General features: G+C 41.2%; 5 protein-coding genes, 1 non-coding gene and 1 pseudogene across 15 annotated transcripts; 3 read left to right on the forward strand and 4 right to left on the reverse strand.

Moving 5' to 3' along the window:
* The first annotated feature begins 9,527 nt into the window (after positions 1 to 9,527).
* Positions 9,528 to 33,359, forward strand: Fgfr4 (fibroblast growth factor receptor 4). The gene is made up of 18 exons (XM_027941051.2): positions 9,528 to 9,618; positions 10,280 to 10,543; positions 10,783 to 10,863; positions 10,978 to 11,144; positions 11,686 to 11,809; positions 12,527 to 12,717; positions 12,846 to 12,984; positions 13,405 to 13,598; positions 13,683 to 13,828; positions 13,909 to 14,030; positions 15,288 to 15,398; positions 15,664 to 15,854; positions 16,255 to 16,377; positions 16,470 to 16,540; positions 17,689 to 17,826; positions 18,088 to 18,193; positions 18,315 to 18,449; positions 32,952 to 33,359. The coding sequence occupies exons 1-18, from the start codon at positions 9,528 to 9,530 to the stop codon at positions 33,357 to 33,359; spliced, it is 2,802 nt and encodes a 933-aa protein (XP_027796852.2).
* Positions 33,360 to 34,383: 1,024 nt separating this feature from the next.
* On the reverse strand, positions 34,384 to 34,486 carry LOC114097277 (U6 spliceosomal RNA). The gene has a single exon (XR_003583567.1). It is a non-coding gene; the product is annotated as a U6 spliceosomal RNA (small nuclear RNA).
* Positions 34,487 to 47,400: 12,914 nt separating this feature from the next.
* Nsd1 (nuclear receptor binding SET domain protein 1) lies at positions 47,401 to 197,465 on the forward strand. Of its 8 annotated transcripts, XM_071612176.1 has the most exons (24): positions 48,562 to 48,740; positions 49,880 to 50,817; positions 90,962 to 91,097; positions 102,763 to 102,935; positions 105,165 to 107,733; positions 130,999 to 131,120; positions 133,788 to 134,058; positions 136,161 to 136,270; positions 143,325 to 143,400; positions 146,004 to 146,122; positions 147,113 to 147,256; positions 151,000 to 151,123; positions 159,851 to 160,051; positions 160,787 to 160,966; positions 167,398 to 167,554; positions 169,344 to 169,549; positions 172,192 to 172,304; positions 176,545 to 176,814; positions 178,807 to 178,923; positions 180,081 to 180,222; positions 187,162 to 187,268; positions 189,095 to 189,299; positions 190,886 to 190,923; positions 191,062 to 191,134. In XM_071612176.1, exons 2-23 carry the CDS (start codon positions 49,897 to 49,899, stop codon positions 190,915 to 190,917), a joined length of 6,495 nt encoding a protein of 2,164 aa, XP_071468277.1. In that variant the 5' UTR covers positions 48,562 to 48,740; positions 49,880 to 49,896; the 3' UTR covers positions 190,918 to 190,923; positions 191,062 to 191,134. The 8 variants fall into 8 exon arrangements, with proteins under 8 accessions (XP_071468274.1, XP_071468273.1, XP_071468271.1 ...); XM_071612173.1 differs by lacking the exons at positions 48,562 to 48,740; positions 190,886 to 190,923 and adding an exon at positions 47,401 to 47,418 and having other exon boundaries at positions 191,062 to 197,465; XM_071612172.1 differs by lacking the exons at positions 48,562 to 48,740; positions 190,886 to 190,923 and adding an exon at positions 47,720 to 47,942 and having other exon boundaries at positions 191,062 to 197,465.
* LOC114097276 (U6 spliceosomal RNA) lies at positions 89,504 to 89,601 on the reverse strand (annotated as a pseudogene).
* Positions 195,886 to 201,056, reverse strand: Rab24 (RAB24, member RAS oncogene family). 2 transcript variants are annotated; one of them, XM_027941026.2, is made up of 8 exons: positions 200,554 to 201,056; positions 200,402 to 200,470; positions 200,095 to 200,173; positions 199,924 to 199,991; positions 199,741 to 199,840; positions 199,465 to 199,515; positions 199,265 to 199,327; positions 195,886 to 196,076 (listed from the first exon to the last, which is right to left on the reverse strand). In XM_027941026.2, the coding sequence occupies exons 1-8, from the start codon at positions 200,668 to 200,670 to the stop codon at positions 196,018 to 196,020; spliced, it is 606 nt and encodes a 201-aa protein (XP_027796827.2). In that variant the 5' UTR covers positions 200,671 to 201,056; the 3' UTR covers positions 195,886 to 196,017. The 2 variants fall into 2 exon arrangements, with proteins under 2 accessions (XP_027796827.2, XP_027796826.1); XM_027941025.2 differs by lacking the exon at positions 195,886 to 196,076 and adding an exon at positions 198,792 to 199,151.
* A 59-nt stretch (positions 201,057 to 201,115) lies between these two features.
* On the forward strand, positions 201,116 to 204,699 carry Prelid1 (PRELI domain containing 1). Its single transcript, XM_027941024.2, has 5 exons — positions 201,116 to 201,387; positions 201,916 to 202,141; positions 203,598 to 203,711; positions 203,816 to 203,894; positions 204,147 to 204,699. Exons 1-5 carry the CDS (start codon positions 201,296 to 201,298, stop codon positions 204,296 to 204,298), a joined length of 663 nt encoding a protein of 220 aa, XP_027796825.1. The 5' UTR covers positions 201,116 to 201,295; the 3' UTR covers positions 204,299 to 204,699.
* On the reverse strand, positions 202,445 to 209,246 carry Mxd3 (MAX dimerization protein 3). Of its 2 annotated transcripts, none has more exons than XM_071612177.1 (6): positions 209,106 to 209,246; positions 208,749 to 208,854; positions 208,056 to 208,085; positions 207,813 to 207,927; positions 205,478 to 205,652; positions 202,445 to 202,681 (listed from the first exon to the last, which is right to left on the reverse strand). In XM_071612177.1, exons 1-6 carry the CDS (start codon positions 209,173 to 209,175, stop codon positions 202,653 to 202,655), a joined length of 525 nt encoding a protein of 174 aa, XP_071468278.1. In that variant the 5' UTR covers positions 209,176 to 209,246; the 3' UTR covers positions 202,445 to 202,652. The 2 variants fall into 2 exon arrangements, with proteins under 2 accessions (XP_071468278.1, XP_027796822.1); XM_027941021.2 differs by lacking the exon at positions 202,445 to 202,681 and adding an exon at positions 204,954 to 205,402.
* Positions 209,247 to 211,129: the final 1,883 nt, after the last annotated feature.

A 211,129-nucleotide genomic window follows, 5' to 3' on the forward strand; every position in this document is an offset into this window, starting at 1 on the left:
CCTGCTGCTCTTGTGGCTGTGGGTGTCCTTTCTCTGTCCTGCCTGCCCCTATTCCAGCCATCCCACGAGATGCCTGCCATTCTGCTTTCCAGACCCCTCCCAGGCATTCTGTCTTTAAGATCTGTCGTGAACTGAACATCTAAACCCTTTCCTCTCTCTGCTAATGAATAATCCCTCCATTTTTCCTTTCTTTTCTTTTCCGGTCTTTCTTTCTTTTCCCACTTCAGGGGTTAAATCCTACTGGATTCAAGCTGAGGAAGAAGTAACCCTCACAGTCTCTTGACCAAGTTTCTGTGGTCACAGGAGTGTGTTCTCTAAGCTTTTGGATGAGTCATGGCCCATAGTTGCTAATATTCAGATTGGTTGTGCTTTACTGATAGGGAGTGAATGCCAGGCATTGGCACTGTGCTTTACATGTGTCATTACATTGAGTCCTGATGGTAGAAGTATTATTCCCATTTCACAGAAAGTGAAACTGAGGCTTAAAGTTTAGTGACTTGTCCAAGGTTACAAAGCAGTTTTCAGGATTCAAATCCAGATCTGACTCTAACATCCAACCTCTCATCACTTAGATTCTATCAATTTCTCCTCTCCCCACCGCCTTTTTTTTTTCTTTTTCCTTGTACTGGGAATTGAATCCAGAGGCGCTTTACCACTATGCCACATGCTCAGCCCTCTTTACTTTTTATTTTGAGAAAGGGTCTCACTAAGTTACTTAGGGCCTTGCTAAATTGCTGAGGCTGACTTTGAACTTGCCATCTTCCTGCCTCAGCCTCCTGAGCTATTGAGATTACAGCGTATGCCATCACACCCAGCTCACCTCCATTTTCACTAGCCAAACCAGACTTCCCTAGAGCACACTGAAGAAGCCTGGGTATAAAAGAGGTAGATAAAAATGGCAGGCAAAGTAATAATGATCGCCATTCTGAGTATTGGGTATATGTGTATTTTTTCTATATAGTAATATGTCAATTAACAATGTGGGAAGATGTTGTGATAACTGCATTGTTAGACAGTTCTGTTTTGTGCAAACATCTTAGTGTTTTTACATAAACCTGAATGATATAGCCTATAACACACGGTTCCAAGGCATAGCATGGTACTGTATTGATGCTGTACACGAATGTAACAATGCATCTAAACCTTTTTTTTTTAATATTTATTTATTTTTTTAGGTGTAGATGGACACAATACAATGCCTTTATTTTTATGTGGTGCTGAGAATCGAACCCGGGTTCTGCCCATGCTAGGCAAGCGCTCTACCGCTGAGCCACAATCCCAGCCCTGCATCTAAACTTTTCTAAACATAGAAAAGGTACACTAAAGACCACAGGAATTTTTCAGCTATAGTATAATCTTATGGGACCATCATTACCTACATAGTCTATGGCTGACAGAAACATACTATGCAATGTATGACTACATTTTAAAACTTTCTCAAAATAAAAATTGTTAAAAAAGAAAGAAGGGCTGGGGATGTGGCTCAAGTGGTAGCGCACTTGCCTGGAATGCGTGCGGCCCGGGTTTGATCCTCAGCACCACATACAAACAAAGATGTTGTGTTGGCCAAGAACTAAAAAATAAATATTTAAAAAAATTCCCTCTCTCTCTCAAAAAAAAAAAGAGATGATGAAGGAAAGAAGAAACATCAGGACTGGATCAGAGGATGGGGTAAGAGTTGGGGACAGGCCTGAGCTGGAATGGGGCCTGGCCAGGGACCAGGCTGGCTCAGCAGTAGCCCTTCCACACAAGAGCCCCAGTGTTCCCTGGGACCGGCTGCTGTCCAAGAGCAACACTGTTGGCATCAGGCAATGTCTGCCCTCTCCTCCATGACTCTGCTCCCAGGTAGGTGGGGGCGGGTGGGAACTGGCCTCAGGAGACCATCGTAACCCAGATTAATACTCCAGGAGCACAGTTTGCACACCGTATCTAAGGCATGGTATATGTCATGAGTCCCCCAAAAGGGCAGGGAAAGCAGTGTCCAACCCTACATTATACCCCCCTTCCACACAAACATCTGCACCTTCTGGGGGCCACAATTAAGAATGCTGGGAAATGAGCTGGGATGTGGCTCAAGTGGTAGCATGCTCACCCGGCATGCGTGAGGCACTGGGTTATATCCTCAACACCACATAAAAGTAAAATAAAGATATCGTGTCCATCTAAAACTAAAAAAATATTTTTAAAAAAAAGAATGCTGAGAAATAAAATAAATACAAATGAAAGGGATATTTTTAAAAAGAAAAAATTAAAAATAGGGCTGGGTATGTAGCTCAGAAGTAGAGCACTTACCTAGCACGTGTGAGGCCTTGGGTTCTAGCACCACAAAAAACAAATAAATAAATAATAGCTGGGCATGGTGGCACATGCATGTAGTCAATCCTAGCAACTCAGGAGGCTAAGACCAGAGGATTTCAAGTTCGCAACCAACCTCAGCAACTGAGTGAGACACTGTCTCAAAATAGTAAGGATTAGGGATTTAGCTCAGTTGTAGAGTGTCCCTGAGTTCAGTCCCCAGTACCAAAAATAAAAATCAAAAGGACTGGGGATGTAGCTCAATGGTAAAGTGCCCCTAGTTCAATCTCCAGGAAAGTAAGAAAAGGAAGGAAGGAAGGATGGTAAGAAGGAAGGCAAACAGGCAGAGGCTGGCCAACCAGCCAGCAGAAAGTGTTTGATGTGGCTGGGCTTTGGGGCACATGCCTGCAGACACAACTTCTTGGGAGGCTGAGGCAGGAGTTTCATTTGAGCCCAGGAGTTCAAGGTCAATCTGGGCAGCATAGGGAGACCCCCATCTCAAAAAAATATATGTATATCTGATGTGGTAGCATGTCCAGTCATCCTGAAGTCTCTGTCTTTGCCCCAAAAGATCAGAATTTGAGTCTCAATTCTGCCATTCATTTGCTAATTCACCTGAGGAAAGTCATTCCATCTCCCAGAATTTGTTTCCTCATCTGCAAAGCAGACTGAAGGCTACCTAAGCCACTTTGCTTGGTGAAAGGATCAAAGGATATAGTGTATGTGCAACAACTACTGTGGTGCCTGGCACACCCAGTCAAGGAGGAGTCTTTTCCTTATTTCCTATTCCATTTCCAGCTGGGCACAGGGGCACACACCTGTAATCCCAGCAACCTGGGAGGCTAAGGCAGGAGGAACACAAATTTAAGGTCAGCTGTGGCAATTTAGAGAGCCCCTGTATCAAAAAAAAAAAAAAAAAAAAAAAATGAGCCAGGCTTTGTGGTGCATGACTGTAATCCCAGAGTCTCTGGAGGCTGAGGCAGGAGAATCAAAAGTTTAAGGCAAGCCTCAGCAACTCAGCGAGGCCCTAAGCAACTTAGCATGACCCTGTTTCAAAATAAATAATAAAAAGAACAGGAGATGTGGCTCAGTGTTTAAGCACCCCTGAGTTTAATCCCCAAGATCCCTGGAAAGAAAGAAGCTAGAGTATGCCCATTTTCTAGATGAAGAAACTGAGGCAGACTGAAGGCATGAATCTTAGACGGAAGGCTTTCGCGTCTGAAGAGAGAAAGGAAGAGAGAAAAATAAATGTGTTTGAGAAAGAGACTACAAATATAACTGGCAAGAAGACTGTGTTATAGAAGTCCAGTAAGGTGGCACATGCCTATAAATCCAGATATTTATAAGGCTGAGACGGAGAATTTGGGGCCAGACTAGGCAACAATATAGTGAGACTCTTGTCTTTTTTTTTTTTTCAGTTTTTGGTGGACACAACATTTTTTTTTTTTTATTTTATGTGGTGCTGAGGATCGAACCCAGCGCCCCGTGCATGCCAGGCGAGCGCGTTACCACTTGAGCCACATCCCCAGCCCCAGAGACTCTTGTCTTTAAAAAAAAAAAAAAATGTCCAGACACAGTGGCACAAACCTGTAATTCTAGCAGCTTGGGAGGCTGAGGCAGGGGGATTGTAAATTCAAAGCCAGACTCAGCAACTTCAAAGCACTAAGCAGCTCAGTGAGACCCTGTCTCTAAATAAAATACAAAGTAGGTCTGGGGATGTGGCTTAGTGGCCGAGGGCCCCTGAGTTCAATCCCTAATACCACCCCCCCAAAAAAATTTTAAGGCCAGCCTCAGGAAGTCAGCGAGGCCCTAAGCAACTTAGTGAGACCCCTGTCTCTTATTAAATTATAACAAAGGGCTGGGGATGTGGCTCAGTAGTTAAATGCCCCTAGGTTAAATCCTTAGTACCAAAAAAAAAAAAAAAAAGTGTGTTATCAACAGAGACAAGCTTGGTGCCCTTCCCTGACCCCTCAGTATCTCTCCTTCCCTTCAGTAACTGTTTATCTGCCTACAAGTGGGGTCCAATTCACTGCTTTATCTCTGGGATTTAAAACAGAAAATAAACCTTCAATAAATACTTGTTCATTGAATGAGCAAATGAATGAATGGTCTTGATAGAGAGGTCAGACTCTGCTGAGATTCAGTGTAAGAGTTTGTGAGTATTGGAGCTGGGTCAGAAATGGATGTGCAGAACATATCCTAGGGCCTTAGAGTTGAGGGTTGCCAGTCTGAGGACTTGGGGATCTCAGCTATGTAAGTCTCTAGTTCACCTTTGATTCAGGTAAACTGGGAAATGACCTCGCATTTAATTGAAAACAGTATTGTGGGGGTCCAATTCCTGTGGAAGCTCACCCTGCCCCTCCCCAACAATCATATTCAATAAGGGGAGTCAGCAAAGAGCTAGAGGTGAAGAGCTGAGCCCCTCTGGCAGTTCGAAAGATCTGGTGAGGCCCCCTCTGGAAGGCAGTTTCCAGGGCCAGTAATCTCATTCTTCCTGGGAGCTCCAGCAAGGCAGGACCGTTCAGGAAGGCAGCCAGATAAACTGTTTTTAAAAGTTAACCAGTGATTTTCTGATTTATCTCTAGGTGGAAACCATTCTTTTGTTTGGAAAGAAAAGGAAAAAAAAAAAGTTATTGTTGTTGTTTTTAAATCAGCCTTTTAGTTATGCAAAGAAATGCCACCACCCTTTTAAGTGTGAGAGTGCAGAGATACCTCTGCATAACAAAGGGAGAGGAGGGTCTAAAGGTGTAGCTCAGTGGTAGATCACTTGTCTAGCATGTGCAAGGCCCTGGGTTTGAGCCCCAGCACTGCAAACACACACACACACACACACACACACACACACACACACCGGAAAGGAAGGTGTTTCATAGGCAGGGTCTCCACCCACCAAAGACCATAACCAGGAGCAGAGCCTGAGAGGCCATAATCAGGAACTGAGCCTGGGATTGATCCATGCTGAGAGCTTTTTTCTCAAGGAGACTTTGGAAGAACAGAGGACTCAGGTAAGGAGTTGAAGGGGTGAGAGTTGGGCAGAGGCTTAACCGTAATCTAGGTGCTCAAGAGAGAAGAGTTTGCAGGTGAGGCAGGCCTGAGCTAGGTGGGGGTGAAACTATCAGGAGGGCACCTACTGTGTGCCAGGCACTTGAGATATTAGGGTGAGGTCTGCTGGCACAGTTCCTGCTTTTCAGGAACTTTAACATTTCCCAACTCTTCACATAATTAGCTTTTCAGTTACAATTCTGGCAAGTGTGATGAAGAAATAATGAGCTGGGAGCAGTGGCCCACACCTGGAATCCCAGTGGCTCAGAAGGCTGACACAGGAGGACCGGGAGTTCAAAGCCAGCCTCAGCAAAAAGTGAGGTGCTAAGCAACTCAGTGAGACTCTGTCTCTAAATAAAATACAAAATAGGGCTGGGGATGTGGCTGAGTGGTTGAGTGCCCCTGAGTTCAAACCCTAGTGTGGAAAAGAAAGAAAAGGAAGGAAGGAAGAGAAAGAAAGAATCGTTCCAAATAATCATAGCTCACATACTAACATATGAACTCTACTTTTTGCAACAACCTCTTGGGCACAGCACTATCATGTATGCATTTTACTGAGGAGAAAAATGAGGACACAGATGGAGTAAGCTGCCTTGTGTGATGGTGCTAAGATTTGAACCATGAGGGGACCCCTGCAATCTGCACCAGGAGCCACTTGACACTCTGTTTTTCTATTTTCATAAGAAAAAAAAAGCATGCAAAAGGAGACCTGGCAAGTCCAGGGGACTTCAGGGAAGAAGTCAGCCGAGACCTAAAAATGAGATAGAATTAACCAGACCAAGAGGGGAAAGGGCATTCCAGGAAACGGAAATGTCATGAGCAAAAGCCAAGAGAGAGGATGAGAGTAAGGGAATGAAGATTCCAGCTGTAGATGTGGACAGGGACCAAGTCATGTCTAAATCAACATAAAGAGCTATGAGAAATTATTAAGAAATTCAAGGGGTTAATACAGGCCGATTTGTATTTGGATATCACTCTGAAGGTTGTTCAGAGAACTAATGAAGTGAATTGATGATGGTGATTACAAAGAAGAATCAGCTGGGTCAAGGTCTCCTTCCCTGAATGGTGAAGAGCAGAGAATAGAGCAGGTAGCGCACTAGGTCTCAGAAGCCTGGCCAGGAACCTTAAAGGCGCAAATGAGGTGGAATCTGAGGGGGTGCTTGGTAGGCTGGCGGGGTCCCAAGATTGGGTGACCTTGTCCGTCTAGGATTCAGGGGCGGGGCTCCAGATGGGCGGGATCTGGGCCGTCCCGGACCCCGCCTCTGAGGATAGAGCTGGTCCAGGCAGGGCGGGGCTCGGGGCGGGCTGGCCAGGAGGTGGGCACCCGCGGCCACGCCGCGCTAGCGGGTACATTCCTGGCTCTCCCGCCTGGGGCGGAGGAGCTCGCGCGCTGAGTCTTCGGACCCCGCCAGGCGCGGGGGTCGTGGACGGCCCAAGCTGGGAGCGGGACGGCCAAGGAGTCAGGTGAACCGGGACCCTGTGCCGGGAACTGAGCCACACAGGATCTAGGTGAGCTGAGCTCCCGGGCTGCGTTCCCAGCCGCCAGGGGGCGAGCCGCGGCGGAGCTCGGGCGACTGCCCCCTCCCAGCTCAGGGGACCTGGGAGTCCACTCGGCGGGGGTGGGTGGTGGAGGGGGCGGTAAATCAGTAACCCGCAGGGCACACAGGGCCTTTTGTCCCTTTCCGTCCAAAGAGCACCCTGGCCGCGGAGCTGGTTACTTATTGCTCACCGGGGCGGGGGCGGGCCAGCTGTCTCCACTGCTGCAGATGGGGACCCGCTGACTTGCACCTCCCCCCGAGGCTGACCAGGTGTGGGAGGGCGGGGGTGAGAGCGCGCGCGTCCTTGAGCCTCTGACCGTCTGCGCACTGGGCGGAGAGATGAGGAAACCAACGCTCCTAGAGGTGCAGTCATTTACCCAGGCGCCTCCAGCGCGGGAGTGCGAGGCTGAGGGAAAACCCAGGACCGCCTTCCTGCCAGAGTCCTGTCACCCAGCTGCACGTGCCGGGCAATGGGTCAGAGACCGGTGACCCGGCTAAGGACTCTGAGGTTGTAAGGTCAGAGCAGTTTTGAGAGTAGGAATAAAGCCCAAGGAGCAACCCTACCCGACTCCGAGCCACAGCTTGGGACCGGGACAACTACTTTGCCTGGTATCAGAGTGTGGTGGCGCAGGGTGTACAGAGGAGGGAGAAACTGAACTTGGGGGTGGGCTGGGCTCCTGGCATCTGAGACAGTTGGCCAAGAAGAATGAGAGGCATAAAGATATAAGCAAGACAGCAAATGTCTCCAGTTCTGAAAGCACCTGAAGGGGCTGAAGGGATAGATAGTGGAACCAAAAAGGTGGACAAGGACAGAGAAGGAGGCCTAGGATGCTGGGTGAACAGTGTGGACTGGATCTGCTGGACACAGGTAGCTCCTTAAGAGCTTATAAGCTTCAGGGATGACATGACTGATTTGTATTTGTTTAAATCCCTGCTTGAGGGTGAAGGCTGAAGAGCCCAGGAAGAATATTTGCGAAGTCCCGAAGCTAGAAACACCATGACCCGCCGTGGATAGGGAGTAAGGGACATGGCATGGGATAGACTGGAGAGGGATTGCGAAGGCAGAATAGACTAGAAGTATAGTAGCAGTGGTTAAGGAGAAGCCAGTGTGATGAGCTACCTGGACAGGTTCCCAGTTGAGAAGAGTGTGGAAGGCATCTAAGAATCATGCTCAGGCCAGAAACAGTGAGACACATCTATGTCCCAGCTCCTCCAGAGGCTAAAGCAGAAGGATTCAAATTTGAGGTCAGCCTTGGCAACTTAGTGAGACCATCTCAAAATAAAAAGGCTGGTGATGTCACTCAGGGTAGAGCACTTGCCTATCAAGTCTGAGTTCCTCAGTTCAATCTCCAGCACCACAAAAATGTAAAAAAATAAAGAGAATTATGCTCTGCTACAGAAACCCTAGTGCCACCTGGGTGTTATCCAGCCCCAGGAAGCAGCCAATAAGTAGGTCCCTGAAACTACACTGGTCACCACATCCCCTGATCAAGCTGAGACTCAGTTCTGAGTCTTATTTTCGGTAGATAGAGATATCTTCTGAAGCATTTGGAAGAGGTTAACAAGATGGGGTGGATGTGTATATCACACCTGACAGGAGGAGTTTCAGAACCAGACAAGACTGGCTGAGGCAGAACTACAGTGATGGATGAACATTCCTAGGGAGAGGAATGGGGAGAACATTGCATGCACATTCTGTGTGCCCGGTCCCTACATACATTATCTCTTTTATCTTCAGACCAGTCCTGTGAGGGTTGTGGCTCAGAGAGGGACAAAGACAGGGACTTACAAATTGGTAAAAATCAGGATTACAGCTTGGCACTGTCTGACACCTAAAGTCTACCTTCTTTACAAAACCAGGCTGGAGATGTAGCTCAGTGGTAAAATACTTGTTTAGCATTCACGAGGCCCTGGGTTCCACCCCCAGCACAACCACCACCACCACCACAACAACAACAACAAAAAAAACCCTATGTTGCCTCAGATAGAGTTGTGGGGCCCAAAAAGCAGAAGTATCCCTAAAATGCATTTCTGGTTCAGCACGAGCAAGAATGTCCTGCTTGACCTGGAATGTGCTGCCTTGTTAGTTGTGAGCGCCCAGCCATTGGAGGGTTCCAAAGCTGGATGTGACTCTGTCAATCATGCTATTAGGAGTAGATCAGATTAGATAGCATCCACATGCTGATGTTTGCCCTTGTGTTATATTTTACTTCCCCCCACTTTGGCTTTTCAGCAATAAATTCCTTTATTCAGCAAAAAAGAAAAAATAGATAATGGATGCTAAGAGCAAGCATAAGATATGTCTCCATCTCTGCTTCCCTCCAAGCAAAGAATTCCCAAACTGTTCTTTCTGTGAACTCATGCCAGGGTCTCAGCAGGACCCAAGGAGAGCAGGAAGCCCAGCTCAGCCCCCCTGCAGAACTTGTTGGACTCTGGCAATGACAGAACTTTTCCCCCTCTCTGCCCAGCTCCCCAAGCCTGACTGGGGACTTGGATGAGTCTGTGGACCATTTTCTGTCTCAGTTTCCTCATCTGCAAAATAAGGGAATTGTGCCAACAAAGTCTGATGGAGTAACAGCTCTTTTTCCTCCTGTTTTAGGAAGACAGTTGGTGGAAAGTTCAGCCTGGGTCCCTGAGAGCAGCAGGAAGGAGATGCAGCTGCTGTTGGCCCTGTTTGGAGTCCTGCTGGGGGCACCCAGGGCTCCAGCCTTGAACCTAGAGGCCTCTGAGGAAACGGAGCTGGGTATGACCTCTAAAGTGGGTGAGGGTGGCAGGATGCGTGGGCAATAGGAGGGGACTGCTGACTGAGTAAAGCTGGAGAGGATCCTGGCCCTGGCCCTGAAAAGGTGGCGCAGGGCAGGGCTCAACTACTGAGACTCAGAGTCTGGCTCCCAGCAAGCATCCATCTATCTCTGTCTCCAAGAGAGGACTGGCCTTGCTGGGCTGCAGAGCCAGTGGTGAGCCCCTTGGCTGTGTGTGTGTGTGTGTGTGTATGTGTGTGTGTGTGTGTGTGTTTTCTGTGTACTTGGGTATGGCTTAGAACATACAGGCAGCATGTGTGCTGTATGCACTGAGTGTGATATGCTCAGAAGTGTGATGTGTGTCTGCCCTGTATATGGCACCTATAGCATGTGCCCATGTGTGTGTCTTGTACAGTGGCATATGTAGCATGTGTGCCAAGTACTTTGTGTATGACATGCCCTAGAAATGTGGCATTTACTCTGTGCATAGCATCTGTAGCATGTGGTTGTGTGTGTGTGTGTGTGTGTGTGTGTGTAGAGGCAGCAGCTTGACCAGCATGTGTCCAAGGTGCTTTTGTCCCGTGTGTGCAGCGTGTTCTTCATATGCAGGGGCTGCCTAGGGTGGCACTGTGGGGCTCACTGGCTTTTACCCTCTGCCTTCAGAGCCCTGCCTGGCCCCCAGCCTGGAGCAGAAAGAGCAGGAGCTGACGGTGGCGCTTGGGCAGCCTCTGAGGCTGTGCTGTGGGAGGGCTGAGCGTGGTGGCCACTGGTATAAGGAGGGTAGTCGCCTGGCACCTGCTGGCCGAGTTCGGGGCTGGAGGGGCCGCCTGGAGATTGCCAGCTTTCTACCAGAGGATGCTGGCCACTACCTCTGCCTAGCACGTGGCTCTATGACTGTCCTGCACAATCTCACCTTGGTTGCAGATGGTAAGAGGGTCTGGCAGGGGTTAAAAGGTACATGGGGACTAAAACCTCCCTTCTTGGGGGCTGGGGATGTGGCTCAAGCGGTAGCGCACTCGCCTGGCATGCGTGCGACCAGGGTTCGATCCTCAGCACCACATACAAACAAAGATGTTGTGTCCACCGAAAACTAAAAAATAAATATTAAAAAAAATAAAAAACCTCCCTTCTTGGATCTCAGAAGCTTTCCTCTGTCCATGATACAGACTCCTTGACTTCCAGCAATGATGACAAGGACCCCACGGCCCACAGGGACTCCTCGAATGTGCACATTTACCACCAGCAAGGTTGGTATGAGTCCTTAAGGATTCATGTCCCCACTGTGGCCCATTCCTTACTGTGTGGGCGCTAGTGATCGTCACAGGGGCACAAACTACTACCTCCTTCCCTTTCTCCTCCAGCACCCTACTGGACACACCCCCAACGCATGGAGAAGAAACTGCATGCGGTGCCTGCTGGGAACACAGTCAAGTTCCGCTGTCCAGCTGCAGGCAACCCTGTGCCCACCATCCGCTGGCTCAAGGATGGACAGGACTTCCATGGGGAAAATCGCATAGGAGGCATTCGAGTGAGTCTTCTGGCTTCCAAGGCCATCTGCTCCCCCATTTTCATCCCCCCATCATCCCTCATGTATAAATAAATCTCACAGGGAAGATAATTGTGAGGCCTCAGTTCTGGTTCAAGTTCCTACTCTGCTATTGTCTGCCAAGTGATTTGACCTTTTAGCCTTAGCAACTCCATCTGTAAAGTGGGAAGACTCGTTGACCAGTAGGTATCAATAAGCCTTAGCATCTCATTCTCAGGATGAGACCATCCAGAGTCAGCTCTGTGCTCTGATAGGAAGCTGAGACTCCCATCAGGCAAAGACTGGCACCGGGTAGGAGAGGTTGAGAAAGGTAGAGCTAAAACTCAAAAAGATTCAAACCCAGGGCTCCGATATTTCTCAGACTCTCTTTCTTTGTTCCAAGGGTCCCTGTCCTTGGCTTGACCCTCCTCAGGGCCTAGGTGGCTCAAGAACAGCCCTGTGGACAGGATTAGCTTTCTCAGCCCTGGCCCTCCAGGGTAGATATTGTTTAACGGTCCCATATGAGTATTTCCTTTGCCCTCAGCTGCGCCACCAGCACTGGAGCCTGGTGATGGAAAGTGTGGTGCCCTCGGACCGTGGCACATACACTTGCCTCGTAGAGAACTCTCTGGGCAGCATCCGCTACAGCTATTTGCTGGATGTGCTGGGTGAGTGACTGGGCTGGGAAGGTGTTGAGAGTGGGTATTGACTGCCTTAGGTTCAGTCCTGTCCTTGGGGAAACCCAGGCTAGCAGACAAATTGGGCTCAGTCTTAGATGAGTCAAGTAGCTCAAAGTGACTGGTGGGCCAGAGAGAAGCACAAGGGTTATGCAGGCCTGACTTGCCTAGAGGAAAAGTGAGAAAGACATTCAGGGAGAGGGCATGTGCTGAGTTAAGGACCTAAGTGCAGACGGGTGCAGTGGTGCATGCCTATAATCCCAGCAGTCTGGGAGGATGAGACAGGAGGATCGCAGAGTTCAAAGCCAGCCTTAGCAATGGCAAGGTGCTAAACAACTTAGTGAGACTCTGTCTCTAAATAAAATACAAAATAGAGCTGGGGATATGTGGCTCAGTGGTTGAGTGCCTCTGAGTTCAGTCCCCAGTACCCTAAAAAAAAGTGCCAACAAGGCAGTGCCTTGTGGGGAAGTCTATCTTTGGGGTATAGCATTGCATAGGGAGGCAGATTAGAAGGTTCTCAAAGTTAGGCTGAGAAGTTATCCTGGACCCAAAGGAAAAAGGAAACCATGGAAGGTTTCAGGAGATAGACCAGGTCTGAGCTGCATGTCAGGAAGGTTGTCCTCTTAAGCTCTGGGAAGGATTGAGGAAGATAAACAGGGTGATTCTAGGTGCCACTGGTCAGGGTTGACGTCCCGGCCTGGCCCCCAGAGCGGTCCCCGCACCGGCCCATCCTGCAGGCGGGGCTCCCAGCCAACACCACAGCTGTGGCGGGCAGTGATGTGGAGCTGTTGTGCAAGGTGTACAGCGATGCCCAGCCCCACATCCAGTGGCTGAAGCACATCGTCATCAATGGCAGCAGCTTCGGAGCTGACGGCTTCCCCTATGTGCAAGTCCTCAAGGTGCAATTCCTACCAGTATCTGGACCCTGTCCTCCTGCCACCTGGGGTGGTGAGGTCCCCAGTTGCCCTCTCAGTTACAGTGTGGGCCCAGGCCTGCTGTGACCCCTGATTGTGTCTCCTGACCCCAGACAGCAGACATTAACAGCTCAGAGGTGGAGGTCCTTTACCTCCGGAATGTGTCGGCTGAGGATGCAGGCGAGTACACCTGCTTGGCAGGCAACTCCATTGGCCTCTCCTACCAGTCAGCCTGGCTCACGGTGCTGCCAGGTAAGCTCCTGAGGAAGCTGGGAGTTCCTGCAGAATCCCACTGTGATCCCAGAGTGGGCTCTGGACTTTTGGGTGGGCTGTCTGTCTTGGTTTGTGGGGTCTGGACTTGGGACGCAGTGTTCAGATTTCTGTTTGCTTGCAGTGTTGGGGATGGACCCCAGAGCCTTGTACATACTAGGCAGGCGCTCTACCACTAAGCCACACCCAGAGCCAAGATTTGTGTGTTTAATTTTACTGCATATGACTGTGTGGCCCTCGGGGGTTTGGGTCACATATACCCATACCTGACGTAACTGCAGCTTTCTCAGTATATCCCTATATGTATTGGCAGCCATGAGGACCTGAGTTAGGATCAGGGTTTGGTCAGTCTGACTACTGACCAGTCATTTTCTCTCTGTGTTTATCCATCTGCGAGGGTAGAAGAGGACCTCACGTGGACAGCAACAGTGCCAGAGGCCAGGTATACAGACATCATCCTGTATGCATCAGGCTCCCTGGCTTTAGCTGTGCTCCTGCTGCTGGCCGGGCTGTATCGCGGACAGGCACTCCACAGCCAGCACTCCCGCCAGCCTGCCACCGTGCAAAAGCTGTCCCGATTCCCTTTGGGCCGACAGGTACCATTGCCCGTCCCTCATTCCCATTCTCCTAAGGCTCTCAGCCTGACCCCAGGAAACAGGGCCAAGTCTCCCACTTTGCAGTTCTCCCTGGAGTCGGGCTCCTCAGGCAAATCAAGCTCATCCCTGGTGCGAGGCGTCCGGCTCTCCTCCAGCGGCCCTCCCTTGCTCGCTGGCCTCGTGAATCTAGACCTTCCTCTTGATCCGCTGTGGGAGTTCCCCCGGGACAGGTACATGAGTAGAGTGAGGATGGGGGTGTAGGCTCCAGAGTGATGCCCAGGGTCTGAGGCTGGGCTTTCTTGATCTCCAGGCTGGTGCTCGGGAAGCCCCTAGGCGAGGGCTGCTTCGGGCAGGTGGTGCGCGCAGAAGCCTTCGGCATGGACCCTGCCCAGCCTGACCAAACCAGCACTGTGGCTGTCAAGATGCTCAAAGGTGTGCATGTGGCAGCCTGTCGGGGGGAGGCACTATGGTGCTGGGACTAACAGAAGGAGCTCACAGTGCTGCCTGTGAGCACTGGGGCCCCTGGGATCCTGGTATCCAAGTGACTCTGGCAAGTCATTTCCCCCTAGTGTTACATTGGGTTATATGATAGTTCCTACCCTTAGGTTCATGGAAAAGTGCTTGCAACATAGTCAAGTCTCAGTAAATCTTAACCACTGGGGTGAGAGGGGCTTGATATCCCCCTTGAGCTCTGACCTGTGACAGTCATCCTTGACCTCATATCTCATTTCCCATGGGTCCCCTAAAAATACCCTTAGTACCCCCAGACTATTTCTAGATCTGTCTCCTTTAGGACAGGAGAATAACTTCTCTGCTTAAAAGTCCCGGACCTCAAATAGGAGCCTTAGATGTTTTGCAGGGCCCACTTAGAACTTGCCCACTCAGGCCTTTTCCTGCTGGCTCCTAACCCCCTCTGCAAGAATGACCCAAATCACTCACTGCTGCTCCCTCCTCCTCTCTGCACAGCTGGGGCCACCTGGTACTTTCTGGGAGGCAGAGATTGAGAAATATGTCTTATGATATTGTTGTGTATGTTGTTGGAAGGAGTGTCATGTCATTGTCACAGGGGCACAGGTCAGCCTGGGGGCCCAGGCCCTGGTCCTCAGCCTCCTTAAGAAAAGCTGGAACAGCTTTCTTCCCAGCTTTCCCTAGCTGCATTCTGCCAGCAGTTCCCTGAATTCCCAGGCCAGATGAACGCTAGGTCCTGGTCAGACAGACCTCAGGGCGCCAGCCTGCTTCCCACCCCTAGGAGCTCTCACCCTGTTTAAGGACCAGTGCCAACCCCTCCAGACACAGCTTCCTTCCTGTTTGGCGCTTTCCCCACTCTCTCCCATTTCCTGGGTGGCTCACTAGAAAGCCTGCCTCTTTCAAATCCTTGATCTTGTTGCATCCTCGAAACTACTGTGAGAGGTGGGGTGTGATCTATTCTTCTGTTTCATACAAGACAAACCTGACATTCAGAGTGGTTCTGGGGATTGAACCCAGACCGTGCACATGCTAGGCAAGTGCTCAATGAATGTGTCACGTCCCCAACCTGGGAGACTTGGTCAAGGCCATGCAGCCTAGTGGGGATTCAGGCCCAGATCCCACCTGAGCTCTGGTCCAATGCTCCTTGACCTGTCCCCAGCCCGGTAGCCTCACCTGCATAGTGGCAGGGTACCTGCCTCACCCCAACTGTTGTCCTTGCAGACAATGCCTCCGACAAGGACCTGGCGGACCTGGTCTCTGAGATGGAAGTGATGAAGCTGATCGGCCGACACAAGAACATCATAAATCTGCTGGGTGTCTGCACCCAGGAAGGTGGGGCAGGGGCCAGGCAAGTTCGAGACCAGCCTGGGCAATTAGTGAGACCCTGTCCCAAAATACAAAATAAAATGGACTGGAGACGTAGCTCAGTGGTAGAGTACTTTGCATAGCACATGTAAGGCCCTGGGTTCCATCCCCAGTTCTGCAGGGAAAAAACCAACCTGCCGGAGTCTGTGCCCAGGAGGGTGGGGCATTTGGGAAACGCAGCCATAGCCTTTGCAGCCATTCTGTCCCCTCACCATTTGCCTTTCCTCGGCAGGTCCCCTATATGTGATCGTGGAGTGTGCTGCCAAAGGAAACCTTCGGGAGTTCCTCCGGGCCCGCCGCCCCCCAGGCCCTGACCTCAGCCCTGATGGGCCCCGGAGCAGTGAGGGGCCTCTCTCCTTCCCAGCTCTGGTCTCCTGCGCCTATCAGGTGGCCCGAGGCATGCAGTATTTGGAGTCTCGGAAGGTGCGAGCTACAATCAGAGCCCTGGACCCCTCTAACTTCACCTCCACTCTCTCATGCTGCTGACATTAAATGTCCCCAACTTCCAACCACTTCCTCCTTCTCATGACCCTGTCTAAATGGTTGTAAGTCCTTCACAACCTTCCCCGTTCATATACAGTTGCCCTGCAGGCCCACATTCATTCCTCCCTCACCTGTTCCCTATCCTACAGGTGAAGGAGGGAAGCAGTGATGCAGAGAGAAGGTGTGGCCCTGAGTTGGATGCTTTAGGTTCCCTTCCTTGAATTTTGACTTCTTTCTCTATAAAATGGGTGGGAAAGCCCAGCCCCAGGCTTACTGTGAGATGGCACATGCACAGTTTCCAGTTTTCCTGATAAAGCTAAGTCCCCTGTCCTGTCCCCAGTGCATCCACCGGGACCTAGCTGCCCGTAATGTTCTGGTAACTGAAGACAATGTGATGAAGATCGCCGACTTTGGGCTAGCCCGCGGTGTGCACCACATTGACTACTATAAGAAAACCAGCAATGTAAGGAAGGCTGGGGTGGGAGGGGCTTGAGCCTGGTGGCAAGCATAGGGACCCATGGTACTTACACCATGTTTTCCTCCTTTCCCCTCCAGGGCCGCCTGCCAGTAAAGTGGATGGCACCAGAGGCCTTATTTGACCGAGTATACACGCACCAGAGTGATGTGTGAGTTCTAGGATCTGGGGGGGATCCCAGATATCTAACAGTGATCTCTGTCCTACCCCATAATCAGGGCAAGGTTACAGGCCTGGTAGCACATGCCTATAATCCCAGCAACTTCACAAGACCCTCTCTCAAAAAATAAAAGGGGGGCCAGGTGCCTGTAATCCCAGCGGCTCGGGAGGCCAAGACAGGAGAATCGTGAGTTCGAAGCCAGCCTCAGCAACAGCAAAGTGCTTAGCAGCTCAGTGAGACTCTGTCTCTAAATAAAATACAAAATGGGGCTGGGGATGTGGCTCAGTAGCCAAGTGCCCCATAGTTCAATCCTCAGAACAAAAAAAGGAGGGGGGCTGGAGTTGTGGCTCAGAGGTAGAGCACTTGCCTCACACATGAGAGACCCTAGGTTCAGTCCTCAGCACCACACATCAAAAAAAATAAATAAAGTTATTATGTCAAACTAAAAATTTTTTAAATACTTATTTTATAGTTGGACACAATACCTTTATTTCACTCATTTATTTTTTACATGGTGCTGAGAATCAAGCTCAGGGTCCCACGCGTGAGAGACGAGTGCTCTACCGCTGAGCCACAACCCTAGCCCCTAAAAATTTTTTAAAAATAAATAGAAAAAATAAGAGAGACTGGGGATGTAGCTCAGTGGTAGTGTGCTTCTCTAGTACACATGCGTTGTTGGGTTCCATCCCCAGCACTATATACACACACATATATACACAAATGGATAAGGCACTTGCCAAAGTCAGTCAGAAGACCTTGGATGTCCTATACTCAAGAATTTCTTCTGATCGGACCTGGGAACTGAGTGGGACCAGACTCCAAAAGAAGCCTACTCCAATTGGGCACAGTGACACATATCTATAATCCCAGTAACTCAAGAGGCTGAGGCAGAAGGATCATAAGTGTGATGCCAATATTGGCTATTTTATGAGACCCTCTCTCCAAAATAAAAAATAAAAAGGGCTGTGGGTGTAGCTCATTGGTAGAGCACCCCTGGATTCAATCCTCAGCACAAAAAAAATAAAGCCCAGAATCCAATTCCCACCCTAAGTGGTGGGTCATTCCTGCAGTGTCCCCCAACACAGTTTCCAGGAACAGAAGGAAAGCTGTGCCCCACTGAGCTCTGGTCCTTCCTCCAGGTGGTCATTTGGGATCCTGCTGTGGGAGATCTTCACACTTGGAGGCTCCCCGTATCCTGGTATCCCTGTAGAAGAATTGTTCTCATTGCTACGGGAAGGACATCGAATGGACCGGCCCCCAAACTGCCCCCCAGAGCTGTGAGACCTGGCACTGCCCTTCCCTACTTTGCAGTCCTCATCCTCCCTGATACTGGCCAAGAGGGCAGCATGGACTCTTATGGCTGCTGTTGCCTCCTCTCTCTCCCTGACTCCTTAGCCTGATTGGGACCCTGGGCCTGGATTCTGCACCCTCACACTGAATGGCCCCACCTACCCTGCATCCACCACAGGAGCCCCATAGTTCTCCCCTCCCTGGGGTGTGGGGCTTCTCTGACCCTCTCTGTACCCCACCTCTTCCAGGTATGGACTGATGCGTGAGTGCTGGCATGCAGCACCTTCTCAGAGGCCCACTTTCAAGCAGCTGGTGGAAGCACTGGATAAGGTCCTGTTGGCCGTCTCTGAGGAGGTACTGCTCCTATCCTGTCTTGTGATCTCCCTCTGCACGTTCCCCTCTGGGCCTCACCCACATGAATACATGGACGTGTGTTCCCAGTGGCTATGGGACTGACTAGCTCTGTTCCCCACAGTACCTAGACCTTCGTCTGACCTTTGGACACTACTCCCCCTCCAGTGGGGACGCCAGCAGCACCTGCTCCTCCAATGACTCTGTTTTCAGCCACGAACCCCTGCCACTGGAGCCAAGCCCCTTCTCCTTCCCTGGAGTGCAGACATGAACAATGGCCCAGGACCCCCTGGCTTAGCCACAATCAGACACAGCTTTTGACTTTGGCTACCCCAGTCCCCTTCTTTAGGGTGCTGTCCCAGATCTCTAGTTCCATTTTGGGAAGGTCCTGGTCCTAGGGTTCTATTTAAGGCTTTCTGCTCTGCCTTGGTCTCCCAGTCCAGAGTTCAACCCTAGTCTCGGGTCCTGTCCTTGCCCTTAGAGTATGACGCCACTATCCTAATGGCCTGAGTGTCAGGATGCTGCTCAGCCTCCTGGGCCTTGGCACTCAGTTCCTGTCTCTGGGTTGGCTGTGCCTGGCTACAGAGCTGTTGTCACACCTCCCTCCTCCCCAGCAACAGCTGAGACTAGATGCCTCTGAACCCCATTTCCCCCAAGTACCCCCACCCCCTGCTGCTTGTCCCAGCATCTTGGTGGAAGTATTGGCTTTGGTGCCCCCAAGAGACTGAGAGCCTGCCAAAAACAGGAGCAAATGTTCTTTTATAAATTATTTTTTGAAATAAACCTCTGTGTGCCTGATGTCTCCCCTAAGGGTATGAACAGGGAATAGCGTGGAGGGGTCCCCCAAGCTGGGAGTTCTGCCTAAGGGAAGCAGACTGAGGGCTCTGTGCCAGGGCTTAGATTTGCATCCACTTCTGCCCCGGGAGCCCAGGAGCTCACCCACTTGCTTAAGCCCAGGTGTGCCTCTGTCTTTGGGTGTCCTCTGAGCACCATCTTGTGTATGCAATGGTGTGAACAAGCATTCATGAGCAAAGGAGCCTGACTGCCTCATACATAGGGCGGAACCCTTGTACCCTCTGCACACACACATATGCCTGTATGCATCATGGCTATCCCCCAGGAAGCTGGCATGCTCCCTCCCATTTGCTCCCCTCCCTCATCTGCTCAACATTAACGAAGCTGACCGTTAACACAGCATGAAAACCTGAAACCAAGCTCCAGCCGCTGCCTGCTCCCACGCTTTGCTGGCTCGGGCTTGGGGCTTGCAGGGGCTGTGCCCACCCCACCTTGCTCTGGCCAGTCTCAGGGGAAGCAGCTGGTTGCTGCCTGACTGGATTGCAGCTGTCCCTGCCTGCATCGTCCTTCATAAGGAAGGCTGTCATAGCCCTGCTCTCAGACCCCCTTCTCAGAGGGATCGACTTCCCAGACCTCTAAGCCTAGAATCTTCCTTGGCTTCACTCTGACAGTTACTGTTGCTCCCCAGCCCCTGAAGCTCAAGGGGAGGGCTATGGGGAGGCCAGAGACAGTGCCTGATGGAGTGGGTGGTGCTCTCCTGCCCTGTTCCTGCAGGCTCAGGCCTGGGACAATACTGCCCAACTAAGACAGCCTTTATGGAGCCTGCCTGGATTGCTCTCGGGGTTCTCAGGAAATGTAGCTGAAAATACACTTAGTTTCTTTCTTTCTTTTTTTTTTTAAGAGAGAGAGAGAGAGAATTTTTTAATATTAATATTTATTTTTTAGTTTTCGGCGGACACAACATCTTTGTTGGTATGTGGTGCTGAGGATCGAACCCGGGCCGCATGCATGCCAGGCGAGCGCGCTACCGCTTGAGCCAAATCCCCAGCCCAACACTTAGTTTCTAAGGAATTGAATATCTGAATTTGGGGCTGCCCTGGAAGACTGAGCAACAGTTCATGAAGGGAGCAGCTTTTCTTGCTGTTCGGGATTTTCCCCATACCCTCTCTGGCTCACCATGTCCCAAACTGCACTACCCATCTTCCCCTGAAAACTCTTTTCTCCTCCAGGGTACCCCATCTCACAGATGACACCAGCCCAGAAAACCGGAAGTCACCTTGACCACCTTCCTTCCTCCAGGAATTGTATTCCCTAACAGGAGGTAAAGACACTGGACTTGGAGCCAGGATGATGAAATCCTGCCACTTCAAGCACCCACTTGTGGTATTGAGGCCAGCACTGTTACTTATCTGAAGGCCACTTTTTTTATCCAGAATAGTGGGCAGCTCCTGTCCTGCCTATCTCTAGGGATTGGGTTTCAGATGAAACATGGATGGATATACTTATGCTTGGGGACAGTCCCCATAGGTTATGCTATAGTATTTCACTGGGAACTGGCTTTATGTCCCTGAGCATCCCTCTCCCTAAATTATGGTCTCCAGGATTCCTTTTGTTCACCATTTCCCTGCTGGTGGCTGCAGGGGCAGCATCACAAAGCAGCACTTGGTTTATGCTCCTTCCTGCACTGGCTCCCTGGACCCCCCACACTTTCTGACCAAGCCCTACTCCCAGATGTTGAATCTCTCTTTGGAGGCTCTTGGCCAGTGTCTGTGTCCTTCACTAACCCAGGCCCTCACAGTGCAGGAGAAGCTCATTCCTCAGACTTGCCTGGGGAAGGAAAGGGTGGGGAGGTTAGAATGGGACAAGAGGATGTGGATAGAGTGGCCCATTATTCATTGCACTGTCAGACTCAGCTACCACCCTGTTCTCCCTTACCACAGCCCCGTCAGATGAAGATTATTCTTCCATTTAATGGTGGTGACATTGAGGGATATGCCTGCTGTGGTGGCACACCTCTGGTCCTGGCTAATCAAGAGGCTGAGGAAGGAGAATTGCTTAAGCTCAGGAGTCACAGTGAGACCCCATTACAACAAAACAAACAAACAAAAACAACAAAAAAGACAAACTTTGGGGTTGGGGTTATAACTCAGTGGTAGACCACCCGAATAGCATGTACACGCACAAAGCCCTCATTGCAATCCTCAACACTGAAGAACAACAACAACAAAAAAAAAGAATAGGTCTCGATAAAGAAGCTGGGCCAACACCCTTGGTTCCCAGCAGGCTCTGTGTACATTGGAGACCAGACCAGGTCACTCAGAGTGACAGGGGCAGCTGCTGCCTGGTAGTTCCTAGAGGCCAGGAGGGACCCAGCTGCCTACTCTGTGCCCCCTCCCTGCCAGCCTCCCTGGCAGGCACACACTCTGGGACTCTTCCACATTCCTGACATCCCATGTCAGGAGACAGATGCTGGTAATTCCCTGGTGCAAGCTTTGCTCATCCATCTCGCCTGCCCTCCCCAGCCTCTCTGGGCAGCATGGCTACAGCTGGGGCCTGGCCCCCTTGGTCTGCCTGAGTTCTGAGCGGCTTCCAAGCCAGTGAAAAGCACTGGGCCTCCTTCCAGATTCTGATACTTGCTGGCTGCTTGTATCTGTCAGGGCTCTGAGGAGAACAAGAGAGAGACAGTCACCCTGATGTGGAAAGCCCTGCCAAGGGACAGGAGACAGCTGGCTGGTGAATGGGCACCTGGGAGGAAGGGTCAGATTGTGCATGGGGTGAGAGGAATGATACTGTGACAGAAGTTACCCTCCCTGAGCCTCCATTTTCCTACCCGAAACACAGGAGTGAATGACGACACCCGCTCAGAGTGCTTGTAAGTGCTTAGTAAACAACAGCTGTTATTGCACGGAGATTAGGAGGGAATGGCCTCCAGGACCCTGTGGCTGGCTGTGCAGAGCTGGTGATCTCATTCCCTTCTCAGGGCAGCCCTTCCAGAAGGCATGGTTGTTCCCATTTCCCAGATGAGGACACTGAGGCTTAAAAGGAGGAAGTAACTAGCTGAAGGACACATGGCAAGGGGAGTAGGAGGATTGGTGCTCAGGGCCAGGGGCTTTCTTCCACTGCAAAGCTCATTCCAACACCCTGGGTAGGTACAAAATAGGGGAGGTCTATTTACAGGATGCCCACACATGGGGTACATGGACAGTCCAAATGCTCAAGCACATATGTGCCTAGCCCTATGACCTTCAGCCCCTGTCATCTCAGAGCCCTCACACAGGCTTTTTTTTTCCTGGGGACACTTTTCCTCTTAACACCAAGCCTACTCTTTCCAGAGCTCATTCAAACCTCAGTCCTCAGGGCAGCCTCCTCGGGTCTTCCCCCCATTCCAGATCAGCTTCTAGACTGAGTCTCCCTCACTCAGGGGCTCTTATCAGTGTAATGAAAGCATCACCCAAGGGGCTGGGGTTGTGGCTCAGTGGTATAGCACTAGCCTAGCACATGTGAGGCCCTGGGTTCGATCCTCAGCACCACATAAGAATAAATAAAATAAAGGTATTGTCTAACTACAACTAAAAAATAAATATTAAAAAAAGAAAAGGATTCCCCAAATTGCACCTACCAGGAAGCAAGCACTGTTCAGACAGAGGATGTGCGTTTTTTGTGTGGTGCTAAGAAACCCTGGGCCTCACACATGCTTATCTTCTGCTCTACCACAGACCTAAAGCCCAGCCACTAGATAGTGATTTTTGTTTTTGTTTTTTTTTTTAATATTTATTCTTAAGTTTTAGGTGAACACACTATTTTTATTTTACATTTATGTGGTGCTGAGGATGGAACCCAGTGCCTCGTGCATGCTAGGCAAGCACTGAATCATGAGCCACAACCCCAGCCTGGTGATTTTTTTTTTTTTCCAAGCAATCATTCTGAAACTGTAGCATATATCTTAATGACCCAGAGGGCCCCCACCTCACAAGTTTATATTTAGTACCTCTGGAGAGAAGTTTAGGAATTTATACTTCTAACCAGTTCCTGGGTGATACAAATGTTACTGGAGACATGGGGGCTTTGCACTTTGGGAACAAGTTGGATTTCAAGCACCAAAATTAATTAATTAATTAAAAATTTTAAAGTAAGTCGGGTGCAGTGATGTACACCTGTAATCCCAGCAACTTGGAGAACTGAGGCAGGAGGATTGCAAGTTCAAAGCCAGCCTCAACAACTTAGCAAGGCCCTGATCAACTTAACAAAAAAAGGACTGAGACTGTGCTCAGTGGTTATGTGCTCCTGGGTTCAATCGAAGAAGAAGAAAGAAGAAGGAAGAAGAAGAAGGAGAAGAAGGAGGAGGAGGAGGAGGAGGAGAAGGAGAAGAAGAGTTTTGAAGTAAAAATAAAAAAGAATTCATTGTCCAAAAATGTTTTCAATGAAGAACAGGATGCAGCTCAGTGGGTAGAGCACTTGCCTGGCATGCATGAAGGCCCTGGGTTTGATCCCCAGCACTAGGAAAATAAAAATGTTCTCAATGAAAATAAACCCAAACCCTTGTTCCTCCTCTCTTCCTTCCCCAAGAGAAACTCTCTCCATTTTCTCAGTCTTCCTGCCAGATTCCTCCTCTAAACCTCAGTGTCCTCATCTGGAAATGGGGGACAAAAATGCCTTCCTGTAAGGACAGCCATGAGAAGAGCATGAAATCACATCCAGTTTAGTTGTCACTGTCCTTGCCCACCCCCCCAGACCCTCATCCAGGTATGTGGTAGCACACACCTGTAATCCCAGTGACTTGGGAGGCTGAGGCAGGAGGATCACAAACTCTAGACCAGCCTCAGCAACTTAGCAAGACCCTCTACCACTGAGCTATAAAAAAATAAAAAGGGCTGGGGATGTGGCTTCTTTGGTTTAGTGCCCTGAATTCAATCCCCAGTACCCAAAAAAGAGTGTCTGTTGACAAAAGAGATGAAGGTGACCCATTCCCAGGTCCAGGCACAGTTAAAAGCACAGTCAAGACTATACATACTTGGGCTGGGGTTGTAGCTCAGTGGTAGAGCCTTGCCTAGCACGTGTGAGGCATTGGGTTTAATCTTCTGCAACACATAAAAATAAATAAATAAAACATATGGGCCGGGGATGTGGCTCAAGCGGTAGCGCGCTCGCCTGGTATGCGTGCGGCCCGCGTTCGATCCTCAGTACCACATACAAAGAAAGATGTTGTGTCCGCCGAAAACCTAACCAAAAAAAAAATTAGAAAAATTATCTCTCTCTAAAAAAGAAAAATAAAACATACAAATAAACAAAGGCACTTTGTCCATCTACCAAAAAAAAAAAAAAAAAAGACTATACATACTTGACCCCCAATTGCCCACTGCTTCCCACACTCCCAGGACCCTAACCGGGAGGCCCCCTCCCACCCCTCCACCTGCTGTAGGATTTGGCCTAATCCTGGAGTATGTGTGGGAGGCAGCTGCAGCTCTCTCAGGGGGAGAGGGCTCTCCCCTCCAGAGGAAATCTCCTTTTTATTCCCTTGCTACTACCGAAATCTGACCTTCATCAGCACCTGGGCCCCCCGCCCAGGGCCTGGCCTCAAGAAATGACTGAGGAGGGGGCATGAAATCGCCAGCAGCTGAACTCTTCCAACGCTCCCCACATCCTCTCCAGCTCCATCTCTGTTCACATTCCACAGCACAGTTCTTACTGGGTCCCCTGTGCCAGGCTCCCGCTGGTACTCTTTTTTTTTTTTTTTTAAAGGAGAGCATTTTTTTTCTTTTTTGAGAGAGAGAGAAAGAGAGAGAGAGAGAGAGAGAGAGAGAGAGAGAGAGAGAGAGAGAGAGAATTTTTTGATATTTATTTTTTAGTTCTCGGCGGACACAACATCTTTGTTTGTATGTGGTGCTGAGGATCGAACCCGGGCCGCACGCATGCCAGGCGAGCGCGCTACCGCTTGAGCCACATCCCCAGCCCCCGCTGGTACTCTTGACAGCCTGGCCTGGCTTTCCTGACCTCACCACTCGGCCCTAAGTGGGATGGCTGTGGGTCTCTTGCAGGTCTGGAACCCTTGTACGCTTCAGGACTCAGCTCAGTTGTCCCTTCTCCAACAAGCCCACCCTGTCTAACCTCACAGCACAATCTAGGCATTACATTTCTATGCACCCATTATTGTCTCTGTCCCACCCAAGGTAGGGGTCTCAGGGGACCCACCTCTTGAGAACTCAGCTCAGGGCAGAGTGGGCCACCTTGAGACCTGTCAAATGACCAAATGATTTGGCCAAGGGGATGATGAGGCTCCTGTCAGGGAAGTACTTTGGGGAGGCTCTGCCCTTAATAGCTGAGGCTTCCAGGAAATCGGGGTCCCAGTCCTCTTTCCTGAGGGGAAGAGGAGAAGGGCTGGCTGGCAGAAAGATAAAAAGAATTTTTTTTTCCAAGAAGAGAAAAGCTGGGTGTGGTGGAGCACGCTTGTAATCCCAGCTGAGGCAGGAGAATCAAGAGTTCAAAGCCAGCCTCAGCAACAGCAAGGCACTAAGCAACTCAGTGAGATGAGACCTTGTCTCTAGTAAAATACAAAATAGGGCTGGGGATGTGGCTCAGTGTTCAAGTGGCCCTGAGTTCAATCCCTGGCATAAATATATATATATATATATATATATATATATATATATATATATATATATATATATATATAGAGAGAGAGAGAGAGAGAGAGAAGAAGAAGAAGAAGAAGAAGAAGAAGAAGAAGAAGAAGAAGAAGAAGAAGAAGAAGAAGAAGAAAATTAAGGAAAACAAATAGCTCCTCTGGGTCCATAACAAAGCTCTCCAGCCTAAACCTTAGAGCACCCCAAGTTTCAGAAACTTCAGGGCACAGTACCCTACAAAGCAGCCACATGCTGAGGTTAAACTGTCCTCCTGTCTACTTCACACACCAACCAGCCTGAACCTGCTCCTACTGGCTGCAGCCTGACCAGGCCCCTAACCACTAACCAACACTCTGCTTGCCTTTCACCCATCTAGTCTCCAGCCCCTGTGACCTTCTTTCTGTTTTTTCATCACCCCAAGCTCACTTCTACCTCAGGGCCTTTACACTTGTGGGTCCCTCTGACTATAATGCTGTTCAGGTTCTTCTGGCTGGCTCTCAGAACAAAGGTCACCTCCTAAGGGTGGCCTCTCCTGATCACCCTGGCTAAAGTTCTGCCTCTGTATTCCGTATTTTATCCCCTTGTTTGTTTTCTGGGCCAATTGCCTTATTTGTTCACTCTTTATTGGCTGACACCTCACTAGAAGGTGACTTCTGAGAAGCCAAGGACTTGTCCACAGGTGTACCTTAAGTGTCCACAACCAGAGTAGTAGCTTGGTGATAATGCCTGTGCTTAGCAAGGTCCAGAGTTCAATCCTTGGCACAAAAGCGGGAGGAAGTGTTTATAAGTGGGCTCTGGTATATAGTAAGTACTCATAGATGTTCATGGAATTAATAGATGTTGAATGAATTTCCCAAATTCAAAATTCAAATCTCAGGCTGGAGAGCTGATCTCCAAGAGGCTCCAAAAACCTTTGAGAGCTTAAACAGGCCTCCTGAAATATACATATTATGTGCTAGAGGACCACAATGATAAGCCTTGGACTCCCAATCCCCTGCCCATCTTCTGACCCTGGGTCCCCATTGTAATATGGGGCTGGGGACCCTGAGATGGCTCAGCCTTTGAAGGAACCTCTAGGCTGAAGGCTTCTGCTTGTAGACCAGGATTTCCTCAATATGTGTTGAGGCTGGTATAGGGGATAAGGGACCAATATCTAAGGTACTCTTGAAAAGTCTCAAGGATAAGATACCTCAAAATGATACAAATGCAGGGTAGAAACAGACAACTGACTGATGAGGAAACCCAGAGGCTAACAAGTACATGAGAAGATCCTGAAACTTCACAATACTCAGATGTTCTCATTTGTACCTATTAAACCAGCAAAAATCAGAAAGCTGGAGAATGACAGTTGCCTTCAGAAGGCTATGAGGGTCTTCCTGGGCTATGCCTAAACTATTCCAGAGCTGTCTACAAACACTCAGCTAAATACACACACACACACATACACATACACACACACACACACACACACCCTAGTATTTGGCAATTTGGCCCAGAACTTAGAACCCCTCCCCCACCCCAAAATATTCTCACACATGACCTTCCAGGGAAGATGGGGAAAAGGTTAGAGGCAATCTGAAGTCCCTTACTTGGAGGTTTATCAATAAAATATGCAGAGGGGCTGGGGATGTGGCTCAGTGGTAAAGCACATGCCTATCATGCACAGGGCCCTGGGTTTCATTCCCAGCACCACACACTTACGCACACACACACACACACACACAAAGTGAAAAAGATCCAACAGTATGCACAGCCACATGGAGGGACCTCAGCAATCTAGTGCTGACTGGAACAGGTAAGAAACAGAATGATGACTGGAGGTGTATGTCAGTGGTAGAGAACTTGCACAAGGCCCTCCTGGGTTCCATCCATACTATAGGGAAAAAAAAAAAAACTTGTAGATGGAAAAGGGTAAAGGTGAACAGGTAGACAGAGTCCACATTAGTGTTCCAGGGGCCTGAGGATGCAGTACAGAACACATAATGGTGAAAATGGGAGTCAAACTCAAACACGATGTTGCTTGATCCTAAGGAAAAATAACAGGGAACCAAAACCATCCAAATTCCCCAAGCATCCCCAGTCCTGTCAGGTCTATCCCCTGCCTCTCCTTTCCTCACCACCTTTTTCCTCTCTGGCCTCTGCCCCTTGAGGGTTCTCCCAGCACAGAGTTCCTGGAGACACACTGTGGTGTTGGTGCCACCTCCTGGCATCCATGGGAAGTGCAGCACTCCACTTCCACCTGGTGTGGAGTGGAGGTTTTAAGTTGGGGACCCAGTGAAGTGACATCTTCCCCTGCTGGTGCCTAAGGTCACTTTTCTTTCTTTCTTTTTTTTTAATGTATTTTTAAAATTTTATTTTTAATTGTAGTTGGACACAATACCTTTATTTCACTTATTTATTTTTATGTGGTGCTGAGGATGGAACCCAGGGTCTCGCACGTGGGAGGTGACCAATCTCCCGCTGAGCCACAATCCCTATTTTTGTATCAGGGCCTAAACCCAGGGGTGCTTAGCCACTGAACTGCATCCCCAGAACTTTTTTATATTTTCTTTAGAGACAGGGTCTTGCTGAGTTGCTTAGGGCCTCACTCATTTGCTGAGGCTGGCCTTGAACTTGTGATCCTCCTACCTCAGCCTCCCAAGTCACTGGAATTATAGCCATGTGCCACTATTTCCAGCTTCCTACAGGTTATTCTTGGAGGACTGTTCAGTTCTGGGTGCTATACTTTTCAGAACGGTGCTGATAAGCCACTCTCTACCTTACTTGGAGAAACACTAAAGGGCAAAACTGTTATTATCCCTACTCATAGTTTCCACTGACCTCAGGATTGCATCCAAGTTCCTTAACACAGAAGACCTTCAGGACTCTGCTTCCTTCTCATTCATTTCAGTCTCCCTTCTGGGCCCGCTCTACTGCATGGGCACTTCCTCCCATCAGTTGTTTCCTCTTTTGCAATACTATCTCCCTCCCTATTGATTCTCCAAACACACTCTCTCACTCTCTCTCTCTCTCTCTCTCTCTTTTTTTTTTTTGGTATTGGAGATTGAACTCAGGAGCACTCAAACACTGAGCCACATCCCCAGCCCTATTTTTGTATTTTATTTAGAGTCAGGGTCTCACTGAGTAGCTTAGCGCCTCACTGTTGCTAAGGCTGGCTTTGTATTCACAATACTCCTCCTCAGTCTCCCCAGCTGCTGGGATTACAGGCGTACGCCACTGTGCCCAGTGTATTTTCCAAACTCTTATTCCTCCTTCAGGTCTCAATTTCCCCACTCCCAGGAGAACTTCCAGTACCACTGCATTAACCAACAGAAGGAAAGAATGTCTCAGACAATGGGAACAGCATGTGCAAAGGCTCAATGTGCCTTCAAGGAAATAGAAGAAGGCCAAAGACCAGAGGTGGGTGTTGGAGCAGGTGGGGTTGCTGCAAGAGATTTCATGGGCCCTGGCTGGTGTTCAATCTCTGGTGAACAGAGGAAGGTCAAGGTTTTCAGCAGCAAAGGACTCAGTCAGATGTGTGTTTGAAAGGCTCACATAAGTTGTCAAGTGGTGAATTTAAGGGTAGGTTTGGACTTCCTCACCTCTGGCCCAGAGCAATGGAGTTGGCCTTCTGTGGACTGAGACCTCTAAAACCGTGAGTACCAAATATATTTTCCTCCTCTTAAAAAAAAAAAATAGTGGGTTTGGAAAGAATAGGCAAGGGGCTGCTTAGGAGAGCAATGATGAGGTTTGGTCACTTCAGCCCCTACTTCATGCTGGTCAGATGCTAAATTGGGGTTCTCAGTCCTTCACCCTATCTTTCTGACCTATAGGATGCCAGACCAATGCTTCCGCCTGACCTCACTGAGGGGGTCCTAGCTTACCGTAGTGTGCCCTCACTAGCTCTGGCTAATTTCTGTGACACCCTCCCTCTGTGTTAGGCCCCCAAATACCACCTGCCCCTCCCAGTCAGCACCTCTGGCCTATGGGAGCTGCCATCCCATTTCACATAAGAGGAAGCTTGGGCTCAAAGTTGAAAAGTAAATTGTGGCTGGGGATGTGGCTTAAGCGGTAGTGCGCTCGCCTGGCATGCATGCGGCCCGGGTTCGATCCTCAGCACCACATACAAACAAAGATGTTGTGTCCGCCGAAAACTAAAAAGCAAATTTTTTAAAAAAATTCTCTCTCTCTCCTGTCTCTCTCTCTCTCTCTTTCAAAAAAAAAAAAAGAAAGAAAGAAAGAAAGAAAGAAAAGTAAATTGTGATCCAGCTGCAGTGGTGCCTATAATCCCAGGAACTCAGAGGCAAGAGGATCTCAAGTTTGAGGCCAGCCTGAGCAAATCTGTAAGACCCTATCTCAAAATTTAACATTTTTTAAAGGACTGAGAATATAACTCTGGGTAAATAGCCCCTGGTTCAATCCCCAGGAAAGGGGGAAAAAAAAAAAGAAAGTCAGTTGTGAGCAAAACAGATAGGATTTGAATGGGGGTCTGTCTGCCTTTCTCATCATACTAGGTAGCCCACCTGTTAGGCAGGAGGTATTTGGGGGCCTAACACGGAGAGGGGTATTACCGCGATGACTGATTGATTTTGGGTGGGCAGCTTTATCTTTCTCTGACTCAGTGTACTTTTCTGCAAAATGGGGCAATCATAATAACCTAAGAGAGACTGTGAAGAGCATGTGGAATGAATGTCCTTAAAGACCCTGCATAGCACACAGCAAGCGCTCAAAAAAATGGTTGCCATTTCCATCACTACAGGAACTTAACATGCTCACTAGGGAAATGTGTTTTGGGCCCCTAAATTAGGGACAGAAGGAGCTTCAGGAAAGCCAAGAAATAAGGAGAGAGCAGAGTGTATCGCATGGCAGCTCTGGAGCGAAGTCATGCTGAGTTCCAAGCACAGAGCAGGTATTAAGGACACCCACTATAAGGAGCTTTTAATACCACAGTCAGAAATCACCAAAGGCTCTGAGTCTTAGATAGTACAGCCAGTGCCCTGTGACCAGAAGTGGAATGGCTTCCCCCAAATATGACAGACAGTACTGGGTTTAGAGACTTGAGGGACCCTAGACAGTGGAGAAGGGCACTAGCATCAGGCAGCCCATTTGCAGTCTTCGGAGTCCAGCTAACTTTCTGAGCAACAACCCCACTATGTAATTCCTCTGCCAATCACACAGTGGCGTTAGTACACCATGAAAGCTCTGCCTTCCTGTCTTTTGCAGCCAAAAGTACCAGTCACTACTAAGATATTTGAGCAGAATCTTTACAACATCCCTAATGAGGTAGAGTCCTTTCATATCCCCAAATTACATGTGGAAATAATAGTTCAGAGATGTCAAATAGTAGCCCAACATCACCCAATCAGAATTTGAATTTGTTGTTGTTGTTGATGATTGAACCCGGGGCCTTGCACGTTTGGAAAGCACTCTACCAACTACACTACATCCCCAGCCCACACAACCAAGATTCGAACCCTGGTCAGTATATATATCCTAGCCTGGCTGCAGCAGCTGTCAGTTCTAGGCTAATGTCCTGATGCAGCCTCCTGCCCCCATCTGGGGTAATGCTGTCTTGGCTGAGTTGATGGATCTGAGGTTTGCCCTGGCAGAAGAATGTTAGAAAAAAATAAGAAAATTTTTACTTTTGCATTCTCTCCCTCTCTCTCCAAAGCTTTTAGGTCACTGATGTAGCTTTTGCAACGGGGATGAGGTGATCGGACAGTTCCTAACTCTGGGATAGAGTGGCTGGTCTGAGGAATAGGGCCTCCCTCCCTCTCCACCCCCCATACTAGCCTAGGCTCCAGAGACTGAATTCCCAGGCCCTCTTAGCTTCCAAAGAGGAAGGGAGCTAAATTTGATTGAGCACTTCCTCTGTACCAGGCACTATGCCAGACATTCCTTATACATGCATTTAACACCCTTTTGGTGCTGGTCATGAGAGGCACAGTATTTCAAGTGCTTGGCATATATCAATAAATAAATATTGATATATTGATATAAAAATATACATTAGGCTGTAATCCCAGTGGCTCAGGAGGCTAAGGCAGGAATTCAAAAATATATGTTAGGGGCTGGAGTTATAGTGCAAGGGCATGCACAAGGCCCCAGGTTCAATCACCAGTACCAAAACAAACAAATAAACAAACAAACAAACCTGCACCAAAATGAATGAATGAATAAATAAATAAATGGAAAGAAAGAAAATATATATACTTTAAAGCTAGGTGTGGTGATTCAAGCCTATGAGCCCAGCTATTCAGGAAGCAAAGGCAAGTTAAAGGTCAGTCTTAGCATATTAGCAACTCTGTCTAAAAATTTTAAAAAGTGCCCCCAGTTTTTTCTTTTTTTTTTTTTAAGTAAAGAAGTCTGGGAATATAGCTCAGTGGCAAATTGCCCCTGGGGTCAATCCCCGATATATCTCTCTCCAAATCTACTCTTGCCCTTCCCACTTATACATACATACATGTATTAAATATAATTTAATTATAAATAAGCACACAGTTTAATGCTTCCCTGCTCCCCCTCCCCCCCAGTGCTGGGGATGGAACCCAAGGCCGACAGGATACTAGGCTAGCACTTTGCCTCTTGAGTTCCACTCCCAACTCCCATACATATTTACTGAATAAAGGACTATGATAAGCTTGTGGTATCTGTGAGGTAGTGAACTTGGAGCTCTGGAACAAATCTGGGTTAGAGACTGAGGTTCAGGTATTGCTGGCATTCAGGGGATGTAGGCCATGAGTAGATCAGATCCCTCAGGGAGATGGCTTAAATGATAAGCAAACTGTACCTGGATGGGGCACTGGGACAGCTCTTTGCTGGGCCAGAGAAGGAAAGGCATGCCCATGACGTGGAAGCATAGAGAATAGCTTGTCACAAAGCTTAGGAGGGGACCAGGAAATATGAGGATACCCTGGAAACATTGCTGGTTTCAAAGAGATAAATAGGCAAATGCTGCCAGAATTGAAGCAGAAAAGATTGTGAAATGCCAACAGACTTGCTATAGAGGCGCTGTTAGGGATCTGAACCCTGACTGCAATGGGATGAGGGAAATGAGGGCAGCAGAGGTTCGGAGATGCAGTCAAGCGGGAGAGAAACTTGAGACTTCTCTTAAAAAAGGAGAGAGACTGATGCTACCCACTTTTTTGGGCTTCCGGGAAGGAGCAAGAAGACAGGGAAAGGTTGAAGTTTTGGAGGAAGGAGAGGAAAAAGAGGCACAAAATCCCGAAGAAGCATCAGGGTGGCACTTAGAGCCCCGAGGGAGACTGGAGAACCAGCTCAGTCCTCCTCATCTATTTCTCGGTGGCAAATTCAGTTAAATGGGCACCAAGCGCCAGCTGGACTTGGTGCACGCTGGCTGTTAACAGGATCTGGCGACACTGTCCCGGCGTGGCCCAGGGCACAAAGAACTCCTGTCAGAGAGTCCACCACTCCGGAGCGGATCCCAGGGCCCACGTCATGGGCCGCCGCTAATTGGCCCGTGGAGGCCACCTGACCTAACTAGCCAATCAGAGGCTGTCTCCTTGGAATGCTGGCCCCTGTGTGGCCCAGAGCGGAAACCCGCCGGCCCAGAGGCGCTTCAGGCCACGTGCGCCTGCTTGTTAAGGCCAGCGCTGGAGCTGGAAGCGGAGGCTCGGTCTCTCATGGCCCTCTTCTGCTGGCTGGAGGAGGATGACCCAGCCCACGCCGAGAGCCCACACACCGTGTCCTCTTGCAAAATCATTGTTTTCTCTCTGTTTTCTGTGGCTGTGTCCCCATCCCTCTCTCTTCCCTGATCCAAAATAGTATTTTATTTATCTTTTTTACAATGCTGGGGACAGAATCCAGGTGCCTCACGTTCTGCAAGCGCTCTACTACTAGGCTATATCCTCAGCCCAGTCAAAGGAGTTTTGTAGAAGATTCAAAGGTGAACAACCAACTTGAAATCACTCGCTAGGGCAGTTACTAGCTTTGTGTGTGTGTTTTGTACCAAGGATTTGAACACGGGAGCTAAAACCACAGAGCCACATCCCCAGCCCTTTTTTATTTTTTACTTTTAGACAAACTCTCACTAAGTTCCTCAGAGCCACGCTAAATTGCCGAGAGTGACCTCAAATTTGCGATCCTCCTGCCTCTGGGATTACAGGCAGGAGCCGTTGTGCCCAGCATGAATTAACTTTCAAGAAATGAACTCAGGCCAGGCAGGGTGGCACACTGGGTTCAATCCCCAGTTCCAAACAGGGAAATAGAGAGAAAGACATGAACTCAGCCAGGTGCACTGGGGCTCACCTGTAATTCCAGCCACTCAGAAGGCTGAAGTAGGAGGGTGAGAGTTTCGGGCCAGCCTGGACCACTTAGGGGAGACTGACTCAAAATAAAAAATAATTTTTAATAAGGGGTTAGGGGTGTAACTCAGTGGTAAACCACCCCTGGGCTTAATCCAGGTACAGCCAAAAAAAGCGGGGGGTGGGGGGGGGTGGGGGGTAGATTTATAGCTAGGGGTAGAGCTTGACCATGTACCAGCCCTGTCGTGGAATGCCTAGTTCCACCCCCCGCCCCCCCCCCAAAAAAAAAAGAGAGAGAGAGTGAGAACTCCTGAGCTAAATCGATCATCTTCATATCAGCCTCCAGATGCTCAGCTTCAATTCCTTGCCTAAAATATATTACACTTTGCTTTGTAGTGGAGCTGATTCTTCATACCTTCATTTAAAATGTCTCTAGTCTGGACTCAAACAAACCATCTAGATAGAAATATGTAAACAGCAGTTTTAAAAAAAGATAAAACTGGTCCAGACAAGTTGGAGTCCATTTCAACTTCTGAAAAATATGGAATACTTCATAAATTTTCATGTCATCTTTGTGAAGGGATCATACAAATCTCTGTATTGTTCCAGTTTTAGTTATGTGCTGATGAAGTGAGCACTTATTTTATATATATAATATTTATACAAAAAAATATGTTAATTTTATATTTAAATATATAAGTATTTAACATTTATATGTTTTATATAAAATAATGCATATAGTATGTAAATAATAAATATTATATATAAATAATATGTAAATATGTGTAAAATAATATATTCAATTCATGGTTCAATCCCTAGTACCCAAAACAAATATACACATATATATTAAACTATTAAACCCAGGGTCACTTTATTGCTAAACTTCACTCCCCCCAGACTTTTTTTTTTTTTTAGTTGTAGATGGACACAATACGTTTATTTTGTTTATTTATTTTTATTTGGTGCTGAGGCTGGAATCCAGTACCTTACATGTGCTAGGCAATCACTCCACCACTGAGCTGCAATCCCAGCCACCCTCCCAGGCCCTCTTTATTTTATATTTTGACATAGGGTCTTGCTAAACTGCTGAGGCTAACCTTGAATTTGAGATCCTCCTGCCTCCCAAGACTCTTGAGATTACAGATGATCAGATGATCACCACCTCGATCAATTTGGAATTTTTTTTTTTTCCCTACAGGGATTGAACCCAGGGGCACTTAACCACTGAGCCACATCTCCACTTCTTTTTATTTTTTGTAGCTCAGTGGTAGAGGGTCTTGCTAAATTGCTTAGGCCCTTGCTAAATTGCTGAGGTTGGCCTTGAACTTGGAACACTCCTGTCTCAGCCACCCAGTCATTGGGATTACAGGTGTGTACCACCATACCCAGCAGCTTGGAAATAAATCTTGTTAGAAGGCAGCCATGTACCAGCTCTGTGAGCTCAGACAGATCTTGACCTCCTTGACTCTTACTAATAACCACAACTACAACCATTGTAGGGTTTACCAGGCACTGTTCTAAACTCATATCACCTCTCAGCAACTCCACATTACAGAGAAAGCACACAGGTACCAAGAGGTTCTATTGCTTGCCTGATATTACACAGCGTGTGTGTGTGTGTGTGTGTGTGTGTGTGTTGCTGGAGATTGAACTCATGGCCTTGTGCATACAAGGCAAGCATTCTACCAACTGAGCTATATCTCCAGCCTGCCTATCCTCCCCCTCCCCGCCAGCTCCTCTTAAGTGGAAGAAACTAAAGGTTCAATTTAGGTTTTCTGGGTCAGATTAAGTGATCAGAACTTCACCATGCGGTGTCTCTCTAACACTGGCATAGGTAATCAGCACACTGAAGACACCACTCAGAACTCAGGAGAAGGCCAGGCTAACAGATTTTTGTGGCCCTGGACCAAAGGAGGCCAGTGTGGCTGGAGGGTGGACAGTGAGAGGGTACTTGATAGGGGTTGAGCCTGAATGTATAGGTAGGAACAGATGCTCCAGGTCTCCTAGGCCACAATGAGGCAATGGGGATGGATTCATGCATCTGGGTATTCCAGGGGTATTTCTGACCTCTCCTTGCCGCAGACATGTGATCCCTCATTAATGCTTAGCTTTAGTCCCTTCAGAGCCTAGACACCAGGAGCTATCATAGTCCTAAACTCCCTGACTGGCTTTTGAACTCTCTCCCTGAGCAAGGCTGAAAAGGCATCACCCCAATACCTGGTCTCATCCTTTGCCTCAGGTTTATTAACACAAGTAATTAGACAAGACCCTGTCTCAAAATTTAAAATAAATAAATTAAATAAATATAAATAAATAAATATATATATGTCTCAAAATTTAAAATAAATAAATATATATATATATATATATATATATATATTCCATTTCCTGTACTTCCAGTTTTGATTTTGGAGATGTCCTGTTATTTAAGGTCTGCACCAAAGTGCTTGTTATGAACTGTAGATACACCAAATGATTATTCAAGTTGGGGGCCCTGGATTCTTCAGGGGAGGGAAAAGAGAGCAGGGCTTTGCCGCAGTCTGGTTGGGCACAAATCACGAGCCCATTCAAACTTTATTTCTGAACTCACTCGAACGCGGCCTTTCCAGGAACTCCACACCAACCGGAACTCTCTCCACCAGAACTTTTCCAACCAACGCGAATTCTCCAGGAATCCCCCCCAGAGCTCAACGGGAGCTCAATGGGAACTCCGGGAGAACTCAAAAGTAGCGGGCGCCCGAGGCAGCAGAAGCCGCCCTACAGCAGGGCAGCAGGGGTCTAATACAACTGAATACACAGCCTGTTTCAATCCAGCATCATCCAGTCATAGCAATTATACACAGCTTAACTTAATTATCATCATCTTAATGGCTCCCTGGCGTCACCTCTCAACCACTCCTTCTGGCAGAATGCTAGGCGCCATCCCCACTAGGCTGTGGCTCTCAACAGGGCTTTTATAGGCTTCTGAGGGCTCAGGTGGTCATATGGATGTCCAACCACTGACCCATCTGGAAATGCCCATCACCTGAGTTTTTACCATCTTTCCTCTGCAAAGGCTTCAGGTCCCTTCTCCTCTATGACACTTGTGGGACTCTTTCTCCCCTGGTTCTTTTTCCAGATTTTTATTTTTTTATTTTGCAGGGCCTTCCATATGGTAGGCAAGTGCTCTACCTCTGAACTACATTCTTTTTCCGGATTTTCAAATCACATGTATGTCCAACCATTAGTATGTCTGTCCTGAATTTTCCTCAAGGCCTCTCCAAGCCTAACATGCAGAATACAATCACCTGCCTTGCATAAGAAGCATCTTTCCAAAAACTTTCATCCAAATCTAATGAAGCCCCTAATCTAATGTCCATTTTACAGGAAAAGCAGGGCAGAAGGAGAGGTTAAATGACAGCACAAGGAAGCATCAGCTGGCTATAATACATGGGACATTCTCAGGATAACTGACCTAATCACTTTAGAAGTCAAATGCTGCTGGGCGTGGTGACACATGCCTATAATTCCAGCGAGTCAGGAGACTGAGGCAGGAGGAACACAGGTTTGAGGCCAGCATCAACAATTAGTGAGGCCTAAACAACTTAGCATGACCCTGTCTCAAATTTAAAATAAATAAATAAATGAATAAAATAAATAAATAAATAAGCTAGGGATGTAATTCAGGAGTAAAGCATCCATGGATTTAATCCCCAGTACCAAAAAATAAATAAAAGCTTTGTGTGTGTGTGTGTGTGTGTGTGTGTGTGGTGTTGGGGATCAAATCCAGGACCTTGCACATGTTAGGTAAATGCTGTACCACTGAGCTACAGACATAGCTAAAACTTTCATATTTCAAGTGACACATGGGGCTGGGGATGTGGCTCAAGCGGTAGCGCGCTCGCCTGGCATGTGTGCGGCCCGGGTTCGATCCTCAGCACCACATACAAACAATGATGTTGTGTCCACCAAAAAAAAAACCTGAAAAATAAATATTAAAAAAAAAATACTTCAAGTGACACTATTAAAACAGTGAAAAGGTAGCACACAGAATAGGAGAAACACTTGTAAATTTAGTTCTTTTATTTTATTAGGTAATAGGGATTGAATCCAAGGGAAATTTACCACTGAGAAACATTATTAGGGATTAAGCTCAGGGGCACTTTACCACTGAGTTCCATCCTCAGCTTTTTATTTTTATTTTAGTTTTTAGTTTTGAGGCAGGTTCTTGCTAAGTTGCCCAGGCTGGCCACAAATTTGTGATTCTTCTGCTCCAGCCTCCAAAGTCTCTGTGATTACAGGCATGTGCCACCATGGCCAGTAAGAGAACACATTAAATACAGAGTTACAATATGACCCAGCAGTTCTTCTCCTGGGTATAATGGCCAAGAGAATGGGAAACCTGTCCAGATTAAAAATTTGTACATGAATGGTCATAGCAACATTGGTTATAATAGCCCCAAATGAAGCAGCTCAAATATCCACAAACCAATGTGTGAATAGATCAAATGCGTTATATCCATACACATACACATCGGAATATTATTCAGCCATTAAAAAAATGAGTACTGTGGGGCATGGTAGCACCTGCCTGTAATCTCAGCAACACTGGAGGCTGAGATAGGAGGATCTCAAATTCAAGGCCAGCCCCAGCAATTTAGCAAGGCCCTAAACAACTTATTGAGACTCCATCTCAAAAAAAAAAAAAAAAAAAGAGTTGGGGATATAGCTCAGTGGTACATTTCCCCCAGGTTAAATAATCCCCAGTACAGAAAGAAAGAAAGAAAGAAAGAACGAACTGATACATGATACAGAATAGATGATCCTTGAAAACAAGCTTAAGTGAAAGAAGTAAGAAAAAGAAGGCCACATAGTGTATGAATCCATTTCTAAGAGTGTCTAAAATAGGCTAATTTACAAAGACAAAGAGTAAATGAGTGGTTGCCAGGTGTTGGGTGAAAGAAAGATGTAGAGAGTGATTTCTAGAAAAGAAATAGAGAGTGTGGGGTTTCCTGTTTGTTCTTCTAGCACCAAACATTGAACCCAGTGGTACCTTCTCACTGAGCTATATCCTCATCTTCTTTTATTTTTTATTTTGAGACAGGTCTCAAGGCTACCATATGTGCAGTTTCTTTTCGAGGTGATGTGATTATACTAAAACCCCCTGGAGCCAGGCATGGTAGTACACACCTATAATACCAGCTACTCCCTAGGCTGAGGCAGGAGGAACAGCAGTTAATTCCAGCCTGAGTAATTTAGTGAGACCCTGTCTTAAAAAATAAACTAAAAGGGGCTGGGGGTGTAGCTCAGTGTTAGAGTGCTTTCCTAACATGTACCAAGGCTCTGGGTTTAACCCCACTACCTGAAACAAAACACCCAAACCCCAAACAATAACAACCTCCACACAAAACAACAACAACAAAAAAACCCTACTGGATTATACACTTTAGAAGGGTGAATTTTACGATAGGTGAATTATAGATCACTAGGAAGTTTTTTTTTTTTTTTTTTTTTTGGTACTGGGGATTGAACTCAGGGGCACTTGGCCACTGAACCACATCCCCAGCCCTATTTTGTATTTTATTTAGAGACACGGTCTCTCTGAGTTGCTTAGCACCATGCTTTTGCTGAGGCTGGCTTTAAACTCACAATCCTCCTGTCTCAGCCTCCTGAGCCACCTAGCACGCTCACTAAGAAGATATTAAATAGGAGAGGCTGGGAGTATATCTCAGTGGTAGGATGCTTACTTAGCATGAACAAGGTCCTGAGTTCAATCTCCAGTACCCCCCCCACACACACACACAAAATAGTAATAATAAAAGTAGGAAAATAAACAGATAATTTCAGAGAGTGGTAAGAATTATAAGGCAATACTTAAGGAAGATGTGACAGTGATCCAGATTGGAATAGGGACCTGACAAGTGAAGGAGGGGCAGGCCTCCCTGCCCTGTATCCTGGAGCTGATTGACAAGCTTACCCAGGCCCAGGCATGGGGGCCACATACCTATAATCCCAGCTACTTGGAATGTAAAGATGGAGGATACCAAGTTTGAGGCCAGCCTGGGCCACAAAGCAAGATCCTATTTCAAGGTAGTATAAAATAAAAAGGGCTGAGGATGTAGTATCAGGGTAGAGAACTAGCCCAGCTTGCTTGAGGCCCTACATTCAATATCTGCCACTCCCAGCAAAAGAAAGAATGGGGAGGAATCCTCAGAGATCTAGTGGGTACAGCGGACACATGCCCTGAGGCGAAACTATTTACATAACACTGAGCCTCTTCTGTCTTTAAAAATGCCTTCTCTCAGCCTAGCAGGTGGTATTGGAGAAGCTGAGGCTGGCTCTTTCAAGTTCAAGGCCAGCTTTAGCAATTTAACAAGACCTTGACTCAAAAAAAAAAAAAAAAAAGAGAGAGAGAGACAGAAGGACTATAGATGTTGTGTAGTGGCAGGGCACTAGTGAGGCCCTGGGTTCAAACCCCAATACTACACACACAGAAGCCCTTCTAGGTCATTAGCCCCTTCTTGGGGGACTCCTGTCTTTGTTGTGCACAGCCATCTTTCTTAATTCTTGTTTTTGCCATGCAGATTTTCCAGATATTTTTGAGCATGACTGCTGTTAAGAGACCAAATTCCCAGACAGACACCTGGCACATGACTGTAATCCCAGTGATTTGGGGGGGATGAGACAGGAAGATCATCGAAAGTTTGAGGTCAGCCTCAACAACTAGGGAGAAATTGTCTCAAAATAAAAAGATAAAAAGGACTGGGGATATAGTTCATTGGTTGCCAGTGCCCCTGGTTTCAATCCCCAGTACAAAAGAGAGAGAGAGAGAAACAAGTTCAGAGACCTTCAACTTTCATATGACCTCCTTGGGTCAGGCAGGAGGATCTGAGTTCAATTCCCAGTACTGCCAAAAAAGATGCTTCTCCTGGGATCCTCTTTCTGGTGACTTCCTATTCAGATAAACTAGCTGGGTGTGGTGGTGCATGCTTGTAATGCCAGTGACTCAGAAGACTGAGGCTTGAGGATCCCAAGTATGAGGCCAGCCTCAACAACTTACGGAGACCCTGCCTTGAAATAAAATTAAAACAGGACTGGGGGTTTGGCTTAGTGGTAAGCCTCTGGTAAAGGCCTCTGAAAAAGCTGGAGTGTGGTGGTATATACCTGTAATCCCCGTGAGGCAGGAAGATCACAAATTCAAAGCCAGCTTTGAAATTTAGAGAGGCCTTAGGTCACCATCAATTTAGTGAGACCCTGTCACAAAATAACATATAAGAGGAGCTGGGGAAGTGACTAGTGGTTAAGTGCCCCTGGGATTCAATCCCTGGAACCAAAAAAAGAAAAATAGAAAGTGTGAGAGTGAGAGAGAAGAAGGGTGGTGGGAGGGAAGGAGAGAGATGATAAAGAAATGATAGAGGGATGATAGAAAAGCTACAGTTTGGGGGCTGGGGATGTTGCTCAAGCGGTAGCGTGCTCGCCTGGCATGCGTGCAGCCTGGGTTCGATCCTCAGCACCACATACAAACAAAGAACTAAAAAATAAATATTAAAAAAATTCTCTCTCTCTCTCTCTCTCTCTCTAAAAACAAAAAAAGAAAAAAGAAAAGAAAAGCTACAGTTTGCCCAAATGAAGCTCCCTAGGATGAAGGAGGGGTACCTCAGGAGGGAGGGTTCTAGAAGACCCCGGTGTTATCTCAGCAAACTCATGGAAGGCTCTGGCCTTGTCTTTCTATGTCAGAGTTAGAATCTGGCAGAGGAATGGTCATCATGGGAATGTATATTAACATATTAATATGCTGGGTTTGTTAATTTTTTTTTCAAATTTTTAGTTGTAGATGGACACAGTACCTTTATTTTATTTACCTATGTGTTGCTGAGGATCGAACCCAGTGCTCCACACATGCAAGGCAAGCACGCTACCACTGAGCCACAACCCCAGCCTTTGCTGTTAATTTTTGCAGTGTCCTGCAAAAAAAAAAAAACCAAAACCAAAAACCTAGGACCTCAAACATATTAGTCAAGTAAGTGTTCTATCATTGAGCCCTACTCCCAGTCTCCCAGTCCTCTTTATTCTTCACCTTGTTTTTTTTTTTTTTTTTTTACTTTCATCCACTACAGCCTAAAACAGCAACGTCTAGCAATCCACCAAACTCTACCCAGAGTCATATAGTATTTATTGAATAACTACTGAGTATAAACTACCATTCCACCATTTTGTAGAGCAGGACTTTCCACAAGCTGCTTCTCAGCCTGTTTTCATCTGTCAAACAGGATTGTATCCTCCTTTGTAAGGGAGACAATGGATGGGTGTGTTGTAAAATGGCAATCCTGTGCAGATGGAAAGCACAGTCACTTTCTTGACTGCTGGCTGCAGACTCCTTTCTCTGACCTGGGCCTTTCCCCACTGCCAGAGCCCAGCATTTGCCCACTTTCCCCTCCTCTCCTTGAAAACCTTTGTCAGAAGATAGGACACTAGGGGTGCATCCAACAAAATCAGATGTCCAGAGAAGGAGCAGGTTGGGGGGAAAGGAGGGATAATAGATATGTTGGTTTGAACAGCCTGGTGACAATCCTGAAGGAGGTGTCCAGAGGGAAGCTGCTCTGCGCTGAACCCATAGCCAGGCTGTGCCTACTTCATTTTCTTTTTTTGTACCAGTGATTGAACCAAGGAGTGCTTAATTCCTGAGCCACATCCCCAGCCCCTTTTATTTTTTATTTTGAGACAGGGTCTTGCTAAGTTGCTTAGGGCCTAAGTTGCTGAGGGTGGCTTTGAACTTGTGATCCTCCTGCCTCAAACTTCCAAGTGGATGATGGGATTACATTCACATGCCACTATGCCCCACTTTCTCACACATATTCTTTTTTTAATTTTTTTAGTTGTAGTTGGACACAATATCTTTATTTATTTTTATGTGGTGCTGAGGATCAAACCCAGTGCCTCTATAAGTGTGACGTGGGCGCTCTACCGCTGAGCTACAGCCCCAGCTCCTCACAGTTTTTGAAGCATTGTCTGGCACTGAAAATTCTCTGTTCATCCCAAATCCTTTTTAGAAAGGTTTACTTTTTTTTTTCAATGTTTTGGTTGTAGATGGACACAATACCTTTATTTATTTATCTTTATGTGGTGCTGAGGCTCTAACCAAGTGCCTCACCCATGCTAGGTGAGTGCTCTACCACTGAGCCACAATCCTAGCCCCTAGGAGGTTTTAAGTTTGGCACAACTCATTTGGCCCATAAATGGAACCACAATTCTTTTGATTTGTGGAGACACAGACTTGGAGAGGACAGGAAGGGATAGATCCCATATTAGGAGCATTTCCTAGTTCTAGATCACTCACTTAATTTGTGAAAGTCAGATAAGTGAGTGTATGCCCTAGACCTTGCTATTCAATTGGCTGGGACCAATGGTTATTGCAGAGGTTGACTATGTGTGTGGGAGTGGGTTGGGATTAGGGAAGACTTCCAAGAGGATGAAAAAGAGTCTGGCTGATAGAAAGGAAAAAGCACAGGGACTACTGCATACAGCTTGGACAGACTATGACCTGTCCTAGAACTGGACAACTGGGAGAAGTGATAAAGGAAGACAGACAAAAATTAGTGGCCTTGACACAGGGGTTTTGGAAAGAGAGTGTTTGAGAAGAAAACATGAAGGTAGGGGCTTAAGTCCTTGAAGTTAGAAATGGGACTGAGACTCAGGTTAATAGATAGAAGCCTGGTAGTTGGGGGCAGGAAGGAAGCTTTGCTGGAGGCCTGTCTGGCCTCAGATGTGGCCAGGCCTTCCTTGATCTTAAACTAAAGTCTGATTCAGTTCTGGGGGAATCCCTGGGTGGAGAGAGGAAGGAAGTAACTCCTAGGTTCATGAGAAGGGACTGTTATGGTGTTCACCAACTACATTTGGGATTAATCACCAAAGGCCTTAATGCCTTCCCCAAGCCTTGACTGTTGAGTCAGAAAGCAGATAAGCAGATGCTGATCTGTCCAGAGGCAACAGGCAGCTTGAAAAGGGAGTTGGGGGTCGGGACTTGGCTCTGGGCAAATCATGCTTCCTCTCTAGAACATGGGAATAACAATAGTACCCATCTCAGAGGGAGCATTCTGGAGAGTAGCTGGCACAGAGGAGGATAAGCCCCATCTATTATTGGAACAAAACTATGCTGGCACATTCCAGAAGCAGGGTGCTCAATAGGGTTGTGTTTCTAGGGGAGGAACTAGTTTCTTTTGGACACTACTGGCAAGGTGAATGTTCTACTGCACAGATGCGATCAAGTCTGTGCAATCAAGTTCTTATCCTATTCCTTGACCGTCTGTCGATCCCTACTACCTTCCAGTTAAAGCCTAAATTCTTTTTCTTTTTAAATATGTTTTAGTTGTAGATGGACACAATACCTTTATTTATTTATCTTTATGTGGTGCTGAGGATCGAACCCAGTGCCTCACCCATGCTAGGTGTGTGCTCTACCACTGAGCCACAACCCCAGCCCAAAAGCCTAAATCCTTTAACTTGATAATTAGGCCTCTGTGGTCTTTCCTATCTTTTTTCTTTTCTTTTTGGTATCAGGGATTAAACCCAGGTGTGCTTTACTCCTGAGCCATATCCCCAGCCCTTTCAATTTTTTTATTTTGAGACAAGATCTCACCAAGTTGCTTAGAGCCTAAGTTGCTGCGGCTGGCTTTGAACTTGCAATCCTCCTGCCTCAGCCTCCTGTATCACTGGGATTACAGGTGTGAGCCACTGTGCCTAGCTTGAGCCTGTTATTGCACTTACCACCTCCTCTGGACCTACTTCCTCTGGACATGACTTTCTCAAGGACTACCCTCTAAGCTGGCTGTAGGGGCCTTCCCAGTTCTTCCAGCACTTTCAGCTTCTCTCTTACCACTAGGTTCTGTATCTTGTTGCCTTTCCCGCAAGGCTCTGAAAGGGAGCTCAGTATTTATGGAATTAATGAATATAAGGGGAGCAGTTCTAATAAAAAAGGAGGTCATTGTACATTGGCTAAATATCCCAAAAGGTATTTATTTTAGCAGAGTAGGAACAGGGACCATGATTTTCACAGTTTTGGAGCAAAGGAATGGAGGTCAGTCACACCAGATGGGAACCTAGAGACTCAGACCTTGCATGAAAGGCTTAACTTTTGGACCTCAATTCTTCATAGGGCTGCTTAAGGTTAAAGGAACAAATGTGTGTCAAGTGCCCAGCACAGTGTCCAGTACACAACATAGACTTAGCAAATATGTATTGATTCTTATCTCTGTCTTAAGATGGAGGCACATGCCCAGAAAAGTTCCCTGAGTTAAGAGAACAGACCAGAGAAGAGCTGGGTCTATACTCCAGGGCCCCACCTTACAGAGACACAGCCCTATTCCTTCTTCTCCCACTTTAGGAGTCAGTGTCCTTGGGTGAATATATGACCCTGTGGAAATTCTCACCTCTGCACACACAGAATGCTTGGCCTGGGTCTGGTGAATGGGAAGCTGTATGGGCTACATGGCTGCTGTGGTTGAAAACTCTGTATCCAAGTTCCACTATAAGATGCAGGTAGGAAATTTAGATGACACTCAGGCATCTGAGAAATTTTCCCTGGGATTCTAGTCTTCTCCCCCAAACCTGTCAGTAACCAGTTCATCTTCAGCTGTCAATTCCTTTTAGCCTCTACTCTTTTTCCAGGGAGGCTAGGAAAGGGTTTCTGCAGGGCAATGATGTGCAAAGTTTAGCTAACCTCTCTTCATGCCTTAACACCTTTATTTAACTGCCTTTTCCTGAGGCCAGGGGTTTCCTGACACAAGCATCTCATCCTTTGCTTTCCTAGTGACCAGCATACTACCTAGAATGCAGAAAATGGTAGTTGAAGGAAGCAATGAATTAACATTTCTGCCTTTCTCAAGTGCTTAGTCTGTAACTAAGTGTAAGCGTAGACGGCTAGCACTTACTTTACCTTATAGGATCACTGCTGCTCTGTGCTTTGGAAACCATAGATGAGGACGCTGAAGCTTGGGGCTGTTAAGGGACCAGTTCAAAGCCATATGGTGGCCTTGTGTGGCTAAGCACTGGAAGGGACCCTGATGAATTGGGGTAATAGGCAGAGGAGGTAACTCTCAGTCAGAAATGATTGGTTTAAACAAATTATTAGGTGTGAAGTAATGTTAGAGCTTCCTTGCTCAATTGTCCAGATGGGGTTTCCAGGAATGGCTTCCCAACTGAACTAAAGGCTGGTGGTCCCTGTGGAGCAGAACCCTGAGGGTGCAGTCCCAACTCTTCTCTGGCTGTTTCTAGTACACAGAAAACTGTCTGACTTAATTTTATACCTGGGAATCTTCAGATACTCCAGTCTCTTCAACAGGAGTCCCTCTTCTTGGGCACTCAGATCAGAGGGTGCTCAGTCACTGTGGTCCCAGGGACTGCTTTCCCTCGAACAAAGTTGGCTTGTTTTCTTGGCAGGGCTGGCATCCTAACGGACTGCTTATCTCTGAGCCTCCATTATTGGATTGTGGGTCTTGAACAGCAAAAGGTTGGGTGCCCCAGACTACTTGAGAGCTGTGGCTGGTCACTGGGTGAAGGCCAGGTAAGGATGGAATTTAGCTAACCCAACACTAACACCACTCAGGGCAACCCCAAAAGTGGCCTTTCTCCCTGGTGGGTTCACATTCAGAGAGGGCTCAGGGTAACCACTCCACTGGGGTAATAACTATGCACATTTACTAAGCCCTAAGGAGGAATGGCAGTCACGTGGCCCTCGAGGGCGGTGCCTTCAGCTTTGAGATGGCATGAATTGTAAATCTAATCATAGAAGACTTTCTGGAGGAGGCGGAAAATTTGATGGCGGTCCATGGGTCCATGTGACTTTCTCTGAAGAGCAAGGATGAACTTCATGCTCTAGAGACCAAGTTGCTCTTGAGGTGAGCTTCTTGCTGGGCAAGGGGAGCCCAGGAGATGATGGGGTCCCGGGACCGGAAGAGCCAGTTTGGGTTGGAGTTGCGGGATCAGGCCCTGCTTGGGTTTCCCCAACCTGCCTTTGATCTGTCTTTAAAGAATGGGTGTGCTACGACTGTGCTAGGTCGGTGCTGCGGGGTCCCAGTGCTGGGTGCAGGCCTGAAGGGGGGGTTGTCTCAGCGCGGGGGGCGGGGCAGAGTGTTGGTGGCCCGGGTTGCGGCTTAAGGCTTGGCGGGGCCAGTCAGCCTGTCTTCCCTCGCGGTGCAGTTCCGCTGGGGTCCTGATGCCTGGCCCGCAGGGGAGAGGCGCGCGCTCCTCGGGGAGCCCGGCTGCGGTGGCACGAGAGGGCCATCTGCCTGGGTGCAGAGAACTGCAGCGTCTGTGGTGCGAGGCGAGGCCCCTCCCGGTCCCCAGGCCCGCGCGCACGCACCTACTCACGCCCGCCAGCACCCGCGGCCCGAGCCCCTGTGCCAGGCCCAGACCCAGACTAGGCGCGGGAGGCGGTGCAGGGATTAGTGGACCCCTCCCCCAGCGCTCCCCTCGCCCCGCCCGAGGCAGTGAGGACCCCTGGGCCCGAGGGTGGCAAGGGAGCTTCGTCCTGGCTGTGCCCGGGCTGGGGACTCGGCCTCACTGGGCGGGGGCCGCACCGCTGCAGGCCGAGGTGCGGGCGTCCTGTCAGGCTGCAGCCCGGCTCTGATGCGGGGGGTGGGCTTAGCTTTGGGGTCGCATGGCCTCATCTCTCCGCTGAGGCCACGGCCGAGCGGGCAGTGCCCGAGCGGGTAACCCGACCCGGCTCCCCGGAGCCGCTCACCCCGCACGGCCGGGCAGGGGGAGGGAGAGACTAGGGGGGAGGGGAAAGGGAAAGGGTGGTGGGTGAGGGGCTGTGGAGACCGCAGGGCCGAGTTCCCGGGCCATCTGCACTGCTCTAGGGCGGCTGTCCGCGGCGCCTCGGAAGACACAGCCCTCTGCCTCGCGGGCGTCGAGCCTGCAGCAGGAGTGAGCCCTGGGGCTGCAAAGGCTTGGCTCAGGGAGGCAGACCCGAGCTGCTGCCTCCATTTTGTTTTCTGATCAGCTTGGTCTGTGGTGGTGGTGGTGTGGGTTTGGGGTGCGGCCGAGCAGGGGGTTCACCTGCGGCCGCGCCTGCTCGGGGCCTGAGGCCTCGAAGACCCCAGCCCAAACCCCCAGGTGAGCCCTGCGTCAGGAGGGGGGGTTTCCTTGGCCTTGGGCCGAAAGGAGGCGGCTGAGGGCAGGTGCCCAGTGGATGGGGAGCCCGGGCTGTAACCTAAGATGGAGGCCGGGACTAACGCGGGCCCGAGCCGGGCTGCATGGGCTGTTGGACAGGCCTCAGCCGGGCCAGGTGCCGCCGGGGTTGGGGTTCGAGACGGGTAGGTACTGTAGCCGTGTGCGGCCCCGTGCCGGCGCAGCGCCCTGAGGTAGGTGAGGGGATCGGAATGCCACCCACGACGCCCGCAGGCCCGGACACTCCCGAGAGGCGCGCGAGGCCCCTAGAGAGCCTGCCTCAGGCCCCGCCCGGGCTGCGGGGCTGGCCCGTAGGCCCCGGCGGCGAGCGGGAGCGCAGGGGGAGGGGAGGGGGCGGCAGCGGCAGCTCTGCTGATTGGGCAGCGCACTCGCGAGCCCGACTTCACCCGCCCTGAACCCCGAAGAGTGAGGCGTGGGAGCGCGCGCGCGGTGGGGGAAGGGGTGCGCGCGCACCTGGGGCCTCAGTCGCACGCGGGCCGGCGCGAGGCGCTCGGTGGCACGAGCCGCCGCGGGGGCGCGCGTGGTGGGGGTGTGAGGAGGAGGAGGAGGCGGCGGCGGCGGAATAGGCCGGGGCAGGTCGCGCTCACTGCCTTCCCTGAAGAGACGCGGGGGGAGGGGGGTGCGGCGAGCGGCTCCTCTCTCTCCCCACCGCTCCGCTCGCGCCCCAGTGTAATGAGGGTCACCCCCTCCCCCCAGCTGGCCCGGGAGGGGGCGCGGGGCACGGTAACTAGTGCGCTGGGGTGGGCGGCGGGCGGGCGGGCGCGAGGAGGGAGGAGACGACCGGGCGGGGAAGATGGTGGTGGCCGTGAGGTGAGGGGCTTTGGGGAGGGCCGGGTGCGGCGCGGGGTTGGTGGCCGACGGCGCTGCAGCTGCGGGCCCCCTCCCCCGCCTCCATCACTACCAGCCAGGCTCTGGCCTAGCTGGCCCGGCTGCCGCGAACTTCCTCCCCGCGCGGCCCATGTCCCGCCGGCCGGCCGGCCGCCCGCGCGCACCTCGGCCTACGCCTCCCACAGGTAGCCGGCTGGGGGGCGCGGGGGCGGCTGCCCTCCGGCAGCAAACTTTGCTTGCTGCTGAATATTGATGAGTATGATCGGCGCTGTTGGGAGGTGCTGCCGCAGCTGCGGGAAGGAGCGCGGCCCGGGCAGGCGGTGTCGGCGTCGGCAGCAGCCATGTTTGTCAAGCTGTAGCAGCTGCTGCTACCCTGACTTGGCTTCACCGGCCGCCTCGGTTTCTCTTTTTGCCGCGTCCTGGCCTATGGGCCCTGCAGCTGTGGACAGGGCAGGCCTGCAGTCAGGAAGGCGAACTCCGGGGTGCACCCGCCTCGGCCGACTCGCCCGCGGCCTGTGCACTGCCGCTGCAAAGGCTCCGGCGCCGGCTAGGCGCAGGGTGCAGCGCTATTGTGACCGCTGCGCCCGAGCGAGCCAGGAAGGAGGAGGGGTACCTTTTTGTGCAGGGTCCTGAAGCCCCTCTGGAATCCCGTAGCCCCCTCCCTTCAAGAGATCCGGCCGCTGGTCCCCGGGCGGGGGAGGACGAGGACAATTCCTGTTTTGAGATTTTTAGGAATTTTGATCGCCAACGGGATTTTAATTTTAGTTTAACCCAAGTATCCACCAGTCTGCAGTGCAGGAAAAAGGGACGGGCTGTTTCCATGTGGCAGGAGTTGCCCAGCTTCTAAAAGATGGAGTTTGCTGAGGCTCACTGAGGCCATTTTTCCACCTTCAGCCAGGAGAACTTTTTACACCCTTGGAAGTACAGCAGAAAAGCATAGAGGCCACTAGGCCTTGAGAAATGGCTGCCATTTTGAAGAGAAGAGTCAGATGGCCTTCTTAACTCAGATTAATTACTGTGTTTTTGGATTCCAGGTTGATGCTGGCCCAGGATGGATCAGACCTGTGAACTATCTAGAAGAAATTGTCTGCTGCCCTTTTCCAATCCAGTGAATTTAGATGCCCCTGCAGACAAGGACAGCCCTTTCGGTAATGGTCAATCCAATTTTTCTGAGCCACTTAATGGGTGTACTATGCAGTTATCGGCTGCCAGTGGAACATCCCAAAATGCTTATGGACAAGATTCTCCATCTTGTTACATTCCACTGCGGAGACTACAGGATTTGGCCTCCATGATCAATGTAGAATATTTAAATGGGTCTGCTGATGGATCAGAATCCTTTCAAGACCCTGAGAAAAGTGATTCAAGAGCTCAGTCGCCAATTGTTTGCACTTCCTTGAGTCCTGGTGGTCCAACAGCACTTGCTATGAAACAGGAACCCTCTTGTAATAACTCCCCTGAACTCCAGTTAAAAGTAACAAAGACGATCAAGAATGGCTTTCTGCACTTTGAGAATTTTACTTGTGTGGACGATGTAGATTCTGAAATGGACCCAGAACAGCCAGTCACAGAGGATGAGAGTATAGAGGAGATCTTTGAGGAAACTCAGACCAATGCCACCTGCAATTATGAGCCTAAATCAGAGAATGGTGTAGAAATGGCCATGGGAAGTGAACAAGACAGCACAACAGAGAGTAGACACGGTGCAGTCAAATCGCCATTCTTGCCATTAGCTCCTCAAACTGAAACGCAGAAAAATAAGCAAAGAAGTGAAGTGGACGGCAGCAATGAAAAAACAGCCCTTCTCCCAGCCCCCTTTTCACTAGGAGATACAAACGTTACCATAGAAGAGCAATTAAACTCAATAAATTTATCTTTTCAGGATGATCCAGACTCCAGCACCAGTACATTAGGAAACATGCTAGAATTACCTGGAACTTCATCATCATCTACTTCACAGGAATTGCCATTTGTAAGCAGTTTTTGGTACAACTTAAATATATACATGAATGTATATACACAGGCCACTTAAAGGGAAGCTTAAAACTAATTTGTTTTTGGTTATCAGTTCACAGCTGAAAGCTAATGATAAGCTTTAATGGGGGAACTTTTACTTTGATTTAAAAATTTATCTGTCTTATGAGTGGTTTCTTTTAGCTTTTCCCAATAAATCTCCATTGAGGATTGGCTAAATGATAAATTTATAAGGGCATTTGATTGAGTTCAAGTTTAAGTTTTCAAGATGTAGGTATACTTTTTATTATCTCTTAGAAAAAACAAAAACTTGGTGTTGCTAGTATCATGAATATAGGTGAACCAGTTCCTTATTTCAGAGTCCTGTTTCCACATAAGGCATGGCTTGTTTTTTTCTGTTAGTGGGTGATTTGCTGTAGGTTGAAGTACATTTTGAGTACAGATTGAAAATGGCTAAGATGGAAAAGGTTTCCTGGATATCAGTCAATTTAAATGAGGTTAATTTTTCCGAACTACTTGTGAAGGTCTAGAACGTCTTAGGCTTTTGATGGTTGCCACCATTAGGGTAGACTCTTTAATCTTTCCTAATTTTAAAATTTGAAGCATATTTATATGTGTATGTGTAAGGAAATGGAGAACTCACTTGAGGTTTTTTCAGTATTGTAATACTGTTAAAGGGTGGTAAATGATAAGGTGATTATTTATTAGAACTTAATGTAAAATTTCTTGACCTCTTTATTTAACTAAATGATCAGTTGACTTCTTTTAGCCTTGGTTTCATCACTTCTAAAATCCAAAAGTACTTTGATTTCTAAGATTCCTGCTTCTTTCAGCTTTAAATATGATTTTGTTTCTCTCTAAATATCACATTGTCGTGGTCAGAGGTAGTGTCACCAAGAAGATATTTTTTCGGCTAACAAATCCCTCATACTATGAAGATTTTATAAGAAGGATTTTTTTTTTTTTGAGAATGGGGGGGGAGGGGGGGAGGGAGAGAGAAATTTAATATTTCTTAGTTTTCGGCAGACACAACATCTTTGTTTGTATGTGGTGCTGAGGATCGAACCCGGGTCGCGCGCATGCCAGACGGGCGCGCTACCGCTTGAGCCACATCCCCAGCCCTATAAGAAGGATTTTGATAATATGTAATGATTGTTTTGAGTGCCTTAAACATTCACTGTAGCACACATCCCTACTGTTCTTCATAGTTTCAGAGGGAGAATGTGGGTATGTTGAGTTTGTTTCTGTTGATTCATATCTTAAACTTATTTAAATATACTTTAATAATCTGGTTTTTTAAGTTTGGCAGTTGCAGATTTAAAAAATATTGCTGTGGTGGTTATCATGAGTTTGTATTGTTCCAGACACATTGAGGTGGATAGGCTGTTTTGAAAACCTTCCAGTGGGGGTTGATGGTGGTGGTAGCACAGGCCTGTAATCCCAGCAGCCCAGGAGGCTGAGGCAGGAGGATCTCAAGTTTGAAAACAGTCTGAGCAACTCAGCACGGCCCTGTCTCAACAATAGAAAAAGTTGGGGAAAAAAGCTCAGTGGAAAAATAGCCCTGGGTTCAATCCCTGGTATAAACAAACAAAACTCTGACAGCTGATGTGACAGATTTTTTTTTTTTTGGTACCAAGGATTGAACCCAGGGATGCTTAACCACTGAGCCACATCCCCAGCTTATTTTATTTTTATTTTAAATTTTATTTGAACTTGTAATCCTCCTGCCTCAGCCTCTAGAGTGGCTGGGATTACAGGCCTGTACCACCATTTCTGGAGAGAGAAATCTTTTTCTTGGGTTCATGTTGAAATTTATTGTAGGCTGGGCACAGTGGAACATGCCTGTAATCCCAGTTATTTGGTAGACTGAGGCAAGAGGATTGAAAGCTGAGCCACAACCCCAGCCCTTTATTTTTGTTTTGAGACAGAGTTTCACAGGTCCTCGCTAAGTTACTGAAGCTGGCTTTGTTGTGATCCTCCTGCCTCAGCCTCCAAGTTACTGGGATTATGCCCAGCTGTCACCATATGCTACTGACATTTGTATTCACTTTTTTTTTTTTTGTGGTCTGGGGATTGAACCCATGGCTTTGTGCATTCAAGTACTCTCTCTACCAACTCAGCTATATTCCCAGCCCCCTGTACTGTTCATATTTGAAGTTCATTCAGGTATGGAGCCTATGCTCAGGGATAGGAATTTTGAAAATCCTTAGCAATATTGTCTTTTATTCTGTTTGTAATATTATAAGATTCTTTCTCTAGACAGTGGGAAGGAGTAGTTATTATGGTTGTAAACCCAGTCTAGAATTAGAAAAAGATACATAAATCAAGACAATCTGTAAGCATACCGTTTGCATCCTGTCACAAAGGAGCAGCCTCTTCACTTTACTCTCTGGTATTGTTCAAGTTTTGTTTGGTGGTGCTAGGGATTAGACCCAAGGTCTTGTGCATGCCAGGCAGACTCTCTACCACTGCATTATATGCCTCCTGATCCTCTTCATTTATTTTCTGTGTACAGTGATATAAAATGATTATCATTACGATTTATTTTATTTTTGGGGTACCAGGGATTGAACTCAGGGGTACTCGACTACTGAGCCACATCCTCAGCCTCATTTTGTACTTTATTTAGAGACAGGTTCTCATTGAGTTGCTTAGTGCCTCGCTTTTGCTGAGGCTGGCTTTGAATTTGTGTTTCTCCTGCCTTAGCCTCCTGAGCTGCTGGGATTATAGGCGCGTGCCACTGTATCTGGCTGTCATTACAGTTTATAATCCTGACCTTGTTCTTATATGTAATCTTCTAATTCCTCCCAGTGTACAAAGGCTTTGTGCATAGTATGTGTAGATAATATCTTGAAGAAGAATTGACCCCAGAGCTACAGCTTCTTGTTTATTAACTACTTTGTTCTATATTGTTTCATTGGGTCTTTATAATCTTGTGTGTCATAAGGTAGGCAGAATGGTGCACACCTGCAATCCCAGCAGTGCAGGAGGCTGAGGTAGGAGGGTGGCAAGTTTTTATTTTTATTTTTTGGTACCTATGATTGAACTCAGGGGTACTTAACCACTGAGCCACATCCCCAGCCCTTTTTTTTGTATTTTATTTAGAGATAGGGTCTTGCTGAGTTATTTGGGGACAGCTTGGAAGGCCTTGCTAAATTGAGGCTGGCTTTGAACTTTCAGTCCTCCTGCCTGAGCCTCTCAAGTCTCTGGGATTACAGGTGTGCGCCATGCCAACCCCATCTTTCTTAGAAGAAAATTGATCTCTCCATTATCTCTGTTGATCTGCTTTCTGACACTTTTTTAAAAAGATTTTGTTTTATAATTACTCTTTTCCTCTAGGATCTATGTTCTCAGTCTCTCCATTATGTTACCGTTTCCTGGGAAAACAAGGAACATTTAAAGGAATCTTACCCTGTCTTATAACTCCTGAAGTTATTGTGCCCATTTATAGGTGATGTTCTCAAAACAGGCATTTATTTTATTTCTCCCTAATGTTTTAGTTTTGCTTTTATATCCACTTTGCTGAAACTGTTTTTTAATAAATTACAAATGACATCATTCTCATATTTGCTGTACTAGATTTGCAGCAATTTGACTACTTCTTTTCTTTTTCTTCCTCTTTCTCTGTAGTCTTACCTACTTTGATTCATTTACTTTGCTGTTACTCTTTTATTTATTTATTTATTTTGGTACCAGGAATTGAACCCAGGAGCACTGAAGCACTGAGCTATGTCCCCAACCTTTTTTTATATTTTATTTAGAGACAAGGTCTTACTCAGTTTCTGAGGCTGGCTTTGAACTTGTGATCCTGTTGCCTCCAGCCTCTTGAGTCACTGGGATTACAGGTGTGAGCCACCACACCCAGCTGTGAAATTTTTTCCTGTCTTTGAAGCTTCAGATCAAGAAATTCTAACCCTTCTCTTCAATCTTAAGTCATATTCACTTAAAATGTAATATTAACAATTTGAACCCATCTGTTATTGCCAAACCTGTGTTTCCTTTGTGTTAATAATTATATAATTTCCTGTTCATCTTCGGACTGGAAACCTTAGAGTCATTTATTCACATGATTAAAACATATTTGAGGGCTGGTGTTGTAGCTCAGTGGTAGAACACTTGCCTAGCTTGTGTGTGAAGTGCAGGCTTCAATTCTCAGAACTGCACATAAATAAATATTCATTGACAACTTAAACACATTTGAGCTAGGTGTGGCATAATGGTGCATGCCTGTAATTCCAGTGACTTGGAAGGCTGAGGCAGGAGGTTTGCAAGTTCAAGGCCAGCCTCAGGAACTGTTGAGACCATGTCTCAATTAAAAATGGTCTGGGGATATAACTCAGTGGTAAAGCGCCTCTGAATTTGATCCCAAGTAACAAACAAACAAATAAATAAATAAATGAACACAAACAAACAAATAAAACATTTGAGTGCCTCCTTTTTGCCAGAAACTGCCAGCATCACAAAACAAAACAAAAACAAAAACAAACAAACAAAAAAAAAACACCAAAAGAGTATGTTTTTAAGTAATTTCTTTGTGGTGAAGATAAATATAAAAATGTCACTAAACATTGCTAAATGATCTGGTAGGTATTATATAGATAGTACTTTGCAAGTATGGAGGAAGGCATGCCTTGAGTAATCAGTGAGAACTCCATAGCGTAGTTATTTATCATTTGAGCAGATCCATGCCAGTAAGAGAGTAGACTATGGATATTGAACATTCTTTGATAGGTTTCTGGTAGGAATTGGGTTGTCAGGAGATAAAGGTATAAAGATAAACCTCATGGCATACTACAAAATTGAATTCTTATGCTTTTTTGCTAAATATTATAAATCCCCTTAATCTTTCTTTATTCCCATTGTAGTGTCAGGTCTTTATTGCTGATCATCATTTAGTCATATTCATCAGTCTATATTATATAAAATTATTTCCTGTCTCAAATAAAAGAAAGACTATCTTTAGACTCTTCATGTTTACAGCTGTGGCTTTGCCTTCAGCACTGGTAGTGTACCACCACTGGTAGGGTAGAGTGCTTCTCTACCATGTGGGAGGGTCTTGGTTCCCTCCCTAGCACTGAGGGAGGGGGGAAAAAAGAGAGAGCTATATCTTCTAATGTTTCACTCCTTTATCCTTTTTCCTAACAAAGCCCAAATTCAGTGCCCCACCTTTCTTTTTTGGTACTGGGAATTGAATCCAGAATGCATTACTACAAAATACATTCCCAATCCTTTTTATTTTGAGACGGTCTCTCTCTAAGTTGTTATTGGCTTGACTGAGTTGTTGAGGCTGGCCTTGAACTTGCTATCCTGCAACCTCAGCCTCCCAAGTTTCTGGGATTATAGGCATGGGCCAGTGCACCTGGCCCATTTTTACTCTGCCCTCCACCCCCCCCCCCCCCTTTTTTTTTGATACTGGCGATTGAATCCAGGGGTTCTTAAGCACTGAGCCACATCCCCAGCAGTTTTTGTATTTTATTTAGCAACAGGGCCTTGCTAAGTTGCTTAGGGCTTTGATAAATTGCTGAGGCTGGCTCTGAATTCAAAATTCTGCCTCAGCTTCCTGAGCTGCTGGCATTACAGGCATGAGCCACCACACCCAGCACATTTTTTACTCTTGATATTCTATTAGAAATGTTCTGGACTGGAGGTGAACCTTAGGGTAGACTACTTGCTTAACATGCAGGAGGTCCTGGATTCAGTTTCCAGTGCACCACATGCACAAAAGTTATGTAAGTGGAATTTAAAAAAAGTTATATAAACTGGACACAGTGGTTCATTCTTGAAATCTCAGTGACTCAGGAGGATGAGGCAGGAGGATCACAAGTTGGAGGTGAACCTCAGTGATTTGGTGAGACTTGTCTCAAAAAAAAAAAAATGCTGGGAAAGTAGTTCAGTGATAGAGTGGTGTGTGTGATCCTCAGTACCAGAAAAAAAAAAAAAATGCTGGGGCTGGGGATGTGGCTCAAGCGGTAGCGCGCTTGCCTGGCTTGCGTGCGGCCCGGGTTCGATCCTCAGCACCACATACAAACAAAGATGTTGTGTCTTCCGAGAACTAAAAAAAAAATTAAAAAATTCTCTCTCTCTCACTCTCTCTTTAAAAAAAAAATGCTATGAATATTAGTGTACAAGTTTTTGGGTGAACATAAGATTTTTTTTTTTTTAAATACTGAGTATCCCTGACCCATATTACTGATATATTTAGGTGCTGGGAATTGAGCCCAGGGATGTCCTGTACCATGGAACCTCATCCTCATCCTTTTTTATTTGGAAATAGGGTCTTGATAAATTGCTCAGGGCCTTGGTAAGTTGCTCAGACTGGCTTTGACATTGTGATCATCCTGCCTTAGCCTCCCAAGCCACTGGGATTATAGGCATGTGTTGCCATAGCTAGCTCTACATTCTTTTTCTTCTTTTCTTTTTTTTTAATAGTTTTATTAGTTGTTGATGGACCTTTATCTTATTTATACGTGGTGCTGAGATTCAAACCCAGTGCCTTACATGTCCTAGGCAAGTGCTCTACCACTGAGCCACAACCCCAGCCCCTCTACATTCTTTTTTTTTTTTTTAATTTTTATTTTTTAGTTGTAGTTGGACACAATATCTTTAATTAATTAATTTATTTTTATGTGGTACTGAGGATCCAACCCAGGGCCTTGGCCATGTTAGGCAAGCGCTCTACCACTGAGTCACAACCCCAGCCCCCTCTACATTCTTTTTCAAGACTATAGGTAAACTGTATATTCAAATAATATTTTCATTTTTAGAAAATTTGTTAGAGGGGCTGGGGATGTGGCTCAACCGGTAGCGCGCTCGCCTGGCATGTGTGCGGCCTGGGTTCCATCCTCAGTACCACATACAAACAAAGATGTTGTGTCCGACGAAAACTAGAAAATAAATATTAAAAAATTCTCTCTCTCTCTCTCTCAAAAAAAAAAAAAAAAAGAAAATTTGTTAGAGCACCAGTAAAATAATACATATTGACTTACCCTCAAAAAATTGGACCAGATTTTAGTGTTTGTTGCTGTTATTAGGTGAAATTATTTTATTAAGGCCTCTAAAGTTCTTTTTATATCTCCAGTGACATTATGTAAGATATTATAATACTCTTGAAGATGGCTAGAAGGATAAAATCTAGTTTGGAGGGTGAACAATTATACTAACACATTAAATTAAATTAAAAATAATTACTGGTTATGTGATATCCCCTCATATACCATGAAGAGTCTAACAGTAGTCTTTCTTTATAAATTACTAGGATGTATTCCCCTTGTCATCTATAATTTCTCTTGATGCTGTAATTGGAGCTGTTAGGGCTCCCTGGTGAAAGTAGGTGGTGTGAATGTTATGTCTGTACCCAGTGAAATTAACAGATATTAATACCACACTAATTGTCATTGGAATTTTATATCCAAAAGCATTTCTTTTTTTTTTTCTTGCTGTATTGAGGTTTGAACCCAGGGCCTGGCCCATAACTTGGCCAGCCAACTCCTGAACTCCATCCCTGGATATCTTTTAAAAAAAAAAAAAAAAATTATTGTAAATTGACAACATATAGTTTTATATACTGAAGGCCTGCCTGCCTTTCATTCATTCATTCTTTCTTTTCTTTTTTTTGGTATTGGGGATTGAACCCAGGGGAGCTTTATCACTGTGTCAAATCCTTAGCTCTTTTTATTTTTTATTTTGTACAGTGAGTGTCTCACAAATCACTGAGGCTGGCTTTGAACTTGATATCCTTCTGCCTCAGCTTCCTGAATCAGTGGGATTACAGTTGTGTGCTACCATGCCTGGCAAGACCCAGTATCTTTTTTTTTTTGGTGATGGGGATGGAACCCAGGACCTTGTGCATGCCATGCAGACACTCTACCACAGAGCCACATCTCCTGCCTCAGTATTTTTTTTTTATGACACTTTCTCTTTGTAAAGCAGATGAAGGAGAATGCATAGTGCATATATACCATGATGCCTGTATCATTTGGGGCAATCTAGGATGCTGGTTACCACCTCCATTTCTAAACTTTTTTCTTTATTTTTTTGGTACCGGTGATTGAACCCAGGCACGCTTAACCAGTGAGCCACATCCACAGTCCTACTAACTTATTTTTAATTAAATGAGAAAGATTGATCAAAAGGTATTAAGTTGCAGTTAGGAATTTGAAGTTCTGATGTGCTATTGTGCAGCAGGGTAACTATAGTTTAACCAATAAAATGACCTTTGTACCGTGCCTGGTCAGAAAACACCTCCATTCTTTTTTTTGTTATTTGGGATTGAAGCCAGGGGTTCTTAACCCTTTTATTTTTTGAGACAGGGTCTTGCTAAGTTGCTGAGGCTGGCCTCAAACTTGGGATCCTATTGCTTCAGCTTCCTGAGTTGCTGGTTTATAGGTATATGCCACTATAGGCCAAAACCTCCATTTCTTATGCCTGATGGTTAACACTTTTCCAATGGCAAATTTTTGATGCTGGGGATTGAACCCAGAGCTTCTTTCATGCTGGGCAGGTCCTCTACCACTGACTGAGCTATAACTCTTGCCCTCATTCCTTTTTTTTTTTTTAATATTTATTTTTTAGTTGTAGTTGGACACAATATCTTTATTTTATTTATTTTTACAGGGTGCTGAGGATCGAACCCAGGGCCTCGCAAGTGCTAGGCAAACACTCTATTGCTAAGCCATAAGCCCAGCCCTCATTCCTTTTTTATACCTATATAGTAGATAGCACTGTAGTATGTGAATGTGCAAGTTTTCAGTGTACATGATCAATTTGAAACCAGGGATGCTCTACTATTGAGTTATATCCTAGCCTTTAAAAAAAATTTTTTTTTGATGTAGTCCCACTAAGTTACTGAGGCTGGCTTTGAACTTGGATCCTCCTGCCTCAGTCTCCTGATTCTCTGGGATCAGAAGCATATGCCACTTCACATGACAACACTTTACCTTAATTTTTTTGTGTGCATGCTTGTGTTGGATTTTTTTTTTTTTTTTTTGGTACCAGGAATTTTTAAACCCATGGACACTTTACCACTGAGTCACATCCCAGCCCTTTTTATTTTTGAGGTAAGGTTTCACTAAATTGCCCTGGGCCTTGCTAAATTGCTGAGGTTTGCCTCAAACTTGTGATCCTCCTCCCTCAGCCTCCTGAGTCACTGGGATTACAGGTGTATACCAGCACACCTGGCTTTTTTTTTTTTTTTTACATTTTTTAAATGTACAAGATAGATCATCTTTGAATTAATCTTTGAACTGGTTTTACTTTTTCCTTTCTAATTCTCATGCCTTCAGATTTTTTTTTTAATATGCTGGAGATTGAACCCCCTTTATGCGTTTTATTTTGTCTTATCTAATTGACCTATTCAAAACTTTCAGGGTGATGTTGAATAGACCTAATGAGAATGGATATGCTTGTATTGTTTAGGGAAAAAGCATTGTTTTTCATCATTAAATATGAATTTATATGTGTTATGACTTTTATCAGGTTGAGAGAGTGTCTTTCTCAACTAAAATGTTGAGTATTTGAATATGAAGGAATGTTAAATTTTGTCACTTTTTTTTTTTTTTTACCACGGAGATGAGCTTAGGGTTTGTATTTCTTTTGTAGTGTTGAGGATTGATCCCATGGCCTTGCCCATGCTAGTCAATCGCCCTATCACTGGGCTGTGATTATAGCTCATTGGTAGAGTGCTTGCTTAGTATGTGTGAGGCATTGGGTTTGATCCTCAATTTCACATTAAAAAAATTAAAATAAATATAAAAAAAAGGATAAATAAAATTAAATCTTTCTTTAAAAAAAAGGCTCTACCGATGAGCTACATTCCACACTTAAACCTCAGTTTGTTTCTTTGGTCTTTTCTTCCTAGCTAAGATGCTGAGGCTGGCTTTGAATTAGTGATCCTCCTGCCTCAGCCTCCCAAACGATGGGAATTCTAGCTTTTAAATTCTACGATTTGTATACAGTGTTGTGTCACCATTAACACTAATTTCAGAAATTTTCATCATTGGAGGAAAGAAGCTGGTATACATTAAGTCACTTACTAAATTTTTCCTTCTTCTTTTTTTTTTTTTGGTACTGGGTGTTGAAACCAGAGGCATATTGTCTCTAAGCTACATCCCAGCTCTTTTTTTTTTTTAGTTGTCAATGGACCTTTATTTATTTATATGCAATGCTGAGATTTGAACCCAGTGCCTCATACATGCTAGGCAAGCGCTCTAGCACTGAGCTACAGCCCCAGCCCCATAGATACTTTTTTTTTTTAAAGAGAGAGAGAGAGAGAATTTTTTAATATTTATTTTCTAGTTTTCGTCGGACACAACATCTTTCTTTGTATGTGGTGCTGAGGATCGAACCCGGGCCGCACACATGCCAGGAGAGCGCACTACCGCTTGAGCCACATCCCCAGCCCCTTTCCCAGCTCTTTTTATTTTTAATTTTGAATCAGGTTCTCAGTATGGTGCTGAGGGTGGCCTCAAATTTGAAATCCTCCCGTCCAGTCTCTCAAGTTGTTGGGGTTACAGGTATTTGACACTATGCTTGGCTCCCTAACCTATAATACCTCTTTGTGAATAATCCTATTGTAGCTATTTCATACAGATGGAATCACCTACCACATTTTTAGGTTCATTCATGTTGGAGACCATAATTGTTTCATTATTAATTTTTTTTGGTATTAGGGATTGAACCCAGGGATGCTTAACACTGAGACACATCCCCAGCCCTCTTTTATATTTTATTTTGAGATAGGGTCTCATTAAGATGCTTAGGGCTTCTTCGATAAGTTGCTGAGGTTGGCTTTGAAGTCATGGTACTTCTGCCTCAGCCTCTGGAGGAGCTGGCATCCAGCGGTAAGTTTCATTACGTTTTATCACTGAGTAATATACTTAATGATGAGATATACCATATTTTGTTTGTCCATTCATTAGTTGGTGGACTTTATGTTCTCATATTAATATGATCAGGAAGATTATGTCCAAGATTTTTTGTGGATGCATGTTTTTACTATTGAGTATATACCTACTTTTAATCTACATTTATTATTAGTTTTTAAAATAATTAGATAGGGCTGGGATTGTGGCTTAGCGGTAGAGTGCTCGCCTAGCATGTGCGAGGCACCTGGTTGGATCCTCAGCACCACATATCAATAAATAAAAAATAAAGGTACATTAATAACTAAAAATAAAAGGTATTGATAACTACAACTAAAAAGTAAATATTAAAAAATAATTAGATAATCACAACTAAAAGTTATTTTTTGTAATATTTAATCAGTTCTATTGTATTATCCTCATAGTCTCTCTCGATAAAATGAGCTAAGCCAGGTATGCTGGCACATATCTCAAATCCCAGTGACTTGGGAGGCTGAGGTAAGAGGATGGGAAGTCTGGAGCCAACCTCAGCAATTTAGCAGGATCTTGTCTCAAAATAAAAAAATAAAAAGGGCTAGGGTGTAGCACAGTGGTAGAATGCCATTGGGTTCAAAAAATCAAGATGAAATTCATGTAATAATAAATTAACCATTTTAAAGTATTGTTAATGCCATTTATATAGACTGTAACTAGTTCCAAAGCATTTTATTACCTTAGATGAAAACTCTATACTTATAACAGTTGTTTCCTATACCTTCCTCTCTAGCTCCTGGTGGTGGTCATTCAACACTATGTGTATTTTTCTATTTTGGATTTTTATAGAATGAAAGATAAAATATGTTTTTTTGTGTCTGACTTCTTTTAATTAGCATGATATTTTTAAGGTTCATCCAAATATCCTATATATTAGAGATTCTTTCCTCTTTATGATAATTAAATATATATACAAATATTAAAAAAAATTGGTTTTGGATCCTGGGGATTGAACTCGGGGACATTTGATCTCTGAGCCACATCCTGTCTCAAAATAAAAAATAAAAAGAACTAGGATGTAGCTCAGAGTACCAGTACTACCCACCCCCTGCCCAGAAAAAAAAGGAAAAGAAAAAGAAGAGTGGGGATTGGTAGTTCAGTCATGTCTTGGTGTCCTTGCCTAGCATGTACAAAACCCTGGGTTCAATCCCAGGACCACAAAAACAACAACAACAAAACCAAAAATGAGTTTGAGGCCAGCTTGGACAATTTAGTGAGATCATATCTTAAAATTAAAAATAATGGGGCTGATATAATTCAATGGTGGAATGCCCTTAAGTTCAGGCCCTACTACTCTTTTTTTTTTTTTGCAGGGGGCAGTGTTGGGGATTGAACCCAGGGCTTTGTGCATATAAGAAGGCACGCACTCTACCAACTGAGCTATATCCCCAGCCTCAGTCCCTGTTGCTAAAAAAAAAAAAAAAAATCTGAAGAAATAAATGCAAGTAGATAACAAAAAACTTATTTTTTTGGTACTAGGAATTCAACCCAGAGGCACTTGACCACTGAACTACATTCCCAGCCTTTTTTTATTTTGAGACAGGGTTTTGCTTAGGACTTAAATTACTGAAGCTGGCTTTGAACTTGCAATTCTTCTGAGCTGCTGAGATTATAGGTATTTGCTACCCTGCCCTGGCACTTGAATGGTTTCTTAAGGATGATAATGATCCATAGAAATTGTGTGGTTGTCAATATATTTCATAAGGACATCTAATATTTTAACTTCTAATGAATGGAAGCAGTGGTTGGTCGCAGTGGTGCTGGCCTATAATCCCAGCAACTCTGGAACCTGAGGCAAGAGAATTGTAAATTCAAGACCACCCACAGCATTTTAGTGACAACTTGCCTGAAAATTGAAAAATAAAAATGGACTGGGAATATAGCTCAGTGGTAAAACAACCCTGGGCTCAATGTCCAGTACCTAAATAAATAAATACTAATAAATTTCCAGAGAGACTTTTTTGGGTAATGGCAGGGAAGGTTTTTTTTTTTTTTAATATTTGTTTTCAGTTGTAGTTGGACACAATACCTTTATTTATTTATTTTTATGTGGTGCTGAGGATCGAACCCAGGGCCTTGCATGTGGTAGGCGAGCACTCTACCGCTGAGCCACAGTCCCAGGCCCAGGGAAGTTTTTTGTAATCTATTTTTTTTTTTTAATTTTAATTTTTTTTTTTTTCTTTTTTTGGTACTGGGACTTGAACTTGGGGTTACTCGACCACATCCCCAGCCCTTTTTTGTATTTAGAGACAAGGTCTCACTGAGTTGCTTAGTGCTTCGCCATAGCTGAGGCTGACTTTGAACTTGCAATCCTGTTGCTTCAGCCTCCCAAATTGCTGGGATTACAGGTGTGGGCCACCAGGCCGGTTCTTTTTGTACTCTGTTTACAGTGTTATTTTGGTTAGCATTTCTTACTCTTTTTTTTTTTTTTTTTTTGAGTACTGGGGTTTGAATTCAGGGGTACTCAACCACTGAGCCAAATCCCCAGCCATATTTTGTTTTTTATTAAAGACAGGGCTCTCAGGGCTGGGGTTGTGGCTCAGTGGTAGTTTGCTTGCCTAGCATGTGTGAGGCACTGGGTTCTATTCTCAGCACCACATACAAATAAATAAAATAAAGGTTCATCAAAAACTAATTAAAAAAAAAAAGAAAGGGATCTCACTGGGTTGCTAAGGGTCTCACTGGGTTGCTAAGCACCTCACTTTTGCTGAGACTGGCTTTGAACTTTGAATCCTCCTGCCTCAGCCTCCTGAGCCACTGGGATTACAGGCTTGAGCCACTGTGCCAGGATCATTTCATACTCTTTTAACACTCTTCCTTGGCTTTCAGAAAAGAGTAAAAGTTTCTTCATTGCTCCTATATCTATATAGTATTGTTGTTTAGCATATTTTGTAGTTTTGTATGATTATTTTTGTCTTTTGTATTCCTCACAAAGCTTACTACTTTGGGATTTTCTATTTTGTATCATTGGGGCCTAGAAGAGTTCCTGGTAAGTAGGTAAGCCATAAATATTTGCAGGAGGAATGAATGAATTCTGTGAAATAAACAGACACCTGAGTCATTTTTCATTTGTTAGTTTTCCTTTAGAGACGGAAGTTAGATTTATATTTAGAAAAGTAAATTGTATTGTCATGTCATGACATTTCTATATGTATATACAGGCTTTATACATGATTTTGTGGCACATGATTGTAATTGCAGTTAAACTGAGGACTAGAAAGATATAGGGAATTTGAGCATGCTTCCTAGGGAGACCTGATCTAATCTGGTGGTTAGGGAGGCCTCTGAAAGAAAGTGAAATGGAGCAGGGATCCAAAGGTTGATGTGGGTATAAAGGTCTGGAAGGATGGCAGTGGTGGTGGGAGAGACAAATTGGAAGGGCATTTTAGGCAGAGGGACCACCCTGTGTAAGGGCCATAGGGAGATAGCATTGTTTTATTAACTTTGAGAATGTTGTGAACTTGTGGTTGAATCCTGGGAACCTGAAGTTTCAGGTTTCTCTCATTTACAATTCACCATTAGATTTTGTGTTTCCAGGGGGCCTAGGTTGTGGCTCTGTGGTAGACAGCTTGCCTAGCACGTGTGAGGCACTGGATTTGATCTTCAGCACCACATAAAATAAGTAAAGGTATTGTGTACATCTACAACTAAAAATATATTTAAAAAAATAAAAAGATTATTTGTTTCCACCTGGGTGGGTAAGAAGAAATTCTTCACACCAACTAATGTCCAAATTCTCCTCTCTGCTCTGATTAGTCTGTCTCTCTATATGCCTTTTTTATTTTTAGGGTATGCTGGAGGTCAAACACAGTCTTCCCCATGTACCAGCCGTTTTTAAATTTTGAGATAGAGTCTGGTTGAATCATACAGGCCTCCTTCAGACTTGTGATTTTCCTGCCTTAGCCTCCCAGGTAACTGCAGGCACATGCTGCCAGAAGATTTTTTTGAGCATCTAGTAGGTGCTAGAGTTTAAAAAGTGAATAAGACAGCAGGGTCTGGTCGCACATGCCCAGTGCCATGTCTAGCACCTCCCAATAATTTGGGAGGCAGAGGAATGAGGATTGCAAGTTTGAGGTCAGCTTCAGCAGCTTAGCCAGGCCCTAAACAACTATGTGAGACCCTGTGTCAAAATAAAAAAGGGCTTGAGATTTAGGACAGTAATAAAGTGCCTCTGAATTAAATCATCAGTACATACATACATACATACATACACACACACACACACACACACACACAAAAGAATAAAAAGGTTGTCTATTCGGTTCTGATATTAATGTCAATGTAATGTGTCAAGAGCAGTAACAAGGGTTTATGGTGGGTAATACAGAGAATTAAATAGAGGGAAGATAGACTTGAGGAGAGGCTTCTTGGAGCTGGATCTTTTTTTTTTCTCCACATTTTTTTATTGATGCATTGAAGTTGTACATTCTGATGGGATTTGTTGTTACATGCAAACATACAACAATATAATTTGGCCAATATCACTCACTCTTTAGTACTTTCTCCCTCCCTTTCCACCTCCTACCCTTGGTCCCTTTCCTCTATTGATCTCTCTTGATTTTCATGAGCTATGCCTCCACCTTTATTTTCCTTTTTCCTCTCTAGTTTCCGCATGAGAGAAAACATACCACGCTCAACCACATAACCTGCATTTGACTTAATTTTCTTAGCATGATGGTCTTTAGTTCCATCTGGTTTTTATTTGTGGCTGAATAAAACTCCATTGTATATATACCACATTTCCTTTTTCCATTCATCAGTTATGAACACCTAGGCTGGTACCATAGTTTGGGTGTTGTGAATTGTGCTGCTATAAACTTGGGTATGCATGTATTACTGTGGTGTGATAACTTCAATTCTGGATAAATATGGAGGAGTGGTATAGCTGGGTCATGTGATGGTTCTATGCCTAGTCTTTTTTCTTTTTTTTTTTTTAGTTGTAGATGGACACAATACCTTCAATTATTTATTTTTATGTGGTGCTGAGTATCGAACCCAGTGCCTCACACATTTGAGGAAAGTACTCTACCACTGAGCCACAATCCACTGAGCCACAATCCCAGCCCCTTGCCTAGTCTTTTAAGGAACCTCCATACTGATTTCTTTCTTTCTTTTTTTAAATTTATTTGTTTAATAATACCTTTATTTTATGTGGTGCTGAGGATTGAACCCAGTGCCCCATGGGTGCTAGGCAAGCGGTCTACAACTGAGCCACAACCCCAGTCCCTCCATACTGATTTCCATAGTGGTGGTTCTAATTTGCAATCCCACCAACAGTGTAAAAGTAAGATATGCCTCCACCTTTATTCTTTTTTTTTTTCCACATCCTCTTCTGCATTTATTATTATTATTTTTTGGTACTGGGGATTGAACTCAGGCACTCAACCACTGAGTCATATCCCAAGCCTTATTTTGTATTTTATTTAGAGACAGGGTCTCACTGAGTTGCTTAATGCCTTTGCAGTTGCTGAGGCTGGCTTTTGAACTCATGATTCTTCTGTCTCAGCCTCCCAAGCTGCTGGGATTACAGATGAGTGCCACCGCGCCCGGCTATTTGTATTCTGACTGGTGTGAGATGAAATCTCAGTGTTTTTTTTTGTGGGGGGGTGGGTGGGTACCAGGGATTGAACCCAGGGACACTTCATCACTGAGCCACATCCCAAGCCCTTTATAATTTTTTATTTTGGAACAGGGTCTTGCTAAGTTGCTTAGGGTCTCACTAAATTGTTGAGGTGGGCCTCCAACTTCAAATCCTCCTCCTGCCTCAGTTTCCTGAGTCACTTGGATTATAGCATGCACCACCATTGCCTGGCTCAGTGTAGTTTGATTTGCATTTTCCTAATTATTAATGATGTTGAACATTTTTTCATGTGTTTATTGGCTCCCTGTATTTTTTTTTTTGAGAATTGTCTGTTTAGTTTATTTGCCCATTTATTAATTCGATTGTTTGATTTATTATTATTTTTTCCTCTCTTTTTTTATTTCTACTTTGTTGTACATGACAGCAGAATGCATTTCAATACATCATACACAAATGGAGCGCAACATTTCCATTCTCTAGTTGTACACAATGTAGAAATGCACCATTCATGCAATCATACATGTTATCTAGGGTAATAATAGATACCATATCATTATCTAGGGTAATGATAGATATATATTTTTTTTTTTTAGTATTTTTTAATATTTATTTTTTAGTTTTCAGCAGACACAACATCTTTGTTTTTTGTATGTGGTGCTGAGGTTTGAACCCGGGCCGCACGCATGCCAGGCGAGTGCATTACTGCTTGAGCCACATCCCCAGCCCCAATGATAGATATCTTAATGATAGATACGTCTTTCCTACCCCCATGTGTTATTCGATTTTTTTTTTTGTGTGTATGTGTGTGTGTAAAGTTTGAGTTCTTCATTAATTTTCTGTCAGAAAAAGCTAGCAAAGATTTTGTCCCATTCTGTAGGTTCTCTTTTCAGATTCCTAATTGTTTCCTTTACTGTGCAGAAGCTTTTTTTGTGGTACCAGAGTGAACTCAGGGTCACTCCACTACTGAGCCACATTCCCAGCCCTATTTTGTATTGTATTTAGAGACAGGGTCTCACTGAGTTGCTTAGTGCCTCACTTTTGCAGAGGTTGGCTTTGAATTTTCCTGTCTCAGCCTCTGGAGTTGCAGGGATTATAGGCGGGTGCAGCTTTTTTAATTTGATGCCATCACACTTAAAAACTTTTGGCATTATTTCCTGAGCTTCTAGGGGTCCTTATTAAGAAAGTTGTTCCCTATGCCTAAAAGATAAAGTATTGACCCTACATTTTCTTCTAAAATTGCAGTTTCTGGTCTAATTCCTTGATCTTTGATCCATTTTCAGTTGATTTCTGTCCAGGTTGAGAGAGAAAGATCTAGTTTTTTTCTTCTTCATATGCATAACCAGGATAACTAGTTGTCAAGCACCATTTGTTAAAAAGTATCTTTTCTCCAATGTATGGTTTTGTTTACTTCTTAATTTTTATTTTATATTTATATTATTTTTTTTTTGGTACTGGGGTTAAGTAGCACTTAACTCACTCATCCATATCCATAGCCCTTTTTTATTATTTATTTTGCGATAGCAACTTGCTAAGTTAACCAAGTTTCTGAGCCTGGTTTTGAACTTAAGATCCTCCTGCCTCAGCCTCCTGAGTTGCTAGGATTACAGGTGTGCCCCACCGTGCCTGGCTAGATGTTTTGGTTTGTCTCTGTGTTTTCTATTCTGGGCTAGATGTTTTGGTTTGTCTCTGTCTTCTGTTCTGTAATATTGGTCTGTTTCTGTTTTTATGCCAGTACAATGCTGTTACTCTAACTCTGTAGTATAATTTGAAGTCAAGTATTGTGATGGCTCCAGCATTCTTTTTTTAGCTTAGAATTGCTTTGGCTATTCTGGGTTTTTTATTCTTCCAAATGAACTCTAGGATTTTTTTTTTTTCCCCCTAGTTCTGTGAAGACTATCATTGGTATTTTATTGCATTGAATCTGTTTATTGCTTTTGGTGTAGTATGGCCATTTTAACTATTAAATTCTTTTTTTTTTTTTAAAGAGAGAGAGAGAAAATTTTAATATTTATTTTAGGAGAGAAAGAATTTTAATATTTATTTTCTAATTTTCAGCGGACACAACATCTTTGTATGTGGTGCTGAGGATCGAACCTGGGCTGCACGCATGCCAGGCGAGCGCGCTACCGCTTGAGCCACATGCCCTTAACTATTAAATTCTGCCTACCCAAAAACATGGAAGGTCTTTCTTCTGAGATTTTCTTCAGTTTCTTTCTTCAGTGTTGTATAGTTTTCATTGTAGAGGTCTTGCACTTCCTTGGTTAGATTTATTCCTAGATTTTATTTTATTTTTTAAAAATTCATAATATACGTATTTTTTTAGTTGTAGATGGACACAATACTTTTATTTATTTATTTTTATGTGGTGCTGAGGATTGAGCTCAGTGCCTCACACATAATGCTAAGAAACTGCTGTAACACTGAGCTACAACCCCAGCCCCAGATTTTTTTTTTTTTAAAGAAGATTTTCAAAGATAGTTTTTAATTGTTGGACCTTTATTTTATTTATTTGTATGTGGTGCTGAGAATCGAACCCAGTGCTGCACCCATACAAGGCAAGCACTTTTCCACTGAGCCATAACTCCAGCCCCAGATTTTTTTTTTTAGGGTACTGTGAACGGAATTGTTTTCCTGATTTCATTCTCAGAAAATTATTGTTATATAGGAAACTTGATTTTTGTATGTTGATTTGATAACCTCCTGCTTTGCTGGATTTGTTTTATTAGTTGTAGCAGTTTCCTGAGTTGTTGGGGTTACAGGCATTTGCTACCATGTATCACCATGCCTGGCTGTATTGTTATTCTTTTTTTTTTCTCCTGGTGCTGGGAATTAAACCTAGGACCTTGTGCGGGAAAGGCAAGCACTCTACCAACTGAGCTGTATCCGCAGGACTATAGTATTTTTTTTTTTTTTTTAATAAGTTGTCAATGGACCTTTATTTTATTTATTGATACATGGTGCTGAGATTTGAACCCGGTGCCTCACACATGCTAGGCAAGTGTTCTGCCACTGAGCCACAATCCCAGCCCTATAGTGTTATTTTTGATCATGCTTTTAACCAGAGATGTTATTATGAAGGATATGGGTAATTGTGGTTTTTATAATATCTTTGGGTGATCAACACTGTAAGTTGTATTTTCAATCACAAGTTATATTAATTGAGGGTAAACAGATTACTTTCCATTTGAGGAAATGCTTTGGAATAGTTTTAACTCCTTAGAAAGCTTTATTCTAGCTACTTGGGAGGCTGAGGCAGGAGGATCACAAGTTTGAGGCCAGTTTCAACCACTTAGCAATGCCTTAAGCAACTTAGTGAGACCCTGTCTCAAAATAAAAAATATAAAGGGCAGGGTATGTGGCTTAGCAGTTAAGTACCCTTGGGTTAAATCCATTGTACCAAAAAAAAAAAAAAAAAAATTGGCTTTATTCTGATATTTGCTTATAGCACTTCTGACACTATTTAACCAGGACCTAATAATGATATCGAGTTGGTATATCCATTTTATAAATAAGCTCAAAGGGAATTAATTGTGGTAGACACCCCCCCCCCCCCACCTTTTTTTTTTTTTTTTGTGGTACTGGGGATTTAACATAGGTACCCTCTACCACAGAGCTTCATCTGTGGCCCTTTTTTTTTTTTTATTAATTTTATTTTTGGTACTAGGGATTGAACCTAGGGGTGTTTAACCACAGAGCCACATCCCCAGCCCTTTTTTATTCTGAGGTAAGGTCTCACCAAGTTGCTTATGGCCTTGCTAAGTTGCTGAGGCTGACTTTGAACTTGTGGTCTTTCTGCTTCAGCCTCCCAAGCCATTGGCATTATAGGTGTTCGCCAATGTATCCAGCTTTCTTTTTTATTTTGAGATAGGGTTTCATTAAGTTAGGAATGCTGGCCTTGAATTTTCGATCCCCTTGAATCAGCCTCCCTGGTCTCTGGAATTATAGGCATGGGCCACCATGCCCTGTTGATCACATATTCTTTTTTTTTGAAGAGAGAGAGGGAGGAGGGAGAGAGAGAATTTTTTTAATATTTATTTTTTAGTTTTTGGCGGACACAACATCTTTGTTTGTATGTGGTGCTGAGGATCGAACCCGGGCCACACGCATGCCAGGCAAGCGCGCTACCGCTTGAGCCACATCCCCAGCCCACATATTCTTATTGTAGGCAATGAACACTGTCCTAGAGCCTTCACAAAGCATGGATTGTTCTCAGTATTTGAAGGTTGGACTAATTGAATTGCTTAGTGCCTTACTTTTGCTGAGGCTGGCTTTGAACTCGCAATCCTGCCTCAGCCTACTGAGCCACTGGAATTATGGGTCTACTGCATCCGGCCCCTTCGTTCTTCTTGCTGAGGCAATTAACTGATTTGGAGGAGCCCTGAAGGGACTTCAGAGGCCTGGTAGAGGTGAGTCACTGAGAACCTGAAGTGGCATAGCTGATTAGATGATCAAAATTTTCTTTGACTTAAAGTTAAATATTGGTTATTTGAAGTGGAAGGTGTAAGAGAATTGCAAAAGTGCTCACCACTTCATTTTTTTTATTCTAGGCTAACAATTTATTATTTTGTGCCAGCCCCTTATGAATCCATCTTCTTTCCTTCCTTTCCTTCATTTTCCTCTCCCCTTCCTTCCTTTCTTTTTTTTAAACTTTATTTATTTTTTTAATGTGGTGCTGAGGACCAAACCCAGTGCCTCACATGTGCTAGGCAAGTGCTCTACCACTGAGCCACAAACCCAGCTCTCCCCTTCCTTCCTTTCATCTCTCTCTTCCTTTCTCATTCTATTGAGGATCAAACCCTGGGCCTCGCACATGTTTGGTAATTGCTCTGCCACTCAACTGTATTCTCAGCCCTAGACATTTATTTATTTATTTTTTAAAAATATTTTTTAGTTGTAGTTGGACACAAAGATATTATACCTTTTTTTAAATTTATTTATATGTGGTGCCAAGAATCGAACCCAAGGCCTCACACATGCTAGGCAAGCGCTCTACCACTGAGTGGAGTGCTTACCACACCCTCAGCACCTCTAGACATTTATTTTTAATCCTCACATTATTTCCATTTTTCAAATGAAGGATGGATTTGGAAGTTCAGAGAAGTAACTTATCTGAATTTCCTATCACCAAGTACTAGAGTTAGGGTAAGGATTAATTCATGTGTAGTTCTGTACAAAATTACAGCATGCATTAAAATTCTTGCAACCCGAGCTCTTCTGTTGTATGAGAGTGATGGGGGAATATAATATTAAGACAGGGGAGAGAGCATGGCTTCAGGAAAAGGCATTAAATAGAAGCACAGATTTTTTTTTTTCTTTTGTTTTGAAGAAATCACTTAGTTGTGTCAGTCTCATTTTTTAAAAAAGCCAGATTTAAAAGGTTAATATGAGGGCTGGCGTTGTGGCTCAGCGGTAGAGCACTTGCCTAGAGGCACTGGGTTTGATCCTCAGCACCACATAAAAAATAAATAAATAGAATAAATATTATGTCCAACTACAACTATAAATAAATGGTTAATATGAGCAGAGGTTGCTGCTTTCTTTTTTCTTTTTATTTTTTGGTAGTACTGTAAATTGAACCCTGGGCCCTCTGCATGCTTTTTGAGTGCTCTGCTACTTAGTTATCCCCAGTCTTGTGTCTTTATTTTAAGCATAAGCTAACTCTGGACTCCAGTTTAATATTATCCTTTGATTAAAAAAAGAAAAAAAGAAAAAGAAAACAAACAAGAATAATACATGAATACATTGATGACCTGCTTTTTTTTTTTTTTTTTTTTGATACCAGGGCTTGAACTCGGGGACACTTGACCACTGAGCTACATCCCTAGCCCTATTTTGTATTGTATTTAGAGACAGGGTCTCACTGAATTGCTTAGTGCCTCACTTTTGCTGAGGCTGGCTTTGAACTCGCAATCCTCTGCCTCTGCATTCTGAGCTGCTGGGATTACAGGTGTGTGCCACCATGCCTGGCATGACCTGCCTTTTAACAACATTGTTCTCAGGTAAAGAAGTAGGGTGGGCACAGAAGCTTATGATGTGTTTATTTTGGAGGGAGCAGGGATACCTTGTGTTTCTTGAGTCGTAGTGTAAAGGTGTTTCAACATTTGCTTGTTGAAAGTATGTAGGCAGAATTCCTTGTTTAATAAATATATTGTGTCAAAGTTAATTGATATTAGTGAAATTAAAGTTTGAAATAGACTGCTGTTTTTTTCTTTCTGTTTTATGATCTAGTGAAAAGCATAGGCATTAGTTGAACCAAGAGCCCTTTTCAGCATTTAGCTGGCTCACTTCCTATTTCTTTTCTTTCTTTCTTTCTTTTTTTTTTTTAATATTTTACCTTTATTTTGTTTAAAATTTTTTTATAATGATATAATTTTCAAAGGTCTAAATTAGAACTTCTTTTTTTTTTGAGAGAGAGAGAGAAGAGAGAATTTTTTAATATTTATTTTTCAGTTTTCAGTGGACACAACGTGTATTTTATTTTTATGTAGTGCTGAGGATCGAACCCAGTGCTCCCCGCATGCCAGGTGAGCGCGTTACCGCTTGAGCCACATCCCCAGCCCCTGTTTAAATTTTTTTTTTTTTTTTAATGTGGTGCTGGGGATAACCCAGTGCCTCACGTGTGCTAGGCAAGCACTCTACTATTGCCACAATCCCAGCCCTCACTTTCCATTTCTCAGCATTAGATTCTGCATCTGTGACAATGGGATAGCAATTGTCCTTCATTGTCACTGAATATTCCTAGCAGTTTTTTGAAGTTAGCTATCTAATAAATGCTTCTTTTTTTTTTGTCCTGTGAGTTAAACAACATTGAAATTGTTTATAGTAAGTTACCACTTGCTGTGTTGAGGATCCTGCCTCTTGTTAGATTGTCCCCTAAATATACAGTTCTTTACCCCAAATAAACCCAGTGCTGTAATTTCTTTTTCTTTTTTAAAATATATTTATTTTTACGTGGTGCTGAGGATCAAACCCAGTGCCTCGCACACTCAGTGCCTCACATGTATGAGGAAAGCACTCTACCGTTGAGCTATAACCGCAGCCCCCAGTGCTGTAATTTATTTTTAACATTGACTGTTCTTTTTTTGTGTGTGTGGTACTGGGAATTGAATCTCAGGGGCACTCAAGCACTGAGCCACATCCCCAGTCCATTTTGTATTTTATTTAGAGACAGGGTCTCACTGAGTTGCTTATTGCCTCTCTAAGTTGCTGAGGCTGGCTTTGAACTTGGGATCATCCTGCCTTGCCTCCTGAACAGCTGGGATTACAAGCATGAGCCACCTCGCCCTGCCTTGACTGTTCTTACAGCGCATCCATGGAGCTTTTTAAACTTTACCTAATTTACAAACTATCCCTTCCCAGATGTAGTGACTCTGAATTTCCAGTTTGGTCGGTGGGGCAGGGGAGATAATTGGGCATCTATTAACATTTGTTATTTTATGAAACTTCTCAGATGATTCTGTTGTTTAGTCAGGGTTGAAAATCATTGACCTACTTTTTCTAGCACATAGAAACAAATTCATATAAGGCACAGAATAAAGCAGAACTCAGGAAGAATATGCCTGTGCTTTAGCTAGCAATTTCAGAACAATGAAAGGTTATGTGAGAATTATTTGGAGCATAGAAGGTTCTCAGACTTTGAGGAAAAAGAATATGGGCAGGAAGGAAGACTATGCAGAATAAAAGTGATTTATGTCAGAATTATTTCCTTTTTTTTTTTTTTTTTTTGTACTTGGGATTGAACCAGGTGTTTTACCACTGAGCTACATCCCCAGCCCTTTTTATTTTGAGAAGGGTCTCCCTGAGTTGCTGAGGCTGGACTCAAACTTGGGCACCTCCTGATAATTGGGATTGCGTGTGTGTACCACTGTACTCAACTCATCAGGAATATTTGGTATTTAATTTTTTATTGTAGACAAAATGCCTGTGGTCAGTGTTAGGAAATGTCCCACAGATTAGAGTCTAAGGAGGTCCCTGAACTATTGTTTGAGTCATTAATTTTCAGTGTAACATAAAGGTACAATTGCATACCACAGTTTCTTTTATTGCCTCAAGCCCAGAAGAGATAGTTCTTCCTATCTTTTAACTTTCCTGAGAGGTTATGGTATAGATCTGTCCTTTGCACTGTTAACAAACCTATTTTATTTATGGAATGAGGATTTATAAGGAGTAAGCCAGAGACCTGGACTAGCAGGAATGTCATGGCTTGGATGTGCCTGTTCTATCTCTTGAGTATGTTGCCTTATCCATCATACTCCAGGCTGGCCCTCCTTCCCCCCATTTTTTAGGGCATTGTAGTTATACATAATAGTTCATTTTGAAAAAAATCATGCATGCATGGAATTTAATTTGTTCCATTTTATTTCTCATTTCCCTCCCCCAGCATCACCTAGCCTGAGCCTTACCATGTGGTCCTAGCAGCTTCTCTGCTTCCCAATTTTCACTGGTTCACTTCCCTGCTTTTCTTTTGTCCTTTTCCAAGTCTGTTGTGATATCCTTTGATTTATTGTCCAGGCTTTCTCTTTGATCTATTGTTCCTGGGATCTCACCAATAATCAAGGGGCATTTCTTATTCATCCAGTACCAATAAACTTTTACTCAATTATGTTTAGTCCTTACATTGCTGCTAGCTAAAATTGTAACAATCAGAGATCATCATGTATTTAACCACTCTTGCTAGAATTTGACTAACTGGATTCCTAGGTCCTCCTTCTCTCTGTAAATGGTAATTGAACTTTATGCAGTTTAACAGGTAGACAGGGCTTGTGGGATTTAGCTCATTTCCTTTGTTATCTAGTTGGAATGGTAAATTAGAAGTTTAAATGCCTGCTTCTAATCTGTGCTTTTTGCTAAAGGGTCTCAAATCTCTGGCAAGGTTATTCTCAACTGCTTTCCTCATCTGTGAAGATCCAATAAGGGCTGGGATCGTGGCCCAGTGGTAGAGTGCTCGCCTAGCCTGGATGGGGCCCTTGTTTGATCCTCAGCACCACAGAAAAATAAAGGCATTGTGTTGTGTCCATCTATACCTAAAAAATAAATATGAAAAAAAAAAAGATCAGAAAAAAAATCTGTGTTGCCTACCTCACATGGTTGTGGTTTGTTCGTTGTTTTTATTTTTTTGTGGTACTGGGTATAGAATCTAGGTGCTCTCTACCACTAAGGTACATCCCCAGCCCTTTTTTAAGTTTTGAGACAGGGTTTTGCTGAGTTGTTCAGGCTGACCTCAAAGATTCTCCTGCCTCAGCCTCTCACCTTGCTGGGATTATAGGCATGTATCACCACACCTAGGTCACCTGTTTTTTTTTGAGCTCCAGGTGATGTAATGAATGTTAAGAGAGCATTGACAATTAGAAACATATATAGCTAGGCATGGTGGCACATGACTGAAATCCTAGCTCAGGAGGCTGAACCAGGAGAATTATATGTTCAAAGCTAGGGTGGGCAACTTGGCAAAACCCTGTCTCAAAGTAAAAATCTAAGATGGCAGGGAATGTAGATCAGTGGTAAAGCACCTCTCGGTTTGAATCCCCAGTACCATAAATGAGAAAGAAATAAGACATATTTATTAGATTATGTGGTTATGAGCAAAATAGGGGAGTAATACGTTTTTTTGTAGTAAGTAGTAGTTTTCTTTATTACATCTTAAATTTGAAAATTTCCTTTGCAATTTTGAGTTGAACTGAAATCACAATTCTTGTATAAGAATTATTGTAATTACCAGCTGAAAATACTACTTTTCATATTAGGTTATGAATAATCTTAGAGCATATTTACCATTTGTCAATACAGAATTTAACACAAAGCAATATTGTCCTGTTTTTACAGGTAAAGCACAGTCTTAGAGAGGTGAAATAACTTTTTCCAAAATTTCACAGATGGTTAAGGGCAGAGTAGGAATTTAGCCTGTGAATTTTCTGTACATCACAGAGATTCTGTTCAAACTCATATAGAAAGTATGCTCTAGTATGTAGTTCCTCATTTAATTTAAGCAAATGTAATGGGACAAATTAAAAAAGGACTGATGATTTACAAATGTATGGCAGTAGGTGGATATTTATCTTACTCTGATTGTCCCACTGTCTTAGACAAGTTATTTGTTATCTCTGCCTCTCATATTCTTGAGAAGTTACCCTCAGGGATGAAATTTTTCTTTGATAAGTTATAATGTAAATCTTTTTAGGTTTAAGCTGCTCTTAAAAGCTGGGCGTGATGTGGCACACTTATGATCCTAGTGGCTTGGGAGGCTGAAGCAGGGGGATTGGGAGTTCAAAGCCATCCTCAGCAATGGTGAGGCAGTAAAGCAACTCAGTGAAACCTTGTCTCTAAATAAAAATACAAAATAGGGCTGGGGACGTGGCTCAGTGGTGGAGAGCCCCTGAGTTCAGTCCCTCTCGCACCTCCCCAACCCCTCAAAAAGGAGATGATCTGCATCCATATTTTGGGCTTGCTAATTTAATTTTTAATTAATTTAATTTTTTAATTAATTTATTTAGATACTGTGCATATCTTTTTTTTTTTTTTTTTTTGTACTAGGGTTTGAACTCTAGGGTGCTTAACCACTGCCCCACATTTCCAGTGTGTTTTTTTGTTTATTTACTTTTTGAGACAGAATCTTGCTAAGTTACTTAGGGCCTCACTGAGTTGCAGAGGCTGGCTTTGAACTTACTATCCTCTTGCCTCAGCCTTCTTAACTGCTGGGATTGTAGGCATGTGCCACCATTCCTGGCTGTACCTATTCTTAATATTTGTTGTAGTAGTTTCCTAAATAAAAATGATCTTTAATAGTAGGAGCAAGAGGTATCATCTCTGTTGTAGTAGTTTCCTAAATAAAAATGATATTTAATAGTAGGAGCAAGAGGTATTTTCATTAACATGAAAAATAGCAAATCACTGTCAGAAGGGCAAGATGGCTATGGTTGAGGTAGTTTGAAAAAGAGTCTGTTTAACCTATTTCTAGAAGGAAGGATGGAGAAATATTTAGACACAGTATGATGAATGCATAGGGTAAACAGACAAGAGAAATGGAATATGAAAGGATATGTATTGTAAATTATACTCTGATCAGATTTTAATATGCATAAAAGAAGTATGTGGGAAATTACCTGAGGGCCAGTTTATAAAGGGCCTTGAATGTTGCTTGTATAAGTGGTATATACTTGTTTCATTAGACAGTAGGATGGTATCTGAAACAGGAGGATTGCAAGTTTGAGACAAAGAGCTGCTTAGGTAGAATGCTCCTATGTTCAATCTCAGTAATGCAAAAATACACATATACATACATGCATAAATAAAAGGGACTAGGGATATATTTCAGTGGTAGTTTGCTTGAAGTGCCGGGTTTAATCCCCTGTACAATGAAAAAACTTTAAATGAAAGCAGTAGCATTGGAATTGTGATAATTTAGGATGAATTGAGACCTTAGAATGGGTGTGTGTTTGGGGCTCTCACTAGGACTTAAATTATTCTAGAGTAAGAATAAGGGGTGAGTTGTTATTGTTATTACTATTTTTGTAGTGCTAGAGATCAAACTCATAGCCTCATGTATGCCAGGTGAGCACTATCCCACTGAAACATATCTCTAGATCTTGTAAATTTAAAAAATTTTGCTGTTGGAAATAAATGTGTTTTTGGACCCATTGTTTGAACCCTTAACCACTGAGCCACATTCCTTTTCCTCTTTTTTTATTTTTTATTTTGAGACAGGTTCTCATGAAGTTTTCTAGGGCCTCGCTAAGTTGTTGAAGCTGAACTCAGTCTTGTGATTGAGGTCCTCCTGCCACGGCCTCCTCAGTAGCTGGGATTACAGGTGTGTGCCCCCACGTCTGGCAGAAGTAGATGTTTGACAGTTGGTCCTGTGACTGTGATAACCATAAAGTAGATGGACAATGAAGTGTCCACCTGAATTACTTTATTTAAAAATTACTTTTAGTCAGGTGTGGTGGTGCAGGCCTGTTATCCCAGGAGACTGAGGCAAGAGGATCGACTCAAGGCCTGCCTTAACAATGAAGTGAAGCTCTAAGCATTTTAGTGAGACCCTCTCTTGAAAAAAAATGGTCCAACCCACTTGAATCTAATGTATGAAATATGATATGTCAAGAGCTTTGTAATATTTTGAACAACCAATAAAAAAAAAAAAGAAAAAAAATGGTCCAGCACTCCACTCTAAAAATGATTTTTAGGGCTGGGGATTTGGCTCAAGCGGTAGCGCGCTCGCCTGGCATGCCTGTGGCCCGGGTTCGATCCTCAGCACCACATACAAACAAAGATGTTTTGTCCGCCGAAAACTAAAAAATAAATATTAGAAAAATTCTCTCTCTTTAAAAAAAAAAATTATTTTTAGGTTGGTTACTTAGAATTTCAAGTATTTTTCTTTAAACAGTGATAAATGGTAGTTAAATGTTTATACTGTTGTGAAATGGTTTTTGTTGTGTGTTTTTTTTTTTTTGTTTTGTTTTGTTTTTGTTTTTATAAGAGAATCTTGGGCTGAGACTGTAGTTCAGTGGTAGAGTGCTTGCCTAGCATGTGTGAGGCACTGGAAATGTGTAATATATCAGTTCTCAGTACTGCATATAAATAAATAAATAAAATAAAGGTTAGTCAACAACCAAAAAAATATATTAAAAGAAAGAAAAAAAGAGAGTCTTGCTCTGTTGCCTATTCTGGTCTGGAATGCTGGGGCTCAAGCATTCCTCTTGTCTCAGCTTCCTGAATGGCTGAGATTACTGGTGTAAGCCGCCATCATCACTGGCTTCTTTTTTCCTCCTATCTTGTTCTTATTGTAATTGAAATAATGTACAGTTGCCAACAAATATAGTGAAAATAATATTAGAGCAGCTGTTATTTTTGAGTTATTACTATGTGTGAGGCCTTTTTTTTTTTTTTTAACAGTTTGTGAAGTGTGATTCCAGAGAGCCTATGCTTTTAACTTAAACAATATTGTACCACAAAATAGTGGCTTAATATTAATAGTTAAGATCAAAGTGAAATGGAACATTTGAATGTTGCTCCTTTGGGCTGAATAAGGCTTGAGTAGAGAGGAGGAAGAGAGATGCTTCTAATTTCAGGTTTTGAGTGAAATAGATGCAAGCTAACACTATGGTACTTAACACTTTACAGCTATTGGCACTTTAAGTACTAAGGTGTTTGCATATTAACTCATCAACACTTCCAATATCTGATTAACTCATCAGTTCTTCCAGTATCACTGAGAAGTAGGTCCTACTTCATTATCCTCATTTTATAGATGATATGAATGGATATAGAGACATTTTCAGATTTTTTTGAAGATAATTTGGAGGATGATAGTGCTGATTTGTTTGGTGCATTTTATGAACTATTTGTAGGAAATTTTGCCCTGTTGGATTTCTCTGCATACATTTTGGCCTACGGAGCTAGTATGTGTTTAATTTACTTAGAAATCTTATGCAGTATTCATTTATGAAAAACTCCATTAATTCAGACACTTAAATTGTTAAAAGGGTGAATTTTATGTTATGAATTTTTTGTCAGTATAAAAATGGACCTGAAACATAAGTGTGTTCAGTGTAGGAAAATTACAAAGTCTAGACAAGCCAAAAATTTATTTGACAAACCAGGCTTGCTTGCAGCATGTCTGTAATCCCAGATGGAGGCAGGAGAATCCAAAGTTCAAGTCTAGACTGGGCAACTTAGTGACACCCTGTTTACAAGTAAAATTTTTAAATAAAATGCTGGCCTAGTCTATACCAGGTCCTGGATTCAATATCCAGTCAGTTTTATGACAACATTCAGAGATTCAGTTATTGTTGTGAATTTTATCCTTCTAGAGTTTTCTGTATGTAAATTCATATGTGAAAATGTTTGTCTTGGGGCTGGGGTTGTGGCTCAGTGGTAGAGCGCTCGCCTAACACATATGAGGCTCAGGGTTCGGTCCTCAGCACCACATAAAAATAAATGAATAAAATAAAGGTATTGTGTCCAACTACAACTAAAAAAAAATAAATAAAAAAAAGAAAATGTATGTCTTTATACAATTTGGGTTCATAGTATGTATGTATTTTTTTTTTGTACCAGGGAACTCGACCACTGAGCCACATCCACAGCCCTATTTTGTATTGTGTTTAGAGACAGGGTCTCACTGAGTTGCTTAGTGCCTCACTAAGTTGCTGAGGCTGGCTTTGAACTCGTCTCAACCTCCCAAGCAGCTGGGATTACAGGTGTGTGCCACTGCACCAGGCTATAGTATGTTTTTTGTAAACTTTTTTATATTTTGTGTATATGTGTGTTGTATAAAATTTGAGTATAAATTCGTACATCCTTATGTGCTGATATATAATATTTATTTAGCCAAGTCCCTCTTCAACATCTAGATCATTTCCTGGCTTTTAAAAATGAGATGAAAGGTCTGAGAGTATAGTTCAATGTTTGTGAGACTCTGGGTTCCATTCCCAGCGCTGCACCTCCCTCATCCCTGGCAAAAGTGTTGAGAAGTAGGCATACTTAAAAGTATTGCTTTTTTGAACTATGCCAGTTAGGTCATTGTTTCTGTTACTTCAGTCAGTGCCTTCCTCTTGGGCTCAAGAAAAGTTTGCTGGCAAACCAGCATTGTATTGACAACTCTAGAGAACAGAATTAGTGACTTCATGTGAATAGACTTTTTAAGCTTTAGTTAGTTGTTCTTCACAATGGGAATATTTGAATTTCCAATAAGTTTGGGGAGGTGGGAGTTAGTTTAAATATTGTAGAAATTTTTTTTTTGTAAAATATAGATAGAATTCTTTTTATTTACTTATTCTGATTAGTTATACGTGACAATAGAATTCATAGTACACAAATGGAGCACAATTTTTCACTTCTGGTTGTATGCAAAATAGTCACATCATTTGTGCAATCATGCACGTACCTGGGGTGATGATGCCTGTTTCATTTCACCATCTTTTCTACCCCCATGCCACCCCCCTCTTGCCCAATCTGAAGTTCCTCCATTCATGCCTCCCACCCCATTATGGATCAGCATCCAGTTATTAGAGAAAACATTCAGCTTTAGGTTTTTTGGGATTGACTTACTTTGCTTAGAATGATATTCTCCAACTCTGTCCATTTACCTGCAAATGCCATAATTTTATTCTTTTTAAATGCTGAGTAATATTTCATTGTGTACACACACACACACACACACACACTCCACAGGTTCTTTATCCATTCATCTGTTGAAGGACATCTAGATTGGTTCCACAGCTGTTGTGAATTGTGCTGCTGTAAACATTGATTGGGGTGTGTCACTGTAGTATGCTTTAAGTCTTTTGGGTATAGACCCAGGAGTGGGATAGCTGGGTCAAATGATGGTTCCATTCCAAGTTTTCTAAGGAATCTCCATAGTGCTTTCTGGATTGTTTACACCAATTTGCAGTCCCATCAGCAATGTAAGAGTGTGTCTTTTCCCTCACAGTATCGCCAACACCTATTGTTGCTTATATTCTTGATAACTGCCATTTTAACTGGCATGAGATGAAATCTTAGAGTAGTTTTGATTTGCATTTCTCTAATTACTAGAGATGTTGAACATTTTTTCATATATTTGTTGATCGATCATATATCTTCTGCTAATAAGTGTCTGTTCAGTTCCTTAGTCCATTTATTGATTGGGTTATTTGTGTTTTTTTTTTTTTTTTTTTTTTTTGAGTGCTTTATGTATCCTGGAGATTAGTGCTCTATCTGATGTGAGTGTGGTAAAAATTTGCTCCCATTCTGTAGGCTCTCTCTTCACCTCATTGATTGTTTCTTTTGCTGAGAAGAAGCTTTTAGTTTGAATCCGTCCCATTTGTTGATTCTTGATTTTATTACTTGTGCTTTAGGAGTCTTTTTAAGGAAGTTGGGGCCTAATCTGATATGATGAAATTTTGGGCCCACTTTTTCTTCTATTAGACACAGGGTCTCTGGTCTAATTCCTATGTCCTTGATCTACTTTGAGTTGAGTTTTGTGCATGGTGAGAAAAGGGGTTTAATTTCATTTTGCTGCATATGGATTTCTAATTTTAGAATTCTGGGGCTGGGATTTCTAATTTTAGAAAATTCTGGGGCTGGGATTGTAGCTCAGTGGTGGAGTGCTGGCTTAGCATGTGTGTGAGGCACTGGGTTTGATTCTCAGCACCCCACATAAATAAATAAGTAAAATAAAGGTCCATCAACAACTAAAAATACGTGCATTTTTTTTTTTTTTAAAGGAAACTCTGATTTAGCAGATCTGAAAGTGTATATTCTGGGAATTAGATTGGTACAACCGTGAAAAACATTTTTAGTAGAGTCTGCTTTGAATTGTGACTTTTGGTGTTTTGGTACTCGTATTGTGAATCAGGGGAGAGCAAATTAATTTTTGTCTTAATTTTCTTATCTACAGAATGGAAAAGATTGCCTTCCTAGCCCTATACTTAGAAACTGCTGTGAGGTCATGAGATAAAATTATTGCATGTTAAGTGTTCAACACAATATCTGCTTTTTATTGTGCCAAATTTAGCTTGCTAAATCACTGTACTTAGTGTAGTTATTTTACTTAGCTCAATGTGTGATTTGGTTGAGAAGAACATTTTTGATTTTAATGAAATATTGTATGTTGTTATTTTGTTTTTTTCTTTGTTTTTATGGAGAAATCTATGAGAGTTGAAGACTCTAGAATGATTTTAAAGCATTTAACACCTGCTTAATGAATGCTCGTGTTAAAAATTGCTGGAAATGTCAACAGTCACAAACCATTAGAAGTGGGTTTGTTTTTATCTGTGCTTGGAACGATTGAAATTAAAGCCAACAGAGGTTTAAGAGAGTTTTGTTTTTTTGGTAGTGCTGGAGATTGAGCCCATGGTTTCACGTGTGCTAAGCAAGTGCTCTGCCAGTGGCTGCATTCCCAGCTTGAGTAATATTGCTTAGTGAGCTTTCTATAATGTAGAGTTACTTCAAACTTGATAGTATACTTGGGTGACTGAACTACATTTCCTGCCCCCATGATGAATAATTGTTTGGGAAAGAAACACTTTTATTGTACAGTAGTGAAATATTTGTTTTGAATGGTAAGAATTCTACCATCAGGGTGTCTAGGAGAATAATTCTTAATCTGAAGGATGCATAGCGAAGTGCAGTTAAATAGCCTTTGAATTAAATTTTTTTTTTTTTTGCAGTCCTAAGGATTAAATCCAGGGGTACTGTACCACTGGACTATATCCCAGCTCTTTTTATTTTGAGACAGTGTGTCACTAAGTTGCCAAGTCTGACCACAAACTTGGGATCCTCCTATTTTAGCTTTAGTTGCTTGGATTTTAGACAGGTGCCACCACATCTGACTTGTGACTAAATTTTGATGTTCTGTCTCCATCTGTTAGCCATCTTAGAAGTCAAGACATTTATTGTGAATGTATTTAAAGTCTCATTTATCTTTTTAAAGACAAGAGTTTTGTGGACGAAGGTCCTTACACTTTTTGATAGATGTTTCAGTGGAGATAGTAAGGCTTCTAATTCTGCTCCTTTAGGGAATGATTCATTGTTGTTTATTTTGGTTCATTTAGATGTTATTTTATTGGACACAATATTTTGTTTTAGAAAATGGTCCCATTTCTAAAGGCGATTGATACTTTGTCCTTGTAGTTTAGAGACTGGTGGAATAGATGAATAGATAATTCAGTGTAATGATGAGGTAAGAGGCACTGAGTAAGCTAGCTTGGTTGCACATGTTTTGATGCCACCAACTTGGGAGGCTGAGGCAGGGGGATTGCTAGCCAAGCAAACTTAGAAATTGGGGCTGGGGATATATCTCAATTGGTAGAGTGCTTGCTGTGCATGCACAAGGCCTTGGTTCAATCCCTAGCACCACACACACTCCCCCCCCCAAAAAAAAAAAAAAGTGTAGAGTATAGGGAAGAGGCACTTGATAAAAGAAATGATGAGAAGGCTTCTCTGAGGGCACCTGGGAGTAATAAAGGAATGCTAAGTGGAGAGGGTATGGAAAAATAACAACTGCAACCTGTAAGAGGGAGCTGTGGACAGTGTAGTATAAATCTTTTGTGGTAGAGAATAGTGAAATACAAGATTTAAAAGAGAAATAGTACCTAGGACTAGTCTCTATTATTTTTTTTTTTTTTTGCAAAGCAGGCAAATAATTTTTTTCTCTATTTTTTGGGGGGTGGGTGGATGGGGGAGGTGGTACTGGGTAGGCAAGAGTTCTACCACTGAGCTACATCTTCAGCTTTTTTTTTTTCGGGAGGTGGGGGGCAGGGCGGGGATGGTTCTCACCAAGTAGCCCAAGCTGGCCTTCAACTTTTCCTCCTTCTGCCTGAGCCTCCAGAGTAATTGGGATTACAGGTGAATGCTATTTTGCCTGATGCCTTTTTGTGGTGCTAGGAATTGAGCTCAAGGCCTCTTACATTCTAAGCATATGCTCTACTGCTGCGATGCATCTCAATCTGCTAAGCTTTTCTTGACTGTTATTATCTTTTAAAGATTGTCCTGAGAAATTTGTTACTAATGATAAAGCTAGTCGGTTTCCTTCCCCAAGAATCGTTCCCCTTTCACCTTAGCAATTATAGTATTTTCTTTGTTTTTCTCTTCCATTAGTTCCTTGAGGACATGTTTGTTCCAGCCTCTGTTAGTTCTGTGCCTCTCTGCATGTCTATAAAATGCTTTTGAATATAAAGGAAAGCATTTTCCTTGAAAATAAATGCTTAATATATAAAAAAAATTAGTGCGTTTTCTATAAATGTCCTCCCTAAGAATAATTATTGTTTTCCACTTAGCAAACAGCATATATTTGAGTGAAGTGTGATCTGATTACTATTGTTAATCTAGTCAGCAAATTTTACCATAGCATATAGTGTATTACTACTATATGACACTCTAGGGTGGCATAGGTAAGATAATAGTCTCTACTGTCAATTGACAGTAAGGTTCTGTGGTATTATTAATACATTGTACCCTAATCATGGTGACTTGGCAGGCTGGTGCAGGAATATTTGAGGCCATCCTAGGCAACTCAGTGGGACTCTTGTTTCGAATGAAAAATATAAAAATGGGTTGGAGGTGTAGCTCAGTGGTAGACCCCCTCTGGGTTTAGTTCCTAGTGTGGAAATATAAATCAAAAGAAAAAAACATCACATCCTTAAGTTGACTAGAGGTGCAGCAGGCAAAATTTAAAAACCTGTTTGGCAAGTGTGTGTGTGTGTGTGTGTGTGTGTGTGTATGTATGTATGTGTGTATCTATTATGGTGCTGGAGGTGGAACCATGGTCTATTCATGGATAGGCAAACACTCTACCACTGAGCTATACCCATAGTCCTCCTTATATATTTTTATTTAACCTATTGTATAAATCACACAATTAAAGAAAGTTTTGAAAGAAGGAAAAAAATCATGACCCCAACACTTTTTTTTTTCGAATGATACTGGGGATGGAACCTAGGACCTTGTACATACTAGGCATGTTCTGTGTCCCTGAGCTACATACATTCTCAATCCTTTTTACTTTATTTTGAGACAAGTTCTTACTAAGTTGCTTAGACTGCCCCGGAATTTGTCATCTTCCTGCCTCAGTCTCCTGAGTTAAAGGTTTTTTTTTTTTTCCCCTTAATTTCTGGCTTCTCATAATAGTTTTGTTTTTTTTCCCCTTGCACTATTGGCTGGGGATTGAACCTAGGTGCACTCTACCACTGAGTAATGTTGCCAGCCTTTTAATTTTGAGACAGGGTCTCCTTATTTTCAGAGGCTGACCTGAAACTTGGGATGCTCCTGCCTCAGCCTCTCCTAAGTTGCCCAGCTTCTCATCATAGTTTTTAATGACAATTGGTATATTCCAGCATGTTGTTCTAACTTTATTTAGCCATATTTCTGTTATTTCAACTTTGTTGTTGTTGTTCTGGGGATTGAATCAGGGGCACTTTACTACTGAACCACATCCTCAGCCCTTTTTATTTTTTATGTTGAGATAGGGTCTCATTAAGTGGCTTAGTATTTTGTCAAGTTGCTAAGGCTGGATTTGAACTTGTGATCCTCTTGCCTCAGCCACCCAAGCTGCTGGGATTACAGGTGTGGGCCACTGCACCTGGTGACATTTTTTTTTTTTTTTTAAACTGGGGATGGAACTAAGGGGTGCTCTATCACCAAGCTATGTTTTTTGGATACAGGGTCTCATAAATTGCCAAGGCTAGCCTCCAACTTGTGATCCACTTGCCTCAGTCTCCCAAGTTGCTGAGGTTACAGGTCTGCACCACAACCTACTGGACAATTTAAAATATTTTGGAGGGCTTGGGGATGTGGCTCAAGTGGTAGCGCGCTCGCCTGGCATGCGTGTGGCCTGGGTTCGATCCTCAGCACCACATACAAAGATGTTGTGTCCGCCGATAAAAAAAATAAATATTAAAAAAAAAAAAAAGGTATTGTGTCCATCTACAACTGAAAATACTTGAAACATTAAAAAAAAAATATTTTGGTCCTCCCTAAACATATGTAGATTTTACAATACTTTAGCCCATTTAACCCTTTCCAATGTGGAGTATGGTGAGTTTTAATTCTTTCTTGTTATAAATTGTAATAGAACCTTATTAATTTTTTTTTTTGGGGGGTGGTAACCACAACTTGAACGGAGGGACTTTAATCACTGAACCAAATCCCCAGACCTTTTTTTACATTTTATTTTTAGACAGAGTTTTGCTAAGTTGCTAAGGATGGCTTTGAACTTTAGGTCCTCCTGCCTCAGCCCCCCCCAGCCTCTGTGATTACAGGTGTGCACTACTGCACCTGATCTGAAGCACTTCTTTTAGAAGTTTTCTTTATGATTGTCAACTGGTGGATAGCTCCTAGTTTTGTTGTCTTAAGCCATATTTAGCTCTGTTTCTTTGTATTTTTGCAGGGTAAAGAATTTTATGTTAGAATGTGTATTTAAAATCGCTTCTGCCTAATCTCTGCCTTTTATTTAAGTTGGGAATTGAATCCAGGGGCACTTTACCACTGAGGTACGTCCCCAGTCTTTTTTTTTTTAATATATATATATTTTTTGGTTGTCAATGGACCTTTATTTATTTATATCCAGTGCTAAGAATTGAATCCAGTGCTTCACATATCAGGCAAGTGTTCTGCCACTGAGCTAGAACCCCAGCTCCTGCCCCCAGTCCTTTTTATTTTTTATTTTATTTTTTAAAAAATATTTATTCTTAAGTTTTAGGTGGACACAATATCTTCATTTTACATTTATGTGGTGCTGAGGATCGAACCCAGTGCCTCGTGCATGCTAGGCGAGCACTCTACCACTGCGCCACAACACCAGCCCCCTTTATTTTTTATTTTGAGGCAGGGTCTTCTGAGTTGCTGAGGGTCTCACTAAATTGCCAGGGCTGGCCTCAAACTCTGTGATCCTCCTGTATCATCTTCCTAAATTGCTGGGATTATAGATGTTCACTACCACACCCATCAAATCTGTATACATTTTGAATAACTAGTGTAGTGATAAGGTAGGATTGATGTCTCCCACTTTGCTGTGTTTAGTATATATTTTAGGGATTCTTTTTTGTTTGATGCTGAGAATTAAATCTATGTCATGGTATATGCTGGGCAAGTGCTCTACAACCAAGGTACATCCCCAGCCCCTGAAGTTATTCTTAGGTAGTTTCAACTAGTTTCTAAAATTATAGCTCAGTGGCACACACCTGTAATCCCAGGCATAACTTGGGACTCTGAGACTCTGAGCCGGGAGTCTTGCAAGTTCAAGGTTGGTCTTAGCATTTTAGCAAGGCCCTAAGCAATTTAGGGAGACCCTGTCTGGAAATAAAAAGGACTGGAAATTTGACACAGTGGTAAAGTCTTTTTTCATTAAATCCCCCAGTACCCAAAACAACAGAAGCTGTCTAAAAGACATGTTTTTTTCTTTATTGCTTTTGTCTTTTTATGAGGACTTAATTTTATGGGTATTCTTAGTAACTTAAATGAGACTCTAGACCATGTATTTGCAAGAAGTTCTAACTGTTAGCTAAGACTCTAGTGCTTCCCCCCACTCCCCAAGTCTTATATCACTATATATATTTAGAAGGGTTTTTCAAATGTTTCACATATTTATTACCAAGCCAACCAAAACTAGCACTACAATACCTTTGTAACTAAAGAAAGCTCATATTCCCAGTTAAATATTTTCAACTGTCCAGATAGTTGTGACATTTTCATCTTGATGCCACAAGATGATCACAACCTTGATACGGCATAAATGTGTGAAAAATATGGAGCTCTGCACAAATTGGTATGTCATCCTTTTGCAGGGGTCTTTTCTGTATAGTTCCAGTTTTAATATATGTGCTGCTGAATTGAGCACAAGAAAGTTATTTTAAAAGACAGTGTATTGGGCTATGATCAGCTGTTTTTAAATATTGAGCTTTTAACTAAGTTTCCGTTATGTCCCAGAGCAAGTTACTACTCAAGAACTAATCACTTACTGTGTTTTAACATTCAATTAATATTAACATAGAAGCCAGTTAAATAGCTCAGGCTTGGAATTCCAGAGATCAGGAGGCTGAGGCAGGAGTGTCTTGAATTCAAAGACAGCCCCAGCAATTTAGTGAGGCCTTGTCTCTAAATAAAATATAGGAAGGACTGGGAATGTGGTTCAGTGGTTAAGCACCCTTGGGTTTAATCCCTGGTACCAGAAGAAAAAAAAAAGAAAAGAAATTTCCGCTGAGTTGATTCCTTCTGAGGAGTGATTGTGCATTTGTTTTGTACTTTTGCCTTCATGTCTTACTGTCAAGTTAAGCGTTCTTTGGCTTGTGTGCTGTACTCCCTTTATCTTTACCTCATCTTCGGGCTATGCTTGCCTGTCATTGTTTCAAAGTTTTCCTTGCTTATAACGACACAGTTACATTGGATTAGAGTCTCCCTTAAGGATCTTTTATCTTGATCATCCAGAAAGACTGAGTTTCCAAATAAGTTCCCATTCACAAGCTTGGGGGTGGGGATCAAACACAGTGCTATTTTATTTGGTCATTGTGGTATTATTAATGTAGAATGAGAAAAAAAATCAGTATTTCAGGTTTGTGAAAATCTTTATCTATGGAATCACCAATTTAATGAAGCAGTATTTTGTTCCTGTTTCTCAGTGGCTTTATTATTATAATTTTGGTACCAGGGATTGAACCCAGGAGTACCTAAACACTGAGTGACATCCCCAGCCAGTTTTTATTTTTTATTTTGAGACAGAGTCTCCCTAAGTTGCTTAGGGCCTTGCTAAACTCTGAGGCTAGCCTTGAATTTAGGATTCTCCTGCTTAGCCTCCCAAGTCTATGAGATTTTGTAGAGTCTTAGCTTTTATTTATTTATTTAAGGTACTGGGGATTGAGCCCTGGGGCACTTAACCACTTAGTAAGACATATCCTCAGCCCTTCCCCTCCCTCCCCAAGCCACTGTGTGCCTGGCTATTTCAGTTTTTTGTTCTAAATCAAAACAGCTTACTTTTAAGTCTGTAAATAGAGTTGTTTAGTAAACCAAATATAAATTGAGAATTTGACTGTGAATAAATATGGCAAAGTAAGTTAGTTTTATTTTGTCATTGTTGCCTGGCCAAGGGGGTTTCGTCTGAATTTTTTTAGGTGTTGCCTATTTTGAAGGTTAATTGTAAGATGATAATACTGTCTCAGAAGGTTTTGATTTTTACTGATGATCTATGTTTTGTCTATTTAAAGTGTCAACCCAAGAAAAAGTCTACACCACTGAAGTATGAAGTTGGAGATCTCATTTGGGCAAAATTCAAGAGACGCCCATGGTGGCCCTGCAGGATTTGTTCTGATCCATTGATTAACACACACTCAAAAATGAAAGGTAATAACGTAGTTGATCTATAGGGTAATATACACGATGGAATTATGAGTTGCAATTGCCTTTAGTGTAACCCAGTTTTTGTTATCTTTAGCAAGACTCCACTTATTCTTTTGAGAATTTTATGAATTAATTGTTATTAATTTATTTTATCTTGTTAAAAGTTTGTTTTATTAAAAGTTTGTTTTTCAAGGCTGAATGTTCTCTCTGATATGCAGATGCTAATACAATAAGGGGCGAGATCGGAAGAATAGAAATTCCTTGGATTAGATGAAGGGAATGGGAAAAAATGGTAGAATGAATTGGATATAACTTTCCAATGTTCATATATAAATACATAACCAGAATAAATCCATATCATGTACATCCAAAAGAATGGGAAGTTATACTTTATGTATGTATAATATGTCAAAATACATTCTATTCTGTTTTAGTTATACATGACAATGTATAAAAGAACAAATTAAAACTAGAAAAAAATTGCTAAAGGGAAAACCTGAGTTTGTAAAGAATTTGAAAGTAAACATTTAAGTATAAAGAGGTAATTTTGAGATATACCATGTAGTGGGAGTTTTGGTGACATATTTTTCTTTTTAATTTTTTGTACCATGAACATGTACTTAACAAAGTTTGTTAAACTAATCTAATAATTGTTATACCTAAAGTGTGCCTTAAATATAGGCTTCAATAAACCAGTTTGTTTGCTGCAAGATTTAAAAATCCTCATTCTATCTATAGATACTAGTAAAATGTTAGAGTATTTACCTACAATTTACATTGTCAAGAATAATTTTTCAGGGCTGGGGATGTGGCTCAAGCGGTAGCGCGCTCGCCTGGCATGCGTGCGGCCTGGGTTCGATCCTCAGCACCACATACAAACAAGGATGTTGTGTCCGCCAAAACTGAAAAATAAATACTAAAAAATTCTCTCTCTCTAAAAAAAAATATTAAAAAAAAAAGAATAATTTTTCAGTTGGGGGTTGTGGCTTAGGGGTAGAGTGCTCTCCTAGCACGTGCGAGGCCCTGGGTTCCATCCTTAGCCCCACATAAAAATAAATAAATAAAGATATTGTGTCCAACTACAACTTAGAAAAATCATTCCTTTTTTTTTTTATGTTTCAATTTTGATAATTTCAAAGCCGAAACCATTATAAATAATGTTTATAAGATGTTTTAAAGTTTAAAATCTTGGAGTAGTTCCTTTAATTACTATACATTGTTTTTTTACTTGGCTCCTCTACTTGAATGTGAGGTACTTTAATCTTTAAATTGCTGTAAAGATCGGGGTTGAAACTTTGATTTTTTTTTTTTGGGTGGGGTATAGTGGGGATTTTTGGTGTACTTGGGGGTACTCAAACCATGAGCCACAGCCCTATCCCGATTTTGTATTTTATTTAGAGACCGGGTCTTATTTAATTGCTTAGTGCCTCACTTTTGCTGAGGCTGGGTTTTTGTTTATTTTTAAAAAAATTTTTTGTAGTTGTAAATGCCTCTATTTTTTTTTAATTTGTTTATTTTTATGTTGTGCTAAGATTGAACCCAGTGCCTCACACATGCTAAACAAGCACTCTGCCACTGGGCTATAGCCCTAGTCCCTGAGGCTGGTTTTGAACTCATGATCCTCCTGCCTTAGCCTCCCGAGCTGCTGGGATTATAAGAGTAGGTCACTGTGTCTGGCTATTGAAACTCAAATCTTTTTTTTTTTTTAATATTTATTTTTTAGTTTTCGGCAGACACAACATCTTTGTTTGTACGTGGTGCTGAGGATCGAACCCGGGCCGCACGCACGCCAGGCAAGCGCGCTACCGCTTGAGCCACATCCCCAGCCCCTGAAACTCAAATCTTAAGGCCTTTTTTTTCCTGTTAAGATTATTTGTGATTTTATTTTATTTTTTAAATGTTTTTAAAATAATGTTATTATATTTTTCTATTCCTTTATTTATTTTTATGTGGTGCTGAGTATCAAACCCAGTGCCTCACACATGCTAGGCAAGTGTTCTACAAACCCAGCCCCGATTTTATTGTTTTTAACATATGAATTTAGGGGTTGAGATTGTAGCTCAGTGGTAGAGCTTTTGCCTAGCATGTGTGTGGCATTGGGTTAGATTATTAGCACCACATGTAAATAAATAAAATAAAGGTCCATCAACAACTAAAAAATTTTAAAAATATGAACTTAGGGGGATGGAATTGTAGCTCAGTGGTAGAGCACTTGCCTCACAAGTGTGAGGTGCTAGGTTGGATCCTAGCACCACATAAAAACAAATAAAGGCATTGAGTCCATATACAACTAAAGAAGTTTAAAAAAATGAACTTAGATTAATTAATTAATTTTTTATTTTGATAACAGTGTCTTGCTATGTTGCTTATATCCTCAGTAAGTTGCTGAGGCTGGTTTTGAACATGTAATCCTCCTGCCTCAGACTCCCCAAGTCTTTGGGATTATAGGAGTGTATCACTGTGCCCACCTAAAATTCAGCTTTTGAATAGGTGTTATGTTAAAAGAAAACAAAACACAACTCATTTTCTCCTTTGCTGTGATGTACCCCATTCTTTCTTTGTATGGGTAACCAGTTACTAGTAGTCTACCTTTTCCCAGTTTGTTTTAATGTAAATTCAATTACATACTTTCTTCTCCTTCCCCTTTTTATTTTAACATAAAAGTTGCATATTGCATGTTTATTTTGTAACTTGCTTTTCTAATTTCTTACAGATTTTTCCATTTTAGTACATTAGAAATTCCTCATTCTTTTTTACAGCTGGATAGTTTTCTACTTTCTGAATATGTTATACTTTGACTAATTCCCTCTTGATTATGTTCAGGTTATTTTTACAAATATAATTAAATGAAAGACTTTATGTTGTTACAAAGACAATTCATATACACATTGTCCAAGGTAAGATTGCTGAATTTGGTTTTTAAGTTGAAAAAAATTTTTTTTTGAGTGCATTGAGGATCAAAACAAAGTCTTAAAAAAAAAAAAAATCAAAGCCTTACACATGTTAAGCTATAATACAGTCACACTCCCCACTCTTATATTTTGAATACTGAGTTTCCCCAAAGACCGTTATAATGTTCAGTGTTTTAAAAACTGATCTTGGGTCTGGATCAGTAGAGTGCTTGCTTGCCTAGTATGCATGAGGTTGTGGGTTTGATCTGTGCCACTGCAAATAAACAAATCTGATACCTTATTCTTTAGCCTGTTTGGACATTTCATTTCTACTAATAGAAAATTCCTTCAGTCCTCCTTTTCTTCTAACCTCCTTGTCGTTTCTTATTTATTGTATTGTTGTTGTCTTCCCTCATTCCCAGTATACTTTATACACACTAGTTCAGTCCATGCTATTTATATGGTATTGGTTGAATGCTGTGCTAGGTGCTACGATCCCGTAATTGGTGAAACACATCAATCCTGATTGCCCTCATGGGAAATTAGAGTCCATTATAAAAGGAACAAGGCACTAGATAATAATAAAATATATAATTATTTAACTGAGAATTGTGTCCAAGGAATAACATTGATGTGTAATCAATGATACAGCAGGGGCACTTAACCTGGACTCTTGGTCTGGAAGTATTCTAAGGTAGTTTTTTGTGTGTCTTTTGGTGTTAAGATTGAATCTCATACCTTGCTTATGCTAGGCAAGCACAGTAATGATATCTTTGATCTGAGACTCAAACGAGTAAGATTTAACTAGTGTATAGAGGAGGAAAAGACTACAGGAACAGAATATAATATGTTCTGTGGCCCTGATAGATCTGCAGCTCACAAAGTAATGAACCGTGGCAATATATGAGGGTAGAAGCCCAACATGCAATGCTTGTAGAGCTTTCAAACATGACATAATTTATTTTAAGAAAAATAGGATACCCCACAGGGCTATGAGCATGGGTTGACATCTAATTTGTGCTTTTTAAAGTTCACTCTGACTGCAATGTGGAAAATGAATTGGAAGGGATATAAGTAAGAGGGACAGTTGAAAGCATTAGTCATTACAGTGATTATGGGAGGTGGGAAGTTTTGAATGGCAAAGGATTATTTAGGAGATAAAATTTATCTTTGTAATAGATTGAATAATGGGGAGTGAAGGAGCATGAAGTCTCAAGGTTTCTAGTTCTCATGTTTCTATATTTCAGGATATTTCCCAAGTTTTTAACTTCAGCATTGAATGATAGAACATCTGTAACTCAGAAGAATTGTTCCTATTGGTTGGAGCCATGGCAAAGCTTGGTTGAGATTGCCTTCGTACAAAATATGCATTGACAAAAAGGATGGCTTTGAGGCAGCTAACAGTTGAGGTCTATTATGGAGGAGACTGAGCATGCAAAAGAAATGAAAAAGACTCAGGCTCAGTGCCATGGTGCACACCAGTAATCCCCATACTTGGGACAGTTCGAGGCAGGAAGATTGCTGGACTTGAATTAAGTCCAGCCTAGGCAATTTAGCAAGGCCCTGTCTCAAAGTAAAATAAAAAGGGCTGCTGATGTTGCTAAGTCATAGAGTACCCTTGGGTTCAATCCCCAGTATCTCCATCATCCCCTCAAACATTAAAAAAAAAAAAAAAAAGACTCACGTAGAAGAACACCTGGAGAATGTGGTATATGGTGACTAGAATCATTTGAAGAAAGAAATTGTCCCATTTGTTGAACATTACCTAGAAATAAAATATCCATATTTTATAAGGAGATGGACATTGCAAACCTTTTGGTGGTTCAGTTGTGACAGAAATCGAATCGGACTAGTTTGAGAAATGTAGATAGAGGTAGAGAAGAGATGTTACAACTAAAGAGCTATAGGAGATCCAGATGGAGTTTTTTTTTTTAATTTTTTTTGTTGGTTGTTCAAAACATTACAAATTTCTTGATATATCATATTTCACACTTTGATTCAAGTGGGTTATGAACTCCCATTTTTACCCCATATACAGATTGCAGAATTACATCAGTTACACATCCATTGATTTACATATTGCCATACTAGTGTCTGTTGTGTTCTGCTGCCTTTCCTATCCTCTAGTATCCCCCCTCCCCTCCCCTCCCCTCCCCTCCCCTCCCCTCTTCTCTCCTCTCTCTACCCCCTCTACTGTCATTCATTTCTCCCCCTTATATTATTTTTCCCTTTCCCCTCACTTCCTCTTGTATGTACTTTTGTATAACCCTGAGGGTCTCCTTCCATTTCCATGCAATTTCCCTTCTCTCTCCCTTTCCCTCCCACCTCTCATCCCTGTTTAATGTTAATCTTCTTCTCATGCTCTTCGTCCCTACTCTGTTCTTAGTTACTCTCCTTATATCAAAGAAGACATTTGGCATTTGTTTTTTAGGGATTGGCAAGCTTCACTTAGCATAATCTGCTCTAATGCCATCCATTTCCCTGCAAATTCTATGATTTTGTCATTTTTTAATGCAGAGTAATACTCCATTGTGTATAAATGCCACATTTTTTTTATCCATTCGTCTAATCTTAAAGACGTTTAAGATGGAGTTTTTAAAATGGAATTCTTGGGCTGGGGCTATAGCTCAGTGGCAGAACACTTGCCTATCATGCGTGCGGCAGTGGGTTTGATCCTTAGCATCACATATAAACAAACAAAATAAAGGCATGCTGTTCATCTACAACTACAAAAAAGATAAAAACAAATAAATTAAATAAAATGCAGATCCCTGGGTCCTTCCTCAGACCTGCTGTCCAATTCTTTAAAAAAAAAAAAAAAAATGGAATTCTTTGGGGCTGGCTATATAACTCCGCAGTAGAGTGCTTGCTAAGTATGCAGAAGGCCTTGAGTTTATCTCCACTACTGTAAAGGAAAGAAAAGAAATAGTGTCGATTATGCAGTTAGTGCTGTGCTGATGAGAAGTGCTAACTATTCTGGAAGTAGACTGAGACTGAACACATGGGATCATACCACAAGAATTCTGAGAAGGAATACAGAAGGGATATATATGGAAGTGAGGGTTTGGCCTCAATGGGAGGAAGAGCACCCTTCTAATGTTAACATTAGGGGGTGACTGAGGGTGCTGATGATTGTAAGTAATAGGATTTGAGTACTCCTATTTGGTCTGTTCCTGTAAGTAAAAGAATGTGTGGGCTGGGAATGTGGCTCAAGCGGTAGCGCGCTCGCCTGGCATGCGTGCGGCCCCGGTTCGATCCTCAGTACCACATACAAACAAAAATGTTGTGTCCGCAGAAAACTAAAAAATAAATATTTAAAAATTCTCTCTCTCTCTCTCTTTTAAAGAATGTGGTCATACCAAGAGCAAGTGCTATTGCTGGCAGGAAGATACCATTTTTGGGGATCTATAAAAGGTTACAATTATTTTTTAAAATTGAAAGAGCTTCCCAGAATAGTTGACTTTAAATAGCTCCCTATTTGGGAAATAGTAAAACTTTTTTTTTTTAATGTTTATTTTTTAATTGTAGGAGGACATAATACCTTTATTTTGTTTTTATGTGGTGCTGAGGATTGAACCCAGTGCCTCAACTATGCTAGGTGAGTGCTCTACCTCTGAGCCACAATTCCAGCCCTCTTTGTTTTTTAGATTAAAGAATTAATGTATCTCTTTATGGGATGGAGGGAACTAATATTTGAATATACTTAGTGTCCTAAAAACCCTACCCATAGCCAGGTGTGGTGGTACACGTACATGTCTATAATACCAGTGGCTAGGGAGGCTGAGACAGGAGGATCACGAGTTCAGAGCCTGCTTCAGCAACTTGAGGTGCTAAGCAACTCAGTGAGAGCCTGCCTGTACATAAAAATACAAAATAGGACTGGGGATGTGGCTTAGTGGTTGAGTGCCCCTGAGTTCAATCCCTGGTTAAAAACAGCAACAACAACAACCACCACCCCCCCAAAACCAAAACAAAACAACATCCCTATCCATGACACTTTATTTTCCTTCACATGGAAAACTGTCATGCTTCATAACTGAATATAGGAAACATTAACTAATACCACTTTTTTATTACCATTTGTTTCTGAACTCACTGAAGTCTATAGTCCTCTTTATTCTCTAAGCAGAGCCATTAGTGATGTGGTAATCCAGTGGATACTCATTCTTTCTTTTTTTCTTTTAAACTAAGTATTGTAAACTCTCTCCTTTCCTTTTAGTTAACTATCTACCTCCTCCTTGTCTCATGTTGTCTTTATAGTAGTCACCCCCTCATAACCTCCCTAATTAGAGGCTGAACCCACTGCCTTGAGCATGCTAGACAAGTGTTCTATCACTGAGTAATATCCTCACCCTTTTTATTTATTTCATTTTGAGCAGGTATCTCACTAAGTTTCTAAGGCTGACTTTGTACTTGGCATTGGCAGTCCTTCTGTTTCAGCCTCCCAAATTACAGAAATTACAGGCATGTATCATCATTGCAAGTAGCCCTTACTTTAATCTTTATGTTATCTTTTGCTTGATACTTTTCTACTTAACTTTAGAAGTTTTTTTTTTTTTTTCCTTCAAATGTTTGCCGTTGTTTCCGCTTAGTCTGCTATAACCAAATGCCTTAGACTGGGGGACTTAAACAGTTTATTTATTTTTTGGGGGGGGGCAGGGTGGTTCCTGGAGCTTGACCACTGAGTCACATCTCCAGCACTATTTTGTATTCTATTTAGATACAGGGTATCACTGAATTCCTTAGTGCCTTGCTTTTGCTTAGGCTGGCTTTGAATTTGTAGTCCTCCTGCCTCAGCTTCCTGAGCTGAATTCTGGAATTACAGGCTGGTGTAACTGTGTCTGGAGTCTAAACAGTTTATTTCTTATAGCTCTAGAGTCTGGGAAGTCCAAGATCAAGTTGCCAGCTTGTTGTTCTCTCTCACAGGCTTTCTTCCTGGCTTATAGCCAGCCAGCTTCTTTCTGTGTGTTAACATGGCAGAGATACAGAGAATGGCAAGTACAGGCTTACTCAGGCATTTACATACATACTTAAATGTTATTTATTTATTTGTTTAAATATCTGGGCTGGGGTTGTGGCTCAGTGGTAGAGTGCTCGCCTAGCACATGTGAGGCCCTGGGTTCGATCTTCAGCACCACATAAAAACAAACAAACAAATAAAAGGTATTGTGACCAACTACTTCTAAAATATGTTAAAAAATATGTATGTGGGTATGTATTTATTCGTACTGGGGATTGAACCCAGGAGCTTTCTACCACTGAGCTCTCTCTCTTGCCTCCCCCACTACCACATTTTTGTTTGTTTTGAGACAGGGTCACAGCCTTGAACTTGAGATTCTGTTGCCTCCAGTCTCCCTAGTTACTGTGAGTTATAGTCATGTGCCACCATTTCCCAGGCAGAGTTTCATTCTTTTAGTAGACTGGATAATTTTCCATTTTAGATCACATTTTGTTTAGCTATTTGCCATCAATGAACATTTAGGTTGTTTTTACCTTTTAGCTATTGTGAAAAGTGATTCTATAAAGGTTGTCTAAGTACCTATTTTATCTGATTTATTGAATATATGTCAGATGCTTTAAATTTTTTTAAAAAATATTTATTTTTTAGTTTTCGGCGGACACAACATCTTTGTTTGTATGTGGTGCTGAGGATCGAACACGGGCCACACGCATGCCAGGCGAGCGCGCTACCGCTTGAGCCACATCCCCAGCCCCATAAATTTTTAAAAAATTCTTTGAATTGTGTTCTTTCCATTGCCACTGTCCTGGATTAGATACTAGTATACTCATCTTTACTCTTTTTGGTGATCTCTGGTCTACTGAGACTCCTGTTTCCCCTTAATGTGTTACATAGAGGTCAAAGAAGATGTGAAACTGAGCCTGTTGTTCTTCAGTTTAAAAGAGACTTCTTATTGCCAACAGGATAATGGCTAAACTTTTAACCTGCAATGCAAGTTTTTTTAGCTCTGCCTTGTGCCTAACCTTGCTTAGTTTGTTTCCTTTTACTTTATTATTTAGTGTTCTGAGAACTACTTGTGAGTTTTTGTTTTTTAGTACTAGAGATTTAACCCAGCTTAACCATTGAGCTACATTCCCAGCCCTTTTAATTTAATTTTATTTTATTTTGAGACTATAAGTCACTAAGTTGCTGAGGCTGGCTTTGAACTTGCATTCCTCCTATTTTAGTCTCCCAAGTTGTTGAGGTTACAGGCATACATCACCATCCCCAACTACTTGTGGTTTTAATTTTTTTTTTTCATTCATGTATGCTATTGAGATTTGCAGACCCTTATAGTGGTATGCTCTCCCTCACAATCTGTTTGCCTTCAAAAATTGTTCAGGCATGGCTGACTTTTGAACTTGGAATCTTCCTGTCTCAGCCTCTGAGATTACAGGTATGTGCCACAATGTCTAGCATGTATACACTTTTGAAATTGGCATTTATGCCAGTTACTGTGGCACATGCTTGTAAACTCAGGGTGTCTACAAGCTGAGGCAAGAATTTTTAAGTTCAAGGCCACATTGGGGAAGTTAGTGAGACCATCTCAAAATAAAAAATAAAGGGCTGGAGACGTTTGTTGCTCAGTGGTAGGGTACTTCTTGCTTCGATTCTCATTACTTCAATGAATTAAGTAGTTCACTGTAAAGCATCTTTAGTTCAATCCGTAGTACCGAAAGATAGGAAGGAAGGAATTAGAAACAAAGAGAAAGAAAATAGCTATTAAAAGACAGACTGCTGTTGAAATACCTTGATGTTTACTATTCTTTAGTTACTGCAAAAAATAGGCATTTTGAAATCTCTTTATACTTTTTCCATGTTCACTTTTAAATCTCTCTTCCATTTTCTCTTTCATGCATTCTGAAGAAAGTTTCCCTAATGTTTTAGAGACATCTAGATTCTTTTGTGTTTTTAACCGGATTATGACTGTATGTGGTTGCATATACTGTAATCCCATGCCGCGATAGTCTCAGTTAATAGAGAGACCGAAGGAAGAGGCTTGAAGTTTGAGGCCAAGTTGGGCAATTTAGCAAGACCCAGTCTCAAAATAAAATATAAAAAGGACTGGGGATGTAGCTTAGTAGTAGAACACCCCTGAATTTAATCTCTAGTGCTGCAAAAAAAAAAAAAAAAAAAAAAAAAACCAAATAGGATATGGATTATAGTAAGGGAACTAGATTCAAGTTAAAGTTAACTTTTACATTCAATGATTATCCTTTTCTTTTTGAAAAAGCAACAAATCGCTAAACTTCTGTAATTACTTTTATAACCTTTTTTAAAAGGTTCTTTATATATAAGTTGTAGTTGGACACAATACCTTTATTTTATTTATTTATTTTTTTAATGTGGTGCTGAGGATCGAACCCAGTGCCTCACATGTTAGGCGAGTGCTCTACCACTAAGCCACAAACCCTGCTGTAACCTTTTTTTTTAAATATTTATTTTTTAGGTGTAGTTGGATACAATATCTTTTATTTTTACGTGGTGCTGAAGATCGAACCCAGGGCCTCACACATGCTAGATGAGCGCTCTACCACTGAGCCACAACCCTAGCCCTGTAACCTTTTTTTTTTTTTTAAAATAGAAAGATGCTAAAATGCTAAACTTGTGGGAGATATATACTAGATGAATTAAAATATCTTTTCTTAGCATACAGTTTTTAATTTATCTTGGTGATTGTACACATAGAACTTAGGAAATGAAGAAACTATGGACTCCCTGGATTTCATTTCATTCTTTTCTTTTTTGCTGTTTAGATTTCCAAAGCAGGTATTTGACTACAAGTTTGCTGTCTGAATAACTTTAAACTTAGTGTGTCTATATAATTGGGATCATACTACTTATTTCTAGGGAAAAAGGACCTCGTATAGTATCTGGCCCAGAAAGCTACTACATTAATGTTAATGCATTGTATCACGTTTTTTTGCCTTATATATTTTACTGTAGTGTTTCTAGTGTTCTTAGTCATTTGTTCTTTTTTTTTTTGATTATTGTTTGTATTGCTGCAACTTACTTTATGTACGTTATTTTTTGACAATGAAGCTATAGTACCCCCCCACTCCTTTTTTTTTGGGTTTGGAACCAGGGATTGATCTCAGGAGTACTTAACCACTGAGCCTCATCCCCAGCCCTATTTTGTGTTTTATTTAGAGACAAGGTCTCACTGACTTGTCTGGTGCCTAGCCGTTGCTGAGGCTTGCTTTGAACTCATGATTCTCTTGTTTTAGCGTCCTGAGCCACTGGGACTACAGGCATGCACCACTGTGTCTGGCGAGGCTGTCGAACATTATAAGCTAATGATGAATTTTGTTGACTACTCCCTTAGTTTGCTTTGCTATTAGCTAATTAACCAGTTTGTTTGAGGTTTTGGTACTGGAAATTGAACCCAGAGGCACTGTATGATTGAACTGTGTCTCCAGTCCTTTGTATTTTGAGACAGAGTCTCAGTCTCACTAGGTTGATGAGGCCACCTTGGACTTGAGATTTCAACAGCATTAGTCTCCTGAGTAGCTGGGAGTACAGGCATGTGCCTCCATGTCTCTTTCTAACTGATCCCTAACATATACTTAGACTAAACTATTGATATTTTCAAAAACTCTCATGCATTTTCTTGCCATATAAATTGAATATAATTTTTCTTCTATGTGATCTACTCCCAATTGTCTTGTTCTGTTGGTATTTTATCATGTTAATTGATTGTCACTAGCATCTTTGGCAGTAGGGGTAAGGCTATTCTCTAGATGAAGAAGTAGTGACGCTGATTTTTATCTTTATCTAGTTGCCAATCGGAGACCATATCGGGAATATTACGTGGAGGCTTTTGGAGACCCTTCTGAAAGAGCCTGGGTGGCTGGAAAAGCAATCGTCATGTTTGAAGGCAGGCATCAATTTGAAGAACTACCTGTCCTTAGGAAAAGAGGAAAGCAGAAAGAAAAAGGATATAGGCATAAGGTAAAAATAAAATCTCAATAAGGGGCTTCTTAAAAATTATCTACTTCTAGGTTGGCAGAGAGGAGAAGCATTGTTCTTGAAATATAAGCCATTTTCTTTGTTAGTAGGGTATCTTTGAGAAAATAGCTAGTAAGCAGGTTTTTTGCAGGGATGAGGGTGAAGTAAGCTTTTGAAATACTTTACATTGTTTTTGAAGAAATGACTTTAGATACCTCTACCTTGTCTCTAAGAGAAGCCACAATACAATACCACCTGACCAGACTTTTTTGATTATTTCTTAGGCAAGAGGAAAGTTATCATTAAAATGAAATATTCTACTTCTCATCCTCTGGACTAATTATTTCTCTTAAAAATCAGAATAATCAGCTTTTTAACAAGTTTTTTTTAATGTTTTATCAGTGTTGAATTCATTCTTTCAAAACCTGGATATATTTTAATCATGAACACTTATTTCTTTTGCTTGATGTTAATGTTGGCTGAGAAAAATTTTCTTTTAATTTTTCCCTCCAGTTTTGTTGTTAAGTCAATTCTTTTTTTTTTAGAGAATTTTTTAATATTTATTTTTTAGTTTTTCAGCAGACACAACATCTTTGTTTGTATGTGGTGCTGAGGATCGAACCCGGGCCGCACGCATGCCAGGCGAGCACGCTACCGCTTGAGCCACATCCCCAGCTCAATAGTCAATTCTTTTGCTTACTTGTTTTTGTTTTGTTTTGGTACCAGGGATTGAACTCAGGGGTACTCTGAGCCACATCCCCAGCCCTATTTTGTTTTTATTTAGAGACAGGGTCTCACTGAATTGCTTAGCACCTCACCGTTGCTGAGGCTGGCTTTGAACTCACAATCCTCCTGTCTTAGCCTCCCAAGCACTGGGATTACAGGTGTGCCCCTCCGTGCTCAGCACCAGTTCTTACTTTTATAGTCACTTTAGAAGAAATAATTCTTAGTTTGTTTCTTACTTCACTGTGTATATATAATATGTATAAATAAGTACTTTTAGATTTTTTGAAAAAAATTATGATTAGGATAATTTTAAATTAGTATACAGGGTCTATCACTTTTATAAGTTCTTTTAGACTCATCTTTATCTCTAAACTGTCTAATAACGTACCTTGTAGAACTGTTCTGATTAGAAGTAAGTATAAAATACCCTGTTATAAGTTTGATAATATAAAAACTATTAGTATATGTTGTTAGGATGAAGGAGTTTAACTTGCTATTATTTTGGATGATTAATGGTAGGAAGTTGTCAGAATTTTTATTTTATGCTTTTAGCTAGGTAGATTTATCACCCTTCTTTTCGTAGGATTTATCTAGTACTTTCTTGTTCTGGAACATTGATTTACTTTAGTCAGAGACATGAGCATTAGTGGGTATATTTGCATATAAAAGAGACCACATTGTTTAGTGCCTCTTTAGTGACAGTTTTACATTCTCAGCAGAACATCTTTTTCACAAGTATTAAAATTAATTGTGAACACTTAGAGTTAACAATGTTAATACTTGACTAGTATCTATTATATGGAGCCAAGGAAGGAAAGAGCCTAGAAAATTAGATATGTTTCACAGAGCCTCAAAGGTCCTCATGCTGTGAAGATTCTAGAAAAGAACACATGTATTTTGTTATACCCAAGTGTCTTTGTACTACATAATCATGCCCCAGAGATAAACTGGGCATAATCCACTTTGTATGTACTTAGCTAGATGCCCTAGTGATAGGTAGAATTTTAAAATTCAGGTTTCCTAGAATTAGATCTGATCTCTTCATTCCTCCCGGCCTATATTTTCATATTCATCTTTAAACTTTTTTTTTCTTTTGCATCTGAGCATGTGCATGCCCTTCATAAGTCAGAAAGAAAATAAATCCTTATTCTAAGTTATAGAGGAGTAAGGAAGGAAGGTCTGATTTAGAAATGTAATATTTTCAGTTGTAGTCTGAGTAATGGCTACTTCTTTTTGTTTATAAATCCAAGAAGGGCAGAGAATTTATGACACTAATTCTCCTCTAATGATGAATCTTATTGACAGAAGTATTGTTGGGGAATCCCTTTTAGGTAAACTGAGGGTAAATCAACATGATAACTTTCTGACAAGTCTCATAATAAGACCTTGAAGAAGTGCAACAAAGTTTAGACAAGCTTCTGATTTGAAAGTTGTTTATTCATTTTCTTCCAGTGTCGCCTCACATTTCTCTGATAAGTGTTGTGCTTTTTCTCGTTTACATTTAAGGTTCCTCAGAAAATTTTGAGTAAATGGGAAGCCAGTGTTGGTCTTGCTGAACAATATGATGTTCCTAAAGGGTCAAAGAACCGAAAATGTGTCACTAGTTCAGGCAAGTTGGACAGTGAGGAGGATATGCCATTTGAGGACTGTACAAATGATCCTGAATCAGAACATGATCTGTTGCTTAATGGCTGCTTGAAATCTCTGGCTTTTGATTCTGAGCATTCTGCAGATGAGAAGGAAAAGCCCTGTGCTAAGTCTCGAGCCAGAAAGAGCTCTGATAATCCAAAAAGGACTAGTGTGAAAAAAAGCGTCATGCAATTTGAAGCACATAAGGAAGAACGGAGGGGTAAGATTCCAGAGAACCTTGGCCTAAACTTTATCTCTGGGGATGTATCTGATAAGCAGGCCTCTAATGAACTTTCAAGGATAGCAAACAGCCTCACAGGGTCCAGCACTGCCCCAGGAAGTTTCCTGTTTTCTTCGTGTGGCAAAAACAGTGCAAAGAAAGAATTTGAGACTTCAAATTGTGATTCTTTATTGGGCTTGTCTGAGGGTGCCTTGATCTCTAAACATTCTGGGGAGAAAAAGAAACTTCAGCGAGGTCTGGTGTGTAGTTCAAAAGTACAGCTCTGTTATATTGGAGCTGGTGATGAGGAAAAGCGAAGTGATTCCATCAGTATCTGTACCACTTCTGATGATGGAAGTAGTGATCTGGACCCTGTAGAACACAGCTCAGAGTCTGATAACAGTGTCCTTGAAATTACAGATACATTTGATAGAAGAGAGAACATGTTATCCATGCAGAAAAATGAAAAGATGAAGTATTCTAGGTATCCTGCCACAAACACTAGGGTGAAAGCAAAACAGAAATCTCTCATTAACTCACATACAGACCACTTATTAGATTGTACAAAGACAGTAGATCCTGGAACTGAGACATCTCAGGTTAATCTCACTGATATTAAAGTGACCACTCTCGTCCACAAAACCCAATCGGAGTTTAGAAATGATGGTCTCTCTCCAAAATTTAACACACCATCAAGCATTTCCAGTGAAAACACACTGATAAAGGGTGGTACTACAAATCAAGCTCTGTTACATTCGAAAAGCAAACAGCCCAAGTTCCGAAGTATAAAGTGTAAACATAAAGAAAATCCAGTTATAGTAGAACCCCAAGGTACAAATGAGGACTGTGGTTTGAAATGCTGCTCTTCTGATACCAAAGGCTCTCCTTTGGCCAGCATTTCTAAAACTGGAAAGGTGGATGGGCTAAAACTACTGAACAACATGCATGAGAAAACCAGGGATTCAAGTGACATAGAAACAGCAGTAGTTAAACATGTTCTATCTGAATTGAAGGAACTCTCTTACAGATCCTTAGGTGATGATGTCAGTGACTCTGGAACATCAAAGCCATCAAAACCGTTACTTTTTTCTTCTGCTTCTAGTCAGAATCATATACCTATTGAACCAGACTACAAATTTAGTACATTGCTAATGATGTTGAAAGATATGCATGATAGTAAGACCAAGGAGCAAAGGTTGATGACTGCTCAGAATCTGGTGTCTTATCGAAGTCCTGTTCGTGGTGACTGTTCTACTACTACCAGTAGTCCTGTGGCAGCATCTAAGGTTTTGGTTTCAGGAGGCTCCACCCACAATTCAGAAAAAAATGGAGAGGGCACTCAGGACTCAGCCCATCCTAACTCTAGTGGTGACTCTGTGCTCTCTGGGGAATTGTCTGCCTCCTTGCCTGGCATAGTGTCTGACAGACTAGACCTTCCTGCTTCTGGCAAAAGTCGTCCCAACTGTGTTACCAGGCGCAACTGTGCCCGATCAAAACCATCCTCCAAATTTCGAGATGTTTTTTCAGCCCAGGTGGCAAAGAATACAATGAACCGGAAAGCCTTAAAGACAGAGCGCAAAAGAAAACTGAACCAGAACCGGCTTCCAGCTGTGACTCTGGAGACTGCACTGCAGGGAAACAAAGAGAGTGGATGCTCTGTGAATGGCCCATCCAAGGGTGGGGTAGAAGATATTGGTAAAGAAGAAACTCTTCAATTAACAGGACATTTAAAAAGTGAAGATGCTCAGTTTTCTGATGTACATTTTGATAAACAGTCTGAACCTGATAAAATTCTTGAAAAGGGTTCCCTCTTTGAGAACAGAAAAGGCCCAGAGCTGGACTCTGAAATGAATAGTGAGAATGATGAACTAAATGGGGTAAATCAAGTGGTGCCTAAAAAGCGGTGGCAGCGTTTAAACCAAAGGCGCAATAAACCTGGAAAGCGCACTAACAGGTTTAAGGAGAAAGAGAACTCTGAGGGTGCCTTTGGGGTCTTGCTTCCTAGTGACCCTGTTCAGAAGGCTCGGGATGATTTCCCAGAGAATAGAACTCCAACTTCTACAAACATACTAGAGGACTCACTGACAGATCCAAATCATGCTAGCCACTTAGATTCAGTTGGTCCACCTTTGAATGTTTGTGATAAATCCAGTGCAAGCGTGGAAGATATGGAAAAGGAGCCAGTAATTCCCAGTTTGACACCCCAGGCTGAGCTCCCTGAACCAGGTAAGGACTTCTGACTGTGGTGAAAGGGGTTGGAAAAAGTGCCTATGATGTTCCTCTTCTGAAGTTGATGTGTTTTAATGGAAAGGTCATTTGTAAACTGGGAAGGGAAGGATCATCTAAAAGAAAAGGCTTTATCTAGAAGATACGAAATTTTGAAAATCACATTTCCATATATATTTTCAGACATTTTTACCAAAATCTTTTCCTCGCTTTTTCCTTTTAGTAAGTCTCAGCAATATTTTTGTTCTTGTTCCTTATTCCTACCTTTAAAAATCTATTAGCTTTGGGGACTCAATGTGTTATTGCAGGTAAATGAGAAACTTTGGGCTTGAAATTTAAATTCCTTTGATCACAGCTTATGATAGATCTATCTATTCTGTAAGCAAAAGGAATATTCTGGGAGAAAAAAATGAAACTGTTCTGTAGTACTTATGGGAAGGTCTTAAGTGTATTAAATCCATTTTGGAAGATTTATAAGTAGATAAAAATACCAGGGGTATCTTACCTTAGCAGTATGAGGGAAACAGTTTAAAAATCTGTCAGGATATGAACGTACAGTGTAGTCACTGAGGATAAAATTAAGTATCCTTAAATGTGAGAGTCCTGAAATTGTTTACCATGGTACATTTTCCCTTCTCAGCTTTATTGAAGTATAATTCACACATCATAAAATTTATAGTACAATTTATGGTTTTTAGTATTTTTCACAGAGTATGCAATAGTCCACATGATCAAATGTGGAACATTTGTTTACCCCAATCTATTGCCAGTCTTCCTTCAATTTTCCCCAGTCTATTGCCAGTTCCATATACTTCTTAGAAATAGAATCAGATAATGTGTGACCCTTTTATATCTGGCTTCTTTAACTTTGTATATTGTTTTCAAGATCCATCCATGATAGGAACTCTTTCTTTTTCCACTTGTATTGATTGAACCCAGGCCCTGGCACATGGTAGGAAGGTGCTCTATCACTGAACTATATCCTCAGTTTTCCTTTTTTTTTTTTTTTAAATCCCCTTCAATGTGGTGTTGGGGATCGGACACAGGGCTTCTTGCATGCTAAGCACATGCTCTGCCATTGATCTGTACCACAGCACCCCCTCCTCATTCTGTCCCTGTTTCCTGAGATGCTGGGATTACAGGCATGCACTACTACAAATGGCACCCTTCTTCTTTTCCTTATTCATTTATTAGTCGGTGGACATTTAGGTTGCTTCCACATCTTGTCTTGTGAATAATAAATGCAGCAGTGAATGTGGATGTGCAATAGCTCTTTGAGATCGATTTTCAGTTATTTTTGATATAAATCCAAAAGTGAAATTGCTGGGTTACATAGTATTTTTTTTTTTTTTTAGTTATAGGTGGACACAACATCTTCATTTTATTGTTATATGGTGCTGAGGATCAAACCCAGTGCCCCATGCCTGGTAGGCGAGCTCTCTACCTCTGAGCCACAACCCCAACCCCACATAGTAATTTTTAATATTTATTTTTTAGTTGGACACAATATTTTATTTATTTTTATGTGGTGCTGGGGATTGAACCCAGGGCCTCACACGTACTCTAGGCAAGTACTCTACCACTGAGCCACAACCCCAGCCCTGTAATTTTTTATTTTATGTGGTTCTAGAATTGAACACAGTGCCTCACACATGCTAGGCAAACGCTTTACAGCCCCAGCCCCTGTAATTTTAATAGGAATTCTACTTGTAAGTTTTTGAGGAACTTCCATATTCTCCATAGTTGATGCACCATTTTAAATTCCACTGATTCTGCAAAAGGGCTCTTAGCTCTTCGTATCCTTGTTAACAACTTGTTTTCTGTTTCTTTGAGTGTAGCCATACTAATGGGGGTGAGGTGATATCCCATTATGGTTTTGATTTGCATTTCTCTGGTGTTGAACATCTTTTCAGGGGTTTATTGGCCATTTGTATATTTTCTTTGGAGAACAGTCTGTTCAAGTCCTTTGCCCATATTTTAACCTGGTTATTATTAGTTGTGACAGTTCTTTATATATTGTAAATATTAACCACTGTATCTGATACATAATTTGTGGATATTTTCTCCTATTCCATAAGTTGTCTTTTCACTCTGTTGTTTTTTGACTATCTTTCCACATTGTGAATAATATTGCCACCCTTGTTGAGAACTACTTGACTCTGTATGTGATGGTTTATTTATTTCAGGGCTCTCTATTCTGTTAGTCTTTATATCTATGTTTATGCTGGTACCATATTGTTTAATTGCCATAGCTTTGGATATGTTTGGAAATTAGGGTAAGGACTCCAGCTTTTCCCTAAAGATAGTTTTGTTTAATTAGGGGTTCTCTTGAAATTCCATATGAATTTTAAAGAGTTTTTCTCTATTTCTACAACATGTTCCATATTGGTGTTTTTGTTTTGTTTCTGTTTTTTGGAAACAGGGTCTTGTTGTACCCAGGCTATCCTTGAAGTTGGGATCAAGTAATCTTCCTGCTGATGCTACAGGTGCACACCATTGTGTCTGGCTGTTTTTGGAATTTTGATAGGAATTACAGTGAATGTGAAGTTTGCTTTGGTAGTATGGATATCTTCTAGTGTTGTTTTTTTTTTTGTATTGGGTCTTGAACTGAGGGGCACTCAACAAGTGAGCCACATCCCCAACCCTGTTTTGTATTTTACTTAGAGATTGGGTCTCACTGAGTTGCTTAGCGCCTCACCGGTGCTGAGGCTAGCTTTGAACTTTGGTAGAGATTCTGCTATCTTGGGCTCCGGAGCCTTTGGGATTACAGGTGTGAGCTACTGCGCCCTGCTGGAAGTGCAAGATTTTTTAGTGTTAATTTTGTCTTCTACAGCTTTGCTGAATTTGGTCTACCACATTTTTAATGTAATATTTAGGATTTTCTACATATAAGATTGTGTTTTTGCAGAAAAATTTGCTTCTTACTTTCCAGTTTGAATGCTTTTTCTTGTCCAGTTACTTTGTTTGAGCTTTCAGTACTGTTTTGAAGGCATCTCTAGAGTGGGTATCTTTTCAGTTTTTCACCATTGAATTTAATGTTAGCTGGGATCTTTGCATATATCATCTTTATTGTATTTATGGGATTTTCCTGGTTTGTTGACTTACTGAGTGGTGGTTGAATTTTGTCAGATGCTTTCTGTGCATCAATTGAAATGATCATATGATTTTGGGTGGGGGTTATTTATCCTGTTAATATGGTCTATTTAATAATTCTTTTTTTTTTTTAAACAACCATCCCAGAATTAAATCACATTTGGTCATGAGTGTGATTCCTAACAATTTACTGTTGAGTTTTTTAGTATTTTGTGAAGAGTTTTGCATCAGTAGTCACAAGCATATTGGTCTATAACATTCTTGCAGTATCTTTTGTCTGGCTTTCCTTGTCAGAGTTAGTCCTTGGCTTCCAGTGATCCTGGATTTTTCTTTGTTGGAAGGTTGTCTGCTCGGATTTTCTATTTCTTCATGAGTCATTTCATTTAGTCTTGATAGATTATATATTTCTAGGGATGTATCTGTTTCTTCTTGGTGATGTATCTATTTCTGATTTTAATTGATTCTCTTTCTCTCAAAGACTTTAAACTTACTTTGATTGATTGTTCTTTTCAAAAAAGCAACTGGAATAGTCAAGTTTTTTCTTTTGCATTACCATGGCTTTGCACACATGAGAGTTACACTCTCAGCCGTGCTTTTTTGTATTATTTTCTATTCTTTCTTTATTTTTTTCCCCTCCCCTCCTCTCCCTTCCCCTCCCCTCCCTTCCCCTCCTCTCCCCTCTTTCGAGAGAATTTTTCAATATTTATTTTTTAGCTTTGGGCGGACACAACATCTTTATTTGTATGTGGTGCTGAGGATCGAATCCAGCACCGCGCGCATGCCAGGCGAGCACGCTACTGCTTTAGCCACATCCCCAGCCCCCCCATAACTTATTAAGACTTGTTTTGCGACAAAGTGATTTATTTTGGAGAATGTTCCCTGTGCACATATAGAAGAATATGTATTTTGTTACTGTCAAGTGGTTTTTTTCTTTCTTTTTTCAACACTTATTTTTTAGGTATAGATGGACACAACACAATACCTTTATTTTTATGTGGTGCTGAGGTTCGAACCCGGGACCCACCAGTGCTAGGGGAGTGCTCTATCGCTGAGCCACAATCCCAGCCCCACAAGTGGTGTTTTCTGTATATGTCTATTAAGTTCAGTTCATCTGTAGTGTTGTTGAAGTCTTGTTTCCTTATTTATCTTCTGTATGGCTGCATTTGCCATTATTGTGTAGTAGTGTAATAAAATCTCTTCATGGAATTATTTCTTCCTTTAATTCTGTCAATGTTTGCTTCATTTTTGGGTCTTCTGATGTTATATATTCCAAGTGAATTGATTGTTTTTTTATAGTGACTCTTTAGTTGTAGTTGGACACAATACCTTTATTTCACTTATTTATTTTTATGTGGTACTGAGAATAGAACCGAGGGTCTTGCACGTGTGAGGCGACTGCTCTACCTCTGAGCCACAACCCCAGCCCTAACTTTTAAAAAAAAAAAAAATTTATTTATTTGTTTTTAGTTATAGGTGGACTTGATAACCTTTAATGTTTTTTAAATGTGGTACTGAGGATCGAACCCAGTGCCTCACACATGCTAGGCAAGCGCTCTACCTCTGAGCCACAACCCCAGTTCCTCCATCCTTTAACTTTCAACCTATATATGTCCTTAAATTTTAAGGTGAATCTTTTGTAGATAATGTATAATTACGTCATATTTAATCTATTCAGCCATGCTATCTTTTTATTAGAACCTTTAAGCCATTTACATTTAAAATAAGGAAGGACTTACTATTGCCAGTTTTTTTTAAATTGTTTTAGTTGTAGATGGACACGATACCTTTATTTTTTTTATTTATTTTTATGTGGTGCGGAGGAATCAAATCCAGCGCCTGACATGTACAAGGCAAGCGCTCTACCACTGAGCCCCAGCCCTATTATTGCCAGTTTTAAAATTATAGTTTGTGTGTCTTGTAGCTGGTCGTTCCTTTTCCTACCTTGCTTCCTTTGTGTGTATTTTATATTGACATGCTTTTTTCCCTTCTCATTTCATTTTGTGTCTTCTATAGGCATTTTTATTTGGTTACCATCAGACATACATGAAACACGGTAATCTTTACACTGTGAACAGCTTAAATTGTTTATAAAAAAATTTATCCTTGGGGGCTGGGGATGTGGCTCCAGTGGTAGCACGCTCGCCTGGCATGCGTGCGGCCCGGGTTTGATCCTCAGTACCACATACAAACAAAGATGTTGTGTCTGCCGAAAACTGAAAAATAAATATTAAAAATTCTCTCTCTCTCTCTCTCCTTCTCTCTCTCTCTCTTTAAAAAAAAATAAAATAAATAAAAAAAATATTAAAAAAAATTTATCCTTTTTTTGGGTATGTGTGTGTGTGTTACTGAGCATTGAGCCTAGGGGCACTTTACCACTGACCTACATCTCCAGTCCTTTTTTTTTCTTTATGGGTACTAGGAATTGAACTCAGGGACATTCAACCACTGAGCCATACCCCCAGCCCTATTTTTTTTTTTTTTTGTATTTTATTTAGAGACAGGGTCTCACTGAATTGCTTAGTGCCTCGCCTTTGCTGAGGCTGGCTTTGAACTTGTAATCCTCCTGTCTCAGCCTCCTGAGCTGCTGGGATTACAGGTGTGCACCACCATGCCCGGCTATCCCCAATCCTTTCTAATTTTTTTGTTCTGAGACAGGGTCTAAGTTGTTTAGGGCCTTGCTGATATGATGAGACTGGCTTCTTAATTTGTTATCTTTCTGCCTCACTCTTCCAAGTTCCTGGGATTATAAGCATGTGGTTGGCAAAATACCACTGTTTTACATATTCCTATTCCCACTTTGTCCCCCCCCCCCAACCCTTTGTCTTTTATGTTGTAAATTATATCTATCTATGTTGTATATACATGAACAGTTTATAGTTATAGTTATTTTTACCCTTTTGTTTGCTAAATTCTATACCTGATTTAGTTGTGTTTTATGCAACAGCATTACAGTATTTAGTATTTGTATACGCAGATTAGTCTTTACCTACAAGCTTTTAATTTTTTATTGTGGCTGTCTTTGTGCTCATCTATGGTATTGCAACCTCTTAATAAAGGGTTTTCTACTATGTATTGTTGTTAAATCAACATCTCTCTGGGGATACAAGAATTGGGACTTCCTCTTGCCATCTTGTTGATGTCCCTCTTATGTCTTTTTCGTGCTGAATAATATTCCATATGAACCATACTTTATTTGTCCATTCATCAGTTGGTTGATATTGAGGTTCTTTCCATTTTTTGCCTTTTACAAATGATGGTATTTTGTATGTATTCAAGACATATGTCCATTAGATATGCTGTATAAATGTTGTCCTGCTTTTTTGGTTGTCTCTTATTTTCTTGACCATATACTTTGAAACACAAAATTTTAAAAAATAATTTTTTTCCCCATTAAATTTGTTCTTTGCTTGTGTTTTTTGGTGTCCCCTCAGAACCTTTGTGTAACCTTTGGTCTTGAAGATTCATATATTTTCTTCTACTGCCTTTGACCTGTTTTGTTTTTAATGGGGTCACGGGTCTAACTATTTTTTTGGTATGTTGGTATTGATTTTTCTCAGCACCATTGATTGGAAAAAAATATTTATTCCTTATTGCATGGTTTGTCATTAGTGTTGAAAACAAATCAACTGTAAATATGTAAGGAATAAATGCTAAATTCTCAATTTTTTTCTGTTACTCTATAGGAAAGGGACAGTTCTCTGAATATCCAGAATATTAGATTCTTGGTCTATTTTATTTACTTATCCTTTGACAGAACATCTTGGTGTGTTGCTCATGCTGGCCTTGAACTTATTTTTCTGCTGCCTTAGCCTCCAAAATTATTGTAATTATAGGCATGTGCCACCTCTTCCAGCTTTAGCTGTGGTTTTAGTAGATTAACTTTTATGGTAAGAAACTTCCTTTTTAGTCCTACTTTTGTCATATATATTTTTGTACCTATTGAGACTACCCCCCGATTATTGTATCAATATGATATAATTCACTGATTGATTATTTTGTGTGTGTGTGTGTGCTGAGGATTGAACCCAGGGCCTGTGTATGCAAGGCAAGCACTCTACCAACTAAGCTATATCTCCAGTCCACTGATTTTTGTATTTTTAACTTGCAGCTTTACAGTAAATCCTATTTGGTCCATGGCATTTTTTGCTGGATTTGATTTGCTTGTATTTTTTGAGAACTTTTTCATCTATTCTCATAAGGAATGATTTTCTGCAGGGTTTTTTTTTTTTTTTTTTTTTTGTGTGTGTGTGTGTATACACACATGTGTGATTTCTTTTGTCTAATTTTAATTTTAAAATTTTGAGGAGTACCAGGGATTGAACTAGGGGGCACTCAACCACTGAGCCATATCCCCATCCCTATTTTATATTTTATTTAGAGACAGGGTCTCACTGAGTTGCCTAATGCCTACCCATTGCTGAGGCTGGCTTTGAACTTGCAATTCTCCTGTCTCAGCTTCCTGAGCTACAGGATTACAGACATGTACCACCATTGTCTAGTTTTTGTATCAGGATACTAGTGGCCTGATAAGATGTATTGTGACATAGGGTAGGGATTTTCTTTGTCTTTTGTTTTTGTTGTGCTTGGAATGCAAACCAGGGAATCATGCATGCTGAGCATGTGCTGTACTGCTGAGCCACACCCTGGTAGATTCTTAAATTAAGAATTTGCTATAACCCCCTTTGTGGCCTTCCTAATTTATTTGTTTTTTTAGAAAACTTTACCAATATCATTGTTCTGGGTTATTTAGTTGGCTTTTAGTTGAAATATTTAGTGCGTGTCAGGTTGGGAAAAAATTCTTTGGTGTGAAGATGTGTCCTTGTCTTTTCAGGTATGGAGTTTTTTTTGCCCCTGATTTCTCATAGTTTAAGAATTTATGTCCTTGTTTTTCTCTCTAGTTGGTCTTTTTTTTTTTTTTTGCTGGAGATAGAGCCCATAGCCTCAGGCATGCTAGGCAAATGCTCTATCACTTAACTGTACCCCCATCCCTGGTCTTGCTTTATTGTGGTTCTTGTTTTCCCAGAGGCACCAAAACCCAGGGCAAATTATTCTTGGTTCAGGGTTATTGTTGTTCAAAGTAGGGTGTCTCTAAAACTTTTACTGGTCTCCTTTAAGGGAAGGTAAGCTCAGACACTGAGACTAAAATATTTAGAACATTTTTAGCAGTTTAATTTTATGCCTTTTGGGTCTAGCAATTAAAAATCAGGCACATTTTGTTTTTCTGTTCTGTTTCATTTTTTTTCCCATTAATTCAAACAGGTGATTTGAAAACTCTTGGTTTAGGACATTGACTTCCCATTGTTGGCTATAGTTTTAGTTTCCCTTGGCAAGGGAAGATTTTTTTTCTATGTGAAACCAGAAATTATAGCTCCCCCTCTTCCATTTTGATCTCTCATCCGTGTGTGTGTGTATGTGTGTGTGTATGCGTGTTGCGTGCTGGAGATTAAACCCAGAGCTTTGTGCATGGGAGGCAAGCATTCTACCAACTGAACCCCTTTCATCTCTTTTTGCTGTGGGCTGAAACTAATCTCAATTAGCCTTGATTTTTCTGGCTTTAGCTCCAGAAATGTTTATTTGAAGCTCCAATAACAGATTTATGATCATTGTATTCTCCTGTTCATTGTTGGATTCCACCTCACTCAACTTTTTCCTTGATATCTTTCCTCCTTTCACTACTTTTATTGACCTGTCCTTTGCTATCTAGTAGTGTCATAGTAGGGTCATGTTGGTGGTAGAACAAATTATTTCTTGGGGAGGAGGGTACTGGGAATGAACCCAGGGGTGCTTAAACATTAAATCACATCCTCAGCACTTTTTATGTATTAAATTTTAAAGAATCAAGACAGGGTCTCCCTCAGTTCTGATGCTGTCTTTGAACTTGTGATCCTCCTTTCTCAGCTTCCTGAGTCGTATTTTTTACACACATGTATATTATGAAAGCAGATTGTCTTTTATTCAGGAATATTTCATAGTGTTTGTTCATTGAAATTTTTTAAATATTTTTTTTTAAATAGATGGATACAGTATCTTTATTTTTTTACTTTAATTTTTACATGGTGCTGAGGATCGAACCCAGCGCCCCACTACATGCTCGGCAAGCGCTCTACTACTGAGCTACAATCCTAGCCCCATTGTAACATTTTATATATTGAAATAGTTTTATCTTTACTTGTTTAAATAAAAAAGTTTGGTTTGGAACATGGTAATATGGTCACAGAATTCAAAAGATGCAAAAAGTTAGTAAACATGTTCCTTCAGTGATATCAGATCTCTCTAGAGATAGTACATGAATAAGCAAAAAAATTGGAGTAAAGTATGAAATTTTATAAAGGCCTATATGTACAGATTTGACTCTTGAAAAGCCCTTAGCACGAATGGGAAGCTGTATTTCAGAAGCATATTTTTTTAACCTTGGTTATCGGGTCTTAGCAGTGCATCCCACCCCAGTTTATATAATCCTGTCATTTATAACAACAGGGCAAGGGAAGGATAGGATGGGAGGCTCATTTTTACTGAAAAGTGTTACATGTAACAGAATTATTTATTCCTGTTAAGAGTAGGATGATGAAACATAAAATGTTATGCTCTATAGGAAGATATTTGAAAATAGCTTCTAAAGAAGGTAGTGGTATAGATGAAGCAAGATTGGCCATGAATTTGTAATTGGTGACTCTAAATGATATGTACATGGGTTTGAAATTCTTTATTTAAAAAAAGAGCCAGGAAAATGCTAAATATTTGGGTAAATGTAAATAATAATGACTGAAGAAAATAATGCTTTAAGGAATTAAATACATATATTATATGTATTTATAAAAAATAAAATGGGTTGTAGCTCAGTAGTAGAACACTCCTGGGTTCCACTCCTAGTACACTATAAAAACAAAAAAGAATGTAAATACACATAAAACTGTGATATACAACAGTATATATAATTTGGGATAGAGGCAGTGGAAGTTGTTTCTCTTTACTCTCTGGGAGGATAACCACACACTCATTACTTTGAGTTAGAAATTTAAATTTTTAAATTGACCCAAGGGGGTGGGATTGTGGCTCAGTGGTAGAGGCCTAACCTAGCACATGCGAGTCCCTGGGTTCGATCCTCAGCACCACATATAAAAAAAAAAAATAAAGGTATTTTGTCCAACTACAACTAAAAAATAAATTTAAAAAAAAATTGACCCAAAACAGAAAGCAAAGTCCCTCTGTGGTTTTTGTTGGAAGATTTGTCCCATAGACTTTTCCCACAGTCTACATTGTATGGTTTGTATCCGTGGTATATAGTTTAACATATTTCTCTGATTTCTGTATCAGTTTGAGATTTTGACTTGAATATATCAATGTTTGAGTTCTTCTTTATCTCTGCCCTTTTACCAAGAGGCTTACATCTTCAGCTTACAAGTTCTCTGACACTAGCAGCCATTGGTAAATAAGGTTATAATGCTGCTTTGGGGAAAAAAAATAAGCAGGATAGTCAATGCTGGAGTGTTTCAATTTTAAATACAGCAACCAATCAAGGTAGACATGGCCATGGTGTGGATATTGGAGCAGAATTCAAAGAACTCAAACATTGAGTTTAAACTTTTGCCCCTTTCACTTTAATAAGATTGCCCATAAGCCCTCAGGCCAAATCAGTTTTAGTGGTCTATTTCTATGGGTTTTTACTTTCTCTTAGTTTTTGTTTTGCATAGTTTTTTTTTTTTTAAATTCTTGGTGCTTTGATTCTTTTAAGAGAATTTTAAAAACACATACATCATTTTTATTTGATGTCAACAACATCATGATTAGGCTGTTCTTTGGGGTTTTGCTTGTTAAGAAAATAATGTTCTGTCTCTAAGGTTTCAGAGTTGATGAAGTAGAGGTGGCTATGAGAGGACTGATATTGATAAGTAGTACTCTAGTCCTATGGGGAAGTTTGCCATTTTCATAAAAAGGAGAAACCTGCAATTTAGCTGTGATGAAAGGGACTTTATTGATTTAAAATTAATTTTCTTCAAGGTAATTATTTATATAGCAAAATTTACATACATTATATGAACAATTAAATGATTTTTAAAGTAAATTTATTGAGTTATGCAGTCATTCCCATAAACCAGTTGTAGAACATTTGTATCAGTGCCAAAAGAGCACCATTAGCTTGTGTGTAATTTTCTTTCTTTTTTTTTTTTTTTTTTAAATTTCAAGGGATTGAAACCAGGGTGCTTTACCACTGAGCCACATCCCAAGCCCTTTTTTATTATTTTATTTAGATAAGGGGTCTTGCTGAGTTTCTTAGGGCTTGTTAAATTGCTGAGGCCGGCTTTGAACTCGAGATCCTCTTGCCTCAAACTACTGAGCTGCTTGGATTGCAGGCATGCACCACCAGGCCAGGCTATAATTAATTCGTGTTTTTACCTTCAACATCGGATAACCACTAATCTGTTCTCTGTACTTATAGAGGTGCTTTTTCTGGACATTGTAAAGTGTGGTCTCTTGTGCTTTGCATTTTTCACTTGACTTAATGTTTTTGCAATGTATCCATGTCAAAGCACTTTTCACTAGTTTGTTCTTTTTTATTATCACAAGATGTTCAATATAGTGATATGCCACGTTTTATTCATCCATTCATTAGCTGATTAACATTTAGGTTATTTCACTTTTTTGGATATTTAATTAGCCCAATAAGATGAGTTTGTAAGAGTCTAAAAAGCTAGTGCTTTATTTGCTCAATGTGAGCAATTTATTTACATTCTTATAATATTTCTTATTCTTAAAATTTTGTAGTTTTAGATTAGTCATAAGGTCCTGGCCCTGTGTTAGGAATTGGGGTATGTTTGCCCACAACCCCAGGGTTAACAGTGCTTTGACTCCTGCTCTGTTGTGTGTTTACTGTATATTCTGTGTTGAAACTTAAAGGATTTAGTACTCTTCTCACTGGCTTATGTAATTTTTTGACTTTTAATTATTTCCCTTCAGTATTCAAAAGATCATTCCTCTTTTGTTTCTAACTTATTCTTTAATTTAGCTTGCCAAATCACTTCATTTTGGCCTCACTTTGCCCATTTATAGTAGGAGGAGTTGAATTAAGTGATTCCTCTGCTTTTCCAATTCACAAGTGCTAAACTATTAGGAGAACATAAGTGGAGAGTTGTGGTATGAGGGATAGAAGAGGAAGGGAAGAAAGAAAAGGAACCTAAGAAGCATTTTCTGGCATTAGTCATTAGTTGTGAATAGACTCTTTTCATTTGTAATGCATCATTCTGTTATTCATTTAAGGAAAGAGCCAGATGGTAAATATTTCACTCTTTATGGGCCAGAAGGCCTATGTCACTATTTAACCATGCCTTTGAAGCACAGAAGTCACAAACTATGTAAATACATTGACCAAGATGTTGTTCCAACAAAACAGTCCCATTAGTAGTTTCAAAACCCTGAATCTTTAAAGTGTTGTTCTTTAAAGGATAATTTTGCAGGGAGCAATGTATGTGACTTTGTAGGGGCCTAAAAGGTGTGTCAGATATAATTAGAGATTTTTTTTCACTTTAATTTCCACTTTGGGTGTGTATGTGCATTGCATTGGGCATTGAATTCAGAGGCAACTCTACCTCTGTGCAAGTCTTCAGTTTATTTTCAGACAGAGGGTGTTGCTAAATTGCCTAGGCTGGTCTCAAACTTGCTGTCCTCTGCCTTAACTTCTGGAGCAGCTGAGACTATAGGGGTGTGCTACAACCCCCAGCTTAATTTCCAGTCTTTTGTGCCCTTTGCTGGTTTCCTTGTTGTTTCTCTCTCTCTTTCTCGCTCTCCCCCTCCCTCCTTCCCTCCCTCCCTCCCTCTCCCCCTCCTTCCCTCCCTCCCTCCCTCTCCCCCTCCTTCCCTCCCTCCCTCCCTCCCTCCCTCCCTCTCCCCCCCTCTCCCCCCTTCTTTCTCTCTTCCTCTCCCCCTCCCCCCCTCCCTCTCTCTCCTCTCTCTCCCTCTCTCTCTCTGGTACTGAGGATTAAATCCAGGGGTGCTCAACCACTGAGCCTCATCCCCAGCCCTTTTTTAGATGTTATTTAGAGACAGGGTCTTGCTGAGTTGCTAAGTGCCTGAGTAAGTTACTGAGGCTGGCTTTGAACTCACAATCCTCCTGCCTCTGCCTCCTGAGCTGCTGGGATTACAGGCATGCTCCATTGTTCCTGGCTCCTTGCTGTTTTCAAGGAAATAGAGAGCTGGAGGACTGAAGCCTATACTAAGTAGTTATTTTTTATGAGGTATAAACCCCAAGCTAGAGTGAGACTGTTTGGGAATGAGATCCCAAACAGTGAGACTGTTTGGGAATGAGATATAGGTGGTGTGGGAGATGCTGCTGCAATAGCATAGGGACTTGTTTAGGAAGAAAAAAGGACTTTAGAATTTTGATAGATTTTGTTTGGAATCAAGGTCTTGCCACCTCAGTAATTGACTCCCCCTTTATTATGACTAACTTCATGTTTTTGTTTGTTTTTAAAATTGGCTTCCCTTTTTGAGCCCCATTATATTATTTATAAAGTTATGGGTATCACATGGGTGTGGTCATGCACATATATGATCCCAGCTACTTGGGAGACTGAGGCAGGAGGATCCCAAGTCATTAATAAATAAGGAAGGAGAACAAGGAAGCAAACAAGCGAATGAGTGAGGAAGCAGGCAGATGGGAGATGTAGCTCACTGGTATATGGTTTGCCTGGATTCAATCCCTAGTGCCGTGTCCGGCTAACAGAGCCGAGTCCGGCGAGGGATGGCGGGGTTAAAAATACACCGGACACCAAGGTTCTTCATCCAGGAGGGAGCATGTGCGCGCTTTATTGCCAAATTTGTTCCCCTTATATATCTTTTTAACAGCTGTAGGAAATCACTCAAAAGTGAGGAGGGAAGAGTAATAACTGCGTCCTTGGGTTACCGTCAGGAGGCTCGAACAGGTCAAGATGTTCCCAAGAGACACATATGCTCTAGGCAGATAAACAGGGAACCACAAGCCCGAGTCACAGCCTTGTGAGCTGGCCACATTGACATGCATAACAAAGAACTGGGGGTTGAGTCCCCAGGGGCCAGGGCAGGCCTGCTACCAGCAAGTCCCCCTTTTTTGTTTTTTGCATGTCAATGGGAATCAAGTAGCCCCTGTCTTAGGTTGTCCACCGCCCCTGCACTGCTTACCCGTCTCTGGGGAGGCCCCATTCCCCTGGCTTAGGTTGCAGTGCAAGCGTGGAAGTTGCCCGTCACTGGGTACTACAAGATCAGCTCTTGTCCTGCGTAAACCGACACTTTTCAGTTAGGATGTCATGGCCAGCAGGACACAACTGCGGATCCCAGTCATCATCTTTGCCAGTGGGATAGCTATGACCAGGGAGCTTTCTGAACGTAAGGGTCTGGGATGACCAAGTCTGGGATGACCCTGCACCAAGTCGGCAGGGTAATTAGGGACCTGGGCAAAAGCAGGCATACATAGGAGGGCTCGGGTATTGGCTCCTGTCCAGTTACATCTCATCTCCGGATGGGTCGTAAGTACACCTCGTGGGCGGAGTCGTCCATCTCCAGGCGTTGGTAGTGAACCGACTTGACCCTGGCACCCAGCCAACTGAAGATAGGAGTCAATTTCCCCCTGAAGTCCCAGGGTCGTTACTCCTTCCCGAGTCTGCGTCTACTGGTCTCCTGCAGCGTTCCGGGACCCAAATGGGTTTTTCCGTCCCTGGAGGGAAGACACATACAGCTCCTCTCACTCTAGCCAAGAGTGGAGCAGGGGGTTGCCACTTCCCTGTAGCCAGATCCTTCCATCTTATCTGTGCTTTTTGTATGGTGGGAGGGGAAAAGTGACGCTGCGCCGCTGTACGGCCTTCGGCGTCAGTGAGCAAAAAATTTAAAGTGAATAGAGTTATGTTTAATAGTGCATGTGGTCCCTGACAACTCTGGTATATCTCCCCCTCTTTTGTTTTTTGCAAATAGGTTTTAAGATGTTGATGGGCCCATTCAACAATGGCCTGTCCTTGGGGGTTATATGGGATTCCTGTTTTGTGTATAATATCCCACTGTGAGCAAAATTTTTGGAAGGTTTGACTAATATAAGCTGGGCCATTATCTGTTTTTATACATCGAGGGGTTCCCATAAAGGAAAAGGTTTCAACATAGTGCTGTATCGCTATGCCTGTATCACTTAGCCTTTTCTCCTGAATGTAAAGTAGCGGAGATAAAACCAGAGAACGTGTCTATACTGACATGCACAAAAGACAGTTTTCCAAAACTAGGAATATGAGTTACATCAGTTTGCCAGATGTCGTTTGGCTGAAGGCCCCTTGGGTTGACTCCCAGAGAAGGGGAATGGATAAAAGGTGCACATGTAGGACATAGGGAGACAATTTTTAAAGCTTGATCCCGGGAACATCCTGAGTGGAAGCGCAAAGTTTGTGCGTTTAGGTGAAATTTATTATGAAGTTGTAGGGCCTTATCATACTCAGTTATTGTATATATAAAATTAGTGGCATGTGTGGCAGCGTCTGCCATGGCGTTGCCCACCGCCAGAGGACCTGGAAGTCCGGAATGACTTCTAATGTGACCTATGAAGAGGGGGTCTGCCCTAGCCCATATAAGAAGCTGCACTGTTTGTAGTTGATCCATGATAGTGGATTGTTTTCCAATATAAGGTGCCGTCTCAATCGCGGAGGCGAGCCTGGCGATATAGAGACTGTCTGTGAAAACATTAAGGGGCACCGAGCTATAGGTCTGTAAGGCCAATATTAAGGCTGCAACCTCCGCTTTTTGGGCCAAACAATCGGCCACTCTCTTGCGGATGACTTGGGTCCCATCTGAAATGACAGCAAACCCATTTTTGGCCCCGTCGGTGAAGACGGTTTGTGCCCCCCGGGAGAGGATCACTTCACTGTCCCCTATCAGAAGGCTCGAACAGGTCAAGATGTTCCCGAGAGACACATATGCTCTAGGCAGAAGTGAGCTGGCCACATTGACATGCATAACTGCCACAGTCTGGCTGGGCACAAATGCCGCAGTCTGGCTGGGCACACAATCACGAGCCACCACACAGCTTGTAGATTCAAACAGCAACTCTTTATTCCCCAACTCACACCAGCCGTCTACAATCACGTTCTGGGGAAATCCACGTTCTCTGCCCAAATCCACGTTCTCTGCCCAAATTCACGTTCTCTGCCCAAATTCACGTTCTCTGCCCAAATTCACCTCCACTGGGCTTCTATCTCCAAAATATACTGTCTGAATCCCCTGAGAACTCAAGGGGAACTTAGGCAGCAGGATACGCCCTATTCCCAGCAGGAATAATCTTAAACCTTAAACCTGGAACCTAAACCGGGAACGCCCTAATCCGCCTTGGTCCTTGAGCAAGTTCACCTACATTCAATGTCACTGCAACATAGGGTACGCTGGCAAGGAAATTGTCATACCTACTTGACTAATGGCTCCCAGCATCTCCCCCCTTCTGATTAATTAAACAACAAGCAATGTGGCTTAAGGACCGTGCCTGGTAGGTTGTCCAATTCAACATATGGTTCTTACCCGTCATCGGAAAACTGACCTTTAGGCGTCAGCCTCCTGTCTTAGGTTGATACCACTGCAATTGAATCATACCCGTCACTGACTACCGGTCCAGCATACAGCCATACTTGTGGATAGGTCTATGCACCAGTGGGGGGGTGAGGTTCTTTGCCTCACCTCTGTTGGCCCCCAAATTTGGCCTTGGTGCCAGTGGGGGAGTGAGGTTAATGTGGCTTATGGACCGTGCCTGGTAGGTTGTCCAATTCAACATATGGTTCTTACCCGTCATCGGAAAACTGACCTTTAGGCGTCAGCCTCCTGTCTTAGGTTGATACCACTGCAATTGGATCATACCCGTCACTGACTACCGGTCCAGCATAAGCCATTGGCCCCCAAATTTTAGACCATCACTAGCAGAAGGGAGGAGGATACAGAAATGCCACGACACCAAGCCAATTGACGGCTCCTTGGGAAAAAATTGCATCACTGGTGACACCATCAGCAAAGATATGTCAGCACTACCACAATTAACATGGGGTGCGCTGGCAAGGAAATAAAAATTGCATCACTAGTGACACCATCAGCAAAGATATGCCAGCATTACCACAATTCGCTGCACCAAACGATAGTTACATAGTCCAGGCAAGTTCTGCAAGCAGTTCAAAGCAGAGGAATCTATCAATATGTCCATTTCCTCCCAAAGTAAGTTTCCTCCCAAAGTAAGTTGACTCTTTGATTGAGCATTACTTGTTGAGTTCTTCACCAGCACTGGGATGGAGATAGGAATTCTGGCAATGATGCTAAAGAGACATTATCCTGAAAAGAATTATTAAATATAATGAAAAGGAAAGGTGAAAGTAAACAAACAGATCTGTTAACCTACTTTAAAAACAATCCTTAACAGCCTTTTACCTAATTTAAACTAGTAAACAAACAGATCTGTTAACCACCTTTAAAAACAATCCTTAACAGCTGTTTACCTAATTTAAATTAAACCATTTAAATCACGTGAATAAAAATAATAATAATTCGGATCCATTTTTTCATGAGCGCTCCTCATATAAGAAATATGGACATACGCACATACAGACATACAACACAAAACACAAGAGTGTACATAAACGTACAACACATAAGAAAATAGTAAAGGCCTTGTAGCTTTACCTAGGTGAAATCTCCATTGCAATGTTTAAAAACTCCACAGTCAAAAAATAAAACTGATCAGAAAAACATTAACCTAGGTTTGTATGAGCTCAAAAAATAGAAATAGAACCTTATGATGTGGAAAAATGCAATAATAAAATAGCTATTGAAAAAAGCATCCTGGTTAATCACTGTCGCAGATGTAAGAATGGCCAAGCTGGAGTTCTGGATATCAGCTGTTATGGATTTGAGTCAAATCATCTTCTTTTCGATCTGTAGAAATTGTTTTATTTAACCTCTCTGGAATCCAAATCGGCTGCTGTTCTCTCTGTGGAAAAACACAAACAAAACCCCGACTCCAGACAATCACTGGGTCAGGACCTTTCCATTGTCCTGTTAGAATATCTTTCCAAAGTACCTTAGGCTTATGTACATTTTTTGGATACATATGTCTTTCTGCAGCACTAAGTCCTGATGAATCCAAATTTTAAAAGTTTAGAGTAAAAAGGGTTATTTTAAGTTTATCTTGGGGTGGTATATACCCCCTTCCAATTCCCTCTTTTTGCTTTAATAAGTATGTTTTAATCTAATAGTTGTCTTAGCTTTTTGCATTTTCTACCTGAAATACCTTACTTGAATCCTATTATCTTCTCATTTTTTTTAAGCAATGCCTTTAAGATTAACTAAGCTTCTTTCCTCCATCATGAAGGCATTTTAACCACCTTCAATTCAACCTTTTAAAGCCTTCCAATTATCATCTACACTGTACTTTTAAATGTACTTTTTCACCACCTACAACTTCACTCTTTTAAACGAGGCTTAGATTCTGTTTAAATCTCTTTAATGTTAGTTTACATGGCTGCCCTTCAACCAAAGGCTTTTTTTTTTTAAACTCCATTGAGAAGCTTTGTCTCAATCTGCCATGTACAAATACCTTTTTCTTCTTTTTTCCTTTCTCAAGCTTTTAAAGTAAGTCTAGTTTCCTCAAAATCTTTTTAAACGGCATTTTACAACTTTTTACTTTACCACACAGAGATTATCTCATCTAGAAACATTTCTTTTTCCTTTAACCTTTTATATTAAAATATATTTTCACATCTTGAATCTTTTTCTATCTCTTTTTTAACCGTTAACCCTTTTTATAAATTTACATTTTGAAACAACTCTTATAAAATTTCTGATTTAGACAAATTACTCCACTTTAATAAGATGAAAGGCTTTCATGTTTTTTATGATACTATAATTGAAACCCAACTGAAAATTTTTCTACTCTTTGTATATAAATTACACATGATAGAATCTTAACACTTAGTAACCTTGTTTTAGCAAAGACACAGACCAAAGCAATATTAAACATTTTTCCATTCACCAATTTATGAAAACACACATAATGTTTAAATATATTACCTTATGGAACTTAATAAGTAAAGAGTACTTGATTTCATATTTAGTGGTTGATATTTTAACACTTTAGCTTTGTAAATTAATCAGATGTCTGTAAAAACCAAGATCTTAGACAAATGTAGTAAACAGAACTAGTCATCTCTTTCTTGAAGAAAAATCCTTCTACAGGATACCATGATGGTCCCATTGATATACTTAATAACTCGTCTTTAAAAAGCCATGGGCTACATTTTTGTATTGTATCAACATATGTCCTAACTGCTCTTGGTCTTACTGGGGTGCCTCTTTCCTCTAACAATTTTTCTTCCTCGGAGGCGAACAACTTCAAACCTTGAGTCAACCATTTTCCCCAGTTTGCCTGAGAAAGTTCTAGGAACAGGCAACTTGAAATAAAAACAAAATAAATCAAAACGATAACACATTGTTTTTTGAAATGTTCACCCATTCTTTCTCTCTTCCTCAAGGGTGAGAAATTTCACTTACCTCTAAGCTTCAGAATTTCCCCGTACGGGCCGCCAAATGCCACAGTCTGGCTGGGCACAAATGCCGCAGTCTGGCTGGGCACACAATCACGAGCCACCACACAGCTTGTAGATTCAAACAGCAACTCTTTATTCCCCAACTCACACCAGCCGTCTACAATCATGTTCTGGGGAAATCCACGTTCTCTGCCCAAATCCACGTTCTCTGCCCAAATTCACGTTCTCTGCCCAAATTCACGTTCTCTGCCCAAATTCACGTTCTCTGGGCTTCTATCTCCAAAATATACTGTCTGAATCCCCTGAGAACTCAAGGGGAACTTAGGCAGCAGGATACGCCCTATTCCCAGCAGGAATAATCTTAAACCTTAAACCTGGAACCTAAACCGGGAACGCCCTAATCCGCCTTGGTCCTTGAGCAAGTTCACCTACATTCAATGTCACTGCAACATAGGGTACGCTGGCAAGGAAATTGTCATACCTACTTGACTAATGGCTCCCAGCACATAACAAAGAACTGGGGGTTGAGTCCCCAGGGGCCAGGGCGGGCCTGCTACCAGCACCCTAGTACCACCAAAAAAATAAAAATAAAATAAAATGGATATTGTTTTCTAAGTTGCAAATTGAAGTGATTATTGGAGATTCTTGGATGGCAGTTGGCTTAACTTACCTGGTACATAGTAACTCTCTTACTGCCTCCTTTCATTTCTTTGTCTTTTTTTCCTATTAAAAATGTCATTGGTGTTTGAAAAACTTAGATGGATATATAATGGGAATTTGTTGAAGCATAATCAACTTTCCTCTGAACATAAATTAATTGCCATTAACTCTCATAGGTATGAATGTGTGTATTCATTCCAAGATATATTTTTTGCTTATTTCTTTTTTTAACCTAAATGGATTTTTCAAACGTTATTATTTGGAAGAAATAATTACTTGGCTTGTGGTTTTAATTTATTTTGAAATAATTGCTTGGGAAAAATCTCTCCACTTCAGGTCAATTAGAGATTTATTGCATACCATGGAAAAGTTAGGAAAATTCCAGTGATTTTCATGTTGTAACTAGCCCCATAATTTTATTAAGAGCAATGTAGGTATACAATTTTAATAACTATTTCAGCCTTTAATATTACTTTTAAATAAAGTAAAAGGTATATTACTAGTATTTACTGCTATGAAATTACAACACTTACTAGTAGTAAAAAGCAACTATCTGAAGCATCTTGCCCTAATAAAAGGTTTTATGGGGGTTTATTTCCATAAGTGCTAAGGAGCGGGTGTTTTTTGTGATACTAGTGCTTGCCTTTGACCCTTTCTTTTTCCTTTTTTTTTTTTTAACATTTATTTTTTAGTGATAGGTGGACATAATACCTTTATTTTATTTTTATGTGGTGTTGGGGATCAAACTCAGTGTCTCACACATGTTAGGCAAGTGCTCAACCACTGAGCCACAACCCCAGCGCCCCCCCCCCATTTCTTCTTGATTTCAACTTTTGGGGTGTTTTGTTGCTTTGGACTCCTCCTGGGCTTATTGCTTTCCTTTCATTGTAAGAATATAAGTAATGCCACATTCACCTGAGGGCAGGAAACAGCTTCCATTGAGGTCATCATAACTTTATGAAATGCCTTTTGCCTCCTGTGTAGACAGTGCCTTCCATTACGCATTAGCTGTGTTCCCAAAAAGCTTACCTACAGTATGGTGAAATGGTTATAGTATATGAAGTATATTAAAACTGGGACAAAGTGTGCTGGGAATGTAGGTCAGTGGTAGAGCACTTTCATGGCCCTGAGTTCACAATTGTCAGTATTAACAAAACAAATATTGCCACCACCAACACACACATATTTACTGGAGCAAGATTTTTTTTTTTTTTTAAAGTTGTAAGGTGGATACAATATCTGTATTTTATTTATTTTTATGTGGTGCTGAGGATTGAACCCAGTACCTCATTTGTGAGGCAAATGCTTTACTACTGAGCTACAGCCACAGCCCTGGGACAAGGTTTTATAGGGAAATTTTAATAGACATGTGTTTCCACCGTTAATTCAAAGAAATAATGTTATGAAGTTGTTCTTCTGTATCCATGGATTCTGCACTTCTGTGCTTTTGTCCAACTGTGATGAATCTGGATTCATCCTACTGTTGATCCTGCAACTCAGAAAGCCAAAGCAGGAGGATTGCATTTTTTCGAAGCCAGCCTTGGAAACATAGACCCTGTCTCAAAATATAAATGTTTGAGGGGGCTGGGATTGTGGCTCAGCGGTAGAGTGCTCGCCTAGTGCGTGTGAGGCCCTGGGTTTGATCCTCAGCACCACGTAAAGATAAATAAAGGTATTGTGTCCAACTACAAATAAAAAAATACAAATAAATAAATGTTTGAGGGTACAGTGCAGTGGTAGAGTGCCCCTGAGTTCAGTCCTTAGTACTTTGGGGAGAAAATTGCAAAATAGAAATTGCATATCTACTGAACATGTTCAGTATTGTTAAGGGGATAACAATTAACTATTTATATAAAATATGGATTATGTTGGATATTATGAGTAATGTGTAAATGAATTGAAACATAGGAGAGGATATGCATAGGTAATATGCATATGTGATATTATTGTATATTAGGGATTTGAGCACCCACAGATTTTGTTATCTGTGGGGATTCCTAGAACCAACACCCCACAGATACTGAAGGATAACTGTATTACTCTCCTATCTTTTGTGTGTGTATGTGTATGTGTGCGTATGGGGATACCAGGGATTGAACTCAGGGGCACATCCCCAGCCCTATTTTGTATTTTATTTAGAGACAGGGTCTCACTGAGTTGCTGAGGCTTGCTTTGAACTTGCGATCCTCCTTCCTCAGCCTCCCAAGCCTCTTGGATTACAGGTGTGGACCACGATGCCTGGTTTACTCTCCTATCTTTTGCATGTATTTTTATGACATTGTGATATTGAAATACATTGAGATATTTATGTATTTTTGTTATTCATATTTCTAAAGTGAAACTGACTGCAATCCTGGCGGAAAGTGCTTTTGAAACTAATCTGGTATGCTGATTAGGTAAATCTATCTCAGTGTCTATCTAATATTCTGTATATTCCAGAGATTTTATTCATTCTTTTATTTATTTATTCATTCTTTGCAGTACTGAGGATTGATCCAAGATGTTCTTCACTGAGTTATATCCCTACCCCTTTTTATTTTTTAATTTTGAGACAGGGTTTTGCCAAGTTGCCCAGGCTGGCCTTGCACTTGCTGTCCTTCTGCTTCAGGCTCCTCAGTAGTTTGGGAGTACAGGAGTATGTGCCACTGCACCTGGTTTAGAGAGATATTAGTTAAAACAATCCATCTACATTTTAATGTTAGGTTTATTTGGACTGGCTTGGTCACTACAGGATATTAGCTTAAATTTTCAACCTTTTCCTTAAGATTGGGTGGCTGTGTGTATGTGTAGTGTGTATGTGTAGTAATCACACTTAATCACACTTGTTGTGATAAATCATAGCAAATTGTTTTGTGCCTTTCATAGTGTAAGCCCAGATCTTTTTTATGTGGTTTCCCATCTTGTTACTTTTGGGAGTGTGAATATGGTTTCAGGAAAACAGTGAATTCTCCTGCAGCTTTTTAGTTAGTATTGAACTTATTTCCTCTTTTAGCTGTGCGGTCAGAGAAGAAACGCCTCAGGAAGCCCAGCAAGTGGCTTCTGGAATATACAGAAGAATATGATCAGATATTTGCTCCTAAGAAAAAAAAGAAGGTACAGGAACAGGTACACAAGGTATGTGACAGTGGTTCAACAAACTTGGGCTTCTTATTTTGCCTTCAGCATTGTATTTTATCTTCATGAGGCAGTGAGCTCCTGAACTGGGATCTTGATCTTTTTTTCTTTGTTTTTTGATTTTTAATCTTTAGCATCTAGCACAGTACTTTGCATTTATTAATTATGTAAGAATTATATCACTAATTCTTCATGTTGTATATCTGTTTATATATGTCCCCCCCCCCCCACCTGTTTTTTTTAGTACTGGGTATCAAAACCAGGGGCAGCTGGGCAGGGTGGTGGCCCATGCCTATAATCCCAGTGGTTCGGGAATCAGCAAGAAGCAGGAGGATCACAAGTTCAGATCTTGCCTCAGCAACTCAATGAGGTCCTAAACAACTTGTGAGTTTTTGGCTCTAAATAAAATAACAAAAAAGGGCTGGAGATGTGGCTCAGAGGTTAAGTGTGTCTCGGTTTAGTCCCTGGTACCCAAAATAAAACGAAAGAAAACCAGGGGCGTGTTAGGTAAGCATTCTTAACACTGAGAATATCTATCTGCCTGCCTTCCTTTCCTTGCTTTTCAAAATTCCCTTTTTGGGATTGAACCCAGTGGTGGGGCAGCAGGCAGGCAAAGGTGGGGTGGGTGCACTCTGCCATCAAGCTACATACCCAGCCTTTTTTATTTTTCATTTTGAGACAGGGTCTTGCTATTTTGCCAATGCTGGTCTCCAACATGTGATCCTACTACCTCAGCCTTCTGAATCCCTGACTGAGATTACAGGTGTGTGCCACCACACCCTGCTCTGTGTATATATGTGTTTTTCCCTTCTTAGCTATTGAAGACTGTTTAATGACTTAGGAATATTGTTACCATACGGTGTTGAGTAGACTTTAAACTGAATTATTTTATTTTATTTTTTTTTTCGTTTTGCAGCATAACATTTATTTTTATTAAAACATTCTTAAAATTCTTCAATTTGTGTACTTACTTTTATTCTAATTTGTTTCTTTTAAATCTTTAATTTTATTGCTGTTTTGTGTAGTTTAAAATTATTTTCAGAATAATTCTCATTTTCCATTTTTTTTTCCTGTGAAGCAGTAACTCCTCAACTTTTGCTCTACATCCTGGGATGTCTCCACTCCATCCACAGATATTCTTTTTTTTAAAAAATTTGTTTTAATTAGTTACACATGACAGTACAATGACCTTGACATCATACATTTGAAATAGATGGGATATAATAACTCATTTTTCTTTCTTTTTTTTTTTTAAGAGAGAGTGAGAGAGGGGGGGGAGAGAGAGAATTTTAATATTTATTTTTTAGTTATCGGCGGATACAACATGTTTGTTTTGTATGTGGTGCTGAGGATCGAACCCGGGCCGCACGCGTGCCAGGCGAGCGCGCTACCACTTGAGCCACATCCCCAGCCCTCATTTTTCTGATTAAACTGAATTATTTTAAAGTCATTGAACGTATTTTATTTTTTGTTTTGATTTTATGCCTCTAGGAATCAATCCCACAGCACTGCACATTCTAACCCATGCCCTCTACTACTTAACTATTTCCCCATCTAGAGAGGCTTTTTGACAGCATATCCCTAAATACTTTAATATGCATCTCTGAAAAATAATTTTCCTTTATAATTATTTTAACAGTTTTATGTCTTATAAGATCAGCTTAGCTAATATTGGCCTATGGATGTCTCCTTTCTAGATTTATGACTGCTTCCTCACAACCTTCACTTTTTTGTTTCTCTATTATCTATAGTCCCTTTAAGGGGAAGGTAGAATATTTAATTTATTGGTGATATTTTATATATTTATTTCATGGCATTAGAAGATATAAACCATTAACTTGTCCATTTTGGTGACTCATTCCTTTAAGTTTTATTTATCCCTTTTGATCAAGAAGCAGAATGTGTGTAATTACTTTGGTTCCAAAGAAATGTCCTATTCCTCATTACCCATTTCTCTTATGTTAAAACATAAAAATAAAAAAAAAGTTGAAGATCCTTGGCTTTGTCAGTAATTTTGTTAGGGTTCACACAATGAAAACTTTGAGATTTTATAATTTCTTCTGCTTTTAACTAGCCATCCCTTTTATTATCTGAATCACTATTGTTGTTCTTTCTTTCCTTGTAATTACTAGTTACGATTAAGGAACTTGTTAGTAGTTGTGTTAACTGGTGACATTAGTAGAACATTTTTTCTTTTCTTTTTGGGTTATTGTCATGAACTTTGGAGTTTTTGTAGCTTTTGTGTATCTCATTGAACTCCATTTTTTTAAAATTGTAAAATAGATATACCACATTAACTAACTTCAGTGTACAATTCTGTGACATTAAGTATGGTCACATTGTAATACAACCATCATTCCGAGCAAAGCATTTTTATATTCTCAAAATGAAACTGAGTACCCAGTAACCAATAGTTTCCTTTCCCCCTCAACCCCTGCAATTAAATTCTACTTTTTGTCCATGAATTTTATTTTTCTACATATCTCAGATTAGTTAAATCATGGAACACTTGAAATTTTGTGTTTGGCTTATTTCCTTTAGTATATCCTCAAGGATCATCCATCTTGTATGTGTCAGAATTTCATTCCTTTTTGAGTGCATTATTCTATTTGGCAAATTATAGCAATTTTGGCTTGGAAATTCTAGTGTTTCTTTTTTTCCTCTTAGGTAAGTTCCCGCTGTGAAGAGGAAAACCTTGTAGCCCGATGTCGAACTAGTGCTCAGAACAAGCAGGTGGATGAGAATTCTTTGATTTCAACCAAAGAAGAGCCTCCAGTTCTTGAAAGGGAGGCTCCATTTTTGGAGGGTCCCTTGGCTCAGTCAGAACTTGGAGGTGGACATGCTGAGTTGCCACAGCTAACCTTGTCTGTTCCTGTGGCTCCAGAAGTCTCCCTACGACCTGCCCTTGAGTCTGAGGAATTGCTTGTTAAAACACCAGGTAAGGTGGGGTTGGAGTCTCAGTATATAAGTGGATATGATTGGACACAACAGATTTTTTTTTTACTGTGTTTTGATATAAAGCTGACATTTAAACTACCCATTTTTGTCCTGGGATACTCCTAAAATAGTGGTTATTTTGGTGTAGTTTCTGACCCTGAACTAATTTATGGTATGTCTTCAAGAAGACATATTTTTAGAAGTTCCTCACTTGCCCATCATTGTTTTTCATGGTTATTGATCAGCCACCATTTGAATAAACAGGGAGGGATAGCCACCGGACATTAGTGGAATAAGTGCTTGAAATCTATGCTGTGTTTACCAACTCCACCAATTGCTGTGTTGCTTAGGAAATCTCTGAACTTGTTTTCGTATGTATAAAATGAGGATCATAATGTATAATGTTATCATATTATATTATCATATTATATTCTTGAATACATAACATAGTAAGAAGTTATCTTAATTACCAGTTGCTTATCTTTTTATCACCCTTTCATACTAGGAATTTAATCCAGGGGTGCTCTACCACTAAGCTACATCCGTAGCCCTTTTTATTTTTCATTTTGAGACAGGGTTTTGGTAAGTTGCCCAAGCTGGCCTTGAACTTGAAATTTTCCGGCTTGCAGCCTTCCTAATAACAGGGATTACAGATGTGTGCTATTCTGTCTGGCTCATTTTATCATTCTTAACACATGTTACCTAGGGAGAGTTAGATATAAATGTATTATCTCATTTACCTTTTCACTATTGAATGTTTCAGTCAGCTCAGATATGTGAAGAATTCTCTTGTTTGCTTTTAAATTTTGGATAAATTCTTTTTACATTCCAATAGTAGCTTGTAAGGTTTTCTCCTTCAAATAAAGGGGGCAAAAAGAATCCTTATTATGCTTATAAGGCAGAATCAAAGGATTTCAGTTTAATGTAATTTACAATTTTTTTAAAAAGCCAGTTTTTTGTTTGATTGTGCTAGGACACTCAGGCTTTTTTTTTTCTTTTTAATATTTATTTTTCAGTTTTCGGTGGACACAACATCTTTATTTTTATGTGGTGCTGAGAATCAAACCCAGTGCCCCATGCATGCCAGGCGAGCGCGTTACCGCTTGAGCCACATCCCCAGCCCGACACTCAGGCTTTGATCACGTCCTTGTGCAGTGCTGTGCTGGGGTTTTGAACCCAGCGCCTTGCACATGCTAGGCAAGTGCTATACCACTGAGATACATCTGTAGCCCAAAAGATTTCTTTTTCTTTCTTTTTTTTTTTTTTTTGATAGTACCAGAGATTGAACCCAGAAGGACTCTGCCATTTAGTTATAACCCCAACCCTTTTTATTTCATTTTTAGACAGAATCTTGCTAAGTTTCTGAGGGTGGCTTTGAACTTGTGATCTTACTGTTTCAGCCTTCTAAATTATTTGGATTATAGGTGTACACCACCACTCCTGGCCCCAAAAAAAGATTTTTAAAAGAATAGGAAAAGCCCTTAACCCTTTTTTTTTGTGCTAAGCCTTATTACTATGCTCTTGTATATAATTCTTAGGAACATTCCACTAAAATAAATGTCTCTTATTTATCTAGGTGCAGAGTAAAAATTAAAATTGTGGTCCATTTTAACCCACAATTCAGATTTTATTTTACTTTTTTCCTCTTTTGTTCTTACCATTAAATAATTGCTGTAAATGCAGTTCAAGTCTTTGACATCTCCCATAGTTTTTCTATGATTTCAGGAAAAAATATCCACACACAAGTACATCCTCAAATGAGTTTGTGTTTTCATTGAGAGCTATTTGCTTGTTTATTTATATAATATATATATATATATTTTTGGACACAATACCTTTATTTTATTTTTTATGTGGTGCTGAGGATCGAACCCAGGGCCTCATGCATGCTAGGCGAACACTTTACCACTGAGCCACAACCCCAGCCCTTGCTTGTTTATTTTAAGTAAAATTTTATTATAAATAAATTCCCATCCTTCCCCTCCCCATAAGATGCTGAGAAAAACACGAACAGTGTTGTGATTCTGTTGTATACAGATTCTTTTCAAAATTAGCTTGTGTCCAGTTTCTAAATCATTTAATGAGAAAGTATGTGTATTTTAGGAAATTATGAAAGTAAGCGTCAACGAAAACCAACAAAGAAACTTCTTGAATCCAATGATTTAGACCCTGGATTTATGCCCAAGAAGGGAGACCTTGGCTTTTCTAAAAAGGTATGTTATTTTTGTTAATCCTAAAAAGGTTTAAATCCAAAAAGTGTGGAATTTTAAAAAATAATCTTTTATTACTGTTAACTTTGATATACATAATAGAATAGCACCTTTTATTTGTGGTTTCAATTTCCACAGTTTGAGGTGACTGTGGTCAACTGTGTTTTGAAATACCAAATCGAAAATTCTAGGAATATACAATTCCTAAGTTTTAAATTGTTCAGGATTTTGAGTAGCAAGATAAAATCTCACACCATTCCACTCTGTCTTATTCTGTTTATGAATCATCCATTTTCTCCAGCATATTCACACTGTGTACTTTTCACCTGTGGATCACCTAGTAGCCATGTTACCTGATCAGCTATCATGGTATTGTAGTGTTTGTATTCAAGTAACTTTTATTGTACTTAATAATGGTCCCAACATATAAAAGTTGTGATGGCTGGCAGTTCCAAAATGCCGAAGAGAAGCCGTAAAGTGTTTCCTTTTAAGTGAAATGGTGAAAGTTCTAGATTTAATAAGGAAAGAAAAAAAGCTTAAGTTCACATTGCTGAGATCTGTGGTAAGAATGAGTCCTCTATCTGTCAAATTATGAAGAAGAAAGAAGAAATTTATGCTAGTTTTGCTGTCATATCACATATTGTAGAAGTTAGAGCCACATTGCATATGTGCTTAGTTAAGATAGAAAAAGCATTAATTTTATGGGTGGAAGATTTGAAGAAAACTTGTTCTGATTGATGGCCAAGTGTTGTGCCAGAAAGCATTGAACCTAAACGAAGACTTGTTCCCCTGATATAAGTGACACCATAGCATTTACTACCAGTAAAGGATGGTTACACAGATTTAGGAATAGTTTTGAAGTGAAAAATCTAAAAATTAATAAGAGAGGACATGTCTGTGGATGAAGAAGCTGCTGCCACATTTCCAGCACAGTTGAAGAATCTGAATAGGGGGAAGGATACCATCAAAAGCAAGTCTTGAATTGCAATGAAAACAGCCTCTTCTGGAAAGAAATGTCTAATAGAACCTACATTCATAAAAGTGCAAAGGAGACAACAGGGCATAGAACATGGAGGGACAGATTATCTTTGGTGAGTACAGTATTATAAGATATTTTGAGACACACACACACAAATTCATAAAACTTTATTACAAAATGCTATTGAAATCGATCTGTTTCATTTTTGCTATTTGTTTTCCTTGGCTGTCTGTACTGGGGATTGAACCCAGGGCTCTGCACATGCTAGGTAAGCGCTTTACTATGGAAACAGCCACATTCCCAGATCTTTTTATTGTGAGACAGCCTCTCCCTAATTGTTCAGGCCAGCCCTGAACTTGGAATCCTCCTACCTCAGCCTCCTAAATAGCTGTGATTACATGGGTACACTACCACACCAAGTGAATTACACTTTTTAAAAAAAATAATTATTGTTAATCTTTTTCTATGCATAATTTATACATTAAACCTTATTGATATGTTTATGTAGGAAAAAATATATACATAGTGTTCAGTAGTCTATACTTTGAAGCATCTATTGGAGGTCTTGTAAAAGTATCCCTTGTGAATAAGAAAGGACTAATGTAACAAGGAAATTAGGCAGTGTCAGTAAGCATATATGATCTGTTTGAGAAATCATGTGGCCTTGTGTGTGCACTGGCTTCAGGTTTTCTTTACAAATGGGAGTATATTTGAAAAGCTTCTACAATTGAATAAAATTTATAATAATTTACAATAATTCCTTTTTTCTTCTCCCTGGGCTGAAAACATCTTACTTGTGTATCACTTTTCTCTCTCAAGCTTCTAGACTACTCTTTTATCCTGCCTGTGTAATACCTATCTCTGTTATAATCCTGGTAGAAATATTTGTATTTAAGTTTCTGGATTTGCAGAGTTTTGTTTTGTTTTGTTTGGGGGCAGGGGTGGTCCTGGTAATTGGACCCATCCCTTTTATTATTTTTTTATTTTGAGACAGGATCTCGCTAAGTTGCTGAGGCCTCACTAAATTTACTGAGGCTGGCCTCGAACTTGTGATCCTCATTTCCTCATCCTCCTGAACCCCTGGGATTATAGGCATGGGCCAAGGTGCCTGGCTTCAGAGTTGATTTTTAGTAGTCAAGAAAGCATTGGAAAGTGAGATGGAAGTAGAAAGATAATTAATTTTATAATAGATAATGACTGAATACTGGTTCCTTGCAAAACTTCTGCTGCTCCTATAATCCTATTTTAGTTCCCCTGTTTTTGTTAGGTATTTACCTATTTGATTTGGTGTTATGAAGCTTATTTGTTTCATACCTTTTTTTTTTTTCTTTTTAAAAGCATTCTGTCTTTTATTCTTCTCAGTCTTTTGACTTGGTCTTTTTAATTATTGTTAGGTGTATCTCCTGCCCTCTGAATTTTCTCTGCAGTTTGTACAACCTTTAGTGACAATTTCATCTCTTCACCTCACTGTACTCGTTGAACCATATAGTCTAATAAGCCTGTGATGAATTTACTCCATGGGAATCATTTGAATGTTTTTGAGGATGAATGTGACATTTGCAGTGAGATGATGTATTTAGTAGTATTGTACAAGGTGAGTCATGAGAGGTTATTATATTATTGCTGGAGATGAGATAATAGCAGATTTCACAGAAAGTAGCAGTTCAAGTTAGTTAAGTGAATCAATTAAAGAAATAAGGTCAATTTTTTAGTGGTTTTGAAGGTAGGTTTCTTAAAATGTCATGTTCATTTGTGCAACCTTGTTCTGTCAAATTAGTTACTGATATAGGGGCTGGGGTTGTGGTTCAGTGGTAGCCCACTTGCCTGGCATATGTGAGGCACTGGATTCGATTCTCAGCACCATGTACAAATACGTAAAATAAAGGTCTATCTACAGCTGAAAAAAAAAAATTTTAACAAGTTAGTTTCTTGGGGGCTGGGGTTGTGGCTCAAGTGGTAGCGCGCTGGCCTGGCATGTGTGAGGTACTGGGTTCGATCCTCAACACCACATAAAAATAAATAAAGATATTATGTTCACCTAAAACAAAAAGATAAATATAAAAAAAGAAAAATGAAATTAGTTTCTGATGTAAAATATGACCAGTCATGTTTCTGGGTTAATATTGTTAAGGACATAGAATGTATGGTATGATTTTTTAATTTATATTAGCCAAATGTATCCTACACCTGTTCTTTTTTGAAAAAAAAAAAAAAAATATATATATATATATAATCGATGGGCATAATATCTTTATTTTATTTATTTTTATGTGGTGCTAAGGATCAAACCCAGTGCCTCGCATGCTAGGCAAGCACTCTACCACTGAGCTACAATCCCAGCCCTACACCTTTTCTTTTTAAAAATTGAAATATCTTTTGCACTGCTAAAAATGTATAGTTTTTAATTGGTCTGTTGGATGGCTTAAATAATCCTATACACCATGCGACAACCAACAAAGTATATATAATCTTCATTCATCACCCTAGAAGTTCATCTTGCATTTGGGTGTGTTTGTGTGTTTGGCCCTGGGGATTACACCTAGGGCCTCATGACCTTTTGAGACAGGTTCTCTCTAAAGGGCCCAAGCTGACTTGGATTTTTCTTCTTCCTGCATCAGTCTCTCCAAAAGCTAGTATTACTTATGTATACCACCACACTGAACTCCTGTGCTTCTCTTATCCGTCACTTCCCCACTCTTATCCAAGATCTTTCTCTTTCTTATTTCTTTCTCTAAGATCTCACTCTTTCTTATTTTTATCACTCTAGTTTTGCTTGTTTGTGGTTATCAGTATTACTTTGTTTTATGCCAGCTTCTTTTGTTTAACCTGTATTTTTAAGCTACTTCCACAATGACATAATGTATTACTTTTTATTATTAAGTAGACTATCATTATAAAATTTGCTTTTCTGTTCTGGTGATGCACATTTGGGTTTTTTTTTTTTATGTTTTAGTCATAAGATTACTGTAAGTTTTCCAAGTCTTTTGATGGACATATAGTTTTATTTGTCTTGATATTAATATGTAAAAATGGAATTGCTGGAATTGCATTTTAAATTACTGAAGAAATTGCCAAACAGTTCTCTTTAGTTGTTGTGCCACTTTATACTCTACAGGTAGTGTACCAGAGTTAAAGATGTTTTACAACTTTACTAACATTTGATTATTTTTGTCATTTTAAATATTGCCATTTTCATGGGTGTTGTCTTCATTTATATCTCATTATAGTTTTTATAGGGGGTGGGTTACCAGGAATTTTACTCAGGGCACTCAACCACTGAGCCACACCCCCAGCCCTATTTTGTATTTTATTTAGATACAGGATTTCACTGAGTTGCTTAGTGCCTCACTTTTGTTGAGGCTTGCTTTGAACTCTTGATCCTCCTGTTTCAGGCTCTTGAACTGCTGCAATTACAGGCTTGGGCCACGGTGCCCACCAATATCTTATAGTTTTAATTTGTATTTCACTAATAATTAGTGATATTGAGCCCCCTTCTGGTCATTCCTACATCTTTGCGAAGTGACTGTTGAAGTTTACTTATATTTGATTAGATTTTTTATCTTGTGTGTGTGTGTTTTGTTTTTTTTTTTTTTTTGACTTTTTGTTTTTTGTTTATTCAGTAAAGGGAGTGCTTTATCTACTTGAGATATACAATCTTTATCAGATATGTATACTGTAAATATTTTCCCCATTCTAAGGCTCTTAATTGTTTATCTCCCCCCTCCCCATTTATGTTTGATACTTTTGTTTGGGGCAGGGGGCACCAGGGATTAAACCAAGGGACACTTCATCACTGAGCCACATTCCCAGCTCTTTTTGTATTTTGTTTAGAGAAAGAGTCTCACCGAGTTGCTTAGGGCCTGAGCTTCCCGAGCCGCTGGGATTATAGTCATACACCACCCCTCCTAGCTATGTTTACTACTTTTTATGTCCTGTTTGAGAAATCTTTGCCTGTGCAGTGGACTCAAATATGTTGTCCTTGTGTTTTTTGTTAGAAGCTTTATGATTCTGGGTTTCACATACAAGTCTTTGTTCTAACTTGAATTCATGCGACGGAGTTTCAAAGTTAATTTTCCTCCTATATCGATGTCAAATTTTTCAAGAAAATTCTAGGTATTACCACACTTCACTCACTCCTTATTGCTTGCTCAATTTTACTACAACCCCCTCTTTCCTTGTGTATGTTATTAGGGATGCACTCTCTCATTGAGCCACAACCTCAACCCTTTTCAATATTTATTTTGAAACAGAGTCTTGCTTAGTCACCCGGGCTGAGCTCAAACTTGAAATCCTCAGCCTCCTGAGTTGTTCTAATTTTAGGTGTGCACCCCTTGTGCCTGGCTCCTTTCTCTCTCTCTCTCTCTCTGTTTTCTTTTTGTGATGCTAAAGATTGAACCCAGGGCTTTGTGCATGCATGGCAAGCACTCTCCCAACTGAGCTATATCCCCAGCCCCCTCATTTCTGTTTAAACTCTGTGTCACTGTTGAATTTCAGTTTCTCTGGCATGAAGATCAGCATTAAATTTTGACGTTGAACAAGGGGATAGAATAAAATTCTTTTTTTTTTTCCCCTATGAGTACGTGCTGCCTTCTGACCTAGTCAGTTTCATTATTGAGATACTATTTGCTTTCAGACATATTATGTCATAAGGTTAAAGTCATGATTTAGTTTAATTTTAATGGCCATTTAGTGTGGCCACTTTTTCTGTAGATGGACTAATCAGTAGGTTGGGGAGAGGGTTTAATCTGCTGAAGTAATGCATGGCTTAACTCATATTTGCCCTAGACTCAGTGTATAAGTAAATTACTGGCATTTTCCTCATATCATCTAAGGCACTTAGAATATTCTTTTGTCTTTTTCATTCTAAGAATAGATTTTTATTCATACATTTGTTTGTGTGTGTGTGTGTGTGTGTGTGCGCGCATGCACGCTTGCTCACTGTTATTTCTATTTTAATTGATAAAATTAATGAAGTTGGAAATGAGAATGTTTTTCTTGTTCTTTTGACTATAGTTTGGTAATATTTTCTTTATTTTATTTTTAAAAATAATGTTATTGTATTTTTATATATATATATATATTTTTAAATTAATTATATTTATTTGGTGCTGAGGATTGAACTTAGTGCTTCACATATGCTAGGCAAGCACTCTACCACTGAGCTATAACCCCAACCCAAACATTATGTTTATTTCGGTGCACAGCTTTTGGGTGAATGTTAAATGATGAACTAGAAATTTGTTATATAAATAATATATGGATGCTGATTTTTTAAAAATTGTGCAGGTCTGTTTTGTGGATTTGTCTAGGAGTCTTTGGTTTTATTTAACTGGATAACTAATATTTCCCCTCTCATTTTATTTGACTTGGTCAGAATTTGGTGTACATTGAACATTGGGAAGTTTGTGTTGTTATGATTTGTTTATTTTAATAAGTGTTCCGAAATTCACAGCTTCATTTTATCTTGTTTTATTCTCAATCTCTGGAAACTTCATAGCAAGAATAATATTGTATTGACTTTTTAAAAAAGACATTTTTATTTTACTTATTTATATGCGGTGCTGAGAAACAAACCCAGTGTCTCACACGTACTAGGCCAAGTGTGCTACCGCTGAATAAAATGTAAATTCTTGGTTTTGAGTGTTATTGTTAATTTAAATTAATCTGAATATTCTCAAGTTGCAAAGATATTTTATGTTTTAAGGCTATTCAATACTCAGATTCGCTCTAATGGCTATAAATACTATTTTAGGAACATGAATTTAAAATATGGGTGGAATAGATGAGCTTGATGAGTCTCTGGATACATATTTCTTTTCTACCATTTCATTCAGCAGCATTCTGTATTTGTTTTATGTATGGAAAGGTTTATAAGCTTTATTTTCTTATTTTTTTTTTTTGAAAAGCCTTTCCCTATTATGTTTCCTGTGCAACTCTTTACTATTGCTATGGTATTCTTTACCAAAAACAGCTAGGATATGATATCAAGGACATGGGACAATTCAGATTTGGGATATAATATAAAGTGTTTATTTTGCATTCCTTGGTAAATCATGTTTCTTTTTTACTTATTTATAGTGTTATGATGCTGGTCACTTCGAGAATGGCATTTCTAATTCATGTGCTGCATCTCATTTAAAAGAGTTTGTTGGAGGTGAGTATTTTTGAGACTTAGAAAATGTGGAAGTAAGATTGAAGCACTTTGTTTATTAGGGGAAAAAAAAAATGTTCCAAATTTAAGTTTTGAAACTCCTATGCCCAAAATGTGCTTCTTGAAATTTTGCATGTTGACTGGGATTGTAGCTCAGTGGTAGAGTGCTTGCCTAACATGTGTGAGGCCCTGGGTCCAATCCTCAGCATCACATTAAGATAAATAAATTTTAAAAAATAAAGATATTGTGTCCATTTACAAGTAAATATAATAAAAGTAAAAAAAGAAGAAACTTGCGTGAAACTGTAAGATTCTGTAGTCATTTTCAGGCTTTTCACTCTTAACAATTAAGTTATATTTTGAGCAAGGAAATATTTGGAACAATGGAGAAAAATTTTCTCACTTTTTTGGGGCAGGGGATACCACACTCAGATATTGAGCCTGATACCCAGCCCTGTTTTGTATTTTATTTAAAGACAGGGTCTCACTGAATTGCTTTGTACCTTGCTGTTGCTGAGGGTGGCTTTGAACTCATCATCCTCCTGCCTCAGCCTCCTGAGCCACTGGGATTAAAGGTGTGCGCCACTGCACCCGGCTCCTTCATTTTTTAATAATCTATCTACCTTGAGTCATTAATTCTTGTCTTGGAGTTTTCTTTTCTTTCTTTCTTTAGGCATTAGACCCAGGGATGCTTTAATACTGAGTTATATGTCTAGATTGTTTTACGTTTTTAGACAGTGTCTCACTAAATTGCACAGGCTTTCCTTGAACTTGTGATTCTCCTGCCTCAGTCTCTCAAATTACTGGGAGTACAGGTTTGTCATGCTTTGCCCGGTATATGAATCAGCTCATATTTGTGTAAAGGAGAAGTGGAAACCAAGTTAAGCAGGAGACCACAAATCATCTGGGACAGTCTTTCACAAACTGTGTTTGTATTTTTAATCACATCTTTGAGCCAATTCTGTTGTTTTCTTTTATGAGCTTTGGGGTCTTCAGACCCCTTCCGAATGATATGTTAGTAGCTATCTTTTGGAACCTGTACTTGGGTTTACCCAAGCTCTTCATACAGATAGAATGTTCATAAATTGAGCATGTACTGTCTAAATACCTGTGGTTAGACTCTTAATTCTAATTCGTTTAAACTATTACAAAGAGGATATTTTCTATATCATTTTTGTTTTATAGATGAAACATTAAGATGAATCAGTTTGCAGGATTGGGAAACTAAATCCCGATCAAATTCATTGGGACACTATTATCTTTTTGTGCATTCCAGATTTTGTCAGTTCTTTCTATCATTTTGATCATTTGTATGCCTAAGCATTTTATGATTAATGTCATTCTCGAACTGTTATCCCAGATTTGAACATAGTATACCTCATTTGATCTGCCAGTAGAGTACCTTGAGATGATTTTATTTCATGTGGTCTTTGATATATCTTTTAATGTATCCCTTCACCATTAAATTTTTAACAAAGGAATATATTCATTTTAATCATGTGGGCAATTATAATCCCATTGGTTGGTCTTTTTTTTTTTTTTTGCTTTGTCTTAAGTGCTTTACAAATGATATCTGTTGTTTTTCTCTATATTTCAGTTTTTTGTACAATGTGTAATGTGAAGTTTATCTTTTGTAAATTTTATGTAGGTATTCTATCTTGTAAGAATTTTGAGCCTAGGCCTGGGGGATGTATACCTTAGTGGTAGTGCTTTTGCCTAGCGTGTTTGAGGCCCTGGGTTCTAACCCTGGCACTGCAAGAAGAAAAAAAAAAAAAGGAGTAATTTTTAGGCTGCATCATATTAATTCTTCTTTTAGTCTTGGGTAGTTTGGAGCTCTGATAACAGCTTTTCCATTTCAATCAGCCAGTCAAAATAGATGACACTGAGGCAGTCTTTGAACCAAAGTCTAGCATTTACATTGATACCTGGCATAAATATTCTGGAACATCTTTAAAATACTCTAGATTTCTTTTGGTGTTACAATGACACGGGGTTGAAATGTGTCTATTAGAAAATGAGGGAGGAACTAGAATTTCTTGTTCTAAATATGCCAGATGAGATTGTGCATTCATTTTAAACTTTTGGATATTAAAGTTTATCCTAACACTGAGTAAAATATCTTAATTTAAGTCACTAATTCTATTGAGGGATCTTTCCCTACCCTTTAAGCCAAATCATATATATATATAGGTTCATCTTAATTTACTTAAATCATGTGTTGATAAAGTTTGTTGACTCTAATATTTTACTCCAGGAAATAAATATCTTTTCCATCTATGGGATGTGAAAATCCTTAGAGGGAAGTAGAAAGAGTCATTTTAATCTTGTAAAATGAAATTGCTTTAATAACCTGTACATTTATTATTTAATCTATGTAAGTCAGTACTTACATGTAGTTATTTCCCCAGCTAGTTGTATAGTTGTAGATAAGTCCATTTTCTTCTTTTCCCATGTTTTTCTCACCTCTGAATCTAGATCATTAAATGAGTTTTAAAGTTGGTTTTTACTCTAACCTGCCATAATTGTCCGAGGTCTCTTTATGTAAGGATTGTTGTTCTTGAATGTGTTTGATTAGCCATTAGGTAACACTTCTTTTCCTGTCTTAGGCACTACAAAGATATTTGATAAGCCAAGGAAGCGAAAACGACAGAGGCATGTTACAACTAAAGTGCAGTGTAAAAAAGTGAAAAATGATGACTCATCAAAAGGAATTCCAAACTCAGAGGTATTACTCAGTTCCTGATCTTTTGACATTGTGAAGAGAAGCTACTTTTCTCAGTAGAGGCCACATCCCTCTCCCTCAAGTTTACTTAACAGAAGTATTTTATTGAAATGGCTAATAGGCATAAGGAATTCTAAAGTGGAATGAGAGCCTGATCCTAGTAAATTAAGGAGACGACCTTTTAGAAATATCACATCCTATGTTGTAGACATCAGATGAAATATATAATTTTTTTTTAATTTAAGTAAATCCATTCTAAAACCATAGAGCACAATACCAAGTAACCATATGATATGAGTGAACTTAGATAATGCCCTTTACAAGTTGAGACTGCTGCTATTAGGGGGACAGTTACTTATTTCTTGGCCATCAGTTGCTCAATTTTGGGATAATATTTAATAAAATTGCCTTTCAAGAAACAAAGATAGAGCTGAGGATATAGCTCAGTGGTAGAGTGCTTGCCCAGCATGCATGACACCTTGACTTCCATCTGCAGCACTGCAAAGAGACAAACAGATTTAAAACCTTTTTCTTGCAGAGCCTCTGTGCTAACTGACTTTCCAACTTAAGTTTAAAGAGAATTAGAATCAGTCAGGTCAGCATCACATATTATGATGCAGAGTGTTTCTTTCCAGACAATTTGAATAGAATGCCCAAGGTGGGCATTATTTAGGAAACACTGATCTTGGAAGGACAAATAAGTAATCAAATAAACTTAAGAATGTTTTCTCTCCCTTAGTGAAACCTTTAAATGGAACAGCTCAAAAAGTTCCAGTGGAACAGCCTCAGAGCAGTTAGTGGCAGGGCATGAGGCGCCCACTACCCGCCCAATCACAGCAGGGTTAGAACTAACATTGCATGCAGTCCGCCCGCGTGATTGGCTGAACATCTGTAAGTGCTTAATGGCTAGACAAATAGCAGCCCAGAGGGAGGGGGTCAGATGGAGGAGACATCAATAATACAGGTATGGAATATTGTTTTTTTTTCTGCAAGGGAGAACTGATGACTCACAGGACTGATGCAAGCCCCAAGGAGACTGTTGAGGAGGGTGTAGAACATGACTCTGGAATGTCTGCATCTAAAAAAATGCAGGGTGAACGAGGTGGAGGAGCTGCACTCAAGGAGAATGTTTGTCAGGTAGAGAATGTTTGCCCACTTACATTTTCTTTGCATGATTATCTTAAGAGAACGCCTCCCTATCTCTGAATGACATTATTGTGGTTACAAAAAATGAGTTTGAATGATTCCAGTGGAGTTACTTTAAGGCTATAACTCTTTTTTCTTTGACAAAAAGAGGAAGGAAGAGAAATAATTCCCTGTTCATCACCTTTCCCTGTGGCCCATGAGTGTATGTCCTTCAGCAGGTCTGAGATGAAGAATGTGAATCTGCAATTAATTTGTGAAACATAATTTTCTTGAGTTGCAAACTGTCATAGTGTGGGTATCTTTGGATTTCTAAGGAATTTTTCCAGGGGCTATTTTAGCTTTTTTTCTTAAGTAGTGACTTTGAAAATATCACTATATTTTCCCATTTATTTAATAAATACTTATACATTATTGACTATGTATCAAGTCTTATTCTAAACACTTTATAAATATTTCATCATTTAGTAATATGACATAGTAATCTCATAAGATTGAGTTCTGTTATTAGCCCCTTGTTGCAGATTAGGAAACAAAACTACAGAGAGCCTAAACAGCTTGCCTGTAGTCCCACACTAAAGCTAGTATTCAGATCTAGGCAATCCAAGTTTAGAGGTCTAATAATTGTGCTGTATTTCCTCTCTGAGATGTGTCTACCTTATTATTAAGAGCGTTTTCTGACTTTTGGATTAATCCATTAAACATATGCTTTAGGTGTGCTATTGTTTTATAGACTTAATGATACATTGATGCATATTCTTAAAATGTCTTATAAAATCTTAATATGAGATTTATTTATTTTTTCCTTCCTATACTGGGGATTGAATCCAAAGGCCCTCTGTAACTGACACAACCCCAGCCCCTTTTATTTCGTCTTGAGACAGAGTCAGTGGGATTATAGGTGACAGCAACATTGCACTGCTCAAATACATACATATATAACTTGAATTGAAACAACTCAAATATAAACCCAGATTCAGTATAAGTTATTGTAGCCATTACAGTTTTATGCAAGGGTTTTTTTTTTTTTGCCTATTCACTTTCCCTATTATATAAAGAATGCTTCATTGTATTTGGACCAGCTCCCAAACAGTGTTAATCCTCAAGGACAGTTATCTTCATTATTTATTGGAGTAAGACAAGTCAGAGTGTAAATATGTTTTACAAAGATTATCAAAAATTCTATAAGTATCCAGGTGCTGTGGCGCACACTTGTAATCCTAGCAGCTCAGAAGGCTGAGACAGGAGGATCATGAGTTCAGAGCCAGCTTCAGCAAAAGTGAAATGTTAAGCAAATTAGAAAAAATACAAAATAGGGCTGGAGATGTGACTCAGTGGCGGAGTGTTCCTGAGTTCAATCCCCAGTATCAAAAAGTAAACAATCAAACAAATAAAAAAGTAGTGTGCCTATGTGGTCCTAAACTGTTTGGATCAGTGTGTAAATTGATGTTGTGATTTGATAATTTACTATTCATCCCCTTTCAGTCTCAAATATCCCAGTATAAAGAGAAAAACTACATGGGTTAGTTATAACATTTAGTTAATTTTTAAAATGTATTATTTGGTTTATACTGTAATTGAAAATTTCTTATTTAAGCCGTTTGTTTATAGAAAAATGGTCATTGGAATTTTGTGAATATAAAGCAGAATGTATCATATGGTGGTTTTGAATTTATGTGTGTAAATGAATTGTGGATAATTGGAGAGTCAAACGTGAGAACAACCCACGTTACAGGTTGGTTAAGGCCCTGGGGACCCCTTTCAATCTCAAGCTGCCTCTGTAGCCTTGCTTCCCAAAGCTTTCCTGTTCATTTGTTTGTTTCTGCTTTGATGTCCTTAAGTGGCCAAAACCATTTTGTTTTTGTTTTTCCCCCATTGTACTGGGGATTGAACTCGGTGGTGGTGTACCACTAAGTTATATATCCAGCCCTGTTCATTGTTTATTATGAGATAGAGTCTCGCTAAGTTGTGGAAGCCAGTCTTGAATTTGGAATCCTTCTGCCTCCGCCTCTCAAGTATCTGGGATTATAGGTGCATGCTACCATGCCTGGCATCTTTTATTTGCTTAGTTACTTTTCCTCTTTCTTACTAACATAATTATAGTCAGCCGGTGGATGGAAAATATTTGGGGAATAAAAAATGTTATAGTGCTCCTGATATACTATATAGTTCACCCCATAATTATTGGGTCTGTACTGAGCATATATAGAATTTTTTTCTTGTCATTATTGCCTTAACAATACAAAGGAATATTTATATAGATTTTATAAATAATGTAAAATTTCAATATGGGAAGAATGTGTATAGGTTATGTGCAAATTCTATATGCCATTTTATAAGGGTTTTTTTTTGTTTGTTTGTTTTTTAAGCCCCAGCCCGTTTTGTTTTGCACTGGGGATTGAACCCACTGACCTACATCCCCAGCCCTTTTAATTTTTTATTTTGAGTTTTATTTTAAGTTTCCCAGGCTGGCCCTGAACTTTTGATCTTCCTTCCTTAGCCTCCCCAGTTGCTGGGGTTATATGCATGTGCCACCACACCTGGCTGTGTAAGGGTCTTGATCATCCACAGATTTTGTTACCTGTGGGTAGTCCTGATTGATTGTGTAAGGCTTTCTTAAGTATTTATTTATTTATTACTTATCACTATGGAGATGTAAAATCAGGGTTTTAATATGTTGAAAGTACTGAATGTTGGGAATTTGCAGTCTTCATAAATCTAACATTGTATTTGTAGTGACAGATGTGGGTCCTCATTTTCCACACCATTTCTTTAAGTGACAACCTGCCTTAAGTGAGTTCTTTTCAGAATGTGATCTCTCTGAGGTGGTTCTAGATGTGTCTTAACAGGTTGCTCAGATCTTGCTACTATCTAACTCACTATCTCTTTCTCTCCCTCTCCTACCTTTTGGTATTGGGGATCGAACCCAGAGGTTCACACATGCCAGACCAACACTCTACCACTGAGCCTCATCCCCAGACCGCTAGCATCTCTTTTTGTACAATGCATGACTCATGTCTAGCTGACCAGTATTGTTCACTTGCTTAAACTACTACATTAGCCTTCTGGTTTCTCTCTTTGTTCTTACCTTTTTACTCTCTTTAATTCATTGTTCACATAACAACCAGAGGGATGTTTTTAAAAAATGAACACTTGATTTCAGGCTTTTCTTTGGTAGAGTTCTACAGTGGTACATGTTCACAATTAGAATAAACTCTAATAAATTAAACAGGTCCTTGTCTTTCTTGCACTTTATTTCTACCACTTGTAACATTTTTTCAATTTTTATCACTGACAGTGGCTTTCTTTGTAATTCCCAGTATACCATGTTTTTTCCCTGTGGACTTGTATATTTGCTGTGGTCCTGGACCTTGCGTCAGATCTTCACATGACTGACTTGTCCTTCATAGGCCAGTAGGAGAGGTCATCCCTAATCAACCAAAGTAGATATTGGAATTTTCTATATAATACTAATCATTATCTTGTATATTTCCCGTTTGTTTAAATTATTTGCTTGTTACCTTCTGTCCCCATAATATAAGATGTATATGAGACAGGAATCTGTAGTGCCTGGCACATAAGAGGTAATTATTAAATGATGGTCGAATTAATGGTGAAATTCCTGTTGTTGTTTTTTTCCCCAAACTATTTCTTAACCTTTGGCCTCATGAGGGCCTTCCTTTAGGGGTTTTCTCAAACCTTTTCGTATAGACAGATCTGTTTTCTTTCCTTAACAGAACTGTGAGAAACTTGGTGAGCTGCTGTTATGTGAGGCTCAGTGCTGTGGGGCTTTCCATCTGGAGTGCCTTGGCTTAACTGAGATGCCAAGAGGAAAATTTATCTGCAATGAATGTCGCACAGGTAAATCAGATATAGAAGAGTATTTTTCTGAAGAATTTTAAGTTTTTCGGGGGAAGTAAAATGTATTGGAGACACCATTTGGTGGCACAGGGCTGGGCACTGCACATATATAAATATGTGCTTTGTTGCTCCTCTCAGTAAAGCATACCAGGTGAGGGCTGCGGTTGTAGCTCAGTGGTAGAATACTAGCTTAGTATGTGTGAGGCTCTGGATTTGATTCTCAGCACCACATAAAAATAAATAAATAAAATAACGGTATTGTGTTCATCTACAACTAAAAAGAAAAGCATACCAGGTGAATAGTAAGTGAAGAGTTTCATGCCTTACAGAAAGGTTTATAATTGAAATGTGTTTTAAATATGTTATGAACAAAGATGAGCTAAATCCACAGAAGAAGATATGTAAGTGTAGTTTTGAGAGAGAAAGATTGCTAGGACCTGTGGTGTATGCCCATAATCTCATCAACTTGAGAGGCTGAGCCAGGAGGATCACAAGTTCAAGCCATCCTCACCAACTTAGTGAGGCCATCAGCAACTAGCAAGACCCTGTCTCAAAAAATAAAAGGGTTGGGGATGTAACTCAGTAGTAAAGTACCCCTGGGTTCAGTTCTCAGTACCAAAAAAATTAAAAAATAAATAAAGAGAGGAGAGAGAGAGAGAGAGAATGAGAATGAAATTGTAGGGGAAAACAAAGGTACAATGTCTAGTATTGAAAGTGCCTGAAGTACTTGGGGAGTTGGTGTATATGCATGTGTTTCTAAAGGTTACGTATGATATTTTAGTTCAGAGATATAGTTCACTAGGAGTGTTTCTAGGTTACTAAAGATGTTTTTTATTTCTTAATCTGGGAGTTGATTGTGTAAACATTCACTTCATGGCAGTTCATCAATAGTACACTTAAGATGTGTGTACTTTTCTTTGCATGTGTTGTATAATAATAAAAATGTTTGTCAATAAAAGAAAAAGATTATTTGGAATAGTTATGTTGGTTTAGAAAATGGGAAATCAGCCTGTAAAATACTTCATAAGCTATGCTAAGGAAAATTCTCTTTATTCAGCATGATATTTAGATATAGCATTTAAACAGTGAAGGAATGAGTATTGATTTTATATTTACAAACCATTGAAATCTCTGAAAGTCTCTCTGAATGATGCTGTCCAAAGTGAAAGCATCTGTGGAATGAGATAAGAACCAATGACAATCTCTGAGGATATAGAGTTATATCTATACTCTATAGCTGTTGGGAGTGTGAAGAGGTGCTAATCAGTATCTGCTAAACCACCAGAGTGGGGTGTCATTAATAGGGGTAGATTTAACAAAGATACCCAGGAGGTTTTGGAGTAAAAAGACACTTTTGTGGGCTGGGGTTGTGGCTCATCAGTAGAGCATTCTCCTAGCAAGTGCGAGGCCCTGGGTTCGATCCTCAGTACCTCATAAAAATAAATAAATAAAGGTATTATGTCCAGCTGCAACTAAAAAAACAAAATTAGAAAAAAGAGAAGGGGCTGGGGCTGGGGTTCAGTGGTAGAGCGCCTGCTGTGTACATGTGAGGCCCTGGGTTTGATCCTCAGCACCACATAAAAATAAATAAAGATATTGTGTCCAACTACAACTAAAAAAATATTTTTTAAAAAAGAAGCTTTTGCATTTGACAGTGAGAAAAGTACTTGGCTTTCAAAGAGGCTGCCATGCTACACCATGTTGAAAGATCAATGGGTGACTGTCTATATTACTTCTTAAATAAGCTTGACTTCAATTGAAAGGAATGTAGTACCTGAAGGAAGGATATCACAGGGTCAAGGGAAGGGCCATCTTGCGAGTAGGGCGAGGGATCTAATGTAGTGTAGAAAAAAACACACAGGAAAGGAAATAAGGGTGAAGTACAGCCACAGAGAAAGGAAGGTAACAACAAAATTGAATTGTGTTATGGAGTTGTGGGGCTCCGGGAGGAAGCTAAAGAAGTTATTTCTTGGCTTGGGGAGAATGATGGGAAAGGTTATTGTTTCTGACTTGAATGGTAGAGAAACTTTATAGTAACCCCAATGGGACACAATCAGCAATTTCATGTCTTTGTGTAGATAAGCTATGTCAAATTGAGGAGCCAATCAGTTTGGGACAGCTATTTCATTTTCTCACAGTCACTTTGATCAATGTTGGAGAAAAAGTTGGAAGACCTTGGGGACTTTCATCATTATGGGAAATAGTGTCATCCAGACCTATTAATTAAATTTTAAATAAATTATTTATTTATATGTTTGCATACTTATCCTAATCCTAGTAAAGTCTTCTTGCCCTTTGTGTCAATAATCCAGATTTGTTTGTCTTATTATCTTTATCAACGTGTAATAGTCTCTGAACAGGTTGATTTAACATAATCTTGTTTATCTCTATTGAATTTCATCAAAGTGAAATGAAATGCTATAGTTAATCTGACTTAGCATAATAATACCTTTGAGACTCCTATGTTGTTGAATATGTCATTAGTTCATTCTCTCTTAAAGCAGTTCTATGGAGGTATAATTGATGTACAAAAAGATCATGTATTCAAAGTGTATGATTTGATTAGCTGTGATATGTGTATATATTTGCATGTGTCCCTGAAACATAACTCAGCATTATTATTTTGAGATTCCATAATGTTGTGTATCTTGATAATCCATTCCTTTTTATTGCTGATTAGGATTTCATTGTGTGTATTTACTACAGTTTGTTGATCCATTCATTTATTTGATGGATATTTGAGTTGTTTAATATTTGGGCTATTACAAACTAAGCTGCCATGAACATTCAAGTCTTTCCTATGGACACATTTTCTTTTGTCCTGTATCAATACCAAAGAGTAGAATGGCTGAATCATATGATAGTGGAAACCTCAAATTGTTTTCCTAAGGGTTGCAGCATTTTACATTCTCATTAGCAGTTTATTTTAGCATTCCGAAGTATGTTTATACACCTTTGAGATTTTAATTTGTGTTCTTCTAAAGAATGAGGTTGTGGCTTATATATATATATATATATATATATATATATATATATACACACACACACACACACACACACACACACACACACACACACATACTTTTTGTTGTAGATGGACACAATATCTTTATTTTATTTGTTTTTATTTTTATGTGGTGCCAGGGATCGAACCCAGTGCCTCACGCATGCTAGGTGGGCGCTCTACCACTGAGCCACAAACCCGGCCCCTGTTGTAGCTTTTTTAATGTGCTTATTTGACATCCAGTTCTTTGATGGGGGATGATAGAGTTTGCCAAGCACACAGCGGACCCTTGGTTGAATCCCCAAATTTTTCTGGCCATCATACCCCCCAGTTCAAAGAAATGAAGGGTTTAGTCAGATTTTTGGGGGGGGGGTTCCTACTCTTTGAGTTCTAAGGATTTTTTTTTTTTAATTCTGATATATTCTGGATATAAATCCTGTATCAGATACATACTTTTCCAAATAGTCTTCCAATCTGTAGATTACTTTTTAAAAAATTTTTCTTGGCAGTACTAGGGATTGAACTCTGGGCCAATCACATGCTAGGCAAGCACTCTCCCTTTGAGGTATATCCCCAGCCATATATATAAGAGTGTGTGTGTGTGTGTGTGTGTGTGTAAAATGATCAAGTCAGGATAATTAGCGTATCTATCACCTTATATAGTCATCATTTCTTTGTAATAATATCATTTGAAATTCCTTCTTCTGATTTTGTTGTTGTTGTTTAAATAAACTTCACCTTATTGTGAACTGTGGTTGTTTTCTTCCATTCATTAGGTTGTTTTTTCACTCTGTTGACCATTTCCTTTGCTGAGCAGAAGCCTTTTAGTTTAATATAGTCCGATTTTGCATTTGTAGTTACCTGTGCTATTGGGGTTATACTCAAAATATCCTTGCTCAGTCAGTCCAATGTCCATTTTCTTCTATGGTTTTAGATTTAATATAAATTTTAGTCCCCTTTGAACTGACTTGTATATGGTGTAATAGGGGTCCAGTTTCAACTTTTGATATGTGGGATATCTAATTTTTCAGCACCATCTATCAAAGATACTCTCCTTGATGTGTGTTATTTGTACGTTTGTCAATATCAGTTTGCTATAAATATATCATTTTATTTCTGGAATTTCTATTCTGTTTCATTTTTCTGTGAATCTGTTTTTATGCCAATGTATTGCTGTTTTAGTTACTATAGCTTTATTGTACCAGTTGAAGTCTAATTATAGTCTGTCTCTAGCTTTGTTCTTTTTGCTCAAGATTGCTTTGGCTATTGAGGATCTTTTGTAGTTCCAAACACATTTTAGGATTATTTTTGCCATTTCTGTTAATAGTTTCTTTGTGTGTGTTGTGCTGGGGATTGAACCCAGGGCCTTGTGCATTGCTTGCAAGGCAATCACTCTACCAACTGAGCTATATCACCTAGCCCTTGTCATTTCTGTTAAGAATGACATTTAATTACTTTCAGTAATGTGGTCATTTAGCAGTATTTATTATTGTGTGTGAAAACGGGTTATATTTCAATTTATTTGTGTTCGCTTCAGTTTCACTCATCAGTGTTTTTAGTAGAGAGACCTTTCACTTCTTTAGTTAAGTGTAATCCTAGGTATCTTGTTTTCTTATAATAATTATAAATGGAATTGATTTCTTGATTACATTTTTGGATAATTCTCTATTAACATGAGAATTAAAATGATTATTTTATGTTGATTTTTTTTTATTCTGCAACTTTACTGATTTTGTTCATTCTAACAATTTTAGGGTGGAGTCTTTAGGCTTTTCTATATGTAAGATCATGTGGTTGATAAATTGGTAGCTTGACTTGGTGATTTATTGGGATGCCTTTTATTACTTAGAGCAGAAGTTTTTAATTTTGATAATGTCCAATTTATTAATTTACTCATTTTATGGCCTGTTCTTTGGTATTATATCTAAGAAATCTTGCTTAATCAGTATCATAGTTCCCTTCATAACAGGGATTTTTATGCCACTGGCAGGAATTGCATTCAGGTAATTCTGCTTCTGAAGCCTAGAGTCTTTTTTTTTTTTAATTTTTAGTTGTAGATGGACATGACACCTTTATTTTGTTTACTTTTATGTGGTGCTGGGGATCGAATCCAATGCCTCACACATGCAAGGTGAGTGCTCTGCCACTAAGCCACAACCCTAGCACCCTGGAGTCTTTCTTTACATTGCATCTAACAATGCTATGTTCCAGAGAGATAGAGTCCTTCAAAAAACAACAAAATCTGCCTTTTATTATAGAAATCTTTAGACGGTCACATAATAGTCCTGGAAATCTTAAAATTATTGTTATTATTTTATTATTATTAAGATTTTTTGTTTTGTTTTCTTTTTTCCCCAGTACTGTCAATTGAACAAAAAGTCACTCTACTATTGATTTATATCTCAGACCCTTTTTTAAATTTTATTTTGAGATAGGGTTTAAGTTACCCAGGCTTGCCTTTCTAAGGAAAGGTTGTCCTTTCCTTAGCCTCTTCATTATCTGGAGAATTATAGGCATGTCTAGTGCACCCAGCAAGAGGCTTTATTTTATTTTATTTTTTTGGTACAGGGATTTGAACCTAGGGGTGCCTTAACATTGAACTACATCCCCAGCACTTTTAATGTGTTATTTTGAGACAGGATTTTGCTAATGTGCTGAGACCAACCTTGAACGTGTGATCCTCCTGCCTTATCCTCCCTGGTCGTTGTGATTACAGACCTGTGCCACCATGCCCCACAAAAGGCTGTTTTTGAGAATTGGAATTTTTGCTCATTTTAGTAAAAATAATAGAGTAAGAAGAGAAAGTCACTTATTTTTTAAAATTATTTATTTTTAAATTATTGTTGGATACAATATCTTTATTTATTTATTTGTATGTGATGCTGAGGATTGAACCCAGGGCCTTGCACATGCTAGGCAAGCGCTCTGCCACTGAGCCACAACCCCAGCCCAAGAAAGTAATTTCTTATTGCTTGTGGTTTACCCTAGTTTTTTCTGCAATAGGGCAACCACGCTGTTATTATATAGATTGCTCTAATTTGTTAATAGCTGATAAACTCTTTAGTGTCAGGCAATGGTATACTTGTTACAAATACATATTTAAAACATTTTCCTAAAATTTTAATTAGCTGGGTGATCTCAGTTGTTTGTATATGAGATGTGTGATTTGAATAATCTCCTATTTATACCAGAAAATGCCAGTGGCAGGATCTGCATTCAGATTGTTCTGCTTCTTAAGCCTGGAGTCTTTCTTTACATTGATTGCATCTAACAATGCTATGTTCTGGAGAGAGAAAATCCTTCAAAAAACAACAACAAAATCAACTTTTTATTATAGAAATCACATAAATAGAAAGAACACTATAAGAAATCTGAATGTATTCATTATTTAGTTTCAATAATCATCATCTTTCTGCCTCATTTTCCCCATATATTTCAGAAGATTTCTACCATATAGAACTAGAACTACATTTTTGCGGGGTGGGGTTGAGAGTACCAGGGATTGAACTCAGGGGCATTCGACCACTGAGCTGCATCCCCAGCCCTATTTTTTTATTTGTTCTAGTTAGTTATACATGACAGTAGAATGCATATTGACACGTCATTCATAAATGGAGTGTAACTTTTCATTCCTCTGGTTGTCCATGATGTAGAATTACCCAGGTCATGTAATCATATATGCACATAGGGTGATAATGTCTGAGTCATTCTACTCTCATTCCTACCCTAATTCTCTTCACTCCCCTCTAGTTCAAAATACCACTACCCCCCAGTCCTCCCCTTATTGTGGATTAGCACCTGCATATCAGAAAATACTTGGCCTTTGGTTCTTTGGGATTGGCTTATTTCACTTAGCATAATGTTCTCCAGTTCCATCCATTTACCATTAAATGCCATAATTCCATTCTTCTCTAGACTAAGTAAAATTCCATTGTGTATATATTCCACAGTCTCTTTATCCTTTCATCTGTTAGGTTGGTTCCACAGTTTAGGTATTGTGAATTGAGGTATGTTCCCCGACCCTGTTTTGTTTTGTTTTGTTTTGTTTTGGTACTGGGGATGGAACTGGGACACTCATCTACTGAGCCACATCATACACACACCCTTTTTTAATTTTGATAACGTCCAATTTATTAATTTATTCCTTTTATGGTCTATTCTTTGCTATTGTATCTAAGAAATCTTGTTTAATCAGTATCATAGTTCCCTCCATAATAGGGGATTTTTATGCCATTGCATTTTATTTAGAGACAAGAGTTTCACTGAGTTGTCATGGCAAGGATCAAACCCAGCACTTTGCATATTCCAGGCAATCATTGTATCACTGAGCAGCCACACCCTCAGATTTAGGGAGTTGGGGGGAGTTCTATGAATTTTTTAAAGCAATGTGTCATTAGAGGATGCAATAATGATTATGTGTCATCTATACAGGTGTCTTTAGGATTTTATCCATTTGTCTTAAAGATGTCTATTTTGTTTCTTAAAGATGTCTTTCGGGGCTGGGGTTGTGGCTCAGTGGTAGAGCCCTCACCTAGCATGTGCGAGGCACTGGGTTCAATCCTCAGCACCACAAAAACAAAATAATGTGTCTACCTAAAACAAACAAACAAGCAAATAAATAAATAAATATATTTTTTAAAAAGATGTCTTTCTATAGTGTTCAGAATGAAGATCTAAATTAGGTCCCTGCTTTTTTTTTTTTTTTAATGTTTCTCTCAACCATACTGCCTGACTCACCCTATTTTTATTAATGCTATTTATTCATTGGAGTGATGGCCTTTTTTCCTGTTGAACTCTGTTTTCTCTACTGTTTTTGTGCATCAGGAGTAGAAGTACTCTGGATAGAACCCTGGGACACTTTTACAGTGAGCTATATCCCCAATCCTTTTCATTTTTTATTTTGAAACAGGATTTTGCTAAGTTCTCAGTCTGGCCTCAAATTTATGGTTTTCCTGCCTTAATGCTTTTGTCATAGATGGACACGTTACCTTCCTTTATTTAATTAATTTATTTTTATGTGGTTCTGAGGATCAGACCCAGTACCCTATACATTAGGCAAGCTCTCTACCACTGAGCCACAACCACAGCCTGCGTTAGCTTCTTGAGTTGCTGGGATTACAGGCTTGCCCCACTGTGCCCCAGTACTGCATTATCTATGCTCTAGTTTCATTAATTGCAATTTAGTGTGCTGGCTAGGTACTATGTCCCAGTGACTTGGGAGGCTGAGGACGGAAAACCACATGTTTGAGGCCAACCTGGGCACATCATAAGTGAGACCTTGTCTCAAAATAAAAATATGAAGAGTTAAGGATTTCACTCAGTGATAAAATTCCCCTTTGTTCAATCTTAAGTACTCCAAACAAAATAAACAAAACATAAAATTTGGTTGGTTGCATCCTCTAGGTATCCCTTTAACTTCTATCTTCCTTATTTTCTATAAACTTACTGTTGGATCTATTGGCTAGATGAGACTTTAATTGTGTGGTTTTACTTTTCTGTTTTTTTTTTTTTTAAAGAATGCTCTTTCAACTATTATACAACTGATTGAATCATGTCTGTTAACATATGTTGTCATATTGTCAGTTTATATTGATTTTTCATTGTATTCAATATTGTCAGCCTAATGAGTCTATTATGAAGTTCCTTACTAACTTTTGACCCTAATGGTTCATTATTGGGGTAAATTGTTTAACTAGTATTAATTTTCTTCTTTGACTTCCCAGGAATCCATACCTGTTTTGTATGTAAGCAAAGTGGGGAAGATGTTAAAAGGTGCCTTTTGCCTTTGTGTGGAAAATTTTATCATGAAGAATGTGTCCAGAAATACCCACCAACTGTCATGCAGAACAAGGGCTTTCGGTGCTCCCTCCACATCTGTATAACCTGCCATGCTGCTAATCCAGCCAGTGTTTCTGCATCTAAAGGTATGGGTTTTTTATGAGGACCAGTCTAATTGTAAGATCGCAGTCTCATTGGCAGTGGATATTTTCAAATGCAATCTGAAACATATCTGATATCTCTTGTCAGTTAGGCAGAGTTAGAGAGAATAGAAGAGGAATAGGTTAGTTTCTCATCATCAGGTTGCGTTCTGTAGCCTTTGGCATTATATGGTAGTTTTATCTATTTGCATTGAATAAGAGATATAGTTCCCGACTGCATTCACTAGTTACTGCATTCAGTTATGTTTAACTGTCTTCTTTTCAATTGTTTTAATTGTGTAGATTGCATTTATTGATAGGTTTTAGTTGTTGAAGTATGTTACTGGATGTATTTCATTTGGAAGAGTTGGAGAGGGGTGCATTTACTTGGAAGACTAACCACAGAGTACCCATGTAATTATTGCTGTCCTATCACTCTATCCTATTTATTTAGTCTAAGGCAGATTCCAGGATTTCTAGAATTCAGGCAGTGGTTGGGTAGAGCTTTCTTTGGTGAGGTAGACTTGTTTACAGTTATGGGATCTGACTTCTTTGGATACAGCATTGAGGGTCCATCAAAGTTTTTTTCATGGCTGATTGCACATTTAGGATTTATTGTCTTAGTGGGTCTTAATTTGTTTTCTGACATTTTTTCAGTGGTAGCAAATAGACTGAATAATTCACATTGTTCTTAGTATTTAATCTGTTTTTCTTTTGTTCTTCCCTGGTTTTCCTGTTTAGGTCGTCTGATGCGCTGTGTCCGCTGCCCTGTGGCATACCATGCTAATGATTTTTGTCTGGCTGCTGGGTCAAAGATCCTTGCATCTAATAGTATCATCTGCCCTAATCACTTTACCCCTAGGCGGGGCTGTCGAAATCATGAGCATGTTAATGTCAGCTGGTGTTTTGTATGCTCAGAAGGTAAGATGACTTTTTGTTATATGAGTGCTGTAAAAGGGTATTAATCCTGTGTTTTAATTGGAACAAAAATAATTTCCCTCACATTGCCACTGGAAGAAATATTAGGAGACAATGCCCCAAATTAATGATAATAGCAGAACTTTAAAAACTTTGTGGTGTTGCCTAATAGGAAGAGATTTATTTATTTTTGTTTGTTTATTTACTAATTTGTTTTTAGTACTAGGGACTGAACTCAGAGGCACTTTACCACTGAACTACATCCCTAGCCCCACATTTTAAGTTTTAATTGGACACAATATCTTTATTATTATTTTTTTTTATGTGGTGCTGAGGATCGAACCCAGCGGCCCTGCATGTGCCAGGCAAGCACTGTACCGTTGAACCATAACCCCAGCCCTTCCCTAGTCCTTTTTATTATTTATTAATTTATTTTAATTTTTTAAAAGTTGTCAGCTGACATATAAATGGTGCTGAGGATCAAACCCAGAGCCTCACACATTCAGCAGGTGCTCTACACTAAGCTACGACCACATCCCCCATTTAATTTGTTATTTTGAGATAGGAACTTACAGAGTTGCTTAGGGCCTCGCTAATTTTCTGAGATGGGCTTTGAAGTAGTGATCCTCCTGCCTCAGCCTTCCACATCAATGGCATCACAGGCAAGTGTCACCACACCCACCTTTATTTTTGTGTCAAGTCTCCTTAAATTGCTGAGGTTGGCCTCCAACTTGTGATTGCCTTTTCTCAGCCTCCCAGCTGCTGGGATTACAGGTGTGCATACGGCTGTGCATGGCTTAAAAGTTTTAATTTTTTATTTTGAATATTGTATGTTTTTGTTAATATGATGAGGCAGTAAGAAAAGTAGGGGGTAATCACTCCAGATCCTATCATGCACGGGGGGAGACCAACGTTGCTTACTATTGAGTGGTATTGCTTTAGACATTTATGTGCATCAGCAGAAAGAAGGATAGATATCTTGACAGAAACAATTCCAGTTAATGATATCATATAATTATTTTTTTAAGTCAATTTCACTTGAATGTAAAGAAAAAAAACAGTGAAGGAATTTATGATTTTTTAAGGTAAATATATCTTTATGTTCTCAAAAGATCTTGTAAGGTGTAGATAAAATAAATCTTATAATTTTGGAAAACCCCACTGCCCCACACCAATTTTTAAAGTAATTCTCTTTTAGAGAGTTTATAATAGTCCTCTCACAATTTCTTTCCTGTTTATTTCCTTTCCATCCTTTGTCACCTAATTTTTGCTATTTTTATATTTAAAAATTTTTAAATTTAAAACTGATGTTAACTGGTTTTTATAGGTCTGAATTTCACATTTTGATTTTTGTCTTGGTTGCCTGGACTTCTAAGAGGAATTTTCAAGAATACAGTGGTCTGCTTGAGATATTATTTACTTGTATCCTAGAATGATATCTTGGGTTATTATAGAACACAAGATTTGGATATATTTGTAAACATTGCTGCACTATCTCTGGTTATGGAAAACTCATATCTAGTTTTTTTCATTCATTTTCAAGTTGGCTGAATTTTGTTGGATAGTTTTTTTTAAAACAATTTCTCTAACTTTACTTTTTGACTGTGAAAACTTTGCTGCTTAGGAATGTTCAGAGAGACTGATTTTAAAGTGCTTCAACAGAAGCAATAAAATGAACAGTATACTTGGAATCTAAAAACCAAAGTTTGAATTCTGACTTTTCTCCTGGGGGCATATTGCTTTATGAAGACTTGGAATGACTGGGATTCCTGTTTATAAAATACAGTCCCCATTCCTTAGGAAATGGTCATATTATAATAGTATAGATTAAATGAAAACGTGTTTGTATCCCTTGGACAATGAGAAAATAATTTTAAATGATCCCTAGTCTTATTTTAACTTTTTGCCTTTATTTGGGACTGACTTCTTTCTCAGTCTGCCTTACTGTTTGATTTTCTCCTAAACACTTTCTTCATTGCTACTTTACCTGCTTTTTCCCAGATGTATATGCCCTCTAACCAAAGAACTAGAGTTTAATTTTTTATGGAATTCCAAAGAATTCTATTACATTCGATGGAGAAGACATTATTATATCTCTTTCAAGAAATTTAGATATACTAAATAGTGTTAAGGTCCTCCTTACCCCAAATAATTATACAACTGCTTTATGCTATCTGTTTGGGCATTTTTCTTTTTTCCCCCCTTCCTGATCTTCCTCCTTCCCTCTGTTTTCTGCCCTTGAAATTTATGTAACCTGATAGATAATTTAAGGAAAAGAAACCTACAGAAAGGAGTTTCATCATGATAGTCATTTGTAGCCTCAAACTGTGGTTCTAATGTGGAACAAATAAAATAGTGTTCAGTACGGTTATATTTGTATGAAATACAATTTTGGTATAGGGATTTTTAAAAATATTTTATTTTCAACTGACATAATAACTGTATATTTATGGGGTAAATTTGGTATTTTTGTACATACATATGTGTGTATTGTGGAAATACAGGAATGAATATATATATATATATAATATGAATCTCTTAACATAAAAAGACAGTTGCACTGATTTTTTTTAAAGATGCATTAGTTTTGTGATTGTTACACATAAATTTTATGATGTACTACATCCTTTTTTGTTTGACTAATAACCTATTCCTTGTAAACATACTCCTTATAAAATTGTCTTCTGATAAATGATGAAGTCTGTGTCATTTTACCACCTGTGTTTCTTGGACATAGGAAGATGAAAATTTCAGCCTTAGTCTTTTTTTTTAATTTTTTTTTTAGTTGTGGATGGACACAATACCTTTATTTTATTTGTTTATTTTCATGTGGTGCTGGGGATTGAACCCAGTGCCTTACGCATGCTAGGCAAGTACTCTACCACTGAGCCATAACCCCAGCCCCAGCCTTAGACTTTTTAATTCCACTATGGGATGAAATTCATGAGATAGTTTCAGATCTAGTAATGATTACTGAATTTTAAAGGATACTTCTGACAGCTGGAGCAACAAGTCTCAAGTGTAGTCCATAATAATATCAAGATTGCTACTTGCCTTTTGTACTTCATTTTACATTTGCATAGATAGTATAAACCAATGGTGGGTGAAATTGCTGGCATGTTGATAAATTTTCAAGATTTCCTTGATCATTAAGAAAAATTTAAAAATTTTATTAAATTCTGAACATAAAATGAACATTGTTTTAGTGTTCTATGTAGTGGGATAGGAAGTATACATTAAGCCGTTCTGTGGCATAATGATAGTTGTCTTGAGTTAAAGCAATCATGTACCTCAATTTCATGCTTTATTATCTTTTTGTGACAAGGGAACAGGATATTGAACCTAGGGACACTTTGTCACTGAACTACATACATAACCCTTTTCTTTTTTATTTTGAGACAGGATCCAAGTTACTTTGGCCTCAATAAATTGCTGAGGCTATCCTCAAACTTGCCATCCTGCTGCCTCAGCTCCCAGTTGCTGGGATTTCACGCGTGTGCCACCACATCCAGCTTTATTATGTTTATTACTTATGAAACATCATTTTTAGTTTTAAGAATTACTGACAAAATTATCAGGGGGCTGGGGTTGTGGCTCAGCAGTAGAGCGCTCGTCTAACATGTGCGAGGTGCTGGGTTCGATCTTCAGCACCACATAAAAATAAGTAAAATAAAGGCTTTGTGTCCAACTAAAAAATATATTTTAAAAAATTATCATCTACATCCTTGAACATCCTAGTACTTACTAATGAGATCATAGTGATACTAAAAAAAAAATGGGATACTTTAGTAATATATACGAAATAGGTCAACATTTAGAAGACATATATGACTCAACTGGTATTTTTCATGTAACCAACCCATGTATTAGAAGGCATACATAAATAGAAAATCCTTTCAAATTATAAGATAGATCGATGAATTTTAGTGTAATAGCAACGAGAGTTTGTTAATATGCTTTCAGATTCCAAGTCACAAGTACCAAAATGCCTATGGTGTTTTAGTGTATTATCAAAGTAGTAGTATCCACAATTGTTGAATGGAATCTGTTTGGACAGTAAAATACTCTAATTCAACTATATATCTCCAAGAAACCAAATTTTCTTCATGTACATCAACCAAACAATATATGCAACACAGTGCAGTTAAATATATTTGCAAAAAAATGTAAAATAATATTTTTTCTCAGTATTTTTAATTTCATAAAAAATGTTTTTATTTAAATGTTTTTCATAATATCATAATGGATTTGTTTAAAATAAGTTAATATTTAAAATATTTCTTAGTTTTAATTTTTACTTGGCAAATATCTCAATATGTATGTGTGTCTGTGTGTATCATCTTCATTGTCTCTCACATAAACAAAATATCTTGGCCTTCTATATAATTCAAGGGTGTAAAATCTGAGGCCCAAAAGCCTGAGAAATGATGACGCTGATGTTACAAATTATGAAATGAATAGTTTTAACATTCCCCATCACCCCTACCCCTTGTTCAAAGGAGAGAACTGAAGGTGAGATGGTTATTCAGGAGTGTAAGGATAATAAATCTAAAAGAAAACAGACCTTAGAATTCTGCAGTATGTTTAAACTTCATTTTCTCTTTTGACCTCTTCCATTAAATATCACTTTTCCCATATTTTGTTTGCTTTTGATAGTTCATAAGGTTTTTCTTATTCTTTCTGCTTGTCTCTCTCTCCCCTCCCTCCGTCCCTCCCTCCTGTTTATCTCTTTCACTCCCACCAGATATACTTTCCTGCTGAGCTCCAATCCATCTGTTCACACTCATCCTGTTGGTTTCCTCCTTCAGGTTCTCTCTCAGCTCATCCTATTTTGTTCTTTTGTTCAAAACTTAATGTCCTTTCCAGAATTTTCCCACATGTCTATCTGTTGGCCATTATTCACTATTTTTTTTTCTTCACTTCAGATTTCTTTTCACATTATTCCCTCATTGGAAGACCTGGGACAAATTCCATTTTGTATGTGATCTATAGCATTGTGATCTAGATAATTTAAAGAAACGATGGGAAAGTGCCACAAAATCAAATTTTTAGGAAGATTTTAATGATATAAAATGGCACAGTGAATAAACTTGGTATATTCCTTGGTATATGAATAAACTTGGTATATTCCTTGCCAAAGGTTTACCCCTCACTAACCCTTTAGGCTAAGAGTTTTATCTGGCAGGTATTACAATTGTTGTATTCCTTAAATATGAATCTTCCTGGAATAAGTGTACATGTTTCAGTGGTAGAGCATTCACCTACCATGCCTGAGGCCCTGAGTTCTATCCACCACATCACCCCCACCCCAATAATCTCCCTTCCCTGAAATATCTAATATGTAATTCTCAAGCATGTGGATTTCAGAATCAAATACATACATTATGGAACATTTTTAGTACATAATCTTTAAAGAAGTAAATGTTATTACTACTAATATATATGAATAATTAGCCTGGTTTCTGAGAATTTTGATGGAGGCGTAAACAAACTGAAATTGAGGCAGTAAACCACAATAGTACCTATGGTTTATTGTTACCAGCGAAATTTAAAGATACTATAGTGGCAGATGTCTGGATTTACAGATTACAGTCCTTATTATTTCATGATCTTATTTACATATTACACAAAATGTGTGTGTGTGTGATATAATTTGTTTGATAATTACATTTAATATAATGGATCTCCCTTTTATATATTAAAGTTTACACATCTGTCACATACTGCTAGGTGATTTATTACCTGGTTTAGTTCTCAAACACATGGTTTTTGTTCATTTTAGAAAATACCTTACCATTAAGGAAATTACAGCTAAGTAAACAAAGTGAATTCCCCTTTGGGTTGGGGTTGTAGCTTAGTGGTAGAGTGCTTGCTTAGCATTGTGAGGCAGTGGGTTCTATCCTCAGCACCACATTAAAAAATAAATTAATTAAATAAAGGTATTTTGTCCATCTGCAACTAAATGTGTGTGTGTGTGTGTGTGTGTGTTAAGTAAAATCTCCAAGGTCATGTGGTCTTAGAGCTGGAAGTCCAGCCCCATTAAACTAGTATTTTTTTTTTTAACATGATCATTGTGTGTGGTAGGTATTTCCTTTATTTGATGTGTTGTCTTCTAGAGAGGGGAAAGAAAATTTGTATATATAGCTACACATGACATTCATGTTTACCTTTTACCTCATGGCCAATAAGATCTCATGTTTATTATCTATTAATCTAACAAACTTTGTTGCAAGGGCAGCTTAGGAATATTAGAATGGGAATATTCTTGTAGAAAAGTGTTTCTGGGTCATTTATTAAATTATTAAGCCCTTGACTAGGCTGGTAAATAATTGGTTAGGAGTCAAGCAAAAGTTGTTTGAGCTGGGTATTTGTATTCAGCCTTGAAGATAAATGCACGTTTTGGTTTTGATTTTTTTTTTTTTAAATTTCTACAGGAGGCAGCCTTCTGTGCTGTGATTCTTGCCCTGCTGCTTTTCATCGTGAATGCCTGAACATTGATATCCCTGAAGGAAACTGGTATTGCAATGACTGTAAGGCAGGCAAAAAGCCACACTACAGGGAGATTGTGTGGGTAAAAGTTGGACGATACAGGTGAGTAAGCATAAAGGATAATGACACTCAGTGATTTGGTTTGTTTGTTTTTGTTTTGTTTTTACTAACCTGTTTCTTGGGACCTCTCAGATATTAAAAAATTATTTTCCTAATAAGACAATTCCCCCCCAAATTAATTTTTCTTTCTAAGAATGTTAACTTATGATATACCGTTATAGGACTATATGCATTCTATAGAAAGTTCACTAATAAAAACAAACCTATAATCTCACAAATAGGAGTTAATGGTTTAATATATTTACTTGCAGACATCAATACATAGCAGTGCTTCTTCTCACCAAATAATTATCCTTATAATTTATGCCCAGGTTTCAATTTTGCTCAATCTTTCTTATTTATTTCCTTCCTTCCTGCCTTCCTGCCTTCCTGCCTTCCCTCCCTCCCTCCCTCCCTCCCTCCCTCCCTCCCTCCTTCCTTCCTTCCCTCCCTCCTTCCCTCCCTCTGAGGATTAAATCCAGGGCTTCACACATGCCAGGCAAGTGCTCTACCACTGAGTCACAACCCCCAGCCCCTTGCTTTTTCTTTTTAAAATTATTTTATTGAACTTAAAATGCACAGAATATAACATGAATGATTTTAAAATATAATGAATGGGCACAGTAGGGTGAGTACAGTTCTTGTATGTCAATAAAAATTTTTATTAATAATAAAAAATAACAATAGGAGCACTCATTCTTTCTAAACAGTAAAGAATTTGAGTTTTTTATTTCTTTACCTTGTTGTATAGGTTTGATACATGTCAAATGTTTTGTTTTACATGTTGTAAACTTTTATATAAAGGATCTCCTTCCCAACCCTTCCAGTTCTGGGGATTGAACCTCAGGGGTATTCTACCAGTGAGGTTACCCCCCCATACACAGCCTTTTTATTTTATATTGGAATAGAGGCTGGCCTCAAGCTTGTGATCTTCCTGCCTCAAATCTCCTGAGTAGTTGGGATTACAGGCATTCACCACTGTGTTGGGTTAAAAGAATTATTGTTGATGTATTTACTTTTTCATTTTTAGATCCCTGAGATTTACTGCAGTTATTATTATACTCCAGTTTACTCATAGTTCACTGTTCTACTGTACTCATTTTAGTGCTATTTCTTGATTTCCATGCACTGGAGCTTCTTGGGGCTTTTGGATTAAGTAGCTTGGTAGAGGTTTTTAGCTCTTAATAGCTAATGCCAAATTGTCCCTCTATATTTGTAGTTTTCATGAAAAGCTTCTTCCCCCCATTTTTTAATGTAATTATTCAGTATCCTGTTAATTATTGAAAAGTTACCCTTGTAAAGGTCATTGTATTTGGTATTATTGTCATTCCCTGACTACTATTGTCAGTCTCTTGAGCATTCAAATTTTTTTCCTGTTTTTCATTCAGTGAACATTATAGTCATAGACATTTATTTGTTTCTCTGTATTCTTTCTTTTTTGGTGGGTGTGTGTGCTGGGGATTGAACCTAGGGCCTTGTGCATGCAAGGCAAGCATTCAACCAACTGAGCTATATCTCCAACCCCTTTGTTTTCTTTAATAAACTCCTTCAAATCAAATAACTTGAGTCTAAGGAAGTTTATGAATATCTGTTGTAAGCATTTGTGTTCAGGCTTCCAGCACATAATACTTGTTTGTGTTCTAATGATCTTGAGAGATTTCCAGGTGCTTGGACTTTAATATTGTCAGGCAGACGTTGTTTTCTTACTCCTGTCTTAAGCAGAACTTTTTTTTTTTTTAAATATTACTTGCAGCTTTTTAGAGGTTTCTCCCCTTGTTTTCACCTTTCCCAGGTGGTGGCCAGCTGAGATCTGCCATCCTCGAGCTGTTCCTTCCAATATTGATAAGATGAGACATGATGTGGGAGAGTTCCCTGTGCTCTTCTTTGGGTCCAATGACTATCTGTGGACTCATCAGGCCCGAGTCTTTCCTTACATGGAGGGAGATGTGAGCAGCAAGGATAAGATGGGCAAAGGAGTGGATGGAACATATAAAAAAGGTAACTATCCTTTGTATTTCTCAGGCCAACAGAGACTCCTGTTGCCTGAACATCTGCTGTCTTTTAAAATTCACAAAACTCTTCTTTTTGACAGCTTTCTATTGACCTCTGGGGTTTTATGTGGTTGTCACTGTAGGATTTGACAGGGAAAGTGACCCACATAACTCATTTTAACTAAACTTGCCTTACTGTAGTCCCTCAAGAACGATTGTTTTCTCAACATATCAAGAAATGAAGTTCAGGTATGTTTTATAGAACAAACATTGCAGTTTGCTTTGCAAAAACTTGGATCTCTTGCAAACCCCCAAATGGTTTTGTTTTCATTTCTTTTTCCTTTTTAGCTTTTTGAGGGGAAATAATATTCAATAGAAAATGTAAAAGGAATTAAAATTATAGAGCCATTTGATTTTTGTAAAGTAGCCTAGTATTGATGGCAGTGGGGGCAGTTATGGCTAAAAGAGGTTCCTTAGTATTAGCAGTAGTAGTTTTACCACTTATAAGATGCTTAAGACAACTGTGAGCCTTGGCATTCTCTTATGATATGAAGGGAAAATGTTGCTCTGATTACTCAGTGGATGATAAAAGTAAACCTGTAGGGCACGTAGTTGGTAATCACATTCTTTCTATAGCTGTCCTTTGAAAAGCCATGTATCTTTTGCTGTTTGAATATTAAATTTGAAGATTTTGTCTGCAAACTGAGATGAATATGGCTGTAAGTGAAACTTGCTGGTGGGATGCAACAAGATTCTAAGCAGATGAAACTTCATGGATAGGGAATGGGTGTAATGTGTATAGGGAATAAGTGTAATAAAAGTTCTGTTTGCCTCATGTTATTTTCAGTTATTTTAGTAGTTCCTCACCTGTTTGCCATGTTATTTCTGTCCTGAGGCATGGACTATCCATATTCATTACTAATACAGTAAAGTGTATCAGTACTAATACTAATAGGAGCTTGAGTCTAGAGTCTTGCTATCTCAGATCATCAGTAACCTGTGACCAACATCATGGCCTTCACAGTGGTAGTCCCCACCAAGGATATGGGAGAAGGTATAATGTAAGGAAGGCTATGAGTTTGAGCCTGCTGCAGTTTTGAGATGTTGCTGTTTCTTTGCGTACCAGAGGCTGGCTATGTTTCTCGTCTTCTAGAAATGTATGTTTTGTGGGGGAATCTGACATAGATACTGGCAGTCAAACTGCCGTTCAGTGATGGCTGTAGTAGATATATGTCTGATTGGCTAAGCAAGATGAGGCATGGCTAAGCCGGGTATTAGAGTTTTGAAGCCATGGATGATGGCTACTTTCCTAAGTGCTGCTTTGCTTTTGGTCCTATGGCAACCCTGCAAAATATATACTATCCAGATTTTGTGTATTTTGGAAACTGAGGCACCTGAAAGTTATATTATTGGCTTAAGGTACCAGTGTCAGTAAGTGGTAGAAAAAGGTTTTTAATGCTAGCAGATGGAATCCAGAATCTAAATTCTTAATTTCTGCACTGACTGTGAGGAATGAAATGTGAAAGTACACATTTAATTTACCCTGTTAGGTTAAGTATTTGGTATAGTTTTAGTACAGGGTTCAGAGAGCACTGTACTGGCTGCCTGAAAGGAAAGTTAAGTTGAATGGTGAGAGAGAGTTTTAAAAACTGCAGACAGAGTAAGTGATAGGGCTGGGGCTGTAGCTCAGTGGCAGAGCGATTGCCTAGCATATGTGAAGCACTGGATTTGATCCTTAGCACTGCATAAAAATAAATAAAGGCATTCTATCTATCTACATCTACATCTCTAAATAAATAAATAAATATAAATGGTGGGTGATCACAGCTAGGAAGATGAGTGAGGAGGGTACTTTTCTAGGCAGAAAAGATGAGACCATAACGGAATTGTTCATAGGGTAGAGTGGATGATGGGTAACTGGGCAAACATTGTTGTAGACAAAGCAGGACATATTGAATAACAAAATGTGGAAGGATGAATTTTAGTATAATTAACAGACTTCATGTAATACAAATGTACTGCTAGATGGTGACAGGGAAGAAGATATGAGTCAAAGAATTGATAGGGAAAGACAGCTACAGAGAAAAAGGTAGGAAGAGTTGGAATTCTTGGAACTTTTTATCTGTACAAGGAATAATGAATCAATAGTGGAGAAAACTGATAATCTCTTTTGTTGAGGTTTTCAGATACTTCTAAACATTTACAAGGACAGAACTTGAAATTGAATGTAGATAAGATGTGAAGATCTGTCTATCATTAGAGTTCGTAATGGATATTTACAGAATGAGTATTAGAAGAATAGGATGGGGCTGGGTATGGTTTCATAGCTTGTAATCCCAGGTACTTGGGAGGCATAGTGTTGAGACCCTGGGTTCAGTCTGCAGTATCATAAAAGCAATACAGAGAAAAGTTGGACAGGTACTTAGAAGAGAAGAACTTTGAGTTACTTTGTTTTGTCCTAATGCCATGTCTGAATACCTCAGGGACTGTATAACCTATTTGGAAATAGTTGTATATATATTCTAGGTTTTCCATATACATAGTGTTGGTTGCATTTTGTCTAAAATATAGATTTCTTCAAATTAATAGGGAAGCAAAATAAATAGCACCCAGATATTGTTAACTGACTTGTACTATGTGTTTTCTCAGCTCTTCAGGAAGCTGCAGCAAGGTTTGAAGAGTTAAAAGCCCAGAAAGAGCTAAGACAGCTGCAGGAAGATCGAAAAAATGACAAAAAACCACCGCCTTATAAACACATAAAGGTGAGAAAAAAATCCTAGGAGACTACCTCTAGAAGACCCACTGTATAGCTTGCCTTATTCCTTATTCCTATCTCATCATGCTAAGAATTGAAAGCATAAGTATAGTTGTTATGAAGCAGAGGCAGATTAAAAGAAGGAACAAGTACCAGAGTAACATTTCTAGTACAATGTATGCACTTTTTAAAAAAGTCAACTGTTTATTGAAGCAGTCTTTTTTTTTTCTTGGAAATTCTCACATATAAGTGGGAATAGATTATATTCACATATTCTGTTTGAAGGAGACCAAACAGCCATGACTTATGTATACTCCTGAGATTGTATGCATAATACTTATGGTAAGTCTTCTTGGTAATAACTGACCCTGAAAACATTTTAGGTGGCCAGCATGGTCAGAAGAATTAATATTGGGTATTTCTAACCCTCAGTCTGCCTGACAAAATATTTAGTCATCACTATCATCTGTGTTCAGAGGACCTTCTGTATTATTTAATATATGAAGTTATTTATATGCATAATTAAAAGACAACAATAACTCTGAAGAAGCAATATATTATGGAGTCAGGCTTAATGGTGCACACCTATTATCCCAGGGGCTTGGAGGCTGAGGCAACAGGATCACAAATTCAAAGTCAGCCTCAGTAATTTAGCAAGGCCCTTAATAACTCAGCAAAACCCTGTCTCATAAATAAAAATGTTTCATTTAAATAATTTTAGAAAGGGTTGGGGATATATTACCCCTGCGTTCAATCCCTGATACCAAAAAAGAAAGAAAGAAGTTTATTAGAAATGTTAGTATTTATGCTGGGCACAATGGTGTACACCTGTAATCCCAGTAACTGAGACAGGAGGGTCACAAGTTCATGGCCAGCCTCAGCAGCTTTTCAAGGCCCTCAGCCACTTTGGGAGACCCTGACTCAAAAAATTTACAGGGCTGAGGATATGGCTCGGTGTTAAAGGGCCTCTGTGTTCAATACCATAGTGCCAAAAAAATTGTTTTAGTATTTTCTAAAATACAGTTTACAAATCCCTTTTTTTTTTTTTATATCAGATAAAGACTTTAAAATACACATCATAATACATGAAAGAATACTTTTTAACCATATTGTCAAAATGCGTTCACCACCCAGGATATTTATTTCTGGATAAGGAACCTATTTCTTTTCTTTTCCTTTCTATTTTTTTTTTCCTTAGTTACAGATGGACACAGTATCTTTATTTTTATATGGTGCTGAGGATCGAACCCAGTGTCTCACACGTGCGATGCAGGTGCCCTACCACTGAGCTACAGCCCCAGCCCATAGAACCCTGTATCTTGTTTGTCCATAGAAAAGTATCATTTGCATGTCTTTTCTTTTTTTTAACTTTTATTTTTTAAGTTTCCAAAGTATGGTAATCTCTTTATAGAGCCCAGTGTGTTTATGTATGTCCAAAATATTTTGTAGGACTTAAAGAACTATTTATTATTTATCAAAATTCAAATTTAACTTAATATCCTGGATTTTTATTTGCCAAGTCTGGCAACCCTTTTTTAGTGGATTATAGAGATAGCACTTCCATTTTTTTTTAAATAGTTCTTGAAAGAAGATATAGTAAAACGAGTATTTTCTTTCTGAACTTTGAAGAACCTATTTTAAGGAGTAAAAATCATAAAATGTCAATCCTGGCAAATAATTAAAACTACTTAAGAAACTTAAAACTTATAAATGTCTCATAATAGATCCTGGAAATACACCAAGAGTTCAGTGGAATCACTGTATGTGAAAAAATAACACAAGTGTAGTTAGGCCTCAGAAAAAGGAAAGTCATTTGGTAATCCTGTTCACACAGTTCTAGGCATTTCAGAGTAGCACATCTACTATATTGAGCCTGGATATTGAGGAGGGAACTTTGAGTGATCTCACCCTAGAATTTAGAGACCAGTTCCTTCCCTCTGCTCTTTAAAATTTAAACAGACATATTTTCAGCAAAAAAGTATAGAGCAGGTGTTAGCAAATCCCTTGGTAGTTCAAATCTGATCTACTGCCTATGTATTATTTAATGCCAATGAGCTAGCCAGAATTTTGAAATTTTTTAATGATTGAAGGAAAAATAAAGGTAATATTTCACGATACACAAGGATTATATTCAACTTTCAATGTTTATTTTTTTATTTTTTTAATTTTAATATTTATTTTTTAGTATTTGGCGGACACAACATCTTTGTTTGTATGTGGTGCTGAGGATCAAACCCGGGCCGCACACATGCCAGGCGAGCGCGCTACGGCTTGAGCCACATCCCCAGCCCTCAATGTTTATTAATTAAAGTTTTATTGTATCACAGCTATCTTTGTTCATTTCATGGCTGTTTTTGTACTACAGTGACAAGAGTTGAGCTCTGTGTCAGAGACCTGTGGCCTACTCACAATACCTGAAATATATTTATATGAGTGTGTAAATCTTTGAAAGTGGTGGTGGTGTGGCATCAGATAAAGATTACAAGTAAATGTTCATATACCCTATTTATGGATTTGTGGTTTGGTTGGCTGACCTTGGATATGGCAAAGATGTATGTCCTTTTTAATTTTCATACAGATAGTTTGAGAAGAATATATTTCTTAACAGGCTGTATTTTTTATAATAGTGTAAAGAATAAGAGATAAACTTGTGGAAATGGCAGCATTTTGGAATTTAGAGGACAGAAGTAGATTTTTAAGTAATAGAAACCATTTATTTGCTTACTCGATGATTGTTCGATTGATACTGGGGCATTTAACCATTGAGCTACTTCCCTAATACTATTTATTTATTTGTTCGTGTGCAAGAGAGAGAGAGAGAGAGTGTGTGTGTGTGTGTGTGTATGTATGTGTATGTGTGTGCGAGAGAGAGTGACAGAGACAGAGACAAAGACAGGGTCTTATTAAGTTGCCTTGGTTTCACTAGGTTTCTGGGGCTGGCTTTGAACTTGTGATCTTCCTCCTCATTCTCCCTCATTGCTGGGATTACAGGCATGAACCACTATGCCTGGCAATAATAACTTTATTTTTAAGATATTTATTTTTGGTGGTTCTAGGGAAATGCTCTACCACTGACATATGTCCTCAGCCCCAGTAATAATTTAGATTAACTGGAGTTAGTAATCTAGAATAATTGATATTGCAGATATCATAAAAGACATCAAGAAGGAAGAGAATTATAATATTTGCCTTGTTTAAGAGGCTGCTGGGCTGTGTCCTGATCTTATTCTCAAATAGTCTCATAGGCAAAGTAATTTATAAAACCATACAACTCCTGACTAGTCAAATTTTACGTATGGGCTCTCTTTGAAGACTCAGTTTGATTATTCCCACTGAAGTAATAGCAACTAGGGGAGACTTCTAGTGAACAAATTCATCTCTTTTGAAATATCTGTTTTTTTCTCAGTATTGTTAATGCTGTTATCTATAAAAACTCATGAATGGCTTTGATATCACAGCAGCTCTTTGATCTTGATGGTTTTTCTCACCTTTAATGTAATTTTCAGTACTAGAACAAGTACTGAACATGAAAATATGAATAACAATGCTGTTTTCCTTTAAAAAAATTTCAAATTACAATAGTAAATATTAAACTACTTCTTCATGTGTAAGAAACCAAATTACTCAAAAATGTTTTCATACCAAAAGTTTTACATTTAAGAATAGTGGCTATTTTTATGTAGTAGTTATATATGGTAGTCACATGCAGTAGCAGAAATCTGGTTTCCAATTCATTTGGCCTTTCAGCTTTGAAGTTGATTTTTATATAATTTTAAAAAAATTTTTGTGAGAGTCACGTTTTATATATCAATTTTGACACTTTATATCAAACTGCTTAAATAAATCTTGATTGTTTAAAATGATGTAGCTGGGCACATTGCGCACACCTGTCATCACAGTCCTAGCAGCTAGGTAGGCTGAATCAGGAAGATCACAAGTTCAAAGCCAGCCTCAGCAACTCAGCAAGGCTCTAAGCAACTTAGCAAGACCCTGTTTCAAGGTAAAATCACAAAAACAGGCTGGGGTAGTGCTTAGGATTAAGTGTCCCTGGTAACAAATAAAAAAATCAGTAAAAAATTATGTAAAATGTGGTGCACAACTTCAAGAAGAAAAAATTTCCAGTGTTGCCATTATGTACAACCATAATGTACCAATAATAAATATGGGGGAAGTGGAAATTTGCCTTATACAGGTCTTCTGTTGTTTTATGTTCTCTTGCCTGATAATACTATGTGCTGCTTCTTCAGGTTAACCGTCCTATTGGCAGGGTACAGATCTTCACTGCGGACTTGTCAGAAATTCCCCGTTGCAACTGTAAAGCTACTGATGAGAACCCCTGTGGGATAGACTCTGAGTGCATCAACCGCATGCTACTTTATGAGTGTCATCCTACAGTATGTCCTGCTGGAGGGCGTTGTCAAAATCAGTGCTTCAGCAAGCGCCAGTATCCAGAGGTTGAAATTTTCCGCACATTACAGAGGGGCTGGGGACTTCGGACAAAAACAGATATTAAAAAGGTGAAGAAATTTCTTCTTAATGATCAGCTTTTTCTTTTTTATTGCTTGATTAAAATTCTCACATTCATATGATATTCTTATCATAGTAAAATAACAGGTTATAGTTTGAGGATTGACTTTATTATTGCTAACTCCTAGAATTTAGAGGCTTGAAGATGGATAATTGTCCTCTAGTCTTCTGAAATTTTTTCCCCTCCCTTTTGGTTCTGGAAATTGGACCCCAGGGTATATTTAACCATTCAACTATATCCCCAGCCTTTTTTTTTGGACTCAGTGTCTCACTATGTTGCTGAAACTAGTCTTGAACTGAGATCCTTCTTCATGAGCCTGCTGAGTTGCTGAGATTACTGGCATGTGTCACTGCGCCCTGCTTAAAGTCCTATGTTGATCATGTTCACTAAGTAGCAGAATGTGAGAAAAAAGAAGGAAATTCATAGGATCCTTAAGTGAAGGAAGGAAAATAAACACATGATACAGAGATATTTAATCATCTTTTTTTGTTGTTGTTGATACTGGGGATTGAACCAAGAGTGCTTTACCTCTGAGCTATATCCTTAGCACTTCTTAGTTTTTATATTGACGCAGGGTCTCACTAATTTTATGAGGCTGGCCTTGAACTTACAATCTTTCTGCCCTGGTCTCCTGAGTTGCTGTGATTGCAGGCCTGTGCCACCACACCTGGCTAATCACCTTTTAATAAAATACAGTATTTTGTTGGAAGGCAGAATTGTAGCTTCATAAAACATGAAGCAGAATCCCGGCAGAGTAACACAGCCTATAATCCCAGCAGCTAAGGATGCTGAGGCAGGAGGAGCACAAGTTCAAAACCAACCTCAGCAACTCAGCAAGGCCCTAAGCAATTTAGTGAGACCTTATCTCTAAATAAAATATAAAAAAGGGGGGCGATGGTTCAGTGCTAAAGCACCCCTGGATTCAATTCCTAGTACTAAAACAAGAATAACAACCAAAAAAACCAAGAAGCAGAGGATTTGACCTTTTCTAAATGAAAAAGAGTAACATCTTTCACTTGAAGCTTGGAGGGATATGCAAATTTCTTTTTTTGATGGTATTGGGATTGAACCTAGTGGAGTTCTACTATTGAGTTTTATCCCTAGCCCTTTTCATTTTTTTAATTTCAAGATAGGGTCTTCCTAAATTGGCCCTGGCAGTTATTGAACTTGTCATCCTCCTGTGTCACTGGGATTACAGGTATGCACATCTGTGCCTGACAAGATCCACAATTTCCTAATGAACAGATAATATTTTATAGGCTTGCTATAAAATAAAATGTATATGACATTAGGAAAGTAAGCCTTTTTCTGGTTATAGTTTCTGAATAATTTTATTGATGTTTCTAAGAATGACAGTAAATATACATTGGTATATTTCATCATTTCTCATATCTACTGTTGTCAGATGCTTTTGTGATATAATAATAAATAGGGAAACATGGTCTGTTCAATATGAAAAACAGGATTCTAGAGACTTATAACAGAAGACATGAAACTAGCTTGTCTCAGAATATTTAAGTTGAAACTTGAAAGATGAATAATTGTTGGTTAGCATTAAAGACCTGCAAGTAAGTTGATGTCATGTGTGAAAACCAGTATGATTATAGTATAGTATAGGAAGGACAGTGTTGTAAAGTATGGAGAGATAGTAGGCATTGTGAGCTCCAAGGAACAGGAATATAATTTAGAGAAACTGACTTTCAGGCTCTGGCAGATAAAGGGATTTTTCCTTTCTTTCTTTTTCTTTTTCTTTTTTTTAACTGGTAGATCTTTGATGTTCGTTGTATCCTAATCCTACTGCTGGTAACAGTAGTGGGTATGAGAATAAAATAGTTGAAAAATTATATATTATATGCAAATAATATTATGCACAAAATCTGTATTGGATATTCTGATACTTCCTTCATTTTTAAAATGTTATGCCTTCATGTGAATACTGGCATACTTTTGCTGTTAAGTCAGAAACTGTTTCTTGTTGTAGGGTGAATTTGTGAATGAATATGTGGGTGAACTAATAGATGAAGAAGAGTGCAGAGCTCGAATACGTTATGCCCAAGAACATGATATCACTAATTTTTATATGCTTACCCTAGACAAAGTAAGTAGTAGAACAAAGTAAGTATTGATGAATGAAATTTGGGTTATCTTAACTTGTGTTTGTAGATACAATATGCATATATGACATGGATCAATGTCAAGTGTTTCTCCACATGGGCTCTACAGTAGATAAGATTGCAAATTTCTGGTGTATAGTTTCTTTTTGGTACCAGGGTTTGAGCCCAGGAGTACTTAACCACTGAATCACATTCCTAGCCTTTTTTTGTTTTGTTTTGTTTTGTTTTGTTTTTGAGACAGGATCTCACTAGGTTGCTTACAGTCTCACTAAGTTCCTAAGGTTGGTTTTGAACTGCCATCCCCCTGTCTTAGCCTCTGGAGCTGCTGGGATTATAGATGTGTGCCACCACGCCCCAGCTAGTGTATATTTTTGGCCAAAGGCAATGAAATTGCTTTTATTTGTTTATTTTGAATGATATGTTACTATAGGAGAAATATTTCAAGACAAAAATAATAATTTTTTACCCTTTTATTTTACAAATTTAGTAATGTGTTAATATTTAGTTACCATATTGACAAGTTTCATTTTATTGGTATATGGAATTTTATTTTTTAATTTATTCCTAATTTTAATACCCTTGTATGTTTATTTTCTGTGTTTCTGCAGTTCCTCTTTGTACCTGAATATTAGGTTTCACTAACTTTCTTTTCCCTCTCCCAGGTTTTATAACATCCTTTTCTGGTACTTATAAGTTTAGTTTGTGAGATCCTCACCTCCAGATATTCTGATTATACTTGAAGGTGTGCAGTTCACATATGTTTTAAATATCAGTAGGTGATTTGACATGTGCACATGGTTTGAAAACTTCATAATTAGGGAGTGGAAAACCTTCTGCTTCTTGGGCAGTGGTCCTCAACTCTCAGTATATATCAGTAATTCCCTGGTGGGCTTGTTATAGCACAGATAGTTGATCCCTCACTCCAGAGTTTCTGCTTTAAACAGAAGCACAACTTAAGCACAACCTAGATTATGATTTCTAATAACTCTCAGGTAGAATTGGTGCTGCTGATCAATGGGCTGTACTTTCAGAACCACTCCTATGAGTTTCAGATTTCAAAAATAGCAGATTATTTAGAATAATTTTAGATAATTGTAGAGGTCTCAGGAAGTCTGACAAGCAGCTTTTCTTGGAATTCTAGGACCGAATCATTGATGCTGGTCCCAAAGGAAACTATGCTCGCTTCATGAATCATTGCTGCCAGCCTAACTGTGAAACACAGAAGTGGTCTGTGAATGGTGATACCCGTGTTGGACTTTTTGCCCTGAGTGACATTAAAGCAGGTAAGGGTCATTTGAGGATTCTAGAGTTAAGTCCTAAATTTCAGGTTTTATCATCTAAAAATCTCACATCAGGAATTCCAAAATAAAGTTTCCAAGTTTCTGAGGATAATAGCTGAAGACTTTCCAGATGATACTTGACCATGGTTGTGTTGTGTTTTGTTCACAAACCCTGGGCCTTGCGCATGCTAGGTAAGTGGTCTACCAATTAGCTACATTCCCCACATTTTTTATAGCTGAATACACCAACATCATCATAATAAACGCATTAACAGTAACCCTTTTCTTGGGAGCACTACTCAACCCCGCTTTCCCTGAAACTTTTACGCTAAACTTCACCCTAAAAACACTCATCTTAACTTCCGCTTTTTTATGAATCCGAGCATCCTACCCTCGATTCCGTTATGACCAACTTATGCACCTTTTATGAAAAAACTTCCTACCCCTAACTCTATCCCTGTGCATATGACATAACTCCCTTCCAATTATTACTGCATGTGTACCACCCCAAATCTAAGAAATATGTCTGATAAAAGAGTTACTTTGATAGAAGTGTAGCACTTGAACCTAATCCTAAGAATTCAAAATTCTTCGTGCTACCTTTTAAACCATGTCCTAAATAGTGAGGTCAGCTAAATAAGCTATCGGGCCCATACCCCGAAAATGTTGGTTTATATCCTTCCCATACTAATTAAACCCCTAACTTCCTCCGCAATCTACCTCACTCTCTTTTCCAGATCTATAATTACACTTTTTAGTTCACATTGACTTCTAACTTGAGTGGGTCTAGAAATATGCTAGCAGTTACCCCCTCTAATTGATAAAGGAAATCCTTTATCCACAGAAGCTGCATGCAAATATTTTCTTATTCAAGCCACCGCATCAATGATCTTAATAATAGGCACAATAATTAATTTCATAGACTCAGTACAATGAACCCTATCCAACTCATATAATCAAATTTCAGTATTTATATTTACAATTGCACTTTCAATAAAAATAGGACTTGCCCCATTTCATCTATGAGTACCAGAAGTTACCCAAGGAATCCCACTTAAATCAGGCCTAATCATGCTAACATGACAAAAAATTGCCACAATCTCTATTGTATACCAAATCGCATCTTCCATAGACCCCACCCTCATATTATTTATAGGAACCCTATCAATCATATTAGGAGGCTGAGGAGGACTTAACCAAACCCAACTTCGAAAGATCTTAGCATATTCATCAATCGCTCATATAGGATGAATAATAGCAATTGTCACGTACAACCCAGCCTTAACAATATTTAACCTAATCATTTATATTATACTTACCATTAATATATTTATACTTCTCCACTACTACTACCCTTTCCCTATCAAATTTATGAAATAAATTTCCCCTTCTAACACCTACAATTTTAATTGTACTAATGTCACTAGGAGGACTGCCCCCTTTAACAGGGTTCGCACCGAAATGAATTATTCTCAAAGAACTTATTTCAAACAATAACATTATTTTCTCTACACTAATAGCAATACTAGCACTCCTAAATCTATATTTCTACACACGACTTGTTTACTCCACATTTCTAACCCTATTCCCATCATTTAACAATACCAAAATAAAGTGACAGTTTGAAAATATAAAACTAATCCCCTTTCTACCAAATTTTATTATTATTTCCACTCTCTCCCTTCCATTAATACACCTCCTTTCATTCCTGAACTAGGAATTTAGGTTAATTAAGACCAAGGGCCTTCAAAGCCCTAAGCAAATGCCCAACACTTAATTCCTGCACTAAGGACTGCAAGACTTTATCTTACATCAATTGAATGCAAACCAATCACTTTAATTAAGCTAAGCCCTTTCTTCCTAGACTGATGGGATTTAAACCCATAAAACTTTAGTTAACAGCTAAACGACTTACTCAACTGGCTTCAATCTACTTCTCCCGCCATAAGTAAAAAAGGCGGGAGAGGGCTGGGGATGTGGCTCAAGCGGTAGCGCGCTCGCCTGGCATGCTTGCGGCCTGGGTTCGATCCTCAGCACCACATACAAACAAAGGTGTTGTGTCCGCCGAAAACTGAAAAATAAATATTAAAAAATTAAAAAAAAAAAAAAAAGGCGGGAGAAGCCCTGGCAGAGTTGAAGCTGCTCTTTTTGAATTTGCAGTTCGATATGACTATTCACCTCAGGGCTTGGTAAAAAGAGGATTCAACCTCTGTCTTTAGATTTACTGTCTAATGCTTACTCAGCCATTTTACCACCTACCTATGTTCATCAACTGTTGATTCTTCTCAACTAATCATAAAGAATATTGGTACACTTTACCTTCTATTTGGCGCTTGAGCTGGTATAGTAGGAACAGCGCTTAGCCTACTAATCCGGGCTGAATTAGGTCAACCTGGAGCTCTATTAGGTGATGATGAAATCTACAATGTCATTGTCACCGCCCATGCATTTGTTATAATTTTCTTTATAGTTATGCCAATCATAATTGGCGGATCTGAAAACTGACTAGTACCCCTTATAATTGGAGCCCCCGATATAGTATTTCCACGTATAATAATATAAGCTTCTGACTTCTCCCCCCTTCCTTCCTCCTCTTGCTCACTTCTTCTATAGTTGAAGCAGGTGCAGGAACAGGTTGAACCGTGTACCCTCCACTAGCTGGAAATCTTGCTCATGCAGGAGCCTCAGTAGACCTTACCATCTTCTCCCTTCACTTAAGCAGGGGTATCATCAATTCTGGGCGCAATTAATTTTATTACAACAATTATTAATATAAAACCACCTGCCATATCTCAATATCAAATCCCTCTGTTCGTGTGATCTGTGCTAATTACAGCAGTATTACTTCTCCTGTCTCTTCCAGTTCTTAATGTATTAAGTATACTCACATTCTCATACAACTGTCACCACCATCCACCTTGAGAACTCTTTAGTCTTCCCCAGCTGAAACACTTTTTCTGTTCTGTTCTCTCCCCACAACCCCTGGCAACCACCATTCTATCTCTGAATTGGACTTCTCTAGGAATTTCATGTAAATAAAACCACACAGTACTTGTCCTATTGTGACTCAGTGGTTTCACCTACCATGTCTTTAAGAGTGAGCCTGGATGGTTTTATTAAAGAAATAAATTCCCAGAATTTAACTTTGATGTGAACTCCCTGCAAATGAGTCTTGGAAACTCCAGCTCTCCAGGTCTTTTTTTAACCTTCTCTTCCACAGTTGCCCTTTTCCCATGATTCAAACCAAAGATTTACCTTTCATCCACCCGAATCTGTGAGTTATAAATAAATGTCTCCCCGCCTTCTTCCCCTTTTTGTGGTGCTGGGGATGACACAAGTGCCTCAAACATGGAAAGCAAACACTCTACCACTGAGCTACATTGTTAGCCCCTGTCCCTAAAGTTTTAAAAGCAGACCTATCGGGCTGCAATGGTGGTTCAGTGGCAGAGTGCCCGCCTAGTATGTGTGAGGCACTGGGTTCAATCCTCAGCACCACATAAAAATAAATAAATAAAATAAAGGTATTGTGTCCATTTACAACTAAAAAATATTTTAAAAAACAGACCTGTCATGTTTGAATGCATAAGTGAAATAGTTGTAATTGTGACAATTATGAATATATTTATTTGATTTTTGTTGTTGTTGTTCTTTGGTTTTTGAGGTGCTGGGATTGAACCCAGGGCCTTGTGCATACGAGACAGGCACTCTACCAACTGAGATATATTCCCAGCCCTAACACCTTTATTTGAATTGAGAGTAAATCTGATAATAGCTAAATTGTTATATAAAAAAGTTATATTTTCCATAAATTAGAAGAACCTAACCTATGCTTCAAGGTTTTGATGGTTTAAAAAATAAAGTGACCTATGCATAGGTCTAATTGGATAGTTTTTAAAATATTTGAACATAGTGTTTTGTGAATTTGTAATATATAAGATTTCATGCATTTTTTTTCCAAATGAATTTTTCATAGGAATAGAAGTAAGATAGTTGAAGATCACTGTCTTATACTCAAACTGAGATGGGACTCACCTAGACATTTTATAATTGACAGTAGTATAGTGCAGCAGAAATCCCATGAGTATCATGGAGCAATAGTTGAGACTCCCTTTGCCAAGTGTTATAGACCTCAGTCAAGAAGCATTGATCAGGACTGGGGCTGTAGCTGATGGTAGAGTGCTTGCCTAGCATGTGTGAGGCTCTGGGTTTGATATCCAGCACCATATAAATAAAAGCAAATAAAATATATAAAAAATACAATAACATTACAAAAAAAAAGAAGCATTTATCAAGATAAAAGAATTAAAAAGCCATTTGATCAGCTCTTGTTCTGTGTTTTGAGTTTTTTTATTTGTTCTTTTTAGATATACATGACAGTAGAATGTATTTTGACATATATACATGGAGTATAAATAATTCTAATTAGGATTCCATTCTTTTGGTTGAATGTAATGTGGAGTTACACTGTTCATGTATTCATTTAGGAACATATGTTTTATTGATTTTTAAATCTTTTGGACTTTTCTCACTCTTTACAGATAGAAACATGCATTCTTTCATATACTTTTTAGAATTTGAATAGTTCTCACAGTTTTCAGATTTTTTTTTTTTATATATTTTTTTAGTTGTAGATTGACACAGTGTCTTTGCAGTGTCTCATACTTGCAAGGCAAGTGCTCTACCACTGAGCTACAGCTTCAACCCCCAGTTTTCAGATTTTAAGATTTGAGGGGTTTGCCTTGTAATTCAGTAGTGGAGTGCTTTCCTAGCACATGTGAGGCACTGGTTTCATCCTCAGCACCACCTAAAAATAAAGAAAATGAAGCGATAAGAAAGAAAATTTAGGGGCTGAGTCTCATTAAGTTTCTTTTATTTTGACATTGCTTGTTATCCTCCCTTCTCAGTCTCCTGAGTAGCTGAGATTTTATCCCCAAAACTGTTATTACTGTGTTGTTAGCCAGTATGATGTGTTTCCTCTAAAACTCATGTTTTAATGTAATACCCATTATGATGAAGTATTAGAGGGTAGATGACTTAATCCAAATATGATACCTTGGATGGTGTTTAGATTTAGATGTGTTTATCAGGGTGGAGCCGACATAATTGAATACTGGTGTCTTTATAAGAAGAAGGAAAGACCAGAAGATTTATAGTTATTATCCCTGTCTCTTACTATGTGATGTCCTGCAGTGCCTCTGGACTCTGCCAGTAAGTAAGGCTATCATATGCTGAGCCTCAATCTTGCATCAGAACTCTGAACCCAAGTCAGCCTCCCTTCTGTATAACTTATAGTCTGCGGTATTGTTATTAGCACCAGAAAGCAGGCTTAGATTCTTGGATATGATCCCTCTCCCCACAAACTCCTTTTTCTTTCTCTCTTTGTCTACCCTGTTCACTCTGTTCAAGGGGATGACCTTGTCTACTGTGTCTAGCTACAAATTTTCCACGTTCTCTCTGCATAGATATATTGTTCGTATCCTCTTGGATCTAGTCTGCACAGATTAAATAGGGAAAATTAGACCTAATGTGATAAGTTTGAGGCCAAGGGTGTGTCAGAGCTGAGAACTGGGTAGACATAGTCAGGACTTCTCATTCAACTTTTCAGACCCTTCATGGATCTGTATCTTACTCTGTTTTTTCATGTATGCCATCTTTGTTTCTCTCCCCTGGTACCCTTTGCCAGATCCTTCAAAGGTTATTCAATATTGGATTCCTTGCTATATTTATATCAGTGTTTCCTTTGTGACTTTTGATACCTTCTGATTTAGTTTCTTTGATTTTGTGTGATTGCTTACACGGTGTATGTTCAGTGAGCTGCAAGTTGTGCCTAATATCCTGCTATCTTACACTTGTCTAAATGGTGGAATTGCCTCATAAACACGTCAGATCTGCAAAAGTTCCATTATAGAAGCTATACGAGTGTGGCTTAGTGGTAGAGTGTTTGCCTAACATGCATGAGAACCTGGGTTTGATTCTCTAGCACTGCAAAAAAATTTTCTCCCTCTGATTAATTTTTCACTAGTAGCATAAGTAAATCACCCAACATTTAGTACAATAAGTTCACAAGCAGGCCTGAGATGGAAACCCATCCCTGTTGTGACTGTGATGATTAAGCTGTGACCCACACACAGATGATTGTATTATTTCTACTATATAGCCCCTAAATATGAGTCAAGTGGTTTATATTTTGCCCAACTCAATAAAGAAACAATTTGCCTGGTGTTATGGCACATGCCTATAATCCATCTAACCAGAGGCTAAGGCAGGAGGGATGAAAGTTCAACGTCACCCTGGGCAGTTTAGCAAGACCCCGCCTCAAGGGGAGAAAAATTCTTATTTTTTAGGCCTAATCCTAACTTGCTTTCATTATGTGCTTAGACTGTATTTGAATGTTTTATTTGCCTTCTAATGCCTAGTATATCCAAAAAAGAGAGGGGTAGCTACTCAGGGTTCAGATGACCCAGCCTGGTTTGGGCATAACTGGAATGTACAGCCAGTCTTTACTGTGTACTAAAGTGCCTCGCCTGTGAGTTACACTTACCAGGGCACATACTAGCAGGCATTTTTTTTATACTTATAATCCCAGTGCCTGGCACATCAGTACAGAATTAAGTTGTTTTTCTTGTATTTGGTTTTGGTATTGAGTTAAAAATTTTGTATCTGAGTAGTTGGCAAAACAAGAGAAAGAGAAAAACTTGAGATAATTAATACTTCTCTAGTAAAGGTGATTTTCAGTATTTGTTAAGCTACTAAAGTTTTTCCCCTTCTATAATGTATTTACTAATAATGTTATATTATTAAAATGTATTAATGTAGTGAATTAGTTAATTCTTTTAAAAATCCTGTTTGTGATCTCTTGAAAGTTAATGTCTTTTGTAATTAATAAGAAATAATTAAAACCATAGATATTAATCATTAATATTTTAATGGTCTTCTCTGCAGGCACTGAACTTACCTTCAATTACAACTTAGAATGTCTTGGGAACGGAAAGACTGTTTGCAAATGTGGAGCCCCAAACTGCAGTGGCTTCTTGGGTGTCAGACCAAAGGTACCACCTCCAGATTAAGTTACTTCAATTCTCTGGTATAACTGTCTCTCTTTCTTGGTAAAGATACCAAAGAATCTGTAGTGGAATTTTAAGATTATATTACAAAACAGTAGAATAGGTAAAAGTAGTAGACTTAACCTTGCCATTTTAACTAAGTATAAAAACATTATTGTGCTGTATGCAGATGATGCAACCTATAAGCCCAGCTGCTCAGGAGGCTGAGGCAGGAGGATCAAGAGTTCAAAGCCTGCCTCAGCAAAAAGGAGGCATAAAGCAATTCAGTGAGACCCTGTCTCTAAATAAAATACAAAATAGGGTTGGGGTATGGCTCAGTGGTTGAGTGCCCCTGAGTTCAACCCCCGCACCCAGTCCCATCCTTAAAAAAAACATTCTTTTGTGTCTCACTTCCTGTTTTTTTTTTTTTAACTAAATTACCATTCTCTAACCATTAAGGATTATTTAAAAGTCTTTATCCTGCTTTTCTTAAATACTATTTTCAAATTTTCCTTTTTGTTACATAGTCTTCTTAATGATCATTTATAGTCATTAATTTTTTATATAATGGACTGATCATAATAGGTAAACATGTGGATGTGTCAGGATTTCTCTATCCTAAGTAACAATGTAGTGAAAATGATGTTTAATTTTGATGCAAAGCTGACTATATGGTTACTCCAATTGGGTAATTCCCAGTATGTATTTTCTTGTTCTTATAAAGAAACCCATTATTAGGATGAAAAAATGTATATTAGCATAGAAAACAATAAGGATGTAAATCATTTTGATCAATTACAGGAGAAGGAAGATCCATGAAGTTCTTTTTTTTTAATATTTATTTTTTAGTTGGACACAATATCTTTATTTATTTATTTTTATGTGGTGCTGAGGATCAAACCCAGGGCCTCACATGTGCTAGGCAAGCACTCTACCGCTGAGCCACAACCCCAGCCCCAAATATTCTGTCTTATTAAATAAGGAAAATCATCTCTATATTGTATTGGGTTTTATTTTGGGTTTTGGTTAATTTGTTCCTTAGATAGTACTGTTTTTAAAATGTCAGCTGGTTTGTGTCCCATAAATTAAGATAGTAATTCATTTTATTTCACAATAAACAGTATCAAGTTTCTATAGTCTCAAGGTCTCTGTAAGAGAGCATTTCAGTTGTAAACCAGTGAGAGACATGCCAGAGCACAAGATGAGAAATGGGAATCACTGTGGGCTATTAATACATAGAATAGAGTGGACCTTGATTAAGCCTTGTTGATTGGTCCTGTATGTTTCTAGGCTAAGATGAATTATGTGATGACAGCCCTGGGGTTTGGACTCCAGGGAACAAACAGAAAAACTGCTAGTTGTTGGGGAGTTGTAGGCATTAACCCAATTTGACTTAAAGATGCAAACCTTGATGAGGGCAAAGATCATAATTAGTTTTCTGTGCCTTCTTAACATAATGTTCAGTGATTTGTTAAATAAGTTTAGCAATGTATATGAACTCACAGAGAGAAGTCTTTAGCTTTGAAATTAGACAAACATAGAATTGACACATAAGGCTGGGGCCTTATGTGTTAACAAAAAGAAGCACATTTTTCTCTTATTTCATTCACGTGAAAAGAGTTGGTGATAACAAAAGTAGAAATTAATACTACCCAATATCTCGTATCTGATGTGCCAGTTGCCTTTCCTGCATTTTCTCTAATCTTTGCAACAGTTTTTGAGAACCATCTTCCCAGAGTAGAGACTGAGGCTCAGAGTATATAGTTAACTTATTCAAGATGATATAACCAAGTTATTGACAGAATGCTGATTGTTCATTCTCTGACCTCTAGAATCAACCTATTGCTACAGAAGAAAAATCAAAGAAATTCAAGAAGAAGCAACAGGGGAAGCGCAGGAGCCAGGGTGAAATCACTAAGGAACGAGAAGATGAATGTTTCAGCTGTGGGGATGCTGGTCAGCTCGTCTCCTGCAAGAAACCAGGCTGCCCAAAAGTTTACCATGCAGACTGTCTTAATCTGACCAAGAGACCAGCAGGTTGGTACAAGAGTCCATTCGTAGTTCTGTTTGTTCTCTGCCAGAATTCTCAGAGTTTGATGCCAGTTGCTTTAATGTACAACAAAATGCCATTTGGTTTGTTTGTGTAAAGTGCTGAGGGTTGTGGTCCTTGTTCTCATTCTGGAAATATGTGACAACAAAGTCTTAGAATCCTAGGCTATAGAGAGGGGAACAGAATGTGGCTATGGGTCAAATACTTTACTTCCATTTACAGTTGGTTTTCTTCTCATAATGAGCATGATGAAACAGATTTACATTTGGTGAAATGACATGTTTCAAACAATTGCAGGCGGGCTGGGAGTATGGTTCAATAGAAGAGCTCTTTCCTAGCACATACAAGCCCCTGATTTGATCCCCAGCACCAACAAAGAAAAGAAAGTTAGGGATGAAGGAGCTGAGTGGAAAGGCAGGTTTTCTGACTTCAAAGCCACTAAGTCATATAATCTTTCCAGAGAAAGAAAGATTGAGACAAAGTAGAGCCTTTGTTGTTCCACTCAATAAGATGACATGACATCCTTTTAGCCAGTCCATGCCCCACTCACCCTTGCTAGGGTCCTTCTTCCTTATGAAAAAGACTTTTTCCTTGAAAAAAATTTTGATTAACAGTTAACGTGATAAAGCTGCTCAGGCAAATGCCTTGCCCAGGAATTTATGGTTGGAGAAGTTAATAACCTTTGGACAGTGATTTTGGTGTTTGAGAATTTAAGGGATTTAGACATGTTGACTATTTTAAAGGTCCAAAGAGAGAGACCAGTAGAGAGCCATTCTATAGTGAGGCAGTTATACATGACTATTGGCTTGCTTCCAAGAAGTACGAGAAAATTAGAGAACTTTGGGGTGGAAGGGAGAGGAGCAAATTCCTAAATTGGCTTTCCTTTAATATATATTTGCCAGGGGTAATAATAGAAACTGAGGTAGTATGCGGGCAAGGCCCTAGCATTGACCTATTAGTGTTAGTACATGGAAATGGGGAATTGTTTCAGAGTCAGTTACTCAGGGTGGTAACAGCACAGGCTGTGATAGAACTGATTTTGCCTGTGTGCTAACAGTGAAGTCTAGTAGCACAGTTTATTTGTGGGCTGGAACACTGTCCATAGTCAAGTCTCTCAGGTTTCATGAAATGGGGATAAGTATAGATGGAAGCTCAGGTTAGCTTTGAATCTTTTCTACTTGCCATTCAGACAACACAGACCTAAGTTTTGTTAGTTTCAAGACTTAGATTTAACAAAGGTAAGTGTACTTCCTTTTTTTTTTTTTTTTTTTACATCTGTATATCTTTTTCCTATTTCTGTTAAATAAGCAGGAGTATAAATAGCTGTGATGTTCCTCTTGGAGTTGAATATTTTTAAGCTATTTAGACAAGTGGATTTTGCAAAACTATGAAAGTAATATCTAAACACAATGTCTAAGAAGAGCTTTGGGGTTTGGTTGGTTTTTTTATTTTTTCTTTTTCTCCTTGTTGGAAATAGTCATAGAGATATGGATTTACTCCTGCTTGTATTTAGTTGCTGCTTAGTTGCTCAACCTTGATACATTGCTGTTATTTTATGTATTGTTTTGTGCAGAAGAGGAAGCTGAAATTCTGGGGAAGGAGTGATGGCAGGTGAGTGGCATGAATTCCCTGAAGAGCTGGCAGTTTGAAGGAGGCTTTGCAGTCACTCCTGTGTACCAGTCCCGGGGCCACAGCCCATCTCACATGCATCTCTTTTCCCTAAGTTTTTGTTCACTCCTGTGTTTTCAGGGAAGTGGGAGTGCCCTTGGCACCAATGTGACGTCTGTGGGAAAGAAGCAGCCTCCTTCTGTGAGATGTGCCCCAGCTCTTTTTGCAAGCAGCATCGGGAAGGGATGCTCTTCATTTCCAAACTTGATGGGCGTCTGTCTTGTACTGAACATGACCCCTGTGGGCCCAACCCTCTGGAACCTGGGGAGATCCGTGAGTATGTGCCTCCCCCAGTGCCGATGCCTCCAAGCCCCAGCTCACGCCTGGCAGAGCAATCATCAGAAATGGCTGCTCAGGGGCCCAAGATGTCAGATAAGCCACCTGCTGATGCCCATCAGACGCTGCCACTCTCCAAAAAAGCTTTGGCAGGGACTTGTCAGAGGCCAGTGCTATCTGAAAGACCTCTGGAGAGAACTGACTCCAGCTCCCAGCTTTTAGATAGGGTCAGAGACCTTGCTGGATCAGGGACCAAATCCCAGTCCTTGGTATCCAGCCAGAGACCACTGGACAGACCACCAGCAGTGGAAGGACCAAGACCTCTGCTATCTGACAAACCCTCTCCAGTGACCAGCCCAAGCTCCTCACCCTCAGTCAGGTCCCAACCACTGGAAAGACCTCCGGGGACAGCTGACCCAAAGCTGGATAAATCCATAGGTGCTGCCAGCCCAAGGCCCCATTCACTGGAGAAAGCCCCAGCCCCAACTGGCCTAAGACTTCCACCGACAGACAGACTGCTAGTCACCAGTAGTCCTAAACCCCCAACTTTCGACAGGCCCCCAGACAAATCCCATGCCTCTTTGTCCCAGAGACTTCCACCTCCTGAGAAAGTACTATCAGCTGTGGTGCAGACCCTGGTAGCTAAAGAAAAAGCACTGAGGCCTGTGGACCAGAATACTCAGTCAAAAAACAGAGCTGCTTTAGTGATGGATCTCATAGACTTAACTCCTCGCCAGAAGGAGCGGGCTACTTCTCCTCATGAGATCACACCACAGGCTGAGGAGAAGGTGCCTGCATTGGAGTCCAGCTCATGGTCTGCCAGCAAAGGTCTGGGGCATATGCCTCGAGCTCTGGATAAAGGCAGTGTGTCAGATCCTCTTCTCCAACCATCTGGGAAAACAGCACTCCCTTCAGAGCACCCCTGGCAAGCTGTTAAATCACTCACCCAGGCCAGACTTCTTTCTCAGCCTCCTGCCAAGGCTTTTTTATATGAGCCAGCAACTCAGGCCTCAGGAAGAGTTCCTATAGGGGCTGAGCAGACCCCAGGGCCTCCCAGTCAAGCACCAGGCCTGGTGAAGCAGATGGCCGGAGGTCAGCAACTACCTGGATTTGCTGCCAAGAGTGGGCAGTCCTTCAGGTCTCTTGGGAAGGCCCCATCCTCCCTCCCCACTGAAGAGAAGAAGTTGGCATCCACAGAACAGAGTCCTTGGTCCCTGGGAAAAACTTCATCAGGGGCAGGGCTCTGGCCCATAGTGGCTGGACAGACGTTGGCGCAGTCTTGCTGGTCTGCTGGAAGCACACAGACATTGGCACAGACTTGCTGGTCCCTTGGAAGAGGGCAAGACCCCAAACCAGAGCAAAATACACTTCCAGCTCTTAATCAGGCTCCTTCCAATCACAAGTGTGCAGAGTCAGAACAGAAATAATACCAGTAAATGTTATATGACCTTACAAGCTGCCCCCAGGGTACCATTTGGAGAGGGGAATCTTTGTTTCTTCTTTTTGCCCCTTGAAAAACAGACCTACCCAACACTTTTCCACTGTTATTCTTTCCTTATATCCCAACACTCAGAACTCTTGTGACATTAGCCAGGGGGGCTTATGGTTGTGTGAACCATGTATGGAAATCCAGTTGGCTCCAGCCAAGGAGACAGACAGACTTGAATCTCTTGCCCCCAACTTTTACACATGGTCAACTTAAAATAAAAAGTCCACTTTGGAGTCAAGCATGGAATTCAATTCCGCTGGTCAAGTTGGAAAGTTTAATGGGCTCTTGGAGCTATTCCCCAGCCCAACAGAGCTCTGTGGAAGATACCCTTAGAACCCGTGGGAGGAACTGATGTTCATTCAAATCAGTGGCCACTCCCTGAGCATTCATATGTGCTAGGCCAGGGCTAGTCACTGATGAGTGATACAGAGATACATAAGACTTGATCCATGAGAGCCTAACTTGTCTGCCTGGGTTTCCAGGCTGCTTTCAAGAACTTTTGACCAGGAAACAGTAGGAAATACTGAGGGGCCCTGGGTTTCCATGCTCCTTTTGAAATGTTCTTTGTGGCTATGGTGAGCAAGTATCTCCTGGTTGGGACATGCATGCATGTATGTACATGCATGTATCTTCAAAGCTCTCCTCTATAGGCAGAAGGGTACTGTATCAAGGCCAAAGAGGACTGTTGGCTGGCACATCTATGCTGCTTCTGTCTACATTGTGCAAAGTCTGAAGACTTGTACTTGGAGCAGCAGCTAGCTAGTAGAGGGAGCTTGACTATGAGAATGTAGCTTTCCAGCAGTGGAATTAGGCAATTGGCAAGCTTACCTTTCTTTCTACCAGTTTTTCTCCTTTTACATAAACCCACCCTATTCCCATTTCCTCAAACACTCAGGTGCTTTCAGATTTCAGTCTCGGGCAGTGGACATAGGGAATTTCTGGCAAGCTCTTGTCTAGACATACCAGCTTTAGGAAGGGTGCCAGATGCTGATGGAAAATTATTTCTCCCCTGGTCCTTTGCCCACCTAACTGAATTGAGGGAGCTAGTTCTTCACCTCCCTGAGAATTGCTGTGTTCTCTATTGAGATCACCTGCCTGCTGACTTAGCTCAAGGCAAGCCAGAATCCTTCCCTAAGACTGGAGAGATGTGTTGTGTGGAGCAATGTCCAGTCTAAGAGATGACTCCTCATAACTGCTGATTATCTGTTACTGCTGCCCTGAGCTGGGGCCCAAGGGCTGGGAAATCTGTTGGTGCTACCCTGCCCTATCATTCACCCAGCTCTCACTGACTGCCAACAGGAAATGCTGTTTGGCTAGTTTCCTCCCAATCACCCACCCCACCTTAGTCCCTAGACCAAACATGTTTACCTCTCTGCTTTGCCAACTCAGCCAGCAGCTTTAGCCAACAGGCCATCTTCTGGCCCAAATGTCTCCCAGCCTTTCTGTCTCAGTTAATGACTTTTACACTCTGAACAGGATTCTGTATTTTGTCCCAGTTTCCTTCTCCTAAGTTCTTACTGAATTCCCATCACTTCCAAGGGGAAGGAATAATAGTTATAGAAGCATTTGCGCTTTATATAAAGATTGAGAATAGAATCTACTTTTATTTCCCAAAGTCTGTCTCTGGGATTGAGACACTTGAACTCAGGCAGAGGGATGCGGCTGGGCAGGGCTGTCCCAAATTTAGGGGCCTATCCCTGCACTTCACTGAGACCTCAGAATCTCCTCTGAATTCCACCTGCCTAGTTCTCCCCTTTCATCCTCTCTTCCCACATCATCAAAGAGGAAAATCTTTGTTCAAAAGGAAGAGAAAACGTAAAGCATATTATTATTTTCTTTTAAATAATTTTAAACCATGAAAAAGATATTTTTAACAAAATTCACCCAGAACATTACAGTTCACTATATTAAGTATTTATCATGTGTGAGAATAATAAATATATAACTGCAGCTAGTAGGCCCCTTTCCTAATCTCTTAGATTGTGTGAATAGGTTTGCTTGGTGCCAGTCCTGTGCCTGTTGCTCTCCTGTCATCTGTAGTTGTGATCAGAAAAAGATATCTGCACTGCACTGTCAAAAAAAAAAAAAAAAAAAATCCTTTCACTATGTTATGTGTTCAATTACCGTAGCTCTTTGTTTCATGAAATAAACTGTGAATTTGGGCGGGTGGGGGGCGTGCAGGCTATGTAAAAAATTTAAGTGGAGAAGTTTGATCCCAAACTAGCTTCTCTGAAGTAGGCTTTGGTAGGTAATTGACTGACAGCTGTCTAGAAATGTCTCACAGGACAGGAGGAAGTGAGAGATAAGGGGCTGTGCCACTTTTGGCTACTTTCTGGTTTTGTTTTGGTTCTTTCCATTCTCCACCATTCACTGGAGGCTTGGTTCTAGAGCTGCCTGGGAAAACAACTTGAGCTATGCACTTGGTTGGAGGGGACAGTTCTTAATGGATGGATAGCCAGGCCTTTGCCCAGGGCTACTGAGAAGACTAAGGTTGTTGAATGGAAACTAGAAATTTGAGCCTTTGGGCCCACTGATAATGTATGTGATAGTGGAGAGTTGAAATCATGGAAGCACTCACTATCCAATAGAAGCAGAGTCAACAAAACAGCTAGAAAATGACTCATTATGAAGGTGGGGAAAGGATGACCCTACACCCATTTTTGGCTTCAGGAAAAGTCTGCAATGAGACCTTTCTTCAAGGGAGTTTGAATTGGCAGTTAAAAGGAACTCTTTTATCTTAGAAACTTATGATCCTTGTGCAGGATGGTATTTTGGTGTTTGTTATTTGGCTAAGTGCTTGGAAACTAGGAGCTCAAGAGAGTCTACCTGTGAGTAAGCTCCCCAGCCAGGAAGTATTTTCAAGGGGCAAGCCAAAGGTGGAAATGCTCCATAGGTAGCTAGAAAACTAATACCTCTCCTAGCCCTGTTAAGTCAGGAAAAAAAAAAAATTATGGAAACTGTTAAAATTTGCATTCAAAGCCTCATTTGCTCCGCATGTAGGAGCCAACCCCCCTTCTAAAAGGAAATAGCTATTATTGCTACAAAAGCATCCATATTTTTAGAAATATGCTTTCCTCTAAAGTTATTGAGTTCAACATTAACTTAAATCACTGTCAATCCTCTGCTAAACCAAATCCACATTTCTGACATTAATGATAAGATTTTATTCTTCACATCCTCCACGCCACACTATCGTCAGGGCATGAAGTGTAGTAGCAACCCTCCCTGGCTGGGCACTGTCTGCTCACTGGAGCTGGACTCCTGGTTGTATTCTAACATTGCATGGTGAAAGCAAAGGGCAGATTGGAGGTCTGGTCCTGGCAGCTTCTCTCTGAAAAGCAATCGGAAAAACACTAAACTTGATGGGTTTTACCCATAGCTCCTATAAAAGCGGGTTTTCTCTTAAGGCTTTTGTTGGGATATTGTCATCCTATGGGATTTGTCATCAGGTCAGGGGGCCCAGTGTCCTAACTTCTGAGATCACAGTAGGAAAGGAGCTGCGTCAAGCGCTTTTCCTGTTGAGTAACATTTGAGCTGTTTGTGTGTGTTAGACATTCCAGGTCATTTAGAGCTAGGTAGCTGCTACAGGAGCTTTGGCTGTAGCCAGTTCTCTCTCAGCTGACTTCCTAGGCCAGTGCAGCAGGGCCAGAGATTGCTGTAGTGTAAATTGAAGTATGAATAGGTAAATGCTTTGTACACAAAAATGTAATGATGGTGCTAATTTCATGGTATAAATAAGCACTGCCAAGGGTTGAAGAACTGGTAACTTGAGAAATCCAAACAGGTTCCTGTTTGAAAGAAAGAGATTTCACATAGCAAGATTTCTTGGAGGCCCTGTGAGGGGTGGGGAGAAGGCAGTGTCTCATTAAAGCCTGCACCCAGCCCTGGAGTGGTCCAGCACAATCCAGAGGTGGAAGAGATCCTGTATCCAGATGAAGGTGGCCATTGAGTTTCTCAGGGCTGGGGTCACCTTGTCTGTAGCCTCCGTCCACACTGCCTGGAACACGTTGGTAGAGAGCTCTGGGTGTGGGGTCTCCCTCCATTACCTTCTGCCCCTCTACCTCTTCTACTCTTATGGGAACACCTCTATTGCTTATGAAGATTAAGGGTATTATTTCTTAAGGAAGTGGAAAGAGTTTATTTTAATTAGAAATCCACAACCTCAGAAGAAATGTTTCCTATCAACATAAGCCAAGCAACACATGTTAAACTCTTCTGTGCTCCTTTCCCTAGGGCTACCTTCCCAGGAGTTTCAGAACATTGGGCTACTGAGGGGCTCTAGGGATAGCACTTGGGATTTCAGCACAGCCTCATGGACAGGGGCAAAAACAGGGAGCAGAATAGAGTCCTGGTGTGTTAGGTTTCCATGTCGGGCAGAACAAGCAGTCTGAAGGACGAGGTGGTGCTGCCTGTGTGTGCATGTAGGTGAATGTGGAAGGTGGGTGAATGCAGCACACAGAAGCTCATGGAAGAGCAGCTTTCTAGGTCTTGGCAAAGAAACAAGCTGACAAGAGATCTTTATATTTTTAAGAAGAGGGGGCAGGGGGTTCAGCCAAGGTCCATCTCTGTTTTCCCCATTCCCCCACAGATTGTCAGCTGGAAGTGAACTCCTAGTGAAAAAGAGGGGAGCCCTGTGCTAGGAGTCCCCATAAACATGTACTGTAATTCTTTGTATATAGAAAAAAAAATTACTGTAAAGTAAAGTTTAACTTTACTCTTATGGCCCTTGCCCTGTGTTTTGTTTTATTGTCCGTGGGGAGACACAGCCTGACAAAGGATTGGTTTTGGGTGAGAGCAGGAGCCAATCCCAGAGATAGTTCCCTGGTGGGAGGGGGCATGGCAGAGGGGAGCTTTTCCTCCTGGCACTTCATGGGAGAGGTCTGGATTTCCTCCCAGGTGCCACTGCTTGACTAAGCATCTTTCCCTTTTGTTGGGAGTGTCTGGTATCAGTTTCAGTCCCCTCAACAGGAAGTCTCCATCACTCAAGAAGGAAGGGTATTTTGAGGAATTGGTTTTAAAAAGAGAAGTGAAACTAAAGCACTTTCTTGAGTATGAGTTTGAGCATGTTAATTATAAACTCTTCAGAGACAGGTATTGGGCACTGCAAGGTCTCAGCCAAGGCCTAAAGGCAGGAAAGCAAGGGCAAAGAGTGAGCTGGAAGGCAAAGCCCCTCCAATACCATAACAGGTCACAGTACACACCTCCTGTTTGAACAGGAAGTGTCGGCCCTGTTTACACTAATACTTGACACTTCAGAAATATTTGGACCTCCAAAACCCAATACTTTGGGGAACCTTTGGGAGTTTGCCTCTCCTTCCCTAGCCCTAAATTCCCTGTTCTTCCACTAAAACCTTCAGGGAAAGAATTGGGAAACATTCAGTACTAGAATACTCCTCACTTAGGATTGTCACAATGTTGAGGTAGCAGTCATTTCGTTTTACAGATGAAAAACTCAAACTGAAGAATAAAGTTGCTTTTCTGCACTAGCAGCTGAATTGGATCTGAATCTGGATCCATAAAACCTCTCTGTCTTTCAGACCATTATTTTTCCTACCAGTAAATCACACTGTAGGGTGTCATTGGGAAACCCAGGATCTGAGTCATAGGTCTAACCCACACACCCAGATGTGACAGATGCAGCAGAGGTAGCCTCTATCTTGAGGTAAGAGTGCCTGACCCTTCTCTCTCTGGACACAACTTAAGTGCTATCTTTGTTCCTCTTGGCACCCAGAACGAACTGTGAGCTCTGCATGACCCATCCCCTGCCTCTAACCTTGTTTGCCCCAACAAAAGGAAAGAGCTGGGGACACAGCTTATTGGTAGAGCCTTTGCCTACCATGCACAAAGCCCTGAGTTCAGTCCCCAGTCCAAAAGGGGGTAAAGGGAGCTCCAATAGCTCAGTGAAAACCCTGGGCAAAAGTTACTTGGTTTCTCAAGGAAAATAAGAATTTGGAGGAGCCTTAACAGGAAGTGAGGCCAGCCAGGTGGCACCAGAAGGAACTAGGTGTCTTGACACCCAGTCCACACAGCAGGGAAAAGGGCTGAGTGTGATTCACAGTGCATTGATTTTATTTACAGATCAGTAGCCACTTAAAATATATCTGTAGACACAAGTGCTGTCCAGGGCAGAAGTCTGGGATCCAAATCAGCCCTTAGCCCTCTTATGCCCACAGTCAGCCCATTGCTGCCTCCATTCCATGGGCCAGCACAGGCAGGTGCCACCTCTGCTGCCGTGGGGACCAAGGGTAGCTAAGACATTGGACCACCCAAGCCCTTACAAGAGCTGGGTCTAGGGCCTCTAGGGAATTCCTTTTATTCCCCCAGGCCAGGTGAGTGGTGACTCAATGATGACAACAGCTGTAGAAGTAGGGATTTGCCTTCTGGCCCAGATCCACGCCCTTGTCCTCTGCCAAAGAGAGAGGTGGCATTTCAGCACCATTCTGGTGGGGGGATCCGGCAACTCAAGAAGAGGGATAGAGGCCTAGAGGAAGTCTCCATAAAGGCTGGGAAAGCACACACCTGTCATCACCTGGAAGGCTGCCACACTGACGTAATCCTCTGCCACTTTCTGGAAGAGCTCGTCTGGCAGGAAAATGATGATTGGTGAGGGCCTGATGCCAGCATCCCTGGGATCTCCCAGTGACCCAGCCCTCTGGGTTCTATCCTGCTTCCTCTGGTAAACCATCCTATTCTTCTTGAGGCCCCAGGACAGCACTCACCCACACTCTGACCTGTCTTGCTGGATGTTTCAAAGAGCTGGGCTTTGATATCTGCAAAGAGAAGTGACTTAAGGGTTCGCACCTGAGAATTAGGTCAACATAAACAAGGAGAAGGCTAGCAAGCAGTTCATGGTGTCTCCTAGACTCCACAGGTTCGAGGAAGACAAAAAGCCCTCCTACTGCACCTTGCCAAGGCAGACAAGGTCCCTGTTCCCTATAACCCACAAAAACAGCCCCCCACCCCCACCCCGACCCCAAGGGCTGAGGAGCAGCTACTGTCTGCATAGTCCTGGACATCATGGAAGTCCACACGGCGGCGGCGCCGGTCTTCCTCCAGCAGGTCACTCTTGGTGCCACACAGGTAGATTTGACAGCCCTGGAGCAGAAGACAAAACCAGGATCACTCCCACAGACAAAGAGTCTCAGCCCCTGGTCTTTTGGTGTGGTCTGGCCACATACCTCCTCTAGGCTGCGCAGCTCTTTCACCCAGAACTTTGCTCTTTCAAAACTGCTGCTGTCAGTGAGGTCTTGGTATGGAGCATGCAGGAAACACAAGCACGGATCAAGGGCTGTTCTGAGGCCAGCCTGTCATCCAACCCTTGCATAAAGAAGAGCCCAGAACCCCCATACCGTAGCAAACGATGGCAGCCTTAGCCCCGCGATAGTAGATTCTGCTCATGGCCTCATAGCGCTCAGAGCCTGCTGTGTCCTGAAAGGCAGAGGAAGGCCCAGCCCTGGCCGGAGTTACTTAACTGGGCTACTTCCCAAGATTGAAAACTAAGCCTGTGTCCTCCAGATCCCCATTTTCTAGGTGAGGAAATTGGGGTCTGGAGAAAAGAAATGGCCTCTACGAGGCCTCCAGCTAGCCAGTGATAGATCAGGACCCAGGCCGCCTTAGCAGTGGTTTTCCCCAATAGCAGATGGCCACAGGACTTACCCAAATACCCAAAGTCACCGTTCGGTCTCCAACCGACATCACTTTGGCCACGAATGCAGCCCCGATAGTCTGCAATTAAGGGGAAGAGATCAGGGCCGCAGGTGCAGGCTGGCTGCCTCCCACTCGTGCCGGGCTGGAAGGGTTGCACTCACGTTCTGATAGGGCCCCACCAGGAAGCGGTCGTGCACGTATCGTTCCACCAAGCTTGTCTTGCCCACGTACTCCTTGCCCAACATCACCACCTTGACGTCCACGCGCTGCCCGCTCATGCTCCCCGGGCAGCCTCACCCACGTTAAGGGTCCGCTCCGCCCAGCCTCAGACCCCGACCCCAAGCGCCTCGCACCTCGACAGCGCCCCTGAATGGCCCGGCCAAACCGGCCCCGGGCGCCGAGTGTTCCTCCAAGACACCCCAGGGCCGTGGCGGCCTGGGAGCGCGCGGGCAGCGCCCTCCACGGCGCCGCACGCCGCGGTGCAGCTCGTCGCTCGTCACTCCTTAGCCCTCTCGCTCGCTTGCTCGCTCGCCTGCCCGAGCGGCTTAGGCTGCACTGCTGCCTAGGCTTCGATTCCGCCCAGATTCACAGCCGAACTTGGGGTCTCCCACAGCCCTGTTCCAATCCGCAGCACCGCGTCTCCCGCGGGAGGGGCGGGAGGGGGCGGGGTCGCCAGGTCACGTGGCACGGACCGGAAGCAGCGAGACTGAGCGGCGGCGCCGGAAGTGGTGCGCGGCTGTACAATCCCTCATGGCGGCAGTAGCAGCGATTTGGGTGCGGCGCAGTGGTCACTGACTTGCGAGCCTGGCGGGCGTGCGCCGAGCCCCGGCCCGGCCTCCGCGTGCCCCCCGGGCTCTGCACCCCTGATGCTGCGCGGGTGCTGAGCCCGCCCCAGCCGGGACGATGGTGAAGTATTTCCTGGGCCAGAGCGTGCTCCGAAGTTCCTGGGACCAAGTGTTCGCTGCCTTCTGGCAGCGGTACCCGAATCCCTATAGGTACGTGAGCCAGGGAAAAGCAGACCTCCTTCTCGCCTTGCTATTTGGAGATCGAAGTGTGGGCAGCCCCTCAGTAATGGGACCAGGAAAGACTAGAGTCTTGACATGAGGGATCTGCGGAACCGTGGCGGTCCTTAGGGTACGGAGGAGACCTTATCGGGGAAGCGGCCAGGTGGAAGGAGGCTGGTCCTGGGTGATGATTTACTTGAGGCTGTAGTCTGAGGTTCTTAAGGTGCTGAGGTTAGGAACAGGCGGCGGCACAGTAGTTGGGAGAGAACTTGGGTTGGAAATCCGGGCATTTGCCAGACCTGAAGCCACCCCCGTTGCAAGGCCCAGGAATTCACCTCAGGGAGGAGGCGGGAGTTGGAATTTGCCCTAGGATAGGTTCAAGGTACTTTTAGTTCTGAATTACAGCACAAATCACTCTGCAAGATTGCAGGAAGATAAGGAGAGAGGCTCCCAACAGGAACCCCAATAGACGGTCTGTTGGGGGGGGCAGTTCTCTAAGTTCTTCACTGACACCTGCAGCAAACATGTCTTAACTGAAGACATAGTACACCGGGAGGTGACCCCTGACCAGAAGCTCCTGTCCCGGAGACTCCTTACCAAGACCAACAGGATGCCCCGCTGGGCAGAGCGACTGTTTCCTGCCAATGTTGCTCACTCGGTGTACATCCTGGAGGACTCTGTTGTGGACCCACAGAATCAGACCATGACCACCTTCACCTGGAACATCAACCATGCCCGGCTGATGGTGAGACTGCTCTTGATCCCCACAAAAGTAGACTGCTCCTCAGGTACATGGCTAGAGTCATGAGAGACTGGGGCATGATTGGGTTACTGTGGAGCAATGGCTACAGGGTACAACCTCAGATTATCTCTTTATTTCAGCTGGTCAGCCTCTCTGGACCTGTCCTTTGACTCGTTCATGGGGGAGGGAAGTGCTCATTTTACAGAGTTGTTGTAGGTACTAAACACAAACATTTATGTAATGTGTGACACACACTCCGGTTGGGCTCACAGAAGTGATGCTGAGGGAGGAAGGTAGCAGTTTTCACATAGAAGTCCATTAAGCCCAAAGGTGCCCTGGATGTGCTTCAGCAGTTGACATTCTAAGCCCTTTACCTCGCTTTGACTGGAGACATTCCACATTTATCTCTCATAAAGGGATCTCTGCCTGAGATTTGGGGCAATGGAGTTCCACATACCTCTTTAAAAGCTTGAAAACCGGGGCTGGGACTGTAGCTCAGTGGCAGAGCGCTTGCCTAGCATACGGGAGGCACTGGATTCAAGCCTCAGCACCACATAAAAATAAACATAAAATAAAGGCATTCTGTCCATCTACAATTTTTTACAAAAAAATAAAATAAAATAAATAAATAAAAGCTTGAAAACCCATAGTTATGGTTAAAGGAACCATTCCACTGCATCTTTTCACATGTGAATACCCTGCAAACTTTCAGAAAATTATTCTTCTCAGCTTACTTTCATGATACCCTTGAGAGGTACATATTACTCATTTATGCCAAGATGAAAGGTTCAGAGAAGGGACGTGTCCTACAGTGTCACAAAGTGAGTGACTACCTTCCTCTGCCCAGTGCAAGTCATCTCACATGACTGCATGAGGGTGCTACTTGGTAATGACCAAAACAGCAATCCATTCATGAAAAGTGTCATTAAGTATTATTCTGGAAGTAGAAATCCACTTTCTCCTTTCTGTTAATGAAAGCTGTGATGACTATCAGGCATCTATTTGTATTTGGACTGTCAGAAAGCTCAAGAACTGCAGTGGATGGAAATTTGAGTTAAAAACACCACATGTACCTAGATATAAAGGCCCCAAATAGTCCAGGGTCCCAGGATAGAAAGCCCTCTGCTGCTCCCAAGAGACCTCATGCCTTCTAGTGTTTTTAAGGGTCAGGAAAGGGGTTTACAGGGTAAAATGGTGTTGGGGATGCAATAACAGGAAGGAATGGATTTTCATTTCATGGCTTCTTTTTGTGAAAAGAGGCAGGGCTTCAGCTAAGTGTGGTGGCACATGCTTTTAGTTCCAGCTATTCAAGAGGCCAAAGTGGGAGGATCACTGGAGCCCAAGAGTTCAGGGCCAACCTGGGCAATAATATAACAAAGAAGTGGGGGATCAAGTCTGTGTGTAGGTTGGTAAAGCAAAAGATGTCCCTGCAATGTGGGTGGCCTACCTTTCCACACAGGTGGTGGAGGAACGATGTGTTTACCGTGTGAACTCTGACAACAGTGGCTGGACCGAAATCCGCCGGGAAGCCTGGGTCTCCTCTAGTTTATTTGGTGTCTCTAGAGCTGTCCAGGTAAGCAATGTTGTGGGGTTTCTAGGGCCTGAGGCTGTTGGCATGGAGGCTGGGCAGAAGTTAGTGGCCAGTTACCAGTCCTTCCCACCTCAATCTTTTGCCAGGAATTTGGTCTCGCCCGGTTCAAAAGCAATGTGACCAAGACTATGAAGGGTTTTGAATACATCTTGGCCAAGTTGCAAGGTGAGAATTCTGGGTGCTGTTGGGGGGAGCTCATCAGGAGAGGCTGGGTCAGATCCTAGCTCAGCCTGACTTTCATAGACCCTGGACCAATCATTACCCTGCTCTGAGCCTGAGACTTAATCTATACCAGGTAGCAAATGTCACCTTTCCAAAGGGGTCAGGCCTCTACTAGGTAACTGGCATGGCTGGGGAATGTAATTAGGTGGGGCCTCTCAGCACCATATGAAGCTAGCCTCCTGCCCTTTATTCTAGGTGAGGCCCCTTCCAAAACACTTGTTGAGACAGCCAAGGAAGCCAAGGAGAAGGCAAAGGAGACAGCACTGGCAGCTACAGAGAAAGCCAAGGACCTTGCCAGCAAGGCTGCCACCAAGCAGCAGCAGCAGCAGCAGCAGCAGTTTGTGTAGCCAGGCTGGGCCCCTGCCACTGCCACAGCCCACCAGCCGGCTGTGGGCTCCCTCCGCACCCTTTCATTGTACTTGATTATTAAAAATCAACTTCTAGCCCTCTCTGCTGTCTGGGTGGTGGGTTGGGGCGGGTGTCCTGTTCAGCATCTGCAGTACAGGCACATATCTGAGCCCAGTCTGCTTATTCTCCCATTGGGCAGCTGATGACAGGCACAAAGAGGGGCAGAGGTATGGGGGGGGACTTGCTCAAGGTCACAGGCAGTATGCAGGGGGATTGTTGATAAATAATAGACTGTAAGCTCCAAGAGGGCAGGGCTCTTTGTTTTGTTCTGATGTGTCCCAAATACCTGGAAAAATATCTAGCACATAATAGGCACTCAATAAATACATGTTGAATTCAATCAGCCTCAGCTCTGGAGTCAGAAAGCTTTAGTATGGATCTTGACTCCACTGTTTCCTGGCTTTGGAACTCAGGCAAGTCACACCACCAGGCCTCAGTCCTACCACCCTAAAAGCCCAGACAGGACAGCCTCCAGGTTGTGAGGATCAAGTACACCACTCAGGATGGTGGTGGCAGCTGCTGATCTTATTTCCTCTTTTCTAGTTGTGGTTGTGACTTCCTCCATTTTTATCAGGCAAGACCATGGACGGGAAATTATGAAAGATGCTTTTAATGAAAATACTGTACAGTATATGTAGGGCAAAGGCCAGAGGCCTTATTCAGGAATAAGAGGGTCCAACAGCAGAGCCAAGTGCTACAAAAACGCCTGGAAAGGCAGCCCAGGCCCAAGCTGCCTGCCCTGCAGAGCTCTGGGTGCCTCCTCCCAACCGGTGGGGACTGCCTGGCAGCCAGTAGCAGGTTACGGGGAGTACCTGTTCCCACACGAGGGTCCTTTTAGTCCATTCCAACTGATGCCTCTGAGTAGCCCTCTGGGCTGCCTGGTGGGCTCAGCCCAGTGTGAGTAGAAGGCAATCAGAGTAGTGAGCATCATAGCCAATCACAGGTGCTGTGCGAGTAGCTGTGCTCCTGGCCGGCGCTGAAGCCCCGCAGCAGCTCGGCTTCACCCCCAAACACCAGGCTCTCCACATCCACCTCCAGCTCCTCTGCACAAGGAGGGTTCCAGTCAAAAGCCCTGGCCCACCCACACTGCCCAGGGCCCTAGGCTTCAAGCCACTCACCTTGGTCTGAGTCCGAGCGCTCAGAAGAGAGGCCTGAAGAGTCCAGGCTATCCGCTCGCAACCTCTCACCTACTGGCAGCCCCCGGAGCTGCTCCAGCTGCCTCTGCAGGCTCCGCTGTTTGCTGCGCAGCTTCTCCTTGAGCCGCCGAGCCCTCAGCTCCTGTTCCTCTAGCTTCTGTAGAGACGGTAGGAACAGGGGCTGGGGTCAGCATCCCAAAACGTGAACTTTGCCCATGTGCCACTTGGCAGTGGGCTACAGCCACATGTACCTCTCCCTACTCCAAACAGGCAGGCACATAAACCTGGGCCCCAGAGGGTTGTTGAATGTCCTCAGAAAGCAGCTCTCTCCTGTGTTTCACCCATCTGTGCTCTGGTCTAGATGGGCATGGCGTGGGAGACACGCTAATCCCAAACACACTTGTGGGCTGGCAAGTGCACATTCACTCGAGGAGGCAGCCACCTCCAGGTTCCAGCCCATTGCTGCCACATGGCAACAGGCCCAGCACTGCCAGATCTCCCCATTTCTTTAAGAGAAGCTGGAAAGCCAGATTTTTCATGTCAAATGCCCTTTGAAATGTTGCCAACTAATTTAAATTGTGAGAAAACTTAGACTAAACAAAGGCTATCAGTTTGCAATTCCTGGTCAGGATCCTCCTGGGGCCCTAAGGCTCCAGCATTAACCTCCTCCCCTCATCCCTACATGAGTTTTGTCAGCCCTAATGTTCAGAATCTGGAAGTCCAAGGGCCCAATCCTCGATGGGCAGAGGATTGGATTTAGTCTTTTAACAATAAGGGCAGATGGACTGAGGCTGTGCCTCAGTGGTAGAGCACTTGCCTAGCATGTGTGAGGCCCTGGGTTCGATCCTCAACACCACATATGTATGAATAAACAAATAAAGTGAAAAACCCATTGGCAACTAAAAAAACAAAACAAAAAACCCAATAAGGGACAGGGTATAGAAGGATGTGTAGGAGCTACCCAAAGATGGGGGTAGGGAGACACCATGGCAGAGGAGCCTGGCAAGCATGGAAATTGTGTCTTTTTCTTTGGGGGACTGGGGAGAGACCAGTCCAAAAAAGCAGTCATGATAAGTCCTGGGTTGGAGAGGGCCTTGAGAATCATAATAAGTAAGGAACTGAGGCTTTGTTTTGTTGGGATCCCTGTCAAGGTTTTCAGCTGGAGATGGGCCTGGGCACATCTGTGTATGGCCAAGATCATTCTAAGGCAAAGAAAAAGACAGTCTGGTAGAGGCCATATAGGAAAGAGGGAGGCAAGTGAAGAGGTGTGCATAAATTAGTCCAGAAGAGGGGTGATGAGGCTTCAAGGATGGAATGATTCCCAGGACCTGCCCATGGACATATCATCTACCAAGAAACTAGGCCAGGAAAGCACCATGTGGTAAACGGGGACCCATTAGCCAACCAGAGTATTACTCAGCCACAGTGAAGGTGATAACAGGCACTTATGGGGCAGTGTGAATACTTCTTACATCTTGGATTTATTTGCTGGATGGCACTTGGATCTGTCTGCCACAGTGTCCAGTGCCTACAATAGGGCCTGGCACAGCAGATGCTCAATAAATATCTGTTGAAGGAAAGAATGCAAATGAGGGGGCCTGGGCCTGGATCTGTCTTTCCTCAGCACATAACTTTGCTGTGCCTCCTTCTCTTCGCCTGTCAAAAGAGCTAGGACAGGAAAAATCCTCTATTGTTTCCAAGGCTGTTTCTAATATGGGCATCCCTGGGGCTGCTTAGGCCTTGGCACCTGCACACTAACTCCTGACCACTAGGGGGCAGACAGCTCAGCCCAGGCAGTAGCAAGGGCCCTAGGAAGCCCAATGATTAGCTCCCTTAATCCCTTCTCCCTTCTGAATTCTGGAGTGGATGCCTCACAGGGTAGCATTTGGATAGATAGCCTAGAACAGCAGGTCTTGAAGGACAGGAACAGGGGAGAGTGGAAACCAACCCTCTGCAATCTAAGGGACCATTACATATGATTTATCATAGAAATTTTTTCAACAGCAATTCCCTCCCCACCAGAGGAGGAAGCAGAAGTCCAGACACAAGCCAAGTGACTTGCTCAAGGTCTCCAGGCTGGAATCTAAGTAGTAATAGCTGTAACAACAATGAACATTTACAGGGTGAATTCACTGAAGCCTCAGAACAACCCTCTGAACTATTTTTTGCTTTCCTTCCCATTTAATAGATTAGAAAACTAAAAGCACAGAGAACTGTCCCCAGTCACATAGTTGGACTATGTTTGGCCCTTTTCCCTAGTTCCACCCAGGCCTCCCATGTCACACCTGGGGACACAGGGTGCCCCCCCTCCACTTACCTGAATGTGCATCCTGGCTCTACGCAGCAGGTTCAATGTGGTGTATCGGGCACAGTCAGTCCCCAGGGGCATCTGCTGCTTCAGCTGCTCCAGGCATCGCTTCAGCTGGGCCCTCCTGTGGGGGAAGGGGTCTGGAGGGCAGTGCCAGCCCCACCTCACCAGCCAGAAGGACAGCAGGGAAGGCAAGGCCAGACAGAGGTAGTTCCTGGGACCTGGTGCTGTCAGGGCTGGGGTGGGACTCACCTACGCTTCTCCAGCTCGTTGTGCACAGACCTGTCAATGCCAGGGAGGATGAGGTGAGGGGCTGTCAACTACAGCCCACACCCTTAGCCCAGGGCCCCCTGTGACTCAAAAATCTACTACAAATGTCTGCCTCAGTCAACCCTCTTGTGGGGACCTTGGTCTGGTCTTGGGCACCAGAGCCCCCAGGTAGGGGTGAGAGGAATCAGAGATACACAGACAAATGCTGTGAGAGGCCTGCCAGGTGGTTGTCCAAATGAGGCTCTCCTGCCATCCTGGCAAGAAAGGTTTCCTGGACAGAGATGACAGGTGAACTGAGCACAAAACAGAGTTTCCCACACAGGGCAATGGAGGGAAAGGCATTCGAACTGGACGAAGCAGTGTATGCAGAGTGTTGAAGTACAACAGTAAAGAAATAAGCCTGTGGAGAAGAGAGTGGTTTGATGTGTGAGTGGAAACAGGACCCAGAACTATCTTGTTCACAGTTCCTGTCACATCAAAGGTCCTGAAGTAGTCCTTGAATTCACAAAAAGGTGTATGGGGAGGGGACAGATGGCAGGAGAGCTTTGAATGCTTCCAGGATCTGGGTACCTAATCTATAAGATGCAAACGAGAAAATGAGCAGAGGAAAGACCGAAGAAGGACAGTGCCCATCCACCCTCCCTACACCACCCCCGACGCCTGCACCCTCCTTACCGCCCACTGTCCAGAGCTCCGGGAGCTTGCGGGTGTTGCTTCTTCCTCCTGTGGATGGGGCCCGGACTGTGATGCGGGCACAGGGACGCGTAGCCATGCTCTGCCTCTGCCAGAAAGAGGCAGAGCCCGCCCGTGTCAAGCTAGGACTGGAAGGGGCCCCTGGCACATCAGGGTCAAGGAAGGGCTTCTGGCGCCGAGACCATCTCCCCAACCCTTCCCTACCCGACCGCCCGCGAACTCCTCTGAGTTGAGGGTGGATTATTGCCCTAATGTGCATCGTTCAAGTTGCATGCCAAGTCGTCCAGGCCCATGTCAGTGAGGTCTCCTTCAGGAGTCTAGCCCAGAGTTCTTCCTCACCTCTCTCACGGCGCTCCAGGAACTCAGCCGCCTGCAGCAGGACCTGGATGTTGCTAGCCACAGGTTCCATGTCGGCGACAGCTGATGGCGGGCGGGCCTAGGGTGCTGGCCAGAGCGGCGGCCCCACCACTTTTGTTACAATGTAACTGACACAGGGCAACAAACACAGGCGCTCGGCCCCGCCCCCAGGATGCCCCGCCCTTGGGAACGCCCATTCATTGGGACCGCCTCCTTGGAAAACTCCCACCCTCTGCGAACGTGCCCGCCCACAAGTGGCCAGGGACGCTCGCGGGGCAGGAGTTGGCGCCGGCTCCAGTCCTGGTCCTTGGGTGGACCCCTGGGCCAGGGTCCTGCGTCTTGTTCTCTTATCTCAGCGACCCCGCGGTTCCTTGGCGTTACCAGCCCCATGCAGGCAGAGAGCCTTCACACAGTATACGGTGCTGCAGGGCCAATCGCTCCCCAGGAGGCCCGGGCTCTGGCGCTGCACGTGGGCGCCGCGGGGGCTGGGCCAGCCAGCAACCGCTAGTCCATTCGCTTGTTTCTGGCCTAGGCTTGCTGTCGTCACCTTCTGGGTGGGACCGGAGAGCCTCTGAGATACGATTGGCTGTCGCGTGGCCCCGCCCTCTCCCGCTGCTGGTTTACACGTTCGGGCGGGAAAAGAAGCAGGTTTCAAATTTGAAAACCCAGGCGATGGGGCGGGGTTGAGCGGCAACAAGGCGGCGTTGCGCAGGCGCTGGCGGAGGCGGGGCGAACCCGGCTGTACTGTTCCTACGCCTGCCTGCGGTCTGGCCCCCCTGGGCCCGGTGGGGCCTCAGCTTCCTATCGTGTCGAATGGGAATAATCTCCCAGTTCCCCCACCTCGACTGCAGGGAAGCTATGTTGCCACGAAAAGTCAGGAGGATGAAAGCGTCCCAAGCCAGGCCATATCCTGGAAACATGCCTTCTGGCTTTTTAGGGAACCCTGGGTTCTGGAATCGGCGGGATAGGGCTCCTCTCCTATCACTGCTGACTTAGTTGTGTGTGACACGAAGGCCCTGCAACAGAGGTTGTGGAGGATCAGAGCCAATGCCTATACAGTGCCAAGTATGAAGCAGCCACCGCTTTCTAAGACCTCTTCTTTCTCTCTGGTTGCCTTTCTCAGAGTCCATGAGCCCTCCCCCACCCCTTTGGTGTGGTCTGGAAAGTGATAGGCAAAGCGCTCTACCAGTCAACTATGTCCCCATCCATCGCCTGGATCTTGCTAAATTGCCAAGGCTGACCTCAAATTTGTCATTCTCCTGCCTCAGCCTCCTGAGTATCTGGGAATGTAGGCTGAGAATATAGGCATATGCATCCTCAGGGCTTATGAACCCTTCTGGAAAGTGACTTTAACCTTCTGGAGTTTTTGCTGTGCCTCTTGGGCCACTACCAGCTCAGGTGTAGCCACACCTATGGGACAGGAAGGTGAGAGCAGCTCTAAACAGGATGGGGCATTACTGTCAAGCATGAGCAAACAGAAAAGGAGGAGGGTAATTACACCAAAAAGAGATATCCCTAGGTAAACACAGGCACCTGTGAGTCAAGCCTCAGTTTCTTGGAGGTTCTCTAGAGTCACTACCAGGAATCTCCAATTGCTCAAGACAAGAACTGCTGCCTGGGACCATCCATCCTCATATCCATGGTCCATTCACTCTCAAATATTTGCTGAGTGGTTAAATGACACCAGGCACTGTCCTGGGGTGGCACAGTGGTTGGGAGAGCACAACAGTGGGCTTTTGTAGAGTTCATAGGCTTGACAGGGAGAGAGACCAATTTACTCATAAAGGCAGGGTTCCAACTTAAACAGGTCTTCTCAGGAAAAGACAATGCTGGAGGCATGCCTACGGAGCACTTTTGACCTAATCCAGGAGGTTAGAGAAGGTTTTCCTGGAGAAATGAAAGAATAGGTATTATCTGTATACAGGAGGGATGAAAGAGAATACCAGACAGAAGAGCGTGTGCAAAAGGCTGAAAAGAAGCAGTTGGCAGACAGAGACAAGGCCGGT

This window comes from Marmota flaviventris, chromosome 5 (assembly GCF_047511675.1).
Source record: "Marmota flaviventris isolate mMarFla1 chromosome 5, mMarFla1.hap1, whole genome shotgun sequence".
Classification (NCBI taxonomy): Eukaryota; Metazoa; Chordata; class Mammalia; order Rodentia; family Sciuridae; genus Marmota; species Marmota flaviventris.

What these genes read in the sequence shown, in the direction of transcription:
- Fgfr4 (XM_027941051.2), top strand. Translation starts at nt 9,528, where the DNA reads ATGCAGCTGCTGTTGGCCCTGTTTGGAGTCCTGCTGGGGGCACCCAGG. An exon ending in TCTCACCTTGGTTGCAGATG is followed by an intron (nt 10,544 to 10,782) that starts GTAAGAGGGTCT and finishes TCCATGATACAG; the next exon opens with ACTCCTTGACTTCCAGCAAT. An exon ending in GCCCCTTCTCCTTCCCTGGA is followed by an intron (nt 18,450 to 32,951) that starts GTGCAGACATGA and finishes GGCTGTTAACAG; the next exon opens with GATCTGGCGACACTGTCCCG.
- Nsd1 (XM_071612173.1), top strand. Translation starts at nt 49,897, where the DNA reads ATGGATCAGACCTGTGAACTATCTAGAAGAAATTGTCTGCTGCCCTTT. An exon ending in AAAAAGGATATAGGCATAAG is followed by an intron (nt 102,936 to 105,164) that starts GTAAAAATAAAA and finishes TTTACATTTAAG; the next exon opens with GTTCCTCAGAAAATTTTGAG. An exon ending in GTGTTTTGTATGCTCAGAAG is followed by an intron (nt 160,967 to 167,397) that starts GTAAGATGACTT and finishes AAATTTCTACAG; the next exon opens with GAGGCAGCCTTCTGTGCTGT.
- Rab24 (XM_027941025.2), bottom strand. Translation starts at nt 200,670, where the DNA reads ATGAGCGGGCAGCGCGTGGACGTCAAGGTGGTGATGTTGGGCAAGGAG. An exon ending in TGGTGGGGCCCTATCAGAAC is followed by an intron (nt 200,471 to 200,553) that starts GTGAGTGCAACC and finishes CCTTAATTGCAG; the next exon opens with ACTATCGGGGCTGCATTCGT. An exon ending in AGCCTTCCAGGTGATGACAG is followed by an intron (nt 199,152 to 199,264) that starts GTGTGTGCTTTC and finishes TCTCTTTGGCAG; the next exon opens with AGGACAAGGGCGTGGATCTG.
- Prelid1 (XM_027941024.2), top strand. Translation starts at nt 201,296, where the DNA reads ATGGTGAAGTATTTCCTGGGCCAGAGCGTGCTCCGAAGTTCCTGGGAC. An exon ending in CGGTACCCGAATCCCTATAG is followed by an intron (nt 201,388 to 201,915) that starts GTACGTGAGCCA and finishes TGACACCTGCAG; the next exon opens with CAAACATGTCTTAACTGAAG. An exon ending in GTGTCTCTAGAGCTGTCCAG is followed by an intron (nt 203,712 to 203,815) that starts GTAAGCAATGTT and finishes ATCTTTTGCCAG; the next exon opens with GAATTTGGTCTCGCCCGGTT.
- Mxd3 (XM_027941021.2), bottom strand. Translation starts at nt 209,175, where the DNA reads ATGGAACCTGTGGCTAGCAACATCCAGGTCCTGCTGCAGGCGGCTGAG. An exon ending in AACGAGCTGGAGAAGCGTAG is followed by an intron (nt 207,928 to 208,055) that starts GTGAGTCCCACC and finishes CTTCCCCCACAG; the next exon opens with GAGGGCCCAGCTGAAGCGAT. An exon ending in GAGCCAGGATGCACATTCAG is followed by an intron (nt 205,653 to 207,812) that starts GTAAGTGGAGGG and finishes CCGTCTCTACAG; the next exon opens with AAGCTAGAGGAACAGGAGCT.